At 41.5% G+C, this 288,358-nt stretch overlaps 1 protein-coding gene, 1 non-coding gene and 1 pseudogene across 5 annotated transcripts; 1 reads left to right on the top strand and 2 right to left on the bottom strand.

Moving 5' to 3' along the window:
• Positions 1–36,932: 36,932 nt before the first annotated feature.
• On the bottom strand, positions 36,933–39,445 carry LOC113879952 (annotated as a pseudogene).
• A 54,828-nt stretch (positions 39,446–94,273) lies between these two features.
• Positions 94,274–234,079, top strand: LOC113879687 (neuronal acetylcholine receptor subunit alpha-7). Of its 4 annotated transcripts, none has more exons than XM_027521356.1 (11): positions 94,322–94,443; positions 94,694–94,833; positions 148,809–148,853; positions 157,102–157,211; positions 184,155–184,208; positions 206,914–206,993; positions 211,673–211,840; positions 219,477–219,671; positions 221,032–221,118; positions 224,606–224,715; positions 229,710–234,079. In XM_027521356.1, the coding sequence occupies exons 1-11, from the start codon at positions 94,398–94,400 to the stop codon at positions 230,226–230,228; spliced, it is 1,554 nt and encodes a 517-aa protein (XP_027377157.1). In that variant the 5' UTR covers positions 94,322–94,397; the 3' UTR covers positions 230,229–234,079. The 4 variants fall into 4 exon arrangements, with proteins under 4 accessions (XP_027377159.1, XP_027377157.1, XP_027377155.1 ...); XM_027521354.1 differs by having other exon boundaries at positions 219,420–219,671; XM_027521358.1 differs by lacking the exon at positions 184,155–184,208 and having other exon boundaries at positions 94,274–94,443.
• LOC113880241 lies at positions 184,727–184,833 on the bottom strand. Its single transcript, XR_003507698.1, has one exon. It is a non-coding gene; the product is annotated as a U6 spliceosomal RNA (small nuclear RNA).
• Positions 234,080–288,358: the final 54,279 nt, after the last annotated feature.

Genomic DNA, 288,358 nt, shown 5'->3' with positions numbered 1-288,358 from the left:
CTAAGTAATATTCAGAGACCCAGAAGGCAAAGAAAACAGAAAAAAGAACCAGAGAAAACAAATAGAAAACAAAATGTAAGTAGGCAGACTTCATTCCTAATACACCAGAAACTATATTAAATATAAATGTCTAAATAATGCCAGTCAAAAGACAGTAATTTGCAGAGTTGATTTAAAAATGACCTAACTATATGACAGCTACAAGAAATTCACTTCAAATATAATGATACAGTTAGGTTGAAAAATGATGGGACAATATGATACGTAAACATTAATCAAAAGAAAGTTGAAGTGGACATATTATCACATAGAACAGACCTTAAGGTAAAGGAAATTACCAAGGACCAAAAGGGACATTTCGTAATGATAAAAGCATAGAGCAATTCTAAATACATATGCACCAGTCAACACGGTTGCAAAATATGTGAAGAAAAACTGATAAAAGGCAAAAGCAACACAATTATTGTTGGAGGCTACAATACCCCTTCCTCTCTCTACAACTGATAGAGCCCAGCATCAACCTGCAGGATATAATCAACCTTCAGAGGCCACTCCGCCCAACAGCAGTGGAATACACATTCTTTTCAACCGCCCGTGGAATATTTACCAAAATCAAACATCTCATGAGCCATTAGGTGAATTTCAACAGATATAAAATAATTGAAATCACTTGGAATTTGTTCTATGACCATGGTGGACTCAAACTAGGAATTGATAACAGAAAAATAACAGAAACATCTCCATGCTTTTAGAAACTACACAACATTCTTCTAGTCCATGCCTCAAAGAGGAGGTCTCAAAGGTAGTTTAAAAAGTACACTGAACTGAATGAAAATACAATATATAGTTAAGTTCTGGGATAGAGACTTCTAGAAAGGTAGAATAAATGTACTTTTCCTTATTCCTCCCACTAAGTTCAACTAAAACCCTTAAACATTATACATAAAACTAACATAAAAATTACTCTGAAAGGTGGAAAGAAGAAAACAGATCAGTAAGGGATCTTGGATCTGGAGAAATGACACAGTGATGAGTTCCCTGGATTTTTCTTTCAGTCTCACATATTCCGCTGTCCATGAAATTCTCCAGGGAAGAATACTGAAGTGAGGAGCCATTCCCTTCTCCAGGGGATCTTCCCGACCTAGGGATTGAACTCAAGTCTGCTGCATTGCAGGCAAATTTTTCACCATCTGAACCACCAGGAAAGCCCTATATATCCCACACCTAGTGCTAAAGAAGCCAGCAACCTGCCAACAGGAAATCACAGATAAAAAACAAACAAACAACAACAAAAAAAACCTTGCTTTCTGTATCCAGTTGTTCAGTTGCTCAATCATGTCCGACTTTTTGCTACCCCGTGGGCTGCAGCACTCCAAGCTTTCCTGTCCTTCACCAATACCCAGAGCTTGCTCAAACCCGTGTCCATCGAGTCAGTGATGCCATCCGACCATCTCATCCTCTGCCATCCCCTTTTCCTCCCACCTTCAATCTTTCCCAGCATCAGGGTCTTTTCTAATGAGTCAGCTCTTTGCGTCAGGTGGCCAAAGTATCGGAGCTTCAGCACTAGCATCAGTCCTTCCAATGAGTATTCACCAGGAAAGGGTCAGTCTGGCCAGACAGAAAGGTCTAGACAATAACCACCCTACTTCAGCCCAACTTTACAGAAAGACTTGAAGGTCCAGGTGACCCTTGAAGGCAAGAGCCAGGTGCTGGGCCTAGCCTTCCGTGCTTGCCCAGCTGCAACAAGATGACACAGCTGCTCCCCTACACCCAGCTTGTATTGGAGAAGGCCAAGTGGGAGGTCAGGACTTCAGTCCTAATAAGGTCTGGTCCCCTTGAGGTGCCAGTGGAGATCACATGGGTTCATAACAAGGCACCTTGCCTCTCTGCCATGGTGATATCAGCAGGCATCATGAGAAGCTGAGCCTCCCACCACTGCTCAGCAGTAATGAAGAATCCTCCCCTCCAGGAGTGAAGATTGGCCAGGTAGGAATCTGAACTTCAGCACCTATTTGGCACTAGCAATGCTGAACCCTCTCCATCCATAGAAGTGATGTCAGAAGAAATCTCTGAACAAAAGATTTAGATAAGATCCAATTTCACAATATAATATTTCAAATATTCAGGTTTATTCACCCATCATACCAAGGGCTAGGAAAGTCTCACCTTGAAAGAGTAAAAATGATCAGTAGACATCAACACAGAGATGACAAAGACGTTAGAATTTTCTAATGAGGATTTTAAAGCAGCCATCATAAAAACACCTTGAATGAAAAAAGAATTACCGACATCAGGAATGAAATGAGGGATATCAATATGGACAAAACAAGTGTCTTAAAGATAATAAGGAAATATTATAAACAGTTCTACATACATAAACGTGACCTTAGATAAAATGGACAAACTCCTTGAAAAGCACAAATTACTACAATCTACCCAAAATGAAACAGATATTTAAATAGTCCCATAAATATTAGGGCAATTTATTTTGTAATTTGAAGCTCTCCCTCCCAAAATCTTTAGGTCCAGGTGGTTTCACTGGGAGAATTTTATCTCAAGTTTGGGAAGAATTAGATTTTCCAACTCATTTTACCAGATCAGTATTACCCTGATATCATCTAGACAATGGCAGTACAAAAAAAGAGATAACTACAGACCAATATCCATCATGAATATGAACACAAATGTCCTTAAAAAACATTAGAAATAGAATCAATGTATAAAACAAATTATACAGCATAACCAAGGGGGATCTAGATTAGAGATGCAAGGCTGGTTCCATAATCAAAATCAATCAATACTAAAAAAAATCAATTAATACCATTTTCACAGGCTAAAAAAGAAAATTACATGATCATATTAAATGATGTGGAAAAAAGCAAGTGAAAAAATTCAACACTCTATGATAAAACTCTCAGCAATCTAGGGAAAGAAGGAAATTCCTCAACATGATAAAGAATATACACAAAACCCCTCCAGTCAATAGCACATTTAAGGATAGAGGAGTGAATGCTTTCCCCCGTAGACGAGGAGAAGGAAGGAGATCTTCTCTCACCATTGTTAGTGGTCCTGGAAGCTCCAGCTGATACCATCAGGCACGTGAAGGAAATAAAAGGCATATGCATCATAAAGAAACCTGTGTCTATAATTCAGATGACATGGTGGACGAGGTAGAAAATTCTAAGGGATTTGCCAAAAAAAAATACCCCAAAACCCTTCTATAGTAAGAGAGTTTAGCAAGTTTGCAGGAAAGAAAGTTATACACACCAAAAAAAATTGTATTTATATATACTAGCAATGAACATGGAGAAGGCAATGGCACCCCACTCCAGTACTCTTGCCTGGAAAATCCATGGATGGAGGAGCCTGGTAGGCTGCAGTCCCTGGGGTCGCTAAGGGTCAGACACAACTGAGCAACTTCACTTTCACTTTTCACTTTCATGCATTGGAGAAGGAAATGGCAACCCACGCCGGTATTCTTGCCTGGAGAATCCCAGGGACAGAGGAGCCTGCTGGGCTGCTGTCTATGGGGTCGCACAGAGTCGGACACGACTGAGGCGACTTAGCAGCAGCAGCAGCAGCAGCAATGAACATGTGGAAACTGAAATTGAAAATCAAATACCAGTTATGGTCACTGAAAAAAAAAATGAAGTACTTAGATGTGAAGCTAACAAAGCACATGCAGGACTTATACTGAGAACTAAAAAAATTACAAAGTTACTAACACCGTACACAAGTATGCCAGACATATGTAATGTATACATATAACTTAATTTGAAGAAAAACTTCTGTTTCTTGCTGTACATATTTTGATTTTTTGTGAATTCAATACATTGTACTATTGTATTTATAATGTAAATCTTTAAAATGTGTGACAATGCTAAGAATGGTTAAGAACATAGTAGATAGAACTTCTATTGCAACTCACATTGGTTCAACCAATTTAGAGAATAGTTGGCATTACCTTTTAAATGCCTAAATTATATTTGAATTGATTTGACAACATGAATAAAGCACTATTTTGTGCTATTCACTGTTCTAAGTGCTTTCCATAGTCTGACTCATTTAATTCCTCCAATCCTCTGAAGTACATACTGCTTACAGTGCTACTTCACAGTTGAAGAAATTGAGGAACAGAGGTATTAACTATTTTGCCCAAGATACATCAAATAAGTGGCAGAGCCAGCATCCAAATGCAGGTCCTCTTGTTCTCAGTTCAGTTCAGTTCATTTCGGTCGCTCAGTCGTGTCCAGCTCTTTTCGACCCCATGAACAGCAGCACGCCGGGCCTCCCTGTCCATCACCAACTCCCGGAGTTCACTCAGACTCACGTGCATCGAGTCAGTGATGCCATCCGGCCATCTTATCCTCTGTCATCCCCTTCTCCTCCTGCCCCCAATCCCTCCCAGCATCAGAGTCTTTTCCAATGAGTCAACTGTTTGCATGAGGTGGCCAAAGTACTGGAGTTTCAGCTTCAGCATCATTCCTGCCAAAGAAATCCCAGGGCCGATCTCCTTCAGAATGGACTGGTTGGATCTCCTTGCAGTCCAAGGGACTCTCAAGAGTCTTCTCCAACACCACAGTTCAAAAGCATCAATTCTTCAGCGCTCAGCTTTCTTCATAGTCCAACTCTCACACCCATACATGACCACTGGAAAAACCATAGCCTTGACTGGACGGACCTTTGTTGGCAAAGTAATGTCTCTGATTTTCAATATGTTCTAGTATCTATCTATTCCTCTGTTGACTCTGTTTTGTGCACACTGACCTTATGACCATCAGACTCCACTCCTAGGTCATGTCTTTAAGACTTTGTTCTAGAAAGCATACACAAAGATGTGCATTGCAGCATTGCTTGTGATTATGTGCACACAATCCAAATGTTTATGAACAAAACAACAGAAGATGTATTATGACTTTCACACTATAGAATTTTGCTGTTTTTGTTCAGTTACCAAGACTGTGACCCCATGAACTGTAGAATGCCAGGCTTCCCTGTTCTGCACTATCTCACAGAGTTTGCTCAAATTCATGTCAGTTGAGTCAGTGATGCCATCCAACATTTCATCCTCTGTTGCCCCCTTGTCCTCTTGCCCTTAATCTTTCCCAGCATCAGGGTCTTTTCCATTGAGTCTACTCTTCTGATCGGGTGGCCAACATATTGGAGCTTCAGCTTCAGCACCAGTCCTTCCAATGAATATTCAGGGTTGGTTTTCTTTAGGATTGACTGGTTTGATCTCCTTGCTGTCCAAGGGATTCTCAAGAGTCTTCTCGGCACCATTGAAAGCATCAGTTCTTCAGCGCTCAGCCTTCTTTATAGTTTAACTCTCACATCCTTACATGACTACTAGAAAAACCATACCTTTGATCATATGGACCTTTGTTGGTAAAGTGATTTCTCTGCTTTTTAATACACTGCCTAGTTTTCTCATAGCTATTCTTCTAAGGAGCTAGTGTCTTTTAATTTTGTGGCTTCAGGCCGAGTCTACATGGATTTTGGAACCCATAGAAAATGAAATCTGACACTGTTTCCACATTTTCCCCATCTATTTGTCTTGAAGAGATAGGAATGGATGCCATGGTATTTGTTTTTTGAATGTTGAGTTTTAAGCCAGATTTTACACTCTCTTCTTTCACTTTCATCAAGAGGCTCTTTAGTTCCTCTTCACTTTCTGCCATTAGGGTGCTGTTATCTGCATATCTGAGGTTATTGATATTTCTTCCTGAAATCCTGATTCCAGCTTGTGCTTCATTCAGTCTGGCATTTCGCATGATGTACTCTGCATATGAGTTAAATAGGCAGGATGACAATATACAGCCTTGACGTACTCCTTTCCCGACTTGGAACGAGTCCATTGTTCTATGTCTGGTTCTAACTGTTGCTTCTTGACCTGCATACAGGTTTCTCAGGAGGCAGCTAAGGTGATCTGGTATTCCCATCTCTTTAAGATCTCTGGGTCATTAAGATCTTTTTTTGTACAGTTCTTCCGTGTGTTCTTACCACCTTTTCTTAATTTCTTCTGCTTCTGTTAGGTCATTGCTGTTTTTGTCTTTACTGTGACTATTTTTCATGAAATATTCCCTTAGCATCTCCAATTTTCTTTAAAAGATCCCTAGCCTTTCCCATTCTATTGTATTCCTCTATTTCTTTGCATTTTTCACATCAGAAGACTTTATCTCTCCTTGCTATTCTCAGACACTCTGCATTCAGATCCAGCATACGCTAGATCATAGAAAAAGGAAGAGAATTCCCCAAATCATCTACTTCTGCTTACTATGCTAAAGCCTTTAACTGTGTGGATCACAACAAACTGTGGAGGATTCTTAATGAGATGGGAATACCAGACAACATTACCTGCCTCCTGAGAAAACTGTATGCAGGTCAAGAAGCAACAGTTAGAACCAGACATGGAACAACAGACTGGTTCCAAATTGGGAAAGGAGTACATCAAGGCTGTATATTGTCATCCAATTTACCTTGATTCATGGACCTAACATTCCAGGTTCCTATGCAATATGGTTCTTACAGCATTGGACTTTACTTTTATCACCAGACACATCCGCAACAACACATTAATTTTACACAGCAGTTAAAATTAATGTACTAGAATTACATGAAACAATATACACAAATCTCAGAAACATAATGGTAAGTGAAAATAAGAAGATAGTTTCCAGTAGAGGAATACTTAAAGGCTTCCCAGGTAAAGATTCTGCCTGCCAATGCAGATATGGAATTCAATCCCTGGATCAGGAAGATCCCCTGGAAGGGGAAATGGTAACCCACTCCAGTATTCTTGCCTGGGAAATCCCACGGCCAGAGAAGCCTGGATTCTTAAATGTAAATTCCTGGAGGGCTTACAGTTCATGGAGTTGCAAAGAGTTGGACACAACTGAGCATGCACACACAGAGAAGTACTTAGGCAAAGAAGTAAAACTGAATGGCATATGGCCTAGAGATACATGCTTATGGTAAGCACTCTTTCAAGGAACAAAGGAAAAAAATAGGAATGATAGTGCTTTCCTCTGTTTGGAATGAAGATGCAGTAGACAAGGAGGAGCCAAGTATACTCTATCTGCCCTGTTTCTTAAGTTGGCAGGTTGGTTCACAGTTCAGTATTGGTTTGATTATCATTTGTTATAACTTCATAAATGTTATAGTCTTTGGCTTGTGTCAATATAATAGAATACAAATTTTTAAAAAATTAATAGAAACATGAATTAAAAAAAAATAGTAGAAGAAAAAATAGTCAATAAGACCAAAAACTCATTCTTGGAAGGATTCTCCTCCCCTCAAAAAATTAAACTAGACCCTGGCAACCTCGATCCAAACTAATAACAACTACAACAATAATAATAATAATACTGCAACAATGACCACACTGGAAAAAGGAAATATACCTATAGATAAAAGGAAATATATTAAAGGTATACAATACATAGGTGTTATTTCAACAAATCTGAATTTATACAAAACTGGTTTTATAAATATTAATAAATTTTAAGTGCCCAAAATTTATTGAGGAAATAGATTAAAAAAAAAAAAAAAAACCTGGAATAAGCTTCTGCTGCTGCTAAGTCGCTTCAGTCATGTCCGACTCTGTGTGACCCCATAGATGGCAGCCCACCAGGCTCCCCCGTCCCTAGGATTCTCCAGGCAGGAACACTGGAGTGGGTTGCCATTTCCTTCTCCAGTGCATGAAAGTGAAAAGTGAAAGTGAAGTTGCTCAGTTGTATCCGACTCAGCAACCCCATGGACTGCAGCCCACCAGGTTCCTCTGTCCATGGGATTTTCCAGGCAAGAGTACTAGAGTGGGTTGCCATTGCCTTCTCCACTGGAATAAGCTAATATTCATCAAATGTTTACAAGTAACCGGGCAACAAATCCTGGCCCATTTGGACTGCACGTTGGGTCCATTTCCCAGTATGGCAGGCATTACGACTCACCTGATCCTTTCTACCACCCTCTGAGGTGGGAGCTGCTGTTTCCTTTACAGATTTTACAGGTGCGGATACTGTGGGGAGGAGAAGTAAGGTAGCTTCCCTCATTTAATCAGCTTCTAAGTGACTGGTGCAGACTTGAGCCCAGCGAGTTTGGCTCCAGGTGGGAACTGGAACCTAGCTGGTTTGGCTCCAGAGCCTGATGTTGTGATGGCCTTGCTGGGCTGGTGACGACCTCCAAAGTCTCTCCAAACTCCCCAGGACATCCCAGACCCAGACATTACACGGTGTCCTGGCAGCGGTGACACCTGTGTGGATAAACTGCCAGAGTAGAGACAACCCCGCCCCCCAGCCCTCAGGTGATGAGGATGCCAAGGAGGAACGATGATGGGGACATCCTGATGTATTTTTTGTAGCAGATGGGGAGGCTGGGGGTTGGCCTGCTGGTCGTCAAAATTCACAGAGCTCGAGAGCTTACCATCTACCCTCTTCGCTTCGTCTCCATCCCACTGTCTCCACTGGCCCTCAACAGCCCTGCATTGGGCACTTCTTTGACCCTCATTGGACAGGTGATCAGTGCTCTGTCCCAGTGACACTGAGCTACAAAGAAAAGTGACTCCTGCTCCCAGAAGAGCTGGGCTGGGCTTCAAAAATCTGGACCCCCAGCCACATTTTCAGTAAAGATAAATAGACAGTGTCTTCCTTCTGCATTAAAAAACCAAGCAGAATTTCCTCCAGACAGAAAATGACAGATTATATCAAACTGTCCAGGAATGATGTTCCTCTTGTACCCACACCTGTTTAGGAGCAGATGCAAAATGTGACATGGAGACTGGGTAACGGTACTTTGCCTTTGTATCTACCTGCTTCTGTTGTCTTGTTATTCATCCTAGCAATGAATTCCGTTTATTATACTGATACCAATTCCTATGTGTGGGTTTTACCCCCACAACACAAAGCAATTCTTCTATACCAGCTGGGTGTCCTACAATTCAGTTCAGTTCTGATACTCTTTACCTGGAGAAGGCAACCGGTCCCACAGGGAGAGGGCTCAGTCCTACAAGTCTGCCCTCCCCCTGCTCAGACACACATTTCAGATGCCAATCAAGTCCAAGCTGTCAGCTGTGCTTCTGATCCATTGGCTATAGATCAGAGGTCCCGAAGGCTCCCCACCCTGGATTCAACTAATTTGCTAGAGTGGCTTAGAAAATGCAGAGAAATAGTTACTTACTAGATTATTAGTTTGGTATAAAAGGATATAAGTCAGAAACAGTCAGATGGCCCAGGGTGAGGTGTTGAGAAAGCACAGAGGGTCCAATGCCTTTTTTGAGCCTTCAATACTCCTAGAATCTCCACACAATCACCACACTGGAAGCTCCCCAAACCCAGTCCTTAGGGTTTTTATGGAGGCTTCATTACATAGGCATGATTAAAGTCACTGGTTATTGGAGACTGATTCAACCCCCAGGCTCCTTCCCCTCCCTAGTGGGTGGAGCTGAAAGTCCCAACCTTCTAATCACAGGGATGGTTCCCCACCTCCATCTTTAGGGGCTTTCCGAAAGTCACTTCATTAAGATAAACAGATGCGTGTTGAAAGGTTTTGTTACAAATATCAAGAGATCTCTATAGCTCTTATCACTTAAGAAATTCCAAAGGTTTTAGGACCTCTGTGCCCAAAACAGAGATGGAGACCAAATACATATTTCTTAACATAATTCACAATGTCAGCAAATATATATTTCCTATTATAAGTCACAGTGGGTTGTGCAGAGTTTTTAGAAAGATTTAAAAAGGGCTGATGCCACTGAAACAGCAGACTGTTATAAAGGATCAAAATTAACTTAAATGTTGCATGGTCTAGAGCATAGCAGGTGCTCAGAAAGAACATTATTTCATCCCCTTAAAATGCTTTATGGAAGTAGATTAAGTGAGACGATGGATTCTCAGGGCCCTGAGCCCTTCTGGGAATCATCTACAAAAGATCTGGGGATTGGGGAAGACAGAGAGGGCTGAGGGGAGTCAAGACACCTTTCTCAGATGGAGAAGTGCTGTGTAGCTGAGGTCATCACCTTCTTGATTGAAACGGCCCTCTGCACTCACTGTGGGCCAAGCACCTGAAGAATCAACAAGATGGAGGACAGGACAATGCCAACATTACTGGGAAGAAGGAAGGAGGGAGCAGAGGCTCGGCAGGAAGGCTCAGCTCTGGGGGCACCCTCTGACCTGTGCCCCTCTGCTGGGCTTGCAGGACCTTACTTAAGTACCTGCGCTGAGCCGGGAACTTTCTCCTTGTTTGGGAAATTGCTTTTATCTTTTCACCCACGAGGAAGCTGAGGCCCACAGGCTGAAGTCCAGCTGCCCAGTTTTCTGGTGCGAGGCTCCTGCTCCCTCAGGTGGGCCTGTGCCGGTGGCCGTTGCCTCCCTCCCCGTGCTGCGCAATTTGCAGGGCTGAGAAACAAGGCCAGACCAAAAACCACCACATAGTTCCGTAGAGTGTGAGGTCTGCAACAGCCCCACTAAGAATTTTTTAGGCCCCTGTCATCAATACCTGAGCAATTCTAGAGCTGCCCTGGCCTGGGGGGAGCGGTTAGGGGCTGGTACTCAAACCCTGGCAGCCTTCTCACATCTGAGAAGGGTGTGGCTGGGGGTGCTCAGCATCGCCCCCTGTCATCTGTCTGGGGAACTCCAACAGGTCATGCAGATCAAGCAGTGTGCAGCCTGGGCCTGAGGAAGGGAATTTCAAGTTCTGCTGTCCGGCTTTGGTCTGCCAGGGGTCTGGCTTTCCTGCTCTCTCTGAAGTCATGTAGAGAGGTCCCTCAGGGACTCACGGAGGATGCTGTTGGTGCTGCCAGAGCTGAGGAGAGCACAGAGATAAGGCCGTGATGCCCAGGCCCTGCCCCAGAGCATGGCAAGCCTGGACTGTCCACCCTTAAACCCTGCAGGCCCATGGCTGCTTTGCCAAGAAGCAGCTGCGTGCCGGGGGAGTTGCTCAGGAAAGGATATTTTAAACAGTTTTACCCATTTGCTCATGGATTTAGTAAACATTTGCCAACCACTAGTTCTCTGTTACACAGGTGCTGGGTAGCAAACAAGGTCACTGGGCCCTGAAGGGTGAATGGTGATCTGCAGAGGAGTCTATGTTATTGCATTTCCCATCAGGGAAAGCAAAGACTTGTATACAAAGCATTTAGAGTTGCTTGAAGATGTTGCCATACCTACCAGATTCTGGAGGTGCAGTTTTCCTTCAGGCTAAATTTCAGAATCTTCAGGAGGAAAAGAAATCTCTGGAGAGGAAGGTCAAAGGCATCACATTGCTTAAACAGTTACTTTGGGGCGCCACCTAATGGCAAAAGGGCCAAACTGCTCATCTCAAGGTCCAGGGGAGTTAGGGGTAGGGAGGGGCAGAAATGGGGAGAGGAAGGGGAGGCGGAGGGGTGGGAGGGATGGCGGCTTCTGGGATTTGGGATTTGGGACCTGGGAAGAGTACAAGCTCTGAATGTCACTACAGTCCCAGGCCGTTTTACTGGGCATGCTCTGACTTTCCTGGTGGAAATGCAAAGGGGCATAGCTCAATGGAGATAAGCAGCAATATCGAGCAAAATCGCATGTGCTTTTTATAATTTTATTTACTTTAATTTTTGCTGTGCTGGGTCTGCGTTGCTGCACGGGCTTTTCTCTAGTCGTGGCAAGCAGGGGCTACTCTCTAGCTGCAGTGTGTGAGCTTCTCACTGTGGTGGCTTCTTTTTTGCTGAGCAAGCTCTCGGGCAGGCAGGCTTCAGTAGTGGCAGCTCCCAGGCTCCAGAGTACAGGCTCAATAGTGTGGCGCATGGGCTCAGTTGCTCTGCAGCATGTGGAATCTTTCAGAATCAGAGATCGAACCTGTGTTTCCTGCACTGGCAGGTGGATTCTTTACCACTGAGCCACCAGGGAAGCCCCAGAATCACGTGCTTTTGTCCTTTGCCCTGGTATTCTAGGGAACGAAGCCAAAAATTCTCTGGCAAAATGATAATAATATAAATATGGAGAAGGAAATGGCAAGCCACTCCAGTATTCTTGCCTGGAGAATCCCATGGATAGAGGAGCCTGGCGGGCTCCAGTCCATGGAGTCACAAGAATTGGACACGACTTAGTGACTAAACCCAGATAATCACGATGGTGTGATCACTGACCTAGAGCCAGACATCCTGGAATGTGAAGTCAAGTGGGCCTTAGAAAGCATCACTACGAACAAAGCTAGTGGAGGTGATAGAATTCCAGTTGAGCTATTCCAAATCCTGAAAGATGATGCTGTGAAAGTGCTGCACTCAATATGCCAGCAAATGTGGAAAACTCAGCAGTGGCCACAGGACTGGAAAAGGGCAGTTTTCATTCCAATCCCAAAGAAAGGCAATGCCAAAGAATGCTCAAACTACCGCACAATTGCACTCATCTTACACGCTAGTAAACTAATGCTCAAAATTCTCCAAGCCAGGCTTCAGCAATATGTGAACTGTGAACTTCCTGATGTTCAAGCTGATTTTAGAAAAGGAAGAGGAACCAGAGATCAAATTGCCAACATCTACTGGATCATGGAAAAAGCAAGAGGGTTCCAGAAAAACATCTATTTCTGCTTTATTGACTATGCCAAAGCCTTTGACTGTGTGGATCACAATCAACTGTGGAAAATTCTGAAAGAGATGGGAATACCAGACCACCTGATCTGCCTCTTGAGAAATTTGTATGCAGGTCAGGAAGCAACAGTTAGAACTGGACATGGAACAACAGACTGGTTCCAAATAGGAAAAGGAGTACGTCAAGGCTGTATATTGTCACCCTGTTTATTTAACCTATATGCAGAGTACATCATGAGAAACGCTGGACTGGAAGAAACACAAGCGGGAATCAAGATTTCCAGGAGAAATATCAATAACCTCAGATATGCAGATGACACCACCCTTATGGCAGAAAGTGAAGAGGAACTAAAAAGCCTCTTGATGAAAGTGAAAGTGGAGAGTGAAAAAGTTGGCTTCAAGCTCAACATTCAGAAAACGAAGATCATGGCATCCGGTCCCATCACTTCATGGGAAATAGATGGGGAGACAGTGGAAACAGTGTCAGACTATTTTGGGGGGCTACAAAATCACTACAGATGGTGACTGCAGCCATGAAATTAAAAGACGCTTACTCCTTGGAAGGAAAGTTATGACCAACCTAGATAGCATATTCAAAAGCAGAGGCATTACTTTGCCAACAAAGGTTCGTCTAGTCAAGGCTATGGTTTTTCCTGTGGTCATGTATGGATGTGAGAGTTGGACTGTGAAGAAGGCTGAGCACCGAAGAATTGATGCTTTTGAACTGTGGTGTTGGAGGAGACTCTTGAGAGTCCCTTGGACTGCAAGGGGATCCAACCAGTCCATTCTGAAGGAGATCAACCCTGGGATTTCTTTGGAAGGAATGATGCTAAAGCTGAAACTCCAGTACTGTGGCCACCTCATGTGAAGAGTTGACTCATTGGAAAAGACTCTGATTCTGGGAGGGATTGGGGGCAAGAGGAGAAGGGGACGACAGAGGATGAGATGGCTGGATGGCATCACTGACTCGATGGACGTGCGTCTGAGTGAACTCCGGGAGTTGGTGATGGACAGGGAGGCCTGGCGTGCTGCGGTTCATGGGGTCACAAAGAGTCGGACACGACTGAGCGACTGATCTGATCTGATAGTGACTAAATCACCATCATAGACATACTAGGCACTGCATGATTTTTTCTCATAGCAAAGGACTCAGAATGACTCACATTCCCATCACAGGAGCCTGATAACATACATCCACACAAAGAATTCCAACCAGTTGTCCAGGCTCTGCAGTGGTGACAAATGACACTCAGACCCCAGGCGGGAGTGGGGCTGGTCCCTGGGGTAGTGGGGAAGGAGAGCAAGGCTAGCCCAGAGCCCTGGCTGAACAATGAGCCTTCTCCGCACACCTCATTCCTCATAGCCAGCTCTGAGTGCCAGTTTAGTGTGCCCACCGTTGTGTCTCCTGCATCTGTGGCCAGTGTGCTCCCGCTGAGCGCCCGTGATGCATCCTGATTCTGTGTGCCTGACTTGCCATGCTCATACAGTGCACCTGGCATTTGGCACTGGGCCCTGTGTGTCTGACTTTGTATTCACAGTGCTGCGTGCTGGTTGTTGTTTGCCCAGCTCCATATGCCTGGCAGTGTGTCTGTGGTTCTGTGTGCCGAGTTGTGTGCTCAGAGCTATGCATCTGACACATGTCATATGTCCAGGGTGTGTATCTGGCATGTGTGCTCAGCATTTTGCTGTTGGTGTGTGTGCATGCCCGAGATTATGTATTCAGTGTTGTGTGCCATGGGCTGTGTGCCTGGTGTTGTGTTCTCAGAGTCTCTGACTGGTGTTGTGTGTCTAGTTTTGTGTGCCCAGCCTTATATATAGCATGGTATTGCCTGACGTTGCATGTCTGGCATTGTGTTCCCAGAGTCTGGACCTGGCATTTTGAGCTGAGAGTGTGTACCCAGCATTGGGTGTCCATCTCTGTGTTCCCAGAATTTGGGTACTGCTGTGTGCACCAGATGTGTGCACCCGGCATGTACTGCCATCTTGTGAGCTCAGTGCTGTGGCCCCAGAGATCGGGCCTGGTCTGGGATGCCTCCCAGTGGGTGTCTGATGTGTGTGTCTATCCCCTGGGGTCTTGGGTGTAGTGCCAGACAGTGTGCTAACTGTTGTGTGCATGGTATATGTACCTATTTGATTTTCTGGCATACTCTGAGCATGTGCCAGGCTTGTGTGCCCCAAGTGTGTGCCTGACACGCGTGTCAATGTTTTGTGCCCCTGACAGCATTGTGTTTCGGTGTGTCTGGTATGTGTTATTAGCGTATGCTCTTGCCATGTATACCTGGCATTGCGCATTCGCTTCGTGTCCCTGGGGTGTGTATCAGCTTCTGTTCCTGCTGTGGGTGCCAGGCATGACCCTGGTGTGTGTGCAGGTGTGTGTTCCTGCCGTGTGTGCCCAGCTTGCCAGGCTGCCACTGCAGGACTTAATTGTTTGCCAAGAGCTGTGTGCCAGTGTTGTGTTGCTGGTGCTGCCTATTTGGCAATGTGTTCTTGGCACGTGTGTCCACTCTCCCGTGCCTGGAGTGTGGGCCTGTAAGTGTGTGGCCAGTATTTCCTGCCCAGTGTATGTGCCCAGTGCTGTGTCCTGGTGATGCACACCCTGTGATGTACACCTTGTGTTTCCCAGTGTGTGTTCATAGCCTGGGCACTGGCACATGTGCCCAGTGTTGTGTGCCCAGCCTGGTACATGTACATGGCATTGTGTGCATGGCACCCAGCAACTTTGACTTACACCTGCTGGGGGCACCAGTGTGGGGGTGCCCTCCCTCTGCAGAGTGGGATTCAGGGCCCATCCTGGTCTTGGTCCCTTAAGGGTCCCTGCATTCCCTCCATCTCTATGAGCTCATGTCCCTGTTAGCACACTTGTGCTGGAAGACTCCCGAGTTTAGCCTCTCTGAGGGATCAACCCCCACCTCAAAGACACCCCATTCACGTGGGGAGTCCCAGCAGGGTAAGGCACCCCAAGCAGGCCTCATCTCCTGGGCCTGGGGAGGCTGCAGACAGAGCCGAGATCCTGGAGAGGCCACAAGCCCTATTGGGCGCTGCCATCCAAGCCTGAATGTGGAGGAGACTTGTTCCCCCAAATTGACGTTGTCCCCAAAGCAGCATGACTCCCAGCTCACATCTCACAGATCTCCACTAAAACTGCCCCTTCGTCTGCTTCCCTTACCCTGTGGGGCCCAGACAGAGCTCCCGGAGCCTCCTTGGGGGTGGATCCCTGCTCTCCTCCCAGCCTCCTCCCTGACCCCATCTTTCCACACAGACGTGGGCCTGGACGGGCCTCTAGTTCCCAAGGGTCCTGCCAAAAACCCACGTGCAGGGTGTCTACCCTGTGTAGGTTCACCAACTCCCTGGCGGTCTAGTCCCACAGGCCCAGCCACCCGGGAAGAGCCACAAATCCAACACCAAGGCTAACGACAGACTGTGCCAGCACGCCGGGTGCCGGGCCTTGAAATTTTGAGGTGATTGTAGCTTCCTGTGCAGTCAGTATGTCTGAATGCTTCAACTCAATCATATTTTTTTCTTTTTAATTTTTCCCAACTATTTTGTTGTTCAGTCGCTCAGTCATGTCTGACTCTGCAACCCCATGGACTGCAGCACGCCAGGCTTCCCAGTCCATCACCAGCTCCTGGAATCTGCTGAAACTCATGTCCATCGAGTCAGTGATGCCATCCAACCATCTCATTCTCTGTCGTTCCCTTCTCCTCCTGCCTTCAATCTTTCCTAGCGCCAGGGTCTTTTCTAATGAGTTGGCTCTTCACATCAGGTGGCCAAAGTTTGGCAAAAATGAGCTGTTGCTACACTGAGAGTCATGAGAGGGGCAGTGTAGAAAGGTTGTCTGAAAATCAGGGACATTTATTAAGCACCAACTATGACAGGGATCATGATTAAGATGAGGGATTAGAAGCACTATCTGCATACTAGCAGCCTGTTTCCCATCCATGAAACTTTTATTTTAAAATGTGAATTTGTAACAAAAATATTAATAAAAAAGCAAGCGGCTTCCCCTCCTGCCTTGTGGCTTCCCCTCCTGCCTTGACTGAACCCGGTTCCCAGGTCTCCTGGCTGAGCATGGCATCTCCTGATTCAGCCACCAGGTGGCAGAGCTCCCTCTGTCCAAGAAGGCAGACCCTTTGTTGCCTCTTCCACAGCTGCTGCTGCTGCTAAGTTGCTTCAGTCGTACCCGACTCTGTGTGACCCCATGGATGGCCGCCCGCCTGCTGGATAGGGCCTATTGCCTGTTGCCAGAGCCTGTCTCATCTCGGATCCCTTCTGAATAGAGATGGAGGTGTAGACACCAAAGTTACTCATTGACCTAGATCTCCAGACAAGCGGAAGGCAGGAACATCATTAAAAACAGGGAGATTATCATACTCAGTGAGAGATAAGCCAGACAGAGAAAAACAGATGTATGATTTTGCTTACATGTGGAATCTAAAAAAGTGATACAGATAAACTTATCCATAAAACAGAAACAGATCCCACAGACATAGAAAACAAACCTATGGTTACCAATAGGGAAAGGGGAAGGATAGATTAGGAGTTTGGGATTACCAGACACAAACTACTATGTATAAAAACATATATTTTGTACCATGTATAAAGCTAGATAAACAAGAAGTACTTACTGTATAGGGAACTATACTCAGTATTTTGTACTAAACTATAAGGAAAAAGAATCTGAATATATATATTCCTTTGCTGTCCACCGAAAACTAACACAACATTGTAAATCAACCATACTTCAAAAAATGAAAAGAACAGTAGGGAGAGTTTTAAAATGTACAGAAAAGCACAAACCCAACTATACACCAAGCATTTACACAACTTGTGTGTGTGCATGTGTGTGTGTACTTTCACATGATTTCAGAGAAAGACAGCTGACTTGGGCTATAGATGCTGTAATTTTAACTTGCTGTTTTAAATTAAATCAGGACTTGCCTTGGTTTCCCTGCTGGCCATCAGAGGTGTCCAGAGCTCCATCTCTGTTTGTCTCCTTAGGACAAAGGTCTGGGTGGGAAGGGGCTGAGGAGCTGCATTCTCTGGGACCCTCTGACTGAAAGGAAGCCAACCAGAGACATCCCCTCCTGAAACTCCAGGACAGTTCAGAAGCAGACCTGATGGAGGTGCTGCTGTCTAGAACTCAGTTCTCCGGATCCTGCAGCATCCAGACCACAGTCCTTCCTGCTGGCTGGCTGTGCTATGGTCCTGCCCTGGCTCACAGGTGCTCTGCAGTTCCTGAGATGCTGATATTATTGTTCTTGTTCTTATATATCTATATAGCTTATATATCTATTTTCTTCTCCTTTGTAAGGAATTTCTTCTCCTTTTCATGGGATGCAAAGATGTGTGTTAGGATCATCGCTGACCAACACCCACCCTGTCAGGCCCAGGACAGTGCCTTCTGTTCTGGGAAACCCTCTACACTCCCAGAGGGACCCCCAGCCACGCTCATGACCCAGAACCCAGGGAGCACATGCCCCTCAGCCCTGTGCCATCCTTGGCTCTGGGGAGTCCAGGAAAGTGCCTCTCCTAGAGGGCGAGGGTGGGGACTTGCCTGTCTGTTCTGAAATGTGTCAGAAACTAAATCTCACATTGCATTTTGCAGCTAATTATGTCCATGCCCTATCTTATCTGGTTCATCTTAAATGACCAAAGTCCTCCAGAGTCCCTGCTGCCTTGGGGGAGCTCACTCTATGGTCCATCCCCCCTTGCTGCATCTTCTGGAAAGGACATTTTGGAAAACAGCCCTTTGAATTTTTAAATTTACATTTAAAAGTAGTTATTTGATATCTGGATATAGTCAGGCTCTGAAATTGTGTGTTTTAACACAGAATGAGTGGAAAGTGGTTGAATAGAGGGCATTCAACTAAGAGATGAAGAGAGTGACAGCCAGTTCATGACAAGGTCACTGCCAGCAGCCTTCCAGTCCCCATGATTATCTGCCCCGAGACTCAGCTTGTGTGAGGACGGGGACCTTCAGGCTGGGGTCTTTGTCTGAGGCTATCGTGGAGGGCAGGATTGGGCCTTGGAGAATGCCTGTGAGTCTGAGAGTCTCAGACTGTTTGCTCTTTGACACTTTTTTTAATGTCCCAGTCTGGGCCATTTCTTAATCTTTATTTCATTCCAAACAGTTGTCCACATTCTCAGAAAGGATAGTGAGCTGAGTAACAGCCGTCAGTTTTTGTGATCCCACTAGTGCCAGGCTCTGACTCTGGTATCCAATCAGGCATTTTAGGACATGTCTGATGTGGTTTCCGTTTGATTTTGGGGGGAGACACACATGAAGCCTACCATGATTCTCCAGTCTGTTTATTGGGCAGCAGGGAATTCATGGGTCATGGGCACAAAGGATCTTGCTTCTCTTGGGGAGTTCATAGAGGAAATGGGAGCCATTTGAATCTTGAATGGGCTTGGGGACTCACAGGTGGGACCTCATTCACAGAAGGAAGGTTTTCTTTTCAGGCTACAGTAGACACATGTGTTGAGGATGGAGGTGGGGGCAGCCCTGGATTTTATGGGTGGTGTAGGATTCCTAGTGCTGATGGGAATGACACAGGTAGGATTAGAAAAAGTGGACACGAACCAGATCCTGAAGGTCTCGATCGAAACTGAGATCACAGAAGAGTTTAACTCTAAGTAGCTTGCTTGATTTTTTGTCCTACACACAGCAATCCAAGTGGGGAAAGACTGTAGAGCCATCACCGTGCACCAGTCCTCGAGGAAGGTGAGGCAGGTGTGAAGCAGGGGTGGAGAGCACATGGGATGTGAGGGTTCCATGAAACCTGGTTCCTGGTCGGTCAGGGAGTGGAAGAGGGGTCGGGGCTCCTGGGCTTCCACGCAGGATCGAGTAGCTACTCAGAGCTTGAGAGTGTGGCTGGCTCCTCTGTCCCATGGTTCATCTTGGATTCATGTATTTAGTCACATCTGTCACCTGTGTGTGAGGAGCAAGAGGACCTTTTCCCAATTATATGAAAATAATATTAATAATAAGTTTTTTTAAACAGCTGTCCTTAATGGCTACCTTTAGGACATGGTATATCAGCCTAAGATTTATAGTATCATTAACTTGGAAATATTGCCTTATGGACAAAGTGCAATGTGAAGCCACTTGTATATTGCATTGCTTGACGTTGCTGAATGTAATCAGGAAACATTTACTTAGCATTTTGACCTAGCTGTCTGGCTTAGGAAGGGTCAAGGGGAAAGACATGCCAGTGGGTATCAAGTATGGAGACATAAGTGAAGACTTGGGTGGGCCTCGCTTTGGCAAATTGCTTCCAAGCTCTTCTGTGCAGGTTGAGATTGAGTAGGGAATAAACATGGTCCAGAGGAAAGCCTGCTTCCCTGAGTGCTGTGAGCGGAGTGGCCCGCTGGGAGCGGAAAGGCCCTGGGGACTCTTCAGGGTTGGGTGCCCCAAGTTTTCGCTGTAGTCTGTTCCCTGGAGTCCCTACCAAGCCTATTCCTGATTAGAGAATACTGCATGCCCAGGGACATGCTGACACTGGCTCATAATTAGGAAGGAAATGCTGACAGAATTCTAACTATAGACAGGCAGGGGACCTTGGCCAGCTATGCCTTTTAGCGATCAACAGAATAGCCCTGGGAAAGTCATTAGGAAATTACAGGCTGAAGATTAGCTGAGAAAAGGCAGAAAATTGAATGAAGTCAGTGTGAGCGCACAAAGAGGCATTTTTCTAGCTGTCTGCTCAGAAAGGTCATTGAAGGATGGCACACCAGTGTGGCAGAGACGAAATTGGGCCCTGAGAGCAGCCCCTGCAAACAGCCCCTGAGAAGGAGGCCAACTTGCCAAACATGTAGCCTTCCTGGATACCTTTCCTTTTCCACTGCATCTTTGTGGTCAGCTGAGAATCTAGGTGCATATATCCAGCTAATTTACAATGGGCAGAAGAAAACATGCAACAGCTCACTTAGAGGGTTGCATACATGGGTGTGCAAATCAGTCATAAACACTGCCTTGGGCCTCCATCCCTGTGCCCAGGAAGGACAGGCAAAACACTGTCAGGTCCATGCTGCTTAGCTGAATCCCCAGGGGGAGCCTTTACTCTGTCTAGGGAACTCTACATATCTGCCAACAGAAAAGTTGCCTGCCAGTACAGTGGCTACAAATGAGATTTCAGGTGAGCACAGGATGATAGAAAATCAGGGCAGAGGGCATGATTTGTGTTTCCCAGGCCTTCTGCCAGGCGCCTCCTAAACATCTCTGCCCAAAAGCAGAGGCTGCCTCGGTAAAGGCTGGAGTGATCCTAATTCCAGCTTTATTGCTAAATGCTCTGTTCTCTTTCCTCTATATTCAGGGCTTCTTTCTTTTAACCAGAAGCATTTCTGTCTTAAGATGTGCCCAAGCCACAAACATATGGAGAGATATACCATGCTCTTGGATTGGAAGAATCAATTCTGTGAAAATAACTATACTACCCAAAGTAATCTACAGATGCAACACAATCCCTATCAAACTACCAAGGGTATTTTTCACAGAACTAGAACAAAAAAGTTCACAATTTGTATGGAGACACAAAAGACCCCAAATAGCCAAAGCAATCTTGAGAAAGAAAAAGGGAGTTGGAAGAATCAACCTTCCTGACTTCAGACTATACTACAAAGCTACAGTCCTCAAGACAGTATGATACTGGCAAAAAAATAGAAATATAAACCAATGGAATGAGATAGAAAGCCTAAAGATAAATCCACACACCTATGGGCACCTTATCTTTGACAAAGGAGGCAAGAATATACAATGGAGAAAAGACGTCCTCTTCAATAAGTGATGTTGGGAAAACTGGACAGTTACATGTAAAAGAATGGAACTAGAACACTTCCTAATACCATACATGAAAATAAACTCAAAATGGATTAAAGACTTAACTGTAAGGCCAGAAACTATAAAACTCTTGGAGGAAAACATAGGCATAACACTCTGACATACATCACAGCAAGATCCTCTTTGACCCACCTCCTAGAGTAATGGAAATAAAAACAGAAATAAATAAATGGAATTTAGTTAAACTGAAAATCTTTTGCACAGCAAAGGAAACAACAAACAAGATTAAAAGACAACCCTGAAAATGAAAGAAATGAATAGCAAATGAAACAACAGAGGATTAATTTCCAAAATATATAATCAGCTCATGAAGCTCAGTGCCAGAAAAACAACACAATCAAAAAGTGGACAGAAGAACTAAACAGACACTTCTCCAAAGAAGACATGCAGATGGCTAATAAACACATGAAAAATGCTCAGCACTGCTCATTATTAGAGAAATGCAAATCAAAACTACAATGAGGTACCATCTCACACCTGTAAGAATGGCTATCATAAAAAAAAATCTATAAACAATAAATCCTGGAGAAGATGTGGAGAAAAGGGAACCCTTTTGGACTATTGGTGGGAATGCAAATTTGATGCAACTACTGTGGAGAACAGTATGGAGATTCCTTTAAAAATTAGGAGTAAACCTATCATATGACCCAACAATACCACTACTGGGCACAGTTTCTGAGAAAACCAGAACTGAAAAATACACATGTACCCCAATGTTCATTACAGCACTATTTACAGTTGCTAGGACATAGAAGCAAACTAGATGTCCATCGACAGATGAATAGATAAAGAAGTTGTGGTACATATACACAATGGAATATTACTAGGCTATAAAAAGGAATGCATGTGCATCAGTTCTAATGAGGCAGATGCACCTAGAGCCTATTACACACAGTGAATACTGTCCACTTTTTGATTGGGTTGTTTTTCTGGCACTGAAAAACAGAAAAAAGTCAGAAAGAGAAAGACAAATATATATTAATGCATATGTATGGAATCTAGAAAGATGGTACTGATGATCCTATTAGGAGTTCAGCAAAGGAGATACAGACATAAAGAACAGACTTTTGAACACAGTGGGAGAAGGAGAAAGTGGGATGGTGTGAGAGAGTAGCATTAAAACATATACATTACCATACATAAAATAGATAGCCACTGGGAATTTTCTGTGTGATGTAGGGAAGCCAAAACTGGTGTTCTGTGACAACCTAGAGGGGTGCGATGGGGAGGGAGTGGGAGGGAGCTTCAATAGGGAGGGGATATATGTATAATTATGGCTGATTCATGTTGATATATGACATAAACCATCACAATATTGTAAAGTAATCATCCTCCAATTAAAAATAAAATGAAATTAAAAAAAAAAAAAGATGTGTCCAAGCAACAGGCAAGACACCGTCTGTGTGAGTGTCGGGGGTACCTGCCCTCGTCCCGCTCAGGTCAGCCTCAGTGCAGTTACAGCAGTTGTGAAGCTATTCAGTCAGTCCTTCCCTGCACAGTTGTTCTCCTAGTGGGCACGTGTGTTAACAAAAGGACAAGAATGGCCAGAGCAGATCCCAGGAAATCAAGTGCAGCCAGCCCTGTCGATCACCCCAGAGAACAACTCCTCCCTGGGAAAGATACGTAAACCAAACACATTTTGTGTCAAACCAAATAGCTGAAGCATACTGCAAAGCTGCTTGTTATAAGGCTGCACGTGTGCATATGTGTGTGGGTTCCTGGGGGAAGGGGTGGTGTGCACAGGGAGGAAGAGACAGAATGGAAGCAGGATTGAGGCAAAGCTTCCTTTTTTTCCTCTGATTATCTGCTAAGAATGACGAGCATCAGGATTAACAGGATCAGAAGTGGGATCTCCAGGCTCACTCCCCCGACTTTACCCAGGAAGTGGGGAGCAGAAGGGGGCACTGAAAATCCAGAAAAAGTCACAGGACTCACATTCCAGCCTCCTGGATCCCACAGCACCTCTTGCCACTGCAAGTCTTGGGGACGCAGATCCTGACAGGGCCACCATCCACTCTGCTTTCTGCACGGTGGCACTTCCTCTGCTGCTCTGCTCCTTCCCGGATGAATTCTGCATGGGCTGCTGAGCAGGTTGATTGGGCTGCCATCAGTGTGCACAATCCCCCAGCCTGCCAATGCGAACTTAACTGATTCCAATTTTGTTAAGGAAGCAGAAGATAACTTGAAGTTATGTTGAATTGAGTCCTTTTCCAAAGTAAAGAATATTTAAGTAGATTACAATTTTATATTCTTGGCCATTTTCTGTTGGCTGGTAGAGGGATTGGAGAAAGTGAATAATAGAGTCGCTTCCTAGGGCGGAAAATGGCTTTTTTCTGGCTCATAGAAAGTTCCATGGCTTTTGAAATATGATTAAACATGGTATAAACAAAGCCTTGGGGCTTTCCAGGTGGCTCAAGTGGTAAAGAATCTGCCTGCCAATGCAGGAGATACAGGAGACTCGGGTACGATCCCTGGGTCGGAAAGATCCCCTAGAGGAGGGCATGGCAACCCACTCCAGTATTCTTGCCTGAGAATTCCATGGACAGAGGAGCCTGGTGGGCTATAGCCCATGGGGTCCCAAAGAGTTGGACACAGTTGAGTGACCGAGCATGCACACATGCAAACAAAGCCTTGGCACATGTTCACTGTGACAACATTCCTCTGCAAATCTGTTCTGCCCCAGGTCTGAGCTGTGCTCTTGGGATATAAAGCTGAGTGAGGCTTGGGCAACACTAGCCGTCTTCCAGCCTCACTGCAAACAAAAGAGACCCCTGGTGTTGTGAGAACACAGAGACAGAGCCATTGACACTTCCAGGAGGTGGATGAACTGGAGGAAAGCTGTAAAGGTGAGGCAGAATTTGAGGGAAGCTTGAGGCAAACCAGGTCGGGGTCCAGGACAGATGCGGCAGATGGCCGTGAATCCTGGGGCTGTCCAGAGTCTTGGCACCTGCCCCTGGAAGGCCGACTGCCTCGTGGAGGTGGCTGGACTTAAAGGGGGACTGGCAGGTGGGTCTCCAGGAGCACAGTGCTTTGAAGAGCGGTATAAGGTAGGAAGAGGAAGGATGTGGTCTGTTTCAGAACAGTGACTTGGACAGCAGAAGGCAGTGGCACCCCAGTCCAGTACTCTTGCCTGGAAAGTCCCATAGACGGAGGAGCCTGGTGGGCTGCAGTCCATGGGGTCGCTAAGAGTTGGACACGACTGAGCGACTTCTCTTTCACTTTTCCTTTCATGCATTGGAGAAGGCAAAGGCAACCCACTCCAGTGTTTTGCCTGGAGGGACGGGGGAGCCTGGTGGGCTGCCGTCTATAGGGTCGCGCAGAGTTGGACACGACTGAGTCGACTTAGCAGCAGCAGCAGAGGAGGACAGGGCAGCACTGCTGTCATTGCAGAGGTGTTGGGGTCTTTGTGTGGATGACATGGGACTGAGCCTGGATCTGTGGAGGAGGGGAGAGACAGGAGCAGTGGACCTGTCTAGGGCAGAGTGGACGGGACTTGGGGGTGGAGGTGAGAGGAGGAGGACTTGGTTCACAGCTGAGCTCCACAGCTTGGACACTGGAGAAGGATGGCACCTCTTGGTGACGCAGGGCACTTGGCAGAGGTGACAGGTTCAGGGACAAAAAGGATACTCTCATTTATTTTTCACTTTTTATTTTAGAATAATTAGACTTATTCTAATTATCCTATAATTAGAAATATGGGAAAAGCAGTGCCAAAAATTCTTATCAACACTTCACCCAGTTTCCCCTAATTGTTGATAATGGTACAATTATAAAAAATAGGATGTGAACATGGACACAATACCATTAATTGAGCTACAGATGTCACAGAAATTTTATCAGACATTGTGGCTGGTTTTTTGGGTTTTCTGAGTTGAGGTGTTAACAGACAAACTTTGTTACTCAGCAGACTAACATGAATAATAACATCTTTGTTTTCTTTTTCCGTGAGTGCTCTGTACTTTGCCTTTTTTGGTCGCTACACTCTTACTATTTATTTTTCAATCCTCTTGATGACATTTTATTTTACATATGTATACACATATATACAATATATACGCATATGCCATATTGAATGGTATGTCTCCCTCCTCTCCACTTGTCTCAGAATTATTTTTACTTGCAAGACTTCCGTCCCCTTACTTGAATTGTAAGAACTGCCCTAGAAGTGTCAGCTACCTAACATCACTACGCGGCCCCATGGCACTGTCTGCTCCATCAGCCCTGCAGCAAGAGGCACCAGCTCAAGGTGGAGGCTGCTGAGCTGAGTCCTCCAGCCATGAGCCAAGTGTGAATGCCAAGTCCCGCTTCTGACTGTCTGCCCGTACACGAGCACCTTGTTATGCTTTCTGTCATTGCCTTCCTTACTGTCTCTTTTGGTTTCTTTATTTTTTTTTTGTCTATGCAATGTTATCATGTGCTCTTTTTCTCAGTAAAGAATCTGCCTGCAATGCAGGAGACTGGGGTTCGATTCCTGGGTCGAGAAGATCCCCTGGAGCAGGGAATGGCAACCCACTCCAGTATTCTTGCCTGGAGAATTCCATGGACAGAGGAGTCTGGCGGGCTACAGGCCACAGGATTGCAGAGTTGGGCACAACTCTTCAGTGTTAGTGCGAGCTACTAATACCAACACTTAGTGGTGTTCAAGGAGACATTCTCTTTGAGCTCCTAGTGGTTGCCTTTAGGTTGATGGAAGTCTCCTGCAGGTTCTCGCTGAAGGTCTCCATGCTGTCCCACCCAGGGAACTCCTGTGGCACTCAGTCCACCTGCCTTTCCAAGACTCTCTCCGTATGACACCTCTCAGGACACGCATATGCACTGCTCCCCTCACTGTGCCCCTCTCCTGCTTCACTCTGAGGTTAGATTGCCTCGGGCCTGGGATGTTTCTTTGTCTCTGTCTGCATCTGTCCCAGTGACCTGCTTCCTTCTATGCTCGAAGTTCCATTTCCCACCCGCATCTCCAGCTGAGATGGCTCTCTCTTCTGAGGTTCAGACTTACGTAGTTGATTAGAGAGCTCAGCTTGGATGGCCCACAGGGAACCCAAACCTAACAGGTTCCTAATGCACTCAGGATCCCCACTGCTCTCCTGGCCCCCACTGCTTGTGGCCATTCCTCTTGTTTGCTTTTTCTTAACTTGTCACAATCAAATCATCCACAAATCCTGTAAATTCTATGTCTGCCTATCACTTGTTCATGTCTCTCTGATTCCCCATCACTCACCAATAACTCTTTTTCTGAATAGTTATAAAAGCCTTCCAAGTGATCTCATTCACTTTCCAAAACATTCTCTACTCAGAGGGTGGACTGGGCTCTTGTAATTGCAAGACAAATTATGTCACTTCCTTGCTTAAAGAAGCATAGGCTTTATTTGTTGACATCCAGAATGCAGGGCAATTGTGAATTTATATCAAAATAATACAATGCTTAACTTAGCTTTTGATTCAGCAGTACCTTCTGGGAATTTGTCTCCTGTGTGGGTTTTTACATATGGGCAGTGATACATAATAAATACAAGCTTATCCTCAGCTACATTGAAACAGCAAAGTATGGCAAACCACTCAAAAGCCCACCAGTAGGAAACTGGATACATAAGCTGTGGTCTATCACCACAACAGAATTCCTTGAAGCAGCAAAAGAAAAAAAGATTGAGGAAGGTCCCATATGCTGCTATAAAAATATCTCCAGAAAATCCTGTTGCATGAAAAAAGCAAGTTAAAAATAATATTTTATAGTATGTCATCTTTTATATAAGAAAGAAGAAGAAAGAAGAATTTATGTTTGCTTGAGGTTGAAGTTGGTGGGGTAGACTAGACAGGGGTAGAAGTGAGACACTTCATTGGGTTAAGTATTAAAGTGTTTTGATTTTTGAACCTTCTTGAATATATTATTGACACACACACATACACACACACTCACTTCCTGCAGTGACTCTCCTGCCATCCAGTGGAGACCTATACCCCCTAGCAAGGGCACCATCAAATTTCCCCCTCTTCTTCCACTCTTCTATGGGATGGGCTTCCCCTGTACTAACTGCTCAGCTCTCCACCGACCTCAGTTCTCTTCAAAATTCAGGGCCTGCCTGAAAGACACATTAGCCTTTTTGTGCATCTGGGTTTTCTCAGATTTCAGGGTGCTGTGTACATGCCACCTTTCAGAAAGGACCTTGCTGACCAAGCACACAGACACACAGGAGTGTGTCCCGTAGCATTCTCTGCTCTTAAAGCCCTGAGTGCTACGCAGTTTGCAATTTCCTACTTTGCTGTTAGTTGCTTATCTCCCCTGCTTATCAGTTAGTCCAAGAAAGAAGATATCACTCCTTCTCATTCGAAATCCCAGGCCCTCAATATATTTCTTGAAGAAATGAAAGGACATGCTTATGCCTATATTTATCTGATCAGATTTTTCTAGCAAAATCATAAACAAAATTACTTTTATCCCTCATATTCAAGGAAGAATTTTGCTTCCTTGACATACTTTTAGTCCATCAACCCTGCTTTAAAGTTACAAGACTGATTAATATTTAAATGTTAATACTTAATAACATTCAAATGTCAGTATTTAAATGTAAATTTAAAAAATTTTTTTGAATTTTGCATGCAGCTTTGTTACCATATTTACAACATTTATTTATACCCAAATCCATATGTTCAAACTGTTTCAATGTTCAACTTCCACCTCTTCTATGAGATTTTAATTCTTTGTTTTCATGCTTTTTCTATTTTCGTGTTTCTCTCACTCTGCTGGAATAAACCTTCAAAGTTTTTTTTTTAACCCCTCAGGAACTGTATGGAAGTGGTGGATTTTCTGAGACCTGGTAATGCTACTTTTCCTCATGACCCACAGATTGTGTAAATTTTACACTCTCTCTTCTCCATGTATTCCTCCCAAGGCTCATAGACACTCTACAGCAACCCCAACATTGGCTGGCACAGAGTTTTTAGTTTCTTTCTTGTTAAAATTCAAAAAAATTGCTATGGTTTCTGGTTGTTCTTTGGGCATTAATATTATTTGACAAAAGGAAGAGTATCGTAAATGTGGATGAAAATCTTCAGCAATTGCAGCAACATGGACAGACCTAGAGATTATCATACTAAGTAAGGTAAGGCATAAAAAGAAATTCAAATGCCATATGATATCACTTGTATGTGGAATCTAAAAAAAATGATACAAATGAACTTATATACAAGACGGAAATAGACCCACAAACATAGAAAACAAATTTATGGGAACTAAAGGGGAAAAGGGTGGGGAGGGATAAATTAGGAGTTTGGGATGAATATATACACACTGCTGCTGCTGCTGCTAAGTCACTTCAGTGGTGTCCGACGGTGCGACCCCATAGATGGCAGCCCATCAGGCTCCACCGTCTCTGGGATTCTCCAGGCAAGAACACTGGAGTGGGTTGCCGTTTCCTTCTCCAAGGCATGAAAGTGAAAAGTGAAAGTGAAGTCCCTCAGTCGTGTCGGACTCTTAGTGACCCCATGGACTGCAGCCCACCAGGCTCCTCCGTCCACGGGATTTTCCAGGCAAGAGTACTGGAGCGGGGTGCCATTGCCTTCTCCGATATACACACTACTATATATAAAATAGATAAGCAACAAAGACCTATTGTATAGCACAGGGAACTCTGTACTTTGTAACAAACTAAATGGGAAAAGAATTTGAAAAAGAATTAGATACATGTATATGTGTAACTGAATCACTTTGCCTGTACACTTGAAACTAACACAATATTGTAAATCAACTATACTCCAATATAAAAAAGATAGAATTAATATAAAATGAAACTAAACAAATAGTGGGTTTTTTGTTCATTTTTGTTTTGCTTAGGAAACATTTTTCTTCTATAATACCAATAATTATTATTTTAACTGGCATGGGAGGAACAGGTATTATTAAGTTTTAATTTTAAGGAGTTAATTTTTTAACTTATTTTTATAGGGCTTCCTTGGTAGTTCAGCTGGTAAAGAATCTACCTATAATGCAGGAGACCCCGGTTCAATTCCTGGGTCGGGAAGATCCCCTGGAGAAGAGAAGAGATAGGCTACCCACTCCAGTATTCTTGGGCTTCCCTGATGGCTCAGATGGTAAAGAATCTGCCTGCAATGCGGGAGACCTGGGTTGGATCTCCAGGTTAGGAAGATCACCTGGAGGAGGGCATGGCAACCCACTCCAGTATTCTTGCCTGGAGAATCCCTGTGGACAGAGGAGCCTGATGGGCTGCAGTCCATGGGGTTGCAAAGAATCAGACATGACCGAGTGACTAAGCATGCACGCATGAGTAAAGTATTAGCAGTTAAATTTTCCTATGTAAATTCATCCCAAGAGTCAATGCCATGCAACTAAGCTGCTTGCTTAAATATGAGGATATGGCTGGTTCCACCCTACATGCTTCCCAGGAATCGATTTCACTTTAATTTTTACATCACCCTTGTGAGGCCTGCAGTGTAGACACATAGCAGATCTAGTTGTCAAGCTGCTTGGATAATCTTGGAGTCAGGAGATCTCCAAATCTCATTTGTAAGACCCATTTCTCCCAGCTGATGCTGCAGAAGCAAGTAAAATCCTTCTAAAGTGAGCGGTAAAAACAGTGCTGCTACATCACTTACAGCAAAAGAGAGGCAGAATGACTTCAAATTGATGGCATATTTTGAACCCTTTGGAAATCTGTGGTCACAGAACAACTAACCACCCCAAATCTAAGGAGGGTCAGTGCCTGCAAGGGAAGATGTGATGCAGGTATTCACTCCCCTGGGGTCTATTCAACTGGGCCCTGATAAGAAAACTTCAGCTAGTATCATTGACAAATTAGTTACCACCAAATGAGGGTGGGTGAGACAGTGTGGAATCCCAAGAGGCCACAGAAATTGGGAGACCAGGGTCTGTCTGTGGGCTCTTTCTCTGTAAAGACTACCAGGCACTCAGAGAAAAGATCAGAAGAAGATCTGAAGTACCTATTGTTATGCAGTGAGCCAGTGGATGAGCAACCATGTGAGGGGGCAAGAAATTCCACCTGAATCCTCCTCCTCCATCAGCACCCTGGAAAAGATCCTTCATTTGTGGGCAGAAGGGCAACAAATGCTTCTTCTTCTAGAGCATTGGTAGGAAGGGAATAGGGAGTCAGGTGCCACTTAATTCAGGGGGTGAGTGTGGTGGTGCAAGAAAACCAGGAGAGCCACACATCTGAGACCCAGGGTCCCAGTGCAAGCCAATGACAGAGGCTTAATCAGAACAACAGAGACTTCAATTCCCTTTCCACTGCTATGATGACAATGTTTAAATGAGAAATGATAGCAAAACGCTCCAGGAAAATGTGTGTTAAGACACTTCGTGAGTCAAAGTTCAAAAGGAAGAGCTTAACCTCTGAATCAGACACTGTTCTGGAAAAAAAGAAAAAATGATTTCCCTTATACAAAAGGAATCTTTACTGGAATTTGAAGCTTGGGTTTCACTGAGAGTAACCACAACAACCCCAAATCTTAAACCAATCCAAATCTAGATTAACTCAAATCCCCACACAAAAGGTGTATCAAATAAAAAAAAATTTACTTGTATCCAGGCATGAAAACAATTGAACATAAGATATTCATCTTTTGGTAAAGTTTTTTGAGGTAATGAAAAGGCAAGAAAATAATACTCAGAAGACATACAAAAATCATCAGAGCCTGATGAATATGGCACAAATGTTGAGACTATCTGAAAGGTAATTTAGTATAATTATGATTAATATATTTAAGGTGGACACTATACAAGATAAGATGAGTTATTTGAGCAGAAAGGTTGAAGCTAAAAAAAGGAATTAATGGAAATAGTAGAAAAAAAAATAGTAACAGGATAAAGAAAGCCTTTAATGAACCATCCATGCTGAGAAAAGAATTAAAGAACTTGTAGATAGGTCAATAGAAATTTTCCAAACTGAAGGGAGAGAGTAAAAAAATTGGGACAATCAAACTTTCTAAACTACATGTTATTGGAATCCCAGAAGAAGGGAGAGAAAATGGAGAAATAAAAAATATTTTAATTAATAGTAACCAAGAATTTTCCAAAATTAATTACAGACACCAAAACATAGATACAAGAAGCTCAGAGAACCTCGAGAAAGATAAATATCAATGCACATACACACACAAACATGTCTCTGTTCATATTACACTAAAACTACTGAAAACAAAAGAAAAATAAATTATAAAAGGTAGCTGCAGAAGAGAAACACCAAGTGTAAGTAACAAAGTAAAGAATTGGAACAAAGTGAAGAATAACAGTGGACCCATGAGCAACAAAGCAAGTTAGAAGGCTATAGAGTGACATCTTTAAAGAGCTGGGAAAAATACCATCAACCCAAAGTTCTATACAGAGTGAAAATACCTTTCAAAAAAGAAGAAGAAATAAAGATATGCTCAAAGTAAAGCTGAGAGAATCTACTACCAACATATTCGCACTACAAGAGGAAAAAAGTGATCAAGCAAAAAAATATGACCACATATTTAAACATGGAATCTATGCAGAAATGAGGACTTCTGTAAATGGAATGATTGAAGGTAAATTAAAAATATGCATATTTTAAAATGTTTAACTGAATAACAGATAAGTGCCTAAAGCCAGGTTGGGAAACTTTTTTAAAGGGTCACATTTTTGACGGCTTGTGAGTTCTAGGGTATGTGTTGAAATTGTATTTGACCCTTGAACAACAAAGGTTTGAAGTGTGAGCATCTCCTTATAAGCAGATTTTTAAAAAATAGTAATGCTAAAGTATTACATCACCCATATGTTGAATGTATGATTGAATCCGTGGATGCAGAGGAACTGCATATACAGAGGAATGACTATAAATAGATGGATTTTCAACTGCATAGAAGGTCAGTGTCCCTGAGCCTCATGTTGTTCAAGGCTCAGCTAAACTCAGCTCTGCTGCTATACTACATCCATAAAAAATACATAAATGAGTGGGCATGCTATGTTACAATACAACTTTACCCACAATGAGATCCTTTAGCCTGTAGTGTGTCAGCCCCTGGTCTAAATTAAAGAATAACAATGCAGAATGCATTTATAGCATATGCAAAAGTAAAAAGTAAGACAACAATGAATAGTATGAAGAAATTGGGAATATACTGCTGTAAGGTTCTTATATTATTTGTGGAGCAATATAATATTACTTTAAGGTAGACTGATTAACTAAAAAATAAAGCCTAAGGCAATGTTAAGATTTTAAAGAGGTGTAAATAATAAATTAATAGAGAAGGTAAATTGAAATCTCATAATGCTCTGAATTAACAAGACAGAAGATAGAAAAGAGGAAAAGAAAAACAAAGAACAGATAGATCAAGTAGAAAATAGCAAACAGGATAGATTATAATCCCCAAACACAAAGAATGATACTAAATGTGAAAAGTCTGAAACCACTAATTAAAATATAGAGATTGTCAGAATAGATATAAAATAAAGACCTAAGTATATGCTGTTTTCTAGAAGTGTACCTCAAAAATAGCTACATAGATAGACAAAAACTAAAAGAATGGAGAAAGATATACAAGTAGTACTGCCTAGAGAAAACACTAAATCAATGAAAGCCAGAGTAGTTATATTAATTTCAAGAAAATCAGATTTCATAAAATGAATGGTTATTAGTAATATGAAACCCAAATCAGTTCAGTTTAGTCGCTCAGTCATGTCCGACTCTTTGCAACCCCATGGACTGCAGCATGCCAGGCCTCCCTGTCCATCAACAACTCCCATAGTTCTATACAACCCAAATAGTTCTGCTTAATTTAAAAACCAAATTCATAGTTTAAAATCTTCCCAAAGAGAAACACTAGGCCCGGATGATTTCTCTGGGATGAATTCTACCAAATATTTAAAGAAAAATTGATATGAGTTGTATAGAATTCCTCAAGAATAAAACTATTATTAATTACTTCCAAACACTTAATGATGCCAGCATTATCCTAATAACAAAACCAGACAAAGACATTACAAGAAAAAAGTACTGTTGATCAATATCCCTAATGAACATAGATGTGAAATCCTCAAGAAAATGCTAGCAAATAAAGACTAGCAATATATAAAAATAATACCTCACAGCCAAGTGGATTTTATCCCAATATACAAGATCATCACCATTTTAAAAAATCTATCAAAATATTTCACTTTATTAACAGACTAAATAAGAACAGTATTTGATCTTCTTAATAGATATAGTAACAGCATTTGACAAAGTAAACATCTGTAATACTGTCTGACTCCATTTACAGTGTTTGATATTTACTCTTTTCGACTCCATCGTTTCCCCTTTTCCTTCTGATTCACATCTTCGAAAGCTGATAAAAAAGCCTGTGTGTTCCTCCCATTGGTGTCAGTGAAAAGTCCAAACAACGCAAGCACTGGCCAGTTAAGTGTGAATTCCCACCATAGCCCCATTCCCTAAGCACAACAGAAATCCCAAGCCACTTAAGGACCTGCTTGGGAGCCTGCTCTGCTCTACCCAGAAGGCCTTCATTATGCAATTAATAAATTTTTCTTACTCTTTTGATGTATGTGTGGCATCATCAGAACCAAATTTTGGTTGGGATCTATCACCTTTCTATAGTGTATCCACAATGACATCCATTCATGATAAAAACTCTCAGCTAACTAAGAATAAAAAGGATACTTCTTTAACCAGATAAAAACCACCACTGACAAACAAAGAATAAACAAACAACAACAACAAAACAGCGAGCATCATATTTAAAAGTGAAAGAAAAAAAATGTCCTTTCCCTTAGACTGGGTTCAATGCTTGGATGGCCTCTTTCACCATTCCAGGTCAACATGAATGGAGAAGGAAGTGGCAACCCACTCTAGTATTTTTGCCTGGAGGATCTCATGGACAGAGGAGCCTGGTGGGCTGCAGTTCATGGGGTCACACAGAATCGGACATCACTGAGCACACGTAGTCAACGTGAAAAGTTTTACCAAATGTGATAAAACAACAAACAGGGATAAAGATGGAGGAGAGGAATAAACCTATTCCTTTTCATAGGGATATATTCATAGAAAAATCCCAAAGAATCAAGAAAAAATCACCTAAAACTAATAAATGAGCTTCCCAAGTTCACAGTACAAAAAGTCAACCTTAGAAAGTCAGTTGTGTTTCTATATAAAAGCAATGAACGATTGAAATTTGAAATTTAAAAATAAATACCATGTACAGTAACACCAATAATAGAATATTTTAATATGAATCTAACAAAACATGTGCAAGATCTGCAATTTGAAAACTACAAAATGTTGATGAAAGCAATCAGTGAGGACCTAAACAAAGGGAAAGACATACCATGTTCATGGGTTGGGAAACACGGTATTGTTTAAGATATCAGTTTTCCAAATTTGAACCATATATTCAGTGAAATTACAAACAAAAATGACAGTAAGTTTTGGGGAAGGATATTAACAAGTTTATTCTAAAGTTTATACAAAAAGCAAAGAAACTAGTTAATTCAATTTGTGGGGGGAGAACATAGACTACTCATACTACTATATTTCAAGCATTACTATAAAATTACAATATTCAAAATAGTGGATATTGGTCAAAGGATGGACATATAGATAAATAAATAGGATAAAGATATGAGATATAGTAGACAAAGATATTAGAAACAAAACCAGACAAATACCGTCACCTGATTCTTAAAAATATAAAGGGCAATTCAATGTAGAAAAGATAGACCTCTTACACATGGGTTTTATAAAAATTTCATGTCCATATGCAAAAAACCCACATCTTTCTATTAAATAAAGTTGTTCAGATAGTGAAAATAAAAGCACAGAGTAGGAGAAAAATATTCACTAATCACACCTCTAACAACAGACTTGCATTCAGAATAGAAAGAACTCTCAAAACCCAACAGTAAGAAAACAAACAACTTAATGTTAGTTGACAAAAGTTCTGAAGAGATATTTCGCTAAAGAAGATGTGAGGGTGGCAAGTAAACATATAAACAGATGTGATGTTTACTATCTTTATCCAGTAGTGAAATTGAAATTACAACCAACCCTCCCTATCTGAGAATTCAAGAAGGTGGAAAATACTTTGCAATCTGTGGTTGGTTGGTTGAATCTGCCCATGCAGAATCAAGCACCAACTGTAAGGGATTTGAGCACGCAGGGATGGTGGTATCTTTGGAGGTCCTGGAACCAAACCCCTGTGAATAACGAGGGATGACTATAAAATCACACACAAAAAGATGGCTATACTTTATGCTGACAAGGATGGAGAGCAACTGAAACTCATACACATTGTGGGTGAAAATGCAGAAATGATACAGCCACTTTGGGAAAAATGTGACAGGTTTATTAAATTATTTTTATTGAAATTTTCATTGAGATAAACATAGATTCACATGCAGTAGTAATAAATAATAAAGAGATATCCCTCATATGTTTGCAAGAGTTTCCAACATGGTAACATTTTGCAAAACTATAGTATAGTATCACAACGAGGATATTCACCTTCATACAACCCACTGACATTATTTAGATTTCCCATCTTACTTATTCTCATTTGTATGAGTGTGTGTTAAGACTTCAGGGGAATTTTATCACCCCTGTATGTTCTTTATCCATTGCCTTCATCAACACACTAAGAAATTACAACACAACAAAGATGCCTTCTGTTGATCTTTTAAAACCCACTTATTTCCTCACACCCTACTTGCATCTCTAAATTCTGGCAACAAATAACACGTCCTTCATTTCTAAAATGTATCATATTTTAAAAGTTATATAAATGTAACCATATAGTACATAACCTCTGGGGATTTTTTATATTCAGCATAATTTCCTAGAGTTTCTAAATTGTTGCATGTGCTAATAGTCAATTCCTCTTTATTAGCAAGTAGTATTCCATGGTATACTTATATCAACCACAGTTTATTTAACCTGATGAAGGGCATCTGAGCAGATTCTAGTTTTTAGCTGCTGTAAATAAAACTGCTCTTATTATTAGAGGACAGGTTTTTGTGTGAACACTAATTTCCATTTCTCTGAGATAAAAGCTCAATTTCTGGGTCATATGGAAATTGCACGTCTAGTATTCTGAGAAACTGCCAAATGGTGTTTCAGAGTGGCTGTACCATTTATATTCCCACCAGCAAAGTATGAGTGAAGCAGTTTCTCTGCATTCTCAATGGTATTTTGTGGTATCACATTTTTAAATTTTAGACATTCTGATAGTGATATTTCATTGTGGTTTTAATTGGCATTTCTCTGATGGCTGGTGAGGCTGAGCATCTTTTCATGTGCTTCATAGCCATGTCTGTTCATATAGTCTGCCAATTCTCTAATTGGATTTTCTTTTGACTGCTGAGCTTGTATCTTCTAGCTACTAATCTGTTGATAGATATGTGATTTGGAAATGTTTTATCAGTCTGTTGCTTGTATATGCATTCTCTTCACAGGGGTATTTATCTTGCCCTTTTTTTTTTTTTTTTTGGCTTAGGATGAGATAGAAACCTTTATTTAAAAACATTCTATTCCTTTAAAAATATATACAGAGTAAAGGGTTTGGATAAGATATGATCAAATCACAGGAAACAAAGCCAAATTCTGATACAATAAAGGAGAAATTGGTGACACTCAGAAAATCAAAACCAGTAATAGCAGTCACAAGAGGGTCAAAGCAAATAGATATTGAAACAACAAACCACATCAAATTTCCCTCAAGCCCTCTACCTAGTGTTTTTGTTCCATAAGTTAATAGACAGCTCATAAATTTCAAGTTATGCAGAGTCTTATTTCTACCCACCTCACATAATGGTGAAGTCATTTATTTAATATCAGAGAAAGGGATTGTCTCCACTCAGAGAATACAATAGGAGAGCCACTTGCTCAAAGTGACTGAAAATTCTTTGAGGAATAAAATCATCTAACCTAGGAAGCATTGTTGATATCCAGGCACGTGAAAGTCAGATGTTACCTCAACTCAAACAAAACTGAATTCCTTTCTGTTTGCCAGGAGTGTCCCTGGGATCCTTGGTAGATAGGTAAGCAGCCTTGTAATCCTGCACGGGCCTTTCTTTCAATCCAGAAACCCATGCTTTCTTGTTGTGCATCAACAAATCTGAGGAGTGAACTGTTGACAGGTGGTATTAGGAATGCAGCAAGAGAGAAGAGAAATGGCTGCCAGTGATAATACCTGTGACCAGTGCTGCTAGGAAGCACTGATCTTGGCTGAAAATGCTAAATTAGGAGTGGCTTTTGAAATCTCCAGCACTCAAGACCATTGGTTTCTCCCTTTACAAGAGAAAGGTTGACACGGTCAGTATCTATTAGGGGGGAAAAGGAGAGTTGGTGTGAAAGGAGTTCTTATGAGGAAGCCTGCCTCAGTGAAACTTGATTTGGTGCTCTTTCCTCCCAGCAGGCATATGGTGCTTCTTGATCCTGTGGGGGTCCCAGTGACCCCTGGGACTCCGTGGCATTTCTTGAGGGACCAGGCCAGCTGGGCTTCTTTCAGTCCCCTTTCCCGTGTGACTCTCTTGAACCTTTCTAAGCTCAACTGCTGCTGAAGCTCTTCTGTTTTCCCCCAGAGAGAGACAGAGAACTTGACCTTTGCTGCAGAAGTTCTCTCTGATGGATCGGAGTGGATCACGTTCTTAAGTAGTTTGTGAAATTCTTTGCAGAGCTCCTGAGAAATGTCCAGAAGATTCCCCTCATGGATGTGATGCCTCATGGTGCCATTGGTGGGTAATGACTCTGCTTCTGCAGCCACTACAATGGTCAATCCCGAGACAAAAATTTCTGCTTTAGGAAGGTGCTGATAATTCTTTTGCAAAATCTCATTATCCAGGAAGTGATTGTGTCCCTCTTCCACTTGGATTTACTTATTGATATCACATGACCCAAGTCACCAATTCTATCCATCACATTGGCAGAGAGAAACCAATCAGCTTCATTTTCAACCTTTTTATGGGACTATGAGAAAGTCACTTTGCATCTTATGACAAAGGAAGTTGTTACTAGGTTTGATGTCCAAGTGCACCATGCCAGAGTTGTGGATGTACTGAAGCCCAAGGGAAATCTATAGAAGGATATCCTGGAGTTTGGGCTCTTGGAAATGATTGCCAGACTGCGTTTTCAGATATAGCAGCCTGCAAGCTCCCACCATTGCAGTATTCATTCTGAATGATCACGTGGTCATCTTGTGCCCATGCAGAGTAGTAAGGTACCATATGGGAGTGATGCCCCAGCACCACGTGGGCATGAACTTCATGCATAGCCAAATTCTCATCTGATAATCCTCCCAAAGTTTTCATGGAGCATTTTATTGCATAAACACATCCATCCAGCCTTTTAATGCACTTGTAGACTGTTCCAAATTCCCCAATCCCATTTTTTTCTACCTCCAAGAAATCTTTTGCATAGTGGGAAGCCATGTTGGTTTCTCATCCAACATGTCTCTTGGCAGGGAACACTTGTTTCACCTTGTCTTCTCTTCTCTGGACCAGCTTCCTCTAGATCACCTTGGGTTTTCCTCTTGCCATTGGATTTAAGGAATTGTTTTCTAGACTCTAGGGTGAAGCGATTAATGTTTACCGGAGCCAGTGAGGTCATTTCACCAATGAAGGGGCCAGGTGTGAGCTTCAGATGCTCAGAGCTTCAGGAGGGGAGCTTCCCTGTTGAAGAAAGCATAGGCTGGCTCACCTGGCCTTTGGGAGTGAAGAGGTTCTCACAGAGTGGTGGCTTGCCCTTGTCTGGTGGGGCTGGTGCTTCAGGATGTGTGAGAGTGTGGCACTGGAGTCGTCAGACCCTGATCTGGACTCACGTGGTCTTTTCCCTGAAATATATTGAAGTCACATGCATTACTAAGGGGGAGTTCTGGAGGTATAAGCTTTGCCTCTGAATAGTAAACTCCAGATTCCCCTGGGGTTTGACTTGGCGCCTCCTTTCTCTATTGTGTCTCCGTCTGCCCTTTGTTCTCATGCATCTTTTCACAATAGAAGTTTAATCTCTGCTTCAGTTCTTTGTTCTCCCGGTTGTCACTCATCTCAGCCAAAGAGCTTCATAACCTAGGCAAGAAGACCTGTCAAAAGGAAACACTGCAGAACTGCAGAAATGAGAAGAAAAGTATGTAAGCTTCAAGTTCCCAGTGCTAGCCTGGCTTTCCTTCTTCCAACTAACAGCTACATCAAATGTATTTAATTTCGACAAGCTCTGAATTATCAATGTTTTGGTGTCAAGTCAAAGAAAACTTTGCCTAGCCTTAGATTCAGAAGTTTTTCTCCTATATGATTCCAAAACCTTTATAATTGACATTTTATATTTAAGGCTATGAAGAATTTTGAGTTAATTTTGGTATAAGGTATAAGGTCTGAGTTTAGGTAAAGGTCCATTTGTCCCCCCATGGATTTCTCATTGCTCCAACACCATTTGTTGAAGAGGCGATCCTTCCCCCATTGAGCTTCTTTTGCACTGTTGCCACAGTCGGTTAAGCATATTTTTGAGGGTCTGTTTCTGGATTCTCTATTCTGTTCTATTGATCTCTGTTCATCTCTCCCCAATAACAAATGTCTTGATTACTATATAGTGAACCTTAATATCAAGTACAATGTTTCCTTTCATTTTATTCCTCTTTTCAAGGTTGTTTCAGCTATTCTAAAGCCTATGCCTATTTACATCAATTTTAAAATAAGTTGTTTATATCTACACAAATTCTTGCTAGGGGTTTTATAGGAATTGGATTAAACATATAGATCAATTTTGGGGAAATTGACATTTTGACTATGTTCAGTTTTTTAACACATAAACGTGATACATGTCTCCATTAATGTAGGTCTTCTCTATATCTTTCAGCAGTGTTTTGTCATTTTAGGCACATAGATAGGACACAGGTTTTGTTATGTGCATACCTAACATTTCATTTTATTTGGAGTGATTGTCAGTGTTATTGTGGTTTCTACAATTGCTAGTATATAAAAATCTGATTGATATCTGTGTGTTGAACTTGTAAACTGGGACCTTGTTGAACTAATTCATTTTACGAGTTTTTTTAAGAGAATCCTTGGGATTTTTACATAGATAATCAGATCATTTACAAATAGAAATAGTTTTATAGCTTCCTTTTTCTGATTAGTGTGCTTATTTTTTTTTGCCTTTTTAACAAAATTAATTTTTATTTTATATTGGAGTATAGTTGATTAACAATGCTGTGTTCAGTTCAATTAAGTTCAGTCACTCAGTTGTGTCCAACTGTTTGCGACCCCATGGACTGCAGCACACCAGGCTTCCCTGTCCATCACCAACTCCTGGAGCTTACTCAAACTCATGTCCATCGAGCTGGTGATGCCATCCAACCATCTCATCATCTGTCATCCCCTTCTCCTCATGCCTTCAGTCTTCCCCAGCATCAGGGTCTTTTCCAATGAGTCAGTTCTTCACATCAGGTGGCCAAAGTATTGGAGTTTCAGCTTCAGCATCAGTCCTTCCAGTGAATATTCAGGACTGATTTCCTTTAGGATGGACTGGTTGGAATGTTGTGTTAGTTTCAGGTATACAATCAAATGACTCAGTTATACATATACATATATCCATTCTTTTCTCAGGTATATTATTATAGAATATTGAGTAGAGCTCTCTGTGCTATACAGTAGGTCCTTGTTGATTTATTAAATGGCTAGAACTTTCAGTACTGTGTTAATAAGAGTGGTGAGAGTTGGTATTTTTGTCCTGTTCCTAATCCTAGGGGAGTAAAGAAGCATTAAGTATAATATTAGCTATAGTTGTGGGTTTTTTTTTTTTCTGTAAATGCTTTTTATCAAATTCAGACAATTCCTCCCAGTTCTCAATTGCTAAAAAAAATTCTTAAATCATAAATGAGAGATAGACTTTGTAAAATGTATTTCCTGTGTATCAATTGATAAAATCATATGACTTTCCCCCCTTAACTTGTTGACATGATGGATTGCATCAGTTGATTTCAAATGTTGTACTAAGATTGCATCCTGGAATAAATCTCACTTGGTCATGGTGTATAGTTTGTGTTACACTTCGATAGATCCAGTTGCTAATTTTTTTTGAGGATTTTTGCATCTAAATTCATGGGAGATATTGGTCTGTAATTGTCTTTTCTCTTATACTATTTTTGCCTAGCTTCAGAATCAGGGTAATACTGGCCTCAAAAAAAAATGAGTTGGGAAGCCCTTCCTCTGCTTTTTTCTGATATGGATTGCATAATATTGATTTATTTTTTTAATGCTTATTTTTATTAATGCTTTAATATGAACCTGGAGATTTCTTTTTCCAGAGATTCTAAATTGCAGACTCAATCCCTTTAATGATTGTAGATATATTCAGATGACCTATTTCATCTTGCATGAATTTTTGTAGTTTGGGAATTTTATTTTGGAATTGGTCTATTTCTTCTATGTTGTCAAATTTATGAGTAATTGCACAAACCATCCCACTGTTATCTTTTTAATGACTGCAGACTATGTATTGAATAGTAATATCCTCAGTTTCATTCATAACATTGATGATTTGAATTTTCTCTCTGTATTTTTTTCAGACTTGCTAGAGATTCATCAATTTTATTGACTTTTTTCCCCCAAAGAGCCAGCTACTTGTTTCATTTATTTTTCCCATGTCTGAACAGTCACTGATTTATCTTATCTTTATTAGTCCCTTCATTTTTCTTGCTTTGGATTTATTTTTATCTTATTTTCATAGTTCTTAGGTAGGAACTTAAGTTATTTAATTAGACCTTTCCTAGTTTCTAATGTAAATATTTAGCAGAATACATTTCTCTCTTGATGCTGCTTTGGCTGCAACCCACAAACTTGGATATGATATTTTCAATTTCATTCAGTTCTATGTGTTTTTCAATTTTCTTTCAGATTTCCCTTTTGACCCAAGAATTATTTAGAGTGTTGTTTACTTTCTGCATGTATGGAGATTTTCCTGCTGTCTTTCTACTATTAATTTCTAGTTTGAGACTATTATGGTTCTATAATCACAGTATACTCATATTGAACACACACTTGATACAACTTTGGTTCCTTTGTATTTAGTGAGTCTAATTTTTGGCCCCAGGTTTATCTTGGTGAAACTTCCAACGGAACTTGGGGGGGAAACGTGTGTTCTTTTCTGTTGTTTTGCGGACTGTTGTGTGTGTCAGTTACATCCTGTTTTTTATGTCGTTCAAATCGTGTGTCTCCTTCCTAGTTTCCTAGTCGGAGGGGATGGGTGTTGAAATCTCCAGCTGTAACTGTGGATGAGTCTAGTTCTCCCGGCACCTCCATCAGTTTTTGTCTCATGTACTGTGAAGCTCTGCAATTGGCTAGTTCACATTCGGGATCACTGTGTCTTTTTGGTGGATTATAAATCCACCAGTTATCATTATGGAACATCCTTCTCTGTCTCTGGCAATTTTCTTTGCTCTGGAGTCTACTTATATATTAACCTACTCAATCTTTCTTTTAAAAAACTATGTTTACATGGCATCTTTCCCCCTCATTTCAACGTACCTATGTCACTGAATTTAAAGTGAGTCTCTTATATAAAATTTGTAGTTGGGCCCTGTTTTTTTTTTTTTAAGTCCACTCTACCAAACTCTGTCTTTTCATTGGTATATGTAGACCACTTGTATGTAGGGTGTTTATTGATATTATAGATATGAAGACTGCCTTTTAAAAATGTTTTCTGTTTGTTTCCTCTGGTTCCCATTCCCCTGTCTCTTTTCCTGCCTTCCTGTGGATTTTGAACACTTTTTAAGATTCTACCTTGATGTATTTGTAGTGCTTTTGGGTGTAACATTTTATATATTTTTCATTCTAGTTGCTCTGAGTAGGTATTACAATACACATATGTAACTTATGATAGCTACTGATATCAGTATTTTACAACTTAGTGTTATGTGTGGAAACCTCAATTTCAGTTAGGTACTTCGCCCCATTTTTAAAAACCATTGTCTGGGTGTCAGATGCTGTTACAGTTTTTGTTTCAATCATTAAATATGAGTTATAAAGCTCATTAGGGAAAGAAAAATAATGTCTGTATTTTTACTTTTACCATTATTTACCTTCATTTATCATTTCCTTCTGTTTGATGTACTTGCTTTAGTGAGTGAGTGAAAGTTGCTCAGTCGTGTCGGACTCTTTGCGACCACATGGACTATATGGTCCGTGGAATTGTCTAGGCCATACTGGAGTGGGTAGCCTTTCCCTTCTTCAGGGGATCTTCCCAACCCAGGGATCCAACCCAGGTCTCTCACACTGCAGGCAGATTCTTTACCAGCTGAGCCACAAGGGAAGCCCAAGAATACTGGAGTGGGTAGCTTATCCCTTCTTCAGGGGATCTTCCCAACCCAAGGATCCAACCCAGGTCTCTTGCACTGCAGGCAGATTCTTTACCAGCTGAGCCACAAGGGAAGCCCAAGAGTACTGGAGTGGGTAGCCTATCCCTTCTCCAGCGTATCTTCCCAACCCAGGAATCGAACTGGGGTCTCCTGCATTGCAGGTGGATTCTTTACCAACTGAACTATCAGGGAAGCCTTGATATCAGAGAAGTACTTGCTTTAACCACTCTTTAAGAATAGGTCTGCTAGCATCAAATTCTTATTTTCCCTCATCTGACAATGTTTTCATTTTTCTGTATTATTGAAGGATATCTTCACTAGATACAGAATTTTTGGTTGACAGATCATTTCTTTCAGCACTTGAGAAATCTTGTGCTACTTCCTTATGCCTCTATGATATGGGTTCCAGTAAGAATTGTGTTGTTATTTGAGTCGGTGCTTTCTTATTGATAATGTATTGTTTCTCTTTGCTTGCTTTCCAGATATTTCTCTTTGGTTTACAAAAATTTCATTATGATGTATCTTAAAATGATTATTTGGGTTTATCTTGTTTGGATTTTCTTAGTCTTTGGGGGCTTTAATTTTGTCATTTTTGCCAAATCAGAGAAATCTTCAGCCATGATTTTATTTAAAAAAATTTATTTTTTAATGTGGACCATTTTTAAAGTCTTTATTTAATTCATTACAATATAGTTTCTGTGTTATGTTTGGGGTTTTTTGGCCATAAGGCATGTGGGATCTTAGCTTCCTGACCAGAGATTGAACCTGCACCCCCTGCATTGGAAAGTGAAATCTTAACCACTGGACTTCCAGGGAAGTTCAAACCATTATTTTTTCCAAATACTCTTTCTGCCCCATTATCTTTCTCTTCTCCTTCTGGGACTTTGATGATATAATTGTTGGATTCTGTGTTATTTTCCCACACATCTCTGAGGCTCTATTCACTTTTTTCCATATATTTTCTCTTTGATGTTCAGATTGGCTGAGGCTTATTGGTACATTTTCAAGTTCATTGATTCTATCCTCTGCAATTTCCGTTCTACTATTGAGCTCATCCAGTGGGTTATTTTTTTCTCTGTCCTGTATTTTTCAAATCTATAATTTTCACTGAGTTATTTTTGTAGCTTTTGTTTCCTTGCTGAAAACTTCAATTTTTTTCATTTGTTTCAAGAGAATTTGTAACTGATTATTGAAATGTTTTAATGACAACTGCTTTAAAAGTCCTTTAAACTAAGTTAAAGAGCTGAATCATCTTGGTGGTGGTGTCAATTAGTTGTCTTTTCTCATTTAAGGTGATTCTTAGTATGACAGGTGACCTTCAACTGTATTCTTACTATTTTCTCATTAGATTAGAAGGCTCTGACCTATTTAAATATTTCGATTTAGCATGCTCTCACCCTTTGCAGATTTAGTGTGGGGTTCTTATTCAAATTTTGTGAGTTGTGGTCCCAATGGCAGTTTAGTGTTCAGAGACTTGCTGCTGCTGCTGCTAAGTCGCTTCAGTCATGTCTGACTCTGTACGACCCCATAGACGGCAGCCCAACAGGCTCCCCCGTCCCTGGGATTCTCCAGGCAAGAACACTGGAGCGGGTTGCCATTTCCTTCTCCAATGCATGAAAGTGAAAAGTGAAAGTGAAGTCACTCAGTCGCGTCCGACTCTTTGAGACCCCATGGACTGTAGCCTACCAGGCTCCTCCGTCCATGGGATTTTCCAAGCGAAAGTACTGGAGTGGGGTGCCATTGCCTTCTCTGGTTCAGAGACTTAGCAGTGCTATTTTTCTGTTTGGTTTATTTGGCCCCCTGAGGATCCTAGTATTGTCAACCAGTGCTGCCTGAGGAGCAGAAGAGGTCTCCCCAGGTGGGACACATGGGCATTTTTTTAGCAAGGGAGGGCAGTTCCATGTTTGCATGCCTTATACACTTCCTCGGTGTCTTTGGGTGAGGGAAACAGTCTTCTACTCACAGAGACTAAGAGGTTTCAGGGGCCAGATTGCTTGCTGTGACTGGGGCCTGTTTACTTTTTCTACCTATCTCTGGTCTAGATTGAGGAGAATTGGACAATTTTGTATAAAATTAATCACACACCTACTCTATGACAAAGAGTCCTACTCCTGTGTATTTATCCAAGGGAAATGAAAATGTACATTCACATGAAAGCCTGTAATGCGAATGTCCTTGACATGATGAATAGATAATTAATCTATGAAACATCCATCTAATGGAGTACTTTTCATCAACAAAAAGAAGCAAATTATTCATGCATGCCAAATTATAGATGACTCTTAAAAGCATTTTGCTAAATGAAATAAGAAAGATCCAAAAGATAACCTATTGTGTAATTCGATTATATATAATACTGGAAAAGGTAAAATTATAGAAAGGAAAGGAGAGCAGAGGTTGTTTTGCATTGGAAGAGGGTTTATTTAAAAGGGTAGCACAGGGGAGCTTTGGACATAATACAACTGTTTGATATGAAATGGTTGAGGTGATTCTGTGCTGATTGATACAAGACTGTATTCATTTGTCAAAATTAAAACTCATACTGGCCAGAGATGCTCTGAGGGTGCAAACAAAACCCTTGTGTGCACCAGGACCCAGGGAAAGGAGCAGTTACTCCCACAAGAGACTGAGCCAGACCTGTGTTTGAGTGTCTCCTGTGGAGGCATGGGTCAGCAGTGGCCTGCTGTGGGGATAGGGTATCTGGCTGCAGCGGACCTGGGAGGTGTGGTGTGTGGCTCAATTCTTCAACAGATAAATTGTTTAAAACAGAAGAAAGTAATGAATAAAAGAAGAAGAGATGAACACGTGACTTCCAGATTGAAAGAGAATAGAATATTGGAGACACAGTCAGATGGTAAATCCCCAGTTAGATGAAGAAACGCAAGAAAGTGCCTATTATAAAAGGTCCTATCTGAAGTTATTGATATTTCTCCTGGAAATCTTGATTCCAGCTTGTGCTTCATCCAGTCTGGCATTTTGCATGATGTATTCTGCATTTAAGTTAAATAAGCAAGGTGACAATATACAAACTTTACATACTCCTTTCCCAATTTGAAACCAGTTTGTTGTTCCATGTCCGGTTCTAACTGTAGCTTCTTGACCTGCATACAGGTTTCTCAGGAGGTAGGTAAGTTGGTCTGGTATTCCCATTTCTTGAAGAATTTTCCACTTTGTTGTGATCCACACTGTCAAAGGCTTTAGCATAGTCAGTGACGCAGAAATAGATGTCTTTCTGGAATTCTCTTGCTTTTTCTATGATCCAATGGATGTTGGCAATTTGATCTCTGGTTCTCCTGCCTTTTTTAAAACCAGCTTGAACATCTGGAAGTTCATGGTTCACATATTGTTGAAACGTAGCTTGGAGAATTTTGAACATTACTTTGCTAGCATGTGAGATGAGTGCAATTGTGTGGTAGTTTGAACATTCTTTGGCATTGCTTTTCTTAGGGATTGGAATGAAAACTGACCTTTTCTAGTCCTGTGATCACTGCTGAGTTTTCCAAATCTGCTGGTCTGTGGAGTGCAGAATCCTCTGCAGAAGCCCCATCTACTTGTTTCTCCCGGTCCCAGAAACAGTCCTATTCTTCTGTGGTACAGTTACTATAGATTTAGATTTATTAATATGCTTTCTGTGTACAGATCACCAAAATAGAAAATCAGTGTCATAATGTCAGAGAATCACTGAATAATGGATTTTGAATATCTATGAATCATGTAATCTTAAATTTGCTGAGTCATGATATTTGAAGATTATGTTCACTTGAAGGTTTGGATTTGTACTGATGTACTAGGAAAGAACCAATCTGATTCCATATTGGATCTATTCCTTTAGCTCTAACCCTTGTCCTCTGCTGCCCATGCTTAGTCATGCTGGCTCTGCATCTTTTGTAAAAGAATGTTGCCCATAGCCTGAAATATACATGATAACACTTTCTCAGGGCTCTGACCTTTAAGAGTCCATTCATATAGAGATAAAAAGTTGCAGAACAGAGAATAGCATTTGTTTTGTTGGAGGTTTACAGGAACATTGTGACCTGACCTATGTGGACAGCTGGAAGAACAAAGGACTTCCATACCAAGAAGTTGGTAACAACTAACCATGCCTCTCGCTCACCTGGCCTTTAGAAATGTTTTGCTGAAATCATTCAGAGAGTTCAGGGTTTTTCTTGGGCTCAAGTCACCCATTTCCTTGCTTGGCCCTGCAATAAACCTTTTTCTGCTCCAAACTCTGATGTTTTGGTATTTTTTTGGCCTTACTTTGTGTGAGACACAAGAACTTTCCTCTGGTAACACTTGCTGAACATCAGAACCATGACTGTGGAAACCCACAGTCACTCTCACTGAAACCTTAAGCTTTGATTCAAATGTTTCATGACTGCAAACTCACAAATTCCAAGAAATGAGGCATCATGGAATCATAATGTCTTAAAGATGCAGGTAGGAATGCTAGAGCAAGCTGTGAATGCACAAATTGAGAGCATTTGTCTGCCACCCCCAGCAGAAATGCCCCGTTGTTAAAGGAAGTCCCCGAGGGGGACTCAGATATTCAAAGTGGTGAGAAAGAGGGAAATATTGGAGTGGCCGAAAAGTTTATTTGGGTTTTTCTGTAAGATGTTATGGGAAAACCCAAAAGAATTTTTTGGCGAACGCAGTACTAATGTCTTACTCTGCATAACCACACAAAGATCATTCACAGCATGGGGTGTTATCCTCATTTGTGCATGCTAAGTCCCTTCAGTCATGTCCAACTCTTTGCGACCCTATAGACTGCAGCCCGCCAGGCCTCTCTATCCATGGGATTCTCCAGGCAAGAATACTGGAGTGGGTTGCCATGCCTTCCTCCAGATCTTCCCAACCCAGGGATCCAACCTGCATCTCTTACATCTCCTACACTGGCAGGCAAATTCTTACCACTAGCAACCTGGGAAGACATCTTCATTTGAGGGGCAAGGAAATTAAAGCCAAGAATGATTTAACATAGAAAAGTCAGCTGATGCTTGCCAGATCCAGGACATTAACTGCTCATGTGTCAGAAGCCTTGATAAACTGCTGTGACAGCCTGGGGTGAGAGTGAGATCGAGGAAGACTCAGCTTCTAACTGGTCAGGGTCCCATTTCAGAAGCCTGCAAAATCTCCCAGGTCGTAATCCACCTGCACCTACTCACCCTCACTCTCTCTCCTGGCAGATGACCAACTAACTCATGAGGTTTGCAAATGGTCCTTTGTTTACCTCTCTGAAGACTCATATACCCACAAATCCTTACTTTTCCCCTGCTCAAATCCCAGTGCCCTTCTGAGAGACAATCAGAATTGAATCACAAATTTGTCTGCACATTAGAAACACCTGCTGATGTTTAAAACCACCAAAAGCCCTGGCCACACCTAGACAAGTAAAACCTTTGTCTCCGAGAGGTGAAACACTGGTGTCAGTATTTTTAAAACTCACCAGATGATTACAATGGAAAGACAAGTTAAGGAACCTAAGGGTTATTCTGTTATTCACACAAAGCAGTGGTTTAAAATAAGAATCAAATAAAAGATATTTAAAAAATAAAACTTTCTGAAGCCAAAGTCCAATCTCAGACCAGTAAGAACAGAAGTTCTGGGGGAAGTCTGGGCATAGATTTTTCTAATCTTCTCAGGCTGATAGAGATGAAATCCTGAAAGCTTAAGGCAGGCGATCTCTTAACTGCATAATCTTCCTGGGTCTTTTCAAACTCAGTTTTAGAGCTTCCCACTCCATGGTTTAACCTTGTGAGTCAACAAATTACCTATTTTTGCTTAACTGGTGACTCTCTATCTTCTGCAAGTTCTGGAGTTGACCAACTATCCGTTTGCTCAGAACCCTCTGTTTTGCCGAAAATTTTCACTTTTGTCTCAGGTTCAGAGGATCTGTTGACAAAATAAGCCACTCATTATATACAAATAAATAATAAAAATATTTATTAGAGAACTATAGAGTTTATTTTCAATACACTAACATTAAAAGAAAAGGAAAATAAAAACAGCAAAGGATACATCACCAAATTGGGTTTTGATCAACATCCAGACTTAAACAGTGCTGGTAAGTCCCGTGTCACAGCACATCTAGAGTCTCAATTGGGAAAGTGTCCTAGGTAGCACATCTGCTCCATGGGTAAGACTTCAAAGATTGCTGTTCAGGGTTCCTATTTATAATCCCAGGACAGAGACAATCTGATATTCTCTTCAATCTGTAACCAAATTGCAAGCCTGGTTTCATGTTAATCCTGTTTGTTTTGTCTTGTAAAACTTGGAATGTTGCTAAGCTTGGAGCTTGGATGGCCAGGTCCCCCGCCCAGGGACTCAACAATCTCAAGATTTCTCCCCATTTTATCTATGGTGCTGCAAGTCTTGCACTCACAGCAGGCAGTCACTCACAGTCACACATAGTCCAGGCAGGTTAGAAGCAAGGTCAGAGGTCTGCTCTGCTTTGTCTCTGAAGCCTAAATAAGACTATTTAATTTCCCTAACCCCCTCCTCCCCGGTGGCTCAGACAGTAAAGTGTCTGCCTACAATGCGGGGGGACCGGGTTTGATCCCTGGGTCGGGAAGATCCCCCGGGTTGGGAAGATCCCATGGAGAAGGAAGTGGCAACCCACTCAAGTACTCTTGCCTGGAAAAATCCCATGGACAGAGGAGCCTGGTAGGCTACAGTCCATGGGGCCACAAAGAGTCGGACACAACTGACTGACTTCACTAACCCCCTCCTGGTTTTAGCATTGAAAATTGCACTTTCCAGGAAATTCTTCAGTCATAGGCAAACCAATATAACTTTGTTACCCCACTTGGAATCAAAGCATCCTGACATTTAACTTCCTGCTGGGTTTCTTGGAATGAGCTCTCTTCACCCTCCTAATTAGGGCTCGTAAATGAACCACCATCATAATTATCTCAATCACATGGATCTCTGAGTACAAGCCCCGCATAGATACCGAGATGTCATCCTAGCCTTCACTGGCTCCCAGTCTTGTCACATGACTGCCTCTCACTTCTGTGCCTTACCCAGCACTATCCCTGGACCGTGATTCACTGACACCTCTAAAGCAGAACAACACTCTACCCAACTGTGCCTCTATAAATCACATTAGGACCTCCCCTCCATGTGTGGCTTAAGCTGTTGGAAACTGAAATATGAAGCTCACTTCCAAGATGTCTCTTCTCACATTTGACTGTTTGGGTCTCCTTGGTCAAAGTTGATGGCAACTTTCTAGAAAAGTTAAGAAAGCAAAACTATGATTCATTTGGGCTACTTTTCTTCATGGAACAGATGTGCCAACTCATGTAAATGGGAGAAGAGCTTAAGAATACATTGAAGAAATCGGAGAACAGTAATCTTAACTGTGGGATAGGTCTTCACAAGAACCCAGGGAAAACGGAACAACTATGCCTCACATCATGGTCAGGAAGCCCAAGTTAGCCACCAGGAAGACCTGAACAGAAGAGTTTCCTAAATCCAGGGCATCTCCAGCCTCAGGTGCAGGAATCCAAGGACCACTCCAAAGCCACTTAACTACCCACTAAACTAGCCCTCCTCTCTGGATCAGCTTCCCTTGGCCTACCAAGGAGCTCATGGTTGTCCAGCCTCCTCCTTTGAATTCCAGAGAAGAAGACTCTTGTATCTTGTTTAGTAGATATCCATATTATCTGCCAGGAAAAAATATTTCCCTAAGCTTTGTTCACCTTAGGCCACTGACTTTTGCAGTGGTTATCTTTAGGTCATTGCAAGTCCCTGGTCAATTATCTGTGAGCTAGGAGGGGGGCCATGGTATGACTACCTACGGCTGGGTTCACAAAAGGGCCTGTGGTCATAGCAGTTTATTAGAGAAGCCATGAGAAACCCTACAACTGTCATATCTAGTAAGAACATAAAATCTTATTGTTGGATGAATGCTAATGAAATGCAACTCTAGCATCTTATGGGTGAAGGTAAAGTGCTATATATTGAGAAGAGTCAGAAATGTCTGGGTTTGAACCTCAGTAAGTTTTTACCAGTTGACCTTGTAAAATTTACATCACTTCTTTTGATCTCATCTGTAAAGTAAAAAAGAATACTTGCCTTTTATGTTTGTCACATAAGGACTAATTAACATTGCCTACCTAAGCTCCTGGCAAAACTTAATACTGGTTTCCAGCATGGACTTAGGCACTTCATCCTCCTGCCTTTTGTCCTTAGCCGTCACACTCAACGTGACACAGCACAATAAGGGCTCTTCAGTCAGCAATAAGTTCTGCTTTAGATGGAGCACAAGCTGGTTGGATTTGGGCACCCAGTTGTGCTCCATCAATCTCAAGTCTCTTATGTAACCAACGCACATGATCAAAGATCCTATACTTCAAACCTGAATCATCAATCTCAGTGCTAATGGGATATAGAAAAACGTTTTTCCCTGGAAGATCACTAAAAGGTCACAGTCTTGTTTTCCCCAGATAGATTTTCTGTCATATTATATAGTAATGTTCAGTTGGGTGGCAAGATTACTGTCCTCCTGAGAATAACAGTCATCTTTGTAGCTGTTTTACCCAACTCTCAAACTGGTCTGTGAATTTCTCTTGAGATGACTTTTTGATTACTGGCATCTAATTTTTAATTAGTTTTGCTTTTTAGACCACAGACAAACAAAATTAACCCGACCATATTCTTCAGTCTAGGGCACACTTACCATTAGTCTTCCCTGCAAAGTCCATTTTGTGTGACTTCATTCATTTTTTTATGTTAGTTATTAATTTTCCCCTTCATTCATCATCCCCATTCCTATTCCACTCGCCAGCCTGACCTTCACAATGTACACACACTGTACCTAAAGTTCATTTAAACCATTTTCATGCATTCACTCAAAACTACATGTGATGTATTTCATGTGTATGTGATTAATGCAGTTTTTTTCATTAACCGCACACAAACTGATATATGTAAATCTAATTCTGACTGCTGCTGAAATCTTCCCCTTGCACACACACAACCTCATCTATTTCTTTTAAGAAAGGCCACCCGGATCATTTCCAGCACTTGTTCTCATGATCAAGGCTGAATGCCCCAACATCATCAGTCCTTTTTTTGACCACCACTGACACCTTCTTCAGGATACATGCCCTAGAGTCAGATTGCTAGGGGGGAAGGTATACACATATTAATTTCACCTGATTGCCCTCCAGAATGGCTCCACCAGTTTTCACTTCACAAAGTAAACAAATGTTCCTGTTTCACCTAAAACCCCAATAGCATTTAATGCTATCAAACTTTCTCTTTTTTGCCAATCTGTTAGTAATGCTGTAACATGATGTTTAAATTTGAATATTCCAGAATATTAGTGAGGTTAAGTGCATCCTCATTCAGTTAGCAGCTGTTCTGTCTGATTTTCCACCTGAAACGCTTCCTCCTGTGTCTTGCCCATTTTCTCCTTCTGGATTTTTGATCTTTCCCTTGATGATTTGTAAGAGTTCTTCGTATATTCTAGGTACTGAAAGGAGTAGAATTCAGGCTGGCACTCATTGTTAACTTAAACTTCGCTAAACAGAAATCACAAATTCTGAATGGGTCAAGCCCATTCAGTTCAGTTCAGTTCAGTTCAGTCGCTCAGTCATGTCCGACTCTTTGCGACCCCATGAATCACAGCATGCCAGGCCTCCCTGTCCATCACCAACTCCCAGAGTTCACTCAGACTCACATCCATCGAGTCAGTGGTGCCATCCGGCCATCTCATCCTCTGTCATCCCCTTCTCCTCCTGCCCCCAATCCCTCCCACCCTTTCCTATGTATGACTTTTGGGTCTTAGTTAAGAAAGACTTCTCCACCCGAGTTTACAAAGACATTCAGTATCTTCTCCTGTTTGTTTCAGTAGACTTACTTTTTAAAGTGGAACTTTAACCTATTAAATGTTATTGTGTAAGCGTGTGTGTGTGTGTGTGTGTGCACGTGCATGCACAGGCACATAGTGTAAAGTAGGAATCCAGCTTTCTTTCTCTGTACAAGTATTCAGCCTGTTTATGCAACACCATTTACTAAGTAAAAACCCATCCTTATGGACAATATCATATACCATATCCCTAAATACACATGTGGCTCCGTTTGGACTGTCTAGGCTATTCCATTGCTCCTCTCCTAGTAACATATTGCTTTACTAAAGAATTTTAAAATATGTATTATTTTAAGGTAGGGTAATTACTCCATATTGTGTGCTTCATTTTCACAATTTATTTAGTAGGTTATGCACTTCAAAATCAGTTTATTGATTTTCCCTAAAGAAGATGATTACAAAATAAAGCCTGGCTATTGGAAGTTGATTATATAAACTAATTTATGGTTATTTCACAAAAAATGCAAATAAGTAGAATATCAACTGAAAGAAAATTAGCATAAATATACTAGAGGATTTTTTAATGAACAAAATTTTCTTTTAAACATGACAGACTAAGATTACATTCAAAATTCCACTGAAATTGAAATAAAGAAGAAAAACATAGCATCAGTGTAGAAGGGCAAAGCAAATAAGATTGCATCAATTAATCAATCTTAGGAACCTTTAATAGTGGCAAAGTAGAAGGACAAATGGTCAGAGTTACCAGACCAGGGCAAGCTAAGTGTCTATGAGGAATGCAGCCAATGGTGATAACACAAGATATTGCATCCATTGGGTAAAAACATGATGCTTTTAAAAAGCACTTGGTCTGAGAGCAAACATTATCAAAACTTAAAAATATAATGGGAAAATATATATTCAATAAAAGGGCTGGAAGATGAAGTGGAGTTATTCTCTAAGAATGTAGAGCAAAACAATAAACAGACAAACTGTAAGAAAAACAAAAGATCAATCTAGGAGGCCCAACATGCAAATAACTGGAGTTCCAAAATATGAGAGTATATAAAAAGCAAAGAAGAACAATAACAAAAAATTAATACTAGAATTCTTGGAATTTTAGGGAATGAGTGTCCAGATCAGAAGTTCTCACTGAACCCTTGACACAGTGTAGAAAACTAAATCATAAGAAACCGTTGATATATTGTGGGCAGATGACAACAATATGGCGACAAAGAGATGAATACAGAAGATGAGTCACTGCAATTACCTCAGGCTATAAACAATGCCCCCACCTTCCTAAAGAAAACGATTCCCAATCCAGACTTATATGCAAGCTATTCAATTATTCTCAGGTAAGGATATAACAAGGATACTTTTAGAATGTAAGGTCACAAAATGTCATTGCCACATACTCGCTCTTCAAAGGATTTGTTCTAAAATGTAACAGTAATAAAAGAAGGAAGAAAGTATGAGATCTTTAAAAAATTAGCTAATTCAAAAATAAGCATAAATAATTCTTAGTATGATGATAAGGCCTTAGTATGACAATTGCATAAGAACATGTCTAAACCTGGTTGACAATTCCATGGGAAGAGTTTCTGGGAAGAATGGGAAATTATTAGTGTCTTGGAAGTATTGGAAAATTTACCCTTTTTTACTAGAGAGTGTTTACTCGATGTGAATGTTAAAGCTATTTAATTTAAAGTTTATTGACAAGAATATTATGAGCAACTATGGAGGACTAAATATAAAGATCTAGGGGAAGTGAAAATTTTTTTGAAAAAACTTAAAATCTAACTTTGGTGCTAGAAGGAAAAAAAATGTGAAAACCAGTAACAAATGAAAATATTAAAATTGTAGACTGAGACTGTAGAATTTACATAGACAAATTCTACCAAACTCTCAAAGAATATGTAACCCCTATTTTACACAATTTGTGGAAGAAAGTAGAACTTGAAGATAAGCCTCCAAACTCATTATATGAAGTCAGTTAATAACCTTGTTACCAAAACAGAGCAAGCAAATTACAAGGAAGGAAAATGACAGACTGATTTCACGGATGAACGTAAACTCAGAAATGAGAAAAGGATTGTTAGCTAATTAAACTCTATAGTATATTTTTAAACTAACAAAACAAAGCAAAATGATGTGGTGAGTTTATCCCAGGGAAGCGAGCATGCCATCAGAAAATATTTAACATTAGATTATTTCATATCAGAAAGTCTACCAGTGTAATTTACTACAGAACACAGTAAAGGAGAAAATCACATGGTCTTCTCAAAATATTTTCAAAAGCCATTTAACAAGTTCAATGCTGTTTACATTGAAAACTAACAGGAAAAAAAGACTAAACATACAGTCTATCAGAATAAATAAGAAAATACAGCAAAATTGCCAGATAAGAGATCAGTATGTAAAAATGAATTTTTTGTTTAGTTTCTAAGTTGTGTCTGACTCCTTTGTGGTCCCACGGACTGTAGCCTGCCAGGCTTCTCTGTCCACGGGATTTCCAGGCTAAAATACTGGACCGGGTTGCCATTTCCTTCTCCAGGACATCTTCCTGACTCAAGGATTGAACCCATGTCTCCTGAACTGGCAGGAAGATTCTTTACCACTGAGCCACCAGGGAAACCATGCTGCTAAACCAGTAATAACTATCAGGAAAATATAATAGACTACAAGATACAATTTATAATAGAAAGAAAATCTGTAATATATTTAGGATAACTTAACAAAAAATTCATGAGATCTTTATAGAGAAGAAGAATCACTCTAAGGACTTTTTTTCTAATTAAACTTTTTTATTTTGAGATAATTGAATATTCACATACAATTGTGGGAAATAATACAGACAGATCCTGTGTATCCTTTGCCCAATTCCTTCCAATGGTAATGTCTAGCAAAACTACTTTGCATCATCACAAGCAGACATTAATGTGGTCCATCTACCTTATTTGGACCATCCTCAAACTGGAAACAAGGCAAACATCCTTCAGTGGGTAAAGGATTAAATAAACTACAGTAAAATCCATTTCACAGACAACAGGCCAGCTGGGGACTCGGCTACAGGAGGAGCACAGCAGTGACACCTCTAGGCTCTTTTTCTGCCTCACTGGAGAAACTTGTGTTTAAAGATTGTCAACGGGTGCAGACACAAAATTCTCCATAAACACTAGCTCTCTCAACCCAATAGACCAGGAAAGGCACAACATAGCAAGATGGAAAACTTTTCTTAGAGTTAGCCCCATGCCCACCATACCAGTAAAGTTCCACTCTCTGACCATGAGTGGGCACTGCTGGGGTCCATCACCCCCTCCCCATCACATAAGAGGAAATAGGTAGTTGGGATTTTCACTCCTACTTATGGTACTGACACCTCCCATTTCACAGTGTCAGTGGGGTCCATGAGGAGTCTTGAACTTCTATCCCCCACCAAGTGGTAGCAGGCCTCCCTTATTTCATAGTGCCAGAGTGCCCCTCCTGTTCCAGGCCAGGGTGGAGCCTGACGGGAATTCTGTATCCCACCTCCTTCCAGCAGGACCCTGTGGAATCATGTCTTCAAAAGGGTTGAAAGTAAACAACTGTGAAAATCAAATTTTACATAAGTTGAAATGTCTTCTCAAGAACTCTGGGAAGATGGGGCATGTGGCAATATATATATACATATAAAATATTAAATCTCTAAATTCCCAGTGAACACACAGAGAATTGTGGCACAATCCAAATTCCATAGATAACATATACAATAAAGCTAGATAACTCAGTTTCCTAAGAATTCCAGAATGCAAGAGGGTAGGGGAACCATCAGCTTGCCAAAGATACATGTAGCTTCAACAGAAGGCAACAGAGTGTGTCTGCAAGGCTGAGACTTCCAATATAACTCCAGGCAGGGCTGACCTCATGGGCCTGTGCCTATCTCAGTCACACAGGGCTGACTCTCAGAATGGGCTCACACATGGAGGCTAAGGATCTATAGTGGTCATCTAGAAATGCTGAATAATTTTTGAATTTTTATTCTGGGATGATAGAGCAGGCATTGGGGGCTTGGAGACCCCACTTGATACCGACTAGGGTTCTTGACCTTCTCCAACCAATACAAATTGATAAGAGACCAGACAAGAAATTCAGTTCAGTTCAGTCACTTAGTCATATCCGACTCTTTGCAACCCAATGAACCGCAGCATGCCAGGCCTCCCTGTCCATCACCAACTCCCGGAGTCCACCCAAACCCATGTCCATCAAGTCGGTGATGCCATCCAGACATCTCATCCTCTGTCATTCCCTTCTCCTCCTGCCCTCAATCTTTCCCAGCATCAGAGTTTTTTCAAATGACTCAGCTCTTCGCATCAGGTGGCCAAAGTATTGGAGTTTCAGCTTCAACATCAGTCCTTCGAATGAACACCCAGGACTGATCTCCTTTAGGATGGACTGGTTGGATCTCCTTGCAGTCCAAGGGACTCTCAAGAGTCTTCTCCAACACCACAGTTCAAAAGCATCAATTTTTTGGCGCTCAGCCTTCTCCACAGTCCAACTCTCACATCCATACATGACCACTGGAAAAACCATAGCCTTGACTAGATGGACCTTTGTTGACAAAGTAATGTCTCTGCTTTTTAATATGCTGTCTAGGTTGGTCATAACTTTCCTTCCAAGGAGTAAGCGTCTTTTAATTTCATGGCTACAATCAACATCTGCAGTGATTTTGGAGCCCAGAAAAATAAAGTCTGACACTGTTTCCACTGTTTCCCCATCTATTTGCCATGAAGTGATGGAACCAGATGCCATGATCTTCGTTTTCTGAATGTTGAGCTTTAAGCCAACTTTTTCACTCTCCTCTTTCACCTTCATCAAGAGGCTTTTTAGTTCCTCTTCACTTTCTGCCATAGGGTCGTGTCATCTGCATATCTGAGGTTATTGATATTTCTCCCAGCAATCTTGATTCCAGCTTGTGCTTCCCCCAGCCCGGCGTTTCTCATGATGTACTCTGCGTATAAGTTAAATAAGAAGGGTGACAATACACAGCCTTGACGTATCCCTTTTCCTATTTGGAACCAGTCTGTTGTTCCATGTCCAGTTCTAACTGTTGCTTCCTGACCTGCATACAGGTTTCTCAAGAGGCAGATCAGGTGCTCTGGTATTCCCATCTCTTTCAGAATTTTCCACAGTTTATTGTGACCCACACAGTCAAAGGCTTTGGCATAGTCAATAAAACAGAAATAGATGTTTTTCTGGAACTCTCTTGCTTTTTCGATGATCCAGCGGATCTTGGCAATTTGATTTCTGGTTCCTCTGCCTTTTCTAAAATCAGCTTGAACATCTGGAAGTTCACGGTTCACGTATTGCTGAAGCCTGGCTTGGAGAATTTTGAGCATTACTTTGCTAGCGTGTGAGATGAGTGCAATTGTGTGGTAGTTTGAGCATTCTTTGGCATCGCCTTTCTTTGGGATCAGAATGAAAACTGCCCTTTTCCAGTCCTGTGGCCACTGCTGAGTTTTCCAAATTTGCTGGCATATTGAGTGTAGCACTTTCACAGCATCATCTTTCAGGATTTGAAATAGCTCAACTGGTATTCCATCACCTCCACTAGCTTTGTTCATAGTGATGCTTTCTAAGGCCCACTTGACTTCACATTCCAGGACGTCTGGCTCTAGGTGAGTGATCACACCATCGTGATTATCTGGGCCGTGAAGATCTTTTTTGTATAGTTCTTCTGTGTATTCTTGCCACCTCTTCTTAATATCTTCTGCTTCTGTTAGGTCCCTACCATTTCTGTCCTTTATTGTGCCCATTTTTGCATGAAATGTTCCCTTGGTATCTCTAATTTTCTTGAAGAGATCTCTAGTCTTTCCCATTCTATTGTTTTCCTCTATTTCTTTGCATTGATCGCTGAGGAAGGCTTTCTTATCTCTCCTTGCTATTCTTTGGAACTCTGCATTCAAATGGATATATCTTTCCTTTTCTCCTTTGCTTTTCACTTCCCTTCTTTTCACAGCTATTTGTAAGACCTCCTCAGACAGCCATTTTGCTTTTTTGCATTTCTTTTCCATGGGGATGGTCTTGATTCCTGTCTCCTGTACAATGTCACGAACCTCAATCCATAGTTCATCAGGCACTCTGTCTATGGCAAGGCTTTATTGGGGCTCCCACTGCAGCAGGAGGGGAATGAAAACATCGAACAGCTTCCCTTGTTCACTCCCTGAGGTGGGGCAAGCTGGTTCCTTATACAGGGTGAGGGTAACAGGTGTGTCCAAGTATCAGGCCAGAGGGATGGCTGAGGGGGTTTGCCCAGCCCCTAGGTGATATTTTGTGCAGGGGGCATGGGCAGTGCCCAGTTTTTACTCCTGACATCCTGTTTTTGCTCTGGGCTTTTCAGAAATGGCAATTGGGTTTTTTGTTTCTTTGTATCTTACTATCCATACTTTGTTCCAACTGCACATGCACGCAGTTATTTTTAGTCCCTTATAGTTTCTTTGTATTTTGTTGCTACAGGAGATCTTTGTCCAGGTGCAAGCACTGAAGCAAAGGATACCAAGTCCCAGGTCCCAGCCTGTCTCAAGCTCACCCGTGGTCCTACTTCCCACCACCTCCCTGCCTACCCAGCAAGGATTCTCAGGAGTCTGCTTATCCACATCCACCCCAAGACTGAAGCCACTGTCACCTTGATGGGGACTTGGCCCAGGCAGTACTGGCGTTGGGCTTGTGCACCCTGTGAAGTGAATCATGGAGGGACCCCCAGGTACCTAGGAGGGTCTCTCTCCTCTACAAGTATTCTTGTGTAGAAGAAAGGGAAATAAATTAAAACAAAGGTTTTATTTTTTTGGAACAAAGAGTCTGCCATCTTCATTTAGCACTGGGCCCCCTCAAAGCACGTGGCAAGCCTTGCTACTGGTTACTTTATAGAGTCCAGTGGCCCAAGCTTTGAAAGCAGCTGAATGGGAAGGGATTTTCTCACTCTTAAACCAAGTGAGGGCAAGTGAAAATCAATAAGGTCTAAAGGGGCCAGTGCAGACTAGGTCCTACAAACTCTCAGGAATAATGAGCAAACCTCCCTTCCAGGACAGAACACCACTGAGAGGAAACTTCTAAGAAAAGAGTTAAAATTGAGCTGGATAGGGACAATGGAGGCAAAGGAAAATGAGTCCATATGTCGATGGTGGAGCAGAACAGTTAGAATCTGTCAGAAAGCATGTGCTCTATTTTCTAACATTTGTCAAAAACAACCAAAGAGGTTACTTGTACCAGCAGTTAAGATTCAGAGAAGCAGAACCACTAGGGTGTGTGTGTGTGTATTTCTGATCAAAGGTTGTTGCTGCTGCTAAGTTGCTGCAGTTGTGTCTGACTCTTCGCAACCCCATAGATGGCAGCCCACCAAGCTCCTCCATCCATGGGATTTTCCAGGCAAGAGTACTGGAGTGGGTTGCCATTGCCTTCTCCAGATCAAGGGTTAGGACTCTGTAAATCTGAAATCCTTGCACGTGAGTCTGAATTTTGTAGGGCAGGCAGTCAGGAAAGGAGGCATGTGCAGTGGGGAAGAAAAAGAATCAGCTGGAACTTTGTCAAATGGACTGAAACCCATGCAGAGCTTGTTGCCTTTGAAACTGGTAATGTGGGTGTCCTGCAGAAGCCAAGGCCGTTTGTCAAGAGCTGGAGTTGAAGATGAGGGAGGGTCCAGGGGAAAGTGGGACCCAGCCTCTGCTTCACACAAACTAAAGTGAGTCATCATATCAGGAACAACACATAAGAGCTCCAAATTGGTTCTTGTTTCCCCCTCACCTTCCCAGTCTCCCCCCAGATTCTCCTTATTATAACAGGCAATTCAGTGAAGGGAATTCTAGGAAACAGTTTGGCCTTGTCAGTAAACATGTTAAAAGCCACCACAGTACTTGAGGGCTGTGATACTCAAAAACCTTCTAACCTTTCCCTGTTACTGGGTTGATTTCATGTCTACACACTAAAAGGGAAAGGATAAGTCAGACAGTTAATATGTAAAAAATAAATCAAAAGCTTACCAGAAAGACATTTTGATAAAAAGATTAAAAATATACAAACAGGCAAATTCTATATCGTAGCATTTAAAAATAAATCATTAAGAAAATGATATAAGAGATGAAAGAGCATAAATTCAAGGGACAATATTTTTGAAACCGCATCTCATAAATAAACATGGCACACATAAACATAGCAGGTTATGTCTTAGGGGAAATGGGAAAAGAAAAGGATAATTTAACATTTAAAAGCAAGATATATAAAGGATTTGAGTGAGAGTGAGATTATAAATGACCACCACCACGAAGACCAAACATGTAGACCAAAGAAGAAAACCAAAACAGGGGACTAAAACAAATACTAAGGACTGTACTTTAAATATATTTAAAAAACAGGATTGAAAAACAAAATGTGAAGATATACTGCCTACCTGGGAAAGCCAACTCAGAACAACCAATAAGGCATAGGCTAAAGTATTGGACTTTAAGGTAAAGGAAATATCCTTTGGGTACCTAGGAAAAAAGAAGATAGAAAAAAGTTGACATATAACAGAAAGAAAATTTTATTATCATCAGAACTTTTAAGATTAGCATCTGGTGTCAGAAGAAAAGGAGTAATATATGTAAAGATACGCAAATTTTAAAACATTTGAAGGACTTCTCTGGTGGTCCCTTAAGACTCTGCACTTCCAATGCAGGGGATGCAGGTTTAATTCCTAGTTAGGGAACTAAGATCCCATATGCTGCAAGGAGCAGTCAACAAATAAATACATATTTAAAAATTTTGAGCCAACAATTATATATTGAGGCAAACTGACTCTCAAATATAAAAGAAAAAAAATTGCCATCAATATGCAAAAAGTATAGAATGTTCTTCCATGAGTCCTTTCTTAGGAATGGACTGAAGGATGATCTTTAGATATTAAATATTACTGGAGAGATACTGGCATAAAAACTGGGGATGCATGCTATTATTTCATATGCAGAACTAAGATTAAATATGAGATTCAAAGGAGGGAGTATAGCATGTAATAGCTACAGGCTTTGACAATGTACATCCAGTAGAACTTTTTTGAAGGGAAGAGAATATGGAAAAAGCACAAAAAAGCAATTTAAGAATGTTTATAGTAAGAGTGTTGGTATCTGCTGAATACTCTTTCTGAGTACCTATGTATTCTTTCTAATTTTATTATCCCTAGTGCTTCTGTGAACCAGGTCTCCTAGGAGCTGCAAATGTAAGATAAAAAATCTTAAGTAAACACCCTACAATCTTGAATGTTTGAACTCAAGGCATTTTATCATAGATATAGATTAATTCAGTTCAGTTCAGTCAGCTCAGTTCAGTTCAGTTCGGTTTTGTGACCTCACTGACTGTAGCACGCCAGGCTTCCCTGTCCATCACCAACTCCCGGAGCTTGCTCAGACTCATATCCATCGAGTCGGTGATGCCATCCAACCACCTTATCCTCTGTCATCCACTTCTCCTCCTGCCTTCAATCTTTCCCAACATCAGGATCTTTTCTGAGGAGTCAGTCTTCGCATCAAGTGGCCAAAGTATTGGAGCTTCGGCTTCAGCATCAGTCCCTCCAATGAATATTCAGGTCTGATTTCCTTCAGGATGTACTGGTTGGATCTCCTTGCTGTCCAAGGGACTCTCTAGAGTCTTCTCCAACACCACAGTTTCAAAGTGTCAATTCTTTGGCATTCAGTTTCTTTATAATTCAACTCTCACATGCATACATGACTACTGGAAAAACCATAGCTTTGACTAGACAGACCTTTGCCAGCAAAGTAATGTCTTTGCTTTTCAATATGCTGTCTAGGTTGATTATAGCTGTTCTTCCAAGGAGCAAGCGTCTTTTAATTTCATGGCTGCAGTCACCATCTACAGTATTTTGGAGTCCAAAAAAATAAAGTCTCTCACTGTTTCCTTTGTTTCCCCATCTATTTGCAATGAATATATGGGACCAGATGCCATGATCTTCTTTTTCTGAATGTTGAGTTTTAAGCCAGATTTTTCACTCTCCTCCTTCACCATCATCAAGAGGCTCTTTAGTTCCTCTTCACTTTCTGCCATAAGGGTGGTATCATCTGCATATCTGAAGTTATTGATATTTCTCCTGGCAATCTTGATTCCAGCTTGTGATTCATCCAGCCTGGCATTTTGCATGATGTACTCTGCATATAAGCTAAATAAGCAAGGTGACAATGTACAGCCTTGACATACTCCTTTTCCAATTTGGAACCAGTCTGTTGTTCCATGTCGGGTTCTAACTGTCACTTCTTGACCTGCATACAGATTTCTCAGGAGGCAGGTCAGGTGGTCTGGTATCCCCATCCCTTGAAGAATTTTCCACAGTTTGTTGTGATCTACACAGTCAAAGGCTTTGGTGTAATCAGTAAAGCAGAAGTAAATGTTTTGCTGGTATTCTCTTGCTTTGCTGATGATCCAACAGGTGTTGGCAGTTTGATCTCTGGTTGCTCTGCCTTTTCTAAATCCAGCATGAACATCTGGAAGTTCACAGTTCACAAACTTTGAAGTCTGGTTTGCAGAATTTTGAGCATTAATTTACTAGCGTGTGCTGCTGCTGCTGCTGCTGCTGCTAAGTCATTTCAGCTGTGTCCGACTCTGTGCGACTCCATAGACAGCAGCCCACCAGGCTCCTCTGTCCCTGGGATTTTCCAGGCAAGAATACTGGAGTGGGTTACTAGCGTGTGAGATGCATGCAATTGCGTGGTAGTTTGAACATTCTTTGGCATTGCCTTTCTTTGGGATTTAAATGAAAACTGACCTTTTCCAGTCCTGTGGCCACTGCTGAGTTTTCCAAATTTGCTGGCATATCAAGTGCAGCACTTCAACAGCATCATCTTTTATGATTTGAAATACCTCAACTGGAACTCTATTACCTCCACTAGCTTTGTTCCTAGTGATGCTTCCTAAGGCCTACTTGACTTTGCACTCCAGGATGTCTGGCTCTAGGTTAGTGATCACACCATCATGGTTATCTGGGTCATGAATATCTTTTTTGTATAATTCTTCTATGTATTCTTGCCACCTGTTCTTAATATCTTCTGCTTCTGTTAGGTCCCTACCATTTCTGTCCTTTATTGAGCCCATCTTTGCATGAAATGTTCCCTTGATATCTCTAATTTTCTTGAAGAGATCTCTAGTCTTTCTCATTTTATTGTTTTCCTCTATTTCTTTGCATTGATCACTGAAGAAGGCTTTCTTATTTCTCCTTGCTATTCTATGGAACTCTGCATTCAAATTGGTATATCTTTCCTTTTCTCCTTTGTCTTTAGCATCTCCTTTTCTCAGCTATTTGTAAGGCCTCCTCAGACAATCATTTTGCCTTTTTGCATTTCTTTTTCTTGGGGATGGTCTTGATCCCTGCCACCTGTACAATGTCACGAGCCTCCATCCATAGTTATTCAGGCACTCTCTCTATCAGATCTAATCCCTTGAATTTCTCACTTCCACTGTATAATCATAAGGGATTTGATTTAGGTCATACCTGAATGGTCTAGTGGTTTTCCTTACTTTCTTCAATTTAAGTCTGAATTTGGCAATAAAGAGTTCATGATCGCAGCCACAGTCAGCTCCCAGTCTTGTTTTTGCTGATCATATAGAGCTTCTCCATCTTTGGCTGCAAAGAATATAATCAATCTGATTTCGATGTTGACCATCTGGTGATGTCCATGTATAGAGTCATCTCTTGTGTTGTAGAAAGAGGGTGTATGCTAAGACTAGTGCATTCTTTTGGCAAAACTCTGTTAGCCTTTGCCCTGCTTCAATTTGTACTCCAAGGCCAAACTTGCCTGTTACTCCAGGTATCTCTTGACTTCCTACTTTTGCATTCCAGTCTCCTATAACAAAAAGGACATCTTTTTTGGATGTTAGTTCTAGAAGGTCTTGTAAATCTTCATAGAACCATTCAACTTCAGCTTCTTCAGCATTACTAGTTGGGGCATAGACTTGGATTGCTGTGATATTGAATGGTTTGCCTTGGAAATGAACAGAGATCATTCTGTCTTTTTTGAGATTGCACCCAAGTACTGCATTCAGAATTTTTTGTTGACTATGATGGCTACCCCATTTCTTCTAAGTGATTCTTGCTCACAGTAGTAGATATAATTGTCATTCAAGTTAAATGCACCCATTCCAGTCCATTTTAGTTTGCTGATTCCTAGAATGTCGACCTTCACTCTTGCCATCTCCTGTTTGACCACTTCCAATTTACCTTGATTCATGGACTGAACATTTCAGGTTTCTTTTCTTTTCTTTTTTTTTTTTACATTTCAGGTTTCTATGCAATATTGTTCTTTACAGCATCGGACTTTACTTCCATCACCAATCACATCCACAACTGGGCATTGTTTTCACTTTGGTTCTGTCTCTTAGTTCTTTCTGGAGTTATTTCTTCATCCTTCTCCAGTAGCATTTTGGGCACCTTACAGACCTGGGTAGTTCATCTCTCAGTATCATATCTTTTTGCCTTTTCATACTGTTCGTGGGGTTCTCAAGGCTAGAATACTGAAGCGGTTTGCCATTCCCTTCTCCAGTGGACCACATTTTGTCAGAACTTCCACCATGACCCATCCGTATTGGGTGGCCCTATATGGTATGGCTCATAGTTACACTGAGTTAGACAAGGCTGTGTTCATGTGATCAGTTTGATTGATAGATATACATAGGAAGATGACAGATATATAGATAGATAGATGATAGATTGATGGTAGATAGATGTTAGGTAAAGAGAAGATGGATTATATAGATAGATAGATGACAGGTAGAGAGATAGACAATAGACGATAGATAGGGAAAGATAGATGATAGATAGATACCCTAAATAAGTTCATTGAGTAAGTCTAAAAATAATATTTCCAACTAAATTACACCAAGGCTTCATAGAGAAATGGTTGAAATGAATGATTCGATTTCTGGGACAGGAAGAGGACAAGATGAGCTTGTGAGTTTAGAATATATTGTAACAGTGACCATGGGCATTATCAAAGACTAGAAGAGTTGTTTTAAAGAGACTTGGGAGACAAGCTGGAGAATCTCCCACTTAGCAAAGACAGGGCAACTGGAGCATCAGTAAGGTTATGCCATAGATAGATGGAGACAAACCAAAGAGGTGCAAATCATCTATGCCCTCCAAGAAACAAATGCTGAGGCAGAATAAAATGCAAGGCTTTGACTGGAAGAAACGGACAAGTGAGGGAAAATGTATAGTGAGGGAGGAGTCTGGAAGAACTATCAAACTGCAGTGTAAATCTGATCCCAGGTGCAGGGAGAAGGGAAGAAAGTTGGGTGGCAGAGTCCTAGACTACCATTTAGGAAGGTTCAGCAAGCCCACTGGGAAACCTCAACACAAAGATAGTCAGAGGATTTCAATGTCTCCCAGGATAGGGTCTTATAGGAGTGAGGAACAGTCTATCAGAAGCTTGTTTTCAGCACAGATGGGGAGACAGAATTCATAGTTCTTGTAGCTGGAACCCTCGGTGAATTATGCTACCTAATCTTGAAGGTCTGCATGCTTGCTCTCTCTCAACTTCTCCCTCTCTTTCTATTTCTTTCTCTCTTACCTAATTACCTAACTCTGTAGAATATGAAGGAAATCAGTTCTTTATTTTGCAAACTCATTTAAAAAAGGAAAGACTTAACATATTTACTGCCTAGGAAACCAAAGGACAGAAATGGGAATATATTTAAACAAAGAATGAACAATAGAATTAGAGCATCTCCATCTTGCAACACATTCAAGATCTAAGCACTTCCCACTAAGAATCTATGACTGTCAACCACAATAAAGTAGATAACTAGACCGTAAGATGCCCCTTGACAATGAACTCCACAGTATCTATGATGTAATCTTCCTCCTGAAGTAAAATCTGAGTCAGATTAAGTTTATACTCATTTACCACTTTGCAGGAAATCTAGAGGACAAATAAAATGTGAAATTAAAGCATAGAAATGCAATCAGCAAAATCTTAGCTGCCCAGAATTGGTTTTGTCAACAGAAGATGTTCAAGGTTAAAAAGATACAGAGGGGTAACACACATATTTTTGAAAACCAGGCTAAGCTATACTGTAGTGTTTAGTATACTCAACTAGGGCTCCTCAACTAGGTAATAAAACTACAAATAAAAGTAATGAAAGAATTTCCATAAAATCTAGAGCAGTAGTTATTCTTGCTACGGGAAGGCAGTGCTCACTTTGAGGAAGAGGTTTGAAGCTTCTGGGGTTGCTGCCAAGTTCTATCTGACTTATGGGTGTGATTAAAAGGACATTCATCTTATAAAACTCTTTAAGTGGTATATTTTCTCCAAGCTTTTTTCTGTATTTGTGTTATCTTGATCAAAAAATTCAAGATTTGATAGGAAAACACAGATGTATACCTAACAACAGGATCTTACCACATATAGACCGTCACTAAAATAAGTATCAGTACTAAAGATGTATATTCATAAAAGTAGTAAACATAGAGGGAAAGCAATTGGACTAAGAAACAATATGTTGATAAAATTAACTAAATATTGCCTACATAAATTATGTTGATAACCTTAACTTAAGAGTAGGTTTGAAAGTAATTTTCTAGATCCAGTTCCAGACAAGATGGAGTAAACACAGGCTCATCTTCCCATCTCACTGAACACCAATTATAAACCCTGAACAGAAGGAAGAGGCAGCATTCTGAGAACTCTTAAAAGTAAACAACAGCAGGCAAATCAAAGGAAATCTTCAGAATTCAAAACACCTATAAACTGGCAGTGAGTTTACCATTTTTGCTTGGATATTCCCAGTCTGAATTGGATGCACTTTGAAAATCCGGCTTGAGCATTGTAGTGCACACAGAAAGCCCAGCATAACCCTCCAGCTGGGCTCAAAGACCAGAAAACAGAAATGCATGAAAAGCAAGAGAAACCCCCCATTTTCTCTCTCTAACTTTCTGGTTCTTACACTCTGCTGTTGCTGCTGCTAAGTCACTTCAGTCGTGTCCAACTCTGCAACCCCATGGACTGCAGCCTACCAGGCTCCTCCACCCATGGGATTTTCCAGGCAAGAGTACTGGAGTGGGTTGCTATTGCCTTCTCTGTCTTGCACCCTAGCCCCCAGGTAATTGTGAAACGGAGGTAGCAGCAGCAAAAGGACCCAGCAATGGAGAACTGCAAGAGCTAAATCTCTGTAGGAGGGGAGCTTCCCCTAGCATGTGTTGTCCCTACCCTTCTAAGAGGGCAGAGTGGTTGTTTTTCTCTCCATTAGCCATTATATGGGCCTTGTATGTGGAATCAAGGAACAATCATAGAACTGGGCAGCTCTGGCCAAGGAACTGAAAAGGGGAACTGTAGGGACCAGAAAAAGTACTGGAGAGACAACAGAGAGATGAGTTTGGTAAAGTGAAGCCATCAATCTTTTTATGACTTCTTGTACTCACCTCTAACCTGCACATTCATGGAACTGATCCCAACCAGCACACCAACCCTGAGAAGTGAGATAGCCAGTTGACCTATACCCAGGTCCTTGATGACCACTGGGCAGCAAAATTCCAGGACAAATTTGAACAGCACCAAAAGGCTTGCAAAACTGACCTGCCATTGAAACCACAGCCTACAGAAGGCTAAAACATATGTATCTTCTTTCTTCAAAGGATTTAAACAAGACCCAAGGTCTCACAAAACATTCAAAGTTTATAGGATAAAATCCAAAACTATTCAGCACATGAAGAATCACACAAAAACCCCTCAACTTGCATTAGAAAGGACAATAAACAGATGATAATGAGGTATTGGCATTATCTGATAAGTCTTCAAAGCAAGTATTAAAAATATGTTCAGATGAGACAGATGAATGGATAAAGAAGATGTACATATATACAGTGGAATACTACTCGGTCGTTAAAAAGGATGAAATATTGCCATTTACAGCAACATGGATGGACCTAGAGGTTATCATACCAAGCAAACTAAGTCTAAGAAAGAAAGACAAATACCATATGATACATGTATATGTGGAATCTAAAATCTGACACAAATGAACTTAACTACAAAACGGAAACAGACTCACAAACACAGAGAAGAGACTTGTTGCCAAGGGAGCGTGGGGAGGTATGGATGGAAAGTTTGGGATTAGCAGATAAAAACTATTACATATACGGTGGACAAAAAACAAGGTCCTACTCCATAGCATCATGTTTTTAAAATATTTTAAGAAAGAACTATTAACCAGAATTCTATAGCCAATGAAATATATTTCAAATATAAATGAATGACAGGGAATTGCCGGGAGCCAGCATATTGCATATTGAGTGCATATTGCATATTGAGTGCAGCACTTTCCACAGCATCATCTTTCAGGATCTGGAATAGCTCAACTGGAATTCTATCACTGCCGGGAGCCAGCATGAGGAACTCCACCCATGGCAAAGGTCATGAGGAAGGAGGCTCGGCATACGCAAAGGCGGGATCGAGCCTCAGGAGTCCCCCTGGAAATTCTCGAGCATCTACCCCCAAAACCAGAGTCTGCCTACTTTCTGCTTTGTGCTTTCACCTACACCTCTGATTTTACGGGGGGCTGTCCCCCACTACCTCTCTCTGAAAAAAGAGTTAGCTTACAGCTCCAGTTAATAATTCCTGGGTGTGACAGTGTTTCAACCTACAAACTCCTTTGGAAATCCTCTAGCCTGCCTGAATAGGTTTTTCCGGCCACATGTGATTGTTCAGAGCCTCCCAACTGTGAGAGGCAGGAGATGTTCTAAACTGTCTAAACACAGATTCGAGTAGTTAAAAGATTGATTAGAAATTGTATTGGTGAAGGGTTTTTCACTTTTTGGGCCAATGTATGCTGCTAAGTCTCCATACCCCTTACCTACTGTGTCCTTGGCAGTGTATTGATTGACATAATGGGTGTATAGAAATGTAAGTAGTAGCCTCAATGTTTGTAACCTTGGACCCTTGAGTTAATTCTTTTCTTGATTGAGCCCACCTCACCTTTGCCCTGTAGGAATGCAGCTTTGTCCAATGCTTTTTTGGAGGCTGGCGCCTGACTTTGGAATAATCACCTTTAGAGAAAAATAAGTTTCTTGAAGTGTTAACAGGCCTCCGGGCCAGAAGATGATGCAAATCACCTAAACTTTTGCATATGATAAGTTTGCAGGAAGAAAGACTGGCTTACTGCATGACTCTACCCCTTCCCCAATTATCCTCTATGCATAACTTAAGGTATAAAAACTACTTTGGAAAATAAAGTGCGGGCCTTGTTCACCGAAACTTGGTCTCCCCATGTCGTTCTTTCTCTCACCTTCTGGCTGAATTATTCAGCCTCTTTTCTCCACTGAATTTCCTCACTGAGCTATCCTCATTCTATTACTCTTTATATCTTTGATGAATATTTAAATAAATAGGTCGCCGATGCCGTCTCTTCTTCGAATACCCTGGATCAGCCGGGGCTGGACCCCGGCAGGAAATGGTTATCTTTTATCCAGAAAATGAATTATTTCTTCAGTGGATATAGGGTTATTGACTTATATTTACTTTATATCAACAGAATGGAGATGATTCCTCTTTTAGAGTTTCCATTTAATATGTATTCCATTTAATATATAATATGTACATATGATAAACATTTAATAAGTTTACATATGTAACATATATCAATTAAAAAGGTAAGACACAAAACAAAAAAGTAGACCAGTTGATTGTTTTAAACATCAAAAATACTAGATTTAGATAGCAAATGCTAGATATTAAAAATAATACACATAATTGAAAAACATACCAATTGAACTATATAAAGGCCAGTGAATTTTATTTGTCAAAATATATCTTCAGAGAGTGAAAAGGAAGCCACAGAGAGGAACAAAGGATCCATATCCAGAATAAATAGGAAATTCCTTCAAGTAAATACTAAAAATATATCTATTCACTAAAAATGGGCAAAAAAAAACCCCACCTCTGAACAGGTGCTTCATGAAAGAGGATATTTAAATGGTTAATAAATTGATGAAAAGGTTCTAAACTTCATTAATTAGCAGAGAAACTGGTAACTAATACCATCAAAAATGTTTCAAACAAAAGCAATAAAGGAGATGGAGTAATCATATTTGATAGACATAAACCCATCCACTGAAAGATCAGTTATAAAAATGTTCACAGAAGTATCATTTTTAATTGCTCCAAACTGGAAAATACTCAGTTTGCTGTTGTTCTGTCACTAAGTCATGTCCAACTCTGAGACCCCTTGGACTGCAGCATACCAGACTTTGCTGTCCTTCACTATCTCCCAGAGTTTGCTCAAATTCATGCCCATTGAGTCCATGATGCTATCTAACCATCTCATCCTTTGCCACCCCCTTCTGCCCAATTAACATTAAAAGGATATTTGGTATAGTCTCTTGATGAAATACTATGCAGTCAAGGAATTACACTGTTCATGGAGTTCTCAAGGCTAGAATAGTGGAGTGGTTTGCCATTCCCTTCACCAATGGACCATGTTTTGTCAAAAGTCTCCACCATGGCCTATCCAGGTGGCTCTGCACAGCATGACTTGTGGCTTCATTGAGTTACACAAGGCTGTGGTCCATGTGATTATTTTGGCTAGCTTTCTGTGACTGTGGTTTTTGTTCTGGAGGCTGTGGGATTGTAGTTCTTGCTTCTTCTGTCTACCGTTTGATGGATGAGGATAAGAGGCTTGTCCAAGCTTCCTGATGGGAGGGACTGGCTGTGGGAAGAACTAAGTCTTGCTATGGGCTGCTGCTGCTGCTGCTGCTAAGTCGCTTCAGTCGTGTCCAACTCTGTGCGACCCCATAGACAGCAGCCCATTAGGCTCCTCTGTCCCTGGGATTCTCCAGGCAAGAATACTGGAGTGGGCTGCCATTTTCTTCTCCAATGCATGAAAGTAAAAAGTGAAAGTGAAGTTGCTCCATCGTGTCCAACTCTTAGCGACCCCATGGACTGCAGCCCACCAGGCTCCTCCGTCCATGGATTTTCCAGGCAAGAGTACTGGTGCTATGGGCTATGCTCAGTAAATAAATATAAATAAATATCAACAACTTCTATATATAGAGGATACCACTTTAATGGCAGAAAGTAAAGAAGAACTAAAGAGCCTGTTGATAAAGGTGAAAGGGGAGAATGAAAAAGCAGGCTTAAAACTCAACATTCAAAAAATGAAAATCATGGCATTCAGTCCCATCACTTCATGGCAAATGATAGGGAAAAGTGGAAACAGTGACAGATTTTATTTTCTTGGGCCCCCAAATCCCTGCAGACAGTAACTGTAGCCACAAAATTAAGATGCTTGCTCCTTGGAAGAAAAGCTATGACAAACCTAGACAGTATTAAAAAGCAGAGATATCAGTTTGCTGACAAAAGGTCTGTATAGTCAAAGCTACGGTTTTTCCAGTTGTCATGTAGAGATGTGAGAGTTGGACCATAAAGAAGGCTGAGTGCCAAAGAATTGATGCTTTTGAACCGTGGTGCTGGAGAAGACTTTTGAGAGTCCCTTGGACTGCAAGGAGATCAAACCAGTCAATCCTAAATGAAATCAACCTGAATATTCATTGGAAGGACTGATGCTGGAACTGAAGTTCCAAGTACTTTGGCCACCTGATGCGAAAAGCTGACTCATTGGAAAACACCCTGATGCTGGCAAAAATTGAGGGCAGGAGGAGAAGGGGATGACAGAGAATGAGATTGTTGGATGGCATCACTGATTCAATGGACATGAGTTTGCACAAACTCCAGAATATAGTGAAAGACAGGGAGGCCTGGAGTGCTGCAGTCCTTGGGGGTCACAAAGAGTCAGATATGACGTAGCTACTGAACAACAAAAAGAGAATCAGTGAACTACAACTGCATGCCAAAAGATATAGATTAATATTAGAAATATAAAACTGAGCAAAAATTACCAGACAAAATGAGAGTTCACTATTCAATCCCATTTATACAAAATTCAAAATAGGCAAAACTATCTATGATATTAGAAGTCAAGATGATATTATCCTTTGATGGATAGAAACTGGAATGCAGCAGAAAAAAGTTCTTTTGGGGTGCTGGCAATATTCTTTTTCTTAACCTCAATAAGGTTAAGAAAACTTAACCTTATAAGGTTCACAAATATGATTTTTTCTGTTTTTATTTTGTGCTTTCATTTAAAAAGTTATGAAAATGAAATTTTCCTGATTAAAAAAAACACAAAACTGAATGGCTTCACCAGCAATTTTTTCTAATGATTTGGAAAGAAAATAACAGAAAGCTTACACATATTCTGAAATGGGGAATAATTCCTGACTTACTTTGTGAAGTTGACATAATATATATGCCAAAACCATACAACTTTACAGGAAAATCCTTTGTTAAAAATTCTAAAGGAAATATTCAGTAAAAAAAAAAAATTCAACAATATTTTAAAAAATAATAATAACTAAGATTAGGTCACTTTTCTGGACTAGAAAGTACAAAGAAACATGCTAATGCTGTGTCTTTATAGATACACACACTCCTACTTGTGAAGCAGTTTCAATTCTAAAACTCTGCTAAGAGCTGATGAAACTCACCAGCCATAATGTGAATAAAGATTCAGCAGAGGGTAATACAGCCCGTTATGATTACTGATCTAGGGGCATTTTTAGCATGATATACCTGGTTTGTATGAAGAGGGCATGGCAACCCATGCCAGCATCCTCACCTGGAGAATCTCATGGACAGAGGAGCCTGATGGGCTACAGTCCGTGGCGTTGCAAAGAGTCAGACACAACTGAAGCAACTGAGCACGCACGCACACTTGGTTTGTGTATCCTGTTTATTATAAATAAATCTGCAATTGATAGGCTGCATCTTCACTGAACAATGTAAGTTAGTCACACAGCCAGAATGAGGCCACACGAGTTGCAGGATATAACAGCTGAGTGATACACAGCTATTTTCCTGTGCTGACTTGTACCTATTCATCACTCTGAAGCTAGAATTCATGCTACACAGGAGAAGAGCACTCAGGGGACTGAGTGGAAGGAGTTAGGGCCTCCAGATATTGTTGCACTGTATATCATAGCTCCTGCTTCACATCTTCTATAATCATTAGTAAACTTGATGCTGAACAGGACTGTAACTTCATATAGGTTTGATCGGACCATGGACCTTTGTATTAGGCATAGGGTTACTTCAATAATAAAGTAATATGAATGCCTTTGGCTGATCATGTTAATGTATGGCAGAAACCAGCACAAAATATTATAAAGCAACTATCCTTCAATTAAAAATAAATGAATTAAAAAAAACAATAAAAAGTTAGTGTACTTCAAAATATTAGAAATAAAGGAGAAAACAATACCAGCTTAATAAAATGCTAAACAAAGATATAATCCCATACAGATTTGCTATATTAAAAAAACTCTTATCTAAGTAGGAATAGAAGGGAATTTTCCTCTGTAAAGGATGATATACATGTATAAAAAAGGAAACACAATGAAACAAAAAGCAACAAAAACATAACATTTTCATTAGTGGGTGTTGTGAGTTGAATTCTGTCCCTGAAAAACATATGTTGAAATCCTAACCACTATCCAACTTGTGAATATGACATTATTTGTAAATAAGGTCTTTGCAGAAGTAACAAAATGAAATGAGGACACTAACATAGGGCCTAATCCGTATGATTAATGTCCTTATAAGAAGAGGGAAATCTGGACACAGAGTGAACACTGTGTGATGACATGGGCAGAGACTGGAGTGATCAGTTGCAGGCCAAGGGACATCATGGTGGCCAGCCACCACCAACACCAAGCTCACCACCACCAAGATGCAGGGAGGAGTCTATGGAGAATTTCAGAGGGAACATGCTAACACCTCAGTTCAGTGTTCCAGCCTCCAGAACTACGAGGTAATTGATTTTTGTGTTTCAAGTTACCCAGTTTTTGGTGCTTTGTTGTGAAAGTCCCAGAAAATGATGCAGTGGTAAATTATTGAGGGCCTTCTGTTCCAGATCAGGAACGAGACAAGACACTGTGTTCCCCCTTGCATTAAATATGGAATTGGGGGGGGGAGGGTCCTACCTAGTGAAATGTGTCAAGAAAAAGATATAGAATACGAATTTATGAATTAGAAAGAAAAGTTTAAAACTGATTTGGCAGTTGTTATGGCTATGTCTATTTGAAAAAAATCTACAAAAAAACTGTATGAGACTAATATGCAGATATCAAATATATTTCTATACATGCCACAGTTACACAATGAAATTTTTTAAAATATTGCTTTAATAGCATAAAAACATCAATATTTATTATGAAGGATTCCTGTGAAGTTTTCCAGCATTTACACACTGAGAATTACAAAATACAGTTGATGTTTAAATAACATCCGTTTCAGCTGTGCAGTCCACTGAGACACAGATTATTTTTCAGTACAAACTACAGTCTTACACCATCCACATTTGGCTAAATCTGCAGATGGGGAACCATGACTATGGAGGGATAATTTTAAAGTTATATATAAGTTTGTGATTGTGAGGAGGGTTTGCACCCTTAGCCCTCATGTTGTTCTTATTATTATTGAGAAAAATTAGAGAAGATTTAAATAAATGGGAGAAAACATCATGTTCACAGATAAAGAACCATATAGTAAGACACAGATTTGGTCTAAATATTCCACAGAATTCCCCCCAAATTATAAAGTGAATCACAATTATATTAAAGTAAAAAGGGCCAGGAATACCCAAAGCAATTTAAAAGTATTTCTAAAAGGGTAGAAAATGTATGCTACCAAGTACATAAACCTAATCAACATTAGAATAGTTGAGAAAGTGATGTTGGTACAAGATCGGAGGCACACTTACATACTGTCGTCTTATGCACAAAGGTGATGTGGAAATACAAGGAGAAAAATTACCTTTTTATTAAATGGTATGGGTCAGTTGAATATCCATATAAAATTATAAATCTCTATTCCTACCTTGGACTTCCCTGATGGCTCAGTGGCAAAGACAGCCTGCATTGCAGGAGATGCGGGTTTGATCCCTGGGTCGAGAAGATCCCCTGTAGAAGGAAATGGTAACCCACTCCAGTATTCTTGCCTGGAAAATTCCATGGACAGAGGAGCCTGGTGGGCCACAATCCATGGGTTCACAAAAGAGTCGGATGTGACTTAGCAACTAAACAACAATACTCCTACCTTACCTCATAGCATACACAAAAGTTAATTCCAAATGGATAAAAAAAATCTTTAAAAGAAAACATTGGATGATATTTTTATGACCTTGGGATAGGCAAAGAAATTGAAAGCAGGGCACCAAAAATGCAAACTATAGTTGGAAACATTGATAAATTGGACCACACTAAGATTAAGAACATCTGTTCCTCAAAAGATAGAATTAAGAAACTAAAAATGAAGCCACAGAGTTGTAAGAAATGTTTGCAATATAGATGTCTGACTAAGGACTCTTGAACAAATAATGAATTCCTACAATAACTAAGAAAAGGCAGACAATCCAATAGAAAAAGGGGCGAAAGTCTTAAAAGTGACTTCAAAAAAAGGATATTCAAAGTATCAATAAACACATGAAAAGCTGTCCAACTTTCTTAGTCATCAAGAAAATGCAAATTAAAAGCTGCAATGAGATCAAATTATCCATAAGCCAGAATGTCTGAAATTAAATTAAAGACAAGTGGATGAGTATGCAAAGTGAGTAGATCGCCCATGCATTGTGGTAGGAGTAGAATTAGACTAAGCACTTTGGGAAATTGACAGTATCTAGTAAAGCTGAACATGTGCAAATTCTGGGACCTAGCAGAGCTCACCAGAGAAACAGAATCAATAGGAGATCTCTCCATCTCCATCTATATGTAATCATATGAACCTAGTATATGTAGCATGTATCTCTGTATCTATCAAGAGATTTATGTCTATATAAAGAGGTCTATTACCGGGAATTGGCTCACATGATTATGGAGTACAACAGGTTCCAAGATCTGCAGGGTGACCCAGCAAACTGATGACAGCCGATGAGATAGCTATGATCCGTGAGCCTGAGAACCAGGAGAGCCGGAGGTAGGCTCCAATCTGAAGGCAGGAAAAAGCCACTGTCCCAGCTTGAAGGCCTTTAGGCAGGGGGGATTCTTTCTTACTTGGGGTGGGTCAGCCTTTTTATTCTACTCAGGCCTTCAACTAACTGTATGAGTGTCATTCTCACTATGGAGGGCAATCTGTATTACTCAGTTTGCAATTTAAATGCTAATCTTACCAAAAACACCCTCATAGAAATACCCAGAATAATTTTTGATATATATAAAAACTCTGGGTGTCTGTGGCTTAGTAAAGTTGACACATAAAATTAACTATCACAATATCCAGTGGAAATGTGAACACATTTCCCCAAAAGACATGTTCAAGAATATTCATGGCAGCATTATTCACAATAGCTTCACAGTGGAGAAAACCTAATTTTCATCAATAGTGGATCCTGTGGTATATTACTATAATCAGATACTATATGACAATTATGATGAATAAACTAAAATTACATCCAGCAACATAAATGGATCTCAAACATAATGCTGAGTGAAAGAAGCCAGATCCAAAAGAATATGTCTTGTAAGATTCTGTTCATAACAGAACAAAAATATTCAAACCTAACCTCTAGTATTAGAAGTCAGGTTACTCATGACTTTATTGGGGAGGGGTTAGAAACTGGAGAGGATCTTCCTGCTTGTAGTTAATATTTTGTATCTTGATCTAATTTCATTTTGTGTATATTCATCCAAATGTAATTTTATAATCTGTGCCTTTTCTTTATTATGTTTTCCTTTAAAAATATATCTTATAAATGGAGCCCAAATAAAGAACATTTAAAAAACAAAAGCTGGAATGATTTTTAAGTGATCATATCTTAAGTGTGGTAATGTCACAGAGAGGTTTCTTAAAAAGTTTATAAAAAGCCTGTGATGCAAAAAGAAATGACATGTTTAAAATAAAAAGTAAATATGAGAGAAACATAAACATGGATTACAATAATAACAAAAAATCTGAACAGTAATAATAATGCCTAAATTTAGGATTAAAATGGCAAAAAAGAAACAAAACTTCCAATAATGATAACATACAATACTTAGACTCTGACGTTGGGAGGGATTGGGGGCAGGAGGAGAAGGGCACGACAGAGGATGAGATGGCTGGATGGCATCACCAACTTGATGGACATGGGTTTGGGTGAACTCCGGGAGTTGGTGTTGGACAGGGAGGCCTGGCGTGCTGCGATTCACGGGGTCGCAAGGAGTCGGACACGACTGAGTGACTGAACTGAACTGAACTGGGTGCAATAACATTTAAAGTGTTTAAGCAAGTTGTATTGAAAGCACATATAATGCTTAACTTCAAAGTATGGAATATATCTAGAGAAAACCATAGTTTGAAATGATAAATGCTCCCCAATGTTCATTGCAGCACTATTTACAATAGGGAAGACATGCAAGCAACCTAAATGTCCACTGACAGAGAAATAAAGATGTGGTACACGCACACAACAGAATATTCCTCAACCATGAAAAGAATGAAGTAACGGCCGTTTGCAGAAAAACGGGTGGACCTAGAGATACCATACTAAGCAAAGTAAGCCAGACAAAAACAAATATCATATGGTATCACTTGTATGTGAAATCTAAAAGAATGTTACAAATGAAAAGAAAGTGAAGGTGAAAGTCAGCTCAGTCGTGTCTGACACTGTATGGACTGCAGTCTGCCAGGCTCCTCTGTCCATGGAATTCTCTAGGCCAGAATGCTGAAGTGGGTAGGTAGTCAGTCCACTTCAGTTCCTCCAGGGGATCTTCCCAACCCAGGGATCGAACCCAAGTCTCCTGCTTTGCAGGTAGATTCTTTACCATCTGAGCCACCAGGAAAGCCCAAGAATACGGAAGTGGGAAGCCATTCCCTTCTCCAGGGGATCTTCCCAACCCAGGAATCTGAACTGGGGTCTCCTGCTTTGCAGGTGGATTCTTTACCAGCTGAGCTACCAGGGAAGCCCTTACATACAAAATAAAAATAAACCCACAGACATAGAAAACAAATTTATAGTTACCAAAAGGGGAAGGGGAGAGGGATAGATTAGGGTAGGGAAGCTATCTGCTTCAAGCCATGAAGGAGTACCTGCCACCATAAACAACCATAAAACTGGATAAAATATATCAGGAAACTGTTTTTTAATGTTTGACAACAGGCAATATAGGACTGTGACCCCACAATTTAGAGGGAAAAAGGGAGCTCTGCACTCTCCTTCACTTTCTGTCAGAGGGAAATTTTGGGACCTTGGGTGGAGAGAGGGAACTCAAGCAGGCGAAGCAGTGTTGCTGAACTGAGGAGGCAAAGTGGGATTTCCAGGTTGAAAAAGTGGCTGGAATTTGTGTCAGCATACCCAAGAGGAGGGTGTAATGCAGAAAGTGGCGGTCCAGAAATCTGTGAGTTTTTCATGAGCTTTTGCTCAAGAACTAGGCTGAAAATGTGAAAAGAAAGAAAGAAAGAAAAAAAAAAAAGTCACAAGGTCTAAGAGAAATTGCCTGTTACAGGGATAAAACCTGTAGAGAGATGTTAAATGTTGTGCTGAAGGATGTTGGTGTTTGAACCAAGTAGAATGGAGAGATCTTAGTCACCTTGTTCATTCAGTTGAGATCGCAGAAAAACCATAGTCTAGGATTCAAGATCACACCTTACAGTAAGGGCTAGACCTGGAACTAAGTTTATAACAAATATAATACACCCAAGAAAAGTATAAAGCCAAGCTGGACAGGACTGGAACAGTACCTGTTAATAACAGCCTACCAGAACACGACTCAATACTCTTTAATGCACTCCCTGCCACGTATAATCTATGATGTTTAGCACACATTAAAAATAATTAGACACGTGAAGCAGAAAACATTGAGCCCCGTACTTAAGGGAGAAATACAGTTAATAGAAACAGAATCCAACGTGACCCAGATGTAGGAATTAACAAAGACATTAAAGCAACTCTTGAATGTTTAAAAAGTATAAAGAAAAACATTCATAAGGAATAAGTTAACTGGAAACATCAGAGGTGAAATTAAAACCACAAAAAATAAACAAATATAAAATCTAGAAGTAAAAGTACATGAAAAATTTCACTGGATAGGCTTAACACCAGATTGCAGTCTTCAGAGAAAAGGATTATGGAATTTAAGGGCAGATGAATTGAAATAATCCTATCTGAAGAACAGAGGAAAAAACAGATGGGAAACAAAATAAACCGAGCCTTTTTAATATGTGGAATAGTAGCAAGCAAACTGACAGGTAGAAGCACATTTATCACCAGCACGTGCTCTATAGGGACTACCAGGAGGAAGTTTTACAGGGTGCAGCATATGAGATAGAAACGTGGACTTGAACATATGAAGACCTCTACAAATACGTAATATTAATTATAAAATATGACTTTTTTCCAAATTATTTTTTAATTGATGTATAGTTAATTTACAACATTATGTTAGTTTCAGGTGTACAGCATACTGATGCAATATTTTTATGGATAATACTCTTATTTTCTTAAAAATTCAACTGCATGGCTCAGACGGTAAAGTTTCTGCCCGCAATGTGGGAGACCTGGGTTTGATTCCTGGGTCGGGAAGATCCCCTGGAGAAGGCAATGGCACCCCACTCCAGCACTCCCTGGAAAATCCCATGGACAGAGGAGCCTGATAGGCTACAGTCCATGGGGTCGCAAAGAGTCGGACACGACTGAGCAACTTCACTTTCACTTTCACTTTCAATAACATTGTAATGTGGGGTTTATCACCCATGTGGTTGTAAAATATATGATAACAATAAAAAGAATAAGAGAGGTAAATAGAATTTTACTGTTATAAGACTATTACATTTTATCGGAGGTAGTACAATAGTAACCATAGTAGATATTCATAAGTTAATGAAGTATATTGCAATTCCTTGAACAAACAATAAATGCAAAATAGTGTAACTAAAAAAGACAATAAAGAAATTAAAACAAAAATATCAATAGATGCATAAAAAATGTTTCACTACCATTCACAGTACCAGTTTAAAAAATACTAGTAATAGAAGAGAATGGCTTTGTTCAACTCAAGTGAATATATGAAAAACCTACAAATAATATCATAATTAATAGTGAGAACTAAACTCTTTTCCTATAAGACCAGGAAGAAGACAAGGATGTCTGCTCTCACCACTCCTATTCATTATCATCCTGGAATACAAGAAGAAGAAATAAATGGTACACAGATTGGAAAGGATAAAATAAAACTAGTATCTTTAGTCTCAGATAATATGTCTGTTTATGTAGAACACACCAAAGAATCCATACACACAGAAAACACCCCCTCAAAACTTGTTAATTAAATAAATGAGTACAGCAGAAGTGCAGGATGTAAAGTCTATATACCAAATTAAACTGCTTTCTTATATACTAGCAATTGGAATTTAAATTTCAAAAAGCATTCAAAATGTACAACAGCACCAAAGGAAATGATGTTCTTTGGCATACATCCAACAAAATATTTACAAGGTATGTTATGCAGAAAACTACAGAATGAGAGAAAACTCAATGAGAGAAATCAAAAGAGGTCTAAATAAATGGAGAAATATTCCATATTGAGGCATTGGAATAAACAATATTTTTAAGGTGCCAGTTCTTCCCAACTTGATCCATAGATTCAGCATAATCCCAGTTAAAATCTGTTCCCTGGTGGCTCAGCTGGTAAAGAAACTGCCCGCAATGCAGAGGACCTGGATTCGATCCCTGGGTTGGGAAGATTCCCTGGAGAAGGGAAAGGCTGCCCACTCTAGTGTTCTGGCCTGGAGAATTCCATGGACTGTGTAGTCCATGGAGTCACAAAGAGTCCGACATGACTGACTGACTTTCACTTTCACAATCCCTATTAAACCTATAGGAGAAAACTGTAGGAAAAAAAATCCATGTGACCTTAGGTTTGGTCTTTTAGGTACAATATCAAATGCACAATTCACAAAAGAAAAAGTTCATAATTTGGATTTTACTAAAATTAAACCTTTTGCTCTGTAATGAACATTGTTAAGTGAATGAAAAGACAATTCTCCAATGAGGAGAAAACATTTACAAACCACATGTCTGATAAAGGACATCTATCCAAAATATAAAAAGACTATTTAAAACTCAACCATAAGAAAAAAAATAATTTAAAAATGGGTAGAAGATCTGAATAGATATCTCAGCAAACAAGATACATAGATGGCAAATAGGCATATAAAAAAAAAGGCTCAACATCATTTGTCATTAGAGAAACACAAATTAAAACAACAATGAAGTACCAGTCTCAGAATGGCAAATACCAGTTCTGGCAAGGATACACGCAATAGAGACTCTTCTAATTTCTGGATGAGAATGCAAAGTGGTACAGCCACTTTGGAAGATAATTTGGCAATTTCTTAAGAAACTAAATGTTATGGGCTGAATTGCACCACCACCCCCCTCCCAATCTCATGTTGAAATCTTAAACTCCAATACCTCAGAATATGACATTATTTGGAAATAGGGTCATTCATTGAAGATATATAATTACACTGGAGTTGTATACTGGAGTTATAATACTCTGGCTTCCCTGGTGGCTCAGACAGTAGAGAATCTGCCTTCTATGCAGGAGACCCAGGGTTGATCCCTGGGTCAGAAAGATCCCCTGGAGAAGGAAATGGCAACACACTCCAGTATTCTTGTCTGGAGAATTTCATGGGCAAGGGAGCCTGGTGGGCTAGAGTCCATGGAATCGAGAAGAGTGGGACATGACTTAGAGACTAACACTTTCACTTATCACTTTCATTAGTTGGAGTAGAGTGGGTCCTTAATTCCATATGATTGGTGTCTTTATGAAAAGGAAATTTGAAGACATATACACAGAGAAAGACCATCATGCAGGGATGAAAGCAGAGACCAGGGTCATGCTGCTCCCTACCAGGGAAAGTCAAAGATTGCCATCAAACTACCAGAAGATAGGAGAGAAATATGAAATATATTCTCCCTCACCGCCCTTGGAAGGAACCAACCCTTGCTGGTACCTTGATACTTTTAGCTTCCAGAATTGTTACACAGTAAATGTTTGCTGATTAAGCAACTCTGTAATGGCAGCCCTAGAAAACTAACCGGAGAAGGCAATGGCACCCCACTCCAGTACTCTTGCCTGGAAAATCCCATGGATGGAGGAGCCTGGTGGGCTGCAGTCCATGGGGTCGCTGAGGGTCAGACACGACTGAGAGACTTCACTTTCACTTTTCACTTTCATGCATTGGAGAAGGAAATGGCAACCCACTCCAGTATTCTTGCCTGGAGAATCCCAGGGACGGGGAAGCCTGGTGGGCTGCCGTCTATGGGGTCGCACAGGGTCGGACACGACTGAAGTGACTTAGCAGTAGCAAAAAGAAAACTAACACATTAAACATAGTCGGATCCTATGATAATCACATTTCTGGGTATTTATCTAGTGATTTGAAACCTTACATACATACACACACAAATCTTCACTTGAATATTAATTACAGCTTTATTAATAACTACCCAAAACTGGAAACAAGATGTCCTTCAATAGATGAATTGAAAAATAAACTATTTTACATTTCCCTGATAGCTTAGTTGGTAAACAATCTGCCTGCAATACAGGAGACCCTGATTTGATTCCTGGGTTGGGAAGATGCCCTGGAGAAGGGATAGGCTACCCACTCCAGTATTCTTGGGCTTCCCTAGTGGCTCAGCTGGTAAGGAAGCCGCCTGTTACAAATTCCTGGCCCAACAGCTATTCTTCGTTTCTATATGTTCACATTTTCTATTCATTAATTCTTTTTTTTTTGAAAATGTTTTGTTTTTGGTTGTGCTGAGTCTTTGTTGCTGCTCCGGCTCTTCTCTAGTTGGTGGTGAGCAGGGAGGTCACTCTAGATGCGGAGCACAGCTTCTCCATTGCAGGGGCTTCTCTTGTTGCAGGCTTCCCTGTTAGCTTAGCTGGTAAAGAATCTGCCTGCAGTTCAGGAGACCTGGACTTGATCCCTGGGTTGGGAAGATTTCCTGGAAAAGGGTAATGCTATCCACTCACTCCAGTATTCTGGCCTGGAGAATTCCATGGACCATATAGTCCACGGGGTCACAAAGAGTCAGACATGACTGAGGGACTTTCACTTTCACATCTATGGAATGGAATAGTATTCAGCAATAAAAAGAAATATGCTATTAAGCCATGCAAAAACATGGATGAATCTTAAAAGTGTATTGCTACATAAAAGAAATCAGTCTTAAAAGGCTACATACTGTATTATTCCATGTATATGACATTTTGTAAAAGGTAAAACTATAAAGAAGATAAATGTATTCATGGTTGCCAGGGATTTGGGAAGAGAGAGATAAACAGATGAAGCACAGGGGAGTTTATGTTGTTACTCTTGTTCGGTTGCTCAGTCGTGTCCCAGTCTGGGCTGTAGCATGCCAGACTTCCCTGCCCTACATTATTTCCAGGAGTTTGCTCAAACTCACGTTCATTGAGTCAGTGATGCCATCCAACAATCTTATACTCTGCCACCCCTTTCTCCTCCTTTCCCAGCATCACTGGTGTTTTCCAGTGAGTCAGCTCTTTGCATCAAGTGGCCCAAATATTGGAGCTTCAGCATCAGTCCTTCCAATGAATAGTCAGGGTTGATTTCCTTTAGGATTAACTGATTTGATCGCCTCATTGTCCGAGTGACTCTCAAGAATCTTCTCCAGCACCACAATTCGAAAGCATCGTCACATCCATACATGACTACTGGAAAAATCACAGCTTTGATTAGACAGACCTTTGTGGGCAAAGTGATGTCTCTGTATTTTAATAGACCGCGTGCATGCTAAGTCACTTCAGTCATGTCTGACTCTTGGCAACTCTATGGACTGTAGCCCTCTGAGCTCCTCTGTATGTGGGATTCTTCAGGCAAGAATACTGGAGCGGTTTGCCATGCCCTCATTCAGGGAATCATCCCAAAACAGGGATTGAAACTGCATCTCTTAAAGTCTCCTGCATTGGCAGGAGGGTTCTTTACCACTAGTGCCACCTGGAAGCCCAGTACACTGTCTCGGTTCGTCATAGCTTTCCATCCAAGAAGCAAGCACCTTTTAATTCCACAGCTGCACTCACTGTCTGCAGTGATCTGGAGGCCAAGAAAAGACAATCTGTCACTCCTTCCACTTCTGCCCCTTCTATTTGCCATAAAGTGATGGGACTGAGAGTGCCATGATCTTAGTTGTTGAATGCTGAGTTTTAAGCCAGCTTTTTCACTCTCCTCCTTCACCCTCAAGAGGCTCTTCAGTTCCTCTTCACCTTCTGCCATTAGGGTGGTATCATCTGCATTTCTGAGATCACTGATATTTCTCCTGCCAATCTTGATTCCAGCTTGTGCTTCAACCAGCCCAGCATTTTGCATGATGTACTCTGCATATAAGTTAAATAAGCAGCATGACAATATACAGCCTTGACAAACTCCTTTCCCAAGTTTGAATCAGTCCATTGATCCATGTCTGGTTCTAATTGTTGCTTCTTAATTTGCATACAGGTTTCTCAGGAGGCAGGTAAGACGGTCTGGTATTCCTATCTCTTTAAGAATTTTCCAATTTGTTGTGATCCACACAGTCAAAGGCTTTAGCATAGTCAATGAAGCAGAAGCAGATATTTTTCTGGAATTCCCTTGCTTCTTCTATGATCCAACAGAGGTTCCAATTTGATCTCTGATTCCTCTGCCTTTTCTAAACCCATCTTGTAAATCTGGAAGTTCTTGGTTCACAGGCTGCCTATGCCTGGCTTGAAAGATTTTGAGCATAACCTTGCTAGCATATGAAATTGTATGGTAGTTTAAGCATTCTTTGGCATTGCCCTTCTTTGGGATTGGTATGAAAGCTGACATTTTCCAGTCCTGTGGCCACTGCTAAGTTTTCCTAACTTGCTGACAAATTGATTGCAGCACTTCAACAACATCATCTTTTATGATTTTAAATAGCTCAGCTGGAATTCCATCACCTTCACTAACTTTGTTCATAATAATACTTCCTAAGGCCACTTGACTTCACACAGGGGAGTTTATAGACAGTAAAGTATTATCTATTCTGTATAATACTTTAATGGTCAAGCTATGACATTTTGCATTTTTAAGAAACCTGAAGGGAAAGAGACACGTGTACCCCAATGTTCATCGCAGCACTGTTTATAATAGCCAGGACATGGAAGCAACCTAGATGCCCATCAGCAGATGAATGGATAAGAAAGCTGTGGTACATATACACGATGGAGTATTACTCAGCCATTAAAAAGAATACATTTGAATCAGTTCTAATGAGGTGGATGAAACTGGAACCTATTATACAGAGTGAAGTAAGCCAGAAAGAAAAACACCAATACAGTATACTAACGCATATATATGGAATTTAGAAAGATGGTAACAATAACCCTGTGTACGAGACAGCAAAAGAGACACTGATGTATAGATCAGTCTTATGGACTCTGTGGGAGAGGGAGAGGGTGGGGAGATTTGGGAGAATGGCATTGAAACATGTATAATATCATGTATGAAACAAGTCGCCAGTCCAGGTTTGATGCACGATACTGGATGCTTGGGGCTGGTGCACTGGGACGACCCAGAGGGAGGGTATGGGGAGGGAGGAGGGTTCAGGATGAGGAACACAGGTATACCTGTGGCGGATTCATTTCGATATTTGGCAAAACTAATACAATATCGTAAAGTTTAAAAATAAAATAAAATTTTAAAAAAATAGAATTTTATAACAAAAAGAATGAGTCTCGCTTGATACAAATTTTAAAAAATCACTTAGGGCTTCAGAGGAAACCCATGATGAAACATTGATTGTGACAAAAATATCTAAAATATCCTCAGTGAAGTTGTTGAGGGAAAAATGTACTGACTTAAGTAACTATGGCAATGCATGGAGATGTAAAAGCAAAAAAAACTATATAGGTACTGTACTCCAGTCATCAAAGCATATGTACATCACCTAAGGGTTCAGGTAAGAATTCTGAAACCTTTATAGATGTATACCAAAATTCAAAATTCAGTAAGTAAATAGATGCAATGGTATGATACAGGCTTTTCACTATAGGAGCTGAGGGTGGAGGAGGCTGGGATGATCCATATGGTATTAGAGTTGGATACTTCGGTGTGGAGTTATGTGTGGCTTAATATGGATATAGATAGGTTTATGCATGTACACTGGTTAAATAAACATATACCTTCTTCCTCTGACAGCTTCCGACGTCCTAGAAGCAACGTCCCCCCCAGTACCAACATGCACACCCAGGACTCAGATATTCATTTCTAACACCATTTTTAAACAAAAGGAAATAGGGATCCTTGGAGAAATGTCTGATTCTAGGACTGGGGCCAGAAATATAAGTATAAAGAATCGTGTAGTGCTAGAAAGAATGCAAAAGTACTGAAAGCAATCCACAAGAGAGGGTATCAGAGCAATGCAGGAGTCAACTGAACCAGCTCCCAGTGACTGAAGAATTTGGTCAACAAAATAAAGTTGTATTCAGTTATAACCCAAAGTAGAAAGTAAATGTTCATGAGTCTACACTGACATAAAAAAAAATGATTACATACATAAATAAATGTGGGAGAGGAGATGAATGCCCAAGTAGAATAATTTAAGATAATTTATGTAAGTATGTACTTTGGGGCATATTTAATTTGTATGTAAAAACTTGAGGTGGAGCTTAACTCCCAACTCCTTAAAGTGGGGTACACATTTTGCCATCCTTCCAAAGTCCACAGAACAGAGAGGGAGGTACAAAAGAGCAACTTCACAAGGGAGAAACAACGAACACTGCATCCACACAGGTGATCAAGGTCAACGCCGACTGGGATAAGTGACATTGATAGTACGTACACTTGATATGATGTGATGAGAATGGCATTTCACCCTTGTAGTCGTCTTCCTCCAAACTCACAACCTCAGTCTAATCCTGAGTAAACATCAGATAAATCCAAATCGAAGAACATTCTACAAAACAGCTGACAGGTACTCCTCAGAACTCTCAAGATTATCAATAAACCCGCATGACTGAGACACCATCACAGCCAAGAGGAGCCCAAGGAGACACATGACATATCTAATGTGATGTGGTGTCCTGATGGAATTCTAGAACAGAAAAATAGTGGCAAAAACTAAGAAAATATGAATAAAGTGTCGTTGTTAGTTAATATATTTATATTCTTTCTTTTGGGCTTCCCCCGTGGCTCAGTGGTTAAAATAATTTGCCTGTAATGCAGGAGATGCGGGTTCAATCCCTGGATCAGGAAGATCCCCTGGAAGAGGCAAGGCAACCCTCTCCAGTATTCTTGTCTGGAGAATCTCATGGACAGAGCGGACTGGCGGGCTATAGTCCTTAGGGCCACAGAGAGTCAGACATAACTGAAGCAACTAAGCACATTCTTTCTTTAGTTGGAAAAATATAACACACTGATGTTCAGTTCAGTTCAGTTGCTCAGTCGTATCCGACTCTTTGCAACCCCATGAATTGCAGCATGCCAGGCCTCCCTGTCCATCACCATCTCCCAGAGTTCACTCAAACTCACGTCCATTGAGTCGGTGATGCCATCCAGCCATCTCATCCTCTGCCGTCCCCTTTTCCTCCTGCCCCCAATCCCTCCCAGCATCAGAGTCTTTTCCAATGAGTCAACTCTTCGCATGAGGTGGCCGAAGTACTGGAGTTTCAGCTTTAGCATCATTCCTTCCAAAGAATATCCAGGGCTGATCTCCTTTAGAATGGAGATGTTAACAATAGTGGGTACTACATACTGACTATATAAGAATTCTCTGTATGTCTCTATAACTCTTTTTGTAAACCTAAAACTATTCTAAATTTAAAAGTTTAATCAAACAGAAAAACAAAAACATGACCTTTGCTGTAGTCTTTTAGAAGTTACTTTGATCAAGTTAAGATAGTTTCCTTTAATCTTAGGTTGGCTGTGTACTTTTTAATCCTGAAACGGCATTGAATTTTATACAACACATTGAATTTTATTATGTTAGAATGTGTTGTTGACATGATAATTGTATTAGTCTGTTAATATGGTGATGAGTATTTTGCCTTCGTGGGATAAATTCTCTGTAGCATGCAATGCTGTTTGACAGCATTTTACTCACATTGGAACTTCTTTCAAAATTGGAGTTAGTCCACTGAACACCTGCCACTATTTTAGCAACTAAGTTCATGTAACATTCTAAATCTTTCATTGTCATTTCAACAGTCTTCAAAGCATCTTCACCAGGAGTATATTCCATTTCAGGAAACCACTTTCTTTGCTCATCCATAAGAAGTGACTCCTCTTCCATTCAAGTTTTATTATGAGATTGCAGCAATTCAGTCACATCTTCAGGCTCAACTGCTAAGCCTAGTTCTCTTTCTAAGCCATCTTCAGTTACTTCTTCCACTGAAGACTTGACTCCTCAAAGTCATTCATCAGGAATGGAATCAGCTTCTACCAAAATCTTGTCAATGTTGATATTTGACCTCTTTCCATGAATTGCAAATGTTCTTAATGGCATCTAGTATCGTGAATCTTTTCCAGAATGTTTCAATCTCAGAGCCATCAGAGGAATCACTATCTACGGCAGCTGTAGCCTTATGAAATGTATTTCCTCAATAAGAAGACATCAAAGTTGAAATTACTCTTTGATTCACGGGCTACAGAACGGATATTGTGTTAGTAGGCATGAAAACAACATTCATTTTTTTGTCCATCTACATCAGAATTCTTGCATAACCAGGTGCATTGACAATAAGCAGTACTATTTTGAAAGGAGCCTTTTTCCCCCCCCTGAATGGTAGGTCTCAACAGTGGGTCTAAAATACTCAGATAAGCATGTTGTAAACAGATGTGCTATCATTCAGACTTTGTTGTTTCATTTAGAGAGCAGGAAGAGTGTGTGTGCTTAGGTGCTCAGTCGTGTCCGACTCTTTGCGATCCCATGGACTGCAGCCCACCAAGTTCCTCTGTCCTTGGGGATTCTCCAGGCAACTGGAGTGGGTTGCCATGCCCTTCTCCAGGGGATCTTCCGAACCCAGGGATCGAACCCAGGTCTCCAACATTGCAGGCGGATTCTTTACCAATTGAGCTACCAAGGAGAGCAGGAAGAGTAGATTTAGCATAATTCTTAAGAGCCCAAGTGCGCTTCCCTGGTGGCTCAGATAATAAAGAACCTCCTGCAATGCAGAAGACCTGGGTTCAATCCCTGGGTTGGGAAGATCTCCTGGAGAAGGGCATGGTAACCCACTCCAGTATTCTTGTCTAGGAAATCCCATGGACAGAGGAGTCTGTCTGTCTTCAGTCCATGGGGTTGCAAAGAGTTGGACATGACTGACTAACACTTTCATTTTTCACTAAGGGCCCAAGGAGTTTCAGAAAGGCAAATGAGCATTAGCTTCAACTTCAAGTCACCAGGGGCATTAGCCCCTAACAAGACAGTCAGTCTGACCTTTGAATCTTTGAGCAGGGCTTTAATTTCTCCTCTCTAGCTATGAAAGTCCTAGATGGCATCTTTTCCCAATAAGGGCTGTTTCCTCTACATTGAAAATCTGTTGTTTAGTGTAGCCACCTTCACTGACCATCTGACCAAGATCTTCTGGATAACTTGCTGCAGCTTCCATGTCAGCACTTGCTGCTTCACCTTGCACTTGTATGTTATGGAGATGGTGTCTTTCCATAAATCTCACAGACCAATCTCTTCTAGCTTCAGATTTTCTTCTGCAGCCTCCTCACCTCTCTCAGTCTTCACAGAATTGAAGACAGTTAGGGTCTTGCTCTGCATTAGGCTTTGGCTCTGCATCAGGCTTTGGCTCTAAGGGAATGTTGTGACTACACTGATCTTCTATCTAGTCCACTAACAGTTTCTCCATATTAGTAAGAAGGCTGTTTCATTTTCTTATCATCCACGTGTTTACTGGAACAGCACTTCAAATTTCCTTCAAAAATTTTTCCTTTTAATTTGCAACTTGGCTAACTGTTTGGTGCAAGAGTTCTAGCTTTTGACCTTTTTCAGCTTTTGACATGCCTTCCTCACTATGCTTAATTATTTTTAGCTATTGATTTCAAATGAGAGATGTGTGACTCTTTCTTTCATTTGAACACTTAGAGGCCACTGTAGGGTATAAATTGGCCTAATTCAACATTGCTGTTTTTCAGGGAATAGGAAGGCCCAAGGAGTGGGAGAGAGACAGAGGAACTCCTGATTAGTGGAGCAGTCAGGACACAAGGGCGTGCTAAGTCACTTCAGTCGTGTCTGACTCTTTGAACCCAATGGACTATAGTTCGCCAGGCTCCTGTCTATGGGGATTCTCCAGGCAAGAATACTGGGGTGGGTTGCCATGACCTCAACCAGGGGATCTTCCCTACCCAGGGATTGAACCGAGGTCCCTGCATTACAGGCAGATTTTTTTTTTTTTTTTCACCATCTGAGCCCCAGAGAAGCCTACAGTTTTTATCAAGTTTGCTATCTTATATGAGTGTGGTCTGTGGTGCTCCAGAACAACTTGAACAGTGATATTGAAGATCACTAATTACAGATAACCATAAAGAATATAATTTTAATGAAAAACTTCAAAATATTGTGAGAATTAGCAAACGTGACACAGTGGCATGAAGTGAGCAAATGCTCTTGGAAAAATAACATCAATAAACTTGCTCAATACAGAGTTGCACCATAGGCTCATGTAAACTAATGTAAGTGCTCTGAGCATGTTCAAGGTAGGCTAAACTAATCTTTGATGTTTGGTAGGTTAGGTTGTATTCGATGCATTTTCAACTTATAATATTTTCAACTTGCAATGGGTTTATCCAGATGTAAGCCCAATGTAAGTTGAGGAAGATCTGTACTTATTGACCCGCTGTCCCACTGGAAAATGGTTGAACTTGAGATTTCTGGCATTGCAAGGTACAGGGGAGGCACGGAAATAGTTATGCTCCCAGGACCTTGATCCCCGTGACCATACCACACGTATATGCAGCTCCTTGGCCCCGCTGGGCTCGTGTCCCTCTAGGATGGAAGGCAGAGCTTTTAGGTACTTTCAGGTAATACGTAGGCAAGTAAGAGCTGTGCTCATAGGGCCAGTGGAGGTGGTGTGTCACTGGCAATTTTCCAATTGATGCTTATGATTCCTCTAGTCTGTTGGTTTTTATTTCCCTTGTCTGACTCCCTTTTTGCCAGCAGCCAATACTGTGTAGCTCATTCCTTTACCACATGCCAATTCTGTGTGTATCCTGGCTGCCACAGATGGTGTAGAACTCAGGAACCAGATGAAGTGAAGACGACGCCTGTCTGCTCACCAGGAATCCCTGCTCTGGTGTTCCATCAAACACCTTCTTCGAGGCAGGCCCAGGTCAGCAGTCACCTTTTCTATGAACCATTCTCCGGAAAGAATGAACCCTTCCTTCTTTTAGGATCTTGGTACATTTATCAAAGCCTATACTGATTATTTATATATGCATCATGTCTAAATATATATATAAAGCAGAGTTTGTTTTTTTTGCTACAAGACACTTCATTGCAAGGCTGGCATATTTCTTTATTTCTCCAAATCAAAGAACTGATTTAGTTGCCCATTCCTGATGTTGGGGTAAATTCATGGGCAGGCACACTTTGGTAAGCTTTCCCCTAGTTTTCGGTGCTATCCAAGAATTCTGGGCCTTATGCAATTCATACATGCAGGCATTGCCTCTGCTGGTCCACAGTGATCCTAACATCTGGTGGAGCTCGGATTCTCTGGGGCCTAAGGAAGCTGAGCTGCAGACCACCTAACTGAGTGCAGGGACCCCTCGGCTCTCAGCCTTCTGCAACATGCTCGCTGAGGGCAAAAGGGATAGAGTTTACCCACCACTTTTGAAGGCTGTCCTCAGCATTCTCTCTTCCATCCTCTCCCAGAATCAGGCGCCCTCTTCAACATCTGGGATATGATTAAGCCCCTGACCTCTTGATTGGTGTCTGCTCAGAAGCTTCCCTTGGCAATGGCCTTTTGCTGGCTAAAAAAAAAAAAAAAAAGCCTAGATCACACCACCAACTTTTGCCTGTCCTCTGGCAAGGAGCTGAGAGTTAACTTCCCCCCCCCCCCCCAACCTTTTGAATTGCCTTTAAAAGAGAACTAAACATAAAGAAGATATACACTGGGAATTCCATCACACACTTTTGCAGTGTCTCCTTGAATAATGCTTCCCTGGCAGATTTCGGCTCTCCTCTGGACACCTCCAGAACCATCTGAGAATCAGGCCGGTGATGCCCAGCAAATGGTTGCTGGAAGAATATCCACCATGGCTCGCGGGGGTAGGAGGGACCTGTCTCATGTCTGTCTCCTCTCCTTTGGGTGGACTCGCGAACCTGTGAGAGCCTGGTTCCTGGGCTTTGCGTCCAGCAGCTGGCGTGGAGACAGGGCCCTGGGGAGCCAGATTCAGAAGGGTCCCACCGTTCTCCCAGCGACCCGGCGTGGCTTCTGTCTAAAAGTGGCGGCCAGCGGACCGGGGACAAAGGACAGAAGAGACAGAGCCTGGCCATTGACAGCCTCGGGCACGCGGGCACCGCTCGGCTCGGCGGAGACGGACGCTGGGAGGTGGCGCGCCTCTGCTGGACTTCTGGGCTACTGTCTCCCCCGCGGCCGCCTACCGCTGGGGTCGGGCGGCGGGCTGAGGGGGGAGGGGCGCGGGGGACGGGGGCGGGGCTCGTCACGTGGAGAGGCGCGCGGGGGCGGTCGGGGCGTGGGCGCGCGCTGGGCTTTTTAAAGGCGCGCCAGCCGAGCCGGGAGAGGCGGCTTTGCGGCCGCAGGCGCAGGCCAAGGCTGGTTTCCGAGACGCGCAGCTCCGGCCCCCAACATGCGCGGCTCGCTGTGCCTGGCGCTGGCAGCGTCGATCTTGCACGGTAAAGCCGCCGATCTCTCCACCCATCGCTCTTGCTCCGTGGGATCCCAGGCGGCTCGGAGCGCCCCGCGCCGGGGACGGGATTGGGGATTCGCGCCTGCTGCTAAGGGCAGCGGGAGGCGCTGCCGGTGGAAGGCGAGCCCGGCACTTCTGGGCTGCGATGCTTGGGCGGCTGGGGGTGCGGGCAGGGGGCGCATTCCCGCCGGCTTTCGCTGAGCAGCCCGCGCGTCTCTCCTTTCCTCTCCCCGAAGTGTCCCTGCAAGGCGAGTTCCAGAGGAAGCTCTACAAAGACCTGGTGAAGAACTACAACCCCTTGGAGAGGCCGGTGGCCAACGACTCGCTGCCGCTCACAGTCCACTTCTCCCTGAGCCTCCTGCAGATCATGGACGTGGTAAGTTCCGGCCGGGCCCGGGCCTGCCCGCCACCGTGTGCCTCGGTTTCCCTAGCCGCCCAGGGAGAAACCTGGCGTTCCCAGGCCACCTGTGCGCTGGTACTTCAGACCTGACTTGCCCTCGGATTAGAAACTCAGGGTGAAAGTATCTCCATCCTGAGTCAGGAGTCATCAAGAATAGGTCCGAATGGTCACACATTAGTACCCCTTCTGTTATAAGTATTGGCCTGCAGTCTGACATGGGTGTCAATTTAGGCATTTCTAGACTTTTATCCTGCTTCCCTGGGTACCGGTCTGGCCCTGGGCTTTGCAGTTGACTTGTCTGTCCAGGCAGAGGGCCAGCTGTGAGCATTTAGACCCCCTCCCCAGTTCCAATAATGGGCATGGTTTGCTTTCCTGGAGAGGTTAATGCAGGTGGTTCTGCTCTGAAGATGAGCAAGGCTCCCCTGCCCGGATACACTTGTCTGCTTGTTTAGGCAACAGCTTCCAGCCCCACGGGCTTCTTGCAGACTTATTAGTGCTCACTTCAATTGGCAGATCTGTGTAAAATCTGGATAAGTTTGTTCTTCTGCTCTTCTAGATTGCTTTGGATATTCACTTTTCATTGGCACATCCTTCATACAGTACAAATATTTAATGAAAGCATTTAAGTTATTATAAGTGAGCTTCAGTGTCTAGCCTGTACAAAGCATTGGACTCGGCTCTGGAGCAGTATACAGGGATGATGGTGTTCCAGGGAGGGGAGAATGTGGTAGGAAAGGAATGTGAGAAAAACTACAACAGGTGGAAAGTACTAAGAACCTCCAGAAGTGTAAGAAGACCAGTGAGATTTCATAATCCTGCAGAAAAAGAGTGCCTGTTCTATTAAACTGTTGTATGTTGCATCATTTAATCTAGTTACAGTTGCTAAGATGAATGGCTTCTTTTCCCACAGGACGCCTGTGTTAAATGTGTAGTTCCTCCTATCCCACAGTTAGACCTATGCTTCAAAATATTCAGTGTGTGTGTAGTGACATGGACAAACTATCACACTGGAGAGCTGTAAAAGCAGATAAGTGCTGTCCCGTGGGTTACCAGGGCAAAAATTGCTGTTTAGAGAGCTTGGACTGTAGGAAGAAGGAAAGGACAGAGATACGGGGTTAGGGGAAGAGGTGCTGACAAAGCTGCCCTGGTGTTGAGCAGAGCCAGGGCAGAGAAATGGAATCTTAGAGGCTTTGGGGGATGGGTGGGGTGGGCGCAAGCCCTGTGGCATTTGGGGAGGCAGACTTTATGGAGCAGCTTCTCTGTTACTTTAGAAATCATAGGATTTGTCCTTAGGAACCTTGGTAGGTTCTGGCTCTGCTTATTTCTGGATGATTGGTCTTAGGTGTGCATGTTAAGTTGATTCAGTCATGTCCAACTCTTCAGCCCTATGGACTGTAGCCTGCCAGGCTCCTCTGTACATGGGGATTCTCCAGGAAAGAATATTAGAGTTGGTTGCCATGTCCTCCTCCAGAGGATCTTCCCAACCCAGGGATCTAACCCGTGCCTCCTGCATTGTAGGAGGATTCTTTACCGCCGAGCCAGAGGGGAAACCTGGTTGATCTTTGCCAAGTTTCTCAAGCATTCTGAGTCTGTACTTTCCTGTTAATACCTTGGACAGGATAGCACTTCAGCGGTCATTGTGATGACTGTGGAGGCAACTTTGAGAGACTGTAAAGTTAGAAGACAGGGTTCATTTTCATCTAAATAAAACAAAATTACCCCCCACCCCCAACACACACACACACACATGCACACATGCACGCAAATTACAGAGGACTAGGTGAGCTGGCACACTACACAGTGGTGAGAAAATGAAAGCCGCCCCAACGCTATTTGCCTGGGGTTGGCCACAAATGGGCCTCACTGTGGGTGTGTGTGTGTCACAACTCCCGGTCTTGGACTGGTCCTTGAGCTGGATGCTTGGGATGTGGAGGGGCAGTGGCTACTCAGCCGGGGAGCGGGAGCAGTGACCAAGGGGAGCACGTGCTGTAGGCTGTCGCAGTCTCTTTTGGAGAGAAGACCACTCACCAGGAAGCTGCAGGCTTCTTCCTAGTACCTCCATCTCTTTAAGACACCTTTCAGGAGTCAAATTACATGAGAGATTTTGGCTTTTATGAAAAGTTTGGGTATAAACTAGGGTTACATGATGTGACAACTAAAAAAAATTAGTGAAATGCAAACATTTGTCAAGTTAGAAGATTTTAAGAATAATAATTATAAGCAGTGTGTGTCATCAACATTGCAATAGCAGAGAGAAGCGCTCATGAAGACCACTGTCAGCAGCCAGAGGTCACAGGAGGGTGGGAGGGGAGAAAGCTTTGGTCTCACCTTGACCGTGGATCTAGCTGTGAATGTGTGGAACTTCCCAGCTTGCCAATACTGTGAGGTCATGGAGTGGCCTTCAACAAATTTACTTTCCAAGCTCTGTTTCCTCGTGTGTAAAATGAGAATAATGTCCACTTCACAGGGTTTTGAGAGGATTAAATAAGAGAAAGCGCTTGCCACACACTGGTAATTCACTGAAGATTTGCTATATCTTCATAATGTAGCTACTCAAAGGTTGGGACATCAATGCCTAGAAAGGTGTGGTCTCTTGGCCAGGGTTGCTCACTGGTTAGAGGCAGGGCTGTGTAGAACATGCACAGCTGCCTGGCAAGTCCTTTGTATGTCCAGCCTCCTTTAGAGTCCTTAACTTCTTTTGTAGAAAAAAAAATCAGCTTAATTTATTTAAACCACTTGAGTGTAACTGATTAAATGTGACTGTCCTGAGATTACAGTGAAAAGGAAGTCTCTATATCAGAAAGAATGCAATATGCAAACATTTGTATTCCAGCCAGACTTGAGTCTGTCTGGTTTTGAGACAGAGCCAGGGCTTTCCAGCCGGACCCTCAGGACCCTGGACAGAGATACAGTGACTCATGACTGATTCATGTAGCAAGCCCTAACTGGTATCAGGTTCTCTTTACAAATTCAGTTCCAGAGGTCCTTTGCCCATTCTGACTGGGCTGTTCTAGAGACCCTTTTCCTTCCAAATCTTGTTATTGTTCCACTTTCTGCCAGCAGAGATTTCCCGACTGGAGTAACAGGGAGATAATGTATGATTCTACATGTCTTATTTCCATGGAAGATTATTTACCTGTCCATCAGCTTATTCAACACATATTTTTTATTGAAATCTTCTTGTGAACTTTGCTAGATTCTGGGCATGTATACATGGTTAAGGGATTATTTCTACTTCTATAATTCACAGTCTTACCTATGGAGACTGACCTGTAAATTCAAGAGTATCTCACATATACCTGAATGCAAATGTGGTACAGACACACCTAGGAGGAAATATTTACTTCCAGCCAGGTGGCTAGGAATTAGATTTCTAAAGGTGAGCAGGAGTTTGCCAGTTGGAGAAAACATGGAGGGCTTTCCCGGTGAGGCGAACAGGATGAAGAAAAATGAGAGTGGGAAGACACCATACCCTCAGCAAGGTGCGTTCTGTGGGAAACTGGCTCCCAGTTGATCTTGGCTGCAGTTGTGCTGCAAAGCTTTACAGAACCTTGAATGTGCTTATGTGTGTTGGGAATTTTTAAAAGACGGATGTCATACTAACCAAACTACTAACTTTCTCTTATATACCCTTTTGTAAGAATGATGTTCTAGAAACACACCTTGTAAGATGAAGGACGGGGTTATCTTTTGGTAGGAGGGCTAAGGTGAGTTCATACCATAGACAGAAGAAATGTTGAGCATAAGGTATGTCGAGTGGCTCTGCAGAGTTTAGATTTCCTCTTGGGCCCTCATCAGGGTATATCTTCCAGGATATGAGGAGGTTTTGGTGGTGGTGGTGTGCCAGAGGATTCATGAAGCTGCAAGATCAGCTTGCCACTGCATATTTTTCTAGAAATGGAAACAGTCCAAAGCACAATATTTGTATTCAACCCAACAGGTATAAATTATAGATGAATGAAAAAAATGTACATAAACTTTTAAAGACAAAGCATGTGTTTTCAGAGGGATAGTTTTACCTGCTGTGATCTCCTCTGGCTATCTATCAGGCCCCCTTAGTGAGGCACGAGGTAGAAAGTGAGAAGGTGTTGGATTTGTAATCGGAGGTGGGACGTTACTAGATCTGTGTTTAGATCAAGGATGCTGAGGGCAGTGTATGTGTGGGACAGATTAAAGAGACGAGATAATGTAGGCAAAGGATGAAGAGGTCAAAACTGTAATGGTCAGTGTGGAAATGTGGAGACAAGGACAGATTCCAGAGACCTTTGGGGCATACTGTCTATGATATATAACTGTGTGTAAGAATTCTATGTAGGTACATAGATAAATTTGTTAACTGAAGGTACCTAAATTATTCCTAACTGCATAGTCTGACTTAACAGTGATTATTAATTCACTACATGAGCTTGTAACTGAGCTGGGAATGAGATAATACCTAAGAAATCATTTTGAAGTGATGCAAGTGTGAGATTCTAAACTACCAACAGTTTCCATAATATTTCTCCTTTTGCATTCCATTTAGTCATTTGTCTGTACACACACATCTAAAGGCCATTCTGAGTGTTGATTTGCATAAAATAAATGTGCTAGTTAGGAAAACATGTCCAGAAGGCAAGGTATTTAAACTGAATAATAAGAATCAACACATGATTATATAGAAATATATAATACACAATGATGCAAGAATGATTTTTGCTGTTTTATACATTTGGGATTGCAGATTCAAGATTTTAGAAACTTTAGTCACAAGAACAGCAGAACTAAGTGGTTGTGCATTTGGGGTTTGCTGCTGCAGAAGGCAGGCCTGGGTGTGGAGTCCAGAGTCTGAGGGCTTGTGTGTTACCTGAAATCCCTTGGTGGCTCTGCTCTGCTTTGTCAGACTTAAGATTTTACGTTTACTGGCCACTATGTGAAATGGTACAACTCAAGCTTAACATTATCAAATATTTGCTGTAAAAATTGCACACCTTGAAGACAGTCTATGAAGAAAACCCAAGGTGCAATTATTTAATTATCCTAATGTGTTTATAAGTGATGTTTCTTACAGCTACAAATACATGTTTTGTGTAGGAAATCAAATTAAAAAAAGGACTGCAGGGGGATAAACGTCATCCAAATCACCATTACTCAAGGCCTTCTGGTGCATTTCAGTCTTTTCTCTGTGTTCATAGGTTGTTTAGAGAAATATTTAAAAACTAAAATGGCATAACATCATTATGGCACTTTAAACAATATTAGCAGGCATTACTTTTAAAGTGACACAAGTAGGCCAAGTGGTAAACTGAATTTTAAAATTGTGTTCTTTTCCCACTATTATGTAACTCTCACTACCACTGTATATTTGATCCCTATTCGTATTTTTATCTAGAAATCTCTTATGAAGTATTGATTGAAATTATTCATAATGCTACTTAAAGCTTGGTTGTGTTTTATGTTGTCTCAGATATTGTATGTGAAATATCACAGAGATAATTTGAAGATCTTGACACTTGACAATACCTCCCTCCAGTTTTACTTTTGCTTCTGACCAACACTCAGGCTATAGGTACCAGCAAGCACAAATCACCTTAATCCAGGTAGTGACTGAGAAGAGGACGACTTGGGCTGCCCTTCCTAAGAGGGCTGGTTTGTTTCTCAATTTTGCATATACATTCTAGAGTGTGAATATAGAGAACTTAGCAAGGTCTTCCCTCTATTCTGTAGACCTTGAACCCCACTATGTCCTGCCAGCTCTCGAGTCTGCCAAGATTTGCTTTAACTTTTGGCCTCCTAGGCATTGCTTTAGAAATCATCACATGGATCTGGAAAAGTGGCCCCCGACCCTGTTATTCTCTAAGCTTCCCTCCCTTTCTTGGACGTTGGCTCTGCTGTTCCTCATTGCCCTATTCTTTCTGACTGTATTTCTCATTGTATTTTCCCAGTTGTTCTCGCTGCAGAGTGGGTGCGAACTACCTAGTTCATCACTGTGGGTTCAGTTCAGTCATTCAGTCGTGTCCGACTCTTTGCGACCCCATGGGCTGCAGTACGCCAGGCTTCCCTGTCCATCACCAACTCCCAGAGCTTACTCAAACTCATGTCCATTGAGTCGGTGATGCCATCCAACCATCCCATCCTTCTCCTCCCGCCTTCAATCATTCCCAGCATCAGGGTCTTTTCACATGAGTCAGTTCTTCGCATCAAGTGGCCAAAGTATTGGAGTTTCAGCTTCAGCATCAGTCCTTCCATTGAATATTCAGGACTGATTTCCTTTAGGATGGACTGGTTGGATCTCCTTGCTGTCCAAGGGACTCTCAAGAGTCTTCTCCAACACCACAGTTCAAAAGCATCAATTCTTCAGTGCTCAGCTTTCTTTAATTTCTTTCATCGCAGGTAGCAGAACTGAAATTCTAAATTAAAACTTGTTTGTAATGCATCTTTATAATTGATCCAGATTTATTATGGTAGAAATTGTACCCCTATTAAACCTCTTTATGGCTCTGGGACATAAAGGTACAAAATTCTTTTAGCTTTATAGACTGGGGATTATGGGCACTTTCACTAAAGGACGCTTTCTTGTAAATGTTGCCTTTCAAGTCTAGTCCTGAAGATATTCCCAAAGGCTTAGTTCTCTCAAAGCTCCTGATTCATCCCTGACATGCTGTTAAAGGAAGAGAAATGATCTTGTCATGGAGAGATGCTAGTGAAAATCTCTGCTCACTTATTGATTTATCAGGATTAGGTAGAGTTTTACTCCTTAGAGAAGAAACTAATCTGAAACTTCTAATTCTCATTCTCTTTATTTCAGCGATTTCCTTATTTGCATTCCACATCAGCTATAAACTGTTATAGAAAAAGAGCCCTCAAAGTAAAAACCAAAACCATTTAAAACTTGCATGTGCACATTTATGTGTGTATTAACACACACACACACACACACACCTATTACTCTTATCTCTCTTTATTGAATGTTTTTTTTTTTTTTTTGGATATCACAAGATATCACATAATATGCTTGTTAAGTTTCCAAGAGAAAAAACTAGAAGTTATAGCAAAAAGCCTCAGAGTCACAACTTCCAGAGAGCCAAGCAAGTGACTGAAACTAATGTGAAATTAAGTAAAAAATTGTTTTAAAGTCCAGAGGGGTAGTGGGAGAGGCCTGGACATGGGGCTGACTCCGGACTCAGAGTCAGGCCGTAGAAGAATGGGCTGACCAGTGCCCCAGTGCAGGTGGGAGTGGGCGGGGTGGGGGGGTGGTTGCTGCCATGGTTAAGGAGGGCCACCTGTGAGATGATTCCCAGCATGGGAAATTTATTCTGGAATCATTGAGGGCAAATTGTCAGTAAAGATTCCTGTCTTGGGGTAAAAGAGGTATTTCTGAGCAAGAAAAAATGTGTTTGTTTTGTTTTGTGGAGAGAAGGCCAAGTGGTCAGGTTGAGCTCCAGGTGTTTTGAAACTTTAGAATCGTAAAACAGTTTTTTATTCTATTGCATCTGTCTTCAGAAGCTCACAAACAATGTGTTATATGGAGGGGCTCAGACTAAGCAAATTAAGCCAAGTCTGCTCACTGATTGATTAAACTCAAATTGATAACATTTACAATTGAAATCACTGGTCCAGAAACATTCATTTATTCACTGTTTTCCTTAAGATGTTTTATTGACATTTGAAGTAACCTTTAATACGCTGGCTAGCTCTTAGACAGATTTCATTTGAGAAGTCATTTTGAACTTTGAATTGCATTGTAATACGGGTCCCCTGTGTGGCAAAATATCAAAACCAGCTCAATGAATTGTCACAGTGAACCCATGCAGGTAACTGCCACCCAAGATGACTCTTTTCCCGCTTTTTGTGTACTGGAAAACCACAGCATAATGTCAAGCATCAGAGTTTAATTTTGCCCTTCTCTGGGACTCTGTATAGATGGAATCACACGAGAACATAGTGTGTATTTTGTTTGCTTTTGTTCACTTTTATTTTTGTGAGAGTCACCCAAGTTCTTGCCTGTTGCTGCAGTTTATTCATTTTTATTGGGTGGATGTAGCGTGATTTGTTATTCTGTTCATGGAGGTTTTTTTAAGTTGTTTCTAGTTTTTGGACTCTTGTGAAGTACACTGCATGAATATTCCAACCGTACACGTCTTTTGATGCACACATTTATGTATTTCTATCACGTGTATATACATAGGAAGGGACTAGCCAGGCCCTTAGATGGCATGTCTTTAACTTTTCCAGATGAAGCCAAAACCTTTTCAAAATGATTATACCAATTAACATTCTCACCAGCAGTGTCTGAAAAATTGTTCTTGTTCTGCATAATCACCCACACTTTGTATTTTAGTCTTTTAAATTTACCATTCTAGTGGGTGGGGAGTGATATTTCCTTGTGTTTTTAATTAGTGGTTTCCTGATTACCAATAAAGTTGAGGACATTTTCATTTCTTAATTTTCCACTTGGATATCATCTTCTTTTACAAAGTGTTTATTCATGTCTCTGGCCTGTTTTTATCTTGCCTGTTTTTATCTCAGACATGCCATCTAAGGGCCTGGCTATCCCTTTATGTGTGTGTGGTTTTGTTCTTTCCTTGTTAGGATTTGTATGTGTTTTTCTATTTTATGAACTTGAGCCCTTTGTAAAAAGTTTTTTGCAAGTATCTTCTCTGACCCTGGCTGGTCTTTCCACTCTTTTCGTGTTCTTTCTCTTTTTCATAAACTCTTAATTGAAGTAGAATATGCTTGTGGCTCAGCTGGTAAAGAATCCACCTGCAATGTGGGAGACCTGGGTTTGATCCCTGGGTTGGGAAGATCCCCTAGAGAAGGGAAAGGCTACCCACTCCAGTATTCTGGCCCAGAGAATTCCATGGACCATATAGTCCGTGGCGTCGCAAAGAGTCGGACATGACTGAGTGACTTTCATACTTCACATGCTTACAGATGGGCTTCCCAGGTGGCGCTACTGGTCAAGAACCTGCCTGCCAATGCAGGCTGTGAGAGACAGGGTTCGATGATCCCTGGGTCAGGAAGATCCCCTAGGTGAGGGCATGGCAATCCACTCCAGTATTCTTGCCTGGAGAATCCCATGGACAGAGGTGCCTGGCAGGCTACAGTCCATAGGGTTGCAAAGAGTTGGACACGACTGAGCGACTGAACTGAACTGAAGTGACTTAGCGTGCACACACATGCTTACAGATAAATTGTATCTTTAGATGAACAGAAATTCTTAATTGCCTGATTTTGTAATTCTTTTCTTCTATGTTTAGTGCTTATTATGTTATCTTTAGAAAAATCTTTCCCTTCCTCAAGTTCATGAAGATACTTTTCTGTATATTTGCATTTAGAGGCTTTTTGTTGTTACTTTACCTTCACATGGGACTCCAGACTGATGATTATTTTGTTTTTCAAGGCTAATTAAAGGATTGTTAGTATAATGATTGCGTGATTGGTGAACCTTGTTGCTTTAGGCATTGTATTATCCACTTTGTCTGCCCCCAGAGAGACATTTCAGTTATTTTAGTGTGTCCATGATATGGAGAAAATGCCAGGGCTATGACATTTTTCTTATGACACGTGACCCTGTCTACGAAGCAGAAACAGACTCACAGACATAGAGAACAGACTTGTTGCCAAGTGGGGTGGGGGATGGATTGAGAGTTTGGGGTTAGCAGGTGCAAAGTAGTAAAAAACAAAGCAGTGATTACAAACTATAGCCTACAGGTGAAAATCTGCCCACTGCCTATTTTTGTAAGTAAAGGTTTATTGTAATACAAACACAAATAAATGCCAATAAGATGCAGCATTTACAGAGCCAATAATAAAGGATTTCTGAAAAGCCCTGGGCCCTCTCCATGCTGCTGCTGCTGCTGCTGCTGCTGCTAAGTCGCTTCAGTCGTGTCCGACTCTGTGCGACCCCATAGACGGAAGCCCACCAGGCTCCCCCGTTCCTGGGATTCTCCAGGCAAAAACAATGGAGTGGTTTGCCATTTCCTTCTCCAATGCATGAAAGTGGAAAGTGAAAGCGAAGTCGCTCAGTCGTGTCCGACTCTGAGCGACCCCATGGACTGCAGCCTACCAGGCTCCTCCATCCATGGGATTTTCTAGGCAGGCGTACTGGAGTGGGGTGCCATTGCCTTACCCAGATACATTTAGTTGCCTCTGTTTCTGGTTATGACACCAATATGACAGTATTTTAGTAATCTTATCACCCCCTTCCTGGATTGATCAACTTTACCCATTTCTGTGACTTCCTATTATGATAGGTTTGAACTCAGCTCATTCACAGCTCTCCTCTCCTCCCCTCTTACCTCTGGTCTCACTTCTTCCGCTGCTCACGTTTGCACCTTCAAAAGTACAAAACAGGTAAAGGGGGTCAGCAGGTGGTGGCAGACAGAAATTAAACTTCTAGTGGTGAGCCTGCTGGAGTGTGTACAGGAGTGGAAATGTAATGTTGTGTACATCAGACTTACATGTTATACAGCAATTTTGTGATATCACTTACATGTGAAATCTAAAATACGGCGCAAGTGAACATACCTAAGAAACGGAAACAGTCTTACAGACATAAAGAACTAACTTGCCAAAAGGGGTTGGCGTTGCCAAGGGGGAGGGGTTTGAAACTATTATAGATAGAGTGGATAAACAACAAGATCCTACTGTGTAGGACAGGGAACTATATTCAGTATCCTGTGATAAAACATAATGGAAAAGTATGGTAAAGAATTCATATGTGTGTAACTGAATCACTTTACAGTAGAAACTAACACAGCATTTTAAATCAACTATACTTAAATTGAAAAGAAAACCAGTGTTAATCAATTTTAAAAACTATAGTAATCCTAATTATATCTACAGACTCACTTGTTGAAAAAAGGAAAAAAGCTTCTTGCCATTTCTGTTGCCTGGAATCCTGGACGCAGCTTTCCTTCTCTGTAATCACTCCTGTTCTGCCCCTGCTTCCCTTGAAGTCCTTCCATGTCCACATTGGTAACATTTACATTCTATTCTGTGTGTGTGTGTGTGAGTGTGAAAGTCAGTCAGTCATGTCCAACTCTTTGCAACCCCATGGACTGTACAGTCCGTGGAATTCTTCAGCCCAGAATACTGGAGTGGGCAGCCTTTCCCTTCTCCAGGGGATCTTCCCAACCCAGGGATTGAACCCAGGTCTCCTGCATTGCAGGCGGATTCTTTACCAGCTGAGCACAGCACAGTCATATTTAACTTCTGTGTAACTTGACAGTAGCTTGATTTGACTTGGGGGAAAAAAAACAGCCCTCACGATTTTGTGACAGCGTCAGCGCTGTTCTCGGCAAAGCCGTTTTTCTGAGCCCCTGTTTTCTTCTCTGTGGGTTCAGTGCCGTGTTTCTGTGTCATTCATTGGGGTCGTGTGTGCCTGGTGTCACCTGATTTGGGGTCAAGCTCAGATGGTCTCCTTTTTACCTTCTTCTCCAAATCTTACTGTACCTTGTTATCCCGATGTCTTCGGTCACGCTGTACATCCAGCAGGTCCTCCTTCCACCGTTCCTGTCTTTTGTACACTGGGCCCTCTTTCTCTGGGAGTACTGGTTGGAGGGTTGTCCTTTCCTTCTTCACTTTTGTAGTTCATTTGTTTTAAACTAAACAATGTTATTTCTTCTAGGGTCATTTTCCTCCCCTTTTAATTTTGCTTATTTATTTACTTTGCCTTTCTATTTATTTTTACTATGTATTTGTTAAGACTTTCTAAAGTTCCTCTGATTCTTAATATCTCTTCTTATTTTTATATTAGGAAACAGAAACATTAGTAGAAGTGCTGTATCAGAGGGGGCCTATTACATTTTTGAGGACCCACAATGCTCAAGGACTGAATGCTTTGCTCCAAAGGCATCTCTTTTCACATGAGCTGCTTTGTTTCCTAATTCAGGGCTGTCCAATACAAATGTAATGTCAGCCCCAGATGTGATTTTACATTTTCCAGTGGTCACCTTTAAAAAGTAAATGGTGCAGGGAACATTGATTTTAGTAAGATACCTCACTGCACCTAGTATTCCTAAATTATTAAGGATGTAACAAGTAGAAAACATTAAAAAACATTAATGAGATAGTTTATGCTTTTAGGGGAGGGCACAGCTAAGCCTTGGGAATCCCATGAATGTTAGGCTCATAGCACCGGGCACACATCCAGGACTTAGGAGGCAGGTTTTGGAGTGGCTGCTATGTTCTTCTGTATAGCACTCACTGATCAGATCAGTTTGTTTGAGTTTTGACTCTATGGAGTGAGGAGAAACCTGGTAGTTTGTTATTGTCAGGAGGGAGTTGACAAAGCTTTCTCTGAATTCACCTGTGACAGCTCCAGTCCGTACTCCCTGCCCTTCTCTGGACTCAGGGCACTTCTGAACTCTGTGGGCTTCTACATGGCAGACCTGCTCCCTCTACCCTGCAGCCCCCTACTCAAAGTTGAGCACAGGTCTTCCTTTGTTGGCTTTTGCAGTCACCAAGCCTCTGTGTGTGTGCTCTCTTCTTGTGATGTGTTGAAATATCTTGTCTTTTTATGGCCTCATTCCCATTCTCTTTCTTTTGGGGAGTTTATACCTGTTATCTGGGGAAAAAAAAAAAAAACACAACCCGAAAGTTGAGAATTATGCTTTATCTGGTGGACAGAACAGAGGACTTAAAGTCCAGAAGACAGGATCTCAGGTCTAAGGGACTTTTCCAAAGAGGTAGGGGAGAAGCCACCCTCTCCAGTACTCTGGCCTGGAGAATCCCGTGGACAGAGGAGACTGATGGGCTACAGGCCATGGGGTCACAAAGAGTCGGACACAGCTGAACAGCACAGCACAGCAAGGGAGGAGCCAAGGTTTATAGGAGTTTTGCAACAAAGACCAGGTAGTCAGTACATCAGAGGATTACTGTTAACTAAAGAAAACCACATCTCAAGTTCAGGAATTTAGCACTTTTCTCTGTATGGGAAGATGCAAGAGTCTGGGCTCACTGAAGTCATTCCTTTCATATGCACCTCAGCTCTCTGGGGCCAGGATCCTGGGCTTTCTCATCCAAAGTCCCTTGAGGGTGTACCACTGGGGGTGGCTGCAGTCACTGACTGCTTGATGGCAGGCATCCTGTTTCCGTTCCTGAATTCCCTCATGGCTCACCATCAGGGGTGGCTAAAATGGGGTGGCTTGATAGCTGTAACATCTTTGTTTACTGATACAGCAGGCAACATTTTTTTCATTGGCATACCATTTCTGTCCTGCATTTTAATTTCAGTAGTCTTGAGGGCAGAGGGGAAATAGATGGGTATAAGCTGACATCTTAAGCTAGAACCTTACAGGATACTCTTATCAGCAACTAAGCCAATGGGCAAAAATATGTTATTTTGTATTTTTAATTCATTATTTGATTCATAGATCCATATCTACATTGCCGCAATATCATTTTGATATTTGTGTTCCTTTAAACTGATTGAGCAGTGAACACCTGGGCAATCAAGAACTGAGAGAATAAGCATTTTAATATACATCTTACATTTATGATTATTTAAATGTAAATGAATGTTTTCTTTATTGTGGCCCCTGTAGAAGGAGAGGCAGTTACTGTAAGAAACCTATTAAAATATCAAATAGTTTTGGACTCTTGTTAGGATTAAAGTCCAATTATTGGGAATCTTTTGGTAGAGATAGTCTTTTCAGGATGAGCTTATTCATTGCGGCTGGCAGGTATACCTCAAGGCAGGGTCTCATGATGGATGTTGATGGCTCACAAACAAGACGGAGATGGATTTTCTGTTTTTATTTTTGTTTGGATGCTTATAATCTGACACTGGAGAAAAATAAAATTTCCCCAAAGTGTCTTAAGCAACTTAAAATGTTCTCTACTGACTATTTTCAAAAGCAGCCTGTGTGAGGTAGTGAACTTTTTGGTATGTTAACTTGAAAAATCTTGACTTTATACTTATGGCTTATATAATAAATGAAACATTGTATGGGTCTTAAAAATCAATTGGTCAAAAGCTTTAAAACACTTAAGAGAAAACATTAAAAAACTTCTTCACAAGGTTTTTTTTGTTTGTTTGTTTTAAATAAAACCAAGAATGTTACTGTTTTAAAATTTATTTTTGCTTTAAATGTTGTGGTTACTCATCAAATTGTGAATGAATCATTGAGGATAATGTTTTGTATTTGCCTGAAGTATCTGGAGATTGAGGATCAACAAAATTCCTTGATGGAAACTAAAAAATAACAGACACGCTGATAAAAACAGACAAAGCCTAGAGAATCGCAATATTTTCAAACATTCAAGTGCTTCTGGCTAGTCTTCGGGGACACATCCTATAGGCAATTGGAGTCAGGAGACACTTTTTATTTTTCAACTAGGTAAAATGCCTGCAGCATAGATATTTAAACAGAGGGGAATCTCTCTGAATCTGGTTTGTCCTTTGTATCTGTGGTCTTGTGTTTTACAGTCCCAGAGTGAATGGAAACTGCACCAGAGGCTTTTCTCTGAAAGGAGTGGTCTGTACTGACACCTGGTCTCAGGAGTGAGAAGCATTGAAGGCAGCTCTCTGTACCAGGAGCTGGACTGGCACTCGGTTGCAGGAAGGTCCCCCTTACCTCCTTTCTTCCTTTGGAGGGCATCAGACCAGTTGGACCCCACCTCCTGTTCCATGTGTGGAACAATTAATGTGATGGCCACGGACCAGGACGCTCCTTTGTCAATAACCATTGAGCAGGCATTAAAGCAACAATGTGCAGATGGCACCTTCATTGTTGATGACAGGGGAAATTATAGGCAGTGGATTAAATTAAAAACTGAAAGGGAATGAATACTCATGACAGGAAATGTGTTTCCTTTCCAGTGGTGGTTTGCATCTGCACAGGGAGCAGCTGGTCATTGATGTGTTACCACAAACCAGCTTTCCACTGGCTCCCTGCTTTTTTTTTTTTTAATATCACTTTAAAAGCATACAGCATTAGACAGAAATACTTTTAAAGGGCTTGAAACTTGTCTTAGATAGAGGAAAGGAATAGCAAGATGGAATACATGGTATGGATTTGTCTGGATTGGAAAGATTGCACCTGTTTCAGAAATGCTGCTCTTTTGGAGGAAAATGAGACTCCTGGGTTTATCATCATGTCTCTAAGAAATCTGGAAAGGATGGTAGATGTAACCTGGGCTAGGGGGATTCAGGGCCTATCTCCCCTGCTAATAGGTCATTTTTTAGGTGTGTATCAACACGTGTGGTCCTGTGAACAAAGTGCTATATTATTAGGACCATTCTTGTCTAAGCAGAGAAGATTTGGGGACTTGAACCCAGGCATTTTTCATATTTTTATTGTTTGGGGATATTTTTGCTTTTTTTAAATTTTTGAACATATTATGGAGTATTCAAGACACTCAAATAGTAGATGACCAGTGAGATTTTATTATAATGATTTGAATTATTTTGGGGGATATTTGATATATATTATTTCATTCTACTTATTTTTGTTTCTGATGCTCAGATTATCAAGGTGACTCCTGTGTCTTTTGGTAAGCTCTCTCTGATCCTTGATGTTACTCTGTTTTCTAGAACAAAATTAAATGAGGTATCGCAAGGCTATCTTGTACTGCTCACTCCAGGCTTGAATCTGCTTTTACAAAGAAACCCTTCAGTGGGAAACTCTATTTGGAAACCATGGATTGACAGTAGGCATTGAAATAAATTCTGACTTGAGTCTAGAAAATATTTCAGAAAGAGATAACTGACCAAATGGAAAGTAAAAATATAAAGAAAGGATCTTTTTAAAAAAAGCTTCTAGAGTTCAAGGAAAGCATGAAAAACTTAATGTAAAAGGCTCATTGAACACTTGAATTTCAGTACACCAGGGATATGGGGAAAAAAAAAAAAAAAACCTTAAATTCATCCAGGACAGAGGGAATATCACTTGCTAAAAATAATTGCCAAAATGACATCTCTGGTTTTATCAGAAAAATCTGGGATTTGAAAAGACATGGTCTGTAATATCATAGCTCAAGTGAGAAATTATTATCCCCAAATCTCTACAGAGCCAAGTAGAAAAACAGAATTTTCAAATACACATGGATCCAGATTTTACCACCCATATATTATCTGAAAGCATTGCTGGATAATGTATTCCAGTAATGAAAAAAAAACAAAACGAAACAAACCCGAAACAAAGTAAGTGGGATGTAAGAAAAACTTGTGAGAGATCAGAAAAAATGTCCATCAAGCCTAATTGTCAAACAGCCATGCCTGAAATATTGATAGTAGTCTGTAACCCACGTATACATATCTTTCTATACATGTTGTTGTTGTTGTTCAGTCACTCAGTGGTGTCCAACTCTTTGCGACCCCATGGACTGCAGCTTGCCAGGCTTCCCTGTCCTTCACCATCTCCTGGAGTTTGCTCAAACTCATGTCCATTCAGTTGGCGATGCCATCCAACTATCTCATCCTCTTTTGTGCCCTTCTCCTTCTGCCTTCAATCTTTTCCAGCATCAGGGTCTTTTCCAATGAGTCAGCTCTTTGCATCAGATGGCCAAAGTACTGGAGCTTCACCTTCAGTATCTGTCCTTCCAATGAATATTCAGGATTGATTTCCTTTAGCATAGACTGGTTTGATCTCCTTTAAGTCCAAGGGACTCTCAAGAGTCTTCTCCAGCACCACAGTTTGTAGACATCATTTCTTCAGTGCTTAGCCATTTTTATTGTCCAGCCCTCACATCTGTACATGACTGCTGGAAAAACCATAGCTTTGACTAGATGGACCTTTGTAGGCAAAGTAATATCTGCTTTTTAATGACTCTGTATACATACATGTGTTTGTATGTATATGTATGTGTGTGTGTATGTAAATGTAAGTGAAAATATGTTTTCAAAATTTTTAAATAACCACTATGCAAGTGGAAAAATATTCTGAAACTTTCAAATCTTGTAAAGAAAATGAAACAAAAACATTGGAACATTCCAATAATATTTAGAAATGATTTTAAAAAGCACAACAAAATGCTGTGGGGAAATGACAACACATGATGACAGAAACGAGGCCAGTCTCATCCATCATCATTCTGTTGTGAAATGAGTCAGTCCAGTTCAGTTGCTCAGTCGTGTCCAACTCTTTGAGACCCCATGGACTGCAGCACGCCAGGCCTCCTTGTCCATCACCAACTCCTGGAGTTTACTCAGACTTATGTCCATTGAGTCAGTGATGCCATCCAACCATCTCATCCTTCTCCGCCCACCTTCAATCTTTCCCAGCATCAGTGTCTTTTCACGTGAGTCAGTTATGTGCATCAGGTGGCCAAAGTATTGGAGTTTCAGCTTCAGCATCAGTCCTTCCAATGAATGTTCAGGACTGATCTCCTTTAGGATGAACTGGTTGGATCCCCTTGCTGTCCAAGGGACTATCGAGAGTCTTCTCCAACACCACAGTTCAAAAGCATCAATTCTTTGGTGCTCAGCTTTCTTTATAGTCCAACTCTCACATGCATACACGACTATTGGAAAAACCGTAGCCTTGACTAGATGGACCTCTGTTGACAAAGTAATGTCTCTGCTTTTTAATATGCTGTCTAGGTTTGTCATAGCTTTTCTTCCAAGGAGCAAGCATCTTTTAATTTCATGGCTGCAGTCACCATCTGCAGTGATCTTGGAGCCCCAAAAAATGAAATCTCTCACTGTTTCCATTGTTTCCCCATCTATTTGCCATGAAGTGATGGGACCAGATGCCATGATCTTAGTTTTCTGAATGTTGAGTTTTAAGTCAACTTTTTCACTCTCCTCTTTCACTTTCATCAAGAGGCTCTTTATAGTTCTTTGCTTCCTGCCATAAGGGTGGTGTCATCTGTATATCTGAAGTTATTGATATTTCTCCCGGCAATCTTGATTCCAGGTTGTACTTCATCCAGCCCAACGTTTCTCATGATGTACTCTGCATATAAGTTAAAGGAGCAGGGTGACAATATACAGCCTTGACAATATACTCCTTTCCCAGTTTGGAACCAGTCTGTTGTTCCATGTCCAGTTCAAATTGTTGCTTCTTAATATGCATACACATTTCTCAGGAGGCAGCCCAGGTGGTCTGGGATTCCTGTCTCTTGAAGAATTTTCCACAGTTTGTTGTGATCCACACAGTCAAAGATTTTAGCATGGTAAATAAAGCAGAAGTAGATGTTTTTTTGGAACTCTCTTTTTCAATGATCCAACAGATGTTGGCAATTTGATCTCTGGTTCTTCTGCCTTTTCTAAATCCAGCTTGAACATCTGGATGTTCATGGTTCATGTACTTTTGAAGCCTGGCTTGGAGAATTATGAGCATTACTTTGCTAGCGTGTGAGATGAGAGCAGTTGTGTGGTACTTTGAGCATTCTTTGGCATTGCCTTTCCTTGGGATTGGAAGGAAAACTGACCTTTTCCAGTCCTGTGGCCCCTGATGAGTTTTCCAAATTTGCTGGCATATTGAGTGCAGCACTTTTACAGCATCATCTTTTAGGATTTGAAATAGCTCAACTGGAATTCCATCTTTGCATGAAATGTTTCCCTTGGTATCTCTCATTTTCTTGAAGAGATATCTAGTCTTTCCCATTCTATTGTTTTCCTCTATCTTTGCGTTGATCACTGAGGAAGGCTTTCTTGTTGCTCCTTGCTATTCTTTGAAATGCTGCATTCAAATGGGTATATCTTTCCTATTTTTCTCCTTTGCATTTGGCTTCTCTTGTTTTCACAGCTATTTGAAAGGCCTCCTCAGTCAACCATTTTACCTTTTTGCATTTCTTTTTCTTGGGGATGGTCTTGATCCCTGCCTCCTGTACAATGTCACTAACCTCCATCCATAGTTCTTCAGGCACTCTGTCTATCAGATCTAATCCCTTGAATCTATTTGTCACTTCCACTGTAGAATCATGAGGGATTTGATTTAGGTCATACCTAAAGAGATCCAACCAGTCCATCCTAAAGGAAATCAGTGTTGAACATTCATTGGAAAGACTGATGCTGAAGCTGAAACTCCAATATTTTGATCTTTGAAGAAGTGACTCATTGGAAAAGATCCTGATGCTAGGAAAGATTGAAGGCATGAGGAGAAGGGGACAACAGAGGATGAGGTGGTTGGATGGCATCACCAACTCAACGGACCTGAGTTTGAGTAAACTCCAGGAGTTGATGATGGACAAGGAGGCCTGGCTTGCTGCAGTCCAAACAGTTGCAAAGAGTTGGATATGACTGAGCTACTGAACTGACTGAACTGGAATTCCATCACCTCCACTAGCTTTGTTCCTAGTGATGCTTCCTAAGGCCCACTTGACTTAGCATTCCAGGGTGTCTGGCTCTAGGTGAGTGATCACACCATCGGGGTTATCTGGGTCGTGAAGATCTTTTTTGTATAGTTCTTCTGGGTATTCTTGCAACCTCTTCTTAGTATCTTCTGCTTCTGTTAGGTCCATACCATTTCTGTCCTTTATTGTGCCAATCTTTGGGCACAGTTTTGCCTTTTTGCATTTCTTTTAGCTGTGAGAGGGGTAGACACACCTACTTAAAAACAGTGCCCCAGGTTCACTTTAAAAAGTTCCAGCAGTATGCCACATTCATGAGAAAGACTTTAAGTACTTGGAAGGGCAAAAATAGCTAGATAGACAGATGTAGAAATAGTAGACCGGGAATAACTCTAGCAGGAGATGTTAAGGATGACACAGCATTGGATCTTGCCGTAACAGGAACACTGGTATGCTTAATTCTGTGTGTCACTTTCCTGGGCTCAGGGGTTGCCTGGATAGCTGATAAATCACTAAATCTGGGTTTGTCTCTGAGGGAGTTTCTGGAAGAGATTCAGTTCAGTTCAGTCAGTCATGTCCGACTCTTTGCAACCCCATGAACTGCAGCACGCCAGGCCTCCCTGTCCATCACCAACTCCCAGAGTTTACTCAAACTCATGTCCATTGAGTCCATAAGTCCACTGAGGACTTATGGCATAAGTCCTCTTGTTGGAGGTCACCATTAACCCCACCATAGAGCTGCCAGAACTTACACAGGACTGGGAAATAGACTCTTGGAGGGCACAGTAGAACCTTGTGCACCAGGACCCAGGAGAAAAAAGCAGTGACCCCAGGGTTCAGGATGGGGAACACATGAGAAATAAAGGAATTTAATTTTAATTAAAAAAAAAAAAAAAAAAAGCAGTGACCCCACAGGAGACTGTCCCAGACTTGCCTGTGGGTGTCCAGGAGTCTCCCGTGAAGGCGTGGGTCACTGGTGGCCTGATGCAGGGTTGGGGGCATGGACTGTAGCAGTACATGCGTGGAATCTTTTGAGGGAGGTCACCAGTATCTTCATTACCTCCACCATAGTTTGGCCCAGGTAAATGGCAGGGAGGGAACACAGCTTCACTCATCAACAGAAAATTGGATTAAATATTTACCCTGCTCATCAGAACAAGATCCAGTATCCCCCTCAGTCAGTCTATCCCATCAAGAAGCTTTCATAACCTTCTAATCCTTCTCCAGCAGAGGGCAGACAGACTGAAAACCACAGTCACAGAAAACTAACCAATCTAATCACAATGGACCACAGCCTTGTCTAACTCAATGAAACTATGAGCCATGCCACGTAGGGCCACCCAAGACGGACGGGTCATGGTGGAGAGTTCTGACAAAATATGATCAACTGGAGAAGGGAATGAATGGCAAACCACTTCAGTATTCCTGCCTTGAGAACCCCAAGAACAGTATGAAAAGGCAAAAGGATAAAACACTGAAAGATGAACTCCCCAGGTTGGTAGGTGCCCAATATTGCTACTGGAGATCAGTGGAGAAATAACTCCAGAAAGAATGAAGAGACAGAGCCAAAGCAAAAACAACACCCAGTTGTGGATGTGACTGGTGATGGAAGCAAGGTCCGATGCTATAAAGAGCAATATTGCATAGGAACCTGGAATGTTAGGTCCATGAATCAGGGCAAATTGGAAGTGATCAAACAGGAGATGGCAAGAGTGAACGTTGACATTTTAGGAATCAGCGAACTAAAATGGACTGGAATGGGTGCATTTAACTCTAGTGACCATTATATCTACTACTGTGGGCCAGAATCACTTAGAAGAAATGGAGTAGCCACCATAGTCAACAAAAAAGTCCAAAATGCAGTACTTGGATACAGCCTCAAAAACAACCGAATGCTCTGTTGGTTTCCAACCATTCAATATCATGGTAATCCAAGTCTATGCCCTGACCAGTAATGCTGAAGAAGCTGAACGGTTCTATGAAGATCTATAAGACCTTCTAGAACTAACACCCCAAAAAGATGTCCTTTTCATTATAGGGGACTGTAATGCAAAAGTAGGAAGTCAAGAGGCAAATTTGGCCTTGGAGTATAGAGTGAAGCAGAGCAAAGGCTAACAGAGTTCTGCCAAGAGAATGCACTGGTCATAGCAAACACCCTCTTCCAACAACACAGGAGAAGACTCTACACATGGACATCACTAGATGGTCAACCCCGAAATCAGATTGATTTTATTCTTTGCAGCCAAAGATGGGGTCAGCAAAAACAAGACCAGGAGCTGACTGTGGCTGAGATCATGGAAGAGATTAACATGTGAATTGAGTAAAGATCACCTTTATCCAAGCAGGTGGGCCTCATGCAACTTACTTAGGTCCTGATAGAACAAAAAGACAGAGCGAGGGCTGATTTGCTCATCTTCTCCTGCCCTGTCACATCAGAGCTCATGGTTCATGGGCCTTCCAGCTTCACAGTCCTGGGGGACACTGACACCATTGGCCTTTGGACTTGGACTGAGTCACACCATCAGCTCTCCTGGCTTTCCAGATGGTGGATTATAGGACTATGCTGCCAGTTCTGTGTGAGCCAAGTCTTACAAAAATGTCTGAGCTGATCCTTATTAAAATTTTTTTTGAAATTCCCTGGTGGTCCAGTGGTTAGAATTCAACACTTTCACTGCCATGGCCTGGATTTAATCTCTGGTCAGGAAACAAGATCCTATGAGCCATGTGGCACCCCTCCTGCCCCATTTTTTTCCTTCTTACACACACACCCACACACACACATACACACATATATATATTCATCCTATTGGTTCCTTTTTTCTAGAGAACCCTGACAATGCAAAGTCATCATGCAAAGCCATCTGCAGCTCGCCTGGGAGGGAGGGTGGCTTCATGGAGGCATGAAAGTATTGAATCAGAGTCCAGGGGGAGGATGTAGCACACCCGTCAAGAAGTGATGGGCAGAGCTGGGCATCCTGAGGGGCACTGTGGGCCTCAGACTCTGAGTCCTCCATGGGTTGTAAGATCCAGTACCAGTGCCTGGCTCTGTGGTGAGTGTGATACCAAATACAGTACTTGCAGCAGCCCTGTCAGATGTTCTGTTATTCATCATATTCTGTTGATTGCATACCAACATTGGTGCAGTTCGTAGGAGCTGTAATAATGGGGCCACTAGGTCCTGAGAGAGTGTAGATGGTTTACAGACTGTCAGGAGCTCATCAGACACACGCATCAGGATCATGTGGTCGGTAGACTGCAGCAGCTCCATGCTTCCCCAAGCCCAGACAGGAAGCCAGGTGGTAGTAGTAGAGGAGGCAGGCATATGGTCCAGGCACTTTCCCTGCCTGCAGGGAACAGCCTGAGATGTCTCAAAGCCTAGTCCAAAGGATACTTTCTATAAAGAGATTCCCCAATCCCTGCCAATCAGAATTAATCTTTTTTATTCCTGTGATATCAAAACCCTTTTACTGATTGACAGGTTGATATTAGGAAGCTCGAGAGAGAAACACAAGATTGGGGATCATAACAACAATTTCAAACTGGATCCAACCCTCCATAATTGTGTGAGCTTGGGAACACTGCCGCACCTCGGATTCTGCCCCTTAAAATATAATGCTGCTTACTGTGATAACATCATAGTGCCATTGTGGGTGATGATAACATTTTGTAAAAATGTGTTTTGTTAATACGGTTCTTGCACATAGGTTAAATGCTTATTTATACCCCTGCCTCAGTTTACATTTCCCAGAAGCGTCTAATTTCAGCTCTGGATGTTTCTTTGAGATTTGCATTGTCTCTAAATGTGCTTTGTATCTCTAAATAAAATGCTTATAGTAACTATTGCTTTTTGGTTTAGAGTTATGGTCAATATCTAAGGACTTTTCAGTACTGAAGATGAGGAATTAGTTGTTTCTTCACGCCCTTCCTCCAGATAATACACTTCTTTTTTTCTTCCCTTATCGTCCCGGTGAAATTATATCATAATTTTTGGTTAAATTAATATGCAATGTATGTATTAAAATCATTATGAAATCACAGTTTGCATGAGCCAATCATTGTGGCTATGATTACATTTATTTTCTAGTATAACTATTTATTTTTCCTCAGCATTAACACTATTTATTGTCTTTCTGTAGTTGTTGAATTTTTCATGTAACCATCGTTTCCTCCCCAAACTTTCCAGAAGAAGTATAAATCGATGTCCTTATGTTCAGAAACATGTGGTTTTTATGGTCCATGTTTTTAGAGGTGCGTGCTCAGAAATATTTGTCTTGCTGCTTGTAACTAAATTAGCAACTGTTGAACTGGAATTTTCCTTCGCTGTCGGGTTCTGACAACAAATCTCTGACACTGACTGAGTGTCCTACAATTCAATTCAATTCTAACCTGACCTACTCTGTGTTGGCATCAAACCCTCCGAGATGAAGGCACGATTCCCAACAGGGTGCTCTTGCTTCAGACTCAAAACAGGGTCTTTAGGCTGTCTGCATGTCTATCTGGTTGGCTGCAAATCTGGGGCCTCTTCAAACCCCAGGATGGATAATTCACTGGAACAACTCACACAACTCAGGAAGTTGCTATACTGACAAGGATCATTTTGTTAAAAAGGGTACAAATCAGCAGCCAGATGAAGAGTACATAGGGCAGGGTGGAAGAAGGTCCAGAGCCCAGGAGCTGTGCTGTGTTCCTCTCCTGGTATACTGCACCACCCTTCCAGTCAGGAAGCTCTCCTAAGAGCTAACATAAAAACAGAGCTAAAAATATAAGCAGGGAATAAAGGGATTTGAAGAAACAGACAATAGAGGGAGCAGATGAAAACTTCCGAAACTTTAAAAGAAAAAAAAAAAAACAGAACTTGAGAATTCAGATCCCAAGCTTCACCGTCTAGAGTTTTTATTGAAATCCCCTTTTGTGGCTAGAATTGATTGGATTATTGGCAACATTATTGAGCTCCATCTCCAGCACTCCCTCACCTCCCTGAAGGTTAAGCCAAAAGTTCCAGCCCTCTAACCTCCCCCAGGGTTTTTCTCCTGACCGGCACCCATCCTGAAGCTGTTCAGGGTAACCCATGCCACCAGTTACTTTTTTAGCATAATGAAGACATTCCTATCAGAAAATTCCAAGCATTTTTGAAGCGTGTGTCATGTCAGGAACCTGGGACAAAGGGAAAAAAATATGTATTTTGTACTTTAATATACCACAACTCAAGTAGAGAATTCCTGTTGCTATTTTCTAGTTATGTCCTTTTCAGGGTCCTATATTGTTTCCTTTCTAGATTTATGTTCTCATTCTGGTGTGTGGTGCCCATCAGTAGTGGTCTGAGAAAGGGAGCGTAGAAGAATGTGGTTTCTAGCTTTTTAAAAAAAAAAAAGTTTGAATTTACAGTATTGTGTTAGTTTCAGGTGATTAACACTGCTAAAACTTTGTATTAGCAAAGTGATTCAGTTATACACAAAAGTATATTTACTCTTTTTCAGATTCTTTTCCCATATAGGTTATTACAGAATATTGAGTAGAGTTCTGTGTGCTTTATAGTAAGTCCTTATTGATTATCTGTTTTATGTATAGTAGTGTGTATATGCGGAGAAGGCAATGGCACCCCACTCCAGTACTCTTGCCTGGAAAATCCCATGGATGGAGGAGCCTGGTAGGCTACAGTCCATGGGGTCACTAAGAGTCAGACACGACTGAGTGACTTCACTTTCACTTTTCACTTTCATGCATTGGAGAAGGAAATGGCAACCCACTCCAGTGTTCTTGCCTGGAGAATCCCAGGGACGGGGGAGCCTGGTGCTACGGTCTATGGGGTCACACAGAGTCGGACACGACTGAAGTGACTTAGCATAGCATAGCATAGTGTGTATATGTTCATTCCAGACTCCCAATCAAGCCATCTCCCCACTCAGCATTCCCCTTTGGTAACCAAAAGTTTGTTTTGAAATCTATGAGCCAGGTCTTACGTGGCTTTATTTTTTCCCTTCTACTTGATGGATTGTAGTATCTGCAACAGCAAAAAAAATTTCCCTCTGAATTTTGTTGTTTCTTTTTCTATCTTTCAGTGTTCCAGTTTCCAAGAACTGTCTTGCACTCTGATTGTTCCTTGTTGATAGCAACTGCATCCTGATAAACCTATCTCTTTTTACATTGATGCAATAGCTTCTCTTAGATTTCTGAAATTTTTTTTTTTTTTTGAAGTTTTGGATATTTTTATCAGCTCCTGGTATTGTCCATTTCTTCAAAGCTCCTTTATTACTTGCTTATATTTTTGACCCTGTTTTTTATATTAGAAGCTTTTTTATAATGCTGTGTGACTTTGTCTGAGTATATGAGTCTATGTGTGAGTGTATGAGAGTCTCAGAGAGATTGGTGGTGGAGGCTTCACTACAGCACAGTCTGGCTCAGAAGGTATTATTTTGGAGGTGTTAGTATGATTAGATCTTTTCTCTCAGGCAGATGAGTTTGGCCAGAGAAAATTTTTCTTGTCTCTCATCTAGGCAGCCTGAGCCAGGCAATCCGCGTTCTGAGAGCTGAGAGGGGATAAGGGCTGGAGGAGTCCGTTGTTCTTAAACCTACCTCTGTTTGTAGCGAATCACTTCCATTGTAGCTCTGCCAGAGTCTGGCCTACAGAATCCTTCTGGTCTGTCTTCTCCAGAGAGTAAGATTCTCATATCCCGCCAGGGCAGGGAGAAGCAGCTGCCAGTCCTGCATATGAGTATGTTGGGGCATCTAAGTGATTCTTATAAACACTTGATGCCAGTCCTCCCGTTTTAACCTCCTCTACACTTGTGCTTTCATGGTTACCTGCTCCTTCCCACTTGTGAGCTCTCCTGGGCTCCGTCTCAGCCTCCTCCGTGTGGACTTGGATCTGTATTTGGAGGACCCTGTCAGTCATCATTTCTCATCCATTTACTATTCAGATCAAGTTATTGTCTGTGTTGTCTCCTTTCATGTTTATTTTGGTAAGATTGAATTTATTCCTTAACACATTACTTATTGCACTTATTTTTAATTTTGGGAAGAAGAGGATGTACACTTGTGTCCAAATCATGTTTTTGTTTTTAAGTTTCATGATTATTTAATTTTTTTAGTTTGCCTTAGTTTATTTATTTACTTATTTTTATTGGAATATAACTGCTTTACAATATTGTTAGTTTCTGCAGTACAATGAAGTGAATCAGCTATATGCATATATACATCGCCCCCACTCTTCGACCCCTGCCCCCCATTCCATCCCTCTAGGTCACCACAGAGCACTGGGCTGAACTTCCTGTGCTTTACAGCAGATTCCCACTAGCTATCTGTTTCACACATGGTAATGTATATATGTCAATTCCAATCTCCCAATCCATCCATCCTCCCTTTACTTATCTGTGTCCACGTGTCTGTTCTCTGTGTCAGGGTCTCTATTCCTGTCTTGGAAATAGGTTCATCTATACCATCATTCACTTTTCACTTTCATGCATTGGAGAAGGCAATGGCACCCCACTTAAGTACTCTTGCCTGGAAAATCCCATGGACCGAGGAGCCTGGTAGGCTGCAGTCCATGGGGTTGCTAAGAGTCAGACATGACTGGGCAACTTCACTTTCACTTTTCACTTTCATGCATTAGAGAAGGAAATGGCAACCTACTCCAGTGTTCTTGCCTGGAGAATCCCAGGGATGGGGGAGCCTGGTGGGCTGCTGTCTATGGGATTGCACAGAGTCGGACACAACTGAAGCAACTTAGCAACAGCATACCATTTTTCTAGTTTCTACATATATGGGTTAATATACGATATTTGCTTTTCTGACTTCATTCTGTATATACAGAGACTTTAGGTACATCTACATCTCTACAAATAACCCTATGTCATTTTTTTTAGTGTCTGAGTAATAGTCCATTGTATATATGTACCTCCTCTTCTTTATCCATTCATTTGTCATTGAACATTTAGGTTTTTTCCGTGTCCTGGCAATTGTAAATAGTACATTTACTGTTTTCTCAGTTCTCTGAAACTGTCTTTAATTCTTTTTTTTTTTTTCTTATTCTGCTCCTTGGCAATAACTTCCACCATTCCATTTTTCAGCTCACTTACTTGTTCTTCTGCCTCAGTTATTCTGCTATTGATTCCTTGTAGCGTATTTTTCATTTCATTTATTGTGTTGTTCATCTGTGTTTGTTTGTTCTTTAGTTCTTCTGGGTCCCTGTTAAACATTACTTATATTTTTTCGATTCATGCCTCTGTTCTAAGATTTTGGATCATCTTTAGTATCATTACTCTAAATTCTTTTTGAGGTAGTTTCCCTATTTCCTCTGCGTTTATTTTGTGCTATAGGTTTTTACCTTGCTTCTTCATCTGTACTGTATTATTTTGCTCCCCACATAGTGCTAGTGGTAGAGAACCTGTCTGCCCATGCAGGAGCCACAAGAGACACGGGTTCAATCCCTGGCTTGGGAGGATCCCCTGGAGGAGGAACTGGCAACTCACTCCAGTATTCTTCCCTAGGAAATTCTGTGAACAGAGTTTACCTGGCAGGCTCCAGTCCATAAGGTGGCAGGAATGAGTATGCACAATACAAGTTTTTGATGGGTGGAGCTGTGTTCCTGTCTTACTGGTTATTTGGCCAGACATTTCCAGCACTGGAGTTTACAAGGCAGTTGGGTGAAGCTGGGTCTTGGTATTGAGATGTAGAACCTCAGGAGACCTCACTCTGATTAATATGCCCAGGGGTCTGAGGTCGTCTGTTAGTGCAGCCATTTGGACTACATGATGCTACCACAGGAGCTCAGACCCAGCCTTTGGCTCATGATCCAAGATCTGCAAGCTATATGACAAAAACAAGAAAAGAGACCAAAATGGAGAACAATAACAAAGAATAAGAAGTAAAATAAATTTAGAGAACTAATGATATATTTGGGGGAAAAAAAATGAAACAACCATCAGAGGGTAAAATGGAACCCCAATAGCAAAAAACAGAATAAATCTGGAAAAAGCCTTGACTGGGCGGGGGAGGGAGCTCAGGCAGAGGTGCAGTTGAGACTGGGGCAGGGTCTAGGCTCAGGACCCAAGCAGCCAGGAAAGGCCCTAGGGGCAGGGCTTAAGTAGAGGTGGGGTTTGCTCAGGACACACCCTCTGCATCTGGCAAAGGCCCTAGGGGTATGGGGGGTAGAGGATAGGCTCAGCCTGGCCTGGAGGGGCCCCAGAGTGCCTGCCTTGGAGCACAGAGGATCAGGAGCCCTAGCAAGCTCACTGGTGTTTGGCTGGGTGGGAGAAATGCTAACTGCACTCCCCCTGATCCTCCAACCCCTGAAAGTCCCTCCCTATCTGGCTCTGCACTTCTTAACCCTCTCTCATGCCCGTGGGCCCACCTGGGTGGAAAATGCCTTGGGGGGTGGAGGAGCAGGCCCACGACCCTAGTAGGCCTCTCAGGGGCCAAGTGTGTGGGGGAAATACTAGCCGTGTTCCCTTGTGATATGCCAAAACCCCCAAGGGTCCCTTCCTGTCCTCACTGATTCCCTTGAGGTGAGTGTGCCTGTCCGGGCATGGGAACCCCTTTCCTCCCCTAGCTGCCCCTAAGGGGCACTGGCCCCTCCCACCTCCACTTCTCCTTAACCCCTCTTCCCCCATGTCCTACCTGGTTGCACAGGGATTCCTCAAAGGCTTCATATTGAATGATTCCAACCATATGACATTCTGGAAAAGGCAAACCGTGGGGATAGTAAGATCAGTGGTTACCGAGGGCTAGGGAAGGGAATGATGAATAGGCAGAACACAGAGAATTTTGAAGACAGTCAAACTACTCTCAATGATACTTAAATGCTAGATATGTGTCATTATAGGTTTGTCCAAGCTCATGAAGTATACAGCACCAAGAGTGGACAATAATGTAAACTATGGACTTTGGTTGGTAACGATATGTCTCCGTAGGTTCATCAGTTGTAAGAATTCTATCACTTTGGTGGGGGAGGGGTTGTCAGTAATGAGAGAAGCTGTGCATGTGTGGGGGTAGTGAAATCTCTGGTCCTTCCCCTCAATTTTGCCATGAATCTAAAACTGATGTTAAAAAATAAACAAAAACAAAAAGCTGAGGTAATTCTTGCTAGTAAACTTACCCTACAGGAAATAATAAAAGGGAATCCTTTAGTTGAAAAGCCAGTAGACAGTAACTTGTACCCACATGCATAATAAATAAAGAGGAACAGTAAGATAACTAACTAGGTAAATATAAAAGTATAAATACTGGGTTAACCAAAAGATTAGTTTGGTTTTCTTCCATAAGATAGCTCTCATAACACTTAGTTGTCTTTCATTTCATTCAAAACAATTTTGTTAGATTGTATTGTGACAACTGTCATATCAGTGTGCTTTAAAAATGTATAAAATTGGTGAATTTTTGAGTAATTTTGATATTGTAGACGGGAGGAAAAAAGCAACATTTTTGGCATATTGTGCTTTATTATTTCAAGGAAGGTAATGCAACTGAATTGCAAAAAAAAAAAAAATTGTGCAGTGTATGGAGAATATACTGTGATCAAATGTATCAAAAGCAGTTTGTGAAGCTTTGTGCTAGAGATTTCTCGCTGGACAATGCTCCATGGTTGGATAGACCAGTTGAAGTTAATAGTGATCAAATTGAGAACCATCAACGTTTATACGAAATCAAGCATTGAAAATAATTTGCACCAGCTTGGTTATGTTAATTGATTTGATGTTGGAGTTCCACATAAATTAGCAGAAAAGAAGCCTTCTTGAATGTATTTCCACCTGTGATTCTCTACTGAAATATAACAAAAATGTTCTATTTATAAAACAAATTGTGATGAGTGATGAAAAGTGAATACTGTACAATACTGTGGAACAGAAGAGATGGTTGGCCAAGTGAAATGAACCACCACCATCTACACCAAGGGCCAGTCTTCATCCAGAGAAGGTGATGTGTATATGGTGAGTTTGGAAACGTGTCCTCTATTATGAGTTCCTTCTGGAAAAATTAACAATTCCAGCAATTAAGCAGTGTTTAATAAAATGCATCCAGAATTAGTCAACCGAATGTGCATAATCTTCCATCAGAATAACGTGAGACCTCATGTTTCTTTGATGACCAGGCAGAAACTGTTAGAGCTTGGCTAGGAAATTCTGATTCATCTGCTGTATTCGCCAAACATTGTACCTTTGAATATTCATTTATTTCAGTTTTTAAAAAATTCTTTTAATGAAAAATATTTCAATTCTTTGGGAGATTGTAAAAGGTACCTCAAACAGGTCTTTGCTCAAAAAGATAAAAGTTTTCAGAAGATGGAATTATGAAAATGGCAGATGGTGATGGAAAAAAACAGTGAATACAAATTCAATAAAGTTCTTGGTGAAAATGAAAAAAAAATGTTTATTTTTATTAAAAAAAATCAAAGGAACTTTTTGGCCAACCCAATATATGTTTTATTTATCACTTTTTTTCTTCCCCTTTCATTTGAAAGGCAACCCTGTGAAGCAATAATTATAAATATGTGTTGATATGCACACTGCATAGAAAGTTTCTGTGTGCTTCACCAGAGGAAGCAGAACTACAGAGGAGCAGAGTTTTTAATATTTATTTACATTCATATCAATCAAAAAAGGATTGTAATAAGTTAATTATCAATATTGTAACAAGTTAATTATTAAAATAAGTTAATATATGGTAAATGAAATAACAAGGAGCTTAAAATAGTACTCTAGACAAAAGTGTGTTTTTGATTTAACACATCATAATGCAATAAAAAATGGGATAAGGTGGAGGGAGCCACGTAAGACATATCCTATTTTTATCAGAAATTATATTGAATTTAAATAGTTAAACATTCCACTTGAAAGACAGATACTGACATAATGGGGTAAGAAAAATGGTCTGACTGACATACATCTCTCTATGAGAGTTTCCCTTTAAATTCCAAGGCAAACAACTGTCATTTCAATTGCTTTTACCCTATAGATAAGGTAATATTTTTCTCTTGCTGTTCTTAAGATTTTTTTTCACTGTCTTTAACTTCTGGAAGTTTGATTGTATCTTGGTAGGGATTTCTTTAGGTTTATCTTGTTTGGTATTTGCTCTGTTTTCACATGCTAGCAAGGTAATGCTCAAAATCCTTCAAGCTAGGCTTCAGAAGTATGTGAACTGAGAACTTCCAGAGGTACAAGCTGGATTTAGAAAAGGCAGAGGAACCAGAGAACCAACATCCATTGGATCATAGAAAAAGCAAGAGAATTTCAGAAAAACATCTGCTTCACTGACTATGTTAAAGCCTTTGACTGTGTGGATCATAACAAACTGTGGAAAATCCTTTAAGAGTAACTTAACAGAGTAACTTACCTGCCTCCTGAGAAACCTGTATGCAAGTCAAGAAGCAACGGTTAGAACTGGAGATGGAACAGTGGGCTGGTTCAAACTTGGGAAAGGAGTATTGTCAAGGCTGTATATTGTCACCCTGCTTATTTAACTTATATGCAGAGTATATCATGCGAAATGCTGGGCTAGATGAATCGCAAGCTGGAATCAAGATTGCCAGGAGAATATCAACAACCTCATATATGCAGATAATACCACACTAATGACAGAAAGTGAAGAGGAACTAAACAGCCTCTTCATGAGGGTGAAAGAAGAGAATGAAAAAGCAGGCCTAAAACTCAACATTCAAAAAACTGAGATCATGGCATCAGATCTCATCCCTTCATGGCAAATAGATGGGGAAACAATGAAAACAGTGATTTTCTTTTTCGGGGTTCCAAAATGACTGCAGACAGTGACCGCAGTCATGAAATTAAAATATGCTTGCTCCTTGGATGAAAACCTAAGACAAACCTAGATAGCATGTTAAAAAGCAGAGACATCACTTTGCTGACAAAGGTACATATAGTCAAAGCCATGGTTTTTCCAGTAGTCATGTATGGATGTGAGAGTTGAACCATAAAGAAGACTGAGCACTGAAGAATTGATGATTTCAAACTGTAGTGCTGGGGACGACTCTTCAGAATCCTTTGGACAGCAAGGAGATCAAACCAGTCAATACTAAAGGAAATCAACCCTGACCTTTCATTTGAAGGACTGATGCTGAAGCTCTAGTACTTTGGCTACCTAATGCAAAAGCCTGGAAAAGACCCTGATGTTGGGAAAAATTGAGGGCAGGATGACAGTGGGATGACAGATGGTTGAATGGCATCATCAACTCAGTGGACATGAGTTTGAGCAAACTCCATAAGATAGTGAAAGACAGGGAAGCCTGGTGTACTGCAGTCCATGGGGGTGGCAAAGAGTTTGACATGACTGAGTGACTGACGACCACCACCACCACCACCACCACCATTTCTTGAATCTATAGATTGTGTCTCGTCAAATTTGGGACGTGTCAGCCATCTTCATGCACTTTTTAAATTTCATCTTTTTCATCCATGTCTATAATTACAGATTTATTATCTAATAATAAAGTCCCATAGGTCCCTGGGCTCTGTTCACTTTTTTTTTTCCCATTTTTGTTTTCTGTTTATCAAATTGTGTAATCTGTGTCTTCCATTTCACTCATTCTTTCACCATTCTGCTATTAGGCACCTCAATTAAGTTTTTATTTAAATTATTTTGTTCTTCAGTTCCAAGATTTCTATTTGAGTCTCCTTTATATCTTCTATTTCTCTGCAGGGACTTTTTATTTTTTCATTTATTTCTATCATGTTTGCAATTGCTCTTTGAAGTGCTTCTTGATGTCTACTTTAAAATCTTTATCACATAATTGTAATGTCTCTTGATGGTCATCTTGTTGACATCTGCTGATTGTCTTTTAGATTCAGTTTGTCTTTTTAGATTCATCTTCCCATCTCTTTGTCCGGTGAGTGGTTTTCAATCCTAAACCATTTATTTTGTTATGAGACTCTGAGTCTTATTTGAACTTTGTGTTTAGCTGGCTCTGAGATACCACTCTTGTAGAAGAAGGAGGGGAAAGCTTTGTTACTTTCATTTGAGTGTAGAGTTCCCTGCTTACCTTCTGTTCACATGGGGGAGGAGGGACGACGATCTGGGTCACGGTGGGATTCCTTCTCCCCGCCTGCTGAGTCTCCTGCTACTATCCTACCGTCTTGAAGCTCGTTACTGTTCTCCACATGGCCTTCACTAGCAGTGTGTGTGTGTGTGTGCGTCCTCAAGACTGCTGGGCAGGGGTTAAAATCCTTACTCTCTGTCATACGTTTTGTGACATCAGTCCAATGAAGAGGAAGGGAGATGGGGGAGGGGGAGGGGATGATTGCTGTCTCTTTACTGCCAGGTGAGGATAGAAGTCCAGGCTCCCCACATGGTCTTCAAAGTGTGATTGGACACAGCTTATTAAACGAAAGTCACTGCTCCCAAACTGGCCTTCTCTGACCTAACCCTGGTGGGAGTGTTAGGGTGTCTTGTTATAGTCTGAAGATGGTATATGTCTGGTATTTGTGGACCTGATTAATCATGGGGCCATCTTTTCTCCATGGTGTCTGGGTAAAGTGTCTGTTACATAAAACTGAATTTTGCTAGGATGCTTATTTCCTGGTTTTTTGATTAGAGATAGCAGGCTTTCGTTGGCACTTTTTTGTTGTTTGCGCCTGATGCCTTTCTGGGTGGCCAGCTTTGTTTCTAAGTCTGGAACATATAGATAAAAAAGAAAATCCAGAAAGTTCACTGCAGTGTTGTCTCTTGATTCCTGAAGCTTCCTTTGCACTTTTTAGAGTCTTCTTATATTTGATTGATGTATACCATCTAAGGGGTTTAGTTGTTTTCCATTGTATTTAGTGATAGGCATAGGGAAAACTGTATCTACACTGTCTGTCTGGAACCCATACATTCTTATTGCTCTTGAAATGATCATTTAAAAATTCTATAATAAATACAAATATATAGTATTGAAACAAAATGAAATCAAGATGTATTTAAAATCATAACTCATATAGTAATGTGTATCTTAAGGTCACTATTACATTCTACCTGTTTTTCTTAGTAAAGTGGGTTGACTATAAGAGAAAATTTACACAGAGAGGTTGAGTGTTGAAATAATCAGTCAGACCATATTCATGACTGGAGATGAGAGATAATGACATCACAGAACAGAATTTAAACAACTCTTAAAACAATTAACTTAGAGAAGGAAATGGCAACCCACTCCAGTATTCTTGTCTGGAGAATTCCATGGACAGAGGAGCCTGGCAGGCTTCATGGGGTTGCAAAGAATCAGACACAACTGAGCAACTATCACTTAACAGTTAAATAATACTGTAAGTACAATTTTATGGGATGCTTTTCTCCCACTTAATATTTTATTGTGTTATTCACATGACTATATTCTTTTGAAAATATTTTAATAATTACATAGCGTTTCCTTTCATGGATATGCCACAGCTTATTATTTGTCAAATAGCTCTTTATAATAGTGTTGGCACTATAACATTTTTAAACCTTGATGTTTATTCCAATGTCTGATTATTTCTTTAGGATCATTTCTTAGATATAGAATTTAGCCCCAAAAGTTAATATATTTTTAAAGCTTTTTGACCTAAAGTAACTTAAAATTTGCTATGAAGAAAGTATGTATTAATTTATACATTGACTCATAGTGTTAGAAAATGCTTATTTCACTAAACCCTCATTAGCTCTGAGGCTTTTTGTTTTAAAATACTTAACAGATGACTTGGCTTACTATACACACACCTTTGTATGATACAGATTTAAGGAAATGATCCACAGTTGTGGGAACCATTTCTTTTGCTTTCTCAGCATCATTTTCTTCTATCTGTGGTGAAAAGTCCATGAGCCCACACGCAGAGGAGGAAGAAACCAAAAGTGGGAATGTAGCAGCAGTTGGCAATTCCGTGCATTATTTATGATTGTGATGTTAAAATTAACCCAGTGAGATGAGAGAAAGCAAACTTATTGAATGCCATTCTGTCTTGTTTTCCCGTTGGATATTTTGAGGATCCTCATTTGACTATTTCTGGCCAAAGCAGTGCTTTCTATTCATAATTTTTTATAATATTAGTCCTATTCTCTTTATCCATCCATTTATTGGACAAGATTTTCATTCTTACTAGTGTTGTGTTCAGTTTGCAAGACCCAGGAGAGAAGGTGTGTTCTTTACTATCTTAAAATACTTTCCCAGTGCCTTTCTGATGCAGAGGGGAATGACCTCAAACTCCTGGTGAAGAAGCTTAGATGGGATCTTGGGAAACTCTCCTAAGGGCAGAAGGGTAGGTGAGACCCAGGGCATGAGACTGCTCAGCAGAGGTTCAGTTCAGTTCAGTTGCTCAGTCATGTCCGGATCTTTGTGACCCCATGGACTGCAGCACGCCATGCTTCCCTGTCCCTCACTAACTCCTGGGGCTTGATCAAACTCATATCTGTCAAGTCGGTGATGCCATCCAGCCATCTCATCCTCTGTCATCCCCTTCTCCTCCTGCCTTTAATCTTTCCCAGCATCAGGGTCTTTTCTAATGAGTTAGCTCTTCACATCAGGTGACCAAAGTATTGGAGCTTCAGCTTCAGCCTCAGTCTTTCCAGTGAATATTCAGGATTGATTTCCTTTAGGATTGATTTATTTGACCTCCTTGCAGTCCAAGGGACTCTCAAGAATCTTCCCCAGCACCTCAGTTCAAAAGCATCAGTTCTTTGGCACCTAGCCTTCTTTATGGTCCAGCTCTCACATCCATACATGACTACTGGAAAAACCATAGCTTTGATTATACGGACTTGGTTGGCAAAGTGATGTCTCTGCTTTTTAATACACTGTCTAGGTTTGTCATAGGTTTTCTTTCAAGGAGCAAGCATCTTTTAATTTCATGGCTGCAGTGATTTTGGAGCCCAAGAGAGTCTGTCACTTTTTCCACTTTTTCCCCATCTATTTGCCATGAAGTGATGGTACCAGATGCCCTGATCTTTGTTTTTTGAATGTTGAGTTTTAAGCCCTCTTTTTCACTCTCCTCTTCCACCTTCATCAAGAGGCTCTTTAGTTCCTCTTCACTTTCTGCCACTAGGGTGGTGTCAGCTGCATATCTGAGGTTATTGATACTTGTCTCACAGTCTTGATTCCAGCTTGTGATTCATCTAGCCTAGCATTTTGCATGATATACTCTGCATAGAAGTTAAATAAGCAGGGTAAAAGTGTACAGCCTTGACAAACCTCTTTCCCAATTTGGAACCAGTCAGTTGTTCCATATAAGGTTCTAACTGTTGCTTCTTGACCTGCATACAGGTTTCTCAGGGGGCAGGTAAGGTGGCCTGGTATGCCCATCTGTTTAAGAATTTTACAGTTTGTTATGATCCACACAGTCAAGGGTTTTAGCATTGTCAATGAAGCAGCTGCTGCTGCTACTAAGTCGCTTCAGTCGTGTCCAACTCTGTGCGACCCCATAGATGGCAGCCCACCAGGCTCCCCGTCCATGGGATTCCTCAGGCAAGAATACTGGAGTGGGTTGCCATTTCCTCCTCCAATGCATGAAAGTGAAAAGTGAAAGTAAAGCCACTCAGTAGTGTCTGAGTCGTAGCCACCCCATGGACTGCAACCTACCAGTCTCCTCTGTCCATGGGATTTTCCAGGCAAGAGTACTGGAGTGAGGTGACATTGCCTTCTCCGCAATGAGGCAGAAGTAGATGTTTTCCTGGAATTCTCTTGCTTTTTCTATGATCCAACAGATTTGGCAATTTGATCTCTGGTTCCTCTGCCTTTTCTAAATCCATCTTGCACATCTGGAAGTTCTCGGTTCACGTATCATTGAAGCCTAGCTTGAAGGATTTTCAGCATTACTTTGTTAGCATGTGAAATGAATGCAGTTGTGTGGCAGTTGAGCATTCTTTGGCATTGCCTTTCTCTGGGATTGGAATGAAAACTGACTTTTTCCAGTCCTATGGCCACTGCTGTGTTGTCCAAATTTGCTGGTGTATTGAGTGCAGCATTTAACAGCATCATCATTTAGGATTTGAAATAGCTCAGCTGGAATTACGTCACCTCTACTAGCTTTGTTTGTAGTGATGCTTCCTAAGGCTCACTTGACTTCACACTCCAGGATGTCTGGCTCTAGGTGAGTGAACACTATCATGGTTATCCAGGTCATTAAGACTTTTTTTGTACAGTTCTGTGTATTCTTGCCACCTCTTCTTAATATCTTCTTTTTTCTTAGGTCCATACTGTTGTTTCTGTCCTTTGTTGTGCCCAACTTTTCATGAAATGTTCCATTGGTATCTCTAATTTTCTTGAAGAGATCTCTTAATCTTTCTCATTCTATTATTTTCCTCCATTTCTTTGCATTGTTCACTTAAGCCTTTCTTATCTCTCCTTGCTGTTCTTTAGAACTCTGCATTCAGATGGGTATATCTTTTCTTTTCTCCTTGCCTTTCACTTCTCTTCTTTTCTCAGCTATTTGTAAGCCCTCCTCAGACAACCATTTTGCCTTTTTGAATTTCTTTTTCTTGGGGTTGGTTTTGATCACCATCTCCTGTACAGTGTTATGAACCTCTCTGTCCAAAGTTCTTTAGGCATTTCATAACCTAAGCCTACGGAATAATGTATCTATGGAATCAGATTAGGGCAAATGCATTACTACTTTACACTGAACAGAGACTGGTGGTGGTTCTGGATGATAATGAATATAAAAGTAGGTGCAGATTGGTTTTGATCTACAAGTGAGAACTATGATCATTGATACCTGATGTGAAGAGGTTGGGGGTTGTGGGATAGAAATTCAGCTGTGTCTGTTGTACAGATATAAACTCAGGAACCCTTACATGAGCACTTTTTTCCTGCCCCAGAGTTTATAATGAAGTAAATTTCCCTGACATATTAAGGGTCTCACACTTAACCAAAGGTCATTTATGAAAGAAGAAATTACTTTGGAACTTTATCCAAGCTATTTAATCACCTGAATTATGAAAAAGTTCTGAAGTAATTCCCTTCCTGATTCTGTGATAGGAACATTTTTCTTGGTAATTGGTGTCGTGTGCTTTATGGTCTGAGTCACTTCACTGTACTTCGCAGAGGAAACAAATAGGTCTGTGAGTAGTCTGGGTTTGGGTTATTTAGCTTTTCATTTTTTCCTATAAAATAGGAATCTGAATATGTTCTGACTTAGACAGGAAATGGACTTTGGGACTGGGGAAGGAAGAAGTGTCAAATTTTCCTTTCTGACTGTTCAGGCTCTGTGGTGATTAGATAGAATGGATTGACAAATTATTTCTGGGCATCAGTCACTTAGTAGTTTTCTACAACTCTGTAAGAGAAGGAATAAAGCCTGAAGATCCATAGGGGACTTATTATTTATAGATTTCACACACACACACAAAAACAACAGGATTCTGTAAACCCGTTTGGGAAGCACAGGCTTAATCAGGTTCTCCAAGACCTCTTAGAGCCCTTGTGATAACTGTGTGAACCAGGAATCTGAGAGAGAGCATCATAGTGCTTTTGAAATGGAGCATAACCCTATGGGCCTTCCCCCCATGTCCTCAGCCTTCCCTTTGTCTGTGTAAAAACTTTAGCCAAAGAATTAGTTTAATCAGAGAAGTGAGAAAATGCAGAAGCAATGGAAAACAGTCCAACAGGACAAAACAATAATAGTTTAGTCATCAAGCAATCTTGAGGACTTTTCATTTCTCCTCAAGGATTATGGGTAATACGCTGAGCTGTGTCCTTTGAAAGGTTTTATAGATAATGAAACCCCCACCAGGTCAAAGAAGTTAACTACATGAGGACCAGATATAGCCATGACATAAGCTACCACAGTTCCTAGAACTGGCCTCAAAGAAGTGGGAACAGACCAACCCTGGAACTAAAGATTAACTGTACTTAAAACAATCAAGATGACGCTGATCAGACCACCTTATGACTAATTTCAAGATGACTATCAGAGCTGATTTGTGCTGTTTCTGTATGCCTCCCCCTCTGTCTATGAAAGCTCTTGCCCACTGATTATCAGTGGGGGGAGTTGGCCTGTGGACAGGAGTTCACTCCCCTAATGCCACCCCAGTTTCCAGCCTCCAAAATAAAGCAGAACTTTCTTCTTACCAGCTTTGCCCCTTTATTGGCTTTTAAGCAGCAAACGGCTAGACCCCACTTTCAGTGACACTTTTATCTGGACAGTGCTCTTAGCCCACAGGTTTCCAGGATGACCCTGGCCAGGTTCACAAGGGCTTTAAATGTAGTTTTCTCTGCCACTGTGTTCCTAGGTTTGGAGTTAACACTGCCTGGGTAGCATGAGAACAGCCACAAATGACCGTGGGCAGAGCTCCTTCCGTGGGTCGTGGTCGGATGTGTGGAAAATGAATGTTGGCCAATAACCCTCGTGCTTCTGCCTCTCCCTCATGTATCTGCATTGCAGAGAGTAGACTGTTAATAAAGGGAGTCTCTGGAGTGGGTATTAGATCCCAGAATGAGCTTAGAGAGGAAGATACTCTGGGTCAGCTGCTGTGAGACACTCCTCAGGCTGCTTGCGTTCAGCACCACTGAAGGGGCCCAGGGGCGCTGACTTGTCTTCCCTCAGGAATCCCACCATCCTGCCTTTTCTTTATTATTAATATATCTTTGATTGCTTTAAATGCCTGTCTTTTTCTTTTCTTTGTGTTTCTGTTGAAGTATTTGAAGAGGAAATGTCCTGTTGTGTTCCTCACATCCTTCTTGATTAAGGTGTGATGGATAATGTGAATCCAAGAAATGTTGACAGTGACTCTTGACTTTTTTTTCCCTAAATTGAAGTCCTTAATGTCCTGATATCACTACTATGAAGATCATTCCTTTCTCTCTCATTCTTGTAGTTTACAACACGTTCCTATAGGTGATGCCTATGAATCTTCTCTGTTTAAATGACTTCTAAGAATTTCCGGAAACTTAGACATTTTTATATTTTTCAGATAATTTATAAAAACCTCAATGTTAATTCTGGGAGAAACCGCTATTTAGACTGTCTGTACCCCAATTTGTTTTGCAAACATTAAAGTGAATGACATTAAGATGGATCATTCGAAGTCTCTACTGACCACAAATCTTCTTTATCTTTCATTATCTATGAAGTCTGCACCATGGTCTTATCAATTTTAAAGTGTGCATTTTTTCATATTTTAACTTTAAAAAATAGATGTCTTACAATTTAATGGCATCTTAGATTTGATACAGTATGAAACTAGAATAAATCTTTAGTTGGAGGATAAACAATAAAATTGTTTTTCTCTATAAACTCAACAGTCAGAAATAATCTATAAAGAGTTTATATTTATCTTTAAGTATTTTCAGAGTTTCAACTACAATGAGTCAAATTTTTGCATCACTTTCTTTTCTTCTGAATAGATTTATTCTTCTGCCAAGAATACACCTGATAGTAAAACCATAGATGAGGTGGTGTCAGTGATACACTAATTTTTTAATCTGACTCCAACTCTGTCAGGGAGGTTTTTAGCTTTGTAATATGTTTACATCAGTTTCTCACGTTTTTGCATTCCATCTTGGAACCTCTGACTTCCTAAATGATTTACTTTCAAATTTGTATACATTAAGGTTTATTTTTTGTGCTGTAAAGTTATATGGGTTTTCGCAAATGCTTTATGTCTTGTGTTCACTATTGCAGTATCATACAAAATTGTTTCCCTGCTCTAAAAATCCCCTGTGCTCCATCTATTCATCCGTATAACCTCACACGCACACAAGTGATGATGTGTTTTGCAGCCCTAGTTTTGCCTTTTTAAGAATGTGTTATAATTGTAATCATAGAGTATGTAGCCTTTTCAGCCTGGCTTCTTTCACTTAGCAATATATAGTTAAAGATTTATCTGTATCTTTCATGGGTTGATAGCTCATTTAATTTTATCCCTGAATAATAATTCACTGTATGAAGGTACCACAGTTTAATCTGTTCGGCTACTTTAGGGCTTCTTGGTTCTTCCAAGTTCGGACGTTTATGAATAAAGCTGCCATAAACATTCACATGAAGGTTTTTGTGTGGATATCAGTTTTGAAATCACTGGGTAAATATCTAGGAGTGCAGTTGTTGGATAGTCTGGTGACACCAGGTTCAGTTTGTAAGAAACAATCTAATTGTCTTCCAGATTGGCTGTGCTGTCTGCATTTCCACCAGCAGTAAAGCAGCGTTCTTGCTGCTCCACACCCTCCTAGCAATTGGTATTGGCAGTTTTTTAGATTTTAGGCATTCTGAGAGACGTGTGGTAGTATCTCACCACTTCTTGTTGTTGCTTTTATTTGAAGTTTTTATCTTATGTTTAAATATAGGTGATTAACAATGTTGTGTTAGTTTCAGGTGTATGGCAGAGTGATTCAGTTATACATGTACATGTATCTATTCTTTTTCAAATTCTTTTCCCATTTAGTTTATTAATTTATAATTCCTTAATGGCATGTTGAGAATCTTTCTGTATGCTCGTTAGCCATCTGTATATCCTCTTTAAGTGTCTGTTCACATCTTTTGCCTACTTTTTAGTAAGGTTGTTTGTTTTCTTATTGTTGACTTTTTCTTCTGTATTTCAGATTCAAGTTTTTTATCAGAGATGTATTTTGCCAAACTGTCTCCCAATCTGTAGTTTGTCTTTTCATTCTGGTAAGTGTCTTTCACAGAGCAAGTTTAATAAAATCCAGCCTAGAGCTTTATTTTTCACATGGATCATCATCCCTTTGCAGTTGTATTCAAAAGCTTCATCGCCAAATGTGAGCTCATGCATGCGTGCCAAGTCGCTTCAGTCATGTTCCACTCTGTGTGACCCTATGGACTGCAGCACGCCAAGCTCCTCTGTCCGTGGGATTCTCCAGGAAAGAACACTTAAGCGGGTTGCCATGCTCTCCTCCAGGGGATCTTCCTGACTCAGGGATCAAACCCACATCTCTTGTGTTGGCATTCTTAACCACTGGACCACCAGGGAAGTCCCTCAGTTTTAGAAGTTTTTATGCCATATTTTCAAGCCTGTTAATTATTTCCGTGGCTCTGTCCAATCAACTCATGAGCCCATCAAAGACTTTCTTTCTTTCTTTAATTTAAAAATATTTACATTGAATAGAATTTTGTACATTTTTGACAAAATATATTCAAATTTCATATAGGCATTCTTTATTTTTGTTATTTTTTTAAAAATTCCTGGTATTTCCTTTAGATTCTTCCTTAGAATTTCCATATTCTTGCTGACACTACCCATCTGTTCTTGCTTGTTGTTTATTTCTCCTTTAGAGCCATTTAACACAGTGATCATATTATTTTAAATTTCATGTCTGATAATTTTAACATCTGTGTCATATCAGAGTCTTTCTGATTCTTGCTTTGTTTCTTCAAACTTTTTTCTTATTTTTAGTTGCCTTATAGCTATTCTGTCACAAACCAGCTATAAAATAATAGAAATTAAAATAAATACACCTACCATTTGAGAATTTATGTTTGACTAGTAGTTGGGCTGTAATGTTTGCTGTAGCTTTTGGTGCCAGAGGCTTCAGATTCTTCTATTGTCTATTTTTGTCTCCCCTCTTGACATTGATCTTTGCTTAGTACCCCTACTCAGAGGTGATCTGCAGCTCTTTCAGGGCTGTCCTGAACCCACTGTCCTCCTTCTGGAGGGTTAGTGTGGTGGAAAGATGTGGGAGAAGGGAAGTGTTCTGTAGATTCTGTGGTGTTAGGATTAAATCCCAGTCTTTCAGTGGGCCTGTGCTCCTGGGCCTGTGCTCCTGGCCTGCGGCCTTCGCAAGTGTTTCTGTCTTATTATAGCTTATATGAGGTACCTACCACCCCCCACCCTGCCCCAGTGAAACAGAAAGGCTACAGAGTGCTGGTGTGGGAAGAATGATGAGGATCAAGTGCTGGAAAGCTTGGAGAATGGCCTTTACTATGGTGAAGGCTCTGGGTGGCCTATTTTCCAAGAGTTACTCTTCCTTCCTCATGCCAGAGTTATAGGATCTTTCTTGGATATTTACCATGAGAACTTAATGGGAATCATGGAGATAAAATTCATGAAAGCGTAGGTGTCCATGTGATTGTGAGACCCTGGAGTTTCCTATTTTCACTCAAGTTCGTCCTCAGCAGACTCATTGAAATGACCATGTGGGCATTGCTGCAAGTTTATGGCTCTAATGGCATCTGCTCCAACTAAGCAGATCTTGGCTGTGACTCTCTGAATTCGCCTGTTTCCAGATTTCTGTGTGGCACTTTACCCTGCAGTATCGATCTCTCATGGGTCCAGCTAAGGTCATTGATTTTCAGTATGTTCAGTGTTGTTTGTTGTTATGTGAAAGTGTTAGTTGCCTAGTCGTGTCTGACCCTTTGCAACCCCCTGGACTGTAGCCCACCAGGCTCCCCGGTGCATGAAATTTTCCAGGCAAGAATACTGGAGTGGGTTTCCATTTCCTTCTCCAGGGCATCTTTCCAACCCAGGGATTGAACCCAGATCTCCTGCACTGCAGGCATATTCTTTACCGTCCGAGCTGCCAGGAAAGCTATAAGTGTGGCAGTAATTAATTCTAAGCTCTTTACATATAGGAGCTGAAAAAAATTAAACCTTGATTAGTTTTTGAGTCATACTTATCTTCTTGAGGGACTTGTCAAAATTTTTAAACTGAGAGTTAGTGTAACAATTTTGGTAATTTCTCAGTCATTATCTCTCTAAATTTTCTCTTTCTAAAGCTTTTTTAGATGTGTATTAGATATTTTCATTTTATCTTTCATGTCTTTTAAGCATTCATGTCATCCTGTATTTTAGGCCATCTGTTCAGGTCTATCTTCATTTTACTAATTATTGTTTCAGGTTTTTTTAGTCTGTAACTTATCCTTTGAGTGTTTATTTCAGTGACTACATTTTTCACTTTGCAAAACTTATGCTTTTGTTTTGTCTTGTTTTATCCCTGAGCATCTTATTTTTCTCTTGCACTTTTGATATCTTTATATATTTAATCATTTTAAAACATGTGTATTCAGTATTTTCCCTCTGATATTTCTCTGGTCTGAATTTTGGGGGATTTGTTCCTGCTGACTTGGTTTTCTGTCTCTTGGTCATGGGAGATTTTTCACTTACATATTTTATATTTTGCATCAGGAGGACATAATCATGGTTGTGATTCTAAACAAATTTTTTTTTTGCCTTTTTTTGTTGTTGTTGTTTAGTTGTTTATTCTCTCTGCTTTTGTCTGGTACCTCAAGTTTTACTGCTATGGAATAGCTTTTATGCTACTTTCTTAATTTGCAGAGTCCCCAGGCATTGTGAATTGTTAATATTTGAATTCTCCATCTGAAAGAAGACCTAAACTTTCTGAGGAATTATTTAAAAATGAAAGTGAAAGTTGCTCAGTCATGCCAGACTCTTTGCAACTCCATAGACTAGTCCTTGGAATTCTCAAGGTCAGAAAACTGGAGTGGGTAGCTGTTCCCTTCTTCAGGGGATCTTCCCAACCTAGGAGTCAAACCAGGGTCTCCTGCATTGCAGATGGATTCTTTGCCAGCTGAGCTACCAGGGAAGCCCTAAGTGCTGCCTTTTTTCCTCCACTGTCAGCCCAGACTGAGACGGACTTGCCTGTGTTTCCTTCTGGCAGTGGGCTCTTAAAGATCCTTGGGTATCATGGCTGGCTGGATGGGTATGGGCTTAGCTCCCCTCACCTGTGGAGTGGGGGTTTAGCATTCAGTCCCACAGAGGCTTTGTTCAAGCTCTCTGAATATAACTGGCCACCACTCTCCCTAGACCAGCATATGCACTAACTGTCATTTTCGGTTCCCTCTTGGATTTTTTGGTTTTGAAGATTTCTCTCCTTTTGTGTTTCCATTTACATTTAAGAAAATATTTCTGTAATTTCCTCCAGCATCTCTAGGTGTTTGGTAGCCGGACAATGTTCAGGTCATGGATTCGGCTGTTTTGCTAGAACCAGAACTACATCTCCTGTGTATGGTCCCGATACACTTCCTGCTTCCCACACGCATGTTCTCCTTTTCAGCTCAAGTTGTATCTTCCTTTTGGTACCTCTGTGTCCTCTTTGCTAATTAATCTCTGTGTTTCTCCTCTGCACACACTGTGGTTATCTCATGCCTTGCCTTCATGCCATTAACTCAATTTTCAGCTGGGTCTATTTTGTTCCTTCCTGGTTCTAATTTATTAGCCATGTAACTGTGTTGTTTTTGCTCTAAGCTTATTTGTTTAGCTCTTCAGTCTCCCTTTTATTTCATTCAGGTCTTTTATAGTCTCATCTTTGAAGTCATGTTTAATTTGATCCAAGGTTTTATTGAGTTATATAGTAGAAAGAACTCACAAGAAGCATACTTGTCTTAATTAGGCTTTTTTCCAGATTATACTTTGTATTTTTTGTGTTCATCTGTTTGCCTTTTCTTTCTTGCTTTGCTATTTTAAATTATTTGTGTATTCATTGATTCATTCACTTCCAGACTATATTTGCGAATCTGTCATTCCAATTTTTTTTATCTTGCCCAAGCCTTACGAGGGTATGTTTACTCATAATTTTTAATTTTCTGTAGTATAATGGTATAAACTTTTTTCTGTATTATTCTTTCCTTTTATGTGATTTTTACTTTTTCTTAATTTATTAAGCCAATTAATCTACATTGCTTGTGGAAATATTATATATGTCAAATAATAACAACAAAAAGAAAACATTACTGCTTTCACTTCTGGCTCCTGCCTTCTTTATATATATCATCTCCTTTCCTTCCCTTCCTGAAAGTTCCACACAAGTGTTCTAGTGGCCAGAACTGGAACTAGTGGCCACTGCCTCTCTCCCCCGTCTCTCCCCTGGATCCACAATCTCCCCCAGCCCCTCCACCCTTTCCTCACTTTCCAGTTTTGCTGACTCAGGATAGAGCTTCTTTTCTGGTTCTGCTCTCCTTCTCCATATCTTAGGCTTCATTCGTCTAGATTTGAGTCCTTTGGGGGAGACTGGGAGGCTGTTCCTCTAATAGTAGCAGAAAGAATGTCTTTCAGTCCTAGTTAAAAGTGCACCCCTGAATCCCTCATCCCTCCCTGGGAAGGCTAGGGCGGGCCTTTCACACTGTACCCCAAGATACAGACCTTGGGCAACCTGCAAATGAGCACTGAGATGGGGCTAGGCCCCTGGACTCAAAAACCAGGATGTATTAAGAACACCAAGCCTGCACCAGTGACTTTCAAACTTCTGAGCTTCAGGACCCCTCTACTTTCATAAAAGTTATTGCAAATTCTCTCCCTTCCCATTTCTTTTTTTTTTTTTAACATGTGTTACATCTATCCATATTTATTGCCATGTTTGAAATAAAACCTAAGAAAACATTTTCAAGTCCATGAATCTATTTAAAATTATCATAAACCTGTACCTTGTAATCATAACTAATATTTTAAGAAAAATAACTATATTCTCAAGCAAAACACATTTAGTGAGAAGGGTGGCGTTGTTTCATATTTTGCAAATCTCTTGAAGGCCCAGCTTTACAGAAGACTGGATTTTCTGGTCTGCCTCTGCAGTCAGTCTGCTGCATTGTATGTCACGTGGCTCTGCAGAGCTCTGCCAACGGCTCATGAGGAAGTGAGGGTGAAACAAGCTAGTCACTTCTGATGGTTGTGAAAAATTGTGGCTTCACTAATCCTCTGAAAGTATCTTAGAAACTCAGAGGTTCCCAGTCTATACTTTGAAAACTTCTGTGATGTACAGAAATCAAAGGGAACCATTTACTGTGACCATCACCAAAGTGTTTCTTGTTAGGAAGAACATTGGGAGCAGAGTTGCCTGGTGGCTGAAATACAGGTGTTGAGCTAAAAAGGTAAGGGACTGGGTCTCAGCTTCTGCATGAGCTGTGAGACCTGGGGCCATGGGCTTGTTTGGTTTCACAGTTGGTATCTTTATTATATCCCTCCCTCTTGATTATAAAGGTGATACAGGCTCACTGCAAAACACTCAAACAAAACAGTGATGTATTTAGTTAAATTTGGGAACTCTTCCTCTAGTTCCCATTATTAGATGAGAATAATAATAGCACTGACTTTGTCTATTTCCTAAGATTGTAATGAGTTTCAAAAAAAAAAGTGTGTGTGTGTATGACATTCAGAAGACCGTGGACTCGAGTTTAGCTATGTTCTTTGCAGATGACATTTACTAGTATCCTCTGTGATGAAAATCATGGGCTTATTCGTCTTTTGCCCTTTCTTTCTTTTGGACAGAATTTTCTGATTGTGTGCCTTTTTCTTACTGATATGTAGGCGTTTATTTCTTATTCTGGATATGAATCTTTTCTCAACCTGTTATCTTGCTGACTCAGGGAAAATCACAGCCTCTCAATTTATTTTTCTGTTAAAAACGGGACAAAAACATGGCTGGTGTAAAGATTAAATTAGATAAGAGAAGTAACCCTTTTTATAAACTACAGAGGACTACAAAAATAAGGATTTATGTTATCCAGCAACTTTCTCTGCAAACAAGAATTGAGACACAGATCTATTATTACCTGTTTTTTTCCTCAGCATCTACACAAAAGCAAAGAGAAAGTGTTGGAAGCTCTTCAAAATAAAGTTGAATGATGTCAGCCTGTAACTTCCTGAAGAATAATTGCTGTAGGAGTGCAGGATGGCACGTGAGACATCATCAGAGTGGTCGTCCTCTAAAGCAGCCGTGTGATTATTCCAAGAGATTGATTTTTAAAAAGCACAAAGTATACTTTAAAAATCCCTTTATTGAGGTATGATTGACATACCAAAAGCTGTACGTACTTAATGCATACAATTTGATGTGTTTGCAGATAAGCATACACCCGTGAAACTCTCACCACAATCTATGACATAAACATAGCCATCGCCTCCCAAAGTTTCTTCCTACTCTCTTTTTAAATTTATTGTTAGAATTATTATTTCTGTGATAAGAATACCTAACATACGGTCTACCCTCTTAGCAAGTGTTTAAGACTACCTTACAGCATTATTAGTTATAGACTCTGTGCCTCACTGGGGGTCTCTGTGGCTTGTTCATCTTACAGACTGCAACTTTGCACCCTTGGACAGAGACCTATTCCCTCTCCCCCAGGTCCAGTCTCTGGCAGCCACCATTCTGCTCCATGCTTCTATGGGTTAGATTATTTTAGATTCCTTATACAAGCGGAATCATGCAGTCTGTCTTTCTGTGTCTGGTTTCTTTCATTTAACATCGTGTCCTCCAGGTTCATCACACTGTTGGAAAGAGCAGGGTTTCCTTCTTTTTTGAGACTAAATACTATTCTGAAGTACTCAGACTGAAAAGCAAAGGAGAGGTTGGTTTGGGGAGTGCTTTGTGTACTGATCTTTGTGGTTCCATGGCAGCCAGGGGTCCTGTGTCCTCCTGTGAGATCCCAGGGTCAGGAAGGAGCATGGGTCTTGTGGGGGAGCTGTGTGTGTGTGTGTGTGTGTGTGTGTGTGTGTGTGTGTGTGTAAGAGAGTGAGAGCCACCACATGGGATGCACTGGAGTTGAGTCACATGTCACAGCCTGTGTGACACTGCCCTCGTCCCTCCCACACTGGGAGGTTGTGGGGGCAGCTGCTGTCTCTCCATTTCCCAGGAGTGAACACTGAAATCGTGGACCGTGAATGCTTAATGAGAGGAGCTGATTGGAGCCCAGGAGGTTTCTCAACAGCCAGTGTGGGCTCTGCCCTCTGTGTAAGCCAGCCTTGTTGGGTCAGGACCATGATGGACAGATGGTTGCTGAGGATCTGGAGTCCCTGGAAACCGTGCCCAGATCCTGTGCTCTTTGCTCCCAGAAGGTCATTGTTGTTCTTCAGTCACTCAGTCGTGTCCGATTCTTTGCAACCCCATGGACTGCAGCACGCCAGGATTCCCTGTCCTTCACCATCTCCTGGAATTTGCTCAAACTCAGGTCCATTGAGTCGGTGATGCCATCCAACCATTTTATCCTCTGTTTGATCTCCTTGCAGTCCAAGAGACTCTCAAGAATCTTCTCCAATACCATAGTTCAAAGGCATCAATTCTTTGGTGCTCAGCCTTCTTTATGGTCCAACTCCCACATATGAAAAACCCATAGCTTTGACTAGATGGACCTTTGTTGGCAAAGTAATGTCTCTGCTTTTTAATATGCTGTCTCTGTTGGTCAGACTTTATTTTGGGGGACTCCAAAATCACTGCAGATGAGGACTGTAGCCATGAAATTAAAAGATTCTTGCTCCTTGGAAGAAAAGTTATAACCAACCTAGACAGCATATTAAAAAGCAGAGACATTACTTTGCCTACAAAGGTCCGTCTAGTCAAAGCTATGGTTTTTCCAGTAGTCATGTATGGATGTGAGAGTGGGACTATAAAGAAAGCTGAGCGCCAAAGAATTGATACTTTTGAACTGTGGTGTTGGAGAAGACTCTTAAGAGTCCCTTGGACTGCAAGGAGATCCAACCAGTCCATTCTAAAGGAAATCAGTCCTGAATATTTATTGGAAGGACTGATGCTGAAGCTGAAACTCCAATACTTTGGCCACCTGATGTGAAGAACTGACTCATTTGAAAAGACCCTGATGCTGGGAAACACTGAAGGCAGGAGGAGAAAGGGATAACAGAGGATGACATGATTGGATGGCATCACCGACTCAATGGACATGAGTTTGAGTAAACTCTGGGAGTTGGTGACGGACAGGGAAACCTGGTGTGCTGCAGTCCATGGGGTTGCAAAGAGTCGGACACGACTGAACGACTGAACTGAACTGAGGTTGGTCATAGCTTTTCTACCAAGGAGCAAGGGTCTTTTAATTTCATGGCTGCAGTCGCCATCTGCAGTGATTCTGGAGCCCAAGAAAAAAAAGTCTGTCATTGTTTCCCCATCTATTTGCCATGAAGTGATGGGGCCGGATGCCATGATCTTTGTTTTTTGAATGTTGAGTTTTAAGCCTGCTTTTTCACTCTCATCTTTCACCTTTATCAAGAGGCTCTTTAGTTCCGCTTTGCTTTCTGCCGTAAGGGTGGTGTCATCTGCATATTTGAGTTTATTGATATTTTTCCTGGCAATCTTGATTTCAGCTTGAGCTTCATCCAGGCCAACATTTCGCATGATGTACTCTGCATATAAGTTAAATAAGGAGGGTGACAATATACAGCCCCAGGGGGTTGTACCTGCCTGCTTTTCAAATCGCCTGGGTCTAGGGTCAGGGTTTGGAAACCCCCTTCTCACCCCTCCCCCCACCAGGAGTCCCAGTGTTGGACCCGTGTGATTGCAGCCTGTGTGGGGCATGAACACCGAGTTAGCTTCATTTGCCCATTCCTGATTTCAGACAAATGCGAATGCAGCACAGGAGGCTGGTAGCTTCTGTGTCAGTGAAGGAGGACGAGGTAAGAGAGGAGAAGCTTCACTCCCGACTCCATAGGAGTCAGGGCTGTGAGTGGTGAGGACAAGGCTGGGAAGGTGTGACGGGGCACTGGATGGGAGGGGACCTTGCTGTGCAGACCTTGCAGGTCCTGGTTACCTGGCTGTGCATTCAGAGGCCAGCCCAGGGTGGACCAGGAGGGTGGCCATCTTCTGTACTCACAACTGGAAACTGGTGGCCAGGTGTCTCTTTTTTTATGTAACATAGATTTATATTTTACATAAAATGATGTTCATATAACTTGTTATCCTTGTGGAAAGAAACAGAAAGTAGAGCTAAGTCCCTTCTGATGCAGCTGGACCACTGACAGGAAGGTTCCTCCTCGGGTTGAATTGCACTCTGCCTCTCTGGTGCCTGTAGGCTGAGGCCACAGGTCTGCCCAGGCTGCAGCTTCCTTCTTGGAGACCCTGGGCTTGCGAAAGAGGAAGGAGGAGGGTGTGCGGCAGGAAGGGCCCCTGGGAGTTGAGGGGGAGCAAGGTCTTGGAAGGTGGAAAGTGCATACAGTGGGTGTGAGGGGCCGTGGCTTTGGTGCTGAGGAGTCATAGGGAGTAAAAGTCGCGTCTCATTCTCAGGACCTCATCTTCATCCCTCTGGTAATGTTTATATCTCCCTGTCATCCTTTCTGAAGGTGCCCTCTTCTGTCCTCCATGACTTGTCACTGTTTGTAATTACAGGTGTGTCATTGTCAAATTATATTACCCCACCCTCCACCCAGATTTTATATTCTGTGAGCTCAGGGACCATGTCTGTTCAGTTCACCGCGGTGCGTGTCAGGCTGGCATAATGCCTGAAACAGAAAGTGCTTCACAATTACTTTGTCGCACGGGTGAATAAATGAACACTTGGTTGGACTATGGCTTATTGAAGGGGCTGTGTGCAGCCCTAAGGACCTGAGACTAGATTCTTTTAGCAATGCAGCTGGAGGAGGGCAGAGAGCTATTCTGGAACTGAGCAGAGGTCAGACTGTGAGGGTCCTTTCTTCCTTCGGCTTGGCTGCTGTAACCAGCGTACCACTCAGTGGCTTAATGACACACATTTATTTCTCACAATTCTGGAGGCTGAGGAATCCAAGATCAAGACACCTACAGCTCTGATGTCTGGTGAGAGCCTACTTCCTGGTTCATAGATGCCTATCTCCTTGCTGGGTCTTCACATGGCAGAAGCGGTGAGGGAGCTCTTTGAGGTCCCTTTAATAAGGACAACAGTCTTGGTTCTGAGAGTGAACACACCCCCATGACCTAAACACATTCCAAAGACCCTGCCTCCCAATACCATCCCAGTGGGAGGTAGGTTTCAACATAGGATATTTGGGGGTGACACAAGCATTCAGTCTTTGGAGGGGAAAGGACATGCTTCACATGGGGGTGGGAAGGAGATGCCACTGTGCCTTGTCACCATGCAGACTGAGAGAGCTGAGTCTCAGCCAGTGGGTGGCCTGGGATGGGAGGTGGGGGCCCACCTTGGGAACACAGACAGGAGCCTCTCTTCTGGTCCTGCAGGCTTTTCCTGGGTCTCCGTGGAGGCCCCCCAACCTGCATTGCTGCTCCCTCCATTGGAGGCTGGCTGCTGCTCTGCGTTGATTACAGTTTGAAACGCTTGCTCAGTCCCATGCCACCGCACACCACAGAAATCCCGTTTCCCTCTAATGAGGTTTCAGCTGGCGTGTTGGAAAGAAGAAAGGCTTTTAATTAGATTGGTCGTAATTGAGCTCCCAAACCACAGAAGCCTTTCTCTCAGAAGATAAAGACATGGATGCAATTAAGAGAAAGAAGCCACCTGAATGGAACACTGGCTAATTTTAAGTCTATTAAAAACAACAATTCCTTAATAAGTCTAGGCAAGGGACATATGTCCTGAAAGAGTTTATCAGCGCTTTCAAATAGCACTGGGATCAGACTGGAACTGGAGCCCTCGTGCAGTACAGATGCATGGCTTCGTCAGGGACTGTTCACTCTGCACAGAGGGAGGTTAGCTCCACAGATTTTTCTACCCAAACCCCTGGCAGGTGTTATTTTGCAAAAGGGGCATCTATTTTTATTGTGACCAGACTGGCAACTTCTTCTGGACACAGCCCCTGGCCTGAGGTCCCTGGGACTTGGTCCCCTGTCTTTCTCCAGGCAGCCTGGTCCCCTCTACGAGATTTACCTTCCTACCCACACTGTCATCTCTCAGAGGCGCCCAGGGCGAGCTGCTGGGGCAGGGACATTGATGTGTCCAAGAATCTCTGCCAGCTCCTTACACGTTCAACACATTTGTATTTTAATGAGAAGCAGCATTCATTTCTCACTTGCATCCCTGCCCTGTGACCACGCCCCAGCAGATGGTGTTCTTTCTGCCACTGGATCTGTTTCTGTGAATGCTACCAGGGAACCGGGCCAGGTAGTTCCTGTTGAAGGAGCTCATGGTCTCAGCCTCAGGGCATCTCAGCATTAATAAGCACTTTGTCCTGGAGGGGATGAAATTGCTAGTTGGTGGAGTCTTTTTTGGTGGGAACTGAACACGAAATACTGAACAGCAGAAACTTGCTCATTTTTCTCCGTGCCCACCCTGGCTTTTGCTAGCCACTTTTGGGCCTTGCCAGCCATGATTAAAAAAAAAAAAAAAAAAAAAGCTGATTGCATCCCAGTTGGAAAGGCCTGAAGTTGGCTAGCATCTTCTTTGGGTGCCCAATGCAAGGGCGAAGCCACTGTTGATACGCTGCCTCATGCTCCCTGGACAGAATGCAGACTTGGCACCCTTCTGGAGCCCACACTCAGGTCGGAAATGTGGAAAGAGGGCTCTTGACCCAGATCCAGGTGTGAATGTTTCCTTCATAAAGTCAGCTCACCTTTCTGATGCTTAGTTTGCTCACCTGGACAGGATTTACCTTGCTTGTGTGTGTTAGGGGTCTGGTGTGCTGCCTGGTTGATGAAGGATGGAAGAAAAGGTAGGCAGACCTAGGAAGAAATGGGGGCCACACAGCATTGTTAGCACAGGGGCAGCAGCTGTCACGGGAGGGCTCCCTCCCCCTGCCCCCCCGGGGGAGGGAAGCCTAAAATATTTCAATTTTCTTAGAACTGTCCATTCTTGTAATAAACTTGACTTTAAATGACTGAAATTTGTACCCAGTCTCATTTTTTTAAGTATACAAGTGATTTTAAAAAGTGTAAGTAAAAATAAGTTAAACCATTAGCAGGTATCATCTCTGGATGGTAGGGTTGCAGGGTTTTAATTTCCTTCTCTCTACTTTTCTGTCTTGTGTAAGAACTCAGTAATGAATGTGTAAATAGAAAAGCTTCACTCCAGGGAAATGCTGGAGTGTATTTGGAGGTGCTTGGTGAATTCTAATTTTGACACACACCAGCCGTCCCAACCATCAGACTGGTGCATGAATAATGGTATCATTTCCTCTTAGGTACACTGTATAAACCATATCTTTGACTCTTTTTATTTTTTCCTTTAAAGGATGAGAAGAACCAGGTGTTGACCACCAACATTTGGCTACAAATGGTAAGTGGCAACAGTGGCGGTCCTCACCCATGGGGCTTCCTGCTCTTACATCTGAGGTGCCTGAGCTGGAATTGCAGGCAAGGTCCCTGAGAGTATCCAGGACTGTCCTGCCGGCCTCCACGTTTGCCAACAGCGAAGGAGACCTCCCTACCTTTGCATGTCCTGCACTACACCCTGCAAGGCTCAGTGCACGCTCCTGCTTCATAACAGGGTGACTTGGGGAAGTTTCAAAAGCAGAAACATGCACATCAGTCGTAAGTTGCAGGTCTGCGTGTGAATGTCCACCGCCTGTACCATAACCGATCCCCAGAGCTCCAGAGTGCCTGCCCAGCTCCCCCTGCCTCTAGCCGTGCACGTCTTAATATGGCGGAGCAATGCCCAAGCCAGAAGCCTTCACACTTTCTGCTCTAGTGATCTCTGCCAGAATTTCAAGATGCTGTATTTTTTCATTCGTGGATTTTTTTTACCTTGCCATCTAAAGTTCTAACCTAGATTAATTAACTACAAAATATGTCACGTCCATCCAATTGTAAATATAAACATTTTAAAAGAAAAACTGTCAGTCTTTTAAATTGAATCTATTTAAATTCCATATAATTTGACACACCTATCAGTAATCAAAAAACATATACAAACATGCCCTTCTTTACCTGGTGGATATTTTATATAGTCCCTTTTTCTCTCTACTCTTACCTTTCTTTTCCACACAGAATTTTATCCTTGAAAGTCTTTTGATTAATGGTTCTGACTTGGTTCTTTCCAATGTAAATATTTACATAAAAATTATTCCTTCAGAAAAGTGTTAAGAATTTTTCTTCTTGATTGATTTAGGATTACAGTGATTATTGGTACATAATTCATCAAGGTAAAACTAATTATAAATTTTAATAATTATTAAACAAAAAATTGGAAATCTACCTCTCTACCGAAGATGGGGCTTTGTTTTAAATTCATTAATACATTCATAGACAATTAGTTTTTATTGCTAAAATTGAGACATAGATACAGATTTCACCATCAATTGTATAACTTTTAAAAATAGAGGTGGTAACATGTACAGTTCAGAATGAAGGGCAGTTTGTGATAGCAGCATTACTCATTTCCTTGAACTTCTTACATTATATGCCCAAAATAATAAGAGTTTGAGGGTCTTCCCTGCAGGATTTAAAGCAACTTGCCTCAGTGCGTGGATCCCACCTGCACACCTAACCCTCCAACTCCAGCTTCACTCCTTTTGCCAAGGGCACAGGGTCTGTTCTCCCATGGAAGCCAGCCCTTCCTCAGTGGATGTGGTCCTGTTTCCTGGCACCTGCTGAGAGCAGGGCTTTCACAACTGCCCCTGTTGCGTCAAGCATCATAGTAGTGTCTGTGTCACTCTCAGTATACAAATATACTGCCCTCTGGGGCTTCCCAGGTGGCGCTAATGGTAAAGAACTTGCCCATCAATGCAAGAGACAAAAGAGACATGGGTTTGATCCCTGGGTCAGGAAGATCCCCTGGAGGAGGTCATGGCAACCCACTCCAGTATTCTTGCCTGGAGAGTCCCACGGACCAAGAAGCCTGTCTGTAGGGCCACACAGAGTCGGACACAACTGAAGTGACTTAGCGTGTACGCGTACTGGCCTCCGGAGAAGGCAATGGCACCCCACTCCAGTACTCTTGCCTGGAAAATCCCATGGATGGAGGAGCCTGGTAGGCTGCAGTCCATGGGGTCACTGAGGGTCGGACATGACTGAGCGACTTCACTTTCACTTTTCACTTTCATGCATTGGAGAAGGAAATGCCAACCCACTCCAGTGTTCTTGCCTGGAGAATCCCTGCTGTCTATGGGGTCACATAGAGTTGGACACGACTGAAGTGACTTAGCACACTGCCCTCTGTCCCCATGAAGCTGCTTAGTGATTCCCTGGTTTTCTCTCACCTTTACAGCAACATTCCCCTGAGTAGTGCCCTCCCACCCCAACTGTCTTCAGTCTCTCCCTTTGCATTCTCACTTAAACTCACCTTCATCTGGCTGTGTGTACAGGCGTGCTCAATCGTGTCTGACTCTTGGCAACCTCATAGACTGTAGCCCGCCAGGCTCCTCTGTCCATGGAATTTTCCAGGCAAGAATACTGGAGTGGGTTGCCATTTGATTTTTTAAGGCTGTATGTGAACAAATCACTAACCCCTACCCAGGTTACTACATATTATGATTTTTTTTTTGATGAGAATTTTCAACTATACCAAGAAGTTGAATTTATAGTGAGCACACATATACTTGCCTCCTGGATTCTATGATTACTTTTACTATACTTGCTTTAGCCTGTATCTGACCTTCTATTCATCTAGTTTATTTTTAAATTCAGCTCAAAAGTAGAAGAGTGGGCAGTGGTGTCTTTTCATCCACATATTTCACAGAGATCTCAGAGTCCAGAGGTTTTTTTCTTTCTTTTTCTTTCTTTCAAGGTAAAAGTATTTGCATACAACACAGTACACAAATCCTAAAAGTATATCTGACGGTGAATTGCCAATAATGCCTTCATCTCTGCAGCCCCCATCCCTGTCCCATGCAATCAAGACTGTCATATAGCTTTGGGAATTCTGGGGCATAATGTGAATGCTTTCTTTTTGACATAAAACCGTCCATTTCCCATGCCCTCTAAAGTACAGAGCTGATGTCGCATTTTTCTCCTGGAAGGAGAGACACACTGAATTTGCTCCTGACATGTCAGATCATGTTTCTCTGAGCCTCTATTTCTTAGTCCTCAGTAAGTGATTTGTCTTCAGCAATGAATGTGATTTGGCTTTTTTTTTTTTTAAACGGATGTTGGTTTCCAGGAAAAAACATAACTGGATTATTACTTACTGTGTTGAGTTCAGGTGCTCCATAAATAGACATCCTCGCTTTGGAGGATGTCAGCAGAGGCCTCTAAATTTCTTTCAAGCACAGCATATTTCTAATTAAGACTTGCGGAAGCATCTGCAGCTTCATTTGTTTTAAAACTCACATTTTTATCTCATGTACCTATTCAACTAATCTTTTCAAGCAGCTGCTTTGTGGAAAAGCATTGTGAGGCCATACGTTGGGGGGCCCAGAAAAGGATGAGACCCAGTTTCTACTTGCAAACCATTTCCAATCTGGCTGTGTAATTTACACTCTAAAGAAGGTTCAGATATCAAGACCAAGTACCTACCTAGAGAATTGGCAGGAGGCAGGCTGGCCGTGTAGACCGTGGAGTTGGCAGTACAGAAATCAAAGGAAGAGGAGGAAAGGCAAGAACTCTATGCATGTGGTGATGGGGAGCCCGAGTGTTTCTAGGTGTGAGCTCAGTAATTAATGTTTCTTTCCAGGTGCCCACCCTGTGGAAAACAAGCTGGGCACCTTTGTAATGTATGTCCTTATAAAGCTGGGTGGCACATTTTATCTGGCACCTATGGCTCATGGAGCAGCTGTAGTAATAGCTCCCAGCTGAATTTTAAGGAATCACAAGAATCTTGGATTTAGAACAGACCTGAACAGTTACCTAATCAAAACCTCTGCCTACTCTGTTTCCATCTGGAAAGCCGTGGTATTCCTACTGTGGCCTCAGCGTGGACCTGGGGAACTCAGACATCACCCCCACAGGCCTTGGAAGCTGCCCCAGAGCCATTTATAAGACAACCATGTTGATTCCTGCTCTTTGTGTTTCCCAAACTGGTGACCAGCCTGGCCTGCCCAGCCTGGGTAATGGGGACAGAGAAGTGAGGCTCCATGCTGAAGAGGGCCAAGGCCAGAGTCCCCAAGGAGGGAGGGCAGAAACCTGGACAGGAAGGGACAGAGGACCCAGGAGACTGCTCTCAGCAGTTGGTTTTACTCTCCCTTATTTCATGTTGCTGAATTCCTGTTCTGAAAAACTGAGTCCACGTAATCTTTTTTTTAGATATTTAAACTCTGAGGTCAACATCCTTTTACAAATGATGGGTTTTCTATACATTCAAAGAGAAGAGGCAGAAAAAATTCTCTTTGACATACGGTTTGTTGATTGTGTTTTCCTTTCTCTTACCTGCCCTGATTTGTAGGAATTTATAGTTATTTAGAGAACCTGAAGGAAGAGAAAGCATTTGATCTCTCTGTTTACTTCTTTATATTCCTAGGAGGAAGCAGCTAGTGTATTTTTTCTGCATATTAGTTTTATCATTTGGAGAGTCCTGTCAGACATATTCTGATTTAATCTATGAGAAGAATTGACAGAATCCATTTCAGTTTCTAAAGAGATGTTTGAGCCATTCGGAGACTTAAAGAACTTGCTTTAAAAAAAAAATAAAACTATCTTCTTTAATTTTGAAATTTTGACCATTCTTCTGGTTTCAGATTTCCCATCCTTCTGCTTATTTTCCACCTCCTAATTCTAATTATGGAATTAATAGCATTAATAGAATGTTAGATTCTAAACCATATTTATTTCTGAAATGCTTATTACCTTCTTCATTCTTCTGCATTCTTTATCAAAATAGAAATGCTACATATGTTGCTCATAGATGAGAGGTCAGTGGCTTGCTTAGGGCCGTAAGAGCAACCCACCATTAAGCAAAACCTGTGTCCACTGAGAGAAGAAAGTTTTGGGACAGAAGAAAGGAGGAGACCCACCCTCTTCCTCTGAGATCAGAACAGTTGACGGAAGAATGTTCAGGGCATGTGTGTGTGAGGTGTTTCCTGACTCCAACAGCTTGGCTCTATCCTGAGTTAGCATTTGGTCCTTCAGGTAAGGGCTCATTCCCATAGACTGCCCCCATTTGAGACCCCAACTGCAGACGGGGCCCGAGTGACCCACGCTTCTGTCCAGCTGAGTTCACATTCAGACACTCCCATTCCCTGCCTCATATTCAGTACTGTCCTTGAACAGCTCCTGGAACTCAAGAGAAACCTTTATCTTTGTTTAAAATGTATTATTGTATATAATCTAATATATAATATAAAGGATGGGCTTCCCTGTTGGCTCTGGGAGGGTTGGCACTTCTAGGTTCAGGCCTGTTTCCAGGTGCCTGCATGTGGGAGCCGTGCCAGCTGCTGTCTATACACAGATTTTGCTCAGCACCTCTGCCCTCAAGGCTCTGTGATCCGAGTGGGCAGTGAGTACTTTGGAGGATAGAACCCTACCCCCTGCTTGTTTATGGGCCCTTTTCCACATCCATTCTTAGGAAATCTTCATGAAAACCCAGGACAATGCTGCACTGAGGTTCCTGCTCCAACTCCTGACACTGAGCTGGCCTTTGCTCTCTCCACCTTTGGCTGAAGCTCAGTTGTTACAGCTCTCATGTCCTCTTGGATGTTGTGAAAGGGAGGATCCCTTTTCCTCTCAGAGTCATCATTTATCACACGCCTCCCAAGGCCATGTGACTTACTTGCTTGGACACTTTATCTCATTGCATCCTTATAGTGCCTGATGAGGTGCTACATACGAGCAAAACGCAGCTCAGAGAGGGTGGTTTACCTGCTAGAGCCAACACAGCTCTTCTCTGCTGGAGCCTTGGGTACAAACCCAAGTCTGTTTGATCCTAAAGCTCCCAGTGGCCCTCTGTTTCTGCTGAGAGGATGATAGGGACCAAACTTGGCTTTAGGCTAAGGGAGACCCTACAAGAGCAGCCCACCTTGGTGGGGTGCAGAATTTGCCTGTGCAGACTGATTAGTGGGGAAGAACCAACCACAGTAGAGCCTGGGAGTCACCCAGCTTGAAGTCAAATAAGTTCTGAGTCCTGACCCCAGTGACCGACAAGAAAGTTGTCACTTCTCCAGGCCCCAGTTTTCTCTCGTAAATAGGAAGTTATGCTGGCATCCCGGTGTTTGGTGAGCATGGTACACATAGCAGACACTGAGCAAGCAGGCTGGCTGAGATACACGTCCCGGGGCACATGTCGCTAAGTAGGAGCATGGGTAGGGGAGATGGGAGGGGTGAGGAATTGCCAGGGAGGCTCCCTGCAGCTCAGACCTGGTACCTTTAAGAGAGGTTTGTGTTTGACCAACAAAGCGCTCCCTCTTCCCTGCTTCTCCTCTTGCTGTGGCCATCCTATCAGCAGGCAGAGTAGATGGGCATCTATCTGCCACACCTACCTTCCTGGGCAGTTCTGGGAGTCCTGGGGCACTGAGCAGGATAATGGGGAAGATGAATACCAGACTCTGTGCTAATCAGCTGCTGACCCAGAGGAGCATCCAGATATGAGAACATGGTCAGGAAAGCACAGGTGTTGGGCATAGAAGGGCTTATGCCTAGAACATGAGAGAGAAAAGAAGCGAACACTGAGCAAAGGGGGCATAGCTGGAGCCGCTGGAGCAAACACAGCATGGCTGGTTTCCCAGGCCTTCCTGCAAAACCACTTGAACGAGATGGGCTCTTTCTGGGTGCTGTGCTGTCCTGTCCTCCCCCGGCCACACACTTCTAATTTAGAAACATCGGCCAGGTGGGTCACCATCCTAAATGCCCCCAGTGATACTGCAACATGCTGTTTAGTTCGTGTCTTACTCTTCTGCAACCCCATGGACTATAGCCTGCCAGGCTCCTATGTCCATGAGATCTCCCCAGGCAAGGGTCACCATTTCCTTCTCTAGGGGATCTTCCCAATCCAGGGGTCAAACCCACATCTCTTGCATTGCAGGTGGATTCTTTACCACTGAGTTACCAGGAATACTTCAACAATTTAAGTATCAATATATCCTCCTCCTCATGGTCCATGACTCTGAAATGCTGATCAGTTAGTTCAGTTCAGTCACTCAGTCATGTCTGACTCTGCAACCCCATGGACTGCAGCACAGCAGACTTTCCTATCCAGCACCAACTCCCAGAGCTTGCTCAAACTCATGTCCATCGAGTTGGTGATGTCATTCAACCAGCTCATGTCCCCTTCTCCTCCTGCCTTCAATCTTCCCCAGCATCAGGGTCTTTTTTAATGAGTCAGTTCTTTGCATAAGGTGGCCGAAGTATTGAAAGTAGAGAAATGCTGATACTTACCTGCATATTCCCTCTTCTCTGACTAACTGGGATGCTTCTCTGCCCTTTCCAGAGGATGGTGGCATCTCTAGGGCATGCCCTTTGACTGCTATTGCCAGTTTCAGTAGCTCTAGACCCACAACCCCTTGGTGGCAATTCTCAAATCTCAGCAGCTCTGAACATGACAGGGTTTTTTGTTTGTTTGTTTTTGTTTTTATGACTTTATATCAAACTGATCAGGTCTAAAATCAAATTGATATTCAGTCAAGGTATTTAAGTATAAATATGCATATTTTGCTGCAGAAATAATGATTAATTATGAGGAATTGCCCCTGGGCCAGCTTAGGGTGTTGGATCACATACCTTTTTAAATCTGAGAAAGTTTGCACTCATAGCAGGTAGCTCCAGGGGGACTGAATACAGGATGGAGGCCTTTATGGCATCTGCTCTGATAATGCACACCTGTAGGAGCTGGTAAGTCCAAACCTGGCAGCCTTGCAGTCCTGGCTGGGTGCTGCTGGTTGCCCAGCAGTGCAGGTGGGGGCCTACCTGAGCAGTCTTTACAAAGCCAGTGGACCTCAGGTAGCTCTGGGGTGCCTAGTCTGGGGGCAGAGAACTCCAGCAATGGACCTTCCTCTTACAAAGATCCTTCAAGAAGCAATTTCAGAGAAACACACTCATGTTCATGTGCTTATAAATATTTCCTGAGTCTTACTCTGTACCCTCGTGTCCTGATTCAGTGTTTTAGTACCAATGCCCATGTTTGCATTTTTGAGTTGTGGTGTCAGAAGCAGTATTCCTACCTGGGAATAATCATTCAAATCCAAATATAGGCCCTTAGACATTTCTAAGAGGTACCCCTGCAGCTGCATGAAGTTGTTATATGGAAATAAGTCTTCGACATTTTTCCAACCTAGTTCTTATTCTAACTGAAATAATGAATTTATTTGTCCAACCAAAACTTTGAAAGCGAAACAGTTTTCATTTGGCTAGGAAAAAAATCCATCTGCTACAGGAGAGAAGGGCTTGGGGGCATGCAGTGGACTGGAATTAACTTTAATGCTACCCTCTGACTATGGTCATGGTGACAGCAGGATCTTAAATGTGATTTTTATGCTATTCATGGTCATTTAGTAAGGATTATTTAATTCCCAGTTTCCATATATTTTACAGATAGCAACTCAATTATGTAAATGAGTGTCTGGAACTCTTTTTGGTTTTGAACTTATCTAATAATCTCTCATAAGATATATTAGCAGGCAAGAAAGCAAAGTGCTGCTAATGCTGCCGTCTTTGTTTGTCAGACTTGGACAGATCACTATTTACAGTGGAATGCATCCGAGTATCCAGGCGTGAAGACGGTTCGTTTCCCAGACGGCCAGATCTGGAAGCCAGACATTCTCCTCTACAACAGGTAAGCTCAGTGGACAAAAGGGAAAGAAATGAGTTTATTCTTGGATGTGTTTTAACAGTCAAGTATATTTGAATATTTTATAGAAATGCTGGGTATGTTATCTATATAATTTGGGATTATGGGTTCCCATGAGGCTTTGTGGGAAGCAGCTCTGTCCCGTGTCTGGCATTCTGTCCCAGCACGCAGGCCTGCAGCATTCAACACGCTGCCCTCAATGGCTGTGTTCACAGGGCTGTGCATTACAGATTTGTAGGTACTTGTGTACATATTGGCACTGAGACATTTTTGCATATGGTCATAAGTTTGCCTCTGAATGAGCAGTTACAGTCACAGCAAGAGAAATTGCTGGTCAACAGGATACATGGCTGGAGTCCACTGTCTGGACTCAGGTCCTCATTTAATGCACTGCCATTGTGCACTGAGAGCACTGCGGGGCAGCTAAGCACAGGAGACTCATCTCTAGCCACACTCGGAAGCCTGTACCTGATGGGAGAGGGACAGTCGTCGTCTTCTAATAGTCCGTCTCCTGAGGTCAGGAAAGGAAGGATTTGTCAGTCAGCCAAGGCCATCTGATTTGTGGAATGGAAGCCCACTCCACAAGGCAGGTATCTATCCAGGCAGATTAAATTTCTTGAAGCACTAAAATTTCTTGCTAAACTACATAGTAAACTAAGGGAACCCAGAGCCTCTCTTTCCAATAAGATACAGGATGTGATAACTGTCTTAATACTCACGAAAGCTATTTCCTAGTGATGGCTGCTGTCTCTGGTCCCTCTTGGAAAAAAGGAATCCCAGCACCTTTGTGACTCACAAAAACAGTGCTGCCATCAGCTGCTCCCTGTGGGCACAGTGATCCCTCAGCATCAGCTGATGGGTTTGTCCTACGAGGACTGCTTCCAGAAGGCTGAGTGATTTTATGTCTCGTATCCACTGTTTATTCTCTGTCTTTCTTCCTGGTATCACATTTCATTTGAATCCTTGGGCCTGTCTCTAGAAGATTATCTTTGCTGATTTGCCACCACTCTCCAGTACCTTAACTTAATTCCAGCAGCTGAGTTCTGTAAGGTGTCTCAGGTCTGAGAAAGCAGTCCCCTATTGAGTAGAAGCACATGAGTTCCCATGCCTCCTCCTTGGCTCCTCTGTTTTCTAGGGGCTGTATTAGTTGCCCAGAGCTGCCAGAACAAAATAACCACTAACTGGGTGGCTTAAAGAACAGAAATTTGTTTTCTCTTGGAGGCTGGAGGTCCCAGGTGTCTCAGGTCTGCAATTTGGTTTCTCCCGGGGCCTCTCTCCAGGGCTTGTGTATGCCATCTTCTCCTGTGTCCTTACATGCTCTCCCCACGTGTGTGTGTCTGTGTCCTCATCTTTGCTTGTGAAAACATTAGTCACGCCGGATTAGGGTTCACTCTGATGACTTCATTTTACCTTAGTTTTACCTCATTAAAGATTCCGCTTCCAACTGCAGTTTCACTTGGAGATACTTGAGCGTGTGAATTAGTTAGGGGTTCAGCCTATGACTTTCACGGGGAGACAGTTCAGTCTATAACAGCAATATTGCCGTTGACTGGTTAAGGACAAGGGTTTGGATGGACTAAGTGGGTGTAAATCTTAGCCATGATATTTGCTATGTCTGTAAGTCTCAGATGCCTCCTTTGCCCAATAGGGTAAGTGCCAACCTCACAGTCTGGAAGAATGAACTGCAGATGTATGTAGCACGCTTGGTGTGGTACTCAGTAAAGAGTGAACAATCTGTAAAGGTAGTTGTGTGCTCAAAGGCACGGGGATGAGAATCTCAGCTTTAAGTAAGATGGTTTGACATTTTAAAAAGAAATGCCAATAATGTTTTTCACTGTTCCCAATGCAGTTTTTTCAACTGAAATCAAAAATAAGTATGGTAGAATTTTTAACAATTAAGCTTTAAGTGATGGTTCTTATGATTTACTTGTAAGATCTTAAACCCCAGTAAATGTTTGTTTGGCGTTCATGACATTCTAACTAATGACGAGTTCCCAAGTATTCTACACATACTTGAATTTCAAGGAACAAAGATGCAGCCATCTCTTTCTGACAGATGCCACCAGGGGCCAGGCCTCCAGGAATAATCCATCTCCTTCTTCCTCTTGTGTTTCCCCTGGAGCTCCATATAACCATCTCCCCTCTTCTTCTCCTTTCCGTATACCTGTTGACTGCCTGCACCAGCCTGCAGCACAGTGTCTATAGAGACTGCCTCCTCTCCTGCATTAATTTTCTTCTGAGAAGTGAGATGTGGGACTTTTTACCTAAAGTAACTGTTGGCTACATGGCTGGCATGTCCACATTAGCACAGTGTGGGGTAGGAAGGTTAAAAAGTTACTGAAGCCAGCTGGAGACAGAGCATCAGTTATCTTTCACTGCTTAAGTGACCCTGAATTTAATGGCTTAAGGAAAAAAAAACACTATGCCTTTTATTTCTCACCATGGGAGCTGGCTGGGCCTGCATGGCTGCTTTTCTGTTCTATGAGATGTTGGCAGCAGGCAGTGGCTGGGGCTCAGATGAGCTTCTGTGTGGGGTTGCACCCCCGGAGCTGATGGTGATGGTGATGGCGCTGTGGGCAGAGCTCAATCGGGGCTGTAGCTGCACCACCTCAAGTGCCTCTTCCCCTCCTGAGCCTTTTCCATGTGACCTGGTGAGTTCTGGAGAGGCATGAAGTGGGGGCTGCCTGGCCCTTAGGGACCCAGAGTAGGAATTCAGACCAGCCCTTCACCTGGTCCTGTTGGGCAAAGTAGGGAGGGGTCCAGAGAAGGGAGGAGAAATCAGTCCCCTTCTCCAGGGCACCAGGGAGGGAGGCAGGGAGGTTGCCTTGGGGAGACCAGCTGTCCAGACTGAGTGGGGACAGTGACAACACAGGAAGGTCAGAGTGAAGACTGGGAGGAGTGGAAGGACCAAAGCAGGCACGTGTAATAACGAAGGAGCACTCAGTTCAGGGCGCCTGTGGGGCCAGGTGGACAGGGAGAGGCAGGGTGACCCTGTTACCTCCGGGGGCTCTCTCTGCTGCCACTCCTCCTGCCCCAGGTACGTGTGGACACCACCACCCCAAACTTCGCTGCCTCCCCTTTCATCTGCTGTTGGTCAGCTCAGGGATGTTCCCCAACTCCCATCATTTATCCTTGCCCCCCTCAGTGTGGGGCTCTCACCTTCTCTCACCCCCAGACCTCAGCTGAACTCCCCTTTGACTCCAGACACCTCTCTCTGTCACATGCTCTCCTAGAAAGAGGTTCCTGTGCCCCACCGCCTGCAGGTGCTCCCCCACCCTTCATGGGCTCCTGGAAAGCACCTCACAACTGTGTGTGTACAGACAAGATGGAAGGAGGGTGGGGTACAGGCAAGAGGCGGAGAAGCCAGGGGGACGGCCTGTGTGATGCTGGAGCTGCCAAAGCCAACAAGGGAAGAAAGAAGGAGGAAAGTCACAGTGGCAGCCTGGAAGATATGAGCCTAGGTATCTGAGTCTAGAAATGAACACGGGAAGTGGCAAAAACAGGCCTGAGTTTAGTGAGATCCTGACCTTCTGATATTCTGTTATGGGAGATTTTGAGAGATGTTGAGTTTAGTACTTTCCACCAGCCAAAGATTCCCAAACTGATGTATAAGATTCTCAAACTGATGTATTTCCTCAGTGAGCCTGTGCGATGTTTCATTACATATATGTGGCGAGGGTGGGGGCATTTCCTGAAGGAGGGGACGTGCCACCCTTCTGTGTGAGCTGTGGTTTGGAGGGGAGCATTGATTCACGTCAGGGGAAACATCACCAACATGTATGTAACATTTCTCCTTCTATTCCAGCTCAATTTTGTAGTCAAGGTGTGAGCCCCACGTGGTTTTTGAGATAGAATCCATTTTCTGTGCTTTGAAGAGGCTGGGCCACTGCATAATAGGGTCTCTGCATCATTTCTGGGAGGGGCTGCTTTCTTCTCCTGGTGGAGGGTGAACAAGTTTATTGCCCACCGGCTGGCTGGGTGGCTGTGAGGGGAGGACAGGGGCTAATAGCAGCATCCCTGCTAGATGATGAATCCAGTGGTTTCTTGCTTGCTTCATTCTGCTTTAGTTTAAGCCTGCAGTTCAAGGATTTGTCTGAACACAACCTTACTCAAAGTGAGTAGCGATTCTGGATGGCTTGTTCCCATTTTCCTCCCTCCTTTTTGGCTTTTAATCTTCTGTGTGATTACATTTATTGATGTTCTAGAATAGGGGATACAAATCAATAAAATGGTTACCTCTGGGAGGGACAGAAGAAAGGGGCATGAGGGAACTTTCTGAGATAATGGGAGTGTCTGTATCTTGACTTTATGGTGGTTATAGTTACATGAATATAATCTGCATCAAAATTCAGTGAAAGCCACACACCAGAAACCTGTGTAATAGGTTAAATGGCAGATGGTTCACAGTGAACTGAAAGACACAATGAGCTGTCGATACGGAGCGTAGAAAAGAGATGCGCAAAGATGAAAAATAAGAGAAATGCTGGGACTTGCAGAACAGACTGAGATGTTCTTAAAGTGTTTAACTGGAGTCTAAGATAGAAATAATAGAGAAAACGAGGGAAAAGCAATGTTTAAAGAAATAATGGCTTGGAATTTTCCAGAAATTATAAAAAGTACCAGTCATCAGGTAAAGGAATCCCAACCAGTCCTAATTGGGACAAATGGTATTTGCTGTAGTTCCTGTCTTTGCAGGACAACTCACTCCAAAATTTAAAATAAGAAGAATTTTTGTAACCTCTCCCAGTTGCTGCAGCTCAAGGGTTTGGGGAGGGGTCCAGTAGGTGGTCTGGCTCCAGGTCTCATGAAGTTTCAGCCCAGTATTGGCTGGGGCTGCAGTCAACAGGGAGCCTGACTGGGGTATCCAACCAGATGACTCACCCAGATGGCTGGCAAGTTGATGTTGGCCCTTAGGAGCCTTAATTCTTATACACATGGGCCTCTCTATGAGTTGAATGTCCTCATGGTGTGGCAAATGGCTTCCCTCAGATTGAGTCATGACCTAGGAAAAGCTACAGTGCCTTTTGGGTGGAATGAAAGGCCTAACTGGTATCAGCGTTGTTTTGCAGAGAAAAGTCTGAACCCCAGCAACATCTCAGCCACCCCTACATTGTGCAACCCTGGGTGGCTGCCTCAGTCTCTCTAGACTTCTCAGTTCTTGAGCTGTTTCATTAGAAAATCCTGTGACAGTAATGGAATCTTCATTGATAAATGTAATTTGCTGATGTTTTTGTTGACTCTGTATTTTTAGAACTGTGTGTGGTATCAACCATCTTCTTTTTATAGGCTGTGCAAAACCACATTCGCACATCTGCAGGCTCCTGCCTGGCTCTGAGGCTGCAGGCCTCTGGCCCCAGCCCTCTTTCTGTCACATATCCCCCTGACCCTGTGGCTGATGGCAGAGCCTGGAGGGAGGGGAGGGTGGTGTGATCTGACCCCCAAGGGTTTGCAATTGTGATCAATGAGTCACCAGTGACATAGAATTTATTCTCTTCCCTAAGTGTCTTAGGGTCCCTTGGACATCAGCCCAAGATGAGGATTTGAGTGCACATAATTTGAGAGACTAAGTGGGACAGGGGAGGGAGGGAAACCAATACAGGATACTTTAAAAAGCTACTGCTATGGGCAGTGGGGATGTCCAGGATGCTTATCTGCCAACTTCCTTCTGTGATAGATTGACAGCTGCTTCCAGGAATGTCATTCTGCTTGCCTGTCCCATGCATGAACAGGGCCTCGGACATGGGCAGAATGGCTGTCGGCATGGTCAACTCAGTACAGGTGAGCTGGCCACTGAAATTCCAGTTGTTTTCACCTTGGCCTGTTTGGAGATCCCATCCTGGCTCTTGGGGGGAGGGCAGCAGTGATTGAGTGATGGGGAAGCATCCTGGGACTCAGGCAAAGTGGAGGAGGCAGGTAGGTAGCAAAGGTGATAAAGATGAGCAGGGACCTGCATCCTTGTGAGTGGCAGTTGCTCCCCTGGGTCAAATCATGGTATAACAGTCCATGTATGGAATGGGATCTTAGGGAATGAATATCTTAGACTCAGTGCTGTCGCTGCCATTGGCTCCAGAAGGGGGTTCTGGAGTTGGTGCTCCCAGGCCCATCATGCAGCTGTGGCTGGTCTGGGGGTGGGGGTCAGGGTGGAGGTATTACTAAAAGGACATCATGTCTCTTGATGGGGACAGGAATCTCCAGGTGAACAAAGGTAACTTTTCAGCTTTGGTTCTTAGAGAAGGAGGCTTTGGGGAATGCTGTGATAGAACCTCTGTTACCAAATCTGACCTAATCTGGAGGGAGGCTGTTTGTAAATAATGTGACGTGGCAAGAGGGCAAAGCAGTGTTTAGAAAGTGAGTGGAACCTGCCAACTTGTGTCCATCCAGACCTCCCCCTTCTCACCCCTGCTGCTGTTGATGTTTGTTTTTCATCTGTCTCTTTGCTCAACCAATATTTAATGAAGTCTTACATACTGTTGTCATATACTGTTCTAGGATCCCAGGATACAGCAGCCATCAAGATGGGCAAAACTCCCTGCACTCTAGAGAAAGGGAGAGAGAGGGGGGAGAACATGCACTCAGTTTTGAGGGCTGTAAGAATTGGGGAGGGAGCCTCACACATGCTGGAGCCAGATGTGGGCTGTGAGACCGGAGAGGGAGGCCAATCAGGGAGACGAATGCTCTTGGCAGAAAGAACAGGCGCCTAGGCTTGTCAGGAAAGATGGTGAAAGGCTTTGAAATGCAAAACATCATTACCATCATAAAATAAATAAAATGGTGAAGGAGAGAAAGATAAGCGGGCATCTGTGGCATCTTCGTGTGAGGTCACCTGCACCTCCCAGGTTATCAGATGCTCTAGTGGTCAGGAGGCCATGGTCCTTGAACCACTTTTCAACTTTGCAAGTTTTCGGACTGGTAGTGATGGAAATGATTCCAGTCCATTGAGAAACAAATGGATTCTGTCTGATGGACTGACTTCTCTGTGAATGGATAGGATCGGCCTTCCTGGTCGCCTGTGTCCATGTCTGCCCTTTGGATGCTCGTCAGAATTGGATTTTCATGGCTTGCTGTTTCCCTCATTAATTAATGACTTAAAAAACGTCTTTGACACAAATATGTTCATTTTATATTTGTGTGTCATGATTTTATCTTTACAAGATGTATCTTTTTTGGATTACCCTGAGGCAGGAACTTGTCATCTAGATCTGTCCTTGGAACAGAAGGGGCCAGATTGGTGGGCCTGAGTCAGGTGAGAGGATCAGAGATAACAACAGGTGCTGCCCAAGTCTACTGGGTTTTTGGTTTTACTTTGAATGAGACAGGAGAGCCTCTGTAGGATTGCATTTCCATTTTTGCTCTCAGTAACAGTCAAAATTCGAATTCATATTCTTTCTCTGACTTGCTAGCAACTGATTTCCATCCCATGGTTATCTTGTTTGGAAGTTATTATCACTTCTTTTCTGCTTGTACACCCCTCCCAGCTTACGGCGGTGGTTGTGTTTTATCTGTGTTTGTTCCTCCAGTATCTTGGTAAAATCAGGGGATGGAGGGCACATGGATGTGCATACTCACTCAGCTGCTGGAAGCCCAGAGACCTGGCTGCCTCATCCTGATTTGGATGCAGATCTTTAGTGCACTTGCAGATCTTTAGTGCCCTTGCTTTGCTCCACTCTTTCTGCAAAGGGCTGAATGGCTCCAAAGTCTGCATTAGCATTCACATCTCAGGGCAAGAATGTGTGTGTGCGTAGTTGCTCAGTAGTATCCGACTCTTTGTGACCCCATGGACTGTAGCCCACCAGGCTCCTAGGTCCATGAGGATTCTCCAGGCAGGATTACTGGAGTGGATTGCCATGCCCTCCTCCACAGGATCTTCCCAACCCAGGGATCAAACCCAGGTCTCCCATGTCACAGGCATATTTTTTTTTACCATCTGAGCCACCAGGGAAGCCCAAGTACAGGAAACCAGTGCACAAAGAAGTTCAGCCACTTCCCTGAGATCCCCCAGCAGGACATGCCTGACTCCAGAGTACTTGCCTCTAGTTGTGCTTTTAGAGCTCTTGTGTTTTATTTTCCCACAAGTTAGACAAATTGAAGTCACTCCTCTCTCCCTCCCTCAGAATAGACTCCATTTTCAGACCTTCTCTGGCCATTCTGTCTCAGCCTCTCTTTCTTTCTGGAAGGAGTGAGCCTGGCTTCTCCCAGTTTCAGAGCCACTGAGGGATTTTCAGACCATCACTTCTTGATGATCTTTCCTCATCATCGACAACCGACTTTTCCTTGAACAAATCCCGTGCTGGCCAGCTTGGAATGACAGAATGCAAGCTGCTGGGTGAGAGCTAGAACAGAATTTCAGAGAGCCAGGCACTGCAGCCAGCAGAGTTTTCTAGGGACAGCTTTGCATCCAGGGTGGCCCTTTAATACTGTCTTCCTACCCGTGGTGCCAGGCTACCTCAGGAAGCCCTCTGCTCCCTGCACCCTGAGGGCTGTGAGACCCATCCAGCCCAAGAGACTGGTTTTGGCAGATGAGTTTATTGATCTTCCTGGCATCAGACATGGAGCCAACTTGGCTGTAAGGGTCTGTGTAGTAAATAGGTGAGACAGGAATTCGATGGGGAGTTTGGTCATCCTCCAAAGCCTCCTGCAGGAGTGGCGGGGCCAAGGTCAGCTCTCACTGTGCCCTCTCCCCAGCCTGCTATGGGGGTTCCTACAGGATTTCCACTGCCTACCCAGGCTACAGCTACAGTCCATGGGGTAACAACAGTTGGACATGACTAAGCAGTTTAACACACACACAAACCCACACACACACCCAGGCTATGCTCACTGGCCACACAGAGGAAGGAGAGCAGAGGAAGTTGTGATTGACAAGGACAAGACTTGGTAGGCGGGGTTGCTGGTTCTCTTCCGAAGCCCTCAGGACCTCAGCTGTGCAGGGGCCAGGTCAAGCTGAGTGTGTCCACAGCGTGCCTTGAAATCTGGAGGAACCAGGCTGGGGGGCAGGGCCTCCAGGCGGGTGTGTAGCTGATGCTGTCAGTTCTGCTCAGGGGAATCGTCTCAGGACACACTTTGATTGTCCTTGAGGCATTTGTAGTCAGTCACACATGGTTGTATCCTGGTGGGCTCACCTGATCTGAATTCTGACTGCAGTGAAGTCTTGTGGAGTTACTCTTCCTCCCTCACAATTAAAGAAACTGTTTCTGAAACACAGAACCAAGGTGTTGGTGTGTGTGAAACACAGGACAAACTCCCAAACCTTTGACTTTTGCAACACTTGATGACCTCATCATGGGTCTAAGACAAGGGCTCATCTTACAGAAAAGATCATCTTATAGAAAAGATAATGTGAGTCAGGGGTCTGGCATCTAGAAAGCTCTGGAGGAGAGAGATCGTCATCTAGTGGGAGGGGGGAGAGGTTGTTTCTGGGAAGGGGCCAGATAGGACCTGTCTGTTGGGGGCAGTCTTGGCACAGCTATTAACTGTATCCCTTTCACTTTTAAGAGTGGCCCAGCTTAGGTAATAATGTATGTGGTCCTCCCAGGACAAGTGGCTACAAGGAGACAACAGTTGGATGAAGGCTTGGAAGCTGACAGGACAGGACATCTCATGCAGAAGCTCTAGATGAGGCCACGGCTAGGGGCTCTTAGAGCAGACAGTGAGTGACGATCTTGGAAGGGAACAAATATTGCAGGACCCACAATGCATTGCTTTAAATTCAAGGAAGAGGGTAATGAACAGGATATTAGGCCAGGATGAAGTACAGTAAGGCATTCAGATCCATCCAGCTGGACTTCTCCTCCAGGACTCTGCCCTTGACACCCTGTGCCGTCTCTGCCTCTGGGATGCAGTGGACCTCAGAGAATTTAGTGTTTCTCAGCATCATGTCACATGGCAAATACAGTTTAACACTCAGGTTTCTCGCCTCTAGCCAGTGAGCTTTGTCAAAGGGACTATGTTCTATTCATAGGTTTGTTTGTTTGTTTTTACCAAAAGTGAATGTGGCAAAAAGCACATGGAAGGCAGCAAATTAGAGTGAGTGGATGCAGTATTGGGGGCCATGGCCCTGGTTTAGTAGGGGATTGCTGGAGGCCTTAATGCTTGGCACTCAGCTCTAGATGGAGAGATTCAGTCCCAGCACCAGTAATTCTGGCTTGTTTGGGGCAGCAGTGTGGCTTATGGGTCATAACCCATAGAGTTTATCATTCTCTTTTCTCCTTCACATTCCATACCAATCTGTTATGAAGGAGTATCCTATTTAAACTGCTCCAGTTATCTTTTAGTATGATTTATAGTCTTTTATTAAAGATAACAGTGACATGGAACAATGGGCTGGTTCCGAATTGTGAAAGGAGTATGTCACAGCTGTATATTGTCACCCTGCTCATTTAAGTTATGTGCAGAGTACGTCATGCACAGTGCCGGCTGGTTGAATCACAAACTGGAATCAAGGTTTCTAGTAAAACTATCAATAACCTCAGATATGCAGATGATTACACCCTAATGGCAGAAAGTGAAGAGGAACTAAAGAGAATATTGATAAAGGTGAAAGAGGAGAGTAAAAAAGCTGGCTTAAAACTCAGCAATCAAAAAACTTAGATCATGGTGTCTGGCCCTATCACTTCATGGCAAATAAATAGGGAAAAAGTGGAAACAGTAACAGATTCTTTTCTTGGGCTCCAAAATCACTGTGGATGGTGACTGCAGCCATGATATTAAAAGACATTTGCTCTTTGGAAAGAAAGCTATGACAGACCTAGACAGCATATTAAAAAGCAAAGATACTACTTCGCTGACAGAAGTCTATATAGTCAAAGCTACGGTTTTTCCAGTAGTCATGTATGGGTGTGAGAGCTGGACCATAAAGAAGGCTGAGCACTGAAGAATTGATGCTTTCAAATTGTGGTGCTGGAGAAGACTCTTGAGAGTCCCTTGGACTGCAAGGAGATCAAACCAGTTGATCCTAAAGGAAATCAACTCTGACTCTTCATTCAAAGGACTGATGCTAAAGATGAAGCCCTGATACTTTGACCACCTGATTCGGAGAGTTGACTCATTGGGAAAGACTTTGATGCTGGGAAAGTCTGCAGGCAGGAGGAGAAGGGGGAAACAGAGGATTAGATGGTTGTATGCCATTGCTGATTAAATGGACATGAGTTTGAGCAAACTCTGGGAGATAGTGAAGGACAGGGAAACCTGGCATTCTGCAATCTGTGGGGTTGCAAAGCATCCAACATGACTTAGTGACTGAACAACAACAACCAAAGAGAAGTTATAAATAAGATGAAAAATACACTACAAGAGTTCACCACAGCAGACAAAAAAAAAAACAACTAAGAAATTTTCAAGTTTGTAAAGACTCAAGTCATTTCAGTTCCATCTGAAAGCGTTACTCAAGGATATATTTCAGCAATATAAGAATAAACCAAGGAAAATTTTGTTGCCTCCCCCAGGTAGCTGGGGAGGGTTGGGAAATTCTGGGAACAAAACTCCTCAGGTGGAGCTGGAGGCAGAGGGAGTCCTATGGTGCTGGCTTCATGGTCAGCAGTTGATCTCCAACTTGCTGAGCTGGGGAAGAAATGGGAGAGAAAATCTTGGTTCAAATACTGACTGGAGTACAGTCTGAAATTGTTAACAAAGAACCTCTGAAAGTCATAGTTAAGTTTAAATATTTGACAATATTTTAAATATGAATAATAGCAAGAGATATGGTTGGTAAGAGATGGAGACACAGAGCAGTAACAGTAGAAGTTTGCTGTGGGGCTTCTCTGGCCCGTGAATGACACGCATACCTTAGTTAGATGCATAAAGGCACGGCACTTTAAACGGTACAAGTGAATCAGTGTGTTAAATATCTGAGGAGCCAACAGAGGAAAAGAAGTGGTAATAGCTTCCAAACCACTAGACACAAAATAAGGAATAAAAGATTGTCAGTGCACCTAATGCCTGAATAGAAAAATAAGCAATATCAATAGTAAAAAGAGCTTACAGAATAGCAGAAAGTAAGACAATCTCTAATTAGAAAAATGCAAGTAGGTTTAAGTCCCATAACAATTCCCAAAACAAAATAAACTCTCTAATTGGTTGAAAGCAAACAAACAAAAACCGACTTTATGACATGTTCATAAGATAGATTTTAATCAAAATGATTGAACATAATGAAAATAAAGCCATCGAAGTAGGTATATCTGTAAAATGCCACAGAAAGACAGCAGATTTAGCAGTTCAGGATCACACTGTTTTCTCAGTAAACTTGAGAAATACAAAAGATACTCATTTTGTTTCTTTTCTTGTCCTTTGTCTTTAGTTTTTATTTGTTGAATAAGAATACTGCTAAATCTGATATCTTTCCAAGGCTAAAACAAAAATGTATGCATTTATAAAAACAGAAATTCTAAATGAAAATCTAGTTCTTTGAAAACATCTGAAAAGTGAATGAATGAAAGAACATATACATAAATTGAACACCTGATGGTAGCAGGTGATTTTGTAGGGAAATAAAAATTACTAAATATGCCTATGAGGTATAAAATCAGGATAGACTTAAAATACATAAAAGTGGAAAAGTTTGGAAAATATTTACATTTTAAAAGGTACGTTTTTACATAGCATCAAGGAATAGATAAATATATGTTGAATAAATTATTCTGGAACATGGATTAAAAAGTGGAAAATTTATAAAGCTAACACATATCAGGTAGCATGGTGAAGACGTCTCAACAGACAGGAACAGCTGACAGATCTTACATGTAAATAAGAATGCAGATACCCTGATGAATTCCAGCAGCTCGCTGAATGAAAAATACCATATAATTTTTAATCCCAGGTAGGCAAGGATGGATTAATTTGGTAGGTTTAGTAACAGTTCACGTTAGTTTGTATCCATGTTGAAAAAAAGGAAACAAATTAACAGAGTCAGAAAAACAATATTAAATTCAGCTCTGATTCTTCATGGAACACATTATAAGGCAAGACTAAAAGGAAACTTTAATGATTGGATAAACACAATCCACAGGAAAACTGCAGCAAACATAAACTTGCAGTTGAGAAGTTAGATCCACGTCCAAGTCAAACAGAAGGCATAGATAGCAGATATCTCTTCGGTCAGCAGTCTGCTGGAGGGTGTAGCCAGAGCACAGACGAGAAAAAATGAAAAATAAGAGATCTAAATATAGCAGGAAGACACAAGGGCTGCCTGTTACTTCTAGTTGATTATTGGCTTAAAAATAGATTCTGCTGACAGACTTGGAGCTGGAGTTGAGTAAGGAAGATGAAATAATAGCTGCACATCAGTGACTAACAGGGAAGCAAATGGAAAACAGTGAGGAGGATAACTGTGAAATATTGAGGGGTAAATCTGGGACAACTGCACCAGCCCATGAGAGCTGAATTTAACAGTTGTTCTGTCTCTGTTAAGGTTATGTCTTTGCTTCCTTGTCTAACATGAGTATATAGTAAGTCTATGAATTTCATCCATCTTTGCCTATCTGGGATTAAAAACTCATCAAAGCACATAAGAAAAGTAAAAATGTTAGTTGCTCTGTCGTGTCCGACTCTTTGCGATCCTGTGATTATATATAGCCCACCAGGCTCCTCTGTCCATGGGAGTCTCCAGGCAAGAATACCAGAGTTGATAGCCATTCTCTTCTCTAGGGTATCTTCCCAACCCACGGAATGAACTGGGGTCTCCTGCTTTGCAGGCAGACTCTTCAGCATCTGAGCTATTGCACCTAAAAGAGTTTGTAACCAGAAGCACCATTGCTGCAGGGAAGTTCCAGGGCCAGGATCTAGAACCTAGAACCGCTCTGCCTCTGTGCTAGCAATATCTGCAGTCCTCCTGCACCTGTCAGAAGGTTCACGAGGAGACAGTGAGCTTTAAAAATTCCCAGGCTGCTCAGAGTTTTCTTTGGGGTAGTCCTCTGAGTCCTTGCAGCCCATATGGGTACTCTCGATCCTCCTACTCATTTTGACTTTTCTGATTTGATTTTCTGACTTCTGCTCTGCCTAAGAAGCTCCTAAGTACTTGCTGGCGGTGGAGGCTTCATCTCTACCTCCCCACCCCTCCCAGGGTAGGCTACAGCAGATGTGGAGTACAGCTCAGGAATATGCTACTAGTGGCCCGTGAACCAAACTTTGATAGACTTTGACCTGCAGGGCATGAATACCCAAGATATACTTGCATATCTTTAATTAGGTGGAAACTAGGAGGAATTTGGGGGTTTGATATCAGGAGTTTCAGCCCATACAATAACCTTAATTAAATTCTTGTCTCTCTCTTGCTGTCTAGAGAGAGAGAGAGAGAGAGAGAGAGAAACTGAATGATGAAGGATGCTTACAGTATTGGTGGCCAATGACGAAAGAACAAATGGGACTTGATTCTAACCATCTGAGTGCTTCTCTCTGGTACTTACCTGGGTATTGCTTTTCATTTTCCCAGGATGCAGTAGTTTCAAAGAACTTTAGTGAATTATTACAGGATTCCTTATCCACTTTGTAATCAACAAGCAAGATGTGTTATGACTATAACAGAGTTCCTTTGATGTTCTTAGTAAGCAGAACACAGAATGGGCTCCATTTTATAGACTTCCAGTAAAGAAAGTGAAAGTTTTAGTCACTCAGTCACCCCCAACTCTTTGAGACCCCATGGACTGCAGCCCACCAGGCTCCTCTGTCCATGGGATTTTCCAGGCAAGGATACTGGAATGGGTTGCCATTCCTTCTCTAGAGGATCTTCCTGACCCAGGGATTGAACCCAGGTCTCCTGCACTGCGGGCAGATTCTTTAACTACTGATCTATGAGGGAAGCCCTAGACTTCCAGTGAGTGCCTCTAAAGACTTGTGGCAAGTGGCCTCTTCCTGGCCTTCCAGAGGATGTTGTGATTTTCTTTTTGTCTTGGCTTTGTTGATCCTTTACCTCACTTAACGTAAAAAACAACTTCAGACTAAGGGCAAGTAAAAAAAAAAAGTCTTCATGGTTCAACTAGTATCGATAGCCATTACAAAGTCTAATTGCTTCATTTCCATCCCCCTCTTCCCTCAATAGTGGTGTCATTTTATATATATATATACACACACACATATCCAGGAGTTGGGGGTGGACAGGGAGGCCTGGCGTGATGTAATCCATGGGGTCTCAAAGAGTGAGACACAACTGAGCGATTGAACTGAACTGAACTGATGTATATATAATTATGGCATTTCAGTAATATTATGTAAATGAACTCTTAACCTTTTGAGAAGGGCTAAATAACATTCCATAGTATAGATATACAACGTGTGTTTAAATATCCATTCGTTGAGGGACATTTGTGTTGTTTATAGTTTTAAGCTATTGTAAATGTAGCTACTATGACCATTCATGTACAGGTTTTTATGTGAACATAAATTTTTATTTCTCTGGTATAAATTAGACAAGATTACAGTTGCTGGGTTGTATAATTCATAGCTGTTGAGTTTTATAAGAAACTACCTATCCATTTCAGTAGGCCTGTACCATTTACATTCTCCTCAGAAATACATGACTCGGCTATACTGCATCTTCACAAGGATTTGATGTCATCATTATTTATTACTTTGGTCATTCTCATAGGTATGTAGTAATATTGTGGTTTTAGTTTGCATTTCCACGATGACTAATGATGGGAAAATGTTGAACATTTTCCTATGTATTAGGTGTGCATATCCTCTTTAATCAAGTATCTGTTCATTTATTTTGCCTTTTTTCTAATTTGATCATTGCTGATTTTATTATTTATTTTTTACTTTTGCATTTTGATAATTCTTATATATTATATTCTAACTATGAGTCTAGTTGGATATCTGTTGAAAATACTTTTTATCCTTCAGTAGCTTGTCACATTCCTAACTGGATTTTTCACAGAGTAAAGTTTTAAACATTTTTATTTAAATGAATCTTCTTGATGGGTTGTGTTTAGGTATCAAGTCTAAGAAATCTTAATCTACCCCTGTGTCCTGAAGAGTCTCTCCTGTTTCCTTCTGAGTTTTATAGTTAAGGATTACATATAAGTCGGTGATTCATTTCGAGTTAATTTTTGTGAATTCTTGTATAATGTGTGAGACTTCATTCAGAATTCTTTTTGCCTATGGTTCTCCAGGTTGTCTAACTCCTTTCTTTGAAAAGGTTGTAATATTCCCCCTTTGAATTGCCTTAAGTCTTTGTCACAGTCAGTTGGGTGTATCTATGTGGGTCTGCTGTTGGGTTCTCTGTTCTGTTCTTTGGATCTGTGTCCCTCCATCAACTAGTGTGATGTTGTCTTGCTTGCTTTAGTTTTAAGTAAGGCTTAACATTAAATAGTGTTTTTCCTCTCAGTTTATTCTTATTTTTCAAAATTGTTTTAGCTCTTTTAGTTCGTTTGCCTATGTCTCTATAAATTCAGAGTGACCTTGTCTATGTCGACAAAAAATCTTAATGGAAATTTGATAGCCACTTTGTTAAATCGACAGATTATTTGGGGGAGAATTGACATACTACATTGCCTCTCCCAATGTTTGATTCTGGTTTAACTCTTACGATTTTTTTTCATGGGTATTTTATAATCTTCAGCATACAGGTTCTATAAATGTTTTGTTAAATTTATATTTAAGAGTTTCATTTAATTACAGCAATTTATTATATTGAATTTTCACTTTCCATGGTTGCTTATAGACATCAGTTCAGTTCAATTCAGTCGCTCAGTCTCTGCAACCCCATGGACTGCAGGCATACCAGGCCTCCCTGTCCATCACCAACTCCCGGAGTTTACTGAAACTCATGTACATTGAGTCGGTGATGACATCCAACCATCTCATCCTCTGTTGTCCCCTTCTCCTCTCACCTTCAATCTTTCCCAGCATCAAGGTCTTTTCAAATGAGTCATCTCTTCACATCAGGTGGCCAAAGTATTGGAGTTTCAGCTTCAACATCAGTCCTTCCAATGAACATTCAGGACTGATTTCCTTTAGGATGGACTGCTTGGATCTCCTTGCAGTCCAAGGGACTCTCAAGAATCTTCTCCAACACCACAGTTCAAAAGCATCAATTCTTTGGTGCTTAGCTTTCTTTATAGTCCAACTCTCACATCCATATGTGACTACTGGAAAAACCATAGCTTTGACTAGATGGACCTTTGTAGGCAAAGTAATGTCTCTGCTTTTTAATATGCTGTCTAGGTTGGTCATAATTTTTCTTCCAAGGAGTAAGCATCTTTTTATTTCATGGCTGCAGTCACCATCTGCAGTGATTTTGGAGCCCCAAAAAATAAAGTCTGCCACTGTTTCCACTGTTTCTCCATCTACTTGCCATGAAGTAATGGGACCAGATTCCATGATCCTTGTTTTCTGAATGTTGAGCTTTAAGCCAACTTTTTCACTCTCCTCTTTCATTTTCATCAAGAGGCTCTTTAGTTCTTCACTTTCTGCCATAAGGGTGGTGTCATCTGCATATCTGAGGTTATTGATATTTCTCCTGGCAATCTTGATTCCAGCTTGTGCTTCATCCAGCCCAGCATTTCTCATGATATACTCTGCATATAAGTTAAATAAGTAGGGTGATAGTATACAGCCTTGACATATTCCTTTTCCTATTTGGAACCAGTCTGTTAATTTGGAGTATACATTATAATCTGACATCTGTATACACTTCAAAGTGATGGCCACTACAAGTCTAGTTACCATCCACCACCATATAGTTGACCCACTTCACTTATTTTACCCATCCTCCAAACCCTCTTCGCCTTTGGTAACCACTAATCTGATCTCTGTACCTATGAGTTTGTATTTGCTTTATTTTGTTCCATTATTAGTTTGTTTATATTCCACACATGAGTGAAATATTACCATATTTGTTTGACTTATTTAACCTGCAAGGTCCATCCATATTGTTGCAAATGGCAGGATTTCATTCTTTTGAGGACTGAGTAGTATTCCATTGTGTGGGTGTGTCTTCTTTATCCATTCTCCATCAGTGGACACTTAGGTTGTTATGATATTTTGATTATTGTAAATTATGCTGCAGTGAACACAGAAGTGACTGTATCTAATCAGATTAGTGTTCTTGGGTTATTTGAATAAATGACCAGAAATAAAATAGCTGGACCATATGGTAGTTCTAGTCTTAATTTTTGAAAGAATTTCCTTACCATTTTCCATAGTGGCTGTACCAATTTATAGTCCCACCAACAGTGTAAGAAGATTGCCTTTCATCCATGTCATTTCCAACATTAGTTATTTCTTCTCCTTTGGATGATGGCCATTCTGGCAGATGTGAGATGATATGTCTTCATGGTTTTTATTTTCATTTCCCTAATAAGTGATGCTGAACATGTTTTTTTCATTCATGTTCCTGTTGGCCATTTCTCTGTCTTCCTTGGAAAAATATCTATTCAGATCCTCTGCCTATTTTTGATTGCATTGTTTTGTTATTGTTGATTTGTGTGAGGTCTTTTTTTTAATTTTAAATTATTTTTTAATTGGTGAAAAATTGCTTTACAATTTTGTATTGGCTTCTGCCATACAACAACATGAATCAGTCATAATTGTGTGTGTGTGTATGTGTGTGTGTGTGTGTGTATGTATATATATATGTATGTATGTATGTATGTATGTATATATCCCATCACTTTATGGCAAACTGAAGGGGAAAAAATTGATGCAGTGACAGATTTTATTTTCCTGAGCTCCAAAATCACTGTGGACTGTGATTTCAGCTATGAAATTAAAAGATGCTTGCTCCTTGGAAGGAAAGCTATAACCAACTTACACAGCTTATTTAAAAACAGAGATATCACTTTGCCAATGAAGCTCCATATATTCAAAGCAATGTTTTTTTCCAGTAGTCATGTATCAATATGAGCATTTGACCATAAAGAAGGACGAGCACTGAAGAATTGATGTGTTCAAATTGTGGTGCTTGCAAAGACTCTTGACAGTCCCTTGGACTGCAAGGAGATCAGCGGTATGGAGATCAACACTTACATTCATTGGAAGGACTGATGCTGACGATAAAACTCTATTACTTTGGCCATGTAATGTGAAAGGCCAACTTATTGGAAAAGACCCTGATGTTGGGAAAGATTGAAAGCAAAAGAGAAGGGGGGCAGCAAAGGATGAGATGGTTAGATAGCATCAATGACGCAATAGACATGAGTTTGAACAAACTCTAGGAGATGGTGGAGAACAGAGGAGACTGGCAGGCTGCAGTCGATAGGTCACCATGAGTCGGACGCAACTTAGTGACTGAACAAAAAATAATAAGAATATTACCCTGTGATGTCAGCTGTCCTCGCCATACAGTGTGCTCCAATCTATCTACTCAGAAAATCCTCCAGTATTTATTGTACAGTTTCTGGACTTGCTGTGGGTACTGTGGGGTCAGGTCCTACTCAGATCTGACCTTACTCCAGCTTGTTCACAAGGTTCACTATTGCCCCCAGAGTCCACCGTCTCAAGCTAGTTGTGGGGATAATCCACCGCACCTGCTGCTGCAGGAGTGTATTCCCTTCCTCCTCTTGGTCACACAGCCCCTTGGTGCTCCGCTTTTGTTTTGGCCCCACCCGTCATTGTAGGCTGCCCTCTGGTGTCTGTTCCCTTATTAGGACTCACTTGCTCAGTTGGACTGGGGAGAGGGAGGGATAAGATAGCCACCATTGGGATGTTCGGGGGGTGCCTCAGGTGGTAGAGGCCTGCTGGATGTTGCTACAGGCTAAGCCATGTTGTGTGCTGTCCCAGATGAATTGGCCTTGGGTCGTGGGTCCCTAGGAAGAGCCAAATTGCAAAGGCTCCCTGAAAGCTGTGGGTAGTGACCTGCCCCTGTGTAGAGCTTGGCAACTGCTGAGGTGGCCATCATGCCCACCTCTGCAGTCACAGACCACAGCCAGCTCATCCCTCCTACAGCACTCTCAAAGTGGTGGTGGGGGGTGGTCCTGTGGTCTGGGAATACATGGAGTTAGAGGGTTCCTGGGACAATGATCTCTTGCCTCTCTGGCAGACACAGGTTTTCCCCTGGACTCCCTTGGCTGTGTTGTATTAACCCCGTCAGAGTATCGACACAGTTGTCAACCCCATTCCTCTCCCTGGAGTCCAACCCCTGAAGGAAGTCTGAGCCTCAGCACCCAGCCCATCCTTGTCATTTGACTGTGCAAACAGCTTCTTGGCTGAGAAGTGCTGGTCAACTTTGATTTCTTACCGAATTCTCTCTGCTTTGTCTTGCACGCACTTGTTGCTGTGCTCCTCTCTGAGGTTCTGTATCTCCCTCCTGTCCCTGCCCCTGAGGAAGTTTCCAAGTATATAGAAACTTTTCTACCTTCACAGCTCCCTCCCCAAGGTGTCCGTTTGTCTCTTTATTTTCTTACTGCCTTTTCCCTACTGCTTTATATGGAGTTTAGCTTGCCTTTTTGGAAGTCTGATGTCTTCTGCCAGCTTTCAGCAGGTGTTCTGTAGGAGTTGTTCCACATGCAGATGTATTTTTGATGTATTTTTGGGGAGGAGAATGGTCTCCATGTCTTAATTCTTTGCCATCTTCTGTGTGAGTTCTTTATATATTTTTGATATCAACTCCATATCAAATATATAATTTACAAATATCTATTTGCCCTCAGGAGGTTGCCTTTTTATTTAGATGGTAATTTTCTTTACTCTTCAGAAGCTTTTTAGTGTAATATAGTCCTTTGTTTGTGACCCTATGGACTGTAACCCACTGGTGGCCACTAGTGGTAAAGAACCTGCCTGCCAGTGCAGGAGACATAAGACATGAGGGTTTACTTCCTGGGTTGAGAAGATCCCCTGGAGAAGGAAATGGCAACCTACTCCAGTATTCTTGCCTGGGGAATCCCATGGTCAGATGAGCTTGGTAGGCTACAGTTCATAGGGTCACAAAGAGTCAGACACAACTGAAGCCACTTAGCTCACACACAGATGGTGTAAGATAGTGGACTAGTTTCATTGTTTTGCATGTTTCTGTCAAGTTTCTCCACCATTTATCTAATAGACTATCATTTCTCCATTATGTGTTGTTTGCTCCTCTGTTGTAAATTAATTGTGCATATATGTGTGAGTATATTTTGGGGCTCTCAATTCTATTCCATTGACTTGTGTTTGTTTATGTGCCAATTCCATACCATTTTGATTACTATAGCTTTGTATTGTAGTTTGAAATCAAGGTGCATGGTACCTCCAGCTTTCTTCTTCTTTGTCAAGATTGTTTTGGTTATTCATGATTATTTGTGATGGAAACTTAAGTTATATCTATATAGTATCATATCATCTGTAAGTAGTGACAGTTTTACTTTGTTCTTTCTGATTTGAATGCCTTTCATTTCTTTTTCTTCCCTAATTGCTTTGGGTTAGGACATCTGAAACTGCTGAATAAAAGTGGCAAGAAGGGATGCCCTTATCCTGTTAACTGATCTTAGGGGAAAATCTTTTGGCTTTTCACCATTGAGTATGATGTTAACTGTGGGTTTGTCATATGTGGATTTTATTGAGTTGGGGTATATTACATCTGTGGCTACTTTGTTGAGAATTTTTATCATCAATAGTTGTTGAATTGTGTCAGATTCTTGTTCTGTATCTATTGAGGTGATCATATGCTTTTTATTCTTCATTTTCATGTATCACATTGATTGATACATGGATTTGAACCATTCTTTCATCCTTGGAATAAATCTCACATGGTTATCATATATGATCTTTTTAATGTATTATTGAATTAGATTTGCTAATATTTTATTGAGGATATTTACACACATGTTTGTCAAGTGTATTGGCCTTTATTTTTTTTCTGTCATTCCCTCATATGGTTTTGGTATCATAGTAATGCTTCCTATGTAAAATATATGTGGGAAGTCTCTCTTCTCTTCAACTTTTGAAGAGTTTGAGAAAGATGGATATTAAATTTTCTTTAAATACTCTCTGTGCAATTATCCAGTGAGCCATCTGGTCCTGGGTTTTTTTATTGTATTTTTTTATTACTGTTTTAGTCTTTTTGCTATTGATTGGTCTTTTCAGATTTTCTGTATCATTAAGATTCAGTGTTGGAAGTTATATGTTTCTGTGAATTTATCTCTTTCTTCTAGATTATCCAACTTGTTGGCACATAACTGTTTGTTGGATCTCTTATGATCCTTTATATTTCTGAGGTTGTAGCATTTTTTCTTTCATTTCTGATTTATTTATTTGAGTCCTCTCTCTTTTTTTCTGGTTACTCTAGCTAAAGGTTTGTTAACTTTGTTTATCTTTTCAAAGAACCAGGTCTTCATTTCATTGATCTTTTCTACTAGTTTTTTCTCTATTCCTTTCATATCTGCCCTAAGCTTTATTATTTCCTCTCTTCTACTAATTCTGAGCTTTGTTTGCTCTTCTTTTCCTAGTCCCATTACATGTAAAGTTAGATTACTTTGGAGAAGATTTTCTTGTTTTATGAGGCAAACCTGTATTGATGTGACTTTTAAAGTTGCTTTCAGTTCACTTCCGTCATTCAGTCATGTCTGACTCTTTGCCAGCCCATGGACTACAGCACACCAGGCCTCTCTGTCCATCACTAACTCCCAGAGCTTGCTCAAACTCATGTCCATCGTGTTGGTGATGCCATCCAACTATCTCATCCTCTGTTGTTCCCCTCTCCTCCTGCCTTCCATCTTTCCCAGTATCAGGGTCTTTTCCAATGAGTCAGTTCTTCACATCCAATGGCCAAAGTATTGGAGCTTCAACCTCAGCATCTGTCCTTCCATTGAATATTCAGGATTGATTTCCTTTAGGATTGACTGGTTTGATCTCCTTGTTGTTCAAGGGACTCTCAAGAGTATTCTCCAACACCATAGTTCAAAAGCATCAATTCTTAGGCACTCAGCTTTCTTTATGGTCCAACTCACATCCATACATGACTATTGGAAAAATAATAGCTTTGACTATATGGACCTTTGTTGGTAAAGTAATGTCTCTGCTTTTTAATATCCTGTCTAGGGTTGTCATAGCTTTTCTTCCAAGGAGCAAACATCATTTAATTTCATGGCTGCAGTCACCATCTGTAGTGATTTTGGAGCCCAAGAAAATAAAGTCTCTCATTGTTTCCCCATCTGTTTGCCTTGATGTGATGGGACAGGATGCCATGATCTTAGTTTTTTGAATGTTGAGTTTTAAGTCAGCTTTTTCACTCTCCTCTTTCACTTTCATCAAGAGGCTCTTTAGTTACTCTTTGCTTTCTGCCATAATGGTGGTGTCATCTGCATATCTGAAGTTATTAGTATTTCTCCTGGCTGTCTTAATTCCAGCTTGTGCTTCATCCAGTCCAGCATTTTACATGATGTACTCTGCATATGAGTTAAATAAACAAGGTGACAATGTACAGCCTTGACATACTCCTTTCCCAATTTGGAATCAGTCTGTTGTCCATGTCCAGTTCTAACTGTTGCTTCTTGACCTGCATACAGATTTCTCAAGAGGCAGGTCAGGTAGTCTGGTATTCCCATCCCTTGAAGAATTTTCCCCAGTTTGTAGTGATCCACACAGTCAAAGGCTTTAGTGTAGTCAATGAAGCAGAAGTAGATGTTTTTCTGGAACTCTTGCTTTTCCTATGATACAACAGATGTTGACAATTTGATCTCTGGTTCTTCTGCCTTTTCTAAATCCAGCTTCAACATCTGGACATTCTTGGTTCATGTACTAATGAAGCATAGCTTGGAGAATTTTGAGCATTACTTTGCTAGTGTATTAGATAAGTGCAATTGTGTGGTAGTTTGAACATTCTTTTGCTTTGCCTTTCTTTGGGATTGGAATGAAAACTGACCTTTTCCAGTTCTGTGGCCACTGCTGAGTTTTCCAAATTTGCTGGTATATTGAGTGCAGCACTTTCACAGCATCATCTTTTAGGATTTGAAATAGTTCAGCTGGAATTCAGTCACCTCCACTAGCTTTGTTCATAGTGCTGCTTCCTAAGGCCTACTTGACTTTGCACTCCAGAATGTCTGGGTCTAGGTAAGTGATCACATCATCGTGGTTATCTGGGTCGTGAAGATCTTTTCTGTACAGTTCTTCTGTGTATTCTTGCCACCTCTTCTTAATATCTTCTGCTTCTGTTACATCCTTGCTGTTTCTGTCCTTGATAGTGCCCATCTTTGCATGAAAGTTCCCTTGGTATCTCTAATTTTCTTGAAGAGATCTCTAGTCTTTCCCATTCTATTGTTTTCCTCTATTTTTTTGCATTGATCACTGAGGAAGGCTTTCTTATCTCTCTTTGCTGTTGTTTGGATCTCTGCATTCAGATGGATGTATCTTTGCTTTTCTCCTTTGCTTTTTGCTTCTCTTCTTTTCTCAGCTGCTTGTAAGGCCTTCTCAGACAACCATTTTGCCTTTTTACATGTCTTCTTGGGGATGGTTTTGATCACCGCCTCCTGTACTGTGTTATGAACCTCTGTCCATAGTTCTTCAGGAACTCTATCACATCTAATCCCTTGAATCTGTTTGTTACTTCCACTGTATAACTGTAAGGGATTTGATTTAGGTCATACCTGAATGGTCTAGTGGTTTTCCCTACTTTCTTCAATTTAAGTCTGAATTTTGCAATAACGAGGTCATGATCTGAGCCACAGTCAGCTCCTGGTCTTGTTTTTGCTGACTGTATAGAGCTTCTCCATCTTTGGCTGCAAAGAACATAATCAGTCTGATTTTCGGTGTTGACCATCTGGTGATGTCCATGTGTAGAGTAGTCTCTTTACTGTATCCCATAGATTTTAGTATGTCATATTTCTGTTTCATTTCTCTCTAGATAATTTTTGATTTTATAGATGACCCATTGGTTGCTCAGTAGCAACCCTATTACATAATGCCCTTCTCTGTCTTTTATTTCACTGTTAGTTTTAAATTCCATTTTGTCTGATATGAGTATAGCTATTCCAGCTTTCTTTTCCTTTCCCTTTGCATGGAATATCTTTTTCCATTTCTTCAGTTTTAGTCTATGTGTGTCCTTTCTTCTGAATTGAGTCTCTTGTAGGCAGCCTGTATTTTGGTCTTTTTTTTTTTTTTTGTCCATTCATCCACTCTATGTATTCTGATTGATAAATTTGGTCCAGTTACATTTAAAGTAAGTATCAATAGCTATGTGTTGCCATACTCTGATGTTCACATATAGCAATCCTATACAATTAGTCTGTTTTAAGTTGGTAGCAACTTAAATTTGAATACATTCCAAAACTTTATCTTTTTGATACTCCCCCATGTTTTATTCCTGGGCTAGGAAGATCCCCTGGAGGAGGAAATGGCAACCCACTCCAGTATTCTTGCCTGAAAAATCTCAAGGACTGAGGAACCTGTGGACTACAATCCATGGGGTCACAAAGAGTCAGACACAGCTGAGTGACTAAACACAGAAAGCCCCATATTTTATACTTTCAATGACTCACTTTAAATCTCTTTATTTTATGCATCCCTTAAGTAATTATTTTAATTTTAGTTAATTTTATTGCTTTGTCTTTTGACTTTCCTGCTTATTTTATAAGGGACTAGTTCACTGTGTTTATTATATGTTAACGTTTTCAGTGAGATTTTTACTTTTGTTTTCTTATTATTAATTATGCCATTTCTTTTTCTCTTTTCAGCTTAAGAAGTCCCTTTAACATTTCTTGTTGGGTTGGTTTAGTGATGATGAACTCCTTTAGCTTTAATTATCTTGAAATATCTTGATCTCTTCTTCAGTTCTGAATGATAAGCTTTCTAGGCAGAGAATCATGGCTAGAATTTTTCTTTTTTTTTTACTTTCAGCACCGTTAGTATATCATGCCACTCCCTTCTGGTCTGTACAGTTTCGGAAGAGAATTCTACTGATATACCTCTTGCATGTTACTTTGTTTTTCTCTTTCTCCTTTTAGAATGTCCTCTATCCTTAACTTTTGTTATTTTAATTCTACTATGTCTTGGTGTGTGTGTCTATAGATTCATCTTATTTGAAATCATCTGCACTTCTCTGGATGTGTATTTCCTTTCACAGATTGGGGAAGTTTTCAGCCACTATTTCTTCAAATAATTTTTCTGGTCCTTTTTCTTTATCCTCTCCATCTGGAACCTCTATAATGCAAATTGCTCTTCTGCTTGATGTTATCTCAAAGCTCCCTTTGGGTATCTTCACTTTTAAGTTCTTTTTCATTTTACTGTTCTGTCTGGATGAGTTCAATCATCTTATCTTCCAGTTTGCTTATTTGTTCTTCTGGCTCATCCAGTCTGCTGTGGTGAACTCCTCTAGTGTATCTTTCAGTTTAGATGTAACTTCTATTTGGTACTTTCTTATATTTTCTATCTCTGTTGACATTCTCACTGTGTCCATCCATTTATTTCCTGAGTTTGGTGATCATCTATAAAACTAGCACTATTAACTCTTTATCAGATAGAGTGTTTATTTCCACTTTATTTAGTTATTTTTGAGATGTTGTCTTATTCTTCCCATTGGAGCATATTCTTCTGTCTCAGTTTTCTTCATTCTCTGTGTTTATTTCTGTGTATTAGGTGAATCAGCCATCCGTCCCAGTCTTGAAGGAGTGACCTTATTTACGAAATGCCCTGTGGGGCTCAGAGGTGCATTTCTGCCTGGCCACTAGAGCCAGGCATTCAGGTGTCCTCTATGTGGGCTGCATGCACCCCACTTTCTTGTGGGGACATAGCTGCTTCTGTGGTGGGCTAGTGAGCTGGGCTGACCCCCCAGACGGCTGAGGGATATAGCCACGGGTGCCGTGATGTGCTGGTGGATGAGGCACACCCTCCAGACTGGCTTTGAGACCTTCCTGCAAGGGCTGCACCACTGGTAGGCGAGGCTGTCACTTGGCTGATGTGCAGGAGTGGATGAAACTCTCAGCGGGACACATTCACTGGTGCTATTAACTTGGAGACTTTCAAAATGGTGCCTGCTAATTAGCGAGGTACTCTGAAATGGCAAAAATGGTTCCTGCCAATGTCTCCTAGGCCCCCGGGAGCATCTGAACTGGTTCCTGCCTCTCTGGTGATGCTTCAAGCTTGGTAAGTGATTTCCTTTGACCTGCAGTACATATGCTTTTTAATCTGGTCTTTTCATGCTGGTTTTGGAGTTGGGTGAGTCTGCATGTGGGCTCTTTAAGAGAAAGTCTTCTATTCTCTCACTTCTGTGGTTTTCCTAGATGCATTCCCTTTCAGCTTTTTTAAAAAATTGAACTGTAGTTGATTTATTGTGTTGTGTTAATTCCAGGTGTATAGCAAAGTGATTTAGATATGTGTGTGTGTGTGTGTGTGTGTGTGTGTGTGTGTATGTATGTATATATATATATATATATATATATATATATATATATATTCTTTTTCGGATTATTTTCCACTAAAGGTTATTACAAGATATTGAGTATCGTTCCCTTTGCTATATAGTAGTTTCTTGTGTTTATTTTATATATAGTAGTATGTATATGTAAATCCCCAAATCCTAATTTATCCCTTCCCTCCCTGTTTGGTAGCCATAAAATTGTTTTCTACGTCTACGAGTATGTTTCTGTTTTGTAAATAAGCCAAAAAATAAGGAATGCTTCACAAATTTGTGCATCATCCTTGTTCAGGGACCGTGCTAATCTTCTTTGTATTGTTGCAGTTTTAATATATGTACTGCCAGAGTGAGCACTCTCTTTTGGTTTTTAAAATCAGGTGTTTGGGGGACTCATCTCTCCTGTGCAGGATCTAGGGGTCAAGGTACATGATATGGAACTTGAGTCCCTTACTTCTCAGAGAAAAGATCAGGACCTTTGTGATCCTTCTCAATTGTGGATCACTGCAGCCAGGGTGTGATTTCTTTCTTTCTTGGTGAGACATCTCTGTGTGTGTCCTCACTATCTCAATGCTGTCCTTGTACCCTTTGTTGTAGAGGTGCTGGTCATCCAGGTTTCAGGGCCCTTTATGAGGAAATTATCCCATATGTAGTTGTGGATCTGTTGTGTCTGTGGAAGGAGATGAGTTCAGAATCATCCTATGCCACCATCTCGAACCCTCTTTCACAATTCTTTTTTTAATATTGATCTTGTATCTTCTCACTTTGCTCCACTCATGTATTAGTTTTTGGACTTGTGGGGTTTTGTTGTTGCTGTTAGAGATTTCTTGGGGCTGTCCACATAATCATGTAAATGATTTCTATCATCTTGTTAACTGCAAATAAGACAGTTTTGTTCTTTCTAGTCTGTATGCCTTTATTTCCTCTGCTCTCCTGGTGAGGACTTTAGTATTATTTTGAATAAGACTATTGAAAGCAGATATCTCTGCCTAGCTCAAGATCTTAGAGGGAAGGCACTCAGTCTTTTTACCATTATACTAGTTGTGTTTCTCTTTCTTTTTTTTTTTTTTTTTTTGGTAGATGTTCTTTATCAGGCTGAGGAAATCCCTCTCTAATTCCAGTTTTCTGACAGTTTTCATTCTGCAAGAATGTTAAATATTATCAGACGCTTTTTTTTTTTTTTTTTGCATCAGTTGATATAAGCATGTGCTTTTTATTGTTTAGCCTGGCAGGCTACAGTCAATGGTGTTGCAGAGTTGGACACAACTGAGCGACTAACATAACACACACATGGTTGATTCCGTGATCAGTTTTGAAATGCTAAACCAGCCTTGCAATCATGGAATAAACCCCACTTGGTTATGTGTATAATTCTTTATATATGCTGTTGAATTGTATTTGCTTATTTCTTGTTAAGGATTTTTATGTATGTTTATGAGGGAATGTATACATTTCTAGCTTTTTTCTTATTATTTTTTCAGTATCATCTTTGTGGTTTTGTTTTCAAAACAATATTAGCTTCTTAAAATGAGTAGATAGATATTCTCTCATCCTCTACTTTCTGTTAGAGAGTTATAGAACTGGTATTAATCCTTCTTAATTGTTCAGTACAATTTTCTAGTGAAATTATCAGGACCTAGTAAATTCTTTTCAGGAATTTTTAAATTATTAATTCAGTTTGTTTAATAATTTTGTGACTGTTCAGTTTATTTTCTCTCATTTAAGATTTAGTAGGTTGTGCTTTTCCAAGGAATTGGTTTTCATCTAAAATGTGAAATGCATATGTGAAGAGTTGTTTGCAACATTCCCTTGTCATTTTTTGATGTGTATAGGGCTTGTAGTAATATACTCAAATTCATTCCTGATGTTGGCTTGTCCGTTTAATTGATCTTTTCAAATAAGTAGATTTTTGTTTCATTGATTTTCCCTATTGTTTTTATTTTCTTACTTTCATTGATTTTTCTTCCTATATTTATTATTTCATTCTCTCTACTTTTATAGGTTTATTTTTTGCTTCTCCTTTCTTGTTACTTGAAGAGTGAGCATGGAGTTACAGAAATGAGATTTCTTCTAGTATAAGCGCTTACTACTATACATTTCCCTCTCTGGTCAATACCAAAATCAGATTGATTGTATTCTTTGCAGCCAAAGATGGAAAAGCTCTATACAGTCAGCAAAGAAAAGACCTAGAGCTTACTGTGGCTCAGGTCATCAACTCCTTACTGCAAACTACAGGCTCAAATTGAAGAAAGTAGGGAAAACCACTAGGCAATTCATTTATGACCTAAATCAAATCTCTTATGATTATACAGTGAAGATGACAAATAGATTCAAGGGACTAAATCTGGGAGTTGGAGTTCCTGAAGAACTATGGATGGAGGTTCATGTCATTGTACAGGAGGTGATGACTAAAACCATGCCCAAGGAAAAGAAATGCAAGAAGGCAAAGTGGTTGTCTGAGGAGGCCTTACAAATAGCTGAGAAAAGAAGTGAAAAGCAAAGGATAAAAGGAAAGATAGACCCAACTGAATGCAGAGTTCCAGAGAATAGCAAGGAGAGATAAGAAAGCCTTCTTACGTGAACCATGCAGAGAAATAGAGGAGAACAGTAGAATGGGAAAGACTAGAGATCTCTTCAAGAAAATTAGAGATACCAAGGGAACACTTCATGCAAAGATGGGCACTCTAAGGGACAGAAATAGCAAGGACATAACAGAAGCAGAAGATATTAAGAAGAGGTAGCACGAACACTCAGAAGAACTGTACAAAAAGGTCTTAATGACCCAGATAACCATGATGGTGTGGTCACTCACCTAGAGCCAGACATCCTGGAATGTGAAGTCAAGTGGGCCCTAGGAAGTATTACTATGAACAAAGCTAGTGAAGGTGATGGAATTCTAGCTGAGCTATTTCTAACCCTAAAAGATGATGCTGTTAAAGTACTTCATTCAGTATGCCAGCAAATTTGGAAAACTCAGCAGTGGCCACAGCACTGTAAAAGGTCAGTTTTCATTCTGATCCCAGGAAGGGCAATGCCAAAGAATGTTAAAACTACCTCAGAATTGTATTCATTTCACATGCTAGCAAGGTAATACTCAAAATCCTTCAAGCTAGACTTCAACAATAGATGAACTCAGAACTTCCAGATGTACAAGTTGGATTTAGAAAAGGCAGAGGAACCAGAAATCAAAATGCCAACATCTGCTAGATCACAGAAGAAGCTCTAAGAAAAGTAAATTAAAAAAAAATCTACTTCTGCTTCATTGACTACGCCAAAAAGCTTTGACTGTGTGGATCATAACAAACTGGAAAATTCTTAAAGAGATAGGAATACCAGACCACCTTATCTGCCTCCTGAAAAATCTGTATGCAGGTCAAGAAGCAGCAGTTAGAACCAGACATGTAACAGCCGACTGGTTCAAAATTGGGAAAGGAGAACGTCAAGGTTGTATTTTGTCACCCTGCTTATTTAACTTACATGCAGAGTTCGTGTGAAATGCCAGGCTGGATGAAGCACAAACTGGAATCAAGATTGCCAGGTAAAGAGCCTCTTGATGAAGGTGAAAGAGGAGAATGAAAAAGCTGGCTTAAAACTCAGCATTCAAAAAACGAAGATCATGGCATCCGATCCCATCACTCCTTGGCAAATAGATGGAGGGGAAAGTGGAAACAGTGAAAGATTTTATTTTCTTGGACTCCAAAATCACTGCAAACTGCAGCCACAAAATTAAAAGACATTTGCTCTTTGGAAGAAAAGCTATGACAAACCGAGACAGCATATTAAAAAACAGAGACATCATTTTGCCAACAAAGGACAGTAGAGTCAAAGCTATGGTTTTTCCAGTAGTCATGTACGGATGTGAGAGTTGGACCATAAAGAAGCCTGAGCGCCAAAGAATTGATGCTTTTGAACTGTGGTACTGGAGAATACTCTTGAGAGTCCCTTGGACAGCAAGGAGATCAAACCAGTCAATCCTAAAGGAAATCAACCTTGACTATTCATTGGAAGGTCTGATGCTGAAGCTGCAGCTCCAGTACTTTGGCCACCTGATGCAGAGAGCCAGCTCATTGGAAAAGACCCTGATGCTAGGAAAGATTGAGAGCAAGAAGCAAAGGGGACAACAGAGGATCAGATGGTTCGGTGACATCACTAACTCAATGGGCTTGAGTCTGAGCAAACTCTGGAAGATGGTGAAGGACAGGGAAGCCTGGCATGCTGCAGTTCGTGAGGTCACAAAGAATCATAAATGGCTTAGTGACTGAACAACAACAAATCTCCCTCTCTGTTCTTTACCTGTGCTTCACAAATTTTGGTATGTTATTTTCTTCAGTTCAGTTTATCTTTTGAGTTCTCTGTAGCATTTGTTTTTGACTCAGATTATTTTTTTTAAATGGTGTTTATATTCCGAGTGTTTGGAAATTCTCCTCTTATCTCCTTTTTTTTTTACTTGTTTTTAATTTGATTCCATTGCAGACACAAATCACACATTCTGTATGGTTTAAATTCTTTTAAATTTGTTGAGGATTTTATGGCACAAGTTGTGATCTGTCTAGCATATGTTCCATGGGGACTTGAAAACATTGTTTTTGCTGTGTTGGGGAAGTGTTTTCTGTCAGTTGGGTCCTATTTGTTGATGGTGATGGTGTGTGTTCTGTGACTTTCCTAGCTGTCCTCTTATCAAGTATTGAGGAGGAGTGTTGAAGAATGTGGATTTGTCTCTTTCTTTTTTTAAAACTTCTTTCTGGTTTTGGTTCCTATATTTTTCAGCTTGTTTGTTTGGGAAAGAGTGTATGATTGCTGTGTCTTCTTGGTAGATGGAATTTTTAATCAGTATGTAGATTTATTATCTGCCCTTTGTAATTTTCTTTCGTCTAAAGTCTGGTTTATCTGGAAATAATATTGTAAATCTTGCTTGTTGTAATAACATTTTCTTCGAATATGTAATTTGGTTGGCAGCCTAGAGTCCACAGTTGATGGGGTTGGTGGTAGAACGTGAGTTTCTCCTTTGGTGTTTAGCTGAGGTGGGACTTTTACTTATTTTGTTTTCTGTCTCTCTGGTTGCTGTTTCCTGGTCATTTGGCTTTTCTTAAGATGTTTTCATTGTTTCTGTCTACACTTTTGATGCTTCTCCAGGACTCAGTTTGGAATATGAGAAAAATGGATCCTCGTGTCAGTCCTTCTGCTTTCTTCTCTGCATGTTCACAGTGGCCTTATGTGTGTTTATATATTATGTTAGGAGTTTTAGGTGTAGTTAATGGAAGTAATAGTGCTGTAAAACACTGATAACAAAATATCACACTCTGGGCTTTTTTCCCCCAAAGTAGGTGTTTATTTGGGGCAGAATACCCAGACCATTGCGCTTTATTTCTTATTTATCTATATGTAGATAAATATATATATGTTCCACAAAACTCTTAAGTGACTGTAATGAATACATAAAAATGGAGACTTTTATTTTTCCCAGTTCTGGAGGCTGGAAATCCAAGATCAATAGCCAGCCAATTCTTTTCCAGGAGAAACCTCCCTGTCTGGCTTCTCATTGTGTCCTCGTATGGAAGAGAAGAGAGAGGCGATGAATACTAATTTAGCCTATTCTTATAAGGCTACCAGTCCTATTGGATTAGGACTCCATTCTTATGACTGCACTTGGCCTTAATTACCTCCTTAAAGTCCTATTTCCAAATATAGTCATACTGGGGGTTAGGACTCCAGCAACATATGAATTTGGGGAGGGGGCAGTTCAGTCCATGCAAATAAGTAAGTGTCTATTCTATCCATAACTGAAAGTCTGAGCTCTAATTCTTGTTTTTTTTTTTTTTTTTTTGAAATGACAATAAACATATTTGTGACTGTATTTATTTTAATCATATATATTTTTCCAGATGAAACATGGGCTTTTTAAGGTTCTTAAATCCTCTTGTTCCATTTTATGAAATTTCTTTCCAAACACGTTATACCAGCCTAGTTTACTTATAAGCAAATTAGGTCCCTGATGATATGTTCCACTTAATCTAAACCAGGTTTTTATTTTTCATCATTAACCTTCTTGCTTCAGTTTTTTGGTGGAAATATTTAGTATAACTTTAGGCAGGACATCTTTAGATTAACTTCTTGAAGGTAAAAACAATGTTTCTGTGTTACCATTTTTAGATTTTATTTATATTGTCATAGCAAGTGGTATTTTTCAAAAACATATGCTTAGTTTATTTAGAGTTCATATTTATTCAGATTATTGTTGATTAATTTCTTTATATTCTTCACCTAAAGGAAAAACTCCCTTAAAAAATTAGTCTGGTCACTTTTCAGCCAATTACTGAGGAACTTCAGGCAGGGACTTGGTGGATCCAGTTAGGTGGGAGGTTTTCATGGTGACCTACATGCCTGCTCAGAGGCCACGAGCCCGGGTGGGCAGAGTGCACAGTCAGTACCTTTCCCTCTGTATTTTCTGGTCACCTTCACTCCTGAGAATGTCCACACCTGATGCACAGTCCTTGTGTGCACAGTAACCAAGGGCACCAGCGGCAGAAGCTCTCCCTTCCCTGGCGGAGGTGGCTAGCTTTCTCTTGCTCCCTTGGTTTCATGGCCCTGGAAAGAAAGGGTGTCACAGGTTACACAGCTTAGAAATGGAGAATTCACTTTTACTTCATGGCCTCATTCACATCCATAAAGTAGGCTGCCCCACCTCTGTGTTAGAGGAACTGCAGGGGCTCTGGGCAGCCCAGGAGGGCAGAGGCCAGTGCTTTCCCCACATGTAGCCCTGGGAGCTCAGGGAGCAGTCCTGTGTCCCAGGTCACAAAAAGGCTCTCCTAGGGAGGAAGCTTCCCTGTAGGGAGCTTCCTTGCAGCTCAAACGGTAAAGAATCTGCCTGTGATGCAGAAAACCCGTGTTTGATCCCTAAGTCGGGAAGGAAGATCCCTGGAGAAGGAAATTGCAACCCACTCCAGTATTCTTGCCTGGAGAATCCCAAGGACAGAGAAGCCTGGTGGGCTACAGTCCCTAGGGTTGCAAAGAGTCAGATATGACTGAGCAACTAACACTACACAAAAACTAGGGAGGCAGGGGTGAGACCTGGGCCCTGCCCTCTCAGACGCGGTGGGCCGGGACTGAGCAGGTACTGCCTTTGAAGCACTGCCCTCTCTGAGAAGGGGGCCAGAGGAGTATCTCCTTCTCAGTACAGGAAGGTGAACAGGAAGCTAACCTGTTTCTGGCTATGCGAGGGCAAGTTCCATGTCACAACCAGGGGCTTGGAGATTGAAGATTCATTCCAGTCTGTGGCATCTGAAAGGCAAGATATGTGCTGTCCAAGCTCCATGGTGGTGCATCGGTGTTTGAGCCTTGAGTTTTCTGCCACCTGACAAATAGCACAAACTCCAGTGGTTGGTGTCCCAGAGTGGGGGCTGGAAAGCTGTGAGGGGACAGCCACAGGGCTCTGCTCTTCCCCCACCTGTCCTTTGTTTCCACCAACACTGTGGCTGCATTTGTATCTCCTAAGCTCTTTGCATAGGCCTTCATTAGATTTTACAGCAAATGTTGCAAAGACCATCAGGGTTGAAGACATATAGATAGCAATGGAACTCAAAGGCAGACAGACACGCACAAATAGATGAGTTGAAAATTAAGCTTACAAAAAAAACATATAAAGAAACAGCAGCTCTCTTGGAGCAAATATCAGCAGATACAACAAACTGCAGATCTGGTTCTGAATTTTAGATAATAGAAACTAATAAATAATGTTTAAATAATCAAGTACAAGAATTGAAAATGCAAGAAAAAAAACAAAACACTCTTTGAATAGCTGCTTTGAAAAAAATCACTTAAAATTAATAAGAGATGAAAATTATAGACGTTACAATAAAAAACTCAATTTATCTACAAATCAGAAATAAACTCATTAATGTGAAAAAAACTTACAGTTATCAAAGGAGAAAGGTGGAGGAGGGATAAATTAGGAGTTTGGGATTAACATACACTAATGTATATAAGCTAGATAAACAACAGGGACCTACTGTATAGCACAGGGAAGTATTCTCAATATTTTGTAATAACCTACAAGGGAAAGGAATCTTAAAAAGAATATATGTATGTATGTATGTGCACATGCTCAGTAATGTTCAACTCTTTGTGACCCCATGGGCTATAGCCCTCCAGGCTCCTCTGTCTATGGAATCTTCCAGGCAAGATTACTGGATCCATTTCCTCCTCCAGGAGATCTTCCTGATCCAGGGATCAAACCTGCATCTCCTGTATCTGTTATATTTGCAGGTGGATTCTTTACCACTGAGCCACCCAGGAAGCTAGTATATATATACACACACATACACTCCCATATACTTATACATGTATGTGTGTATAACTGAATCAGGGTGCTGTACACATTATAAATCAATGACACGCCAATGAAATTTTTTTTTTGAAATTTTTTAAAAAATTGAAATCTTGGTAGAAGTATTGAGTGTCAGATGAGACAGTCAAAAGAGTAGAAGCAATTTCCTGGGTTGAATCATAGGCGGTAAAATATGAAATCATATTTTCATATGGGAAATATAAAAGAATAGTGAACAGTTGTGGGAATATCTCACGCTTCTCAGGTGCTTCTCTGTACCAGGTCCTGCAAATATTTTACATATGTTTACAACATTTCTGAGAAGGGTACTGTTATTATTCCTATTTTTCAAATAAGTCAAAAATAGGAAGAGTCATCAAAATAACAGCACAGTATGTCTGAGGTCTGGCAGAAAGCAATATTTGTGGATACATGAACCCCACTCATGAGTGACTCCACACTTATTGACCCTGAGACAGGGATTATGAGTTCCTGTCATGCGAAGGTGCTCCCACGTGCAGTGGCTGGTATTGTAGAAGGAAATAATAGAACATGGGAGAAGTGTTAGGAGATGATTTTTCAGTGTAAAGATAAAATTGTGACCCATATACAGATATGTAAAAAATGGACACATGCTAAAGAATTAATTTTACTCATAAAACAGGGAACCAGGCAGATGTTAGATCCAATTAAAGGAAAAGTCAAACCAGGACAAAGGTATATGAAGTAAAGGTTGAGATGAATTGTAAGTGGACATAAAATGTGTTTATTTAGAGGGCACAGGAAATCAAATCAACAGCAGTGAAATCACTCCCAGGCAACACATAATTTATACATCTCTCCCCTGCCTGCCAGCTTATAAAGAGCTTCCAAAGATCTCAGATGTAGTCCCAGACCTCAGGTAGCCAGCTCAGAGCTGTGTGCTTGTAGAGGATGGGTTTTCCAGTGAAATATGATACTATTTTTTTCTCCAGAAGCCATGTTCGAAAAGAATGGCCGAGAATTTAATAATATTGATGAACAACATAAATCCTCAGTTTCAGGAGATATAAGAAGTCTGAGGAAAGATAAATAACAAGAATGGGCACCTAGACAATTTTACTAAAGCCTGCAGAATGCAGGAAGCTAAGAGATGCTGGAAACACACAAAGAACAAAAGATTGTTACAAAAGCATGAAGATTAGACTGACTGCAGGCCTTTTAGAGGCAACAGTCAGAAGCAGAAAAAGATAAGAGTAACATTAAAGTTTGATGGAAAATAATTGCCGACCTAGAATTCTGTACCTGCTAAACATTCTTTGCATGAGGGGCAAAATCAGGACATTTTCAGGAAAAGAAGGACTCAAGAATTATTGTTGCCATGAAGAGGTAAACTGCCTTAATGAAACTATCAGAGTATAAATGTAGGAACAGGGTCTGAGAAGAAATACAGTTAAAAATTCAGGTAAATATAAACAAGTTTGAGCATATGTAATATTAACAGTGAACTTGAGGCTGGGGGTAAAAACAACGTGAGATTAAAATGCTGAGAATAATAAAGCACTGTGTGGATGGTACTTGGAAGTAAACCACTTAGTTGGATATAAGTTGCTCTAGCAGAGCATAGAGTTACCAGCTTTGAGTAAGATATACATGTTAAAAATGTAAGAATCAAAACTATCTGTGATACATTGCTAAGGTGGGGGAAAAAACCCAAATTCTAGATTATTGTATGTAAGGTCCAAAATTTTGTTTAAAATATCTGTGTGTATGCATGTGGTATGCATCTGCATTACATTCAAGTGTATCCACATCCATAGAAAAAGTTCAGAAAAAAATGGTAAAGAGGTTACCTCTGAATTACAAAATTATGGGTAATTTTAATTTTAATTCCTTAAATAATTTCATTAATTATTTTGTACCTACCAAGTGCTTTCCGTTTTCCTTTTTTGTGAATATGCTTTATTTCTGTAATTAGAAAAGAGCAATAAATGTTCATTTTAAAGGGATAAAAAGCATAAGAATAACTATCAGAAGCATAAGAATATTTTTTTAATTTCCAGACAGATGAGAAGCTAGTAGGGAAAGAATAAAGAAAATATGAGAAGCCTAAAGAAACAAGGCAAGTGCAATCAAAGAGAAAGAAATAAAGAGGGCAAAAATTAAAGAGTAAGAATAAAACCAAGCATTTTAAGAGACAAGAGAGAGGATTGTCAGTTAGTTAAAAAGACAGAGATTCCCCAACTATCTGTCTATCAAGTATCTATCAGAGGCTTCTTAGGTGGCAGTAGTGGTAAAGAACCCACCTGCCAAAGAAAGAGGCATAACACACTTGGGTTCAACCCCTGGGTCTGGAAGATCTGCTATGGTAAATGGCAATCCACTCCAGTATTCTTGCCTGGAAAATCCCATGAACAGAGGAGCCTGGAAGGCTACGTCAATGAGGTCACAAAGAGTCAGACACAGCTGAAGCAACTTAGCCACTACACATCTATCTATCTGTGTCTATATCTATCTATATATATATTTAAAAATCCAGCCATACGTTATTTGGATGGAAATAAAGTGTAAGTACACAAGAGGCAAAAAAAAAAAAAAAAGGAAAAAATGTATTTGATCAACAGGAACAAGATAAAATTAAATGACTATGTTTACAACAGGAAAACACACACATACACACACACACACTCATATGCATGCACACTTGCTATAAGAAAAGAGGTACAATTAAGGTTAAAGTTCAAGTAATGAAATTTCTAAAAATATATAACAAATTTCACATGTATACACCTAATAAAATTACTTTGATACAAATGAAAAATTGGTAGATAAATCCATAATTATTATAGAAGATTTTAGTGTACTTTTTTAGTACTTGATAGTTCAAGAAGGGAAAAAAGTGTGTATCAATAGAATTCCACAGTTAACAAGCCTCATCTAATGTAGAGAAATGGATATAGATAGACACAGATAGAGATATGTCCTCAATCTACTGAAAATATATATCTAGAGAACTAAATACCCAAATGTGAATAAAAAAAACTTTAGTGGGTGTGAATGTGTGAGAGCATGTGTATATATATGTAAGGAGAAATCCATAGCTTTAAATGCTTACATTAGACAGTTCAGTTCAGTCACTCGGTCTTGTCCAACTCCTTGTGACCCCATGAACTGTAGCACGCCAGGCATCCCTGTCCCATCACCAACTCCCTGAGCTTGCTCAAACTCATGTCCATCGAGTTGGTGTTGCCATCCAACCATCTTATACTCTATCATCCCCCTCTCCTCCTGCCTTCAAGTATCAGGGTCTTTTCTAATGAGTGTGATCTTTTTATCAGGTGGCCAAAATTGGAGCTTCAGCTTTAGCATCAGTCCTTCCAATAAATTCAGGATTGATTTCCTTTAGGATTAACTGGTCTGATTGCTTTGCAGTCCAAGGACCTTTCAAGAGTCTTCTCGAACACCACAGTCCAAAAGCATCAATTCTTAGGTACTCAGCTTTCTTTATGGGCCAACTCTCATATCCATACGTAACTACTGGAAAAACCATAGCTTTGACTGGATGGACCTTTGTCAGCAGAGTAATGTCTCTGCTTTTTAATATGCTGTCTGGGTTGGTCATAGCTTTTCTTCGAAGGAGCAAGCGTCTTTTAATTTCATGGCTGCAGTTACCATCTGCAGTGATTTTGGAGCCGAAGAAAATAAAGTCTGTTGCTGTTTCCATTGTTTCCCCATTTACCATAAAGTGATAGGACCGGATGCCACGATCTATATTGTTTGAATGTTGAGTTTTAAGCCAGCTTTTTCACTCTCTGCTTTCACTTTCATCAAGAGGCTCTTTAATTCCTCTTCATTTTCTGCCATAAGGGTGGTGTCATCTGCATATCTGAGGTTATTGTTATTTCCCCCAGCAGTCTTGATTCTAGCTTGTGCTTCATCCAGTCCGGCATTTCACATGATCTACTCTGCATGTAAGTTAAATAAACAAGGTGACAATATGCAGCCTGATGTACTCCTTTCCCAAGTTGGAACCAATCCATTGTTCCATGTCTGGTTCTAACTGTTGCTTCTTGACCTACATACAGGTTTCTCAGGAGGCAGGTAAGACGGTCTGGTATTCCCATCTCTTTAAGAATTTCCCACAGTTAGTTGTGATCCACAAGGTTTTAAAAGCAAAATTTGAATTAATTATTAATATCAATCACAAGAACTTAGAAAAATATTATATAAATAAAAAGAAGAATAAAGAAAAGAGTACAGACTTATTAAATGAGAAAAATAAGATAGAAATCAAGAAGGAATAAATTGGTTTTAAAAAGAACCAGTAAAATGAACATACCTCAGGGAATAATTATCAAGAAAGTAAAGAAGATACAAATAAATGTTTATTAGATATAAAAGAAGTCTATAACCATAGATGGCATTTTTAGAATAGAATATTATGGACAACTTTATGGCAATAAATTTGGAAATTTAGCCAGGATTTATTTTTTCTAGAAAAATATAAGCTGATTCTAGAGAAAATAGAAAAAATAGTTAACATAATTGAATCTATTTATTTCTTTAAAATATACCTTAGTTTTACATCCCCACCATAATTGAGAAGGTTCACAGAGTTCGCATATACCCCTTCCCCCACACATGCAATGCCTACCCCATTATGAACACCCCCACCAGAGTGGTGTATTAAGAAGCAGAGACGTCACTTTTCTGACAAAGGTCCATCTAGTCAAATCTGTGGGTTTTTCCAGTAGTCATATATGGATGTGAGAGGTAGACCATAAAGAAGGCTGAGCAGCAAAGAATTTATGCTATCAAACTGTGTTGCTGGAGAAGACTCGTAACAGCCCCTTAGACAGTAAGAAGATCCAACCACTCAATCCTACAGGAAATCAGCCCTGAATGTTCATTGGAAGAACTGATGCTGAAGCTGAAACTCCAATATTTTGGCCACCTGATGCAAAGAACTGGCTCATCAGAAAAGACCCTGATTCTGGGAAAGATTGAGGGCAAGAGAAGAAGCGGGCAACAGGATGAGATGGTTGAATGACATCACTGACTTAATGAGCATGAGTTTGGGCAAATCCAAAAGATACTGAAGGACAGGGAAGCCTGGTGTGCTGCAGTCCATGGGATTGCAAAGAGTCAGGCGTGACTTAGTGACTGAACAACAATGTTTATTTGTTGCAGTTGATGAGCCAACACTGACAAATAATTATCACCCTGTGGGGACAGAGCAAATTAGCCAAGATGGCATGTTCAGGCTCTCTGGCCCCACATCTTGTAAATAATGACTGTGTATCAGCTGAGGTCACTTACACCAGTGCACATGCCCATCACAAGCAGGTACTTGCTTGGTCACGAGCTCCTTTGTGCTGTAGGGATATGTGAACTCCACCTGGAAAGTGGCAGCATTACTGCTGCGTCCTGGCTGTCCGTTGGGTCAGCCACAAGAGGAGAGAATATAGTGTGTCTACTGCCATGGCTGCTGTGTCAACTAGGAGAGAATACTGTTATGGCTGCTGTGTCAGCCAGGAGAGAGGTGGTGTTGTATTAGGTTATGCTGTGGCTGTTGCCAGAAGAAAATAAATGTGTCTGCATTTCCTACAGATCCTCAAGTCTTCTTCCAGCCTCTTAGCTTGTGCCTCACCTACCCTGGGTTCAGCGAACAATGTGGACAGTGTGAACAGGATCAGCAATATACACCCAAAGTACATGGTTTACCCTAGGGCTCACTCTTTATGTTGTACATTGTATGGGTGTGGACAAAGGTATAATGACATGTATCCAGCGTTATAGTAGCATACAGAATAGTTTCACTGCCTTAAAAATCTTCTGTGCTCTTCCTGTTCATCCCTTTCTCCCTCCAACTCCTGGAAGCCATTGAACTTTACTGTCTTCATAGTTTTGGCTGGTCTAGAATAAAGATCCGGAGAAGGCAATGGCAACCCACTCCAGTACTCTTGCCTGGAAAATCCCATGGACGGAGGAGCCTGGTAGGCTGCAGTCCATGGGGTCACTAAGAGTCGGACACGACTGAGCCACTTCGCTTTCACTTTTTACTTTCATGCATTGGAGAAGGAAATGGCAACCCACTCCAGTGTTCTTGCCTGGAGAATCCCAGGGACGGGGGAGCCCCGTGGGCTGCTGTCTATGGGGTCACACAGAGTCGGACACGACTGAAGCAACTTAGCAGCAAGCAGGCAGAATAAAGATCACTTAAAAATATCTTAATAATGGTATGAATTTAAATAAGAAAAGTAAAAGAACAAAACATTGAGAATTGGAAAGGAATATGTTTCAGTGATAAAAATTCACCTGCAATGCAGGAGACACAAGTTCAATTCCTGGGTTGGGAAGATCCCCTGGAGAAGGGAATGGCAACCCACTCCAGTATTCTTGCCTGGGAAATCCCATGGACAGAAGAGTCTGGTGGGCTACAGTCCATAGGGTTGCGGAGAGTCAGACAAGACTTAGCGACTAAACAACAACAAACTAGATTATCATCATTCAGACTCTATGACTTTTTTACATGAAGAACTCTTAGAGACTGTCTAGACAAAATATTTTGGATACAAGTATGAAAATATGAATGTATATCTTTACTCTTGCAACATTTAGAAAATGTAATTAAACAAATCTTATTTCTAATATCTGCAGGTATTAAAAAATGTCAACTGAAAAATCTAAGACCAAAATAAACGATGAGTTATATATTTATTTCTGGGAAAACTCAATACCATAAAGATGTCAAAATCTCCCAAACTAGTCTGTAAATCTTAAATGATTCCAACTGAAGTCTCCACTTAGTCTTCATGGAATTGGACATGAATAAAGGGCCAAGGGATAGGTAAGATAATTTTTAAACAAAGGACAAAGTTGGAGGACTTGGCCTGCCAAATACCAATGTTTCCATACTGTTGTGGTGATTAAAATGATGTTGTCCTGGATCAGAAATAGTCCTTTGTTAATCAAGAAACAAAATTGGGAACCCAGAAACTTGACATATTCCATGGTAACATTTATCCCATATTTATAACACTGTTATTTGTTGCTCAGTTGTGTCCAGCTCTTTGCGACCCCATGGGCTGCAGCACGCCAGGCTTCCCCATCCTTCACCATCTCCTGAAGCTTGCTAAAACTCATGTCCATTGAGTTGGTGATGCCATCCAACCATCTAGTCCTCTGTCATCCCCTTGTCCTCCTGCTTTCAATCTTTCCCAGCATCAGGGTCTTTTCCATTGAGTCGACTCTTTATATCAGATGGCCAAAGTATTGGAGCTTCAGTTTCAGCATCAGTCCTTCCCATGAATATTCAGGGTTGATTTCTTTTAGGATTGACTGGTTTGATCTCCTTGCAGTCCAACAGGCTCTCAAGAGTCTTCTCCAGCACCACAGTTCAAAAGCATCAATTCTTTGGTGCTCAGGCTTCTTTATGGTCCAACTCTCACATCCATACATGACTACTGGAAAAACCATAGCTTTGACTATATGGACCTTTGTCCACAAAGTAGTATCTCTGCTTTTTAATATGTTATCTAGGTTTGTCATAGCATTTCTTCCAAGGAGCAAGCATCCATTATTATGTTATATTATTTATAACACTGTTGTAACATTGTTATAATCTATGCAGTGTTACATCTGATTGTTATCATTACATCCATGTTATATACCATGTAACAGTAAATTGGTGATTAAAGAAAAGATATTGATAAATTCTTCTATAAGCCTCCTGCTAATGCCGAGATCTCTGCCTCCTAGGATCTCTGAAAGGTATAAACAACCATGAAATTTCAGTTCTGCTCAAGACTTTTTGGTCACAATCTATGACAAGTCACATTGCTATAATTTGAACCTGTCCTAACACTTCAGAATAAAATATAAAGCAAAATAAAAATACCCAGATAAAGGACTTAACTGGTGATTTTTGAAACAAAATTGATCTTTTCTCTACAGATACTTTTCCTCTGAAATCTAGGCATCAGTGGTGTCTTAACATGTAATTGGCCGCTTTATTTTTTATTAAGAGATTTAAGATAAATGACACCTTCCATTGACAGTTGTTTGAGATAGATGGATTTCCTCTTTTTTCTTCACATACTTTTTGCTTACAATATTTTAAACTTTATTATTTTATTGAGATATAATTAAGGTATATATAAACTACTGTATGTTTACCGTGTACAAGGTGTTGATTTGATACACATGTATGTGCCGTGTGCTGAGTCACTTCAGTTGTGTCTGGCGCTTTGTGACCCTGTGGACTGTAGCCTGCCAGGCCCCTCTGTCCATAGCCTGCTAGGCTCCTCTGTCCAGGCTAGAATACTGGAGTAGGTTGCCAGATCCTCCTCCAGGGGATCTTCTCCACCCAGGCATCAAACCTGCGCCACCTGCAGCTCTTGCAGCTTCTGCATTGCAGGCAGATTCCTTACCACTGAGTCACCAGGGAATCCCTGATTCACACTTATATTGCAATGTAATTGCCACTGTAGCATTGCTGACATCTCTATCCTCATCATGTAATCATAATTTCTCTTTTGTGTTAGGAAAATTAAGATCATTTTTGTCTTATCTGCTCTCCCTCTTTCTGTCTTTTGAGGACCATGTGACCTCAGGGGAAACAGTTCTGATGGTGCCCGAGACCCTATTCATGACAGTCCTCACCTCAGGAGCCCACAGTGTGCTCTTGGCAGCAGTGTATTGGCCCTGGGTTTTTGCTCAGAGGTGGGGGTCGGTGCTGCCAGGTGAGATAAGCAGAGACTGCACTGAGCTGGGATTGGAGGGCTCTGCTTCCAGTGCCAGGAGCACTTCCCAGGGCCGGATCTGGCACTGTGTTACACCCTGGGGATGAGGAGGAGGGAGCCATCTTAGCCCAGACCACCAGGGTTCACTTGTGCCCCCTGGGCTCTGCCTGCCTGTGCTGCTGGACATCTGGAAGCACAGTTTGAAATCCTCCTGTAAGGATGGGCCCTTGGGTCCTGCAGGCACAGCCACTGATGGTTTGCTCTCAAGCCCCTGTAGTACTTGCCTTGCTGCCTAGGGCAGCATCTCACTCACCCCTGCTCCAACCACACCTTACCTTCGTGAAGCCTCCCTTGGTCCAGTCTATCTCCAGGCGTGTGACCAGACTGCACTTTCTGCTGGCAACACCCTCACCTTTCCACTTTTGAGCCTTCTGTGCATCTTTAGAGCCCTTCCAGGAGTCCTCTGACTGATGATGTAGGACCCGCACCTTCAATATTGGGGTTAAATAACCCTCCCTCTCCATGAGCACCTCTCGGTGGGGGTGCCCAGCTCATCTATCCATTACTAGCTGAACGGGGACCACGGCAGCCAGAGAGAAGAGCTTTTGAGGGGAGTGAAGAGCCATGTGCCAGGGTTGTCAAAAGCTCTGAGGGTGCACCCTGTTTTCCAGTAGTCAAGAAAAAATACAAATGTTTGACCAGTTCCTGAAACTTTAATACAGAAGGTTTCATATGCACACCAGCACAGAGAAAGAAAATGAGTTATATGGGCCCCCCCGGCCTCCAGGGTGACCAGAGTCTGCTGCCTGCAAAGGCTGTGGTGCCACGTGTCCTGGACATTCCTGGTGGTGTCGCCTTTCAGGTCCTTGACATAGTTTTGGTTACTCGTGTTTCAGAGGGACTTTTCATCCCCTTCCTGTTTTCAGACTCAGATTTCAGCACAGGACCCCTTTTCAAACAAAGTTTATCTCCAGCCCTAATGGTGAAAACAGATAAAGTGGTATTGGCACATAATTATTACCAGAATTACTTTTATATAATTTACATATAAAATCAATTTGCCTGTGGGAAAGAACCTAAAACTTCCACAATGAGTATTAAGATATGAATTTTGATAATGATGACAGTGGTACAGTTCCATTTATCTCAGTATTCTATTTTGGTTGAACCATATTCAGAAATCACTGAGTCACAAAGGTAAGCTGTTGCTAATCGTAACAGATTTTTATCTTTTTACCTACTTGCCCTGTGATCTCTGGAGTCTCTTCAGTTAAATTGATTCAAATCCGTGAAGAAGGAGCTGTGTGTATGTTTTTCATCCAAAATTAATCACTAACAGTTGCCCACAGTCTTTATTATAACTATAAAAATTAGACAGGATGACACCCAAGCTTAAAATAAGCAAAGCTCTGCCAGCATCACACTGTGCTTTCTGCCTTTGTTGCTACAGAGGTGGGAAGAGATGTCAAGGCAGATGCAGGTTCTATGCTGGAATTGTAGGATCAAATGTGAATTGTTTTAATGGAGTAATACTGCAAACCTGAAATCTTACTGGATGACTCATTTCCAAGAGTTCCAAATACATGCAATATTCATGGCAAGAGGAGTCTTAAGCTAAACTTTCCCCAGTAAAGTAGTCAAACGGGCCATGTTAATGAATACATTGAGTGTCTGAAGAGTTAAGATTTTGAAAACAATTGTTTGAGTGTGTTTGGATTTATTTGTATTTTGAAACACAAGGAAAAGAAACTTGGAATCAAACACTTATAGAAACCTGAAGCACCTCCACAGAATCTTGGAGTTCCAGAGACCCTGATCTAAAAAGCAGGGTAAAATCCAGGGTGAGTTTGTGAAGGCCCACGTGCTCAGCTATTTGGCACCCAGTCACTGTTGGTGTCTTATTAGGACACCTGGGTACAGGCTGCTGTCAAGCAAAGAATATTTAAATCTTGAGCCTTCCTCTTCCTCTCTCCCTGAATGTATGTACAAGTGAGGGAGTGGATGTGACCTTCATCTAGGAGGATTATCATTTTATCATAGCTTGGTCTCCTCCTTCCTTTCAGCAGCATCACATTTTTTATCTTCAAACCAAAGCTAGCTTGTACAGTTTTTCCTGAAGTTTCTGGTGCTGTTTTTTAATTAAAGATTTTTTAAAACAATGAGTCCTTCATCAAATCTGTGGTGTTTTCCATCTTGTTGTTTCTTCTGTTCATTACTCTGAATCCACTTTACTCTCTTCAGAGACCCCTCATATCTTGCTGTAATTTGGACCCCCAACCCTTTTACTAGACCCTCTACACAGTTCACAAACTGGAATCAAGATTGCCGGGAGAAATATCAATAACCTCAGATATGCAGATGACATGACCCTTATGGCAGAACATGAAGAGGAACTCAAAAGCCTCTTGATGAAAGTGAAAGTGGAGAGTGAAAAAGTTGGCTTCAAGCTCAACATTCAGAAAATGAAGATCATGGCATCTGGTCCCACCACGTCATGGGAAATAGATGGGGAAACAGTGGAAACAGTGTCAGACTTTATTTTTCTGGGCTCCAAAATCACTACAGATGGTGACTGCAGCCATGAAATTAAGACGCTTACTCCTTGGAAGGAAAGTTATGACCAACCTAGATAGCAGATTCAAAAGCAGAGACATTACTTTGCCAACAAAGGTTCGTCTAGTCAAGGCTATGGTTTTTCCTGTGGTCATGTATGGATGTGAGAGTTGGACTGTGAAGAAGGCTGAGCGCTGAAGAATTGATGCTTTTGAACTGTGGTGTTGGAGAAGACTCTTGAGAGTCCCTTGGACTGCATGGAGATCCAACCAGTCCATTCTGAAGGAGATGAGCCCTGGGATTTCTTTGGAAGGAATGATGCTAAAGCTGAAACTCCAGTACTTTGGCCACCTCATGCGAAGAGTTGACTCATTGGAAAAGACTCTGATGGTGGGAGGGATTGGGGGCAGGAGGAGAAGGGGACGACAGAGGATGAGATGGCTGGATGGCATCACTGACTCAATGGACGTGAGTCTGGGTGAACTCCGGGAGTTGGTGATGGACAGGGAGGCCTGGCGTGCTGCGATTCATGGGGTCACAAAGAGTATCTTATCTACACAGTTCATCCTGAAAATCCCTTTTCTGGATCTTTAAGTTTAGTCTGAAAGTCTGTTTCTTCTTCTTTAGTGTTCACCCTCATTTTTCTGGAGCTGATGATCAAGTCCATGGCCAAGAAAATATACATAAGAAACACCTGAATGTTCTTGAAAACACCGTTTTTTTTGTTTTTTTTTTTTTTGGTCTTCATACTTTAGGGGTTTCCTTCAGCTCTAAAATTTCTCCATGTGATTTCTCTCCCTCCCACTCCCCTGATGTTTCCTCCACTAATGTTGAGTGAATTTCCTCAGCCTTTACTTTAAGACCCTCATCCCTTCTGTCTTCTATTTCATCTCAGTGATTCTTACCAGCCAAACCTCCCACCCATTTTTAAATATATATTTCATAGATCATATTTAACTTCCATATTGCCCTCTGTTTTTCTAAATGCAATATCCATTTGAATTTTTATGAGGGTATTACTTTTTTTATTTTTTGAAAGGATTTTATTTTTTATTTTCTTTTCAATAAAGGATTTTCATTTATTTTTGAATGAAAGGATTTTTCATTCCTTTCATTGTCAGTTTCTTCTTGGGTCTTTCTTATCTCTATCCTTGACTGTGTCACAATGAAGCCTGTCCTCAGACATCTCGTGATGGTGACTTTCCCCTTTAGAGAATGCTGGAGACAGAAAAGACTGCAGAGGCTCTGGAGACATGGGCAGCCCATAGCAGAGGTCCTCCAGTTGCTAAAAGGAGGGGAATTTAACTCATGGTGCTGGTACCATGACTGGCTGCCTACATTTTCTTAAGGCCGTTTAGTTTTTATTCACACATAGGGCAGGATGTGAAGAGTTAACTCATTGCAAAAGACTCTGATGCTGGGAGGGATTGGCGGCGGGAGGAAAAGGGGACGACAGAGCATGAGATGGCTGGATGGCATCACCGACTCAATGGACGTGAGTTTGAGTGAACTCCGGGAGTTGGTGATGGACAGGGAGGCCTGGCGTGCTGCAATTCATGGGGTCGCGAAGAGTTGGACATGACTGAGCGACTAAACTGAACTGAACTGAGGGCAGTTATTTTAAGGATATGTTTTAATCAGGTATGGTAAGATGCAGACACAGAAGTAATGAAGGGAGGAAGTTTATTAGATACTCACAGTTCCCTAGAAACAGGAGGCTTGCTCGCCATACAGGGCCACACAGGGAAGCACCAGAGTCAATCAGAAGGCAGAGGGCTTGGGGAGAAGACGTGCTCAAAAGCCTTTATTGTGGTTTCCACAGGGAAGCAGTGAGGCAAGGTAAGCATGGCTAGAACTTGGAATGCTTTCAGCAGGCTCTGATGCATATGGCTTGTTGCTATTTGTCTGGTGTCTACCCCTGGGGTGATTAGGGTGGGTGGATGGTGGCCAGGAGATAAGAGCTCCGTAATGGAGCTAGTTGGGGTGTGGGCTCTGGATTAGTTGGTTTTCATTTGATTGAGTTGTTTGCTATCTCCAGGAATTGGCTAATCTGGGGCAGTGGGGTGATGGGGACAGTCCCTCCAGGGTCAGCAAGGCCCCAGATGTCAAAGTGTCAGAACACAGAAAGTGAAAGACCTGGTTAAGGGCTCTGGGTCTTAATTATTTTTTCCTTCCTGTTTTGTGTGCCTTCTTTAACCAGGTTATTCACTGCTGTCTGGAGGAGGTTCTGAGCATGGTTAGGGGTGCAGCTGGGGTGCATTTATCTTAACTTGAACCTGATTCTGTTCTCTCCACCTGTCATCACCAGTCCTGGAGCCTGGTACCCCTAAAGGCTGCCCAGCTCCCCCGGGCACCTGCAGCCTCAGTCACTCAAGATGGATTTATCAAGCACCGTCTGAGCTTTGGACCCATTCATGGGGCTGAAACTAGAGCCTTGAATACAGTGGGTCCAAATCCCACTCTTCTGGGCTGATAGAGGCACTTGGCTCCCCCACCTCCCTACACTCTTGTCTCCTGTAGATAGATTGAAATGTCTCATCTGTAATGACCTCCTAAGTTGTCTTCAGGTTTCATTTTTGCTAAGAGCTTTGTTTTACATGCATATGGAAAAAATCAGCATCCCTGTGAAATGGAGGAGGGCGTTGGCCCCATCCCCCTGTCCTCTGGGAAGACCTTCCAGGTCAGCCCCACATGGGGCTCTCACACTGCTGCCAGCTGCCCCACCTGAAAGCAACAGCCTTTCTCAGAACTTCTCAGACCATGGGAACAACCACCCCAAGGGCATGGGGAACCCACTGCCTGGCCGGCTTGGTTCATGGATCCTTCTCTTGTTTCTAGTGCTGATGAACGGTTTGATGCTACGTTCCACACCAATGTGTTAGTGAATTCTTCTGGGCACTGCCAGTACCTCCCTCCAGGTAAGCACCACTCCCTTTGTCCCCTGCATTTAGACAGTGTGAAGGAGGTTGGGGTGCCCAGTGGTGCCCCCAGGGGCAGCAGCTAGCTCTGTGCTCTGGGCATCCTTAGCTATCACACATGCCTGCTGCTTTTGCCTTCTCCTCCACGCCCCTGTATATTCCCTGAATGTGGCAATGCTGTCTTCCTGGGGTTTTTTTTTTTTTTTTTGGTCTTGGGATCATGGCTCAAGCTGTCTTTGCCAACACATGCCCTCTGTCCTTATTGTCTGTCTTGTGTTCTCTAAATTTCTTTCACAACTGAAACAAGTCTCCTTTGTTAGGTCACTTCCATCCTCCTTACAATCTGCAAGCCAATCCCTTGGCCATTTCTTTCCTCACAACCCCAGTTTTCCTTCCCACTGCACTGGATACCTGGGCAGGTGCTGCCCTCCAGGTGTTGACCTTGCTGGGCTGGCTTCTTGAGTGTGCACAGTAAAGCCCAGCGCATCTTGCTGGTGAGATCTGATGGTTTCTCACATCTTAGAGGTGAGATCTGATGGTTTCTTTCTGAAAGCGTGTCTCTTCTTCTCAGACAGCTGATGGATAACTGCTTCCTTGGATTGAATTTCCTCTCACCAGCCCATCATTCCTATCAGTTCGCAGGGCCCTGGGCCACTCATGAGTAGCCATGTGGTGGGAGACTTGGGCTTCATGGCCTTGAGATACTAACAGATTTTTAAAAAACCTTCTGGATGGTTTTTCACATGTTCTTTCCCAGAGTTATTTCCCCTACTGCAACTGTTTGTTTAACTTCCTGCTCCCAGGCAGCCTGCAGCCACCTCCCACCTCACTACCAGCCCACATACCACACACACATACTGCATAACACACACACACACCCCACATGAATACACATTACCCACCATCCACATACATACACACACCACACCACACAAAATAGACACATTACACAAAAGCATAACACACACTATACACTCTACATATTGCACACACATACACACATATATACACACACACAGCGCTCACAGTAGAGCTGGCTTTGCCTACTGGGTGGTGGTTTTTGTGCTGTTCCGGGTTAACAGAGGATAAGCACCCCAAAAGAAGGAGCTGTGTTTATTCCTATTAGAACCACCACTCATCAACCAGGAGCCTGGCCCACGTGGAGGTAAACAAACGTGTGAGGGACTGAACCGGTCATAAGCAGACACCATCTACTGTTGTCTGCGGAGATGGAAGGACTTCAGACTTTCAGGTTTTCTGTCTTACAGCTTGTGCTTCCTTGCTTCTTCCTCAACCCCTCCTCGCCTCCCTCAGGCCTTGCAAACCTTCTTCCTAACACAGAGCTCGGAGAGGGTCTTCCATCACTGTACACTCTTTTACAGCAGGCCTAGAAGTTGTATCTTTTATCATGAGGGCTATTGTGGAAAATGATCTCCAGCAGTCATCCATGTAGAAGAATATGGGGCTGTGGGTTGTATTGAAGGTTGGGGTCATTTTCAGCCACAGGAGCAGCACTCCTGACCCAGGAGTCCTCTGTACGCCAGCCCCTCTGGGCCCCATGCCTGTGTCCCAGCCTCCACGGCCCCTGGAGTCCATCAGGAGGGCACACTGAGCTTTGACTGTGGGAGTCTCCCCTACCCTGGCTGGAGAGTGTGGGGCAGTCTGGTTTGGGCAGCAAGCCTTTACCTGGGGTCACATAGACCTGTCTGAGAAGCTGCTCTGCTCTAGCAACTGAACAGGCAACATGTGTTTCAAGTGGAAGCTTTGAAATAGACTTGGTTATGAAATGACTTTTTTTCCCGTCACAGTTTTATTTTTTAACAGCATTATTGAGGTATTATAAATTACATTATTGATACGTATTATAAATTACATATCATACAACTGACCCATTTTAGGTAGATGATTCAATGATATTTAGTAAATTGACAGAGTTTTAGGACCACGACTACAATCTAGTTCTAGAACATTTGCCATCACCCCCCTAAAGATCCCTTTTGCCTGTTTGCAGTTAATCCCCACCTTCACTGCCAGCCGCCGGCAACCACTGACCTGCTTTCTGTCTCTAGAGAGTCTCTTTTTCTGGTCATTTCATAGAAATGGAATATTACAGCTACAGAGTTCATTTTCTACTGGCAATGAGGGTTTCAGGGGATCTAGCCCAATAATGAGGGCAGTGTCTGTAATGACTTCCAGATTCCTGCAGACATTGGATGTGATGCTGCAAATCCCGTTTAAAGAGACTTGAGGAGACAGGAAATCTATTATCCTTTCACAGTTTGGTTGTGGGTGAAGGGGTCCCTGCGTCCCTTCCTCCATTCACTTGTTTTTTTCAGCTATGCTCTGAGTTTTGAGGCATTTCCTTTCTCTAATTCGGAGAAGGCAATGGCACTCCACTCCAGTACTCTTGCCTGGAAAATCCCATGGACGGAGGAGCCTGGTAGGCTCCAGACCATGGGGTCGCTAAGAGTCAGGCACGACTGAGCGACTTCACTTTCACTTTTCACTTTCATGCATTGGAGAAGGAAATGGCAACCCACTCCAGTATTCTTGCCTGAAGAATCCCAGGGACAGAGGAGCCTAGTGGGCTGCCGTCTATGGGGTCGCACAGAGTCGGACACGACTGAAGTGACTGCTATTAGCAGTAGCAGCAGCAGATTTATAGAGCACTGCCCTGTCCCTGAGAACACTGGGACCCTTAGCTATTTGTGCCATCACTGCCTTCTGGTCCTTCTCTGGACAGCAGGGAGCACTTGGGCATAAAAGGGCATAAAAGCCCACTGGAGTGGGCTTATCTCAGTGACGTGCTGGGAAACTCCCTGCCAACTTGTCCTGTCCTTTTCAGTGGAAACTAATTTTTGTCCAAACACTACCTCCTCATCTGAAACCTGTTATTTTTGTTCTGTTTATAATCTAGAATTCAAGCGAGTTAAAATTATCTTCCACATATATTTCTAGATAAACCAAATATTTCCTCAATTTTTAATATAAAGAAAATGCTCCTTCCACTCCTCACCAAACACACACACACACACACACACAGCTTTCAGAGTCTGTTTCTAAGCGCTTCATTATTTTTATCAGCTTGTATTGGATTTTTTAACATTCTTTACATGTCCCTCACTGTTTAGAATTTGGAGATGCACGTGCTTGGCATGAGAAAGTTTACAGAACATGTAATTTTTTGCACAGAAATCTCTCAGAATACAAAATGTCAGTATAGTCTTTGAAATGTAAAAGACAGTAAGGCCTCAGCTGAACTTCTTTTCTAGAGATTTTTCCAGAAAGACCCAGCTTGTTCTGGATAGGTTTAGCTACTGTTTGGGTGGGAAGAATGGATTGAAGCCTCTTTGGTCACACCCAAGTGAGAGACCCTGGTATCCACACCTCCTCCTCCTAAAGGGAGCACAAATGGTCCAGGGGATATGTGCAGAGCATTGATCCTGAGACATGCAGAGTATCCGTAATGATGCATCATTTAACTTGCCAACCTTTGATCAGGCCAGCAAGAGTTTCAGTCCATGAAGGGCAGGCTGTGTGTATTATGAACAGTGTATGAGATGGAGACCAAGGAATTGCTGTGCGTTTTTTTTCCAGCATTATCGAGGTGTAGTTGACAAATGTATATATCATATATACATTCACACATATATACACATACATATGTGTGTGTATATATATATATATATCTGTGTCACATATATATGTATGTATATACATGGGTTCGATCCCTGGGTTGGGAAGATCCCTTGGAGGAGGGCATGGCAACCCACTCCAGAATCCCATGGACAGAGGAGCCTGGCAGGCTACAATCTATAGAGTCGCAAAGAGTTACACAATTGAAGTGACTTAGCATGAATGCACTTATATGTAAGTGTGTGTGTATGATATGTTTACACATGCATACACACACACATGCATACATGTTGTGAAACCATTTATTTCAACAGATTAATTAACATACCCCTCACCTCACATAGTTAATTTCAGGCATACTTGAAATTTTAACTATAGTCATGGTGCTATATATTAGATCCTCACAGTGAATCCTCCTCTTACAACTGAAAGTTTGTACCCTTTGATCAACTTCTCCCCATTTCTGCCACCCTCCAGCCCTTGGCAATCACTATTCTGCTCTCTGTTTCTGAGTTCAAATTTATTTTTTTTCAAATTCTTCACGTAAATGATATTATACAGGATGTGTCTTTCTGTGTCTGACTTATTTCACTTAGCATAAGGTCCTCCAGGTTCATCCATGTTGTTGCAAATGGCAAGATTTTCATCTTTTTAAAGGCCGAATAATAATAATCATCAGGAATATATTATATTGTATATAATCCATATAAATTTAATTATAGATACATATTTTTTATTTTATCTATTTATCCATCAACAAACACTTAAGTTGTTTTTATGTCTTGACTGTTGTGAGTAATGCTGCAGTGAATATGGGTGCAGATAGCTCTTTTTTTTTTTTTTTTTTCAGATAGCTCTTTAAGATACTGATTTTGTTTCCTTTGAATGCATATGCAGGAGTGGGATTACAAGATCATATTTAGTTCTATTTATAATTTTTTGAGGAGCCTCTGTACTGTTTCCATAGTGGCTGCACCAATTTGCATTCCCACCAACAGCTGTGTGTCTAACACAGGTCTTGGTCTGTCTTATTGCCCATGTAGGCATCTTTAAGAGCTCCTGCTACATCGACGTGCGCTGGTTCCCCTTTGATGTGCAGCAGTGCAAACTGAAGTTTGGGTCCTGGTCTTATGGAGGATGGTCCTTGGATCTGCAAATGCAGGAGGCAGACATCAGCGGCTATATCCCAAATGGAGAATGGGACCTTGTGGGTAAGCCCAGAAATACTGGCAACCTAGAAGGAAGCTGCTTTATTACTGTACTGACTTAAAAACGTTGGGATTTTCCACTCTGCTTTTCAGCATGAGCATTTACTGAACCCTGCAGCATTCTCCATGATTTACTGAGAGCTCTAGGCTTAGACACACACAAAAAAACAATTGGAAAATTCAGTGCTTTCCATGAGGAACTTGCAGTTATGGTAAGGTCAGTGCAAGTATGGGCATCTGTGTATCACTCAGATCTGCTCCATCCCTAAAATCAGGTGGGACAGCAAATTGCAGTTGATGAGAACCTGTATTGAATGATTTAAATAGAAAAACAATAATTATGTTTATAATGGTATTGAGTTTACAGTGTATTGGAGAAGGCAGTGGCACCCCACCCACTCCAGTACTCTTGCCTGGAAAATCACATGGACGGAGGAACCTGGCAGGCTGCAGTCCATGGGTCGCTAAGAGTCAGACACTACTGAGAGACTTCACTTTCACTTTTCACTTTCATGCATTGGAGAAGGAAATGGCAATCCACTCCAGTGTTCTTGCCTGGAGAATACCAGGGATGGGGAAGCCTGGTGGGCTGCCATCTATGGGGTCGTATAGAGTCGGACATGACTGAAGTGACTTAGCAGTTACAGTGTATTATTTATAATCATGGTGTCTTAGTCCATTCCGACTATTGTAACAGAATGCCATAGACCAGGTGGCTTATAAACAACAGACATTTATTTCTCAAAGTTGGGAGACTAAGGGCTCAAGATCAGTGGGTTGGCAGACTCTGTCTGGTGAGGACCTGCTTCCTGGTTCATAGACAAGTGTCTTCAGGCTGTGTCCTCGCATGGCAAAAGGGACAGGAGATCTCTCTAAGGTTCCTTTTATAAGGGCACTAATCCCATTCTTGAGGCTCCCTCTATAACCTAATCACCACCTAAGGCCCTCACCTCCAAATAACCATCACTATGGAGGTTAGGATTTCAGCATGTGAACTTTGGGGGGACACAGTCAGTAGCATGTGTAATTCAAATATGTAAAAAAATCTTCCAGTTCAGCAGTGAAGCTATGTTGAGAGGGCCAGTTTGACACGGTTGCAGAAATAGACATATCTAACACTGCCAAAGCCAGAAGTACCGCCCAAAGACATACTGAACCCATAGACACTCCAAAACCTACTATTGGACACTGCACCACCCTTCAGAGAGATGAAATCCAGCTCCATCAACCAGAACACAGGCACAAGCACCCCCAACCAGGAAAATATAACAGGACACTAATCCAACCCCATCTATGGGAGCAGACTCCGCAACCAAGAACTATGACCTTGAGAACTTTTTTTTTCTTATAAATCCACTGTTTATTCCCCCTACATATTTCTACCTTCATATTAGCCTTTTGTGGTGCTGTGGTTTTCCACATCTGGAAAGAGGTGTTCTTTTCCTCTTTGTTTTTCTCATTAAAAAAAAAATCATTTTAAGATTTTTTTTTCTTTTTCACCTTTTTTTCTTTTGGTGATGTTTCTGATTTTGTTTTTTGATATATTCAACTGCTTTTCTTTATAATTCTTTACCGGCTGTAGCTATTCCTAAATATATATGAATCTTTCTTACATACAACCATTTATCTTTGCTTTTCTATTTTTTCTCTTCTCTCTCTTTTTAACCCTCTTTTCCACCCCTTCCTTTTCTCTTTCCTCTCCCTCTCCTCTTTTTTTTATTTTTCTCTTTTTTTCTTCTCCCTTTTTTCCTACACACTTTCTTCTTTCACCAAGTAAGTTAAATTGTTGAGCTCTCTTTGCTATATTCCTCAGGTGGTACTCTGCTCAGGCCCAGTTTTCCAGATTGAGCATTAGTTAGCTCGGCTTTTAGTTAGTCAATATCACTTTTGGTTTCTCCTGCTCACCAGGTCAATCTCCTGTACTCTTCTTTAGAATACTTTGGTTATAACTATGTGTGTGGAAGTGTGTGTATATGTCCCAACATTTCTGTAATTACCTACCTGATCTACTTGATCTCCTCCCACTAGAACATAGGCACAAGTCACCCCTAACAAGAAGTCAACACAAATTACTCAACCAACTTTTCCCTCAAAGGGCAAAAACCAAAAGGAAGAAGGAATACAACCCTAAAGCCTGAGAAAAGGAGACCTCAAGTGGAGCAAGTTAGGAAAAAAAAAAAAAAGGAAAAAAAGAGAAATACAGCACAAATGAGAACAAGGTAGAAACTCACAAGGCCAAATCAGTGAAGAGGAAATAAGCAGTCTGCCTGAAAGAGAATTCAGAATAATGATAGTAAAGATGCTCCAAAGACTTGAAAATAGAATGGAGAAAATCCAAGATACAATTAACACAGTTAATACAATCACCGAAGACATAGAAGAAATTAAGAATAAGCAAATATAGATGAATACCACAATTACTGAAATTAAAAATACTCAAGAAGGAACCAGTAGCAGAATAACTGAGGCAGAAGAATGAATAAGTGAGCTGGAAGATAGAATGGTGGAAATAACTGCTGAAGAGCAGAATAAAGGAAAAAGAATTAAAAGAATTGAGGAGAGCCTCAGAGACCTTTGGGACAATATTAAATGCACCACCATTTGAGTTATAGGGGCCCCAGAAGAATAAGAAGAAGAAAAGAAAGGCACTGAGAACATTTTTGAAGAAATTATAGTTGAAAACTTCCCCAACATGGAAAAGAAAACAGTCAAGTCCAACAAGTGCAGAGAGTCCCTTATAGGATAATACCAAAGAGAAGCACATCAAGACACATATTAATCAAGCTACCAGAGATTAAGCACAAAGAAAGAACATTGAAAGCAGCAAGGGAAAGGCAACAAGTAACACACAGGGGAAAACCCATAGGATTAACAGTGGCTCTTTCAGCAGAAACTCTGCAGGCCAGAAGGGAATGGCAGGATATATTTAAAGTACTGAAAAAAAAAATCTACAGCTAATATTACTATACCTGGCAAAAATCTCATTCAAAATTGATGAATAAATCAAAAGCTTTACAATCAAAAGTTAAGAGAATTTAGCACCACCAAACCAGCCTTACAACAAATACTAAAAGGACTTACATAGCCAGTAAACATAAGAGAAAGGAAAAAATGACAAAAACAAACCCCAAATGATTAGGATAATGCCAATAAGAATATGCTATTTAGTCACTCAGTTGCATCTGACTCTTTGTGATCCCATGGACTACAGTCTGCCAGGCTCCTCTGTCCATGGAATTTCCCAGGCAAGAATCCTGGAGTGAGTTGCCATTTCCTTCTCCACAATAGGAATAGATATATCAATAATTACCTTAAATGTAAATGGATTAAATGCACCAGCCAAAAGACACAGACTGACTGAATGGATACAAAAGCAAGACCCATATATATACACTGCCTACAAGAGCCCCACTTCAGACCTTGAGACACATACAGACTGAAAGTAAAAGGATGGGAAAAGATATTCCATGTGAATGGAAATCAGAAGAAAGCCAGAGTGGCAATCGTTATTTCAGACAAAATAGACTTTAAAATAAAGAATATTGTGAGATAAAGAAGGACACTACATAATGATCAAGGGATCAATCCAAGAAGACATTACAATTGTAAATATTTATGCACCCAACATAGGAGCACCTCAGTACATAAGGCAAACGCTAACAGGTATAAGAGGGGAAATTGAGAGTAACACAATACTAGTAGAGGACTTTAACATCCCCTCTTACACCAATGGACAAATCATCAAAAGGGAATCAATAAGGAAACACAAACCTTAAATGAAACATTAGACCAAATGGACCTGATCGATATCTTCAGGCTTTCCATCAAAATAAAGGAAGAATACGTTTTCTTCTTAAGTGCACATAGATCATTCTCCAGGATAGACCGCATCTTGGACCACAAATCATGCTTCAGTAAATTTAAGAAAATTGAAATCATATCAAGCATTTTTTCTGATAACAATGCTATGAGACTAGATATCAACTGCAGGGGGGAAAATCTGCAAAAAACACTAACTCATGGAGATTAAATAATATACTACTAAATAACAAAGAAGTTACTGAAGAAAGAAGAAGGGAAATCAAAAGATTCCTAGAAACTAATGACAATGAAAACACAACGGGATTTAGCAAAAGCAGTTCTAAGAGGAAAGTTTTTAGCAATACAGTCCTACCTCAAGAAATAAGAAAAGCATCAAATAGACAACCTAACTCTACGTCTTAAAAGCAGCTGGAAAAAGAGGAACAACAACAACAACAAAAAAAACCCCAAAGTCAACAGAGGGAAAGAAATCATAAAGATCAGAGCAGAAATAAATGACAAATAAATGTAGGAAACATAGCAAAGATTAATAAAACTAAAAGCTGGTTCTTTGAGAAGATAAATAAAATCGACAAACCACTAACCAGACCCATCAAGAAGAAAAGGGAGAAAAATAAAATAAAATTAGAAATGGAAAAGAAGAGGTTACAACAGATAACATAGAAACACAAAGGATCATAAAAAAATATTATGAGCAACTACATGCTAATAAAATGGACAACATAGAGGAAACGGACAGATTCGTAGAAAAGTTCAACTTCCCAAGACTGAACCAAGAAGAAATAGATATTATGAAGAAGTGAATTACAAATGCTGAAATCGAAACTGTGATCAGAAATCTCCCCCAAAAAACTAAAGCCCAGGGCAAGATGACTTGATAGGAAAATTCTGTCAAACATTCAGAGAAGAGCTAATGACTATTTTTCTGAAACTCTTCCAAAAAACTGCAGAGGAAGGAACATTTCCAAACTCATTGTATGAGGCCACAATCACCCCGATACCAAAACCAGACAAAGACAACACAAAAGAAGAAAATTACAGTCCAGTATCACTGATGAACATAGATGTAAAAATCCTCAACAAAATTCTAGCAAACAGAATTTAACAACACATTAAAAAGCTGATGTACCATGATCAAGTCAGGTTTATTCCAGGGATGCAAGGATTCTTCAATATACACAAATGAATCAATATGATATACCATATTAACAAATTGAAAGATAAAAAACCATATGATCATTCAATAGATGCATAAAAAGCCTTCAATAATATTAAGCATCCATTTATGATTAAAAAACACTTCAAAAAAATGGACATAGAAGGAACCTACCTCAACATAGTAAAGGCCATATATGATAAGCCCACAACAAACATTCTCAGTGGTGAAAAACTAAAAGCATTCTCTCTAAGATCAGGAACAAGACAAGGGTGTCTAATCTCACCACTGTTATTCAACATAGTTTTGGAAGTCCTCACTATGAGAATCAGAGAAGAAAAAGAAAAAGAATCCAGATTGGAAAAAAAGAAGTAAAACTCTCACTGTTTGCAGATGACATGATACTATACATAGAAAACCCAAAAGAAACTATCAGAATATTACTAGAGCTGATCAGTGAATTCAGCAAAGTCATGAGATACACGGTCAATACACAGAAATCACTTACATTTCTGTATACTAACAATGAAAAATCCAAAAGAGAAATTAAGGAATCAATTCCATTCACCATTGCAATAAAAAAGAATAAAATATCTGGGAATAAACCTACCTAAGGAAACATAGAACTGTATATGGAAAATTATAAGACACTGATGCAATAAACCAAAGACAACATAAACAGATGGAGAGATATTCCATGTTCCTGGGTAGAAAGAATCAATATTGTGAAAAGTGGCAATACTACCAATTACAATCTACAGATTCAGTGTGGTCCCCATCAAATTACTAATGGCATTTTTCACAGAACTAGAACCAAAAACTTCACAATTCATATGGAAACACGAGACCCTAAATAGCCAAAGCAGTCTTGAAAAAGAAGAATGGAGCTGGAGAAATCAACCTTCCTGACTTCAGATTATACTACAAAGCTACAGTCATCAAGACAGTTTGGCACAAAACAGAAATATAGACCAATGGAACAAGATAGAGAGCCCAGAGATAAATCCACTCACCTATGGGTACCTTATTTTTTTAAAAGGAGGCAAGAATATACAATGGAGCAAAGATAGCCTCTTTAGTAAGTGGTGCTGGGAAAATTGGACAGCTACTTGTAAAAGAATGAAATTAGGACACTTCCTAATACCATACACAAAGATAAGCTCAAAATGGATCAAAGACCTAAATGTAAGACCAGAAACTATAAAACTCTTAGAAGAAAACATAGGCAAAACACTCGATGCCATAAATCAAAGGAAGATTTCTATGACCCACCTCCTAGAGTAATGGAAATAAAAATAAACAAGTGGGGCTAAATTAAACTTAAGTTTTGCACAGCAAATGAAACTACAAACAAGGTGAAAAGACAACCCTCAGAATGGGAGAAAGTAATAGCAAAGGAAACAATGGACAAAGGATTAATTTCCAAAATAATATAAGCAGCTCATACAACTCAATACCAGAAAAACAAACAACCCAATCAAAAAGTGGGAAAAAGACCTAAATAGACATTTCTCCAAAGAAGACATAAAGATGGCTAACACATGAAAGGATGCTCAACATCGCTCATTATTAGAGAAATGCAAATCAAAACTACAATGAGATACCACCTCACACCAGTCAAAATGGCCATCATCAAAGAGTCTACAAACAATAAATACTGGAGAGGGCGTGAAGAAAGGGAACCCTCTTGCATTGCTGATAGGAATGTAAATTGATACAGCCACTATAGAAGACAGTGTGGAGATTCCTTAAAAAACTAGGAATAAAACCACCATATGACCTAGCAATCCCACTTCTAGACATATACCCTGAGGAAACCAAAATTGAAAAAGACCCATGTACCCCAGTGTTCATTGCAGCACTATTTACAATAGCTAGAACATGGAAGCAACCTAGATGTCCAATGACAAATGAATGAATCAAGAAGCTATGGTACATATCTACAGTGGAGTACTGCTCAGCTGTAAAAAGGAACACATTTGAGTCAGTTCTAATGAAGTGGATGAACCTAGAGCCTATTATACAGAGTGATGTAAGTCAGAAAGAGGAATATAAATATCATATACTTACACATATATATGGAATCTAGAAAGAGGCACTGATGAATTAAGGGCAGCAATGGAGAAACAGACATAGAGAACAGACCTATGGACATGGTGGGTGGGGAGGAAGAAGAGGGTGAGATGTATGGAGAGAGTAACATGGAAACTTACAATACCATATGTAAAATAGATAGCCAGTGGGAATCTGCTACATGACTCAGGGAACTCAAACAAGGGCTCTGTGACAATCTAGAAGGGTAGAATGGGTAGAGGAATGGGAGGGAGGTTCGAGAGGGAGGGGACATGGGTGTACCTATGGTTGATTATTGTTTGACAAAACAAAATTCTGTAAAGCAATTATCCTTCAGTTAAAAAAGTGACAAAAATAAAAAAATCATATAATCTGCAGTCAAAAAAAAAAATCTGCCAGTTTGTTCAAATATCACTAAGGTACCCTTAAATAAATATATATTAAAGCTAAAGCATCTATTCAAACAGCCAGTTTTCTGTACTTGGCAAATTCCAGGCCTCTGTGTGTGTTACAACCCCTTAAAACCAACAGGGTCCCCTTGTTTCAATGGCGGTTCCCTCCTCTCTCCCCCCGCCCCCGGCAATGAAGGGGTCTTGGGCAAGCGGAGTGAGAAGTTCTACGAGTGCTGCAAAGAACCCTACCCAGACGTGACCTTCACGGTCAGCATCCGCCGCAGGACTCTCTACTACGGCCTCAACCTGCTCATCCCCTGTGTGCTCATCTCTGCCCTAGCCCTCCTCGTCTTCTTGCTCCCTGCAGACTCTGGAGAGAAAATCTCCCTGGGTGAGTACTGGGTCTGAGCTGGATGGGAGGGGCCTGCTTTGAGGGTGGCAGTCAGGGGCCCAGTGCAGAGACATCCAAGGTCTGCTCAGTACATCCCAGCCCAGGGTGACTCCCTGACACCACAGCCCCCTGTGCGGGGTGGCCAGGCCCTCCTGAGATCCCACAAGCTCCTCTGATCCTGCAGAGAGGATGGGAATGCCAAGGGAAGGACCAGTTCTTCCCTGAGGGGCCTGTGCCTTCTCCCCTCCTGACACCCCTCCCCACCCCTTGGTGGCAGCCAGCTGGGATATGTTGTGGGCAGAACACCGTTAAGTTTAATATAGTATCAGCTTGCATTTCTATATTGTCACACACAATGTAATTCCTTACCATCCTCCAATAGGAAGATAAGAAAACTATGGTTTAGATTGGTGAAATGAGTCCCGCAACATCTCAAAGAGTTACTAAAGATTGTGTTTGATATACATAGAAATCATTCTCAAACCTATAACTTCTGACTACAAGTGTCTGACTACTGTAGTCGACTTTCTGACTATAAAGCTCAACCAAAAAGTGAAATTATGTTTTATTTGGTGGACTTTCTAAGGACTTCAGGCTCGGGCTAAAGCATCCCAGATAGCTCTGAGGGACTGCTCCAAAGAGGTAAGGAAGAAACTAGGATATATTTAGGAGTTTTTGCCACAGACGGAGTAGTTGAAACATCAAAAGATTACTATTTAAAAACCAGACTTCTCAAGTTAATAAATTTAGTGCTTTCCTATGCTTGGGAAGATGCAAAGAGTCTGGGTTCCCTGAAATCATTCCTGTGATGTATACCTGAGCTCTCCAAGGCCAGTATCCTGTGTTTTCTCATCCTGAGTGTCCTCAGGGTGCACCATCTGGGAGTCTGCAATGTGATGGCTTGATGGCTGCAACATCTATTGTTTATTGATAGAGCAGGTGATATTTTTATTCATAGGGCTCAGCTTGGGCACATAAATGACTTATCCAAGGTCTCACAACTAGTAAGTAGCAAAGTCAAGACCAGAAGCCATGTCTTCCAACTGTATCTCTTGTTTTTCCTGCTGCTTGGAAATTACCTCTAGATACTAATGTATTAATAATAAAAGATATGTGTGCTGAAGTCAGTGATTTATTTTGAGATGTTCTAAGTTCTGGCTTCTAAGTTTGTCTCTCCAGGGATTTCTCAACATTCCTCAGAAAAATGCCCATTCCTGTGAATATAGAAAACCAGGCATTCCATTTGGTGTTGGGAATGTTACAGCTACCACCCTCATTCCTCCTTTGACTCTCAGGTTGCCTGGAGTTCAGGCCTTGCGTTCTTTTCTGTCTCAGGGATCAGTGTGTGTCTCTGTTTCAGGAATCACAGTTTTACTCTCCCTCACCGTCTTCATGCTGCTGGTAGCTGAGATCATGCCTGCGACCTCTGACTCAGTGCCCTTAATAGGTAAGCAAGCAGCCGGCTCCTCTAAAGACCTGGGCTTCTACAGTGCCTGGGATTTCCCAGCACAGGCAGAGAGCAGAAACATGTCCTCCAGGACCCCAGAGAGCTGCACACTGCCCCTTTCTGCTGTGAGGGGATGACTTGCTTTAATTACTCAGAGTTGACTCATGGCCTCTGCTTACCTGGGCACACAGAAGGGGACAGGGAATCCAGCTTTGTGGTTTGGCCTTAAGATGCAGAAATGCCCCCTTTCCTCCCACAATGCACCTCTCCACATACTTGTTATGGAGCCAGAGATTTTTACCATCAGAGATTCATTATTTTAGCTTGAGTCACTGTTTTTCCACAAATTCATTGTCACACTTTAACTCTTAGCTGTTGTTTCCCAAGATAACTTGACATCTCTGTAGAAAGTTCAAGCTTGTGAGAGAAGGTGAACAGGACAAATATATTTTGGCCGCATGTTGGGATACACCCCACAGGCCTGCCAGCCCTGTACTTGCCCAGACTTTAGACAAAGAAAGAGCCCGGAGACACCAATGGTTTGATAGATGGGAGATCTTACACATCTGAAGCAAAAGGGTTATGGAGTGACACCCCATCGGTTACCTAAGAGAATTGAAGTCCGATTGGTCCATTGGTTACCAGGGAAACCAGCGAAGGGTCACAACCCTCTCAGCCCCTTGGGCTGAGTACCTTCCAGGTACAGAGGTCTTCCCTTGTTAAATTATGAATCAGGAGCCATTCTAATCTAAAGATTTGAACAATCACTAGCTGGCTGTGGGGGAAAAGTCTGTAGGTATTTATTGATTAGCTCTGTGATTAAGGAGACAGTCAGTCATGTGAGTGTGATGTAGGTTAAGCAGGGACTGGTCCAGCAGAGGAGATGTAGAGAGAGCAAACAAACCACACACAAAGGCAGGTGTAAAGATGATGACCTGCCCAGGGAGAGAGAACAAACACAGGAGGCAACATCACCTGTTGCTATGCACCTCCCTGGACTGGACTGAACTGGAATAAACAGGAACATGCAGAGCAGGGGTGCTCAGTGGCCCAGAGAGGACCCAATACCCTGGCTATTGCAGTCAAGGTTCGGTTCCTGGTCAGGAAACCACACCTCCAAGCCAGTTGTGAGGACAGGAAGCAAACATGCTGCCAGTAGATATTAGGTTTGATGAGAGTCCCCACTCCCACTTGATGGTGGAGGTCAGAAAGAGAAAAGCAGTTTATACAGTGGCAGTCCTGTGTAGTTAACCAGGGGTAAGTAGGAATAGGGGTCCTTACGTGATACCCTCAGGCTTCACTTCCCAAATTCAGAAGCCAAGGCCCTTCTTCTTGGAACTTCCTGGATGTATAATATTTGACCAGAGAGCCTATAGGTATAAAGAGCCTCTGTGGATGTCATGTTTTTCTCAGAACCATCCCAGAAACAAGGATACTTCAACCTGACCTTCTGACCCCATCCTTTCAGTTTTAGTAGAGACCTGCAGCAGAAACCACCCTTAACCAGGTAGTCAGCAGGCCCTGATGTCTGATGAACCCACAGGCTCGGCGGCTGCCTAGCCCACATCTAGAAGAATGAAATGGCCTTCTGGAAGGCCTTCTAGAAGAAGGACAGCTGTTGGCCTTCGACCTCTGTTGTCAAGATTTCAGCTGTGGGATCCAGTCCCCCTGGATCTCTGTAGGTCACTGTATGAGTCTGCTAAGGCTGCCACAATGAAAGTCCTCAGACTGGGTGGCTTACACAAGAGAAATTTATTTGTTCCTGGTTTTGAAGGCTGTGCGTCCAGGATCAAAGGGCCAGCAGGGTTGGTCTCCCTCCTTGTCTTGCAGACAGGTACCCTCTGCTATTCCCCGACATGGTCTTTCCTCTGTGTCTTCACATCTCTGTGCCCCTTTGAGTTCCCAGATTTCCCCTTTTTATAAGGACACCAGCCAGTTTGGACCAGGTGCCACACTAACAATCTCACGGTTAATTAATCTCCTCTTTGAAGGCCCTCTCTTCAAACACAGTCACATTCTAAAGTACTTGTTGTTTAGAACTTCAATGTACAAATTTTAGGGGTACACAGTATGCAGCCCATAACAGTCATGGTTTGGTCCCCCTTCCCTCCCCTTCCCAGAGGTCCCTGATGCTGATGTCAAGTCTCAAATGTCCTCCTCCAGTAGCTCCTTGTATGTTCCTCTTGGTCTCCATTGGAAAGCAATGAGTTCCTGCCTGCCTGGAGGGTAGGAGGTGTTTTTAACCAAGTGTATGACCACATACTTAGCCTTGTACAAGGATGTCTGTTTAAGAGCTCAGCCCCTTGGTGGATAGCCACAATGAAGGTTTATCTATTTATTGCATTTATGTTAGGATAATTCATTGTTTTGCTTGTTTAAGGAGACGTTGATCATACATATTTTTGTTTCACTATTTTTAATACTCTTTGCACTTGAATCCATGCTTCTAATCCCTTTTTTATTATTTTTTGAAGTATAATTGATTTGCAGTATCTTGTTGGTTTCAGGCATACAGCACAGTGGTTCAGTTTTATATATATAGTTTTTCAGATTCTTTTCCCTTATAGGTTATTACAAAATGTTGAGTAGAGTTCCCTGTGCTATACAGTAGGTCCTTATTGGTTATCTGTTTTATATAAAGTAGTGTATGTGTTAATCCCAATCTCCTAATTTATCACTCCTCCACACTGAAGGTTTAATAATCATCATTGACAGTTAAAGAATGCCCACCTGTGCCAACTTTTTCCTATACTCTTGGCCCATAAAATTGTTAATCTCTGCACCAACCCTGCAGAGAAGGCATTTCTGTCCCTGTTACACAGTAGAGACCTGAGGCCCAGAGAGGCTAAGTGGCCATTTAGGCTCACAGATGACAGCCAGTGTACCAGGAAGGAGCTCCATGCTGCTTCTCACCTGGGCCAACGTAGAGAAACGCATCCTTACCATCAAAGCTGAAGCTGATGTTCTCAGCCTGAAAGGACAATGCAGCTGACCTCTTCCTCAGACTGGCCAGCTGGCACTCCCCACCCCCATGGCCCTGGGTTGATGGAGCCAGAGCCTACTGTAAGTAGAGTCATTTTCCAGGCCTGAAAAGACAGCTGGGTGGCACCCGATCTGCCCTTGCTAGACCTCTGCAGCCTGCCCATGGCCTGCAGTCATAACTGTCGTGACCACCTCCTCTGTGTACCAGTGGTTTCAGTTCTGACAATGATGCTTCCTTATCAGACAACCTTATCACCATCCTATGAGGTGCACTTAACTTTCACTGAAGGACGAAGCAGTCAGGGTTCCTGAAAGTTCAGTCAGCTGGTGAGGCTGCTCACCAGGACTGGAGGAGGCAGCTCTGTATGCTGTGGGCTGTGGGCTGCAGGCCTGGAAGAAGTCACACTGTGCTCTTGAGCCTCACTCCCCAGCCCTGTCAGGATGCCACCGTCTGGGTTCCCCGCACCATGCTGTGGTAACACTCCTGCATCTGCGCTCTCTGCAGCCCAGTACTTCGCCAGCACCATGATCATCGTGGGCCTCTCTGTGGTTGTCACGGTGATCGTGCTACAGTACCACCACCACGACCCTGATGGTGGCAAGATGCCCAAGTGGGTGAGTTCCTCCCCAGCAACTCCACCAGAAGAGGGGTCAGGGTGCCTTCCCCAGAGGGGGCTCCAAGGATGACATCTATTTTAAAAATCCCCCAAAAAACTTGGATTCCAAAACAAAAAGCTACAGTTCCTCACATGTCTGCATATCTCTGCATCCCGGGGAGCAGGGTGAGTGCTGTCAGGATCCCACAGGGCTGTCCTTACAATCTGACATCCCAGAAATGGGCTTAGGCCACCACTGCATCTCTCACTGAACAGTGTTTCTAAACCTCCTTTCTGCACATACAGTGTTAGAAGCAACACAGAAGACGACAGCTGCTGGTTGGAGCTTCAAAACAGAATGAGGAGTGAAAAGAGTAAGAGACAGTGAGCAGTGTACACATATACATTAAGTTGTCGACAAAATAATCAATAAACAATAAGAATAGAAAGGAATTTTATCAAACTGAGGGCTAGCCTGGAAACCAGCTTCCCAGATGACTCTGAGAAACTGCTCTGGAGAAGCAGGATTTTCAGCACAGTTTTATATCTTGTCAGAACAAAGAACATTAAACAAGTTGGGGTTACATTTCTTTAACGTAAAAATAACAGATCAGCCTGTACACATTGATTCAGCATGGCCTTGGTTCCTGAGAAGGGAGTCTTATCATCAGAGGGCTAGCACTGACATCCCAGGAAGAAAGGCATTTAATTTTTATCATGGACACACTTTACTTTGGGTCCGTGTGCCCTTTCCTTTAATAATTAAAGCAGATGTACAATGTATGTTTGTTTTTGAAAAGTGAAATCGCACAGCTGTGTCCGACTCTTTGCGACCCCATGGACTGTAGCCTATCAGGCTCCTCCGTCCATGGGATTTTCCAGGCAAGAATACTGGAGTGGGTTGCCATTTCCTTCTCCAGGAGATCTTCCCAACCCAGGGATTGAACCCGGGTGTCCTGCCTTGTAGGCAGACGCTTTACCATCTGAGCCACCAGGGAATTCAAGTTAACTCATGCATAAGCCAGAATGACTTCCCTCTATCTCAATATATGAAACTTTATTTTATCACAATGCACATAGGAAAGTTGTTTAACCAAAAGTCTATAAAATAAAGGTAAGTGGTTAACAGTGGTGACGGGGGATGTGATAAAAGGAAATGGATGGAAAATAAACATTTGTCATCGTAGCCCAGGTCAGGCCCCATGGTCCCCACGTTTCCCAGCACTGATGGCCTGTGATGTGTGCTGATGCTTCTCAAGCCACGGCTGTGCTCCATGTAAGTCCAGCATCCAAAACACTATACCCACTCTTGCTTCAGTTCAGTTCAGTTCAGTCGCTCAGTCGTGTCCGACTCTTGCGACCCCATGAACTGCAGCACGCCAGGCCTCCCTGTCCATCACCAACTCCCGGAATTCACTCAGACTCACGTCCATCGAGTCAGTGATGTCATCCAGCCATCTCATCCTCTGTCGTCCCCTTCTCCTCCTGCCCCCAATCCCTCCCAGCATCAGAGTCTTTTCCAGTGAGTCAACTCTTTGCATGAGGTGACCAAAGTACTGGAGTTTCAGCTTTAGCATCATTCCTTCCAAAGAAATCCCAGGGCTCATCTCCTTCAGAATGGACTGGTTGGATCTCCTTGCAGTCCAAGGGACTCTCAAGAGTCTTCTCCAACACCACAGTTCAAAAGCATCAATTCTTCAGTGCTCAGCTTTCTTCACAGTCCAACTCTCACATCCATACATGACCACAGGAAAAACCATAGCCTTGACTAGACGGACCTTTGTTGGCAAAGTAATGTCTCCGCTTTTGAATCTGCTATCTAGGTTGGTCATAACTTTCCTTCCAAGGAGTAAGCGTCTTTTAATTTCATGGCTGCAATCACCATCTGCAGTGATTTTGAAGCCCCCCAAAATAAAGTCTGACACTGTTTCCACTGTTTCCCCATCTATTTGCCATGTTGGCAAACCTTGGTTGAGGGCTGAGCAGGGCCTGGACTTTTCCCACCTCATGTGATAATGTGACCAAACCCCCAGCCAGAGCAGAGCTGTACCCCAACCCCTCACCCCACTTGTTTCTGGGGCCCCACAAACCTTCCAGTCTTCCCGTCCAGAGAGCAAGGCTTGGGGACCACTGGGAGCTAAAGAAGCCTTCTCATGCCAAAACAACCCTGTCTTTGCTGACCCATAATCTTGAGTCCAAGTTCAGAGTCAGTTTAGGACTGAATGCAGCTGCAAGATGTAAAATGCATTTCCTTAATCTCCAGGAGCAGGGAGTTCCTGGGCCTTCTAAAAGTATCCATTGCACAATAATTTACAGTTACACAAAAGTTAACTTAAGAAAGACCTTTTTTTTCTTTTCTTTTCTTTTTTTTTTTTTTAAAGAAATTGGCTTTACAGAGTGACTGCCCTTGAATTCTTTTCACAGCAAGTCCTTATACTTGATAACTCTCTCATGGCATCAGCAATGGGCTCCCCAAAATGGTACAACCTCTCACATAGGTCATATCACCACAGTCTGCAGGCTTGTTTTGAGAAGTTCCACTCCCCACCCCTCAAAAAAAAAAAAAAAAAAAGCTGAGACATATTTGTGTACATTCACCTACATTCTCTTCTGACTTAGAACCTTGAAAGACTTTCTTGTCTATCCACCCATCTGTTTGAAATAAGATTTACAAGTATCAGAAGTCAAAATCAAAGAAGAATTATACATAAGAAAATTCTGCTCCCATTCCTACCCCTACTTCCACCACCAATTAATAACCGTTTCAATTAATTTCTTTTTCCTTCCAGTATTTATGCAGATGCCAAAATATAAACACATATTCTTATTTTTTCTGTTTTGACCATTGTACAGAGAAGGAAATTAAGGCAGTAAGATACAAAACCATTTTTAATGACCTAGTAGCACTTTACTGTTCCAGAGAACTCTAAATTAGAGCTGCTGCTGCTAAATCACTTCAGTCGTGTCCAACTCTGTGTGACCCCATAGACGGCAGCCCACCAGGCTCCCTCATCCCTGGGGATTCTCCAGGCAAGAACACTGGAGTGGGTTGCCATTTCCTTCTCCAATGCATGAAAGTGAAAAGTGAAAGTGAAGTCGCTCAGTCATGTCTGACCCTCCACGACCCCATGGACTGCAGCCCACCAGGCTTCTCCATCCATGGGATCTTCCAGGCAGGAGTACTGGAGTGGGGTGCCATTGCCTTCTCCATTGAATTAGAGCATATGCTGAGTATTCACCTCTCAGCACAAGAACATGTTAAAGCAATGGTGCAAAGCAAATACAAAATTTGTATTTCTCTTTCATTTTATGTAACACACTGCATTTTTCTTTTCTTTCTTTCTATGTGTTTTTGAAACATAAACAACCTCCAAGGAGCTTTCATTATAATCTGTTGCCATGAAGAAAACACTGCCAGTCCGGTGGCATTATGTGACATTTGCACAGCCAGAAACAAAACCATAACCTAACAGAAGAGGTCACAAGCAGACTGAGAAGTGCCAAGAGGATAATCTCATCTTCTGAGATGCTTTAACCTTGAAAGCTAATGATTCAGGCCATAAAATTCAAAATAGATTTAGCTTAGATTTAGCTTGAGCTGTGCCCCAGGGGATGCGCAGACCCCCACGTGTGGGACAAAGCAAAGCCCTGAATCTGAGGCTCAGGTCTCCCTGCACCAATGTGTCTGGGTTTGGGCACATTCACAACCCATGTGCTTCCTTGAGTTCTGGCTCTGGCTTTCTGGTGCCTTCCCAGTGGGGGTTGGGCTAAAGTCACGGGTGCTTGCGGAGAACCTAACAGACAGACCTTTTTATGGATGGGTCTGTGGAAGTCAGAACACAATAGGTGACTCAGACTCACTGTATGACCTTGAGCCAGTTTATCTCTTTGAGCCTAAGACTCTTTTTTTTTTTAATTTATTTTATTCAAGTATAGTTGATTTACAGTGTTGTGTTAGTTTCTGATGTAAAGTGATTTATATATTTACATATATATATACACGCACACACAGTGCATATATATGTGTGTATACATCAGCCATAAATGGAAAGGATTTGAGCTGATTTTGCACTCCATCAGCAGAGCTAAAATATTTACCATCTGGCCCTTTAAAGAAAGTCTGCCAACTCCAGCTTCAGACTTTCCACAGCACTTTGTCTTGTATCATCTCATTCAGTCTTCACTGCAGCCTAATGGATTAGGTTAGAGGTTCCTAAGCTGCCATGGTTCACAGCACCTTTCATGAGTCAGGGTTTTGTGTTTTCCAGAGAGTACCTAGGACAGAAGGAATACCTAATGGTTCTATAAATAAAACAGGTCAAAACCACTTACTAGGTACTTATGCCCTGACAACTTAGCACCTGTGGGCACAGCAAACCTCACACCTTGGGAGCATGCTACCCTGCTTGTCTGTTCCACGATGACTTTTTTGGCACTTGGCTTTTATCAGGACAAGTTCCAAAATCTGCTTTGCGAGGGTAGGATATCATGCAAGGAATGCAGTGATCTAATGTAACAGTCTGGACTGCTTCAGGCTAGGGATGCACATGGTGTCTCAAGTCTCACAGGGTTGCCCTTTAAAACTTAACATCTCCAGGGGTGCCTTTATGAGTTTGCTGCTGCACACTGGGGTACCTCACACAGAGCTGAAGATGATGGTCCCTAGTTCCAGATGTAAAATGCTGTGTTCCCCGGCTCAGGGCTCCCTTGAGAAGACAACCCTCTTCACCCACACAGGCTGTCTTCCCTGAGATGGCACTGTGCCCATAGCTTCTTCCCAGGGTGATTTTCTGCATTGCTTTATCATCACCTGACAATTGATTGAACCATCATACCCCGTTGGCACTGCTTGCCTGTGTAAACTCGCCTGGGAAGGTGTGGCGACCTGTCATGCCCAGGGTCCACCCCGGTCCACCCCCACGAAGTCTAGCAGGTATTGCAGTTGTACCCCCTTGCTGTCAGGATCAGCTGTGGGCCCTGCCCAGCTCTTCTAAGACTGTGCTGTCTCCGCAGACCAGAGTCATCCTCCTGAACTGGTGTGCCTGGTTCCTTCGCATGAAGAGGCCGGGGGAGGACAAGGTGCGGCCAGCCTGCCAGCACAAGCAGCGCCGCTGCAGCCTGGCCAGCGTGGAGATGAGCGCAGTGGCGGGGCCGCCGGCCACCAATGGCAACCTGCTGTACATCGGCTTTCGCGGCCTGGACACCATGCACTGCGCACCCACCCCTGACTCAGGGGTCGTGTGCGGCCGCGTGGCCTGCTCCCCAACCCATGACGAGCACCTGCTGCACGGCGGCCAGCCCTCTGAGGGGGACCCGGACCTAGCCAAGATCCTGGAGGAGGTGCGCTACATTGCCCACCGCTTCCGCTGCCAGGACGAGAGTGAGGCCGTGTGCAGTGAGTGGAAGTTCGCGGCCTGTGTGGTGGACCGCCTGTGTCTCATGGCCTTCTCCGTCTTCACCATCCTCTGCACCATTGGCATCCTGATGTCGGCGCCCAACTTCGTTGAAGCTGTGTCCAAAGACTTCGCTTGACCCAGCCCTGGATCCCAACGTGTAGGACATACACAGATACGCCATGATGATGGCTTAAAGAGAACTTGGGATGGCTGATCCCACAGCAGCATTAAACCCTGAAAGATGCACATGTACCCCATCGCTGTCATGTCTGTTTCAGTTTCCTTGTTACTTTCAGTAGTGGGAAGTCAGCACGTTTCAGTTTAACCCTCTTTAGTGAGCCACTTGATATCCTTGGAGCCGTCCTTATGGTCAGCAGGACCCCCGAGAGGTAGTTTTGTCCATCCCACATTGCCTGGTGAGCCCTTCAGAGGTTGGGGTAGCTCAGGACTGACTGCCAGGGGAGGCCTGGACAGCAGGTTTGCATGCCTGCATGTCACTTGCCATGAGGGCCTACGTGAAAATTCATACCTGCTTTTGCCTGTGTACAAACCTAGATTGAAGTTAATCACGATAATAAACCACACTCAGTAAACCCATCAGATGATTGATGAAACAAAACTAAAAACCCAACTACTCGTTTTTTTTCAATTCAGACTTTAATTTTCTCTACCAAAGACAGTTGATAAACACTTCTATGCTATGTCTGCCCTTTTAAAAAGAGACAATAATAGTTATCTTGTAAATTATTGTTTTGCCAGCCTGATTTTTTGCCAACTTACCCTCTTGGGAATCAGGATGGACACAGGTGTGTGTTGATTCTGAACCAGGACCAGATTCAGTCAAATCGGGGGAATTTCTGTAGATCCCAGACGCTCTCAAGCTTCCTTTGCTGCCCCTAGGCACCAGGCGGTTGAGTGAATCTGTTGTAGAGGACAAGTAGAATTCTATTAGAATTACCACCCAATGTAATAATAGCTGAAGCTAAATTAAACCACCTATGTTTTTTTAACAGTGTATTAAATGTTTCACATATATTGGAGTTGGTTAGCCTTATAAAATTTGTGGATCCATACAAATGCACAACAAAGTCACCAAAGTATTCCATGCATTTTCTCCTTGTGTCAGGGCTAAAAGGCTAAAAGACTCCCTGTGTTGCAGGAACTGGGGAGGGGGTGGTGTGGCTGATGGCTTTCCTGAATGGCAGGCCAGTGGTGGTTAGCAGGAGAGGCTGATAGACTAGCGGTGGCTGCATACCAGTAACTCCGGTTTCTGATTTGGCAAGGCTCAGTTTATGCACCCAGCTTCAGCCCAGAGAGCTGGCTGAATGAGTAGATTCACTGGAAGCTTGTGTTTTGAAAGCAAGGGGGACTTTCTTTTAAATCCAAGTGGTGATGCGGTTCTCCACTTAGATTTTCTACCTGACAATCATCACTTTGCTTCTCCCATCTTTACTGTTGAATGTGATCAGAGGAAGACACAGGACAAGACAGTCTGTCCTGTTCTGTCATTTCATCTAGTAAACTCACAGAGCTCAAAACTGCCGAAAATGCCTGAGCTCCTGGGGATCTTTAATTTGCTTCTAACCCCTGAAATGGCTATGTTATGAGGGAAGATTTGATTTTTCAGAGCAAAAGAAATTGCATGCCCTTCTCCAGCCATTTAGTTCACTCATTTCTGGGTGGATTTGTGTGCACTGAGGAAGATGGAGGTGTGTGCCTGCTCCCTATGTCTATGTGTGTGTGAATGTGTATGTGAGAACCTTCAGAAAAGGTACCTGGTTTACAGTGAGAAAGTTGATAAATAAGGACAGTCCAGCATAATGCCGTTTGGAGCAGGGCTGTCCTCAGAGTACACTCATTCTATATGGAGTGGATAAAAATGCACATTTTTTTTTCTATTAAAGTGTCTTTAGAAACAACTAGAAGTGTTTTGATATATAAACAGAGTACTTCATTTCTTACTGCTATTCCAAGTTGAACCCTACTACGTTTTGCTTTAATAACAAAACCTTTTTTGTTTTGTATTTTATACAGAAAACATGAAAAGGCAAACAGAAGGAGTTTGGATTTTGACCATGCAAATAACTACTCTGTGATTTAAAACGTAGTAATAAGGAAAAGATGCACATGTAGAAAGACAAGTATGAAGGGCTGAAAATAAGTGCCCCACCACCATCCCTGCCTTATCTCCTCATAGGGGACCACCAGTGAGCTTCTGGGGAGGGACGGGCATTTCCAGAAAGAAACAAAGGAAAGGAGACTGAGGAGGGAGAAAGGGGACGTGGAGAGAGAACCTCCTTTTCTGTCCATTTCTAGAACCTGTGCTGTGTGCAGTGCCCTGCACTTTGCTTTTTTCATTGGATGTTAAGAGATCTTTCCATAACAACATATAAAGATCTACCTCATTCTTAATAGCTACTTAGCCTTCCATTGTCCCTGTGCACTAATAATTTCTTTGTTTATTAGTGAACCTATAGAATATTTCCTGTCTTTATTTTTATACACAGATCTAGAATTAGCATCGTTGTACTTATATCATGACATACTTTTGTGACTGTATCTTGATATCGATTGGAACTTGAAAATGGAGTTGCTGAATTTAAGACTATGTCTATTTAACACTTTTGTCAATTATTGTCGGATGATTCTTCAAAAATTGATCTGTGGTTACACTTATCAAAAGTATAGTGAAATGATCAATTTCTCAGTTTTCTCAAACAGCTTTTATTCCAGTCTAGTGAAGAATAATATTACAATATTATTCTTAGTTCACTTTTTTAGGAGTGAAGTTGAACATCATTTCAAATGTTTTCTGGTCACTTTTTGGTAAATTTATGTCCTTACACAGTTTTGGCTCTTTCTTAATTTGGATGTATATTTTGAAATTTTTCTGTCTTATGTCTTGAAAATATTTTTGTCTTTTGAGGTTCTCTATTGATTTTCTTATTGTCACATATATAAAATTTAAAGTTTTATGTTGTCAATTTATCCTTATTTTCCATTTTAGATCCCAGAATTTGTTTCCAGTTCTAAAAGACCTTTCCCATTCTAAGATTATAAATAAATTTACTCATATTTTCTTCTAAATCCTTATGGTTTCATCTGTTTATCTTTACCTACTCTTACCTCCCAGAAGTTCATTTATTGCAGGAAATGAAGGTAAAGATGTGATTTTTTTCCCTTCAAAAGTTTAGTAAGTTATTCTAGCAATATATATAAATTGCATTCTGGTATAAAATTATATAGTCTTTTCCCCCTTTGTTCAAATGCCACTTTATTTGTAACTAAATTCCTCAAAGTGTTTGAATCTACTTCTGTTTTATTGATTTATCTCCCTATGAATTCCTTTAATTTATGAGGCTTCATTCCTATTAATATAAAATATTCATATTAATATAAATATTTTCAGGTCAAGGCTCCTCGGAACACTTGCCTCTCTCTTTCTTTTAACTCTCTTTCTCATACACACACTTGCCTCTCTCACACATAACTTTTTTTAAAAATGGGGCCACAGTGAATTTGTAGATTAACTGTTTTCCTATCCAAGAATGCTGCCATCCAACTTACATTCAAATCTCATGTCACTCACAGAGTTGTACGGTTTTGTTCAGATAGATCCTATGAATTTGTTATTGTCTATTTCTAGGTATTTTATCATTTGGCTACCATTTTCAATGGAATAATTTTTTACATTTTGTATTCTCACCAGATATATAGGATAGTAGTTGATTTTGTATATCAGTGTTATAATCAAACACCCTAATTGTAATTTCTTACTGTTTCTAAGATTTTCTTTTGCCTCCCCCTTTACACTAATTCCCCTATTTCTTTCTCTTAGCCAACTGCATTTGAGAACAGTATTAAAGAATAGTGATTCAGGCTGCATACCTGTTCCTGACATCAATAGGATGATTTAATGGCTCACCATTTAACTTGAATGAAAGCATGTGTTTTGCTTATAATAAACAGTATCTGTGTATTCTCAAAGTGTTAAGGCTTTCTGGGGGAAATATATGCTGGGTTTTTGGGGGGGTTTTTTTTGTCACAACCTTCTCAGTATCCATGGAGATGATTAGAAGGGTTTCCTTTTGCTCTTATAGGACATGGTATATTAATAGATTGCTTCAAACCAATCTGTTACTATGTTCCTGAGATGATCTGTACTTATGGTTTTTGCTATCCATTTCACATAGGAGATGAATCATTCTGCAGCTTGCTCTTGTGTGCAAAACAGAAAGAAACCAAAGAATACTGTATATTCTGCAATCATTTACTGGGTTTTAGAATCATCTTCTACTTAAGTGTCAAATGTCTCACCAGGGTGGGGAGCTGTCTGGGCATACACTGGGCTGCTTTTGGATTTCTCCCACTGGGCATGTTAGGTCCTGGGGCATTTCTGAGTCAATTTTGGAACATATTTTTTTTTTAGAAAATTAATTTTACTCCATTTTCAGTATATCTACATAGTTTTGCAATATGGGAACTTAGGATTTTAAATTTTATGTTTGTGATAATGTCTCCGTTTTTCATTTCTAAGTATGTACAATTCTCCTTTTGTTTTCACTGATTTGGCTCACTGAGGGTTTTATTTTTCTATATTTTCAGACACTGATACCTTAGACTTATTCATTAGTTTGGGTACCTGACCTGATTATATCCCCTATTGCCCCCTGGCTTACCTGACCATTCCTGGGACAACAGACAAGCAGTACAGCTGGGCATAACATCAGAGCTCTGGGGCCAGGACTGAAGCTTCATTTGACAGCAAGAGCCAGAGGGTCAAACCAGGCCAGGCAGTGGGGATGTGTCCGATGCAACAGGTCATATCACCACTGTGACCACAGTTAGTTGGAGAACAGACCCACCAAAGCTTTGACCACAAGCTTTCTTGAGGCTCTGACTCCTGGAAGTAATCTTTTCTTACATAATAAATTCTGTTCCCTCATTGCTTCATTCTTTCTGGCCCAGTCCTTCCTAGACCTGACTTCACTGCTCCTGGCTCCTTTTTAAATTATCACTTACTTCTTTTGAGTGTGGGTTTGACTTTTTAATATTGAAGCGTATTGTGTGATAGGGAGAGGACTGTCTGCAGTTTCAGGCTTTATGAACTCTTGTGGTATGTCTGTAGTGCACCCCACTTTGGGAATCACAGGAATGCAAAACATTCTCTCATTCTGCCCAGTTCTCCACCCCCTCTAGTCTGTTTATCCAATGTCTCACTTACATTCTTTCCTATTTTTTTTTTTCTGCTTAAACCTTATTGGGAACCTCTTCTTTGCTGTGTTAGACTTCTGTAAATCTCCCTTCTGATAAATACTACCCATCAACAAATTCTGCTGTTGTCTTTTGAAATTCTTATACTTCTTCTTTGGTTTTTATTATTTCAGTTCTCCTCTACTCTTTATTCTTGTATTTTTATATTTAAGGCTTTATTTTTTAGAGCAGGTTATAGAACCACAGCAAAATTGAGGGAGGTACAGAGATTTCCCATGTACTCCCTGCCCCCCAGATGCCTAACCTCCCTTATGATGAGGACTTGTTACAAGTGATGAACCTACACTGACGCATGGTTAACACCAAAGTCCATACTTTACAGGAGGGTTCGCTCTTGATGCTGTGCATTCTGTGAGTTTGGACAAATGTATAAAAACGTGTACCCACTGTTATAGTATCATACAGAGCAGTTTCACTGCCCTAAAAATCCTCTATGTTCCCATCTACTTATTCCCCATTCCCAGCCCCTGGCAATGGTTGATGTTGTCTGCATAGTTTTGCCTTTTCTAGAATGTCATATAGTTGAAATCACACAGTATGTAGCCTTTTCAGATTGGCTTCTTTCACTTAATATGTATTTAAGGTTCCCCCATGTCTTTTCATGGCTTGATAGCTCATTTTTTTAAGCACTGACCGTCCATTGTCTGTATCATTTATTTCATGATACTGATCCTTGCTCCTTTTCTAATTATCATTTACTTCATTTGCATGTGGATTTGATTTTTTTAATATCAGAGCTTATCATACCATAGTTTAGCCAACTGAAGGACTTGGTTGCTTCCAAGTTTTGGCAGTCATTAATAAAGATGCTATAAACAACCATATGCAGATTTTTGCCTGGAAATAAGTTTTCATCTCCTTTTACAAAACTACCAGTAAATATCAAGGGGTGTGATTACTAGATTGTATGTTAAGAGGATATTTAGTTTTGAAAGAAATCGCTTTCCAAAGTGGCCATACCATTTTGCATTCCCACTGATAATGAAAGACAGTTCCTGTTTCTTCTCTTCCTTGACAGTATTTGGTGGGTCCATCTTCCAGATTTTGGCCATCTAATAGATATATATGGTATTGATATTGAACAGGGTTCTTGGTGTTCCCCCATCAATAGCAATTGACTAGAGGCCAGAAAAGAAATTCAGACAAGGCTCTGTTGGGGCTCCTGAAGCAGCAGCAGGGAGCAAATGCAAACCAGTTCTTACTTGCTTGCTCCCTGAGGAGGGGGGTGAGTTTGTTCCTCATGCGGTGAGGGTAGGAGTGTGTCTGAGGACCTGGCTGGAGGGGTGGCTTAGGTGGTTTCCCAGCCCTTGGTGGTGTTGAGTGCTGAGGATATGCTTAGTACCCTGCTTTTGCTTCCAATACTGTTTTTTGCTCCTGGCTCTTCAGAAGTGGCAGTAGGGATTTTTTGGTCTTTTTGTATCTTTTTGTCCACAGTTTTCCCCCACTGCACATGTACGCAGTTATTTTTAGTTCCATATAGTTTCCTTGTATTTTATTCCTGGAGGAGAGGTTTGTCCAGGGGCAAGCATTGCCACACTACAGCAAAGGGTCCCATGTCCCGCCCTGTCTCAGTATCTCATTGTGGTTTTAACTTTAATTTCCCTGATTGCATATGTTATTGAGCATCTTTTCATATGCTTATTTGCCATTTTTTTTGATGAGGTGTTTGATAAAGTCTTTGGCCCATTTTAAAATCAGGTTGTTTGCTTTCTTATGGTTGGGTTTTATAAGTTCTTTGTATTGAATATATATTGGATAGCAGTCCTTTATCAAATGTGTCTTTTTCAAATATTTTCTCCCCGTCTGTGACTTGTCTTTTCAGTCTCTTGATATTGTCTTTCAAAGAGCAGAAGTTTTGCATTTAAATGAAGTCTAGTCTATTATTTATTTATTTATTTTGTAGATCGTGCCTTTCCTGTTTTATCTAAAACGTCATCTCCATACCCAAGGTCATCTAGATTTTCTCTTGTCATCTCCCAGGAGTTATATAATTTTATGTTTTAAAGCTAGGTCTGTGATCCATTTAGAGTTAATTTTTTGAATAGTGTATACGCTGTGTCTAGATTGATTTATTTATTTTCATGTGTGGATGTTCAGTTGCTCCAGCATTAGTTGTTGAAAAATAGGTGGAGGGGGGTTCAGGCTGGGGAACACATGTGCACCCGTGGCGGATTCATGTCAATATATGGCAAAACCAACACAATATTGTAAAGTAATTAGCCTCCAGTTGAAATAAATACATTTATATTAAAATTATTCTTTCCTCATTTAATTGCTTTTGCTGTTTGTCAAGGGTCAGTTGACTATGTGAGTCTGTTTCTAGGCTCTTTATTCTCACATTGGCTTCCATCTGGGTTCTCTATCCTGATCTATTTGTCTATTCTTTTGTTAATACCATGCTGTCTTGATTACTACATATTTACAGTAAAGTCACTCCTCTATTAACTTGAAGTCAATCCTCTATTTTTTTTTAAAGTTATATGTATTTTTAATTGTGAAATATAGCATATGACTTACCATCTTTAAATATATTGTTTGGTGGCAACTGACAAAGAACTAATCTTAAAAGCAACTCCTGCAGCTCAATTCCAGAAAAATAAACAACCCAATCAAAAAATGGGCCAAAGACCTAAACAGACATTTCTCCAAAGAAGACATACAGATGGCTAACAAACACATGAAAAGATGCTCAACATCACTCATTATCAGAGAAATGCAAATCAAAACCACAGTGAGGTGCCATTTCACGCCAGTCAGAATGGCTGTGATCCAAAAGTCTACAAGCAATAGATGCTGGAGAGGGTATGGAGAAAAGGGAACCCTCTTACACTGTTGGTGGGAATGCAAACTAGTACAGCCACTATGGAGAAGAGTGTGGAGATGCCTTAAAAAACTGGAAATAGAACTGCCTTATGATCCAGCAATCCCACTGCTGGGCATACACACCGAGGAAACCAGAATTGAAAGAGACACGTGTACCCCAATGTTCATCGCAGCACTGTTTATAATAGCCAGGACATGGAAGCAACCTAGATGTCCATCAGCAGATGAATGGATAGAAAGCTGTGGTACATATACACAATGGAGTATTACTCAGCCATTAAAAAGAATACATTTGAATCAGTTCTAATGAAGTGGATGAAACTGGAGCCTATTATACAGAGTGAAGTAAGCCAGAAAGAAAAACACCAATACAGTATACTAACACATATATATGGAATTTAGAAAGATGGTAACGATAACCCTGTATGCGAGACAGCAAAAGAGACACAGAACATAGAACAGTCTTTTGGACTCTGTGGGAGAGGGCAAGGGCAGGATGATTTGAGAGAATGGCATTGAAACATATATAATATCATATATGAAATGAATCACCAGTCCAGGTTCAATGCATGATACAGGATGCTTGGGGCTGGTGCACTGGGATGACCCAGAGGGATGGTATGGGGAGGGAGGTGGGAGGGGGTTTCAGGATGGGGAACATGTATACCCCTGGCAGATTCATGTTGATGTATGGCAAAACCAATACAATATTGTAAAGTAATTAGCCTCCAATTAAAATAAATAAATTTATACTAAAAAATAAAATAAAAAAATAAATGACATCATATATCAAGTAACTGGTACATAGTAGGTTGCAATCAATGGTATGTTCTTTTTATTTCTATTATTAATAAAAGCATTACAATTATAAAAAATATAAATAAATATATTTGGTGGCATTAATTCACATTTTTGTAAAACCATCACCACCATCCATCTCCAGAACTCTTTTCATTTTGCAAAACTGAACTCTATGCATTAAACACTAATTCCCCATTTCCCATCCCCCCGACCCTGGCAACCACAATTATACTCTTTGTTTCTATAAAGTTGATTATTCTTGGTACCTTACAGAAGTGGAATCATACAGGATTCGTCATTTTGTGATTGGCTAATTTCACTTTGCGTAATGCCCTCAAGCTTCATTCAAGTTGGAGCCCCTCTTCTACTTTTATTGTTTATATTATTGTTGTGGTGGTTCTAACATATTTGGCCAATACCTAGTTTGTTTATCTCTATTTATTCTGATTTAATCATATAAGTACTTTTGGCTCTAAAGTTTCTTCTCATCAAAGCTTTAACACCAACCTATATGGTAAAGAATCTACCTGCAATGTGGGAGACCTGGGTTTGATCCCTCAGTCGGGAAGATGCCCTGGAGAAGGGCATGGCAACCCACTCCAGTATTCTTGCCTGGAGAATTCCATGGACAGAGAAGCCTAGTGGGCTACAGTCCATGGGGTTGCAAAGAGTTGGACATAACTGAGCAACTAACACACACACACATGTTTTGATATATAGCATTTTGGTATGTAACATTTTTATCTTTTGTGCTCATTTCATATGCTAGCAAGGTAATGCTCAAAATCCTTCAATCTAGGCTTCAACAATACATGAGCTAAGAACTTTCAGAGGTACAAGATTGGTTTGGAAAAGGCAGGGGAACTAGAGATCAAATTACCAACATCCATTGGATCATAGAAAAAGGAAGAGAATTTCAGAAAAATATCTGCATCATCGACCACACTAAAGCCTTTGACTGTGTAGATCACAACAAACTGTGGAAAATTCTTAAAAAGATAGGAATTCCAGACCACCTTACCAGCCTCTTGAGAAACCTGTATGCAGGTCAGTCAAGAAACAACAATTAGAACCAGACACGGAACAACGGACTGGTTCAAACTTGGGAAAGGAGTACATCAAGGCTGTATACTGTCACACTGCTTATTTAACTTATATGCAGAGTACATCATGTGAAATGCCAGGCTGGATGAAGCACAAGCTGGAATCAAGACTGCCTGGAGAAATATCAATAACTTCAGATATGCAGATGACACCACCCTAATGGCAGAAAGCAAAGAGGAACTAAAGAGCCTCTTGACGAAGGTGAAAGAGGAGTGTAAAAAAGCCAACTTAAAGCTCAACGTTCAAAAAACTAAGATGGCATCTGGTCCCATCACTTCATGGCAAATAGATGGGGAAAAAAATGCAAACAGTGACAGATTGTATTTTTTGGGCTCCAAAAACACTGTGGATGGCAATTGCAGCCATGACATTAAAAGATGCTTGCTCCTTGGAAGAAAAGCTATGACACACCTAGACAGCATATTAAAAACCAGAGACATCACTTTACTGACAAAGGTTTGTCTAGTCAAAGCTATGGTTTTTCCATTAGTCTTGTACAGATGTGAGAGTTGGACCATAAAGGAGGCTGAGTGCCAAGGAACTGATGCTTTATAACTGTGGTGCTGGAGAAGATTTTGAGAGTCCCTTGGACAGCAAGGAGATCAAACCAGTCAATCCTAAAGGAAGTCAACTGTTACTATTCATTGGAAGGATTGATACTGAAGCTGAAGCTCCAATACTTTGGCCACCTAATGTGAAGAGCTGACTCATTGGAAAAGACCCTGGTGCTGGAAAAGATTGAGGGCAGGAGGAGAAGGGGACTACAGAGGATGAGATGGTTACATGGAATCATTGACTCAATGGACATGAATTCGAGCAAACTCTAGGAGACAGTGAAGAACAGGGAAGCCTGGCATAGTGCAGTTCATTGGGTTGCAAAGAGTCAGACAGGACTGAATGGCTCATCAGATCAGATCAGATCAGTCACTCAGTCATGTCCGACTCTTTGCGACCCCATGAATCGACGCACGCCAGGCCTCCCTGTCCATCACCAACTCCCGGAGTTCACTCAGACTCATGTCCATCGAGTCAGTGATGCCATCCAGCCATCTCATCCTCTGTCGTCCCCTTCTCCTCTTGCCCCAAATCCCTCCCAGCATCAGAGTCTTTTCCAATGAGTCAACTCTTTGTATGAGGTGGCCAAAGTACTGGAGTTTCAGCTTTAGCATCATTCCTTCCAAAGAAATCCCAGGGCTCATCTCCTTCAGTATGGACTGGTTGGATCTCCTTGCAGTCCAAGGGACTCTCAAGAGTCTTCTCCAACACCACAGTTCAAAAGCATCAATTCTTCAGCGCTCAGCCTTCTTCACAGTCCAACTCTCATATCCATACATGACCACAGGAAAAACCATAGCCTTGACTAGACGAACCTTTGTTGGCAAAATCATGTCTCTGCTTTTGAATCTGCTATCTAGGTTGGTCATAACTTTCCTTCCAAGGAGTAAGCGTCTTTTAATTTCATGGCTGCAGTCACCATCTGCAGTGATTTTGAAGCCCAGAAAAATAAAGTCTGACACTGTTTCCACTGTTTCCCCATCTATTTCCCATGAAGTGATGGGACCAGTGCCATGATCTTCGTTTTCTGAATGTTGAGCTTTAAGCCAACATTTTCACTCTCCTCTTTCACTTTCATCAAGAGGCTTTTGAGTTCCTCTTCACTTTCTGCCATAAGGGTGGTGTCATCTGCATATCTGAGGTTATTGATATTTCTCCTGGCAATCTTGATTCCAGCTTGTGTTTCTTCCAGTCCAGCATTTCACATGATGTACTCTGCATATGAGTTAAATAAACAGGGTGACAATATACAGCCTTGACATACTCCTTTTCCTATTTGGAACCAGTCTGTTGTTCCATGTCCAGTTCTAACTGTTGCTTCCTGACCTGCATACAGATTTCTCAAGAGGCAGGTCAGGTGGTCTGGTATTCCCATCTCTTTCAGAATTTTCTACAGTTGATTGTGATCCACACAGTCAAAGGCTTTGGCATAGTCAAGAAAGCAGAAATAGATGCTTTTCTGGAACTCTCTTGCTTTTTCGATGATCCAGCAGATGTTGGCAATTTGATCTCTGGTTCCTCTGCCTTTTCTAAAACCAGCTTAAACATCAGGAAGTTCACGGTTCACATACTGCTGAAGCCTGGCTTGGAGAATTTTGAGCATTACTTTACTAGTGTGTGAGATGAGTGCAATTGTGCGGTAGTTTGAGCATTCTTTGGCATTGCCTTTCTTTGGGATTGGAATGAAAACTGACCTTTTCCAGTCCTGTGGCCACTGCTGAGTTTTCCACATTTGCTGGCATATTGAGTGCAGCACTTTCACAGCATCATCTTTCAGGATTTGGAATAGCTCAACTGGAATTCTATCACCTCCACTAGCTTTGTTCATAGTGATGCTTTCAAAGGCCCACTTGACTTCACATTCCAGAATGTCTGGCTCTAGGTCAGTGATCACACCATTGTGATTACCTGGGTCGTGAAGATCTTTTTTGTGTAGTTCTTCTGTGTATTCTTGCCATCTCTTCTTAATATCTTCTGCTTCTGTTAGGTGCATACCATTTCTGTCCTTTATCAAGCCCATCTTTGCATGAAATGTTCCTTTGGTATCTCTGATTTTCTTGAAGAGATCTCTAGTCTTTCCCATTCTGTTGTTTTCCTCTATTTCTTTGCATTGATCGCTGAAGAAGGCTTTCTTATCTCTTCTTGCTATTCTTTGGAACTCTGCATTCAGATGTTTATATCTTTCCTTTTCTCCTTTGCTTTTTGCTTCTCTTCTTTTCACAGCTATTTGTAAGGCCTCCCCAGACAGCCATTTTGCTTTTTTGCATTTCTTTTCCATGGGGATGGTCTTGATTCCTGTCTCCTGTACAATGTCACGAACCTCATTCCATAGCTCATCAGGCACTCTATCTATCAGATCTAGGCCCTTAAATCTATTTCTCACTTCCACTGTATAATCATAAGGGATTTGATTTAGGTCATACCTGAATGGTCTAGTGGTTTTCCCTACTTCCTTCAATTTCAGTCTGAATTTGGCAATAAGGAGTTCATGGTCTGAGCCACAGTCAGCTCCTGGTCTTGTTTTTGCTGACTGTATAGAGCTTCTCCATCTTTGGCTGCAAAGAATATAATCAATCTGGTTTCGGTGTTGACCATCTAGTGATGTCCATGTATAGAGTCTTCTCTTGTGTTGTTGGAAGAGGGTGTTTGTTATGACCAGTGCATTTTCTTGGCAAAACTTTATTAGTCTTTGCCCTGCTTCATTCTGTACTCCGAGGCCAAATTTGCCTGTTACTTCAGGTGTTTCTTGACCTCCTACTTTTGCGTTCCAGTCCCCTATAATGAAAAGGACATCTTTTTTGGGTGTTAGTTCTAAAAGGTGCGTGGCTGAACCACAGCAATTTTTATCATGACTTTGCAAATATTCTATAAAGTCAGCTTTGAAGTCTTCTTTGAATTGATATCTTTTGAATATTTTAAAATTTTCAAAAATTTTAAAATTTAAAAGTGAATTTCTCATTGTAATACATTATGCTTTGAGTATCATGTATTCTGTATTACTTCTAATATTTATAATTTTTTTGAGGTATAGTTTGAGTTTTTTATTATAATCATTTTGTGCAAATGAGCTCTTCCCAGAGTATGCCCTTGGAGTTTTGGCATTTGACACTGACCAGTGAGAGCCAGGCAGGAGGGACTACACTCTTTACTAGCAGTACTTCTTCTTTAGCTTTCCTGCCTTTTACTACATGACATTTAACGATTGATATCATTTGTTGATTCTACGTTTTCCTTTAATTCACACCTTAAAATCCGGACCCTGGATTTTTTTTTTTCTGAGCTTATGCCTAGTTTGTCCTTAACCATAATTTTAACTTTTTTGAGTCACTTTGTTTTATGTTTGTCTTGAATATGCATATGTATTTTAATATAATGGATATATTTGGTTCTAATATCTTTTTTTCTTTAAATAATTTCTGTATATGAAGCTTGTATTTCTTTTGCATCTTTTGTTTTAGGTTTTCTTTCTTTTTCCTCCTTTGGTGTATATATATTCCTTTGGTTAAAATGGAAGACATTATAATGTGTTTCAAGTGGTCACCTATATACTTTTACATAATGTAATTAAACCTATATTTCATGATTTGTCAGTCTAAACATGTTCTCAGTGTTTTCACATGTTCTGAAATGGTGAGATTTTGGTCCTCAGCTTGTTTCCAAAGCTCTGCAACTTACCATTTATTTTATTTGTCCATCTAATCTTTTAACTCTTGTGTTATTGAAATACAGTTCTTATTCTTATACAACATTTTGGAGAACTTTCTTCTGTCTGTTTGATTCTTCCTTTGCAGAGTGGAAACTTCACATCTCTGCCACATACAGGGGTCCACTCTTTCTCATTTGTGTTCCCGTGGTGTGTTTGCATGAATGCCTTTCCATTTATTTTCATCTTACTTCTGCTTATTGGGCAGCTCTGTGTAGACCTTCTTTATCCTTCCTCTGAACCTTTTCCCAAACTCGCTATCCTCTCATTCAAGCTGGAGGTGAAGGCGCAGACCTCTCTCTTCTTTCTGCTCTTTTGTCCTGAGGTTCCAGAAGAAAAGTTGAAGGATTTGAGTTTTTTTGTTCTTACTCTTTTGCTGTAGTTGTTGGTCTGTTAAATGTCCCTAACACTCAGGTAGAGGAGACCTGCCTTGGCATTTATTTCTCTAATTCAGCGAGAAACCCTAGGGCTTCCCATCAGCCGTTTCCCCAGCATCATTGCCAACCCCTATCCGTAACCTACCACCAGTCAGGACAGAAAGAAGATAACCAGTACATGCTGTCAGTTCATACGATGGCGGAGCTTTATCCTTTGCTCTGATTGTGCCTTGGTTAAAATCACACCCTTCTTTCTGTCTTCCCACCTGGGAAAGAAAAAGATGAACCCCAGCTGGGTTTCCTGCTTCTGCAGAGACACTCAAGGGCTTGGTAGGAAATTCTGCACTTGTGGGATTTCTATAAACATTCTCCTCCAGATGACAACTTTCCTTCCCATTCATCTCACTCCATGTTGGTGGGGGATGGGGTGTTCAGAGCACACTCAGGTCCCTCAGTAGGATGTAGATGTAAGGTGTCCCCCTGAGGCAGGGTTTTCCACACCACGACTGGCTTTTTTTCTTTTTTGGGGGGGTTACAATATTTTGAAGGGTGGCATATGGCAAGTCACTTGTTTTGCTGCTGCTGGTTAGTATTTTTGTTGTTTGCAGCAGGGGCAGCTCTGGTGTTTCTTTCCTCCACCCATGATTTTTAAGACCCTTGACTTATGTTAAAAAAAAAATGAGTATCAGTGGACAGTGATATACTCAAACACTAAGCCTAGTGGTAAATTGTACTATCAATAATTTGAGAGTATCGTGGCAGATGTTTTAACTTTATGTTGAAGGAGCCTTTTGTGAGTTGTGAGCTTAGAATTTCTCCACCTTTATTTGCCCATTTTTCTCTCTATGATAGATGAAAGTAGCCAAGCATCAGCCATTTCTTTGTAGTATGTCTTTTTATTAATACTAACTGCAGAGCTATTTCCTAAAGCATGTTGCTTTGAACTATTACTTAAGATAAATAAAGTCTGGCAGAAATAAATACTGTAGAGTCAAAATGAGTGTTATGTTTCTGCCTGTGCATTTTGGTAGTTACTATACTGTAGGCACTGCTATTATACTTTTCAAACATGATAAGGCTCAAAAAATCACCACCCACTTGAAATGACATTCTGACCTTGTCCTGCCCACACTGGATTGTGCTCCCTATATATACACTGTCATCCTCAGCCTCTGGCTCCTATGTGACTTGTAGTTCAGTCGGTAAAGAATCTGCCTGCAATGCAGGAGACCCGGGTTCAATTCCTGGGTCGTGAAGATCCCCTGGAGAAGGAAATGGCAACCAACTCCAGTACTCTTGCCTGGAGAATCCCCAAGGACACAGGAACCTGGCAGGCTACAGTCCCTGGGGTTGCAAGAGTAGGACACAACTTAGCAACTAAACCACCACCAGCACCTTTTTTTACAGAGCCCAGCATACTGAGAAAGACTGGGATCTGGCACCTGGGATCCTTTGCTGCAGTGCTTGCACCTGGACAAAAATCTCCTTGAGCAACAAAATACAAAGGATCTATAAGGAACCCCAAAATTACTGTACACATGTACAGTTGGGGAAAATTATGAGTAAGATACGAAAAGATCAATAAAACCCAACTGTCACTTCCAAAGAGCCAGGAACAAAAGCAGAGCATTTGTACTCTGCATGTAATACCACCAAGGGAGTATGCAGACCTCCTTAGCCACACCTTCTGCCCAACCCTTGGATCCAACCCTACCCTCACCCCATATAAGGAACCAGCCCTGCCATCCCCACCATGCCCCAACCAGGGAGCAAAGGACGGAAACTGTTACTTGTTTTCCCTCCCTCCTACTGCAGCATGAGTCCCAGTATAGCCTTGCTTAAATTTCTTGTCTAGCCTCTTATAAATTTCTGTTGATTACAGAGGCCAAGAATCCTGGTCAATAACAATACTGTTTACAAAGGGAGGCCTGGTGACGCATTTGAATCACTCATTGCCTCAAATCCTTTACAGATAGGGGCAAGTTCACTATGTTCAATTAGATTCAGAATTTCCAATATAGACAAATGCTTAGAGATTATCTCTACCATCCATTTTCAAACTTAAAAAGAAGAGGGAGGGGACTATTTCTTCAAACTGAAGTGATCAGGCTGTCAGTTCCAGAGTAAGAGCCAGATGGGAGGTGGGGGTGGGGGGCCAGTTTGCCCCTAAAGAGAATCTGTGAAGGAAACATGTTGAAAAGGATCTTGGTGAGCACTAGGTCATGAGCCAAAGCAATTTAACCAGTAAGGGGTCACAGGGTCACATCCATGAGTCTGCGTTTGTGGAAGGTGAGGGGACCTGGCTCTCAAGAGGGAGCAGTGGGAGTAGCCAACAGCTGGTGCTCTGCTTCAAGAAGGCTTCCTGGATTCTCCTGAGAGTCCTCTAGACTCCTAGAAATAAACAGACAGAGAGATAAAGCCCACTGGCTGAGACTAACCCACCTCTTAAATTCAGATTTTGTATCGACATGACCCTATGGGAACCACAGGCTGAGATTCAATATGTTTACTTAAAGTATGTTGAGCCCTGTTACTGGCTGAACTGTGTCCCACTTCCCCCGCCCCTGCCCCACCAATCCGTATGTCGAAGTCCTAACCAACCTCCCAAGACCTCAGAATGTGACTGTGTTTGGAGATTGGGCCTTAAAAGAAGTGATTACGTTAAACTGGGTTTTACTAGGGGGGCCTAATCCAATAAGACTGGTGTGCTTACAAAAAGAGACTAGGACACAGATGAGCACAGAAGGAAGACAATGTGAGGACTGCAGGGTGGTATTACAGGGAGAAGATGGCTACTTGAAAACCAAGGAAAGAGGCCCTAGTTAAAAAGAAAAAAACAAAACTAACCCTGCTGACACCTTGATCTCGGGCTTCTAGCCTCCAGAACTGTGAGCAAACAAACATGCATTGTTTAAATCACCCAGCCTGTGGCAACCCTCGAAGACCAACGCAGCGCCTACGATAGGGCATCTCCTCTGCCAGGCACTGGGTGGGCATGCAGACACAGTCTCATGGAATAATGACTCCTCAGCTGCAGTGAACTCTTTCTCAGTAAGGGGCTTAAATATGTAAAGAGACAAGGGCCACCCAGCGAGGAATCCAGGCATTGAGAAATCACGGCCAGCTTCCCAGAGATGGCGGTGCTTCATCTGAAACGAGACAACAGGATTGAGGCCCACACAGACAACTTGCTCTCTCTCACAACAGTTGTTCTGAATTAAGGTGAGAAAATGTCCCGACCCTGCTCTCATTTACTTTAAACATCTCTGTCCACCTGTGGGAGCAATAGGGACCACAACGTGGTATCCTGTCTTAAATGATCTGGAATGAAAGGGAAACTGGAGAGGATGCTGTGTTCACCCCAGGTTTGCTTTCATGTCAATGTATGGCAAAAACCACTACAATATTGTAAAGTAATTAGCCTCCAACTAAAATAAATAAATTAAAAAAAGAAGTATTGTCACTGTAAGTGCTGTCTTCATTGGCTGTGAATGAAATTTTTTGCTGAAACAATTTTTCTTTGAAAGTTAACACTTCAATACCTTGATGGTGGAGGACACTCGTGGTCCCTAAAACTGCTTTTAGCTACAGCCTGGGTGGCAGGGGGCAGCTGAGAATGAATGTCCTAAGGATCAGGCGGTGAGAATTTCCTGAGTGTTTTAGGACCATGTGAACATACTACAAAAGAGTAAACTTGGAAAGAACGACCACTTCACTGTACAGCAGAAATTAACACAATGTTTTACATTAACTATGCTTCAATAAAGTAGTTTTTGAAGAGAGAATAAGCTTGGGTGGGCAGTGATTAAGAAAACCTGTCCAAGGCTTGCTTGTCAACCTTAAGTTTGACAAGTCTGTTCCCTCCACATACCTTTCATCCTTTCTCTAGTGCAGAGATGAAAACTGGTTGCCCCAGGTTAGCCACCTCATCTGCAAATCTAACTCTGCCCCTACTGAACTACTGCACACTCAGTTTCCCCATCTTTCAAGAACAACCAGTACTAGTACCAGCTGAGGCGGGCTCCCCAGGTGGCGCTAGTGGTAAGGAGCCTGCCTGCCAATGCAGGAGACATAAGAGACGCGGGTTCAATTCCTGGGTCAGGAATATCCCCTGGAGGAAGGCATGGCAACATACTCCAGTATTCTTGCCTGGAGAATCCCATGGACAGAGGAGTCTGGCGGGCTACAGTCCATGGGGTTGGAAAGAGTCAGACACAACTGAAATGCCTTAGCATGTGCGCATGTACCAGCTGAGTCAGGAACCTAGATACAGCCTGGAACGTGGGAACACTCATTCAGCTGAGCTAATTTCCATCAGGATCGAATCTCAACCTTTCCACACAGGGGACATGCTATTCTTGTCTTAAAAGGCTGTCCAACAAACAGGCTTCCCGATCCTGTCACAGGCATCCCTTTCAAGTTTAGCAAACTCTTCCCACCACTGTTGGCAATGATATCCAGCAATGAGTTCTCTGGTGAGAAAAAAAGAAAGCTTAGAGAGATACTCTCAATTGTCTCTTTCTAGTGATATTTTCTAAGACCCAAAACTGAAAAGCACAAGTCAAAAATGAAGAGAGAGGCTTTAGCAGTGAGTCCTGGGGTAATCTGGTGGGGTCCTTAGGGAGGGGCCATTACCCTTGGAAACCAGCAGAGACTCTTCACAGAATGGCTGTCTGTTGAATGCCACCTATATGCTTGATGTGTTCCCAAGATAAATGAGGGAGGAGCTTATCCACAAGCATCTAGAGTCTGGTAGTTGTTGTTCAGTGGCTAAGTCATGTCGGACTGGACATGGACACAAAAGTGACATTTTTTGAGTGAAGGGGAAAAGACCTGGGAGCAGTGGAGCAGGTTCGGGCCAGCCGCCACCCCCAACCCAGAGGCGACGTGTGCAGCAGACAATGAGAGCTGATTAGAAGTCACTCAATGGGAAGGTTAGGAAGGGTAAGGGCAGCAGCATATTTCCTTGCTGCTGTGCTTTCCTTCCTAGGGTTTCAAACTAGTCCTCTGTCCTCTGGCCAGCTTTCAGAGTCCTCTGATTGCTGCTTGTGTTATTTGAGGTGTCTAACTGTGCCTGGAGCAGCAGGCAGGGGTGCCCCTATTTTATTGGGTGGATGAATAGTGAGATGGAGGCAGCTTGCATCTTTCCCATAGACTGTCCTTGAGGTGGGAGGATGCACTGCCAGGGGTTGCTGGGAAAACTTGAGAGTAAAGGAAGTGTTATATATTGGACAGATATCCATGGGGCTGTGGACAGATATCCTTGGGGCTGTGGACAGAGGGATAGCAGATGTGAGGGGGCCCTGTTGGCCTGATGAGAACAGACACAGCCTCCTGTGGTCTCCTGGGGTCTGGTTTAGTGGCTGCTGCATGACAATTTCATCTTTGTATATTGCAAGATTAGACTGTCTTTAGCCCAAGACATTTTTGTTACTTTTCCTTTCTGCATCTCATGATTTGAAATAGTATATCAACTCCATTAATAACTCTATTCCAGTGTTTCTAAAGAAAGGAATGTGATGAAACATTATTCCATGATAACCCCACAATAAACATGGACAAAACAATACTAAACTTGGTCGTATTTTGCAGTGGTAGTTATTGTTTCATAGTGAAAAAAGGAGAACCAAACAGAGCTGCAGAGCTGGCCCAGTGCTCACAGCTTGGTGTCTCCTGATGAACCCAAACAACTTCCTAGAACGTCATCAGGCAAGGCCATCTGGTGAGATCAATAGCAAGGTCACAGTGTCATCACATCTGAACACAGATGAGACAGGAAGCCACACAAAGGGTCAAACATCCACTTAGCTGAGGGTAAAGGGAGGGGGCTGTTTCTTTAAGTGAAGACTGCAGCCTCGCTTTCATCTGCACTTCTGCTGTACTGGTAGTGGTGGGTTAGTCGATAAGTCATGCCTAATTCTTTGTGACCCCAAGGACTATAGCCCACAAGGCTCTGTCCATGGGATTTTCAAGGCAAGAATATTGGAATGGGTTGCCATTTCCTTCTCCAAGGGGATCTTCCCCACCCAGGGATTGAACCTGGGTCTCCTACTTGCAGGCAGGTTCTTTACACAGTGAGCTACTAGGGAAGCCTGCACTTCTGCGTGCATGTGTGTTAAGTCGCTTCAGTCATATCTGACTCTGTGAGACCCTGTGGACTATAGACACAATTTATTAAGATGTCCAAGCATAGGACTCCCCTCTTCCTGACAGCATCACAGCATCCGAGCTTCCTGGACCCCTCTCCCTAAATCCCCCAACACAAGCCTAATAGTGAGTCCTTTCCAGCTCCCTTTTACTGGGATGAACCTGACTTCCCCTGGGATGCCTTGTGTGTGGTCTCTCTTGCTCTAGAGAATAATAAACCCAACTTGTTTAACTGCAGTCCTGTTGCTAGGGGTCTTCAGTTGGCGGACATTTTCCAGTTACAATATATTCAGAGAAGATGGCATTCACATGCTAATTTCCATGAAAGCTTTTCAGTTCATTTCAGTTCAGTCGCTCAGTCGTGTCCGACTCTTTGCGACCCCATGAATTGCAGCACACCAGGCCTCCCTGTCCATCACCAACTCCCGGACTTTACCCAGACCCACGTCCATCGAGTCAGTGATGCCATCCAGCCATCTCATCCTCTGTCGTCCCCTTCTCCTCCTGCCCCCAATCCCTCCCAGCATCAGAGTCTTTTCCAATGAGTCAACTCTTTGCATGAGGTGGCCAAAGTACTGGAGTTTCAGCCTTATCATCATTCCTTCCAAAGAAATCCCAGGGCTCATCTCCTTCAGAATGGACTGGTTGGATCTCCTTGCAGTCCAAGGGACTCTCAAGAGTCTTCTCCAACACCACAGTTCAAAAGCATCAATTCTTCGGTGCTCAGCCTTCTTCACAGTCCAACTCTCACATCCATACATGACCACAGGAAAAACCATAGTCTTGACTAGATGAACCTTTGTTGGCAAAGTAATGTCTCCGCTTTTGAATCTGCTATCCAGGTTGGTCATAACTTTCCTTCCAAGGAGTAAGCATCTTTTAATTTCATGACTGCAGTCACCATCTGCAGTGATTTTGGAGCCCAAAAAAATAAAGTCTGACACTGTTTGCACTGTTTCCCCATCTATTTCCCATGAAGTGATGGGACCAGTGCCATGATCTTCATTTTCTGAATGTTGAGCTTTAAGCCAACATTTTCACTCTCCACTTTCACTTTCATCAAGAGGCTGTTTAGTTCCTCTTCACGTTCTGCCATAAGGGTAGTGTCATCTGCATATCTGAGTTTATTGATATTTCTCCTGGCAATCTTGATTCCAGCTTGGGCTTCTTCCAGTCCAGCATTTCTCATGATGTACTCTGCATATGAGTTAAATAAGCAGGGTGACAATATACAGCCTTGACGTACTCCTTTTCCTATTTGGAACCAGTCTGTTGTTCCATGTCCAGTTCTAACTGTTGCTTCCTGACCTGCATACAGATTTCTCAAGAGGCAGGTCAGGTGGTCTGGTATTCCCATCTCTTTCAGAATTTTCCACAGTTTATTGTGATCCACACAGTCAAAGGCTTTGGCATAGTCAAGAAAGCAGAAATAGATGTTTTTCTGGAACTCTCTTGCTTTTTCCATGATCCAGCGGATGTTGGCAATTTGATCTCTGGTTCCTCTGCCTTTTCTAAAACCAGCTTGAACATCAGGAAGTTCACGGTTCACATAGAAGCCTGGCTTGGAGAATTTTGAGCATTGAAAGCTTTTGGAAACACGTAAAACGGCTTATTTATTCCACCCTCATCTGGCCACCAACTCCATGATAGTATAACTTTTGCTAAACCCTAGGATTCTGAATGACAATATATTAAGTCCGAGCTGAGAACATCCTGGCATTTTTTTGGTGTCTGAATGACCCCAGGAGTAACTTTTTAAAACTGGAGATTGTATCTTTTCTATTCATTCATCTAATGAGTCTACTACTGACAAATGGGAACAACCCCAGCCTTTAAACTTCTCTTCCCAGCACTCCGTCTGTCCCTAAGACACACATTCCATTAATTTTCAATGACGTGTATCTGCTTTCAAAAACATCTTTCAGAAAACCAAAAGAGGAGTTATAATGGATGTTCAGGACCAGTGTAGTTCATTGAATGGCATGAAAATTAACTTCACATTTAGTAGCATAAGGGCTTCTCTGGTGGCTCAAATGGTAAAGCATCTGCCTGCAATACAGGAGACCTGGGTTCAATCCCTGGGTCAGGAAGATTCCCCTGGAAGGAAATGGCGACCCACTCCAGTACTCTTGCCTGGAAAATTCCATGGGTGGAGGAGCCTGGTAGTCTATAGTCCACGGGATCACAAAGAGCCAGACATGACTGAGAAACTTCACACACACACACACACAAAAATAGTAGCATAATGACAGAAAAATAAATAAATACAATCCACTTACAGTTTCTGGTTATAGACTTTTAGCCAAATGGCACTCAAAGTATATTCAAAGTCAGGGAGGCTTTGCATATCATATGGAGCCTTTGACCCATACATCTGTGTAAACTATGTGTCTCTTTGACTGGAGATGATGATGGAGTTTGGGAATCTTCAAGGAGACATCTTACTGAAATCTGCACAGCAATTCTTTTCAACCTTTCTGGGAGTATAAGACATGGCAGAGACATAGGATCTGAACCCATGTAATTCACACCATTGGATGACCTTGCCTCATAGAATTCCTGGTGTGGGCAGGCTTCCTAAATAGTGGCCACATTATTCCATTTTACACATCAGTTTCAACATATACAAATATTTTATTCAGATTTTATAGATATTGTACAATCTGACAGGATTTTGGATAACAGCTCCTTGAGTTTTGGGGAAAGGAATGGGGGAAGGTAGGGCCAGTATATTTATGAAGTAAAAATACAGAATGAAATAAATATTGCATGAGACCTACTTATATCCTCAAAAAGTTGTTTATCTGAAATTCAAATTTAACTGGATATCCTGTATTTTATCTCCCCACCCCAGGGAGAAGGAGAGTGGGAAGGTCATCACAAAAATTAATATTAAAGAACTGGGTAGATTGAAGCAGTGTTCCAAATTAAGAGAATCTTGGTCTGTAATGAGATTCAAGGAGTGCTCTGCCAATGACCTAGGGGTTTTAGGCATCTGCCTGAGAAACCAGGATCTTAGTGGATGGCCAAAGAGAACTCAGGGAGTGTGTGTACAGCAGAGGATTGACGCTGATGGGTTGTAGAGAGGCGCTGACTACAGAAGGTCTAGTTATAGACCAGAGCCTAAAAAGCCCCAGGAGGCTGGGCTACATGCTGCTCAGTTGAGTCAAGGTCCTTGCTTGGGAAAGCAACTGGCTCCGGTCCAGATGATGTTGTAGGAGGAAGGGAATGTGCTGTTTCTCTATCCCAGGGGGACTCATTCAATCCTCGGGGCTTCCGGAGGGCTCTCCTGGAAACTCAAGACAGCCACAAGCTTGTGTGCTCCATATGAACAAGGGAATGTGGGAGCTGGACTGACAGAGGGCCCACCTGCCCTACTCTCCCTGCCTGGCTGTGGTCCCACTCCAGGCAGCAGTACTCTGCCTGGTTGGAGCTTGCCTGCTCCATCAGATATGCAGGTTCAGGCCAGCAAGGCTGCTTTGAATGCAGAAGTGTCCTGCTGTGGATGATACATTATACGATCATCCTATTCTTAGCCCAGGGGCCTCTGTGCATTGAACTGTCTGCATCTGCTTTGTTTTAACCACAGTACCAAGCTTTACAATAGGTTGGCAATAGGATTCTGGCAGACAGAGTGAGGATGAGGAAAAATGGAACAAAAAGGGAACAGATTGAGAACAGGTAGCAGAGAAAATGGTAGGGATGGGGAGGAAAAACTTCTACCATTCTTGCTGGGCCCCCTGACCTAGGTAGACCCGCTAGGGAACAGGAGTGGACCCAAGAAACTTACACGCTGTAAGGATTACAGGAAGCTGATTCTGAAGACACTGCGACCCAGCTCTGTGCCAGCCTGGCTCTATCCTAGATCTGCATTCATTCTTCCCAGAGATGCTTGGTGCCCCCACCAAGTGAAGGTGGCAAAGGAAATGGGGACACATGTGACCTTAGACTGGTGTCAGACTGACAGTGAGCTGCCCTGTGCCAGGCCCTTAGTGGGTGCCCTGTACACATATATATAATTAAATATTATTCAACCATAAAAAGAATGATATAATGCCATTTGCAACAACATAGATGGATCTAGAGATGATCATACTAAATGGAGTCAATCAGAAAGAGGAAGACAAATACCACCTGGTATCACTTTATATGTAGAATCTAAAATATGACACAAGTGAACCTTTTTGTGAAACAGAAATAGACTCACAGAGAAAGAAAACAAGATTATGGCCACCAAAGGGGGAAGAGGAAGGATGCATTAGGAGTTCCTATATATAAAGGAGATAAACAGCAAGGTCCTACCGTATAGTACAGGGAACTATGCTCAGTAGTTTATAATAATCTCTAAAAGCAAAGAACCTGAAAAAGAATATTATACATATATGTATATGTATATATGCATGTGTGCTCAGTCGCTAAGTCATGTCTGACTCTGTCGCGACTCCATGGACTGCCTGGCTCCTCTGTCCATGGGTTTCCCAGGCAAGACTACGGGAGTGGGTTGCCATTTACTTCTCCAGGATGTACACACACACACACACACACACACAACTTTGCTGTAAACCTAAAAGTAACACAACATTGTAAATCAACTATACTTAAAAAAAAAATCTAAGTAGGATTGGTCCCTTCTGAAGGTCCGAAGAGAGGAACTGTTTCCTTGCCTTTTCTAGCTTCCGGAAGCTGCCTGCATTGTTTGGATCTGACTCCTTCCTTGTACACATGGCTTTTTCCTCTCTCCACTTCCTTGTCGCATTGCACCTGTCCTTTCACAGTCAATCCTCCTTCTACATTTCTCTTACAGGGACATCTATGATTACATTTAGGGCCCACCTGGATGATCCAAGATGACCTCCCCATCTCAAAGTCCTTAATCACATCTGCAAAGTCACTTTTGCCATGTAAGATAATGTATTTACAGGTTCTAGGGGTTAGGACGGGGACATCCTAGGGGTCTAGTATTCATCCAGCTTACGACTCTCCTCTCAGATTGAATTGGTGGCCTTGTCTGTTCTTTCAAGACAGGGAAAAGAATTCAGGGCCCCTACTCTTCACAATGTTATCTGTAGAGACAGTCTCTCATTGTATCTAACGTGGTCTTCAAAACAACCCACAACCCAGAAGGTGATGTCATCATGACTTTGCAGGTGGGAAACTGGGAACTAACATGTACAGAATTGAGTCCAGTGTCAGTGGAGCATCACCCCATACAAGATCCTACACTTTCATCACGTCATTTAATCCTCCTGCAATCTGGGAAGCAACTATTTTTCTGGGTTTACTCTCAGGTAGAGAACCTGAAATTAGAGAGGTCAAATGCTGAAACTAAGACTGCAGAGTCAGAAATGGAGGCACTGAACTTGAACCCAAATCTGTGACTTCCAGCCCTCACAACTGATGAAGACGTTTCCCACTGTGTGTTTCCCACTGTGTGTTCCCCTGAGCACAGTCCTGTGATGGCCTGAGGACGGGGTGGCCAGTGGCTACAGGTGATTGTTTGTGGTACACACTGCCATCTTTAGATGTTTCCAGAGCCACAGAACATTAGGGCAGAGAGGAGTCTTAGTGCAAACCTACCCCAAGTGATTCTCAAAATACAATATGGACAGAACAGTCTGGAAGCTTATTAAAGAGTAAAAGTTCCAGAGTCTCATTCTCAGAGATTTTAATTTAGCATGTCTGGAGTGAAAACCAGGAATTCAGTTTTCAATGTGTGCAGAAGTTGATTCTGATGCAATTGGACAGAAAAAAAAAACAAACAAACACCTAAATCTAGAGGAGGAGGGTAATACATTTTCTCTGGATTGTAGGCTTAACCTTTCTTTGGTGGTGGTGGAGGGGCAGGTGTGTATGTGTTAAAATGCCAATCACAGTGACCACACTATTAGAAAATGCCAAAGAATTCTTAACAGATTTCTGGTTCTTTTCAGCAGATTTGGTCAGGTAAAGAGTTTTGGCTCAGTCTGGGCTCTGATTTGAGTGGGAAAAATAATGAAAGGTGGCTTCTATGCTGCAGAGTGGAACATTTGGAGATGCCTAGAGTCTAAGCTCGGAGAAGGCAATGGCACCCCACTCCAGTACTCTTGCCTGGAAAATCCCATGGACGGAGGAGCCTGGTGGGCTGCAGTCCATGGGGTCGCTAAGAGTCAGACGCGACTGAGCGACTTCACTTTCACTTTTCACTTTCATGCATTGGAGAAGGAAATGGCAACCTGCTCCACTCCAGTACTCTTGCCTGGAGAATCCCAGGGACGGGGAAGCCTGGTGGGCTGCCGTCTATGAGGTCACACAGAGTCGGACACGACTGAAGAGACTTAGCAGCAGCAGCAGCAGCAGCAGCAGAGTCTAAGCTTGTGCATTTGCCAGAAAGAAATCTAGAGTGGTCCCTGCAATGTCTATGTTACAATCTGTCTAACTGCACTTTCCAGAATATAGGATCAACTAACTATTAAGAAACATTCCAAGTCTGGATGTAGGCAGACTTGCATTCTGGCAAGTCTGGCAATGGGCAACACGCATTCACCAGAGATGTTAATGCGGACTTGACTGAGGTTTGTTTTTGCTTAGAGTATTGAGAAACAGCACATCAGAATGCATTATCAGCTGGGGGAAAGCATGTCCAGACCAGGTGCCTGGACATCTGGAAATTTACTCCATAGGCCCCACTTTCTTTGGATTTGTAAAATTACCAAGTTGTCTGTTACTCTGTGTTACAATTCCCAAGCCAAATTACCCAGGACAGATGCACGGTGAATTTGCTTGCTTGGCATATTTGTCACATTACAAACAAGATGCATGAGTGATGATTCACGGCTTATTGCAGATGATAATATAACTGTTACCACACTGGGGTCTGATTCTGCAGTGCACTTGGGCTTATAACCAGCTGATTTCCTGAGAGCTCAGTTTCCTGGCTCAGCATGCCTTTGCTAGAAGAGCGTGCTCTGAATAGAAGAGAGGCAATAGTTACACATTTTTCTTGATGGACCACTTCTAAAGTGAAGTCAGAGTTTTAACCAGGGTTTAGTGTCTCCCTTTAAAATTCCCCAGTCTCCATTTTTCAGTGTGAAAGGACCCAGGGCCCAGTTTTTTCAGACAGTATTTTTTGATGGCAAGTTCAGCAGATTGTGCTGTGTGTGTGTCCTGTGATCTCTGTAAAAAGGAATCATTGAATTTTCTGTCCACTTAGCAGTATCTTTTGTTAATGATGGGCAGAGGACTTGCCTTATTTATGGAGCACTCTGACAACTCAGCAGTTAATGGAGTATAGTATATGAAGAAAGGGAGCTCTTCATCATCTAATAAAATACTGCATTACAACCTCAGTATTGAACTTTTAAAGAAGGAATCCTGGCTTATGCTGTATGCAAGTACAAAGATATACTTTGGTCTCACATTCAGGCTAACCTCCCAACCTTTATGACTGTGTGTGTCTGTTGGCACAAGTGAGTAAAGATAAGGAGATTTATTTTACTCATTATAAATTCTTCCCAAAGCAAAGAGCCATCTTATTAAAATGCTGTAAGTTCATCCATGTGAGATTTTGGTGAAGGCAATTTTGGACAAGTCACTGTGTACCAGTAATGAAAACAAAAATGAATTCAACCTTCTAATGGGAAAGTGACAAGCAAATAAATTAGTCTCCAGGTTATCCAATTTTAGAAAATTATCTAAAGTAAAATATGACCAAAATTGAAATAGGAAGTTAAAAAGAATCTCAAGGTTTCTGCTGGATAATTTTTATTTAAAATTATTGGGGCAGGGTTGTGTCCAGGGCAAATCTCAATATCAAAATTTGTGCCCAACCTCTCTGTTTTGCTACTTTGTACACTTTTACTGAATCTCTTCCTTCTCTACTTTCTCATATGTGTGGGAAAAATTCAAACGTGACTGTTACCACCATAAAGTAACATATTGTGCTTACTCTCTGACCCTGGCTGCTGCTGCTGCTGCTAAGTCGCTTCAGTTGTGTCCGACTCTGTGCGACCCCATAGACGGCAGCCCACCAGGCTCCCCCATCCTTGGGATCCTCCAGGCAAGAACACTGGAGTGGGTTGCCATTTCCTTCTCCAATGCATGAAAGTGAAAAGTGAAAGTGAAGTCGCACAGTCATATCTGACTCTTAGCGATCCCATGGACTGCAGCCCACCAGGCTCCTCTGTCCATGGGATTTTGACCCTGGCTAGAGAATGCCTTCCATTCAGTTTAGTTCAGTCACTCAGTTGTGTCCAATTCTTTGTGACCCCATGAACCGCAGCACACCAGGCCTCCCTGTCCATCACCAACTCCCAGAGTTTACCCGAAGTCATGTTCATTGAGTTGGTGATGCCATTCAACCATCTCATCCTCTGTTGTCTCCTTCTCCTCCTGCCCTCAATCTTTCCCAACATCAGTGTCTTTTCCAATGAGTCAGTTCTTCGTATGAGGTGGCCAAAATATTTGAGTTTTAGCTTCAACATTAGTCCTTCCAATGAACACCCAGGACTGATCTCCTTTAGGATGGACTGGTTGGATCTCCTTGCAGTCCAAGGGACTCTCAAGTCTTCTCTAACACCACAGTTCAAAAGCATCAATTCTTCAGCACTCAGCTTTCTTTATAGTCCAACTCTCATATCCATATATGACCACTGGAAAAACCATAGCCTTGACTAGGCTGAGCTTTGTTGACAAAGTAATGTCTTTGCTTTTTAAAATGCTGTCTAGGTTGGTCAAAACTTTCCTTCCAAGGAGTAAGCATCTTTTAATTTCATGACTGCAATCACCATCTGCAGTGATTTTGGAGCCCCAAAAAATAAAGTCTGCCACATTTCCACTGTTTCCCCGTCTATTCACCATGAAGTGATAGGGCCAGATGCTAGGATCTTCATTTTCTGAATGTTGAGCTTTAAGCCAACTTTTTCACTCTCCACTTTCACTTTCATCAAGAGGCTCTTTAGTTCCTCTTCACGTTCTGCCATAAGGGTGATGTCATCTGCATATCTGAGGTTATTGATATTTCTCCCGGCAATCTTGATTCCAGCCTGTGCTTCTTCCAGCCCAGTGTTTTTCATGATGTACTCCACATATAAGTTAAATAAGCAGGGTGACAATATACAGCCTTGAGGTACTGCTTTTCCTATTTGGAACCAGTCTGTTGTTCCATATCCAGTTCTAACTGTTGCTTCCTGACCTGCATACAGGTCTCAAGAGGCAGGTCAGGTGGCCTGGTATTCCCATCTCTTAAAGAATTTCCCACAGTTTATTGTGATCCACACAGTCAAAGGCTTTGGCATAGTCAATAAAGCAGACATAGATGTTTTTCTGGAACTCTCTTGCTTTTTCTATAATCCAGCAGATGTTAGCAATTTGATCTCTGGTTCCTCTGCTTTTTCGAAAACCAGCTTGAACATCAGGAAGTTCACGGTTCACATATTGCTGAAGCCTGGCTTCAGAGAATACCTTAGTTTTGTTTTTACTTAAACAAGTTATCACCTCTGCTTAATCACAGGAAAAAATAGACACTGTCCTGGAAATGTAACTAGCATTAAGTTATATCTTGGTATTTAGGAGAAGGATGAGAAGCAGTCAGTCCTGGGGAACATAATTAAGAATTCTCTTTTGCCTTTAGTAAGGAGGCTCCTTGAAAGACTTTAAAAAAAAATGGAGCTACCATATGATCCTGCAGTCCCACTCTTGGGCATATACATTGTGGAGAAAGCTATAATTGGAAAAGATACATGCACTCCAATGTTCATAGTAGCACTATTTACAATAGCCAAGATGTGGAAACAACTTAAATTTCTATTGACAGAGGAATGGATAAAGAAGATGTAGGGCATATATACAATGGAATATTCCTCAGCCATAAAAAAAGAATGAAATAATGCCATTTTCAGCAACATGAATGAACCTAGAGATTATCATACTAAATCAAGTAAAACAGAGAAAGACAAATATATGGTATCACTTATATGCGGAATCTAAAAAATAATAAGATGAATCTATTTATGTAATAGAAACAGAGTCATAGGCATTGAAAACAAATTTATAGTTACCAAAGGGGAAGAAGGGGAAGGGATATATTATGAATATGGGATTAATAGATAGACAGGTAGATAGATAGTGAAGTCGCTCAGTCGTGTCTGACTCTTTGCAACCCCATGGACAGTAGCTAACCAGGCCCCTCCGTCCATGGGATTTTCCAGGCAAGAATACTGGAATGGGTTGCCATTTCCTTCTCCAGGGGATCTTCCCGACCCAGGGATCGAACCTGGGTCTCCTGCATTGTAGGCAGATGCTTTACGGTCTGAGCCACCAGGGAAGTCACATGGGATTAACAGATGAACACTACTCTATAGAAAAGAAATACAAGGATTTACTGTATAACACACAGAACAATATTCAATATCTTGTAATAACCTATGATATAAAATAACACACACACACACACATATATATATATAATCTGGTTTTGTATCAGAACCATACTGTTTTCAGTACCATAGGTTTGTAGTGTAGCTTGAAATTAGGGAGCTTGATACTTCCAACTTTGTTCTTCTTTTTGAAGATTATTTTGACTGTTTAGGGTCCTTTGTGTCCCCATATAAATTTTAGGGCTTCTCTGGAAGCTCAGCTGGTAAAGAATCCACTTGCAATGTGGGAGACCCTGGTTCCATTCCTGGGTCAGAAAGTTCCCCTGGAGAAGGAATAGGCTATCCACTCCAGTATTCATGGGCTTCCCTGGTGGCTTAGGTGGTAAAGAATCTGCCCACAATGTGGAAGACCTGGGTTTGATCCCCAGGTTAGGAAGATCCCCTGGAGGAGGGCATGGCAACTCACTCCAGTATGCTTGCCTGGAGAATCCCCACGGACAGAGGAGCCTGGCAGGCTACAGTCCATGGGAGTCAGAAAGAGATGGACACGACTGATGGACAGGGAAGCCTGGCATGCTGTGATTCATGGGGTCACAAAGAGTGGGACATGACTGAGCAACTGAACCAAACTGAATTGAACTGAGGGACAAAGCATAATCAAGGCAAATTGGAAGTGGTCAAACAGGAGATGGCAAGAGTGAACATCGACATTTTAGGAATCAGTGAACTAAAATGGACCTGAATGGGCGAATTTAATTCAGATCACCATTACATCTACTACTGTGGGCAAGAATCCCTTAGAAGAAATGGAGTAGCTCTCACAGTCAAGAGTCCAAAATACAGTACTTGGGTGCAATCTCAAAAACGCCAGAATGATCTCTGTTCATTTCCAAGGCAAACCATTCAACATCACAGTAATCCAAGTCTATGCCCCAACCAGTAATTCTGAAGAAGTTGAATGGTTCTGTGAAGACCTACAAGACCGTCTAGAACTGATACCCAAAAAAGATATCCTTTTCATTATAGGGGACTGGAATGCAAAAGTAGGAAGTCAAGAGATACCTGGAGTAACAGGCAAATTTGGCCTTGGAGTACAAAACAGAGCAGGGAAGAGGCTAACAGAGCTTTGCCAAGAGAACAGACTGGTCATAGCAAACACCCTCTTCCAACAACACAAGAGAAGACTCTACACATAGACATCACCAGATGGTCAACACCGAAATCAGATTGATTATATTCATTGCAGCCAAAGATGGAGAAGCTCTATACAGTCAGCAAATACAAGACCAGGAGCTGACTGTGACTCAGATCATGAACTCCTTATTGCCAAATTCAGACTGAAATTGAAGAAAGTAGGGAAAACCACTAGACCATTCAGGTATGACCTAAATCAAATCCCTTACGATTATACAGAGGAAATGACAAATAGATTCAAGGGATTACATCTGATAGAGTGTCTGAAGAATTATGGATGAAGGTTCATGACATTGTACAGGAGGCAGTGATCAAGACCATCCCCAAGAAAAAGAAATGCAAAAAGGCAAAATGGCTGTCTGAAGAGGCCTTACAAATAGCTGAGAAAAGAAAAGACTTGAAAGGCAAAGGAGAAAAGGAAAGATATACCCATTTGAATGCAGAGTTCCATAGAATAGGAAGGAGAGATAAGAAAGCCTTCCTCAGTGATCAGTGCAAAGAAATAGAGGAAAACAATAGAATGGGAAAGACTAGAGATCTCTTCAAGAAAATTAAAGATACCAAGGGAACATTTCATGCAAACATGGGCACAATAAAGGACAGAAATGGTAGGGACCTAACAGAAGCAGAAGATATTAAGAAGAGGTGGCAAGAATACACAGAAGAACGATACAAAAAAAGATCTTCATGACCCAGATAACCACAATGGTTTGATCACTCACCTAGAGTCAGACATTCTGGAATGTGAAGTCAAGTGGGCCTTTGAAAGCATCACTAGGAACAAAGCTAGTGGAGGTGATGGAATCCCAATTGAGCTATTTCAAATCCTAAAAGACGATGCTGTGAAAGTGCTGCACTCAATATGCCAGCACATTTGGAAAACTCAGCAATGGCCACAGTCCTGGAAAAGGTCAGTTTTCATTCCAATCCCAAAGAAAGGCAATGCCAAAGAATGTTCAAACTACTGCACATTTGCACTCATCTCACACACTAGCAAAGTAATGCTCAAAATTCTTCAAGCCAGGCTTCAACAGTACATGATCTGTGAACTTCCAGATGTTTAAGCTGGATTTAGAAAAGGCAAAGGAACCAGAGATCAAATTACCATCACCTGCTGGATCATCGAAAAAGCAAGAGAGTTCCTGAAAAGCATCTGCTTTGTTGACTATGCCAAAGCCTTTGACTGTGTGGATCACAACAAACTGGAAAATTCTTCAACAGATGGGAATACCAGACCGTCTGACCTGCCTCCTGAGAAATCTGTATGCAGGTCAAGAAGAAACAGTTAAAACTGGACATGGAACAACAGACTGGTTCCAAATCAGGAAAGGAATACATCAAAGCTGTATATTGTCACCCTGCTTATATAACTTATGCAGAGTACATTATGAGAAATGCTGGGCTGGATGAAGCACAAGCTGGAATCAAGATTGCTGTCAGAAATATCAATAACCTCAGATATGTAGATGATACCACCCTATGACAGAAAGCAAAGAACTAAAGAGCCTCTTGATGAAAGTGAAAGAGGAGAGTGAAAAAGTTGGCTTGAAACTCAACATTCAGAAAACTAAGATCATGGCATCCGGTCCCATTACTTCATGGCAAATAGATAGGTAAACAATAGAAACAGTGACAGACTTTATTTTCTTGGGCTCCAAAATCACTGCAGATGGTGACTGCAGCCATGAAATTAAAAGACTATTTTTCTTGGAAGAAAAGTTATGACCAACCTAGACAGCATATTAAAAAGCAGAGACATTACTATGCCAACAAAGGTCCATCTAGTCAAAGCTATGGTTTTTCCAGTAGTCACATATGGATGTGAGAGTTGGACTATAAAGAAAGCTAAGCACCGAAGAATTGATGCTTTTGAACTGTGGTGTTGGTGAAGACTCTTGAGAGTCCCTTGAAATGCAAGGAGGTCCAACCAGTCCATCCTAAAGGAGATCAGTCCTGGGTGTTCATTGGAAGGACTGATGTTGAAGTTAAAACTCCAATACTTTGGCCACCTGATTCAAAGAACAGACTTATTTGAAAAGACCCTGATGCTGGGAAAGATTGAAGGTGGGAGGCGAAGGGGACCACAGAGGATGAGATGGCTGGATAGCATCACCAACTCAAAGGAGATGAGTTTGAGTAAGCTCCGGAAGTTGGTGTGGACGGGGAAGCCTGGCATGCTGCATGCAGTCCATGGGGTTGGAAAGAGTCAGACACAACTGAGCAGCTGAACTGAACTGAACCTGACACATTTAAATGTCTAGGGAAAATGGGCAATTTTTGAAGACATTTTCTATGAGTTATCAGTTCTGAACAATTGATGTATCAAAACCAAAAATTAGAGGGTAGTAAAAAGAAGCAAAAATCTATCCATAACAATGACGCAAGGTTCAGATAGTTTGTTGAGTGAATTTCACTAAATCTTATTTGATAGATGACTTCTATGTTATGGACACACTTGCATACAGTGTGTGAGGAGAAGCATAATGTGTATCCAACGGCATCTGTGTTACATTGTGCAGTTTTGATGATACACAACCGTATTCATACCAGTTTGATTACCCTCAGAAACCAACAAGGCAGCTTTGAGCCCTGCAGGAATGATACAATAGTTGCCTCTACAGAAGGTTATGGGCTACTAGCACCAGGTTCTGAACATGACTGACCATGGACAACAAACCTCAGGGAACCACTGGCCAGCATCTGTGATCAGGGATTCAGGATGACCTAGAATATATTTATTGCCTTCACTTTCAGAGGCACCCCTGGGCGCAGCTCATGGGCACTACAGATGGACAGGTCCCATAGTCCTTGAACTTGAACCCTCCTCAAGAGGTACCACTTCCAATGTCATAGAGGCTGTAGCTGCTCTTCCAACAAACCAGATGTGTATTTACTGTGGGTTATATATTAATAGCTTCTGCTTCCTTTAGCCAAGATGCCTAATCCAAGTTTTATTTCTCCAGTTAATCACATCCTAGGATCCAGTGTATAAATCCAATATTGCATGTCTCATGCATACCTATTCTAAAGAATTTTATTTTGTGTACTGTATGTATCAGAATAATACACAATGCCATATAATGTGAAAAAAATCTACATAAATGATGCAGCCAACTATCCAAGTGTCATACCAGCTTGAACAGTGAAAAAAATAAAACTAAACAAGAAAACCCCACTGAACAATTGATGTATCAAAACCAAAAATTAGAGGGTAGTAAAAAGAAATAAAAATCTATCCATAACAATGACGCAAGGTTCAGATAGTTTCTCGAGTGAATTTCACTAAATCACTACTTTGGACTGCCCTCCATGGACAATGTGCAGGCAATGAGGCCATCACGTGCCCAGGTCCCCCAGAGCACTGTATGGAGCTGCTGTAGGTCATAGAGGAGATAGACAAATACATCTGACCTCCTTGTGCCAGCAGTGAGTGTGCCAGAAAACCCCTGAAGGGAAGGACTGCCAATACTCGCACCCTGATTGGAGTGGAGAATGCCCAGCAGAGACAAAGTGGAATACCACCCCCCATTCCTGCAACGGGATGCACCTCTGCCTCAGCCACTGCAGAGCCCCTGCTTCCCTGGCCTTCACCCCAAATTACACTTCCCATTTTGGGCATCCTGTTCTATGTCCTTCCGGGAACCAGGGGGTGGCTCTCACTCTAATCTGCAGCACTAACTGACACCAGCCACCCTCGAAGCACTCATTAGCAGCAAGGTCACTGTGAGTCTCACCCATGACCTGACATTAGTGTGGATCCATCTGGACCTTTCTGTTGCCCCACCACTCAGCACTTACCAGGTACAGCATCTCCCTTTGTCCCAGCCCTGTCTTAACTTCAGAGGGTCCTCTGAACACCTGTCACCTCCCTGCCTTGTCTCTTGGACCATAGTGACTCTTACTTCAGTGTGTCTTTTGCTAAATGTCCTTTTTCTACAAATAAAAGAAAATTCCTTGAGGCTGATATAATACTTACCCCCAAACTAGATAAGGCTGATGTAAATCTAAAAACTATCAGCCAGTCAAACTAAGAGATGGACAAATTAAACACAAAATTAGAAATGGACAAATTAAACACAAAATATTTCAGCAAATTTTACACCATAATAATTTTTATGAGTCACATATCATGTCAAAACAATACTTAGAGTACAACAAGATTCAATAGTTTCAAAATCTATTAATTCTCTGCATCTACAAATTAAAGTAGGAAAAGATAATCTCGGTAAACATTAAGAAAACGTTTCTAAAATTCAATACCTATTTGTGATAAAAATGTAAACAAAATAACAGTAAAGTTAGAAATAAAACTCTAACTTTATATAAAAAGTATATTCTAGAAAGCTGAAGCAAATATAATAGTTAATGGTGAAATATCAGAAGTACTCATATTAAAATTATAAATAAGAAAAAGACACTAGCTATTATTTTTACTTACGTTATTACATTATTCAATATTTTGAGTAGGAAACCTTAGTAATAAATGAAAAGAAATAAGTACAAATAATAGAATAAAAGATACAAAGCTGCCATCTAAAAAAACTTTCATCTGATAATCTACCCCAAAACTCCAGATAATGAATTGATAAAAGATATTAACTAAAAAGATGGTCTTGACCCTATGGTCGTTCCCCTGTATGTCCTTGGTCTTCCTTCTGTCTGTGGAAAAACTTTAGCCAAAGAATAAGTCTATCCAAAGAAATGAGAAAATTCAGAACACCCCACCCCTACCCCCGCCCTGCAAAAAGCAGTCAAACAGGAAAAAACAATAATAGGTTAGTAAGCAAAGTCAAGGACCTTCCTTCTCAAGGGCTATAGATAATATTCTTTTTTTTTTTTTTCTAATTTTATTTTATTTTTAATCTTTACATAATTGTATTAGTTTTGCCAAATATCAAAATGAATCCGCCACAGGTATACATGTGTTCCCCATCCCGAACCCTCCTCCCTCCTCCCTCCTCATACCAACCCTCTGGGTCGTCCCAGTGCACCAGCCCCAAGCATCCAGCATCGTGCATCGAACCTGGACTGGCAACTCGTTTCCTACATGATATTTTACATGTTTCAATGCCATTCTCCCAAATCTTCCCACCCTCTCCCTCTCCCACAGAGTCCATAAGACTGTTCTATACATCAGTGTCTCTTTTGCTGTCTCGTATACAGAGTTATTGTTACCATCTGTCTAAATTCCATATATATGCGTTAGTATACTGTATTTATGTTTTTCCTTCTGGCTTACTTCACTCTGTATAATAGGCTCCAGTTTCATCCACCTCATTAGAACTGATTCAAATGTATTCTTTTTAATGGCTGAGTAATACTCCATTGTGTATATGTACCACAGCTTTCTTATCCATTCATCTGCTGATGGACATCTAGGTTGCTTCCATGTCCTGGCTATTATAAACAGTGCTGCGATGAACATTGGGGTACACGTGTCTCTTTCCCTTCTGGTTTCCTCAGTGTGTATGCCCAGCAGTGGGATTGCTGGATCATAAGGCAGTTCTATTTCCAGTTTTTTAAGGAATCTCCACACTGTTCTCCATAGTGGCTGTACTAGGTTGCATTCCCACCAACAGTGTAAGAGGGTTCCCTTTTCTCCACACCCTCTCCAGCATTTATTATTTGTAGACTTTTGGATCGCAGCCATTCTGACTGGTGTGAAATGGTACCTCATAGTGGTTTTGATTTGCATTTCTCTGATAATGAGTGATGTTGAGCATCTTTTCACGTGTTTGTTAGCCATCTGTATGTCTTCTTTGGAGAAATGTCTATTTAGTTCTTTGGCCCATTTTTTGATTGGGTCGTTTATTTTTCTGGAGTTGAGCTGTAGGAGTTGCTTGTATATTTTTGAGATTAGTTGTTTGTCGGTTGCTTCATTTGCTATTATTTTCTCCCATTCTGAAGGCTGTCTTTTCACCTTGCTAATAGTTTCCTTTGATGTGCAGAAGCTTTTAAGGTTAATTAGGTCCCATTTGTTTATTTTTGCTTTTATTTCCAATATTCTGGGAGGTGGGTCATAGAGGATCCTGCTGTGATGTATGTCAGAGAGTGTTTTGCCTATGTTCTCCTCTAGGAGTTTTATAGTTTCTGGTCTTACGTTTAGATCTTTAATCCATTTTGAGTTTATTTTTGTGTATGGTGTTAGAAAGTGGTCCAGTTTCATTCTTTTACAAGTGGTTGACCAGATTTCCCAGCACCACTTGTTAAAGAGATTGTCTTTAATCCATTGTATATTCTTGCCTCCTTTGTCAAAGATAAGGTGTCCATATGTGCGTGGATTTATCTCTGGGCTTTCTATTTTATTCCATTGATCAATATTTCTGTCTTTGTGCCAGTACCATACTGTCTTGATAACTGTGGCTTTGTAGTAGAGCCTGAAGTCACGTAGGTTGATTCCTCCAGTTCCATTCTTCTTTCTCAAGATCGCTTTGGCTATTCGAGGTTTTTTGTATTTCCATACAAATTGTGAAATTATTTGTTCTAGCTCTGTGAAGAATACTGTTGGTAGCTTGATAGGGATTGCATTGAATCTATAAATTGCTTTGGGTAGTATACTCATTTTCACTATATTGATTCTTCCAATCCATGAACATGGTATATTTCTCCATCTATTAGTGTCCTCTTTGATTTCTTTCACCAGTGTTTTATAGTTTTCTATATATAGGTCTTTAGTTTCTTTAGGTAGATATATTCCTAAGTATTTTATTCTTTCCGTTGCAATGGTGAATGGAATTGTTTCCTTAATTTCTCTTTCTGTTTTCTCATTATTAGTGTATAGGAATGCAAGGGATTTCTGTGTGTTGATTTTATATCCTGCAACTTTACTATAGTCATTGATTATTTCTAGTAATTTTCTGGTGGAATCTTTAGGGTTTTCTATGTAGAGGATCATGTCATCTGCAAATAGTGAGTTTTACTTCTTCTTTTCCAATTTGGATTCCTTTTATTTCTTTTTCTGCTCTGATTGCTGTGGCCAAAACTTCCAAAACTATGTTGAATAGTAATGGTGAAAGTGGGCACCCTTGTCTTGTTCCTGACTTTAGAGGAAATGCTTTCAATTTTTCACCATTGAGGATAATGTTTGCTGTGGGTTTGTCATATATAGCTTTTATTATGTTGAGGTATGTTCCTTCTATTCCTGCTTTCTGGAGAGTTTTTATCATAAATGGATGTTGAATTTTGTCAAAGGCTTTCTCTGCATCTATTGAGATAATCATATGGTTTTTATTTTTCAATTTGTTAATGTGGTGTATTACATTGATTGATTTGCAGATATTGAAGAATCCTTGCATCCCTGGGATAAAGCCCACTTGATCATGGTGTATGATCTTTTTAATGTGTTGCTGGATTCTGATTGCTAGAATTTTGTTAAGGATTTTTGCATATATGTTCATCAGTGATATTGGCCTATAGTTTTCTTTTTTTGTGGGATCTTTGTCAGGTTTTGGTATTAGGGTGATGGTGGCCTCATAGAATGAGTTTGGAAGTTTACCTTCCTCTGCAATTTTCTGGAAGAGTTTGAGCAGGATAGGTGTGAGCTCTTCTCTAAATTTTTGGTAGAATTCAGCTGTGAAGCCGTCTGGACCTGGGCTTTTGTTTGCTGGAAGATTTTTGATTACAGTTTCAATTTCCATGCTTGTGATGGGTCTGTTAAGATTTTCTATTTCTTCCTGGTCCAATTTTGGAAAGTTGTACTTTTCTAAGAATTTGTCCATTTCTTCCACGTTGTCCATTTTATTGGCATATAATTGTTGATAGTAGTCTCTTATGATCCTTTGTATTTCTGTGTTGTCTGTTGTGATCTCTCCATTTTCGTTTCTAATTTTGTTGATTTGATTTTTCTCCCTTTGTTTCTTGATGAGTCTGGCTAATGGTTTGTCAAGTTTATTTATCCTTTCAAAGAACCAGCTTTTGGTTTTGTTGATTTTTGCTATGGTCTCTTTTGTTTCTTTTGCATTTATTTCTGCTCTAATTTTTAAGATTTCTTTCCTTCTACTAACCCTGGGGTTCTTCATTTCTTCCTTTTCTAGTTGCTTTAGGTGTAGAGTTAGGTTATTTATTTGACTTTTTTCTTGTTTCTTGAGGTGTGCCTGTATTGCTATGAACTTTCCCCTTAGGACTGCTTTTACCGTGTCCCACAGGTTTTGGGTTGTTGTGTTTTCATTTTCATTCGTTTCTATGCAAATTTTGATTTCTTTTTTGATTTCTTCTGTGATTTGTTGGTTATTCAGCAGTGTGTTGTTCAGCCTCCATATGTTGGAATTTTTAATAGTTTTTCTCCTGTAATTGAGATCTAATCTTACTGCATTGTGGTCAGAAAAAATGCTTGGAATGATTTCTATTTTTTTGAATTTACCAAGGCTAGCTTTATGGCCCAGGATGTGATCTATCCTGGAGAAGGTTCCATGTGCGCTTGAGAAAAAGGTGAAATTCATTGTTTTGGGATGAAATGTCCTATAGATATCAATTAGGTCTAACTGGTCTATTGTATCGTTTAAAGTTTGTGTTTCCTTGTTAATTTTCTGTTTAGTTGATCTATCCATAGGTGTAAGTGGGGTATTAAAGTCTCCCACTATTATTGTGTTATTATTAATTTCTCCTTTCATACTTGTTAGCATTTGTCTTACGTACTGTGGTGCTCCCGTGTTGGGTGCATATATATTTATAATTGTTATATCTTCTTCTTGGATTGATCCTTTGATCATTATGTAGTGACCTTCTTTGTCTCTTTTCACAGCCTTTGTTTTAAAGTCTATTTTATCTGATATAAGTATTGCTACTCCTGCTTTCTTTTGGTCCCTATTTGCATGGAAAATCTTTTTCCAGCCCTTCACTTTCAGTCTGTATGTGTCCCCTGTTTTGAGGTGGGTCTCTTGTAGACAACATATGTAGGGGTCTTGTTTTTGTATCCATTCAGCCAGTCTTTGTCTTTTGGTTGGGGCATTCAACCCATTTACGTTTAAGGTAATTACTGATAAGTATGATCCCGTTGCCATTTACTTTATTGTTTTGGGTTCGAGTTTATACACCGTTTTTGTGTTTCCTGTCTAGAGAATATCCTTTAGTATTTGTTGGAGAGCTGGTTTGGTGGTGCAGAATTCTCTCAGCTTTTGCTTGTCTGAAAAGCTTTTGATTTCTCCTTCATACTTGAATGAGATCCTTGCTGGGTACAATAATCTGGGCTGTAGGTTATTTTCTTTCATCATTTTAAGTATGTCTTGCCATTCCCTCCTGGCTTGAAGAGTTTCTATTGAAAGATCAGCTGTTATCCTTATGGGAATTCCCTTGTGTGTTATTTGTTGTTTTTCCCTTGCTGCTTTTAATATTTGTTCTTTGTGTTTGATCTTTGTTAATTTGATTAATATGTGTCTTGGGGTGTTTCTCCTTGGGTTTATCCTGTTTGGGACTCTCTGGGTTTCTTGTACTTGGGTGATTATTTCCTTCCCCATTTTAGGGAAGTTTTCCACTATTATCTCCTCAAGTATTTTCTCATGGTCTTTCTTTTTGTCTTCTTCTTCTGGAACCCCTATGATTCGAATGTTGTAGCATTTAATATTGTCCTGGAGGTCTCTGAGATTGTCCTCATTTCTTTTGATTCGTTTTTCTTTTATCCTCTCTGATTCATTTATTTCTACCATTCTATCTTCTAATTCACTAATCCTGTCTTCTGCCTCTGTTATTCTACTATTTGTTGCCTCCAGAGTGTTTTTAATTTCACTTATTGCATTATTCATTATATATTGACTCTTTTTTATTTCTTCTAGGTCCTTGTTAAACCTTTCTTGCATCTTCTCAATCCTTGTCTCCAGGCTATTTATCTGTGATTCCATTTTAGTTTCAAGATTTTGGATCAATTTCACTATCATTATTCGGAATTCTTTATCAGGTAGATTCCCTATCTCTTCCTCTTTTGTTTGGTTTGGTGGGCATTTATCCTGTTCCTTTATCTGCTGAGTATTCCTCTGTCTCTTCATCTTGTTTAAATTGCTGAGTTTGGGGTGTCCTTTCTGTATTCTGGCAGTTTGTGGAGTTCTCTTTATTGTGGCGTTTCCTCACTGTGTGTGGGTTTGTACAGGTGGCTTGTCAAGGTTTCCTGGTTAGGGAAGCTTGTGTCGGTGTTCTGGTGCGTGGAGCTGTATTTCTTCTCTCTGGAGTGCAATGAAATGTCCAGTAATGATTTATGAGATGTCTATAGTTTTGGGGTGACTTTGGGCAGCCTGTATCTTGAAGCTCAGGGCTGTGTTCCTTTGTTGCTAGAGAATTTGTTTGGTATGTCTTGCCCTGGAATTTATTGGCCCTTGTGTGGTGCTTGGTTTCAGTGTCGGTATGGATGCATTTGATGAGCTCCCGTCAATTAATGTTCCTTGGAGTCAGGAGTTCCCTGGAGTCAGGGTTTGGACTTAAGTCTCCTTCTTCCGGTTATCGGTCTTATTTTTACAGTCGTTTCAAAACTTCTCCTTCTATACAACACCATTGATAAAACATCTACATTAAAGATGAAAAGTTTCTCTACAGTGAGGGTCACTCAGAGAGGTTCACAGGGTTACATGGAGAAGAGAAGAGGGAGGAGGGAGTTAGAGGTGACCCAAATGAGATGAGGTGAATCAATAGTGGAGAGAGTGGGCTAGCCAGTAGTCACTTCCTTATGTGCACTCCACAACTGGACCACTCAGAGATGTTCACGGGGTTATACAGAGAAGAGAAGAAGGAGGAAGGTAACAGAGGTGGCCAGAAGGATAAAAGGGGGGAATGAAAAGGAGGGAGACAGATCCAGCCAGTAATCAGTTCCCTAAGTGTTCTCCACCGTCTGGAACACACAGAATTTCACAGAGTTGGGTAGAGTAGAGAGGGGTTAGGGAGGAGACACAGGCGACCTGGTGGAGAAAAAGGAGAGTCCAAAGGGAGAGAGAGCAGTCAAGCCAGTAATCTCACTCCCTAGTGAAAAATGGGTCCTGAAGATTGGGTCCTTAAAGGTACAAAATTGGTAACAAATACATAAAAGCAAAAATTAAAAATCTAGAGTAGAGTTTGGAATTTCAAAAATATGATGTTAAAGAAAAGAAGAAGGAAAAGAAAGAGAGAAAAAACGAACAAACAAAAACAAACAAGGTCGCGAAAATTATAAAGAAAGTACAGGTACAAAATTGATAACTAATACCAGAAAGCAAAAATTAAAAATCTAGAGTAGAGTTTGGAATTTCAAAAATACAATGTTAAAGAAAAGAAGAAGGAAAAGAAAGAGAGAAAAAACGAACAAACAAAAACAAACAAGGTCGCGAAAATTATAAAGAAAGTACAGGTACAAAATTGATAACTAATACCAGAAAGCAAAAATTAAAAATCTAGAGTAGAGTTTGGAATTTCAAAAATACAATGTTAATAAAAAAAAAAAAAAAAAAGAAGAAGAAGAAGAAAAATAAAGAGAAAACAAACAAACAAATACGAACAATGTCACAAAAATTATAAAGAAAATACAGGTACAAAATTGATATCAAATACCAAAAAGCATAAATTAAAAATCTAGAGTAAAGTTTGGAATTTCAGATATACAATGTTATATAAAAGAAGAAGAGAAAGAAACAGAGAAGGAAAAAAAAAAAAAGTCAGAAATTATATTAAAAAAAAAACTATAGGTACAAAATTGATAAAATATACCAAAAAGTGAAAATTAAAAATCTAGAGTAGAGTTTGGAATTTCAAAAATACAATGTTAAAGAAAAGAAGAAAAAAACAAAAACAAAAACAAACAAAAAACAAGGTCAAAAAATTATAAAATATATATATATGAAGTTTGCTGAAGAAGAAAAAAAATAGGGTCTTTTTTTTTTTTGCAAAGTAATAGGTTATAAAAGTGAAATTTAAAGGAACAATAGAGGACTTAAAAAAATTTTTTTTTTAATTAAAAAAAAAGGAAAGAATGATCGTAAAAATAATAAAAATATATCTAGGACTTTCTTGTTTTTTTTTTGTGGGTGTTGTGGGTTCAGTTCATTTTTGGCTAGTTCCTTGGTCAGATTTATATTTCTCAAGATCTATAGGCCCCTTCCTATGTAGTCCGTAGTAACCACAGGGTTTTGATCTATTGCCTGTAGCTTCCAAGGCGTTTCCCTCTGTTATATCTTCTTCTGTTTGCTAGTCTCTTCAGTATCTGGTTTCCGCCCTGACACAAAGGGCACGGTGGAGGACACTTTTTTTTCTTTTTTTTTTTTTTTAGGCTTACTTGTTCAGTCGCGCTGTGGGGAGGGAGGGAGGGAGGGAGGGATGCTGCAAACAAATAACACTGGCGTGGGCTCGCAGTGCCTCAGCCACCCTGGGTCTGCCCCTGCTCACGGCGCGTGTAGCCTCCCTGTCCACACTGCTCGGACTCTAGGTTGTTCCGCCGGGAACAATCCGAGGCTGGCCCTGGGCTGCATGCACCTCCCAGGTCCAAGCCGCTCAGGTTCAGGCACTCGGGTAGTCCTCAGAGGCGCAGACTCAGTTGGGCCTGCGTTTTGTGCTCTTCCCAGGTCCGAGCAGCTCAGGTGATGAGGTGTTTGGCGAGCGCCAATGCTGCGACTTATCGCCTCCCCGCCACTCGGTTATCTGGGTGTTAAAACCGGCGCACCTTCTCAGGCAGATGTTGACCGTCCAGACCCCCAAGAAGTTTTAGTTAGCAAAGAAGCCTGCTTACAGTTTTATAGATAATGTCTCTCTGGGGCTGCGATTGCCCCCTTCCGGCTCTGGCTGCCTGTCACCGGAGGGGGAAGATCTGCAGCCGGCTATCTCTGTTCAGTCCTTTGTTCCGTGCACGGGCCTGGCGGTCTTAGGTTAGGGCTGGCTTTTCGCGTGGTAGATATCCCACAGTCTGGTTTGCTAGCCCAAATTATTTCGCTCAGATAGCGCTCAGGGTATTCAGGCCAGATTCTTACTCTCAGTGATGCAGCCCACGCCGCGCCTCCCTGCCCAGCCCCGGCTTGCTAATGGCGGATGCAGGTGTCTGCGCTGCTTCTCCGCTGGGGGAGTTACCGTAGGGCTTGCAATCTGCGAGTTTTAATTGTTTGTTTATTTTTTCTCCCTGTTATGTTGCCCTCTGTGCTTCCAAAGTTCGGCACAGATTCGGCAGTGAGAAGGTTTCCTGGTGTTTGGAAACTTCTCTCTTTTTAAGATTCCCTTCCCGGGACGGAACTCCGTCCCTCCCTCTTTTGTCTCTTTTTTTTTGTTTTTAATATTTTTTCCTACCTCCTTTCGAAGAGTTGGGTTGCTTTTCTGGGTGCCTGATGTCCTCTGCCGGCATTCAGAAGTTGTTTTGTGGAATTTACTCGACGTTTAAATGCTCTTTTGATGAATTTGTGGGGGAGAAAGTGTTCTCCCCGTCTTACTCCTCCGCCATCTTGGCTCCTCCCCTATAGATAATATTCTGAGCCATGTCCTTTGAGCTATTTTATAGTCTATGGGGTTGCACAGACTCAGACACGACTGAAGCGACTTAGCATAGCATAGCATAGGTACTGTAACCCTGCCAGGTGGAAGAAGTTAACTGCATGATGACCAGACTGTAGCCATGACATAAACTGCCACAATTCTGAGAACTGGCCTCAAAAAGAAGAGGGGGAGGGGGCAACAAATTGGCCTTGGAACTGAAGATTTACTGTACCTAAAACAGTCAAGATGACACTGGTCAGACTACTGCATGACCATTTCAAGATGACTGCCAGAGATTAGTATGCTGTTTCTGTATGTAGCTGCCTCCCTCTGCCTATAAAAACTCTTGCCCCCTTATGGTTGAGGGGTGGGGGATTCGGCCTTTGGACAGGCCTCTGCCCTCCCCTGCCTCCACTCCCACCCATAATCCCTTGCTGCTGGCCTCTGAAATGAAGCAAACTTTCCTTTCTACCAACCTGGCCTCTTTATTGACTTTTGAGGAGCAAGCAGCCTGACTGCATTTTTGGTTATAGTCTGATGTGCAATAAACATTTAAAACATATTTACCAATAATAACCGATTAGAAAATGCAGTGGAAGAAGTGGGTTCCATTATCAGTTGTTGAAGTAAACAGAAAATACCATGAAATAAACTACAGTATCTGGGTGGGCCACACGGCTGCCTTGAATAGGCCCAAATCCCTACTGTCTCACTTGGCAATGAGAGATGGTTCCAGGTAAGTGCAAAGATTCTGCTGTACCAGACATCCTGCTGCAAAGAGTAACTGTGACTCTGCTGTCTTCCACACCTTGCTTCCAAGTTGACTGGAAGAGGAGAAAAGCACAGAAGAGAGTGCGTGGAAGGCCTTTACAAGCCAGACTAGAAGTGGCATTCACAGTCCAGGGGCCAGAGCTCAAGCACCTGGCTGGCCACGTGTGACTGCAAGGCAGGATAGGAAAGGAAGAGAAGGGATAGGTTTTTAACACTTAAGAAGCTCTGCATTAATCTTGTCATGAAAATCTGTCTGCAGCCTTCTTCCCACATACAGAACTCATTCAAACCATTTCCCAGGAGGCCAAGCCCAAATTCCATCCAGCTCAGTATGGGATCTGTGTGAAGCCTTTTCTTCCCCATTCACCTGGATGTGGCTTGCCTTCATCCAACTTCCTCCAAACTAATTGCTGTGGTGAAGTAAGCACAGAGTAACCTCAGTGAAATTTCGGTTAAAAGGGAGACTTAGAGTGGGAAATACCAGGAGACATAGGACAATCACCATTCCTAGCAACAGTGGACTCCTGCTGATCCAGCAACTTGATTAGACTTTGGATTTGGACTCCAGGAGTCTCCTTTGTCCCTGGTTCTACCCTTTGACAAGGTTTATTTTTTTCTTCCTTTTTCTTTCATGACTATATTTGAAGTAGGCATTGGAGAATAGGTCAAGGCTTCCCTAGTGGCTCAGACTGTAAAGAATCTGCCTGTAATGCGGGAGACCTGGGTTCAGTCCCTGGGTTGGGAAGATTCCCTGGAGAAGGAATTGGCAATCCACTCCAGTATTCTTGCCTAGAAAATCCCATGGACAGAGAAGACTGGTAGGCTACAATCTGTGGGGTCGCAAAGAGTCGGACATGACTGAGCGACTAACACGTGGAGAATATACGATCTTTGGGGTGTGTGCAGTTTTTGTAGCATTTTTCCTGCTGGTTCCCATTTTGGGGGCCCCAAATTTAGTTTGCATTCCCAGGTTTTCTTTTTAAGCTCATGGTTTCTTTGGTAATATAACTTCCTGAAAAATTCTGTAGGTTTCTGATCTTCTGTCAGTCAATTTCACATGCCAACAATCACATCCGTACTTCCATGAAGGCTTATTCATTGTTTACCTGAAATTTAAATCTAACAGTGTCCTATGTTTTAATTCAGTAAATCTGGCAACCCTAAAGTTACTATGAAGATTTGGACCAAATTTTACTGTCCAGGGTTCTTGGCCTTCCCCAATCAATAGAAATTGACCAGAGGCCAGACAAGAAATTCAGGCAAGGCTTTCCCGTGACCTCTCCTGCAGCAGCGGGGGAGCAAGAACAAACAACAGCTCCCCTTGCTTGCCTGCTTGCTTGCTGGTGGTGGGGAGTGGAGAGGGGGTGTGGGTAGTGATGAGCTGGTTCCTTATACAAAGTAAGGGATCTGTCCAGGGGTCAGACTGCAGGGGTGGTTCGGGTGGTTCGCCCACCTCTTACATGATATTGTGTGCAGGGGACATGTTCACTACCCTGGTTTTTTGTTTTTTTCCTCCTGATTCCCTTCTTTTGCTTCAGGACCTTCAAAAATGGCTTTTTTCCCCCTCTTTTTGGTCTCTTTGTATCTTTTGTCCAGAATTTGTCCCAATTATGCTTCCCTGGTGACTCAGACAGTAAAGAATCTGCCCGCAATACAGGAGATCCTGGTTTGATGCCTGGGTTGGAAAGATCCCCTGGAGAAGGAAATGGCTACCCTCTCTAGTATTCTTGCCTGGAGAATTCCATGGGCAGAAGAGCCTGGCGGCTACAGTTTGTGGGATCACAAAGAGTCAGACTCCGCTGAGCAACTATCACTTTCACTTTCATGCATGCATGCAGTTATTTTTAGTCCCATACAATTTCTTTGTATTTGGTTGTTCAAGAAGAGCTCTGTCTAGGTGCAAGCATTGTAGCACTACAGAAAAGGATATCAGATCCCAGCCTATCTCAAAATGTCCACCACTGTTGTCTAGGGCCTCTGTCCTTCCAGATGTTCCTGGGGCCAACACCGAAGCATTATTAGACCATGAATTTCAGACCTCGACCCTTCAAAGTGGAGATTTCTGTACCGATTAGAAGAGATGTAGCTGTGGCCACAGATTCAAAATTGTAACAGTTCCACCCAAGGGAAGTTCATTTCTCACACATCTAACAACCCTAGGAAGCAACCCATGTAGGGAAGATGTAAGTCTGCTCCATTCCATCACTCATGTCCCAGGGATCCCCTGACAGAGTTCTGCCATCTTCATTGCACTTCTTCTAAGGACCCCTGGGGATTATCATTCCCAGCAGGCAAGAGAGGGAGAGGACTTAGGAGAAAGTGAGGTTGTGTTTTAGGGGTCTGGCTTGGAAGTAACACCCATTACTTCTGTTTACCTTCCATGGGCTAAGACAGAGTTGCTGTAAGTTTAGCTACTTGCCCAAGAAGGCAAATAAACTAGATTTTTAATAAACTGCTAGCAAATTCTTCCCCAGACCTAACAAAGAATGTATAAGGCTTATGTGAATAAAACTTCAAACTTTTAATGTCGAAGGACATTTTAAAATATACTAAAATGAAACGAGAGACATATTATGTCCTGATATGGACAGATATAAGAAGAAGAATTAACATTTTCACAAGCATGTAAAAGTGTTAATTGTCCCCCACTTTAATCTAAAAATCACATTAAACTGTAATTCAATCCATAATGGAGATTGTAACCAATACTGTTGCCTTTACTTTATACTCTGGGGCCTGGCGTGCTGCAATTCATGGGGTCACAAAGAGTCAGACACGACTCAGCGACTGAACTGAACTGAACTGTGCCTATGTCTTGGTTTTCTGTATTTTAACAAATCTTTTGGGAAAGGGATTGAATAAGAAAATCATAACTGAATCTTTCATGGATATTGATAAAATGATTTTAAATTTCATATTTTAGAAAATATCTAATTTTTTATTGTAGTAGAGTTGCTTTCCAAATGTTCTGTTAGTTTCTGCTGTACAACAAGGTGAATCAGCTATCAGTTCAGTTCAATTCAGTTCAGTTGCTCAGTCATGTCCGACTCTTTGAAACCCCATGAATTGCAGCACACCAGGCCTCCCTGTCCATCACCAACTCCCGGAGTTCACTCAAACTCATGTGCATCGAGTCGGTGATGCCATCCGGCCATCTCATCCTCTGTCATCCCCTTCTCCTCCTGCCCCCAATCCCTCCAAGCCTCAGAGTCTTTTCCAATGAGTCAACTCTTCGCATGAGGTGGCCAAAGTACTGGAGTTTCAGCTTTAGCATCGTTCTTTCCAAAGAAATCCCAGGCTGATCTCCTTTAGAATGGACTGGTTGAATCTCCTTGCAGTCCAAGGGACTCTCAAGAGTCTTCTCCAACACCACAGTTCAAAAGCATCAATTCTTCAGCGCTCAGCTTTCTTCACAGTCCAACTCTCACATCCATACATGACTACTGGAAAAACCATAGTCTTGACTATACAGACCTTTGTTGACAAAGTAATGTCTCTGCTTTTGAATATGCTCTCTAGGTTGGTCATAACTTTCCTTCCAAGGAGTAAGCATCTTTTAATTTCATGGCTGCAATCACCATCTGTAGTGATTTTGGAGCCCCCCAAAATAAATTCTGACACTGTTTCCACTGTTTCCCCATCTATTTCCCATGAAGTGATGGGACCAGTGCCATGATCTTCATTTTCTGAATGTTGAGCTTTAAGCCAACTTTTTCACTCTCCTCTTTCACTTTCATCAAGAGGCTTCTTAGTTCCTCTTTACTTTCTGCCATAAGGGTGGTGTCATCTGCGTATCTGAGGTTATTGATATTTCTCCCAGCAATCTTGATTCCAGCTTGTGTTTCTTCCAGCCCAGCATTTCTCATGATGTACTCTGCATAGAAGTTAATTAAGCAGGGTGACAATATACAGCCTTGACGTACTCCTTTTCCTATTTGGAACCAGTCTGTTGTTCCATGTCCAGTTCTAACTGTTGCTTCCTGACCTGCATATAGGTTTCTCAAGAGGCAGATCAGGTGGTCTGGTATTCCCATCTCTTTCAGAATTTTCCACAGCTTATTGTGATCCACACAGTCAAAGGCTTTGGCATAGTCAATAAAGCAGAAGTAGATGTTTTTCGGGAACTCTCTTGCTTTTTCAATGATCCAGCAGATCTTGGCAATTTGATCTCTGATTCCTCTGCCTTTTCTAAAACCAGCTTGAACATCTGGAAGTTCACAGCTCATGTAGTGCTGAAGCCTGGCTTGGAGAATTTTGAGCATTACTTTACCAGCATGTGAGATGAGTGCAATCATGTGGTAGTTTGAGCATTCTTTGGCATTGCCTTTCTTTGGGATTGGAATGAAAACTGACCTTTTCCAGTCCCGTGGCCACTGCTGAGTTTTCCACATTTGCTGGCATATTGAGTGCAGCACTTTCACAGCATCATCTTTCAGGATTTGGAATAGCTCAACTGGAAATCCATCACCTCCACTAGCTTTGTTCATAGTGATGCTTTCAAAGGCCCACTTGACTTCACATTCCAGGATGTCTGGCTCTAGGTGAGTGATCACACCATCGTGATTATCTGGGTCTTGAAGATCTTTTTTGTATAGTTCTTCTGTGTATTCTTGCCACCTCTTCTTAATATCTTCTGCTTCTGTTAGGTCCATACCATTTCTGTCCTTTATCGAGCCCATCTTTGTATGAAATGTTCCCTTAGTATCTCTCATTTTCTTGAAAAGATCTCTAATCTTTCCCGTTCTATTGTTTTCCTCTATTTCTTTGCATTGATCGCTGAGGAATCAGCTATATATATACATATATCCCCTGCCTCTTGGACCTCGCCCCAAACCCCATGTTACCACTCTAAGTCATCATAGAGCACCAAGCTGAACTATATAAATCAGGTTCCCATTGCCCATCTATTTTGTACATGATAGTGTATATATGTCAATGCAAATCACTTAATTCATCCCACCCTTGCCTTTCCCACTGTGCCCTTATGTCCATTCTCTACATCTGCATCTCTATTCTTGCCTTGGAAATAGGTTTGTCTGTACCATTTTCTACATTCCACATATATGAATTAATGTACAATATACGTTTTTCTCTTTCTGACATTTCACTCTGTTTGACAGACTCTAGGATCATCCACATTTCTACAAATAACTCAATTTCATTCCTCTTTATGGTTGGTAATATTCCATTGTATAAATGTACCACATCTTCATTATCCATTCATTTGTCATTGGACACTTAGGTAGTTTCCATGTCCTGGATATTTTAAATAGTGCTGCAATGAACATTGGGGTACATGTGACTTGTTAAATTATGGTTTTCTCAGGGTATATGCCCAGTAGTGGGATTACTGGGTCATGTGGTAGTTCTATTTTTAGTGCTCTAAGGAACCTCCATACTGTTCTCCACAGTGGCTGTGTCAATTTTCCCACCAACAGTGCACAATCTTGCTTAGAAACCTGGAATGTTAGGTTTGTGATTCAAGGTAAATTGGACATGGTCAAGCAGGAGATGGCAAGAGTGAACATCAACATTTTAGGAATCAGTGAACCAAAGTGGATGACATTGGATGAATTTAATTCAAATGACCATTATAAGTACTACTGTGGGAAAGAATCCCTTGAAAGAAATGGAGTAGCCTTCACAGTCAACAAAAGAGTCCAAAATGCAGTACTTGAGTGCAATCTCAAAAATGACAGAATGATCTCGGTTTGTCTCCAAGGCATACATTTCAACATCACATTAATCCAAGTCTGTATCCCAACCACTAATGCCAAAGAAGCTAAAGTCAAATGGTTCTATGAAGATCTATGAGTCCTTCTAAGTGAAAGTGAAATCGCTCAGTCGTTTCCAACTCTTTGCAACCCCATGGACTGTAGCCTACCAGTCTCCTCAGTCTACGGAATTTTCCAGGCAAGAATACTGGAGTGGGTTGCCATTTCCTTCTCCAGGAGATCTTCCTGACTCAGGAATCAAACCCGGGTTTCCTGCATTGCTGGCAGATGCTTTACCATCTGAGCCACCAGGGATGCCCACAAGACCTTCTAAAACTAACACCAAAAAAATATGTCCTTTTCATCGTAGGGGATTGGAATGCAAAAGTAGGAGGTCAAGAGATACCTAGAGTAATAGGTAACAGGCAAGATTGGTCTTGGGGTACAAAATGAAGCAGAGCAAAGGCTAACAAAGTTTTGCCAAGAGAACACACTGGTCATTACACACTTCTCCAACAACACAGGTGATGACTCTACACATGGACATCACATGATTATCAATACTGAAATCAGATTGATTATATTCTTTGCAGCAAAAGATGGAGAAGCTCTGTTCAGTCAGTAGAAACAAGACTGGGAACTGACTGTGCTCACATCATGAACTTCTTATTGCAAAATTCAGGTTTAAATTGAAGAAAGTAGGGAAACCACCAAACCATTCAGGTATAACCTAAGTCAAATCCCTTATGATTATATGGTGGAGGTGACAAGTATGTTCAAAGGATTACATCTGGTAGACAGAGTGCCAGGAGAACTATGATCAGAGGTTCATAACTTTGTACCAGAGGTGGTGAACAAAACTATCCCAAAGAAAAAGATATGTAAGAAGGCAAAATGGTTATTGGAGAAGGCCTTACAAATAGCTGAGAAAAGAAGAGAAGCAAAAGGAAAAGGGAAAGATACCCAACTGAATGCACAGTTTCAGAGAATAGCAAGAGAGACTAGAAAGCTTTCTTAACTGAACCATGCAAAGAAATAGAGGAAAACAATAGAATGGGAAAGACTAGAGAAAGACTTCAAGAATCCAAGAAAATTGGAAATATCAAAGGAACATTTCATGCAAGAATGGGGATGATAAAGGAAACAGTAAAGACTTTACAGAGGCAAAATAAATTAAGAAGAGGTGACAAGAATATACAAAAAACTGTACAAAAAAAGGTCTTGATGACCCTGATAACCACAATGGTGTGGTCATTCATCTAGAGCAAGACATCCAGGAATGTGAAATCAAGTGAGCTTTAGGAAGAATTATTACCAATAAAGGTAGTGGAGATGTTGGAATTCCAGATGAGCTATTTAAGATACTAAAAGATGATGCTGTTAAAGTTCTGCACTCAATATGCCGGCAAATTTGGAAAACACAGCAGAGCCCACAGGACTGGAAAAGGTCAGTTTTTATCTCAATTTCAAAGAAGGGCAATGCTAAAGAATGTTCAAACTGCCAAACAATTGCACTCACTTCCCATGCTAGTAAGGTTATGATCAAAAACCTTCAAGCTAGGCTTCAGCAGTACTTGAATCAAGAACTTCCAGATGTACAAGCTGGGTTTAGAAAAGGTACAGGAACTAGAGATCAAACTGCTAGCATCCATTGGATCATAGAGAAGGCAAGAGAATTCCAGAAAAAATCTACTTCTGTTTCATTGACTACACAAAAGCCTTTGACTGTGTGGATCACAACAAACTGTAAAATTCTTAAAAAGATGAGGTACCAGACCACCTTACCTGCCTCTTGAGAAACCTGTATGCAGGTCAAGAAGCAACAGTTAGAATCAGACATATAACAACAGACTGGTTCAAAATTGGGAAAGGAATATGTTAAGGCTGTATATTGTCACCCTGCTTATTTAACTTATATGCAGAGTATGTCATACAAAATGCTGGGCTGGATGAATCACAAGATGGAATCAAGATTGCCAGGAGAAATATCAACAGTCTCAGATATGCAGATGATACCACTCTAATGGCAGAAAGTGAAGAGGAACTAAAGAGTCTCTTGAAGAGGGTGTAAGAGGAGAATGAAAAGGCTGGTTTAAAACTCAACATTAAAAACACTAAGATCATGACATCTGGTCCCATCACTTCATGACACATAGATGGGGGGAAAGTGAAAACAGTGGCAGATTTTATTTTCTTGGGCTCCAAAATCACTGCAGATGATGACTTTCTCCTTGGAAGATAAGATATGACAAACCTAGACAGAATATTAAAAAATAGAGACATCACTTTGAAGACAAAAATCTGTATAGTCAAAGCTATGGTTTTTCCAGTAGTCATCTACAGATGTGAGAGTTGGACCAAAAAGAGGGCTGAGCATTGAATCACTGATCTTTCAAACTGTGGTGCAGGAGCGGACTCTTAAGAGTCCCTTAGACAACAAGGAGATCAAACCAGTCAACCCTCAAGGAAATCAACCCTAAATATTCACTGGAAAAATTGATGCTGAAGTTGAAACTCCAATACGTTAGCCATCTGATGTGAAGAGCCGACTCATTGGGAAAGACCCTGATGTTGGGAAAGATTGAGGGCAAGAGGAGAAGGCAGCAGCAGAGGATGAGATGGTAGGATGGCATCACTGATTCAATGGACATGAGTTTGAGCAAATTCTAGAAGATAGTGCAGGACAGGGAAGCCTGGAGTGCTGCAGTCCATGAAGACACAAAGAGTCATGAGGACATGACTAACAGCTAAACAACAGTGCAAGAGGATATGCTTTTCTTCACACCTTTTCCAGCATTTATTGTTCATTGAGTTCTTTGACTACAGCCACTCTGACCCATGTGAGGTGATACCTCACTGTAGTTTTTCCTTTCAAAGACTTTACTTTTTAGAGCAGTTTTAGATTCACATCAAAATTGATTAGGAAGGTCTGAGTTCCCAAGTACTCCATAACCTGCCACTTGCATAGCCTTCCTCAGGATCCCCCACAAGAGTGCTACATTTGTTATAATAAACGAGATACATTTGCCAAAACCCATAGAATGTATAACACCAGGAGCAGTTCTAATGTAAACTTTGGATGATGATCATTGCAGTTTTGATATGCATTTCTCTGATGATTAGTGATGTTGAGCATCTTTTCCTTGCCTCTTGGCCATCTGCATACCTTCTTTGGAGAAATGTCTTGTGCCCATTTTTTGACTGGGTTATTTCTTTGTTTGATATTGAGTTCCACATGCTGTTTGTGTATTTTAGAGATTAATCTTTTGTCCTTTGATTCATTTACAAATATTTTTTCCCATCCTGAGTGTTGTCTTTCATCGTGTTTATGGTTTCCTTTGCTGTGCAAAAGCTTTTACATTTAATTAGGTCCCATTTGTTTATTATTGTTTTCATTTTCATTACTCTAGGAGGTGAGTCAAAAAAGATCTTGCTGTGATTTACATCAAGAAGTGCTTTTCCTATGTTTTCTTCTAAGAGTTATATATCTTGTCCAGTCTTACGTTTAGGTTTTTAATTTATTTTGAGTTTATTTTTGTGTATGGTGTTAGGTAGTGTTCTAATTTCATTGTTTTATATGTAGCTGTCTGGTTTTCCCAGCACCACTTATTGAAGGGACTGTCTTTTCTCCACTGTATAGTCTTGCCTCCTTTGCATAGATTAGGTGACCATAGGTGTGTGGGTTTATCTCTGGACTTTCTGTCCTACACCATTGATCTATATTTCCTTTTTTGTGCCAGTACCATACTGTCTTGATTCTCAGTGGTGAAAAACTAAAAGCATTTCCTCTAAGATCAGAAGGAAGACAAGAATGTCCATTCTTGTCACTCTTATTCAACATAATTTTGGAAGCCCTAGCCATGGCAATTAGAGAAGAAAAAGAAATAAAAGGAATACAATTTGGAAAAGGTGAAGTAAAATTGTAACTATTTGCAGATGACATGATCTGCAAATTTTCTAAACATAGAAAATCCAAAAGATATCATTAGAAAACTACTAGATTTAATCAATAAATTTGGTAAAGTTGTAGGATACAAAATTAATGCACAAAAATGTCTTGCATTCCTCCGCACTAACAACAAAAGTTCAGGAAGAGAAATTAAGGAAATAATCACATTTTCCATCACAACAACAAAAAAAATATATATGTTGGAATAAACCTACCTGAGGAAGCAAAAGACCTGTACTTAGAAAATTATAAAACACTGATGAGAAAAAAAGGAAGATGACACAAACAGATGGGAAAATACACCATATGCTTGGACTGGAAGAATCAATATTGTGAAAATGATTATACTACCCAGGGTAACCTACAGATTCAGTGCAATCCCTATCAAATTACCAATCGCATTCTTCACAGAATTAGAACAAAAAATTGTACAATTCATATGGAAACACGAAAAACTCCAAATAGCCAGAAGCAATTGATAAAGAAAACTGGAGCTGGAGGAATCAAGCTCCCTGACTTCAGAGAATATCTAATTTTTTAAATAAGACAATAGAGTGTGATTATCACTACCTATCAATTATAATTAAAAAATGGTGGTACTGGTACAAAAGTAGATAAATAGGAAAGATAAACAAATGAAAGGATTCAGGAAATAGTCTTAATATTGTTCAAACTTAAGAAAAACTCCTGTCACATGCTACATCAAGGATGAATCGTGAGGGCATTAGGTGAAATAAGCCAATCACATACACAAATACTGTATGATACTACTTATATGAAGTCCTTCAGTCAGTCAGTCAGTAAGTTCAGTCACTCAGTTGTGTCCGACTCTTGTGACCCCATGAATCCCAGCACACCAGGCCTCCCTGTCCATCACCAACTCCCGGAGTTCACTCAGACTCTCGTCCATTGAGTCGGTGATGCCATCCAGCCATCTCATCCTCTGTCGTCCCCTTTTCCTCCTGCCCCCAATCCCTCCCAGCATCAGAGTCTTCTCCAATGAGTCAACTCTTCACATGAGGTGGCCAAAGTACTGGAGTTTCAGCTTTAGCATCATTCCTTCCAAAGAAATCCCGGGGCTGATCTCCTTTAGAATGGTCTGGTTGGATCTCCTTGCAGTCCAAGGGACTCTCAAGAGTCTTCTCCAACACCACAGTTCAAAAGCATCAATTCTTCGATGCTCAGCTTTCTTCACAGTCCAACTCTCACATCCATACATGACCACTGGAAAAACCATAGCCTTGACTAGACAGACCTTTGTTTACAAAGTAATATCTCTGCTTTTCAATATGCTATCTAGGTTGGTCATAACTTTTCTTCCAAGGAGTAAGCGTCTTTTAATTTCATGGCTGCAGTCACCATCTGCAGTGATTTTGGAGCCCCAAAAAATAAAGTCTGACACTGTTTCCACTGTTTCCCCATCTATTTCCCATGAAGTGACGGGACCAGATGCCATCTTCGTTACAGGAGTCAAATTCACAGAAAGTAGCTGGTGGTTGCCAGGCATTGGGTTGTGGGGGGCAGTTTTTTAAGGGGGTACAAAGTTTCAGTTTTTTAAGATGAAAAGTTCTGGAAATCTTTCCCACTGCAATGTAAATATACTTCAGAATTTATATGTGCTTAAAAATAGTTACAGTGGCAAACTTCATGCTATTTGTAACCACAATTATTTTTATCAAGTTAAAAGAATACATGTTACTATATTGATAGGATAGTGGCTTATGAAAATTTTTAAAAATTCAAGTTTTAATGTGTTTCAAATCAGTGGTAAAATGATAGCACATTCAAGAAATAATTCCCTTCTGGAAAAAAATGCTTCCTTACGTTATAAAAACAGTAAGATTCTGATAAAAAACAAAACTGTAAACTTAGAAAAAATGTTAGAGAATGTTTTCAAAGCACTGAAGTGTTGCAAAGGACAAATAAATATCAAAATTGTTCACTTAGAAAATATAGGGAGTTGCTTCATTATTTTGGAGTAGTATAAAAATATATTTCTTGTGAACATGACCTTGACAGAAGACTGAATGAAACGTAGCCAATAAACCTATGAAAAGATGTTAATTCTTATTTAAAATCAAAACAAACAAAATAAAGT

Source organism: Bos indicus x Bos taurus, chromosome 21 (genome assembly GCF_003369695.1).
Source record: "Bos indicus x Bos taurus breed Angus x Brahman F1 hybrid chromosome 21, Bos_hybrid_MaternalHap_v2.0, whole genome shotgun sequence".
Classification (NCBI taxonomy): Eukaryota; Metazoa; Chordata; class Mammalia; order Artiodactyla; family Bovidae; genus Bos; species Bos indicus x Bos taurus.
This window is presented reverse-complemented; position numbering and strand designations above follow the sequence as displayed.

Bases quoted from the DNA above. Each gene is read 5' to 3' on its own strand.
- LOC113879687 (XM_027521354.1), top strand. From the start codon at position 94,398: ATGCGCGGCTCGCTGTGCCTGGCGCTGGCAGCGTCGATCTTGCACG. The intron at 206,994-211,672 runs GTAAGCACCACT...TTGCCCATGTAG, and splicing joins CTGCCAGTACCTCCCTCCAG to GCATCTTTAAGAGCTCCTGC. The intron at 221,119-224,605 runs GTAAGCAAGCAG...CGCTCTCTGCAG, and splicing joins TGACTCAGTGCCCTTAATAG to CCCAGTACTTCGCCAGCACC.